Source organism: Apodemus sylvaticus, chromosome 1 (assembly GCF_947179515.1).
Source record: "Apodemus sylvaticus chromosome 1, mApoSyl1.1, whole genome shotgun sequence".
NCBI classification, from domain to species: Eukaryota; Metazoa; Chordata; class Mammalia; order Rodentia; family Muridae; genus Apodemus; species Apodemus sylvaticus.
Window position 1 is genome coordinate 55,849,584 of NC_067472.1, and position 274,148 is coordinate 56,123,731.

General features: G+C 53.2%; 15 protein-coding genes, 1 long non-coding RNA gene and 2 other non-coding genes across 27 annotated transcripts in view; 14 read left to right on the top strand and 4 right to left on the bottom strand.

Moving 5' to 3' along the window:
* Window positions 1-742: 742 nt before the first annotated feature.
* Window positions 743-15,231, top strand: Naa40 (N-alpha-acetyltransferase 40, NatD catalytic subunit). Its single transcript, XM_052190972.1, has 8 exons — window positions 743-993; window positions 5,795-5,890; window positions 6,786-6,838; window positions 10,682-10,777; window positions 10,859-11,017; window positions 11,158-11,241; window positions 12,475-12,552; window positions 12,810-15,231. The coding sequence occupies exons 1-8, from the start codon at window positions 988-990 to the stop codon at window positions 12,949-12,951; spliced, it is 714 nt and encodes a 237-aa protein (XP_052046932.1). The 5' UTR covers window positions 743-987; the 3' UTR covers window positions 12,952-15,231.
* Window positions 15,232-19,546: 4,315 nt separating this feature from the next.
* Window positions 19,547-21,997, top strand: LOC127691340 (cytochrome c oxidase subunit 8A, mitochondrial). The gene is made up of 2 exons (XM_052191029.1): window positions 19,547-19,752; window positions 21,677-21,997. The coding sequence occupies exons 1-2, from the start codon at window positions 19,639-19,641 to the stop codon at window positions 21,770-21,772; spliced, it is 210 nt and encodes a 69-aa protein (XP_052046989.1). The 5' UTR covers window positions 19,547-19,638; the 3' UTR covers window positions 21,773-21,997.
* A 4,816-nt stretch (window positions 21,998-26,813) lies between these two features.
* Window positions 26,814-26,885, top strand: Trnag-gcc (transfer RNA glycine (anticodon GCC)). The gene has a single exon. It is a non-coding gene; the product is annotated as a tRNA-Gly (tRNA).
* A 2,165-nt stretch (window positions 26,886-29,050) lies between these two features.
* On the top strand, window positions 29,051-36,818 carry Otub1 (OTU deubiquitinase, ubiquitin aldehyde binding 1). Its single transcript, XM_052190959.1, has 7 exons — window positions 29,051-29,156; window positions 30,876-30,937; window positions 31,156-31,254; window positions 34,872-34,990; window positions 35,243-35,327; window positions 35,448-35,642; window positions 35,774-36,818. Exons 1-7 carry the CDS (start codon window positions 29,099-29,101, stop codon window positions 35,969-35,971), a joined length of 816 nt encoding a protein of 271 aa, XP_052046919.1. The 5' UTR covers window positions 29,051-29,098; the 3' UTR covers window positions 35,972-36,818.
* Window positions 36,819-36,947: 129 nt separating this feature from the next.
* On the bottom strand, window positions 36,948-178,079 carry Macrod1 (mono-ADP ribosylhydrolase 1). The gene is made up of 11 exons (XM_052190931.1): window positions 177,617-178,079; window positions 169,488-169,589; window positions 168,607-168,723; window positions 48,884-48,913; window positions 38,501-38,617; window positions 38,112-38,233; window positions 37,986-38,016; window positions 37,769-37,842; window positions 37,385-37,466; window positions 37,268-37,302; window positions 36,948-37,094 (listed from the first exon to the last, which is right to left on the bottom strand). The coding sequence occupies exons 1-10, from the start codon at window positions 177,906-177,908 to the stop codon at window positions 37,298-37,300; spliced, it is 972 nt and encodes a 323-aa protein (XP_052046891.1). The 5' UTR covers window positions 177,909-178,079; the 3' UTR covers window positions 36,948-37,094; window positions 37,268-37,297.
* Flrt1 (fibronectin leucine rich transmembrane protein 1) lies at window positions 128,690-143,610 on the top strand. Its single transcript, XM_052190865.1, has 2 exons — window positions 128,690-129,566; window positions 137,305-143,610. The coding sequence occupies exon 2, from the start codon at window positions 137,355-137,357 to the stop codon at window positions 139,377-139,379; it is 2,025 nt and encodes a 674-aa protein (XP_052046825.1). The 5' UTR covers window positions 128,690-129,566; window positions 137,305-137,354; the 3' UTR covers window positions 139,380-143,610.
* Window positions 178,080-195,821: 17,742 nt separating the features above from the next.
* On the top strand, window positions 195,822-213,097 carry Stip1 (stress induced phosphoprotein 1). The gene is made up of 14 exons (XM_052190888.1): window positions 195,822-195,939; window positions 200,150-200,359; window positions 201,155-201,296; window positions 201,449-201,590; window positions 202,783-202,951; window positions 205,392-205,518; window positions 205,613-205,715; window positions 205,866-205,986; window positions 207,966-208,062; window positions 208,769-208,893; window positions 211,447-211,483; window positions 211,621-211,724; window positions 211,930-212,102; window positions 212,631-213,097. The coding sequence occupies exons 1-14, from the start codon at window positions 195,931-195,933 to the stop codon at window positions 212,701-212,703; spliced, it is 1,632 nt and encodes a 543-aa protein (XP_052046848.1). The 5' UTR covers window positions 195,822-195,930; the 3' UTR covers window positions 212,704-213,097.
* LOC127676534 (small Cajal body-specific RNA 4) lies at window positions 198,379-198,506 on the top strand. The gene has a single exon (XR_007976007.1). It is a non-coding gene; the product is annotated as a small Cajal body-specific RNA 4 (non-coding RNA).
* LOC127691343 (uncharacterized) lies at window positions 204,236-215,108 on the bottom strand. Its single transcript, XR_007979240.1, has 2 exons — window positions 215,037-215,108; window positions 204,236-211,406 (listed from the first exon to the last, which is right to left on the bottom strand). It is a non-coding gene; the product is annotated as an uncharacterized LOC127691343 (long non-coding RNA).
* On the top strand, window positions 215,064-232,080 carry Fermt3 (FERM domain containing kindlin 3). The gene is made up of 14 exons (XM_052190876.1): window positions 215,064-215,223; window positions 218,360-218,593; window positions 218,757-218,876; window positions 218,976-219,144; window positions 219,254-219,356; window positions 227,467-227,574; window positions 227,742-227,876; window positions 227,965-228,014; window positions 228,095-228,219; window positions 228,361-228,467; window positions 228,586-228,825; window positions 229,157-229,281; window positions 231,299-231,440; window positions 231,562-232,080. Exons 1-14 carry the CDS (start codon window positions 215,064-215,066, stop codon window positions 231,739-231,741), a joined length of 1,998 nt encoding a protein of 665 aa, XP_052046836.1. The 3' UTR covers window positions 231,742-232,080.
* Window positions 232,065-234,792, bottom strand: Trpt1 (tRNA phosphotransferase 1). 2 transcript variants are annotated; one of them, XM_052190940.1, is made up of 7 exons: window positions 234,593-234,792; window positions 234,443-234,511; window positions 234,188-234,269; window positions 232,924-233,093; window positions 232,661-232,835; window positions 232,464-232,520; window positions 232,065-232,390 (listed from the first exon to the last, which is right to left on the bottom strand). In XM_052190940.1, exons 2-7 carry the CDS (start codon window positions 234,500-234,502, stop codon window positions 232,065-232,067), a joined length of 870 nt encoding a protein of 289 aa, XP_052046900.1. In that variant the 5' UTR covers window positions 234,503-234,511; window positions 234,593-234,792. The 2 variants fall into 2 exon arrangements, with proteins under 2 accessions (XP_052046900.1, XP_052046908.1); XM_052190948.1 differs by having other exon boundaries at window positions 232,065-232,159; window positions 232,280-232,390; window positions 234,443-234,792.
* An 89-nt stretch (window positions 234,793-234,881) lies between these two features.
* Window positions 234,882-238,099, top strand: Nudt22 (nudix hydrolase 22). The gene is made up of 6 exons (XM_052191054.1): window positions 234,882-234,971; window positions 235,232-235,725; window positions 236,351-236,449; window positions 237,365-237,462; window positions 237,594-237,687; window positions 237,915-238,099. The coding sequence occupies exons 2-6, from the start codon at window positions 235,249-235,251 to the stop codon at window positions 238,071-238,073; spliced, it is 927 nt and encodes a 308-aa protein (XP_052047014.1). The 5' UTR covers window positions 234,882-234,971; window positions 235,232-235,248; the 3' UTR covers window positions 238,074-238,099.
* A 409-nt stretch (window positions 238,100-238,508) lies between these two features.
* Dnajc4 (DnaJ heat shock protein family (Hsp40) member C4) lies at window positions 238,509-243,105 on the top strand. 5 transcript variants are annotated; one of them, XM_052191097.1, is made up of 7 exons: window positions 238,509-238,554; window positions 238,831-238,944; window positions 240,720-240,813; window positions 241,538-241,722; window positions 241,806-241,970; window positions 242,741-242,827; window positions 242,907-243,105. In XM_052191097.1, the coding sequence occupies exons 2-7, from the start codon at window positions 238,850-238,852 to the stop codon at window positions 243,016-243,018; spliced, it is 738 nt and encodes a 245-aa protein (XP_052047057.1). In that variant the 5' UTR covers window positions 238,509-238,554; window positions 238,831-238,849; the 3' UTR covers window positions 243,019-243,105. The 5 variants fall into 5 exon arrangements, with proteins under 5 accessions (XP_052047057.1, XP_052047064.1, XP_052047046.1 ...); XM_052191104.1 differs by having other exon boundaries at window positions 238,545-238,563; XM_052191086.1 differs by lacking the exon at window positions 238,509-238,554 and having other exon boundaries at window positions 238,579-238,944.
* A 91-nt stretch (window positions 243,106-243,196) lies between these two features.
* Vegfb (vascular endothelial growth factor B) lies at window positions 243,197-248,154 on the top strand. Of its 3 annotated transcripts, none has more exons than XM_052191126.1 (7): window positions 243,197-243,673; window positions 244,183-244,225; window positions 244,514-244,710; window positions 244,890-244,963; window positions 245,148-245,183; window positions 245,378-245,613; window positions 247,776-248,154. In XM_052191126.1, exons 1-6 carry the CDS (start codon window positions 243,614-243,616, stop codon window positions 245,589-245,591), a joined length of 624 nt encoding a protein of 207 aa, XP_052047086.1. In that variant the 5' UTR covers window positions 243,197-243,613; the 3' UTR covers window positions 245,592-245,613; window positions 247,776-248,154. The 3 variants fall into 3 exon arrangements, with proteins under 3 accessions (XP_052047086.1, XP_052047103.1, XP_052047094.1); XM_052191143.1 differs by having other exon boundaries at window positions 245,479-245,613; XM_052191134.1 differs by lacking the exon at window positions 244,183-244,225.
* Window positions 248,155-250,188: 2,034 nt separating this feature from the next.
* On the top strand, window positions 250,189-252,830 carry Fkbp2 (FKBP prolyl isomerase 2). 3 transcript variants are annotated; one of them, XM_052191155.1, is made up of 6 exons: window positions 250,189-250,283; window positions 251,497-251,701; window positions 252,015-252,127; window positions 252,245-252,291; window positions 252,575-252,610; window positions 252,687-252,830. In XM_052191155.1, exons 2-6 carry the CDS (start codon window positions 251,537-251,539, stop codon window positions 252,746-252,748), a joined length of 423 nt encoding a protein of 140 aa, XP_052047115.1. In that variant the 5' UTR covers window positions 250,189-250,283; window positions 251,497-251,536; the 3' UTR covers window positions 252,749-252,830. The 3 variants fall into 3 exon arrangements, with proteins under 3 accessions (XP_052047115.1, XP_052047123.1, XP_052047130.1); XM_052191163.1 differs by having other exon boundaries at window positions 250,195-250,283; window positions 251,533-251,701; XM_052191170.1 differs by lacking the exon at window positions 250,189-250,283 and adding an exon at window positions 251,345-251,363.
* On the top strand, window positions 250,295-251,338 carry LOC127691345 (PE-PGRS family protein PE_PGRS30). The gene has a single exon (XM_052191070.1). It carries the CDS (start codon window positions 250,427-250,429, stop codon window positions 251,225-251,227), a length of 801 nt encoding a protein of 266 aa, XP_052047030.1. The 5' UTR covers window positions 250,295-250,426; the 3' UTR covers window positions 251,228-251,338.
* A 482-nt stretch (window positions 252,831-253,312) lies between the features above and the next one.
* On the bottom strand, window positions 253,313-255,493 carry Ppp1r14b (protein phosphatase 1 regulatory inhibitor subunit 14B). The gene is given in 4 exon segments (XM_052191183.1): window positions 253,313-253,614; window positions 253,840-253,923; window positions 254,957-255,345; window positions 255,348-255,493. Coding segments are annotated over 4 exon segments (609 nt in total). The 5' UTR covers window positions 255,382-255,493; the 3' UTR covers window positions 253,313-253,512.
* Window positions 255,494-260,952: 5,459 nt separating this feature from the next.
* Window positions 260,953-274,148, top strand: part of Plcb3 (phospholipase C beta 3) — a 17,453-nt gene continuing 4,257 nt past the window's right edge. The window contains exons 1-22 of the mRNA XM_052191199.1: window positions 260,953-261,201; window positions 263,670-263,747; window positions 263,923-263,991; window positions 264,109-264,249; window positions 264,508-264,587; window positions 264,670-264,723; window positions 264,808-264,883; window positions 264,996-265,096; window positions 265,622-265,788; window positions 265,902-266,048; window positions 267,414-267,654; window positions 267,818-267,902; window positions 267,981-268,167; window positions 268,753-268,961; window positions 270,320-270,416; window positions 270,503-270,587; window positions 270,764-270,888; window positions 271,469-271,623; window positions 271,713-271,874; window positions 272,462-272,561; window positions 272,645-272,749; window positions 272,927-273,018. Of these exons, the coding sequence (XP_052047159.1) occupies window positions 261,103-261,201; window positions 263,670-263,747; window positions 263,923-263,991; window positions 264,109-264,249; window positions 264,508-264,587; window positions 264,670-264,723; window positions 264,808-264,883; window positions 264,996-265,096; window positions 265,622-265,788; window positions 265,902-266,048; window positions 267,414-267,654; window positions 267,818-267,902; window positions 267,981-268,167; window positions 268,753-268,961; window positions 270,320-270,416; window positions 270,503-270,587; window positions 270,764-270,888; window positions 271,469-271,623; window positions 271,713-271,874; window positions 272,462-272,561; window positions 272,645-272,749; window positions 272,927-273,018 (2,655 nt within the window). The 5' untranslated portion in view covers window positions 260,953-261,102. The remainder of the gene's footprint in view (window positions 261,202-263,669; window positions 263,748-263,922; window positions 263,992-264,108; window positions 264,250-264,507; window positions 264,588-264,669; window positions 264,724-264,807; window positions 264,884-264,995; window positions 265,097-265,621; window positions 265,789-265,901; window positions 266,049-267,413; window positions 267,655-267,817; window positions 267,903-267,980; window positions 268,168-268,752; window positions 268,962-270,319; window positions 270,417-270,502; window positions 270,588-270,763; window positions 270,889-271,468; window positions 271,624-271,712; window positions 271,875-272,461; window positions 272,562-272,644; window positions 272,750-272,926; window positions 273,019-274,148) is intronic.

A 274,148-nucleotide genomic window follows, 5' to 3' on the forward strand; every position in this document is an offset into this window, starting at 1 on the left:
GTGTGTGTGTGTGTGTGTGCACTCTGGGGTGGGGGTTGTAGTTCAGTTACAGAACTCTCCTATCATGTGTAAAACCATGAATTTAATCCTCAGTACAGGGCTGGCAGGTCATGGGGGCCAAGCCAAGCCAAGCCAAACAAAAATCACAAGAAAGCTAAGACTCTGATTCGCACCTCTACTCTAGATTCCAGGGTTAGTCCCAGGGGATAGCAAACTGCTCTATCTCCCCAGGTGATTCCCATGCAGGTCATGTGGAGGTCACACTACCCAGATGTCTCCTTAAACTGAAATAAATAGGACCCAGAACACCTGAGGTCCTATTTTAACAGCAGTCTTTTAAACAACAGTTACACAGGAGTTACAAGCCCGTTTTCCCTCTAAACAGCAACGTTTAGGACTACAGCAACTTATGTATCCTCTGGGTTCTGCCCAGTGTATGTACACTTTAAGGCTGAATGAATGTTGAGCAGGATGAATGAGTATAACAGGACTTGTTAAAAGAGGCATGCCAAGGATCAGCTTCTAGAAGGCCAGAATGCTTCCAGACTTTTGGCTGTGCCCGCGCGCCTCGGCAAAGGCACCACCGCACCACCGCCCACCAAGTGGCTCCAAAGCGAGCTGCTCCAGGCCGGCGCGCGCCCTTCTGCTCCGCGTGGTCGTTGCCATAGCTACAGACGCGGACTGTCGAGTGGGCGGGGCCGGCGCCCGCGCGTCATTCCTAGCGCGACGCTCCGCCGCGCCTCCCGCCTTTCTGTTCTCAGGCCCTCCGCGCGTACGGCAACCGTTCCACCTGCGCGCCTTCGCGCTCGCCGCCCACTCTTGTCCGGTTCTGCGCCGGCGCGGGGCCCTCCAGGACGCGCGGGGGATTTGTGAGACGCATGCGTAGTGCGCGGCCCGCCGCTTCGCTGTCGCTCGGGTACCGCCGTTGCCGCCTCCCTACGGGCAAGTGCGAGAGGGGAGCCCGGGGTTGCCGCCGCCACCGCCACCATGGGGGTAAGTGAGGCTGGAGAAGTAATGGGAAGTCTACAGCTGCCGGTCATTCTCTGCGTCCTCATTGTTTCTTGAACCCCCTCACGTGACCGCCGGCCCCCACTTGACAAGAGTTCCCCCACGCCTCATTTGTAAAGGTCCCCGCGTTGAACCTAGCCCAGAAATCTTCTGGGAATCCTCTTCTTCCTCCCCCTCTCCACACCCCGCTCTCCTCGTGCACCTTCCTGCCTCTCTGACCTCCTAGAAGGCCTCCCCACTCCCGAGCCCCTGCTGCGTCCCTGACATTAGCCCCTTGCTCGTTGAAGACACCCATCATCTGGCTGTCACGGTCCTAGCGGTTTCCTGCCATCCGGACTTATAGGGAACTGAGGCCGGGAGGCAAGAAGGCGCATGGCCAAGGTCACACTGATAATGACTTGGGCGCTGGACCCCATCCGGTGACTCCGGAGTCCCAATGGAATCTGCTTCCCACTGCTCGAGTCTCTGCCCGGCCAGTTCCCCTACACTTTTGAACCGTCCGCTACCAGCTTTCTCCTTCTCCTGATGAAACGTAGTCTTCGTTTCCACACAGACATGTCTGTTCAGCTTATGGCTGCAGTAAAGTGGATCTTAGTTGGATTGTTCTTAGTCATGTAACTGCAGGTGTTTTGCAGTGGAAGAAGCGGGTGGAGGTGTACAGATGAGCACGAGGGTGGACTGGTTGGTTATAGTCCCAGCCTGGATGGATAGTAACCACCTGTTATGGTCTGACGACAAGAAGATGCATGTCCTTTTTTCCATGTCCTTTCCTGGGATGTGCAGATCTAGGGTTGGGCAAAATGTAACTCCCTGATCCTAGCTTCTTAGGGTTCGTGTGGAATTTGCAACACCTTTAGGAAGTCCTGACTTGAGATATGCCTCGGTGGCAGCCCCATCTTTAAAGGCTAGCGGCATGACAGTGCAGGTGATGAGGCCTTGCTTGGTTTTATTCTTATTTGTGTGATGCATGTGATCTCTTAGTGGTGAAGATTAAATGAGAAAATGGATGTAAATAGCCCACTGGGTGCCTTTAAGCGGTAGCTGCTATTTTGCTTATATTCTCAGCCTCACTTCAGGATCTAAAATAGATTGCTGCTATTTTTATACCATTGGGTTTGTCCCTACTGTCACTAACCTAGTTTTTTTTTTCCCTCTCTCACAAACAAATCAGTTTATTAGACAATATTAGTCTAGTTTGTGTCAAAACACTTTTTTTGGAATCCATGTCAAAACAAAACTTGGGGGTCTGGGGTTACATAGCATATGTGAGGCCCTGAGTTCAGTCTTCACAAAAAAAAAAAAAAAAAAAAAACAAAAACAAAAACCCAAAACCTTCCAAACCTTTTACTCCTGTTTGCCCATCTATTGCTCATACTGTGGAGATGTTTCTCAGAACAACTCCCATCGGTGTCTCCTGGCCTAAAACTCAAAGCAGTAGAGACTTGAATTACCTTCATTGGATCAGATCTGGAATCCTCCCATTACTCTCATCAGCTGGCTTCCGTGTCCCACCTGCATAGCTAGAAGCTGTTGTTCCTAGTAGTCGCCACCTTAGGAAGTACCCCTCTTCTTAACCCTAGGCTGAGTGATAGTGGGAACAGGTGTTCCCACTGCTATTCCTTGGTTCTTCTGCTATTCCTTGGGTTTGAGTTAAGAGGATAGATCTCTCCTGTTGCCAGAACCTGCTGGGTGAAAGCATTGACACTGAGTTCTAAGTGATGTCAAATCTCTTCTGGAAGCAGCCACTGGTGGAGTTTGTTTGTATGTTGTCTTTTTATTTCTTTTTGTGACTCCTGAACTAGTAAGGGGAGATTAGATCTGCAGTAAAGATGTGTACTTTAGGGTTTAAGCCTGAATTTGAATCTGGACCACCTGTTTGTAGATACTGAATGTAAACACACTGGTAGGTAAAGTAAATCCACCTCTGCCTGGTGGGGCTGAGGCCAGCTGAGGTCGGTAAGACCTGTCAGAACTCTATGGCTCTATGACTTGAGTTAGTAGCTTGTTCTCACAGCTGAGCTGTCGAACACATCCTCTTTAGAAAAGCAGAGGCAGAGAGCTAGGGATATAGCTGTTCTATAGAGTGCCTGCCTGGCATGCCTAAGGCACTGGGTTTGATCCCTAGCACCTCATAAACTGGGTAAAGCGATTCAAGCCTGTAATCCTAGCACTCAGGATTAGAGGCAGGAGGAGCAGAAGTTCAAGGTCATCCTTAGCTACATACAAGTTAGGAACCAACCTGAGCTATAGGAGACCCTGCGCTCCCCCCCGCCCCAAGAATGACCAGCAGAGTGACACTAAAGAGTTCCTGTAAACAGAGACCATTTGTAATGCTGGAAATGAAGCTCAGTGTAATATAGTTGCTGTGAGTGAGCTTTGGTCCTAGCACATGTACAGCTAAAAAGAGTTTAAATCCAATGCATAGTACCATTTTATCTGTGTAACAGCTCCTTGACTATTGCTGTAGGAATTATTAGCTCTACTCTATGGTTGAGGAAACTGAGATTCTGACAAACTGAATAACTTGCCAAAAGTGTTTTAAGTAACATGCCTAAAGTCATAGCTATTAAGTGAAAGAACTGAGAATCAAATCCAGGTCTCTCGACTCCAAAGCCCACACTCTATTGTAGAAAGCTCCCTTGGGAAGAACACTTACCCCAGTGAGCCTTACTGTTCACTGTGCTTATTTCCCATTTTAATTAGACAAGTTTTCCTGCATCCCTGCAGGACAGCCTTACCTCCACAGGGCTTCAGCGAAGCTAATTGGAACAGTAGGAGACCACTCTAACTGGTGTTTGCTGGGGTTGCAGGAGAGCCCCTGCCTGTGTGGCCCAGCTGCCTCCACCCCTCACTCTGTGCTGGCTGCCAAGTGCTTTAAGGGGTGTTGTCCATTATCTCAGTCTCCTTGGTGGTGGCCTTGGGCCTCATTTTGAGGGTTGCCTGGTTTGCCAGTCAGCCTGCTTAAGTCTCAGAAACCATGTTCCTGTGTTCAGAAATGCGATGTTGTGGAGGAACCCAGGTTTTGTGTTTTTGGGGTCCTGGGAGTCACACCTGGTTTCCAGTACCTTTGCTCTTGTCCCAGTGTGTCATGTGGCAGTCCAACAGTCCCTACAATCTGTTGGCTTGGCAGGGTGGAGAAGGGAGCTTACATCTCCTGAGAATGTGAAGATAGGTTAGCATCCCCGTTTCCCTGGAGATGTTCAAATGGTCATTTGGGGGTGGCAGGTGGCCTTATGTGGTTTATGGAATAGTCATGTTCCTGATGCTCTATGGTGAAGCTCTGGGGACTTCATCTACTGTTTATCATTTCCCTGCCTCCCCCCACCTTAGCATGGAGGTGGTGTATGAGGTGCATTCTTGGGAACTGGTTCCCAGGCAAACAGGCATCAAGAACTGCATTGTTGAGTGGCTGCCTGAGAGGCCCGAGGCTCCTAGCTTTGTCTCTGCAGGCTGTGAGAGGTCGTTGGTAACTGAGTTGAAGTCTAGATGTGCTTCTGCCCATGGGAGACAAAGGCTGTATCTGTGGCCTGGCCCCTCAGGTTGTCTCCATTTGGCCACTGACTACCTGGGAAACTGCATGAGTCATGTTCCCTTGGGCCTCAGTTTCTTAATGTATAAAGGTAAGTGATGACTTCTACGTTGAGCCTTGACCCGTGTATTTCTGTGAAAATACTTTGTTGATGGATTTCAATGTGGTGCTGAAACTTATTCCAGAGGGAACATGAAGCCTGGAAACCTGGTAGAGGGGCTGCTTCTGTTTCCATTGGCACCTCTGTGAAAACACCCTCAGGCCGGGCTCTAGCTGAATGTTAGACCACTGGCTAGCATGCACAAGGCCATCCCCAGCACACAGAGACCAACGAAAGCCTGTATGTACCTTTCTCAGGAGAGAGGAGACATGAGACCAGCCTGGCTCCAAGCACAGCCGGGGGAAGTCGCTGGTGCTGGCATTCTGCTGGTCAGAGTCTTTACCTTCTGATGCTGAAGTCCGAGTTTAGCTGTGCTGTTCCTTCGAACATCCAGGCTGAAGCTATGCTTTGGAGCTTGCCCATCTGTTTAACCGATGGGTTCCAATTCATGTGAATGTGGATTATTCAGTGCCCTATCCTGGGGCCAGGCAGTGCCACAGTCCCATTGGCATTGGTGGCATTTGACCTCACTCCAGTGAGCTGTGGGAGATGTGTGGCTGGAGTCAGGACATCTGGGCTGTCTAGTCCTCTCTGGCACGGTGAACAATGAGGTATTTATCATTGAGCACCTTTCTGTAGCCCTGGTGACAACAGCACCAGGCAGAACTGGAGGCTTTACTCTTAGACCAGGGCATGATGGGTTTTTGTTCTAGGACCTGGCAGGGAAAGAGTAGAAAGCACTTTTGATGAAAAGTGGGGGTTGTGGCTCAAACCTGTAATCTTAGCACTTGGGAGGCTGAGCCAGGGTGATTACTGTCGAGTTGGGGGCCTGCCTGACTACAGTATGAAACCACCGTCTTCCCATGCCCCCACTAAAAAAAGAGGAATGGGAGGAGAGATTTTGGGAGTGGCTCTGAATTTCTTCCACAGGGCTGTGTCTCATAGTTAGAAGACACTCTCTAAAGAAATGCTGATCTGGGGCCACCCGGGTCCCGGAAGGTTCCCCTAAGTGTCCCTGCAGGGGAGGAGCAGCCAAGTGGGTGTGCATGACTGCTGGGCCGCACAGCCCGCCTGGTCAGGAGAGCCGGCTCAAGGCCCTGGGCTCCTCTGAAGGAGTCGGCCACAGCCCTTGCAGTGGTGTATTTTCCTTGTTGCAGAGAAAGTCGAGCAAGGCCAAAGAGAAGAAGCAGAAACGGTTGGAGGAGAGAGCGGCCATGGATGCTGTTTGTGCCAAAGTGGACGCTGCCAACAGGGTGACTCTCCGTTCCTCCCTCAGCTTCGGCTTCTTTCTTTTCTTTACTTCTTGGCGCCACCCAGTGGCAGATCTCTGGCACTGTCCACACAGGCTGGTGCCCACGCGGATTGGGAGGAGGGGCCATGGTTGGCTCAGGTATTGAGGGTTGTGTGGAGAGGCTGCAGGTCTTCCTGATGTGGATCGTGGGGAGATTTTTTGGGTGAGGAAACCTCTCATGAGACATGACACATGGTTCTTAACGCTTCCTTCCTTCTTTCAGAGGTTCCTAGCTGCCCGTGGGTACTGTAAGCTCTGCTTTACCCAAGGCTTCGCTGGCCTGGTCCCTGGGACTGCAGAGGAGTAGCAGCTGTGCATCAGCTCTGAGGGCTGGGGTGGGACTGGGAGCTTTCGCACTGAGCCTGAGTTTGGCCTTGGTCACCTTCCTACACCGTGCTGCATTTCACGTTTCCCCCTAATGAATGGGGCTGGGGGTGCGCATGAATGTAGGTGTCTCAGCCCCTGCAGCTACTGTGACTGAAGTTGTAAGCTGTCCTATATGGGTGCTGGGAAATGAACCCAGACCTTCTGCAAGTGCAGTAAACACTCTTAACTCCTGAGTGTCTTTCTAGCCCGATATGTTAATTTTTGTTAATTTCCATATTGGTAAATGGCTATGCCTCTGAAATGATATTCTACAAAGTTGTGCTTTTCTGTCTCAGCAATGGTCAGGTTGTAGCTAGTTGGCACTCCTGTCCCTGAAATAGTGAAGCAGAGCGGCCATTTGTTTCCTGGGTTAGCTGTCGGGAGGCATTCTGCCACAGGCCAGAGCTGTTTGTTCGCTTTACCACATTCATGGTGTCACGGCTCCTCACCAGTGTTGTCTCCCTTCATCTGTGTCTGCTCTCTGCTCACAGCTTGGAGACCCACTGGAGGCATTCCCAGTCTTCAAGAAGTACGATCGCAATGGGTGAGTTGAGCTTACATTCCTAAACACGTCACCTGGTGCTCCTTGGGAGCTCACTCCTCCAGAGTACTCCTTTCCAACTGGCTGTTGCTTCTTGTTGATGCAGACAGTCTCTCACTTCAGGTGCTGCAGGAATTGATGGGTGTGCAAACATCGTGTGTAACTGAGGTCGAATGAGTGCACACTGATATTCTTTTAAGACTTATATCTTTCTTTGTTCAAAGAATTGAATGAAATTTGAAAACTTGTCGGCCTACTATCACATTTTATGATTGGGAACTGGAGGCTTAGAAAATGTGAATAATGTTTCTGGGTTTAACTCAAATCTGAAGGAGTTCCTGATTCCAAATGCAGTACTTCTTCCTTGAATATACAGTATATAATATGCTGGCTGTTTACTAGTTAAAGTACTTAGCCTGGCTTGCCTAGTTTTGTAATCAGAAACCGGTCTAAAAACTTGGCTTCAGCTGAGCGGTGGTAGCTCATGCCTTTAATCCTAGCACTTAGGAGGCAGAGGCAGGCAGATCTCTGAGTTCAAGGCCAGCCTGGTCTACAGAGTGAGTTCCAGGATGGCCAGGGATACATAAAGGTGCTCTCAAAAAACAAAGCAAACAATAAAACAAAAAATTGGCTGTTCGGAGAAAGTGACAGTGTACTGACATACATAAAAATAAGTAAATAAATCTTAGAAAAAAACCAAAAACTTGTCTCAGAGAGACAAAAGGATCATGAGTTTGAGACCAGTCTAGACTGTATAGTAAGACACTGGCACTGTCTTAAAAAAAATAAAAACCAAAGAGCAAAAGAGAAGAAAGAAAAAGAAAAAAGGTTGGGGTCTGATGGTCCTTTCCTTAGGAGTTAGGAGGGTTAGACCCAGAGCTCTGGTCTGTGGAGCCTGCAGACAGCTGTTGTGACTGCTGTCTCAGGTGGCATCAGGTCTAGGCTGCAGGCCCTCTCCTTTGCCTGGGCTGTGCTGGCTGCCCTGGCTCGGAGGTCAGAGGTTACAGTTCCCCTGTGTGATGGTAAAAAGTGGTTGGACCTTTCATTATCATTCCTGGAATAAGTCACTCAGGCCCCTCAAGCCTTGGTTTCTTACCTGTCAAATAGGATGTTGCTAGAAAGTAGTGAGATGTGCTGAGGAGATAGGAGCAAATCCAGGTAGAAAGTGAATGCAGTGTGGAAGGATAGCTGTGTGAATTCCTAAGCCCTGTGGCCTTTTATAGCCTTGTGGCAGTCATGGAGTCGCGTCAAGTCACTCACTTATGTCTCTCCATCTGAGGTCTGACATATGACAGTTCCTGCAGCAGCCTTGTTACTCAGCTTCTGGGGTGATTTTACTTCTGTTTCTTCTTTCTTTTTTTTTGTTTTTTTTGTTTTGTTTTGTTTTTGTTTTTGTTTTTTGTTGTTTTTTTGAGACAGGGTTTCTTGGCTGTCCTGGAACTCACTTTGTGGACCAGGCTGGCCTCGAACTCAGAAATCCACCTGCCTCTGCCTCCCATGTGCTGCGTTTCTATTAACTTCCAAAAATCTGGACCTACTCTGAAGCAAGCCACACCAATAGGCTCAGCTGCTCTAGAGCCTTGCATTTCTTTTTTTTTTTTTTTTTTTTTTAATTTTTTTTTTTTTTTTAAAGATTTATTTATTATTATATGTAAGCACACTGTAGCTGTCTTCAGACACACCAGAAGAGGACGTCAGATCTCATTACAGATGGTTGTGAGCCACCATGTGGTTGCTGGGATTTGAACTCAGGACCTTCGGAAGAGCAGTCAGTGCTCGTAACCGCTGAGCCATCTCTCCAGCCCCGAGCCTTGCATTTCATATGGTTCCTGTAGCTGAGATCCTTCTTCAACATGCCTATGACAGCACTTGAGAAGCTCCGGCAGAGAGATTTCTATGAGTTTGAGGTCTGCATACTGATTCAAAGCCAACCCAAGCTATGTAGAGAGACCAAAAATAAAAAAGTGCAGATAATGTAGGCTGGTCTTTGGGTATTTTCTAGTTAATAGGTGCAGTTCTGGGTTCGGATGGTTTTTACATGATACTTGTGAAGGAAGGAAGGCTCTTCCAAAGGCAGGAGGTTAAGATTTTACCAGTCAACAGAGATAACAGTTGATATCAGTGGGAACTTCCATTGTGAAGATTGTGTCAAAGGCTCGCGAAAGATGCTGTGTGGGAATTTTTTTGTTTGTTTGTTTTTTGAGGGTTTTTTGGGGGGGGGGTTGGGACGGGGTTTCTCTGTGTAGCCCTGACTGTCCTGGAACTCACTCTGTAGACCAGGCTGGCCTTGAACTCAGAAATCTGCATCCCAAGCGCTGGGATTAAAGGCGTGCGCCACCACTGCTGGCTATGTATGGGAATCTTTTAAAGGCTTAGTTGTAGACAGATGTGCCTATCATTTTAATATTTGGGAGGCCGAAGCAGAAGGGTCATGAGTTCAAGGTTAGACTGAAGTACATAGTGAGAACCTATGAAGTACATAGTATCAAAAAATAAGATAAAATAAAAAGGCTAGTAGGAGCAGGGGCGGTGGTTGATGGCGCACACTTTTAATCCCAGGGTTTAGGAGGCAGAGGCAGTCTGATCTCTTGAGTTTGAGATCAGTCTGGTCTACATAGTGAGACCAGCTAGGGCCACCTATAGAAACCCTGTTTCCAGACAAACAAAAACACTGATGAGGTGGTTCCACGGGTAAGTGCTTGCCACGTAAACCTGATGGCTTGAATTTGATTCCTAGATATCCCATGGTAGGAGAAAACCTGTTTCCTGAAATTGTCCTCTGACCTCCAAGTGGGTCTTCACTCATACCACCCCCCCCCACCACACACACACACACACACACACACACACACACACACACACACACACACACACGCTGCTTTTTGTTTTTCCAGATAGGGTCTCACTATGTAGACTATATAGCCTTGGCTATCCTGGAACTAGCTTGCTATGTCCTATAGACCTGATCTTCAGACCAGGCTGATTTCAAACTGTCAGAGATCAGTCTGTTTCTGTTTCCTGAGTGCCAGGATTAAAGGTATGTCCCACCATACTCAATAATGTAAAAATAAATATTTGTTTCATTTTGAGTTGTATATATGTATGTTACAGCCATACATATATACAGTTACAGGCCATCATGAGTGGCCTGAGGTGGATGCAGGGTGCCAACCTCAGGTCCTGGAAGAGCAGCAACTGATCTTAGCTGCCGAGCCAGTACTCCGGCTCCTTTTCCCATTTTTTTAAAACTTGAGTTTTTCAGACTAGTTTCCTTGTCTCCTTGGAAAGAGAGACCTTAATGTCTACAGTGGTGGTTTAGACCCTGTTCTACCTGTGTAATGAGATGTCAGTCACCATGGGGTGCTGTGAGGAAGAAGAGGCAGGCACATGGGTCCAGGCTGCAGAAGGTATTTGGGTTCAGTCTTCCTGAGAGGCCCAGGTCACCCACCTGCTTGTAAAGGCGTGACAGGTGGATAAGAGAGACCTGGGCCTGTGAAGTCCAGTGAGAAAAGGGCGAGGACTACAAACAGCTAGGGAACAGTGTTCTGGTAACATATTATTAGGTATATTATTAGAAACTGAGGGGACTGAGCAGATATGGGAAAACAGAAAAGTAGTCAAGAAAGAGAAGAGTTGACAGATGCGTCTGATCAACACAGTCCAGGAAATGGGCCCTTTGGCAGGATGGTGGCCATGTGATGACAGTTGTTAATCCTAGGTCTGGAAAACTTGGCTTTTTCTTTTAGGGTACCTGAGACTGGCATGCCTCCTTGACAGTCATTCAAGAAGGAATAGCAGTGTCCTGGTGAGAGCCCCAGGCCTGATGCCCCCCTGTCTGCTCCTCAGGTTGAATGTCTCCATTGAATGTAAGCGAGTGTCTGGATTGGAATCAGCCACTGTGGATTGGGCCTTCGACCTGACCAAAACCAATATGCAGACAATGTAAGCATTGCCCTACCAAGGCAACCCTGTACCCGATGGCTTTTGTCCAAGGCCCCTGTCCTGACTGCCCCAACTCCCCAGGTATGAGCAAAGTGAGTGGGGCTGGAAGGACCGAGAAAAACGGGAGGAAATGACCGATGACCGAGCCTGGTACCTCATTGCTTGGGAAAACAATTCCATCCCAGTTGCCTTTTCTCACTTCCGATTTGATGTGGAGTGCGGGGATGAAGTCCTGTACTGGTAGGAACTGAGGCTTACAGTGGGGTAGAGGGGAGGAAACAAGCGGCAGAGCCCACTGGCCCCCTCTGGGCTTAAGGCCTGCCTGGGGCTGCAGGCTCCTCTAGTGGTCTAGGCACTCACTCCTCTGCTTTCTCTGTTAGCTATGAAGTGCAGTTGGAAAGCAAGGTACGACGGAAAGGCCTAGGGAAGTTCCTCATTCAGATCCTGCAGCTCATGGCCAACAGGTAAGGGGCTGCTGCCCTGCTGGGGGAAAAGAACTGACCAAGGAGGTGGCTTCCTTGCACTTCCTCAAGGAGAAAGGCATCTAGACCCTGTCGGGAAGATGACCCTGCTTTGCTGTGACTCCAAGTTGAGAGGGCAAGTGGGGCAGATCCCTGACACTGAGGCACTCTGACCAACCTGCTCTGGTGGGAGGGGCTTAGTGTCAAGGTGCCCAAGATCTCTGCGGGCCGGAGGATGGATAGAACTAGGAGAGAGGGGAGGCCTGACCTTAGTATCTGTTCCCTCCCTCTCTCTTTCTCTCTCACTTTCTCTTTCTGGTTATTTGAGACAGAGTTTCTGTGTGGCCCTGGCTGTCCTGGAATTCTCTCTGTAAGTCAGGTTGGCCTTGAATTCACAGATACCCACCTATCTCTGTCTCTGCTTGTTCACTGTTGTTTGTTGATATGTTTTTGTTTTTTTGAGGCAAGGTCTCACTCTAGCCCAGGGTAGCCTTGAACTCAGGGAGATCCCCCTGCCATTGATATTGTAGGCATGAGAAATTGTGTCCAATTTGCTTTTTATTTTTGAGGGTTTTTGTTTGTTTGTTTGTTTGTTTGTTTGTTTTTTGGTTTATGGGTGTTTTTCCTGTGTGCATATATGTATAAACCCTGTTGGTGCTTGGTACTTTACAGGTCAGAAGAGGGTGTCAGATTCCTTGGAACCAGGGTTATACATGGTTGTGCACCATAGTGTCAGTGGTAAAAATTTAACCCTAGGTCCTCTGCAAGAGCAGCCAGTGCTTTTGATCCCTGAACTCCTGGGACATTTCTCCAGCCCCTTTTATGTATGTGAGTTACACTCATTGTAGCTATCTTCAGACAGACCAGAAGAGGGTATTAGATCCCATTACAGATGGTTGTGAGCCACCATGTGGTTGCTGGGAATCAAACTCAGGACCTCTGGAAGAGCAGCCAGTGCTCTTGACCCATTCGGAGACATTTCTCCAACCCTTTTTTAAAATATACATCTTTATTTGTGTGTATGTGTGTACCTGCTGTGTAAGTGCAGTGCCTGCAGAGGCCAGAAGGATGTGGGATCTCCTAGATCTTGAGTTACAGGCAGGTAGATATGAGTTACCCTGTGGCTAGGAAGGGAACCCCAGTCCTCTTGAAGACCAGAAGAGTTGTACAGTGCTGGACCATCTCTCTAGCCCTTGGATTCTGTTTCTAAAAGGTGCTCACTCTGCTTTCTTACAGCACACAGATGAAGAAGGTGATGTTAACTGTTTTTAAACACAATCATGGCGCCTATCAGTTCTTCCGAGAGGCACTGCAGTAAGGAATGAGGTTCTGGGGTGGTCCCTCGGGTGGCTAGGGTGGTCCCTTTGCTGCTTCCCAGGTGCCTGCTTGTTCCCGTCCTGACCCTAATCAGTGTGCCGTGGGCACTGTGGTTTGTGAGATCGTACACCAGTGCTGCTGACCTAGTCCTTGGGCCCCATTCCAGAGGTCTCAGAACTGCTGGGGAAGTCCTTGACTCGGGGAGCAAAGCATTTAGCTTTCCAACACCCAAGTCTTTCCTGTCTGTCTTGCAGGTTTGAAATTGATGACTCTTCCCCCAGCATGTCTGGTTGTTGTGGGGAGGACTGCTCCTATGAGATTCTGAGCCGGAGGACCAAGTTTGGGGACAGTCAACACTCCCACACAGGCGGGCACTGTGGTGGCTGTTGCCATTGAATTCCTAGAACCACTTGCAAGGGAAGTCCCTCTCCGTAGGCCTGTCCTCTCCCCTGGTCTTATGCCGCTTACCAGGTACCCCCCAGAGCTGTGGAGGCCTCAGTTCTGCATGAACCAGGCATATCTTGAGAACACAGAACCCTGGGGAGCAGTGACCCCAGCTGCCTTTCCACCTCCCTCCTGGAAAAGCAGAGTGCCAGGAGGGAGCACCGAGGAGAGGGGGCTGCGAGGTTGACAGGTTGCCCATCAAGCCCGTCTTTATGCAGTAGCTGCCTACTTACTTAGTTCTTGGGCCCCTAAAATGGAAGACTCCCCTCGTGTCTGCAGCTGGATTCCTGACAGGGTTGCACACCATGCCCCACATGGACAAATGGAATGTTTATATCCATGTTTGTAAAAGGACCGGAGTCTGCTGGTCCCCAGAAAGGACTGGATGCAAACCTGGGTGTATCATAGGCCTTGGACATCTTTTCTCTGGGGACAAAGTGCTCTTTCAGAGATCATGTAGCCCTCCCTCCCTTGATATCAAGGTGCAGAGGTTTGCGCAGTGATATTATAGATCCACAGGGTGGCATCTCAGGGGACCAGCCAACTTCTGGAGGGGAGTTGGCCTCCATCACTGTCAATGAGACAGAAGACCAGGAGAGCCGTCTCATGTGTTTGTCATAGGGATGCTCCATCTCTGGGCCTTTGAACTTTGCTGCATTTTCATGATCTTGACTCAACCTTTTTTATTCAAGAAGGAAGTCAACATCCTGCCTGTTCTCACACCTCTCTCCTCAGCTCAGATACCTCTGTTCTTAGTCTCAAGGGGAATAACATCAGGGAGCCTTTTCTTCCCCCAGAAGGACCCTTCTTTCCTGGTATAGTTGAATCCATTTCTTCCTATTCTTGGTGCTGATAGCTCTTTGAAGGTGGGGTGTTTCCCTGCCACCCTCCCTGTCTGAGGAGCCCCAGCAGCAGCAGGCCCTTGCCTGGTCTCCCTAGCCCCACCCTCAATGCCTCAGTGAGGCACTCGTGCCACTGTCCTGGCACCATGGGATGCCTTTCAGTGGCCCACCACTGCTTTCCTGTCAAGGGTGTCACCCTACAGTGGCAGGCTAGAGCCAGAAGGCCTTCCTCCTCAGGGGATGCAGGCTTAGAACTTGAACTCATCCTGACCTCTGGATCCTGTTCTTCAAGGAAGCAAAACCAAATCCTCACCTAGGAAAACACACTTGCCACTTCCCCACTGCCACCCTGAGTTCTGCCTTGGGAGGCATGGCAGAGAGCTTGCCTTTGTGCAGTTGCTTTCTGAGACTCTGCTACTTACCTCAGAGTCTGCTCACCTCACTCCCTGCCTGACTCAGGCTATCTGTTCCGGCAAGTCTCCCCAAAGCAGTCACCTCTCACCCAGACCCTTGGCTTGTGCAGCAGCCTGGACATGGAGGCCCTTTCTTGCTTGGCCTGTCCTCTGCTGTGCACTCTGCTGTTCTTAGCCATGCCTTGGGGAAGCCTTGCAGCTTTACACTGGCATAGGTCTACCTTCGTCTGGCTTGCTGGCTTCTGGGGGCTATATCTCTGATGAGAGTTGAGGCTGCCCAGAGGGGATTGGTAGGCTCCTTCCAAGAATCATGAAACAGGAACATGCTTGGAAGAGTTATTTCCTGATCTTTGTCTGTCTTAGATCATGAATCTCTGATACCTCCCACTTAGGGATCCAGAAGGAACCCCCCAGTGTAAACCCCATGTGGGGTGAATTGAGTGTCTGGTTTCCAGTTACTGGACACCCAGCACCAGCACTCACGGTGCCCAGTGCCTGTTCTTCTCCCCACCCTCTGTAGGCCCCATCCCGAAGGACCCTGGAGGGTCTCTTACTGGACCAGAGGGATGATGGCCAAGACCAGTAGGTTACTCTTGTGGGTGTTAAGCCCAATGGTTTACCAGGCATCTTCTACCACCCTCTTGATTTTGAGAAACAGCAGGTCTAGTCTACTGTACCAGGCTCTTTTGTTTTTGTTCCAGGAGTGTTAAAATGGTTTTAAAGGTTTTTGTTTTGTTTTAGTGAACCTATTCCATTTCAGGTTATTTTTGTTGCTGTTAAATGTTTATGGCTCTTTTTAACCCTTTCCGGAGGGTTGGGGATGTTATTTTTGTTTTTAAGAGGGAAGTTGGAAACTAATTTTTTTGTTTTAAATTTTTTTTTCCCTAGCAGCTCGTTATCACTGGAATCAAAGGGAAAAACATCTCTCTTTGTATCCATTTTATTTGTATGTCATTAATAAAAAGATGCTCTGTTCAGATGTTGGGATGGTGTCCAGACACTGTGTGCCATGGGCAGTGGGTGCCAGGCTTTGGCTTTTGTCACAGCTGTCCTGGCCCCACACCCTTCCTGTAAAGGAAGTCTCATGGAACCGGATTGCTTGTTTGTGCCATTTCCCAGAAGTTGTGGGGTATAAGGGATGTTCTGAATACTGTCTGCTTGGCATCCTGGACAGGCCCTGAGCCAGGCAGTCTGTGCTCTCACTGCTGACCCATCACTCCAGCCCTTCTTTTAGGGTGTATTTATGCACAGATGTGTGTAGGTACACATACTTTCCCACTTATACATTCCCACTAGGATGGCTGGCTGCCTGATTTATTTGCAGGGGTGTGTCTGTATCTTAGTTAGGGTTTCCATTACGGTGAAGAGACAGTATGAGCAAGGCAGCTCCTTTAATGGGTGCTGGCTTACGGTTCCAGAGGCTCAGTCCATTTTCGTCATGGTGGGAAGCATGGCAGTGTGCAGGCCAACATGGTGCTGGAGAAGCTGAGAGCTCTACATCTTGATCTGAAGAGCACCAGGAGAGACTCTTCTGCACTGCTTCAAAACCCGCCTACACAGTGACACACTTTCTCTAACAAAAGACCACAGCTAACAGTGCCATTTCCCATGGGCCAAGCATAGTCAAACTGTGTGTGTTTGTGTGTACAGCTGTTTTTTTTCCCTTTTGCTGTGGTTTCTGGAGATGTTATAGGACTGGCGGCAGGTATTTTACCTCACTAGTCTTAGACGTTTTTTAATTTTGTTATTTTGTTTTTCGAGATAGGGTTTCTCTGTGTAGACCAGGCTGCCCTTGAACTCAGAAATCCACCTGCCTCTGCCTCCCAAATTCTGGGATTAAAGGCGTGCACCACCACTGCCCAGCTAGCCTTAGACTTTTATTTGCATTCAAGACTTCTTTCCACTGAGCCATCTCCAAGCCCCTGTATTTGTATTTTCATTTCAAAATAGTTTAAGTTGCCCAGGCAGGCCTTGAGCGTGTGGTCTTCTTCAGCATCCTGAGTAGCTGGGATCATAGGCCAATGCTACCAAGGTCTGGCATGTACAATGTGTTCCAAATAAGTACCCTCCTCCTGGGTTCTCTGGTCTTTGACTCTGTCTGTTTCTGGTGTGTGTGTGTAAGTGCACATGCCATAGCACACGCCATAGCACACATGCAGATGTCAGAAGACCGCTTGTGATAGTGGGTCCTGGGGATCAAACTCAAGTAGCCAGACTTGACAGCAAGCCCCTTATGCACTGAGCCATCTTGCTGGCCCATTACACCTCTATAGAATTATCCCTGGTATTTTTTGAAAGGACTGGCTGCATGGGGATCAAGAAGGCAGAGCTGTTGGTATTGGTTCTGCTTTCTTAACCTCACTGGTTCGGGGTTCTAAGACAAGCCTTGTCACAGGGGCCTGAAGAAACACTGGGGCAGAGCCCAAAACATTTATCTCAAAGTCCCAGTCTCCAGGGATGCCTTCCTAAAATGTTTCCAGGCCTGTCTCCTGGCTATGCTTGCACTAGAAAGTATTCCCTTGTTTCCTAGAACCCGAGAAGCCAGCAGGACCGTCCTTGCCCAGTCCTCTTCCCAGTGATAGCAGCTCCAGCCACGACCCTAGAGGTGGGAGTGAGGAATTTAGAAGCATCTATCTGTGGCTGTTTGGCAGGGCCGCAGTAACAGGGTGGAGCTAGCCCAGGTTTATTTAGGATGAGGGAACACAGCCAGAGGAAGCACAGGACAGCTGCCCTCTAAGACACCCTAGATCTGTCACATGACACTCCACTACCACCTCATCCCAGGAGCTGGGCTTTCCTTCAGAGCTCTTTCTGTCTCTCCTCCATGCTCCCATTTCTTGCCATAGCCTTTGATGCTTTTGACCTTGAATGTAAAATGAACTTCTGAAGCTGGAGTTGATGGATTTCTGTAATCCCAGCATCCAGGAGATTGGGGCAGTGTGAAGGCAGCCTGGGCCATGGAGTCCAGTTTTTGTCATTATATCGGATGCCAAAGAAACAAATGAAAGCTCTGAACTCAAGGGCTAGGGTTGTATAGTTCTTTTAGTCAACATTTTTGCATGAATCCCTGGCTTTGATCCTCAGCTGGGCATGTAATCCCAACAGTCAGGAGATGGTCAAGCCAGGCGGTGGTGGTGCAGGCCTGTAATCCCAGCACCTGGGAGGCAGAGGCAGGCAGATTTCTGAGTTCAAGGCCAGCCTGGTCTACAGAGTGAGTTTCAGGACAGCCAGGGCTACACAGAGAAACCCTGATTTGGAAAAAAACAAAGAAAGATGGTAGCAGGAAGATCAGAACTTCAAGGTCAGCCTCTACTACCTAGAGATTCAAGCCAGGGATATGTAAGACGAACCCCTCCTAGACTCTAGAGATGCCTTTCTCTGCTCCAGCTGGTGTGATGTTCCAAGTGTGGCCTCAGGTACAGCTCTCCTCTGGAATCCTGCGTGGCAGCCTAAGATGAGCAGCCTGTTCCCTGTTTCTGAAACATCACAGAAACACTAGCAGCTGTCATGGTGCTGTGAGGACACAGGTGAGTGTTTAGCGGGGTCCTGGCCCTAAGGCTCACCCTCCCCCTTTCCTACTTTGCCTTTTGCCTACTTGAATGCAATATATTCAAGTCTACAGATGGTCAGCCATTGGGAGACAGTGTGGGTGACCAGACAGCCTTGCCTTTAGAGACCCACCCTATGATAAGATCGGCAAGGGTCTGAAGTGGACAGCCTAAGTTTCCTGAGGCAGTGCCATCCAAAAACACTGCGTAATAGATGCCTTTTGTTGTTGCTGCTGTTATTTATATACAGGGTCTATGTAGCCCAAGTTGGCCTTGAATTCATAGGGATCCACTTGTCTGCCTCCCAAGTGCTTGGGTTAAAGGTGTATACTGTCACATCCCACAATATACTGCAGTTTTGATTTCTCCATAGATTTAAATGTTTGCTTATATCTCTTCTGAAGGGCAAGAAATGTGTCTACCTGTTTAGTACATTGTTTAGACAGTTCCTGGCACACCATGTGGCTGATGAGTTTTGCTGGATAAGGAACTCTGTCTTAGTATATGGAAGGCAGGGCGATGAGTGGACATGATGAAAGGGGGACAATGGAAAAGGTGTTCTAGGCAGAATGTAAAGAGTAAAAAGTCCAGGCCCGGCAGTGTGGCGTACGCCTGTAATCCCAGCACTCTGGGAGGCAGAGGCAGGCGGATTTGAGTTCAAGGCCAGCCTGGTCTACAGAGTGAGTTCCAGGACAGCCAGGGCTATACAGAGAAACTCTGTCTCAAAAAAACCAAAATAAAAAAAAAGGTCCAGAATGCAGACGGGTAGAGGAGAGACCCAGGGGCAAGGACAGAGACAAGGGATATTGAGAAGTCAGAAGGGCAATGTCCAGGCTTCGGGACTTGTCTAGAAAGCAATGGGGAACTGCTTGGTAAGGTATTTGGTAAAACAGAAAGGAGGGAGAGAAAGGAACAGAGAGAGAGAATAAAGGGGGGGATAAAGAAGATAGGGAGCAAGGCATGGTGGCACATAGTAGTAGCAGAAAAATCGAGAGTTCAAGGTCATTCTCATCTACACGGTTTTAGGACAGCCTGGGCCACTGGAGACCTCAAAAAACAAAAGCTGTCCTAACACACACAAAAGGAGAGAAGCAGAAGTTGAGAACAGTTAACAGTTACGTGGAAACGGGTGCCTGAGGGGGTAATAGTAAATGAGAGGCATCTCGGGGCTCAGCACTCGCTGCTCTAGCAGAGGACTAGTTCAGGTCAGGTTCCAGCACCCACAGGATAGCTCACTAGTGCCTGAAGCTCCAGTTCCAGAGGATCTGACACCCTCTTTTGGCCCCTCTGCCTACTGCATACAAGTGGTGCACAGATGCACATGCAGACAAAACGTTCGTAAGGTAAAATGTTTTTAAAACTAGAGGTTGTTAAGAAGCTGGAGTCATAGTTGAGTGCTTGGGGAGAGAGAGAGAGAGAGAGAGAGGGAGAGAGGGAGGGAAGGGAGGGAGGGAGGGAGGGAGGGAGGGAGGGAGAGGAGGGAGGGAGGGAGGGAGGGAGGGAGGGAGGGAGAGGGAGGATCCTAGTTATATGGAGGGAGGAGTCAAGAATGCAATAGATTTCTAGCTTGTGTGATTGGGTGGACATAGGTGTCACTCACGAAGAAGTGTTCGCCCATCTGTGGTAGGATGATGTCGATTGGGTTGGTTCGAGGAGCGCGCCAAAAACAGCCAGGTAGGGGTGGGGTGGGAAGGGGTCGTCCTGACGTCATTTCCGAAATACTTCCGGCTTAGGAGTCCAGCAACTTCTGCGCCGGAACTTCCGGCTGGTACGGCCATCTTGACTTCCTGACCTTGGGCTTCAGCTGGCTCTTGTCTTTGGTCATTTCGCGCCGTCATGTCTGTCTTGACGCCACTGCTGCTGAGGAGCCTGACCGGCTCGGCCCGGCGGCTCGTGGTGCCGCGGGCTCAGGTCCACTCGAAGCCGCCGCGGGAGCAGATCGGGGCCCTGGTGAGCGGGACGGACCGGGAGCAGGGAGGTGGGCGACCTGTGGTAGCCTGCGGCATTGGCTTAGGCCTGTCTGCAAGGCATGGGTGAGACTAGTTGCTCGGCTGCTCCCAAACCATAGCTATTTTTCCCAAGTTCCTGGATCTCAGGTCAGCCTGCCAGTTTGTTTACTCGCTGTTCTAAACCTCCCTGTTTGTGTGTGTGTGTGTGTGTGTGTGTGTGTGTGTGTGAGAGAGAGAGAGAGAGAGAGAGAGAGAGAGAGAGAGAATGCCTGTTAACTGGCAGCTACATAATGGTTATTACTGCTGCATTTTATTATTAAGGAGGGGTGCAGAGTACCCACCAGGACTTTGGGATTCCCAGAAATGTAGGAGCATTTAGATATTAGGACAGTTTTCACTTTTAAAACATTAATTTGAGACAGGGTTCCATGTAGCCTAGGCTGGCCATATTTGACTTTGAACCAATAATCTCTTTAGTGCTGGGGTTACAGGCATGTGCCACCACTTCTGGTTTATGTTGTTGGGGATCAAACCCTTAGGCAAGTACTCTCTTAAAAGCTACCCCGCAGCCCAAGCCCTCATCCCTGCCGATTTTGGAGCTGTTTTAAGTGGCAGTGGCTCTTGAATCCAGACATCTGGGCATTGAATTAGGGGTAGAAGCAAAGCATTGCCACTGAAGAAACAGTGACAACCAAGTCATGCCCTCTTACTCCCATTTAGTGGAAGGTTGAGGCATGAGGACGGCTCAGGAACTCAGGCCAGCTTGGGCAACATAATGAGACCCCGTCTCAAACACAAGAGCCTTGAAGCTGTGACATGGCTCAATACTTTAGCATTTGGTGCCTTGTCTCATGAAGACTAGTTTGGGTCCCAGCACCCATGTAAGAAGATGGGTGCTTGTAACTCCAGCTCCAGGGGATCTGACATCCTCTCCTAGCCTTGTGGAAGCACAGAAACACATACCTGTTTTCACACACATGCATCATACAAACATAGATAAAATACATCTTTAAAAGATACAAAAAAACCCAGCAGGGCAGTGGTGGCACATGTCTATAATCCAGCACTTATGGTACAGAGGCCGTGGATCGCTGAATTCAAGGCTAGCCTAGTCTACAGAGTGAGTTCTAGGACAGCCAGAGCTACACAGAGAAGCCCTGAATCTCTGTAGACAAAACTAAAATAAACAACAAAAATAACAAAAAAGGGAAGAAACTATATAAAAAACAAGGACACGGGAAATGGTTTATTCAGTAAAGTATCTGCCTCACACCGTGAGGATTTGAGTTTGGCTCCCCAGCAACCAGCTAGTCTTTAGCCCTAGTGCTGGTAGGGGAGAGGCAGGGAGCTCCCTAAGCCCAGGGAGCTTCAGGTTCAGTAAGAGAACCCGTCTCCAAAAAAACAACAAAAAAATTAAGATGTAGAGCTGTTATATGAGATACCAGACATCAAGCTCTGGCCTTTATCCACAAAACAGCACACCGAAAACAGCACACATAAGGCCACCCACACACCAGTAAGCATAGTGGCACATGCGTGTGATTCCAGGACTACATCAGGGACAGGAGAATCTCAAGTTCAAGCCCGTGCCTGGGTGGGGTGCACAGTAAGACTCCTTCCTGCCTGTGTACCCCTACCCCTCCAGATGAATAAATCTTTTTTAAAAAAGAAAAAAAACCTTTATTTCAAGGGTGAGAATGGACTTGGCAAAATGTCCCCTCCATCCTTAGAGCCTGTTTATCTCTCCCTCTCGTGTGCTGGGGGTTGAACCCAGGCCCATGGTGCTTTCTTTAGTGTGGGGCTGCTGGATTTTCTGCCTTAGTCTTTTTTACTGAGGGACTTCCCCACGCCTAAGGACTGCCGGAACTTGGAGTGCCTACGGAATCCTTGCCCTGAGGGATCCTTCTTTCTTGTGCTCTATGTAGGATATCACCATTGGGCTCACTTCCTGCTTCGTGTGTTGTCTTCTGCCTGCGGGCTGGGTCCTGTCACACCTGGAGAGCTACAAGAAGCGGGAGTGAAGGGCGCTGTCTCCCCTCATCCTTGACTAGGCCACTCGTGCCAGCCCACCTTGATCATGATTCCTGCATTCCTGGCTGGCCTTCCCTGGGATCATGTTATTCAATTCCAGTCACCTCTTCTGCAATCATGACCTCTCGATGTCTCCATGGTGACAACTGGGACCACATGTATTGGTTCTGCTTGGTGGGGTCCCCCCTTGTAACAATAAAGTCTATTTAAACCTTGCTGCAGAAATACATCATGTCCTCCTGCACTGGGCTTCTGCCTCCACACAGAAACTGAGGATGGTGTTGGATTGGGGTCCACGGAGGAACCTCTGGCTGGTACGGGCCCCAGTGCTAAGGGTGTTGGGGGTTTCAGCTGTGCTCTCCTTCATTCAAAGGATTCAGCTTCTGGGAAACAGCAGCTGTTACTGAGCACTCAACCTTGATGCTATCCCTTCCAGCTCCCTTGCCTGGGCCAAGTTTATCGGCTCCCTGTAAGTGCATCTGTGCATGCATAGGGCTCCATCTTTAAGCCCACTTTGTAGCTGGGACCCTTTACCAAGCATCTTTCCTGAGTTGGGTGTCCACGTGCAGTATCTTGGATGTAGAGCTGTGGTGGTACCCATGGCATTTTATGCTGGGCACTACTACCACACTGTGCCGAATTCAGGGCCTCTTTTAGCACTCTGTAAATGCTTATCAGCAGAGTGATCTTCCTTGTACTTCCTCCTCGGTATTTCTGGGGAGGAGCTGGGGAAGGAGCAAGGGGAGCTGGAGATGGCTTCTCTAGCCACGTGGTGCGTGTGAAGCAATGCCTGCCAAGCTGGAATCCTGTCAGGATCTGTGAGGAACAACCCCGGAGAGTGCGATGGCTTCATCTCACTTTGCATGGTTTGAGCCATGCCTTGGCTGACTTGGAGGTGGACACGGCAGTATTCCCTGCGGCCATGACCATGAGCCTAGATGTGCTGTGAGAGCTGCGGCCCTACAGTGTTCTAATGCCCTCTTCTCAGAGGCTTCAGGTCGAGCTGGCTCCCGCCATTCCCTTTTCTCCTGGCTGTTCTGCCTGGTGTTTGGTAATGCCTACACATCCAAGGCCAGGGATACTTCCTGAAGGGTAGGAAAGGGCTCCCTGCATTCTGAGGGGCCATTTCCTTGAACACAAACCAACTTTGGTGTCTAAGATCGAAGGAATTGTGGAATAGCTTCCTGAACCTGTTGACAGAGTGGGAGAGAATGCTACGAGGTGGGCACAGCTTGGGATGCTGGCCAGGAGAAGGTATGCAATTGCTGGATCTCAAGGGCACAGTGTGGTGACATATCCCCAGCACTGGGACGGAAGCTGAGGCTAGAGGATTCTGATTTCCAGACCAGCCTGAGCTACATAGTAAGATATTATCTCTTAAAAAAACAAAACAAAAAACCAAAAACAACCCCAAAACAAATGAGTAGATAAAAAGGGCTGACCTCACAAGCAGTGTCTTACCCAGTGGCATCACAGCTGTTTCTTTTGTTAGGACCCTTTCCTGCTCACAGAAGCTCAGTGGGGGAAAGCTGATGTTAGTCAGCTTTTCCCTGTGTAGCCCTGGCTGTCCTGGAACTCTAGACCAGGCTGGCCTCCAACTCAGAGATCTGTCTGCCTCTGCCTCCCAGGTGCTGGGATTAGAGGTGTGCGCCACCACCACCTGGCAGCTTTTTTTAAAAATATATTTTTTATATGAGTACACTGTAGCTGTCTTCAGACACATCAGAAGAGGGCATCGGATCCCATTACAGATGGTTGTGAACTACTGTGTGGTTGCTAGGAATTGAACTCGACCTCTGGAAGAACAGTCGTTGCTTTTAACCGCTGAGGCATCTCTCCAGCCTGTCAGTCTGCTTCTTGACCTTGAAGTGAAGGTGATGGGTGCAAGGGCCTTCCTTGCTGGGCCTCTGCCAACAGAAGAGGGCTCACCTGTGTGGACCTATTCTTTCCATGGAATAGATTATACCTTGATCTTAGAGCCACAGGCTACCTTGAAGCAAGGATGCATGCAGCACTAAGAGTTTTGTTCTAGTTTCTATGGTAACATCACTGCTTTGCCAAGGATTAGTTATCTTGGGATTAGTTATCTCCTATTTTTGTGCCCTTGGAACTCAAAAAATAGATGACACCCTGTCACAGAAGAACTGCTCGAAACCAAAGTTCTGTCTTCAGTCAGTTCAGACTGGAGGGAAGCCAAGTGGCTGTAAATTCCCAGATCCTGGTCTGAGCCCTTAAGCAGGCTTAACATCTCAGGGGAGGGTGCGGGTGGACTGGCTGACAGGCTGAGACTGAAGGAGGACTCCAGCTTCCCGCTGAGTTAGCATGATCGGAGTCATCCTCACAGGCCTGGAATCTCTCACCTTTCACTGGTTTTCTTTCACCAAGTCAGGTATCCTTAAATGGTGTCCCACAAAGTAAGGCTCTGTGCTCTGAGCCAGACCTTGTCTCTTGTCTGGTGTGTAATGGAGTGGGCTGAGGGGTGGGAGCCCCTGTGGGCCCTTAGCAAATCATCCAATCTTTTTTGTTTTGTTTTGGATTTGGTTTTTCAATACAGGGTTTCTCTGTGTAGCCCTGGCTATCCTGGAACTTACTCTGTAGACCAGGCTGACCTCGAACTCAGAAATCCGCCTGCCTCTGCCTCCCAAGTGCTGGGAGTAAAGGCGTGCGCTGCTACCACCTGGCTCAAATCATCCAATCTTGTTTTAGTTTTTGGCATGGCAAAATAAAAATAATGTGACAGGCAGGATAGTGTAACAGCTCTTATCCCTAGAGCCCATGAAGTTATTTTAAATGGCCAAGGCTATTTTGCAGATGTGATTAAGGTTGTGGGCCTTGAGGTAAGATTATCCTGGATATCTGGGCAGCCTATCACGGTCACCAGACACGGCCTGCAAACAAGCCCATCCTTGCTGGGTATCACTTTGTAGCTAAGGAACACTATGGCCAGAAGCTGAGAACAGCCCTCAGGTGACTGCCGAAAGGATTGAGAGACTTGCAACGGTGATGCGCATCTGGATTTGGCCAAGCAGCGTGGGAAGAGAGATGACTTCCCTCCGACCCTCTGGAGAGGGTGCTGCCTAAGGCTGCCTTCCTTGGTTTAGTTCTCATCTCAGGGCTGAGCTCTTGGGGTGTTAAGCTATCGGGATGCTATACTAGTTGACTAGACCTCTGGGTGACACAAAGAGAACTGCATGAGGACATTTCCAAGTGGGTTCCCAGCTAGGAGTGTGGGAAGGCCTCATCTCGGGCCACCGAGTTCCACTCCTGCGGCTGTTCAGTGGCTTGTATCCTGCAGGTGACTCATCTCAGTTAACTGCTCCTAAATCCAGCCCCTGCACAGCTCTGCGGGCCTGGCCTATGCGGTGCTCATCCCTACACCCTGGTGGGCTCAAGAGCACAACTCCAGATGTTTTTCTGGTGCCCACATGACCCTGCTCTTACCCTGCAAAACTCAAGCAAGTCTGCCCTAGAAAGGAGGGTCTGCCCTCCCCAGGCCGTGTGCCCTCATCCCCTGGAGGCTGTTTCTCTGTGGCTGAGGTTTCTTAGCTCCTTGATTCTGGACATAGATGGGCTGACATGTCCCCAGGCTCTGGCGCCACACTGCCCTTTGCCTGCTGTCAAGCACCCACCCTTCCACCTTGTTGGCTGTTATTTTATTGTTTTGAAACATGGTCTCATACTGCTATCCTGCCTGGGGCAGAACTTAATTTTATAACCCAGACTGGCCTAGAACTCAGTAATGCTCCTGCCCCAGCCTCCTGAGTGTTAGACTACAGATCTGAGCCACCAGCTCAAATTTGTCATTGGCTTTGGACATTTGTGGGTTTGAATTGGGAGGCAGGAGGCAGGGACAGTGTGTAAGGATGTACCCAGGGTTAGAGGCAAGTCTGCAAGTGAGGTTTAGATGCTTTGGGATAGTGAGAAGCCAGGAAGTGGAGAAAGGTGCAGGACAGATGGTATGGGAGTAAGAGAAAAGCTGCTAACCACCAGATAAGTGGGCACTGAGGGCTAAGCAGACGCGCATGAGTGTCCACACTGTAACCCCAGTTCTTATGCGTGGAGGCAAGTGGGTTGGAAATCAACCTGGACGTATGAAATAGAAAATGAAAGCAAGGATTTGACTAGTGATGTGACTCAGCAAGAGAACATGAGCTAAGTGCGTGAGAAGCCCTGGGTTCGAGCCTCGTCTCTTAAATAAACAGAGCAACTTAACAGAGGGTTATGAACAAAAGGAAACCGTGAAAGGTTGGAAGGAGTCAGGAGGGGCTGAAAAGAAATGTGACTAAAACAGAAAGGAAGGCCCTGAAGAGAAGCAGATACCTCTTGTCCTTACTGTGTCTGGATTCCTGTCCTACTGTGTGCTCACCACCAGCTGGAGAAACTGAGTGAATGCTATAGTAGATCTTCATTGTCTAAAATAATAAAAGACTTGAGAGATGGCATCAGTGCTTGAAAGAACACACTGCTCTTGCAGGGGGCCTGATTTGATTCCCACACCCACAGCCTGTGGCTACCACGGACTCCAGTGGGTCTGAGGCCTTTGGCCTCCATGGGTTTCTGTACTCACAGGCACACTTTTAAAAATTAAAATATTTTTAAAAGTTAACTGGCGAGGCTGGAGAGATGGCTCAGCGGTTAAGAGCACTGGCTGCTCTTCCAAAGATCTTGAGTTTAATTCCCAGCAACCACATGGCGGCTCACAACCATCTGTAACGGGATCTGATGCCCTTTTCTGGTATCTTTGAAGACAGAAACAGTGTACTCATATACATAAATAAATCATTTCTTTTTTTTTTTTCTATTTTGTTTTTTTTTCCAAGACAGGGTTTCTCTGTATAGCTCTGGCTATCCTGGAACTCACTTTGTAGACCAGGCTGGCCTTGAACTCAGAAATCCGCCTGCCTCTGCCTCCCAAGTGCTAGGATTATAGGCATGCGCCACCACCTCCGGCTAAATAAATCTTTTTTTTTTTTTTTTAAAGTTACCTGGGAATCATCTAGAAAGCTTAATATAAAACAATAGCAAATTCAGGCATTGGTGGTTCAGTGGTAGAATTCTCGCCTGCCACGCGGGAGGCCCGGGTTCGATTCCCGGCCAGATGCAGTTGAAGATTTTTAGCCAGGCATGGTGGCACATGCCTGTAATCCCAGCACTTGGGAGGCAGAGGCAGGTGGATTTCTGAGTTCGAGGCCAGCCTGGTCTACAGAGTGAGTTCCAGGACAGCCAGGGCTACACAGAGAAACCCTGTCTCGAAAAACCAAAAAAAAAAAAAAAACAAAAAAACAACCCCCCCCCCAAAAAAAAACAATAGCAATAAAGCCAGACTGCGGTGGCACACACACTAAGAAGGCAGAGGCAGGAGAATGGCTGAGTTCAAAGCTAGCCTGGTCTACAGAGTTCTACAACAGCCAGGGCTACACAGAGAAACCAAACCCTGTCTTGAAAACCAAACTCCCAAACTCCAAAACTAGATACCAAAGATGCTATTAAGGGAAGTTATAGACTTGGGGAAGAGGAGAGGGCTTAGAGGATGTGGTGCTGAGAATCCACATGATAGGAGAGAATCCTCCCAGCTTTCTGCTGCCCTCCACACACAGGGCCGTCTCCTACACACCAATGCACATGCAGAAGGCTTGTTAAGAATATATACTTGGAGTGGGGGCAGAAGAAATGGCTCAGTGGCTAGGGGCACTGGCTGTTCTTCAGAGGACCTGAGTTTAATTCCCAGCAACCACATGGTGGCTCACAAACATCTGTAATGGGATCTGATGCCCTCTTCTGGTGTGCATCAAGACAAAGCACTCATATAAAATAAACAAATTTTAAAAAAATAAAAAGAAGGCAGCCAGGTGGTGGTGGCGCACGCCTGTAATTCCAGTACTCTGGGAGGCAGAGGCAGGCAGATTGCTGAGTTCGAGGCCAGCCTGGTCTACAGAGTGAGTTCGAAGACCAGGCTGGTCTCAAACTCAGCAATCTGCCTGCCTCTGCTCCCAGAGTACTGGGATTATAGGCCTGCGCCACCACCGCCCAGCTCCTAGTATTGGGATTAATGGTGGACACCATGCCTAGTTTGTACTTGATTTTTCTTTCTTTCTTTTATTTTTGGATTTAGTTTTTCGAGACAGGGTTTCTCTGTGTAGCCCTGGCTGTCCTGGAACTCACTCTGTAGACCAGGCTGGCCTCGAACTCAGAAATCTGTCTGCCTCTGCCTCCCAAGTGCTGGGATTACAGGCGTGCGCTACCACGCCCAGCTTTTTCTTAATCTTTAAGAGAGCTTTTCCAGCCTGACCTCTGTTACCTGGACTGGGATTGGGACGAGTCTGGACGAAGAACCGATACTCGAGGGTAAAAGGAGGCTCTGCAGCTCAGTGGTGCCCATGGCCAGGCTACCAAAAAGTAAATGCCTTCTCCTGTAAACTCTCTGGTATTTGCTTTTCAGGGTACACAGGGCCTGCATATGGGAGTCTCCATTTCTCAGAACGGAGACATAACCCAAAGAAAATGGGTAGCTTTGCTTTGGCAAAAAGTAGCAAAAACGGCCACTTTCTGGCTCAGGTTTTGTTTGATTTGGTTCGGTCTGTCTGAGGCAGGGTCTCTTGTAGTCAAGCCTTGCCTAAAACTCCAGGGTTACCTTGAACTCCTGATCCTCCATGTGTCCAAGACCTTTCACGTGTTCGGATTATGGACTCAAGTCCATGCTTTTAAATGGCCCTGCTTTCTCAAATTGGAGAACATATAGCCCAAAGTTAGGTCGGGGCTTTTGGTTTTGATATCAAGGGAAGATGTTCTCCGTGCTGGAAACAGGTCTTCAAAGCCTGTAGAGAACAGGCTCAGTGGTGAGAGGCGAGAGGCCGCGATTTCGGAGCTCCGAAGGGCGTCCGGAGGTTGTCACCACTTCCTGTCTCGAGGTGGCTCTGCGCCCCGCACTGCAGCTACCGTCGCGTACCTTGAATGCACGCTCTGCGGGGATTAACCTTCTAGTGACTTTAATTCCATCTTGTTCTTTATCTCAGTTACACAACCTGCGTCTCAAACTTCAGTATACAGAAAACAGAAATGACTCGAGGAGGCCCTTAGCACCGCAGGACCTTTGAGAAAGTGGAAATGTGGAAGTGTGCGTTGGGTCCATCCGCTTCTCCAAGGGACTCCAGCCCCTAAACTCTCCAGGGCAGCAGGAGCAGCACAGGCCTTGACGACCGCCAAAGGGAGCCTGTTGCTAGGGGCGTTGCGAAGGAGGGGCCATAAGGTGGGGCTCCCTTCCGGGAGGAGGGCAATTAATAACCCGGAAGCGATCGCCAGTGCGGCGCTGTTTAAAGATGGCGGCGGAGGAACCTCAGCAGCAGAAGCAGGAGCCGCTGGGCAGCGACTCCGAAGGTACGAACGGAGGGAAGGGTGTCCTGCCCGGGCTAGCGGGGGCAAGCCTCGGCCGGCCGTTTCCGAGGAGCTCGGGGAGTCAGGGTCCCGGGGACTAGGCGCAGCGTGCGACGGAGCCCTTCACCGCGTCTTCTCCCCTCCCCCTCACAATGGAAGCAGGGCCGCGGCGACCCCCGGCCGGGCGGGGCGGCCAGGGCCGGGGCTCGGCCTCTCGCGCACGCCTGGGGCGGGGCCTGGGCCGCCCCGCCTCCGCCGGTCCCGTGGCCTCGGCCGGTTCCCATAGTCCGCCCGCCTGAGCCTCTCCGTCAAGCCGAGGCCTAGGCCGGAGCAGCTGAAAGGCGTTGAGTAAGGCTGGGCTTCCAAGGACGAAGTCCCTGGTGGGCCGTTCGGGATGCCATTGGCGGCTCTTTTCCTTAGAGCTTGTTCTGGCCTTTCAGCTCCTTTGAGCAGATCCAGGCATTGTTTTCCTAGATCCCTGGTCCTTTAAAAAACAAAACCCAGTCGCACCTTCTCCCTGTCTACCAAGAACTTGGGCTCTAGCGGTTGAGTAAGTCTCTTGAGTGGGAGGGACAGTCCTGTTGTAGGACATGGGGAAGCTCAACTGAGAACCAGGCCCCAAAGGATCGGCCTTAAACAGCCAGTCATACTCGCACACCCTCCTCTGTCTAACTCCGCATTATGTACTAGAGGTTGAGGGCTAGGAAACCCAGATATGAAGAAAATAAGGGTCCTCCCATCACATCTAAGAAGGATCCAGGACTAGCATCTCCTGACTCCTACAATATAGCTGCTTAGAGAATGAGTGTCCGAATCCGTGGATAACTCTAGAGAGTGCTTAGATAGTAGTTGCTGCTGGCAGGATCCCAGCGAATTTTGAGCAAGATGAGGATGGGCGAGGGCTTTGTGGCATGTGACAAGTCCAAGAGCTCCGACTGGAACTGTACAAATGTGGACCTGCTCATAGCCCTTCCCTGGTTCTGCCCTTGGGCGAGCTGGAGTCACCTCTCTGTATTTGTTTTTTTAATTTGGAAAATGTACAGTGCATGGGGCCACAGAGCAACAAAGGGCGTGTCTCGGGAAAGTGCTTGCTTACTGGAGCTCTCGGTCCCCCTAGGGCTCCACCCCTTCGTCCGACTCTCTCCCGGAGGCTCCCTTCCCCAGAGCATTCCCTGCATGCTGCACAGTGCTGAGAGAGGAAGGAATATCAGAGCTGCAAGGGAGTGTTGGGAGTGATCTTTGCTTTGTCGTTTTATTAATTATTTCTTGAGGTTGCTAGAAATAGAAGCCAGGGCTTCATACCCGCAGGACAGTATATTTTTACCACGGGGTCTCAACCCCAGCCCTTTTCTTTTCTTCCAAGACAAAGGCTGGCCATATTCCCAGAGCTGGTCTCTAACTCCTAGGCTTATCGGTCCTGCTCTGGTCTCCTGGTCTAGTGTAAAGTTGTCCCCTTGTTTATTTTTACTTTACTTTTATAGATTGGCTACATAGACTTGTGGTCTTCCTGCCTTAGCCTCCCAAATGACAGGATACCCAGCTACCTTCTGGAAAAGATGAGGAAATGAGAGCTCGGGAAGGGAAGGGCTCTGCTGAGCACACCCCGTGGGCTGTAAGGCACAGGCTTCTGGGTTCCAGACCTCTTCTGCCAAAGCTGCCTGCGCAGAGATAGCCAGGCCCCACAGGCCCCTTGGTTGGCACTGGCTTTCCTCCTTTTTCTAGGTGTCAACTGTCTGGCCTATGATGAAGCCATCATGGCTCAGCAGGACCGAATTCAGCAAGAGGTGAGGTGCTGAGGAGGGTGGGGAGGGAGTAGCTGAGGGTTCTGTGGTGGGGATGTGTAGTCGGGGCCTGAGGCCCAATGTCTCCTTTGAAGCCCTCCCCTCTCAAGTCTATTTTAGGCACTTCATGCTTTTATGGGGATCGCTGTGCCCTAGATGCCCCCAGCACCCCTTTTGTAGTGTTTTAGGCATGGGTTACTCAGTCTCCTGTCTCCCTGCAGATTGCCGTGCAGAATCCTCTGGTGTCAGAGCGGCTGGAGCTCTCGGTCCTATACAAGGAGTATGCTGAGGATGACAACATCTACCAACAGAAGATCAAGGTGGGATCCTGGCCAGAGGGGCAGGAGGGAGCCTGTCTCAGCCCGCTTCTTGTCAGGCCTAATGTCTGAGAGGGTCGGGTGTTGGGTGGGGATACACCTCGCATTGCTAGTTGTTGAAGTGCGCAGCCTCTGGACTGAGACCTCCGTCACGTCAGACCGCCACTCAGCAGCCGTCTTCTTGACAGGTCCTTCAGTGTCTGAGCCCTGGGTGTCCTCATCTGTAAAATAGGGACAGTGAAAGCATCTGCCTGTAGGGTGGCTGTAAGGTGGAGGTAGGTGATGCTCAGGTGGGACCAGGTGCAGGCTGGGCGGGCACTGACAACTCAGTAGCCAGCCAGGGGCCGAACTTGCTGGTGTTGGGATGGGTAGAGTGGTCGCAGAGACCTGTCCTGTAGTCTGTCTACTGGATCTTTGTGAGGACAGGCCTCCTCTGTGTGTCCCTGCTGCATCACTCAAAATGAGGCAGGCCTCCTCATCAGTCACCCCAGAGGTCAGGAGCGTGGAGGTTGAACTCTGATTCAGTAGGCAGCATGAAGGGTTAAGAAATGCTGTACTAAAGTCTTCGGAGCTCCAAAGATCATAGGTGTTTATATCCTCTGCTTGCAGCTGGCCTTCAGCTGGCCAAACAGGAAACCCTCTTACAGGGGCAGTACAAGGGCAGAGCTGCCTCAGGTGAGCTGGGAGCTTAAAAACAGCCAGGCGTGGGAGTGAATATCCACAGTTACTCCCCTGTTGCCAGAGAAGCCAGAACTCATGAACTTTCCTGACTGAGCAGTTGGCAGATAATGAAAACTTAAAATGTTGTGTAGAGCTGTGAGGTACAGCTAGCTCAGAAGTAGCATGAGCCCAGTATTTGCAAGACTCTTAAGTTCTGTCCTTAGCACCTGAGGGGAAATGTGTGAACTAAATAACCCCAGTTCAGCCTAGGTCAGCTGTCCGCAGTCTGTGATCTGCATATACCCGCTGCTCAGGGGTTTGAGATTTTGCCGAAATACATGTGAGGAGGTAAAAGCCCTGATTTTTGAGCCAGATAGACCTTTGCTCTCCAGTTGTATGACCTCAGACAATGTCAGATCTCTGGTTAGAAGTCATTTTCAGGCCATGGAGCAAGTTTAGGGAAGGTGTTAAGTTGAGTGCTGCTGTGCCCAGCAAGCGCTTAGGAAGCAGTAGGCTCTTCCTCTCCCACGTGGCCAGTCAGTAGGGTGATGGCCCATCCAGGGCCACCTGTTCTACTAAGCTGCCCTGTAAAGCCAACAGTAGATCCTCAGGTTCTTATCATTAGGTCATCAGCAAACTGTTTGACTGAAGAGCTGTGTACAGCAAGTGCCTCAGCACCCTGAACTTCTTCTGTGTCCTGTGCTCATGTTCTCCCTGGGTGGTGATGGCAAAACCAGGCTGGGTATGTCCTTGGCTCCTGCATGGAGTGGACTCAGGGTGTGAGGAAGTGGGCGTGAGCCCTCTACAGGTGCCTGACAGGAGCAGCCTCAGTGTGGTGGTCATGGTACAGTCGCGGGCCACTGGAGCTACTACATACACAGGGCACTGAAACACAGTCCTGCTTCTGTGATGCTTACAGCGGGCAGTGCAAGACAGACACAAACCAAAAGGTATATGTGGTGGTCAGCATGTCTTTAATCCCACAAGAATGTGAGGCAAGAGGATCAAGGTCAACCTGGGCTAAATATAGCAAAACCCTGTCCCAACCCTGTAACACAACACACACACACACACACACACACACACACCAAAATTTAGTTGTCAGAGGTGGTTAGTACTGTGGAGAGAAATGAAGGAGTGGGAGAATTGCATTTCCTTCCTTCCTGGCTTCTTTCCTTGTTGTTTGAGACAGGGTTACTCTTGTGTAACAGAGCCCTGGCTGTTCTGGACTTGCTTACGGAGACCAGACTGACCTTGAACTCCAGAGATCCTCCTGCCTCTGCCTCCTGAGTGCTGGGGGTTAAGGACATGTATATCCATGCCCTGCTGAGAATTTGCATTTTAAATAGGGATAGTAGGCAAGAGCCTCTATGAAAGATGTGTTTGATGGACAGAAGCAAGATGCCGATTGACAGGGTGTCCAAGGGTAGTGCGGTCTGTGTTGGTTAATAAGTGACATCAAGGCAGGGTGGGGCCTCCGTGAAAGCCAGTGTGGCCGGGAGTGTCTGGGTGCTTTCAAGGATGCAGAGAGGAAGAAGGCTTAGCTGTCAGGTTATGGCTGCTGCGGGGTGAAAATAGGTTTCAGGGACAGTGAAGGAAGAGGGGGTAGTGAGGGGCTTTGGCAGTAAACATGGAGCAGGCCCGACAGAGCAAGAGTGCCAGGCACGCTGAAGGAAGCCTGCGGGAGCTGTTTGGTGGATGTGTTGGGCAGATGTGCGCCATCTCTGAGGTCATTGGAAGCCTGAGTGAAGGTCAGGTGCAAACCAGCTGTGGCAGTGGGGATGTCTGAGACGTCGAAGAGGTGTGGGAGGCAGAGCATCCAAGGTGGAACTCTATCGAGGTTTGGGGGTCTGGAACTTCAGCCTGAGGCAAGATTACAGCAAGTTCAAGGCTAGCCTGGACTGCAAAATGAGACCCTGTCTCAAAACCAAAATGAAAGGAAATATTGTGTCTGTGACTAAAAGGTGAAGATACTGTCAGGCCTCTGGTGTTTATAGGGCAGGCAGGAAGTCCTGTGTTTGGGTATGTTGTAACTGGCAGGTGTCTTGAGGAAGGATACTGTGTCTTTTGGTGGAGCCTTACCCTTCAGAATGAGAAAGATGAGGGGTAGCTGGGGAGGTGACAGGTGAAATGGAGATGTAGTGCTACCACTGTCCCAGGCTGGGCAGATACAGTAGCTCTAGGTGGTTCTTAATCTTGGCCACACAAAAGCCTCCCACAGAAGTTTCTGTTTTTATTGGGAGGCCTGCCTGGTCTCCCAATATGAGGCAATCTTATATGCCTCTGGAGTCAAAACTGGTAGAGAGATGTCCTTGAATCTGAAGGACAAGAGCTGGTGGTGACAATTGGGGCAGCTTGGTGGCAGATGAGATGTCAGGGCCATGTTCTCAGTGTGAAAGGACTCTCATTACCGACAGTTGTCTGAGGAAGAAGTAGGCACAAGAGGTGACCAGGGCAGGGGTGTCCATGTGGGTGAGGCCTGCTTACCAAGGAATACTAGGAGGAGCAGGAAGGGCTGAGGGAGGTGGCCCCTGTTGTGGGCAGCATGGTTAGAAGGTGAGAGTGTGTCGGGAGCTAGTGTAGCCTCACTGTAGGGATAGCTTCTCTGTGTGGCTAGAGCTGCTGGGCAGGGCAGCTGCTAGTGTGGCCTGTCCTGTTCCCCTGCTTTGTCTTGCTTGCATTTAAAGACCTTAAAAGCTGCATTAGTCAAGGACAGTTAGTCACCTGTTTTTAAGCAAAGCTCTAGCCAGTGGTACCCACGTGGCTTAGCAGCTGGTGACCATACAACTATTGACATTGATGTGCATAGCTTCCAGGAGCCTCCATCAGAGGACTCTGTGCCAGTGGGTGACTTGATGTCCCCATTTGGAAGCCAGGAGGTGGGATTCTGGAGCTCAGTTGCCACCTGCTGTTGGAACCATGCTTGGGCCGGGGAGTGTTAAGCTAAGCTGTCTCTGCAGGACCTCCACAGAAAGTACTCATACATACGGAAGACCAGGCCCGACGGCAACTGCTTCTACCGCGCGTTTGGCTTCTCCCACTTGGAGGCGCTGCTGGATGACAGCAAGGAGCTGCAGCGGTGAGGATGCTGGGCTCTCCTGAGGGGGTCGGTCGGGGCTCTCCTGAGGGGGTCGGTCGGGGCTCTCCTGAGGGGGTCGGTCGGAGCTCTCCTGAGGGGGTCGGTCGGGGCCTTAGGCCAGCCATCAGTTGGGTTGCTTGGGGACTTTTTGAGCTTGGTGGGTGTCCTTGTCTAGACAGGCCTGGGCTGGCTAGTGCCTTGCTCTTGTGGCCAAGGAGCCCATATTGGCTTCCCATTCCTTCCCACCTACAGGTTCAAAGCCGTGTCTGCCAAGAGTAAAGAGGACCTGGTGTCCCAGGGCTTCACTGAATTCACAATCGAGGACTTCCACAACACGGTGAGCCAGCACACCTGTTTCAGGCTGAATTAACAGTAAGGGTGGCTCCCCAGGTTATGGCAAGGGTGGCCTCTTGTCACTCATCTTCCTCACCTTACCTTTTGTCCCTGGGTGGGGCAGTTCATGGACCTTATCGAGCAGGTGGAGAAGCAGACCTCAGTAGCTGACCTGCTGGCCTCTTTCAACGACCAGAGCACCTCAGACTACCTTGTGGTCTACCTGCGACTGCTCACCTCAGGCTACCTGCAGCGCGAGAGCAAGTTCTTCGAGCACTTCATAGAGGGTGGCCGGACAGTCAAGGAGTTCTGCCAGCAGGTGCCACCTCCTCTCCCGCTCTGCCCTGGGGCCCTCCTTTTCTCTTTTGTGTCAGGGTGGGGTATGCCAGGGTGAGCTGTGGGACCTGGGGGAGGGGTCGTGAGACAGCCTGCCCTGCCCCTGTGCTGCAGGAGGTGGAGCCCATGTGCAAGGAGAGTGACCACATCCACATCATCGCGCTGGCCCAGGCCCTCAGCGTGTCCATCCAGGTGGAGTACATGGACCGCGGGGAGGGCGGCACCACCAACCCGCACGTCTTCCCCGAGGGCTCGGAGCCCAAGGTCTACCTGCTCTACCGACCCGGACACTACGATATCCTCTACAAATAGGGCTGGCCGGCTGGCCTGTGCGCCCTGCCTGCCTCCCCCTGCCAGGCGCTAGACATGTACAGAGGGTTTTCTTTCTTTTTTTTTCTTTTTCTTTTTTTTTTTCTTTTTTTTTTTTTTTTTTTTTGTGTGTGTGTGGTTGTAAATGGTCATATTTCACTCTTCCCTTTTCCTGTCATAGAACCTTCCATGTTTTATTAAAGGGGATGCTGGTGGTGAGCCCGAGTGTGCGTTTCCCTGCTCTGCTGCCCTTCCCTACCTGCCCGCTGGCTGCTGTGTGTCTGGCTGTCCCTTTCCCCAGGATGGGTCCCCCAGTTTTCTACCTATCTACCGCCAAGCATTCCTGCCAAGAGAAGTTTGAAGGGACTAGGCCTTGTGAGCCCCTTCTGGTTCCTTGGAGTCTGCTTTCTACCCATAGGCCTGTCCTCTCTTCCTTAGCCTCCCAAGGGTTTCTGTGGGAACTGTTGAAGTTTCTTGGGAACTTGACTAGAGGTCTCAAGCCACCCATACTCAAAGCACTTACAGACTTGTGTTCTGGCCAGGACCCTCCATACAACTCTGCCCTCCTTCAGGGGTCTGCATGATTGAGAAGTCCTGAGGTGAGAGGTTCTTGGGAGGAGGCTGGCCTAGAGTAGGTGGAGGAGCTGACCTGCTGAGAGGAACAGTCTAGTCGGGCTTGCCTGTTCCCCGTTCCCAGAGCCCCTGCCTGTGCCTGCTCTGCCCCTCTGCTTGGGCCATATCTGCCTTCCCCGCCTCTGCCTTCTCCCCGACCCCCCACATGTGGGTCTCAGCCCAGGTGTGAGCTCCTTGGGGGCAGGCCCTCAATAAATGTGAAGTGCTGCTGCCGCTGCCTGCTGTGTGGCCCGTGCATCTACCCTCCTGACACCCAGGGCCGACGGAGCCTCTGGAAGCAAAGATGTCCAAGACACTCTCCCTACCGGGGACTACTTTCCTGGGGGACCCAGCCAGACCCAGACAGTGAGGGCTGAGCCAGACAGCTTTATTAGGCTTCTGAAAGGCAGGGCTGAAGGAAAGGACAGAGCCCTCTGGTGGCCAGGCTGGAACAAGCTGTAGGCTTCTGAGACCTCTCAGAGCTGGGACCGAGGTCCTACAGGCCCGGGTGGGTCTGAGGGCAGAGCAGATAGGTTAAAGGGAATTGAGGAGTTCTGAAAGTCCCTGGGCCCCTCCCTGCCTTCACCGCCCCCTGCATGGAGGTAAGCAGAGGCAGACTGAGCGGGTGTTAGAGGACCAGGTTAGTAGTGTAGAGCGGCCACACCGCATGGGCCAGGCCCTGCTTACCAGTCCTGTTCAGGGTGGGCTGTGGGAGCCTCAGGCTGGAAGGCAGAGGACAGTGAGAGACGCCCCGGGACATTGGGGGAGGGGTGGGGTGGCCAGGAGGGAAACAAGGGCACATACCTACAGGGAAGTAATGGGGCAGGCGCGCCCGGTAAATGCCCTCGTCCTTCTCCAGGAACACACAGATGACGAGTCGCTCCACCTGGAGCAGGGAGATCGTTCAGCTTGGGCGAGGCCTCCACGGGCTTCTCAGACCTAGTACTGTGTGCCACCCCAAATGCGCCTGCCCTTGGAGGGTCTCTACCACTGGAGCTTTGAGAATTGGCTGTACCATTTACAGAAGGGGTTCAGGCTGCAAACTCGCTCATTCCCATCTCTCTCACAACAAAACAAGCCGGGCCTAGGGAGTGGGCCGGGGGAGGCAAGCACTAACCCGTTACCCCAGCTCCGGGCTGGGCACCCACCCCTGCGCCGGCCTTGCTGCCACCCGCTCCCAGGTCTCACCTTGTCCTTGTGCTGCTCCAGCCACTCCCGCAGCGTAGCCAGCACTACCTCTGCAGCCTCCTCATTGGGGTAGCCTAAGAGCGGGTCTGCTGAGTCCACATCTGGCCCTGCCCCACCCACCTCCATGGGGGGGGGAGGGGTGGGGGGCACTGCCCACTGGGGGGGGGGGAAGGGAGGCACTGCCTGCCCACACCAGGCCTTGCATTTCCTGACTCACCAAACACGCCTGTGGAGATGCATGGGAAAGCCTAGGGAAGAGAGGGCAAGATGACATGGGGACTTGGTCACTTGGTGCCTTCCCTGCTGCCCCTGCCCCGCTGCCCCTGCCGCAGTTGACTCTTACCACTGAGCGCAGCCGGTGCTCCAGCAGCAGGTCCAGACTGCTCAAGTAGCAGCTGCGGAGCTCAGCCGCCTGGCTGGCAGTGGGCTGACCCACGGCGATGGGCCCCACCGTGTGGATGACATCTAGGGTAGGGTCATCAGTTAGACGGCCTAGGTCTCCCGCCATCTCATCAGAAGGACCTCACCTTGCAGCACACACTTGTGACTGCCCACCCGCATGTCAGTGCTAGGTGGCGGAAGACTTTGACATTGTCCTCCCACTCGCTCTCTCCTCCCTGCGGCAGTCCAGCCCCTTGCCATCTGCTATCGGGTGTCAGGGGGGCCAGGCCCTTACACTTAACGTTAAAACGCCCCCTTGTGGCTGTGGGCAGTTCCCCCTCGAGCACTCACGCTTGGCTGGCAGCCGATAGCCGCAAGTGATCTTGGCTTTGCCGGTGTCGCAGTTCTGCAGGGTGCGGCACTCGTCCGTGAGCAGGGATCCCGCCGCCCGATGAATGCAGCCGTCCACTGCAAAGGACCGGGAGAAATGAGCTGTCGGGTCCCCGCATCCCTGAAGGATCAGGCATGACACCCCAATCCCAGGAAACTCCAAGGCTATGCACTGGCCCACTTAGCATCACAAAGTTCTCTCCCAAGCTGCTCTTGTCGACCCTTGTTTCACATCTAGGGAAACTGAGGCTCCAAGGAGTTGCAGTGAACCCTGGAGTGAAGAGACACGGGGCGACCGGCAGGGGGCGCGCCTGGCTCACCCACTTGCTTCTTTCTTTGTCCGGTCCGCACTGTCCTGAGGTCACTCAGATCTAAGAATCTGCTGGGATCCCAAAACCCACATTTTGATAAAGCCCTTTCAAATTCCAAGCCTCAGTTAATCCGGTCTGAGGAGCGAGGTCACTTAGTTCCAAATGGCAGATCCAATCCCACGCCTGAGCCTAGCTTTTCCAGCTCCTTCCCATTGGACCAGGCCCCTCAGGTGTCTCTAACCTCTCAAACCCTGGTGGGGCAACTAACTGACTCGTTAGCATTAGCGCATCCTGCTTAACTAAGACCAGGCTCGGGCTTGTTTATCCAAGGGAGGCTCTTGGGATTCTCTGTGACCCTGGGGACCCAGGCCCAGATAAACAACTCTTAATGCTGCTATATTCCAGAGCCAGCAGAAGCCCGGAGGCAACTCTGCTACTCACCCAAGAACTAAGTAGCTTTGCCCAAACAGGCTGAGGCAAGTCCTGGACTGCTCTGCCTGCTCTGTATCTTCTCTGCTTTACCAGGATCTCAACTATAAAATGTGGACAGTGCCCTGGAGACGGCAGGGCTGATGGGACCCTGGCCTATCCCTGAGAAGGTCTGCTGCCCGGCACCTGGCTCCAAATAAACAAACAAAAAATCCTGGTTCCATTTTATAGGTTCCTAACAAGAGACCCTTTCTCTTTCCTGCATCCCTCCAACTTCTTGGCCCAGGACCGGGCACACAACTGGTCACCCCCTCTCTTCTGTTTCCTGTTTCCAATTACACCTAATTTTCAACTTTCCACAGAGCTGGCACTGGGTGGTTTCCTAGACTTGGAGAATCCTGGGAACGACTGCCTCGGGGAATGGTATTTCAGGCCCCCTGCTTTCCTCTCAGGATTCTGCAGAGCGGGTGCTGTGAGGCCAGAGCCTGGGTGATGCCTGGCACTCACAGGAATCACATGTGTCTGTTCTGGGTGAATGTCCCAGAGGACCCAGCGCTGTACAGAACAACAGTGGCAGGGGCAGCGAGCAGTCTGGGCCAGCCTGGGCCAGCCTGGGCACTTCACTGCTGCTCTGGGTCTAAAAGAGGCCCACCTTATAAGGTGTTGGAAAATAAATGTTGCAGGGTAAGGTAGTGCCAGGGATGAAACCCAAGGCCCACAATCCACCGCTGAGCTATACCTCAGCGCTAAGTAAATTGACCTTTTTTTCTTTTTCTCATATTTGTTGTGTTTGGGTTTATTTATTTATTTATTTATTTAGGATTTTTTTTTTCGAGACAGGGATTCTCTGTGTCTCCCTGGCTGTCCTGGAACTCACTCTGTAGACCAGGGTGGCCTCGAACTCAGAAATCCACCTGCCTCTGCCTCCCAAGTGCTGGGATTAAAGGCGTGCGCCACCACCGCCCAGCTTATGTTTGGGTTTTTATTTGAGTCACATGATGTTGTGTGGCTTGGGCTAGCCTCAATTTAAATTTAAATTCCTAACCTTCCTGCCACCACCCTGAGTGAGGGGTCAGGGGAGTTCATCACTATGCCAGGCTCTGATTCTTTTTACTTTAATTTTTAGATTTATTTGTGTTACTTTATGTGGGTGAATGCTCTGCCTACATGCATGCATGTTTACTGTGCCTGCAGGATCCTCCCGAAACTGGGACTGCAGATAGTTGTGAGGCACCATGTGGTGTCTGGGAATTGCATCTGGCCTCTCTCTCTTCAAGAGCAACAAGTGTTCTTGGCCCTTGAAGTCAGGCTCTAATTCTTGTTAGGTGAGCAGTGTTGGGCTGGATCAGATACAAAGTAATTTAGCCCTTGTCACAACAGACACGGCTCACAGAGTGTGTGGGCAGTCTGTGGCGAGGTGAGGTATTTGTGGAGGTGACATTCCTGGAACCGACAGGCCCTGGCACTCCACTTCCTGCTAGTCCAGTGGGAAGTACCAACTTTTAGAACAGGACTTGGACCTCGTTACTGTGACTAAAGACAAAGATGAGGCCCTGGCCACCACATTTGTGTTACCCTTCCCCAAACAGGTTGGCCCTGGAATCTCAGCTGCCTGGCCCCTCCTTCCCACCGAACCCTCCACCCTCCTCTGGATGTCCACTGCCAAGACCTGCCCCCCCCACCAGCCTTGATGTCTGTCCCACAGCAGTTGGCTTTTCACCAGGGAAGAATGCAGTGACTTATGCCTCTAATCTGAACAACTGGGAGGCAGAGACCAGTTAGACTAAATGGTAAAGTCCTTTCTCACCAGACACCAAGGCCTGCAGCTCAGTCCAAGCCTGGTCAACATCCTCCTGTCTACTTGGTCCAATGTGAGCATTCTTCCATTGTGGTGGAGCCTGTCAGCCTCCATCCCTTCCTGTTGGACCTCCTTGCAGTAAGCATCTTGGGGTGCTGAGACAGACCCACAGATTGTCTTGTTGGAGCCTCACACCCCACTCAGGAGGTGCTCCCAACCCCTTCTTTATAGAAGAAGCTGAAGCATGAAGGGTAAAACTTGGCACTAAACACTGAAGGTTCAGGGACTCTGCTGGGGCTGTGATGTGGCTGCTTTGCCACCCACAACCTCGCTGCCCTCAGTGGGCCAGTGCTCATCTGCTTCTGGCAGCCATTTCTGTCATCGTTTGTCTCCCTGCCCTCTTCACCCCTGCAGTCTGGCACCTATCCGCTCCCAGAAGAGTATCTACCCTGGGCACCCGCGCTCTCTGCACTGTGCCCCTTGTCCACAGGGCTACATACTACTGCCCCCCACCAAGGCACTCTCAGGGACACTCGGGTTTTGTGTCAGGTCTCTCCTCTGCTGCTGCCCTCCCTAACCCTACCTCTCACTGATCAGCAGCCCCTTCCCCTCCTGTCCACTCAGTCCCCCAAAGCCTGGAAGATGCTAAGCAACATCCTCCTGGTAACTGTGGACAGACCCAACGTTCAGCTTTGGGATTCAGAAGACTCGTCCCTCCCTGTCCCAGCACAATTCTCCTCAGCAAGGAGGGGGAGTGGGGCTGGTAGGAGCTGTCTCAGGGCAGGGGGGGAGGGCTGGACCCTCTGCAGACCAACCAAGACAAGTCCAGTGGGGACCACTCCTCTAAGGCACTGAGGACTGTTGGCTTCTATTTAGGGTGCTGTAATATTCATGAAGGGAAGATTAGATATTTAAATTTATTCAGCAATAAATGTGTCTCAGTGGGGGAGCGTTCCTCATGCTAAACAAACAAGCGAGCCGGGGTAATTAATTATTTACAGGAACAAGAGGAGCCGTGGCCTAGGGGGGTCAGGGGGCAGCTGTACCCCTGCCACAGGGTCAGCTGCCCCCATTCTCTCTGCCACTCGGTGGAGCTGGCCCTGTTACATCCCCGACTGGGATTTCTCTTTCCCAAAACTGAGGCCAAAGATTGCTGGTAACTTTGGTCTAGTTATTCAATCTCTCTGAATCTCAGAGCCTAGGTGTCCAAAGATCTGTAGGGAACATTGGTTTAGGCCAGGAGGCAGCTAGCAGGTAGACAACGGAAAGCCAGAGGAATCAACAGCTTCCAGAGATCTCACAGCTGGAGGTGGAGCAGAAGCCAAGGTCTCTCAGGCTCGGCCATCTTCCAAGAAGTGGAGGCAAAGGTTCAGAGAGGCATAGCTATGAGTCTCAGAGCAAGAGAGGATTCTGGGTAGCTCTCACCTCTGCCCTGTCCATCCTGGCCTCCTGTGGACTCCCCATCAGGAGGAAAGCAAGGAGGAGTGGAGTGGGGATCCCATTTGTAGAGTGAGAGCCAACATTGTGGCCTTGGGGACACGGGCAAGGCGCTTTCAAGCCCAGTCCCCCTTTCTGGGCTCTTCCATCATGTCTCCAGGGTACAGTCTCTGTACCTCTCTGTGCCTCAGTTTCCTCAGCTGTCAGCAAGCCCTTGTTGCTTGGTGGGCATTTGGGAAGAGGCTGCTCCTTTGTCTATGACGCTGTCAATGCTCACAGCTTAGTGACCCAGGTTCAGCCACGGGAGAGGCCTGGGCATTGCGGCAGCTGTTCTAGGAAGACAGGCTGTGTGTGAGAAGGGCGGGGGGCGCTCTGTCCAGGAAGGTACAGGGAACCTCTCCCTGTCTGCATGTTCAGTCCTGCTTGGGCTCTGGCCTGGGGACCTTAGTGTGGCATACAGCTGACAGCTAGATCCTGTGCACGGGTCTGTGTCCATCTCCTTGTCAGAAGGACAGCCTAGCCAAGCAGATGGGGGCCGAGTCTACCGGAGTGAGATGCTAAGGCCAATTCCTGAGCTGCTGACCTTTGGCCTCTCACCCTCAAAGAGGGCTACGGCCATCCGCTGGGTCCTGAAGCCCTTCCTTCTCCCCTGGCTCGCCCCATACTCTCTTCCTCTTTCTGGATAGAACTTGTGAACCAAGACACTGCTGTTGCCTGGTTAGAACCCAAACAGCCAACCTCTGCTTGTCCTCTCTGGTCCTTCATTTCGCGGACAGCTCTCCTCCAGTGTCTGCTCCAGACAAGGCCTGTACTGGGCCCTGGCAAGGACACAGCCCACCCTCCTAAGGCTGTATCCTGGAGGTGCCCAGGAGGGTGGGCACCCTAGGAAGAAGATGGATGGACGACATCACTGTGATGTGATCTGACATTCATTACGGGGTGACATCAGCTCCTTAAATGGGGATTTGAAAACATTAGGCCTTCATTATGTACACAACCACGGGCCTCATTCATCATGCACAATCACTCGCGTTATTAAAGATCCTCGGCAGTCGTGTGCAGGGCCTGGTGGCATCTTGCCTACTGGGGGGCAGGGCATGAGTGCAGTGGCCATGAGGCAGGATGCAGACTTGTTGAAGGTGGACTAATTCTCACTCCTTACTCATGGAGGGCCAGTTGCTAGGTAGGGTTGGGAGCCTCTGTTTCCTCATCTGCAAAATGGGGCTGCAGACAGCCTGCTGCGTCACTCGGGGGGAGGAGCTACCCAGGGCACTGTTCCCCCCGTGATGGTCAGGAAGGGGCAGCTGGTGACCAGGGGCCTCTGCCTGGGTAAGGAAAGACCTATCACACTCGGCTCATGAAACCTTTTGTGGCTCACGCCAAACCACAATATGAAAACTTCGACTCTGACAGCAAGTCAGGACTCTCTGGCCCTGGAAGGCTGTACACTGCTCCCCATAGCAAACACGTAATGGGATAGCCACAGGCCAGTCCTGCGTGTCACACACACTAGCAGGGCAGAGGCTGACATGAGAAGATGGAATGGCACAGGAGGTGGGGACACTTGTGACCACGTCCACTCAGTGGTCGGAAATGCCCCGCTAGCATGGGGCACTGTAGTGGAGCCCAGGGCAATAGAATATGCTGGGAGGGACAAAAGAGAGCCCCAGCTTATAAATCCGGGGACAGGGGTGCAGGACTGCAGTCCTAGGGGACAGCGACTGTGGGACCGCTCTAACACACGTGCCTAGCTGACCTCGAAGAACACTCTTGAGTGGCTTCTGGCCTTTTTTTTTTTTTTTTAAGATTTTGTTTTTGTTTGTTTGTTTGTTTGTTTGTTTGTTTGTTTTGAGACAGGGCTTCTCTGTGTAGCCCTGGCTGTCCGGGAACTCACTCTGTAGACCAGGCTGGCCTTGAACTCAGAAATTCACCTGCCTCTTCCTCCCAAGTGCTGGGATTAAAGGCGTGCGCCACCACTGCCCTGCAAGATTTTTTTTTAAAATATATCTGTGAGTACACTGACACTGTCTTCAGACACACCAGAAGAGGGCATTGGACTCAACTTCAGATGGTTGTGAGCCCCCATGTGATTGTTGGGAACTGAACACAGGACCTCTTAGCTGCTGAGCCATCTCTGTAGCCCCCTGTACGTAGCCATTTTTGAGGGTCCCTCCTGTGACTCACACTTTCCCCGTGCTAAAGCTGCACCCCTGCTCCTGCAGACAGCCCCAGGCCCAACGCTGTGAGTCCAGCAAGCTTCCAGGCTCGTGGGAGTTCTCAAGCTACCTGCTGCTTTTGAGCCCCACGGGTGCCCACAGAGGGGTGGGGCAACCTCACACACCCTGGCTGCCAGAGCAGCGCCAAGGCAGCCCACAGGCTCTGGAGGTCAAGTTATCCGTGGAGCCAGGCCGCCATTCTGCAGGGCAGCAGTTCCAGCTTCCCAGAGGCTGCAGAAGCAATCACAGATTAGCAGCAGTGATGGCAGCTAGCTAGCGGCTTGCAAAGAATTGACAGGAAGGCCAGGCTGGGGTCCCCATGCTCAAAGGCCTTGCTAATCCTCCCAGGAACAAAGGAAAGTGAGGGGAAGAGAAAGCAGAGGAAAGGGTGAAAGAAAAGGATGGTGAGCTAAAGGGAGCAAGAGAGGTTAGAAAGGGGCAGAGACCCCGGCAGATAGAACACACGGCGTCGGCAAAGGAGCTGCCGAGGGCTGGGCACTGTGCGAGGGGAGAGGGGACAGGCTGTGCACACAACCGTCAGGCTGTGGCTGAGCACAGTGGCTGCAGGTGACACGTGTGCTCCCAGCACATGCTGCCCCGTGCCTGCACTGTCTGTGGTCTGATGGTCTGTGCAGGGCAAACAGATCCTGAATCATCGTCAAGGGCGACAGAATACCGAGCACAGGTCAAGACAGAGCTGACAAGTGCTGGACTCCCCATTCCTAGATTTTGGGGTGTGGCCAGCAGGAGAGACCATGCAGCAGGTAGGACTCTGGTCAGGAGGGCAGAGAAGCAGCAGGTACAAAGGCCCCGCAGGGGGATGGCCGTGAGGGATAGTCCACCATCCCAGCCTCTCCCAGCATGCTGGGATGTGGTTGTAGGGGTGAGGCAGTGCAGGGTGACTGTCCTGATGTGTGGACAGAGGGGTAGATCCCTGGTTCCTGTAGCTTCATGTAGGGCTGATAACTTGTAAGGCCCAAGCAGGTGGCATGGGGGGTGAGGACATGGACTCCTTCCCTCTTCCTAGCCTTGCCCTCTTGCTGAGGACCTGTCTGACCCCAACCCCTGGCTCTCAGCGTTGGCCCTTTGGGGCGCTGGTTGGCTGGGGCAGAGATGGCAGCCATGCCGGCAGAGGCGGCGGCCTTGAATTAATCTGTCACTAAGACTTGGCCATGGCAGGCGCAGTCATGATTTAGATGAATAATTGAAACGCTCCGATACATTTATTATCCCTTTAGTGCAAAAGTGGCAGAGAAAGACGAGGGGTAATTGAAAAAGAACGCACAAATCTCCCCGAGAAAACCGGCTCCTCATCGCCAAGTAAACATCTCAGTGCTAATAAACAGTGGAGGCGCTTGGGCTTTGTCGATCCCTGTCCTGATTTAGGACCCGCCTCCCTCCTTACCATACAAAGGAGAGTGTGTCAGACATCTTTTTATTGAGCCAATAACTGGCTCTCCACAGGGAGATAGGACAGAGGCCTGGGGAGAGAGTGACCCAGGCAGTCACCAGTCCCACCAGGAGACCAGGACTTCCTGAGGCCATCAAGTCATCTTCCCTAGTATCTCTCCATCCTGCTAGCCTGCTAAGCTCCTATTTACTCTTCAAGGCCCAAGTCCCAGCATCCTTTGCTTGAGAAACCTGCTTCTAAATTGGGTTACTTGAATGCAGAGCAAAGTCCGGAGTCCCCACAGACCCACTGTGTGCCCCTCGGCCCTGGGCAAATACATACGGAGAGCACAGGGTCTGCTCCATTTGTGCTGGCTGAGCAGATGTCCCATGAGGGGCGCCAGAGCTCAGTGTCCTAGGTCCTGACCCTCACAGGAAGGACATTCTAATGGCAGAGCACTGTGTAGTCTAAGTATGTTCCGAGGACCCAGAGCTAGGGACAAGAGCGACCCCATTGGGATGCTTGGCACTGTGTCTGCTGGCCTGTGGCTTCTCTAGAGCCATCCTGAGTGGAGGACAGATAAGGACAGGTAGAGCCCTGAGCTCTTACAGGAGGGACTTCCTGAAGTCAGGATTGGTGATGGGGTAACAGATGTGTCATATTTGAAGAGGGGGCATGCATGTCCAGGTAGCCGGCAGGCTGCATTTCAACGTCAGATGTGAGGCTCTGCCTCCCCCCTCTCCACCTGTCCTGTACCTCCACCTGTTTCAACCTTATTAGCAGGGCTGTATCCCCGCCATGGCGGCAGAGGCTCCATAAATCTTAGCTGCATTTAGATGAAAGGCCGGACTTAAAGTCTACTTCCTGCAGGGTCACTGCTCCATCCATCTCCTCATCAGCCAGCCTCTCTGAACCCCTAAAGCTGAGAAGGAAGCCAGAGCACCCCATGGCTTAAGGCAGGCACCGGGATGCCTACAACACACCCCTCCGTCCAGCCTGAGGGATAGACAGAAGGCAGTGAAGGTAGTGATGAGGAACTGTCACATGGTAGAAGGGGCGTGGCTCTCAGAAAACAGCTACAGCGGGGTGAGAGCGAGCTGCAACCTCAGCCAGTAGTCAGGGTGGGTCCCACTGGGAAACCAGCATTCAAGTAAAGGCTTGTAAGAGGGAATGGAGCAGACACTTGATACCCTCAGGAAAAGCACACGCCCCTCCGCCCCCACAGTCAGTGCAGGGACCCCCAAGGCAAGAGTGTGCCTCTCTGTCACAGACAGTACAAGGGCCCTGAGGCAGAGTGCACCTGACCCAGCACAGGGAGGCAGGTGTGGTTGTGGGAAAGGCCTGGAGTGCAGAGGTGAGCGAGAGGTGGTTGGGTTTTCTGAGCCACAGTGAGAGCCTTAGGTGTGATTCTGAGGGCTGTGAGGGTTTTGAGCAGGTCAAGGTAAGCTGAAGGGCCCACGTGCTTCCTTCATTTTCACCTTCCCCAGAGGAAATGCTAGAGCCCTGGCTCCTCCCAAGGCTCCTTGTGTTCCTGATGCTCTTCTGGCCTCCTGACTGGAATCTGAGTCCTCTGGTGAGCTTGAGGCTCCTCAATACCCTGCTCCCTTCATCTTTGGGCCTTACCTGTCTGTTTCCCCCCACTCAGGACACTCTTCCCACCTCTCCTCACCAGTCCAGGCCCTACCTTCCTTCCTGAAACTTCCCTAGTGTTCACGCTGAGCAGGCCCTTCAGCTGAGCCCTGATGTACCTGAGACCTCCCACTACCCTGTCATGGCTGATCTGTCAGCATCCAGCTCACAGTCCTGAACACACAGGCAGAGTGCTGAGTGATGAATGAATGGGTGTGGGGTGGGTCTGTGGTTGGAGCAGGGTGTCACCAACCACGGAAGGACCTGTTCCCCTTAAAAGGCAGGCTTGCAAAGAGGTCCCCAAGGGCCTATCCATGGGCACCGAATCCCCATCCTGGGAAGCAGTGACCTCCACAGGGACAGCTAGAGGAGAGTGGGGAGGAGGAAAGCATCTTCAGCCACAAACAGCCCCCTGCCTCCTGGCTGGTCACCGACAGCTCTTAGTGCCTTGCTTATTTATTCCTGACCTTCGCTGCCCCTTTTATTTTTCCCCCTTTTAAAACCTGGCCTGGGCCCCGCCACCGCTGCCGTAAACATGGCCCCCGGGATTTATCCCACGGCGCATTAACCCCTGCCCCCTGGCTCACCAATCATTCTGCCGTTGTGCAGACAGTGGCTGCCCTGCAGCTGGGGCTGAGGGGCTGAGTGGGTGGTGGGAGGCTGGTTAAGGCCGAGATGTGGGGCCACAAGGCTGCCCCTCGAGAGGCACCTGCCACAGCGGCCTTTGTCCCCCTGTCACTCACCTGTTCCCTACCTGGTGCTGTGGGTATCGCTTGCCCTCAGCGGGCAAGCACCTACTACCTGGCACACACCTGGGGTTTTTCAGTGCAGAAATGAATAAGGTACAGAGACAGTGGAGAAGCTGAGGACAATTAGCAAGGGGCTTTCAAAGGCCGGGCTAGCCTCAAGCACAGAGTGAGCTCAGCTGTCTACGGACCCGCAGCCCCCAATTCCAGCGTGGTTCTGTACAAGCCAGGAGGGAGGGAGGCTTGAGTTCAGGGTGGGGGGGTCGCCCTACAAAGGAGCCAGCCCTCTCGCTTTATCACCAGGGGGGCCTGACTGAAATAGCAGAGTCTTGAAGGGTGAAACAGGAGACCCATACCCCAAGAGACCCAGGAAGGTCCAAGTACTCACCACCTCCGCCTCCAAGCAGGGAGTTGTTGGCTGTAAGACAGAAAGAGAGAGAGAAAACCAGGTAAGTGCAGAGCGGGCAGAGGGTTGCGGAGGGTAGAGGGCCAGTCAGTTAGCTGGGCTCGGGGAGCCTGGGTCCTGAGACTTTATAGGATTCCCAGCCCTTTGTGCAAGAGCCAATGATGGGGGCTGGGGGACTCCTAATGGGCCTGGGCTTATAAGGGGATCAGGAAGTGGGGCCACAGGAAGGCCACCAAGGCCATTGACCACCCAGAAGTAGCAGTGTAGAGGGTCACAGCATGTATGTGCAGCTCAGAGGACAACTAGCAGGAGTTTGCATGCCTTCCACAAAGTGGATCCCATGGTATGGTTCTAATTCAAGTTGTCAGGCTTAGTGGCAAATGCCTTTACTCACGGAACCGGCTTGATCCCCTCTGCTCCCCCCCCCCACCTCCGCCTTTTTCTGATACAGGGTTTCTCTGTGTAGCCTTGGCTGTCCTGAAACTCTCTTTATAGACCAGGCTGGTCTTGAACTCAGAGATCCACCCGCGTAGCAGAGGATGGCTTTGTAGCACTCCTGCCTCCATTCCCAGCGTTGGGGTTATGGGTGTCTCCTGCCCAGCCTGTGGCCTGCTCTCTACACTCTACGGTGTTTCTTGAGACCCAGAAGTGTCCAGCCTTCAGCCTCGGTGTGTGTAGGGGACCAGAGCAGCATGCTCCTTACCCTCGTGGTCCACAGGCTGCCTAGTAACACAGTCTGAGGCCACCAAGAAGAAACTACACATGGGGCACGGGGGCGCACACTCTCAATCCCAGCTCGCAGAGGCAGATGGATCTGAATCTGAGGCCAGGCTCGTCTCTACAGTGAGTTCCAGGACAGTGAGGACTGCGTAGACCCTGACTAAAAAACCAAAGAGAAGAAGGCAGCGTATGTGCTGCTAGGGAGGAAGCAGGGAGCCACAGAGTCTGGAGTCCGTGGTGGAGGAGAGTCATGCTGTGGGCCGCGTCAGAAGTCTGAGTGCCAACCAGCACCCAGTGAGCAGGGCAGCCACTCCAGGCCTCCATCTCCAATGTGAACTGGGACGAACATCCGGGCTCACAGGGTCGTGAGTGAGCGGTCGTAAGAAAGGAGTCAGCTCCAGCCTTGCTTTAGGAAGGCGCCCTGCAGCTGGGCGTGGTGGACACACCTGTAATCCCAGCACTTGGGAAGCAGAGGCAGGTGGATTTCTGAGTTCGAGGGCAGCCTGGTCTACAGAGTGAGTTCCAGGACAGCCAGGGCTACACAGAGAAACCCTGTCTCGAAAACAAAACAAACAAACAAAAAGTTAGGAAGGTTCCTTGCTTGCTTTCTGCATGGTCCAGAGGGGACCCTGTCAGGCAGAGTGGGCCTGACAGCCATCATGCCTGCCACTTTCCTGATTAGCCCAGCTGGCTGCCCCTCCTGCCTTACCAGGTGATGAATAGGTAAGGGAGCTGGGCAGCCCCTGTGCCAGAATGCCAGGGCTGTGGTGATCAGTGCTCAGCCTGGAGTCCCCTCCTGGCCAAGGTCTGCACCCTGAGGAATCCCGGTGCTAACCAGACAAGGAGGTAGTGGAGGCCACAAGTCCCCAAGACCCAGTGGCTGCTCAGGTTAGAAGCCCAGGGGCCTGTCTCCCAGGCCGGGCCTCCAGCTCCCCTCAGGGCTGACTCTTATCCCACCTTCCTGGGCTTTCAGTTTTAGGGTTAGGGGCCAGACTGTGGCCTAGGACTTTTTTTGCGGAAGCTAAGGATGCTGCTAAGTGGTGTCGTGGCTCGCAGTGGCTGGTCTCCCAGACCTGACAGCTCTTCGCTTGGGGAATAATTAATTCCACAGCCTGAAAACCCAGGGCTGCAAGTTGCCACGTTACTTTCGAGATTAATACAAGCAGCTAATTAAGATGGAGAGTCGAGGAGCGGCCGGGAGCTCCTAGAACCAAGTGGGGGCCACAGGAAGGAAGGAGGAGGAGTCAGCCAGGCAAGTGAGCAGCCAAGGACCCCGGGAGGGGCAGGTGCAGAGGTCCCATTCTGGTCCCCAGAAGCTCTCCAGGACATGATCCTGTGGAAGGAGCAGATCCTTAGCAAGATAGGCTGCTGTTCTTAAAGGACCCCATTTGTTGTCAGAGCCAAGTCACCAGCGAGGACCTCAGAGCCAAGTCACCAGCGAGGACCTCCTGTTCCCATTTTACAGAGAAGGAAACTGAAGCTCATGGTGTATGTGTGTGTGTGTGTGTGTGTGTGTGTGTGTGTGAGAGAGAGAGAGAGAGAGAGAGATTGGGACAGTGCAGGTGTGGGACTGGGGTAGCTGGGAAATGTAGTACACTTCAAGGCCTTGTGCATGCAGGGAGCCCTGGGTAGGATTTCCAACCATGTATATACCAGACATAGCAGCTGATGCCTGTAATTTTATCACTCTGGGAGGTGGAGGCAGGAGGATCAGAAGTTCAAGGTCATCGTCTATTATGTAAGGAATTCTAAACCAACCTAGGCTTCAGAAATCATTGGCTCAAAATAAAGACTAAATCTGGGTCTCTTTGAACTGGAAGGCAGGCCACCAAGAGGGGCGGTTACTTGTCTACACCTCCTGGCCACGCCCACTTCCTCAAAGCAAGGAGGAGCACTCCGGAGCCTCTATTACCTCAGCCTCAATTGCTCCACGCCCAGCGGGCTTGGCTGCAGACGGGAAGGGGCGCGCTCGGGCAATAGCGCGTGGGAACCGAGAGGAGAAGCGTCTCAGGTGGGCCCAGGCCTGACTCCAGCCCTCCGAGCCCCTGGGGCAGCTCTGGCGGCTGTCGGAAGCTGCCCTCCACGGCCCTTCCCACCTCCCCCCACCACCTCTCTCTTAATTAACACCGGCTGCAAACAAGCTGGCTCCTGCTCAAAGAGGGCACAGTGCCAAATGGGTTGGCAGGAAGCCTTGCTGGGGCAGGAGAGGAGGGGCCGAGACCTGGGCTGGGCGCAGCGGACCCCGGCCTGAGAGGACGCCAACCCGCCTGCCTGACATTCTGAGGCCCGCTCTCTGAGGTCTTGCCCCTGGGGAGAGGCAAGTGGGATGATTGGCTCATGTCCACCCAGTCAGAGGGAGGGACCGGGAAGGCCAGGGGTCCAAGGGTAGATGAGGCCCAGCACCATCTTGGCTTCATCTACCCTGAAGAGGATCTGTGATTAGCCAATTCGCCTATAAAAGGAGGCTTTTTGTTTCTGTTTATCATTTTTTAAAAACAGGGTCTCACACAGTCCAGGCTGGCCCCGAACTTATTATGTAGCCAAGGATGATCTTGAACTTTGAATCCTCCTGTCTCTGTCTCTGGAGTTCTGAGGATTACAGGCACGAACCACCACCACCACCACCCCGTGCTTAGTTTATTCCTTGCTAGAGATGAACTCAGGACTTTGTGCACATTGAGGGGGCATTAAATGACACTCCTAGATGTCTGCTTATCCTGAGATGAACAGGGTCTCCCTGCGCTGCCCAATCTGCCAGACAATTCTGCTCCAGACTCCCGGCAGCCGGGATACATGCGCATGCCACCGCACCCAGCTTTTATCTTATTTTTAAAGGATTTACTTACTATTCATATGTCTGTGTGTGTCACACCTGTGTGTGCCTGAGGAGCCCAGAGAGTTGCTGGAGTCCCTTGGCAGGCAGTTGTGAGACACCTTTGTGCATGCTGGGAATTGAACTCAGCCCTCTGAAAGAACAGCAAGTGCTCCAAGTCAGAGCATCTCCTCAGCCCCGCCCCTCCCCCTCCTCCTTCTCCTCCTCCTCTTCCTTCTTCTCCTCCTCCTTCTCTTCTTCCTTCTCCTCCTCCTCCTTCTCCTCCTCCTTCTCCTCCTCCTCCTTCTCCTCTTCCTCCTTCTCTTCCTTCTCCTCCTCCTTCTCCTCTTCCTCCTTCTCCTCTTCCTTCTCCTCCTCCTCCTCCTCCTCCTCCTTCTCCTCTTCCTTCTCCTCCTCCTCCTTCTCCTCCTCCTCCCCTTCCTCTTCCTCCTCCTTCTCCGCCTCCTCTGCCTCCTCCTCCAGGCGTCCAGCATTTTTATGTTATTTTTTGAGACAGGGTCTCTCTGTGTACTCCTGCCTGGCTGTCTTGGAGCCCAGGATGCAGAGACCCTCCTGCACTTCCATCCTGAGTACTGGATTGGAGGTGTGCACCTTCATGCCCAGGCCAAGCACCCAGTTTTTAAACAAGGGGCTGGAGCAGTTCTCGGCTCTGGTGGCGTGTAAGTTCTAGATCATGGGGTACGGGTTGCAGGCCAGTGCACACACATTTAAGACAAGCGTGGTCCTCTGCGCATGGTAGGAACTGCTTGTCATCAGCACTGCAGATGAGACTCCCCTCAGATGGACGGGTTTGATTTCACCATCCTCCGCTAAGCCTAACCAGCTGGCTGTGGGTCCTGTGACCTTGAGGTGCCTCCTCTTGTCACTCAGTGCCAAGTTCTTTGACCACGGAAAGCTGAGGTTTGGGGATGCCTCACTCGACGTTCCCCAGGTTCTCCCTCCCTGCAGCTCCTGCTGTGCTCGCCCCCTCACATGACCTGCCCCCTCACATCTCTCCCATCTTCTCAGGCCCTGGCCCTACTCTGCCCTCTGACTGCCATCCCTGAGGACGGCAGAGAAGGGACTCCCAAGTTTGTGGCCAGGCTCTTGGCCTAGTTAGGTACTGGCAGGTGGCCACTGCCCAGTGACAGGAAGAGGGCCAACCCCCGAGAGTTTGGCAAGTGCCACTAAAGATCAGAGGAAGCCCAGGGACAAAGGGGTACCCCGCCTCGCTTCACTGTTTACAAGGAACATCTCATTTTTGTCTCTCTGTCTGTCCGTCTGTCTGTTTGGGGGTGCTCATGTAGCCCAGGCTAGCCTTGAATTCCTATGTAGCTAAGGGAGAATGACCTGGTCTGATTCTGATCTTCTTGCTTCAGGGTCCTGGGTGCTGGGAGTACAGGCAGAGCTACCACGTCCAGCTTTAGGAAATGTTTTAAAATGTTGTAATATTAATATATTTCTGAAAAAGTCACATGATGGCATTTAAAATGTTTTTTAGTAGCCGAGCGGTGGTGGCGCACGCCTGTAATCCCAGCACTTGGGAGGCAGAGGCAAGGGGATTTCTGAGTTTGAGGCCAGCCTGGTCTACAGAGTGAGTTCCAGGACAGCCAGGGCTACACAGAGAAACCCTGTCTCAAAAAAAAAAAAAATGTTTTTTAGTGGAGGTGGGGTGGGTAGACTGAGGCACAGAGTCTCCACGGCAGCTGTGAGCTTGCTGGGCAGGGTGTCTGCACTGCTTGCCTCTCTGGGGAGACACTGCTACCATTTTCCAGAGACAGAAATTGTCCCCTGAGCCATGGAGACAATTTCCTCACAATGTAAATTGAGCCGGTTTTCTTTTACCTCAGTTTCCCAATTAAAAGTGTCCCAGGCCTGGGAGTATGTCTCAGGTAGAGCCTAGCTCCCTAGGCAAGAGGTCTCAGGTCCCATCCCCAGCCAAAAAAAAAAAAAACCAAAAAAAACAAAAAAAACAAACAAACCAAAACCTCTCAACAGGGAGCCCTTGAACTCCCTGAGTAAGGAGCACCTCTCTGTTGTTCTCAGGATCTGGAAAGGGCCCAGGTGAGGCCCCACCCATCCACTCCTCAGTCTTCCCTACAGTGCCCCCCCCCCCCCTGTCCACACCTCCCTACTCTTCAAATAAGCAGCCTTCTGATCACTGCCACCAGCAGGCCTGGCACAGAGCTCTGGTACACAGCAGGTGTCTAGGGACTTTTTTTCAGTGTTGGGGACTGACTATCTTCAGTGTTGGGGACTGACTATCGGCAGTGTTGGGGACTGACTATCGGCCTCTTGCATGCTAGGCAAGTGCTCTCCCACTAAACCACATCCCCAGCTCAATGTTTTTTGTTTTGTTTTGTTTTTGGTTTGGTTTGGTTTGGTTTTTCGAGACAGGGTTTCTCTGTGTAGCCCTGGCTGTCCTGGAACTTGTACTGTAGACCAGGCTGGCCTCGAACTCGCAGAGATCCACCTGCCTCTGCCTCCCGAGTGCTGGGATTAAAGACATGCACTACCACCGCCCGGCTGTTATTTTGTTTTTAGACAGGGTCTCACTGTGTCTTCCAGGCTGGTCTGAACACACTCTGTATCCCAGGTTGGACCTAGTCCTTTTGATCTTCCTGCTGCCACTTCCTGAGTTGATGGAATTAAAGGTGTGCCACCAGGCCAAACCTCAGCAATGATTATTGAAAGAACTGGACAGTTATGGGCTGTATGCACCAAGTCTGCCCACGATGTGGGTTGCACATGGACTGAACTGAGGCCTGCCAACCCCCACGTGAGGCTCTTCACCAGCCTGCCCAGCAGGAAGCCCACAGACGGGAATGGCGCTACAACAAGGCTGGTCCACAGCCAGCGGCCAAGCGACCTTCTGGCTTTCCCAGCCAGCCAGGGACTGAGTCCTTCATGCCTGGGAGGAGGGGGTGGCCTTCTGAGGGAGATGGGAGAGGGGGATGCAGAGAAGAGTCAGTTACCAGTGACCCGAGGAAAGCGCTGAGCAGGTGCCTGGGCCAGGAAAAGGCTGGGCAAGCAGGCACAGCAGTGACTTTGAAGCTGGCACGGCCCCTGCACACGCCCCAGGAGGCTCCTGCCTCCACACGTCTACCTCAGCTCTGGATGTGCGCCTTGCCCTGGCATGTCAGTGTCACCTGTCTAAAGCAACTGGGGATCTGGGGGCTGCTCCCCTCAACCCTTGAGTGCTCACTGGTCTGTTTCCTCATTCCTCCTGAGTCAGCCAGACCTCAGCTTAGCGCCCAGCTACTGTGAGCTGGGCATTGGGGTGAAGGTGGACCCTGCTGGAACGGAGCTCACTCCAGGGTGGCAGTCAAAGCTACACAGGCATAAACGTGAACGACAGTTAGCACCAGGGTCATGATGGCGATCAAAGGGAAGATAGAGGAGACCTGGTGGGAGCGGCTGAGAGGGGAGGCTTGAGGAGCACACAGCAGGCGAAGACTGGCTGGGCAAAGGCCCTGAGGCAGAAGCCCAGCTTGGAAGTACAGCACAGGGCCCTGTGGCTGAGGTAGAGATGAAAGAGGGCAGGGAGAGGAGGGGAAACGGGGGCCCCTGGAGCTGGACACCTGAAAAGCTGTGCTTCTGGGGGCTACAGCGTCAGATAGGCCCCGCCGAGGTCAGACCGCCCACATGGTCCTGTCTCACACCCAGAGTCCCCATGCCTTGTCAGGTACAAGGCTGCCACCTACAAGGAGGGCTCTGTGGAGGCTTTGTCCCAGTGCCACACAGACTGACAGCTGCCCCCTAAGCTCTGTTCCAGGGAAGGCGCTGTTTCCTCCCCCGCTCCCACAGGCCTGCGGCAGAGATCCGTGTTCCAAGAGGGCGAGTCGTTTAAAGCGTGCTTTAGATTAGAAACTCCCACAGATGGAATACGATGTAAAATAAGATGCTGAATTCTGAAGATAAAACAAGAGACTTCAAAGCTACCTCAAGCTGGGCAAGCAGTCACCATGTTGGACAAGCTCTGACCCCCCACCCCCACCCCAGGCCAAGGTCGCTGCCTACCACAGTGTTGTGGTGGTGCTGAGGTGTGAAACGAGCCTGTGTCAGCTTGGGCCTGGCAGTGACCGGTAGAGGAAGAGCTTGTGGGGCACAGGGCTGCCGCTTTATTACCAAATCCATCCCCAGCCAGCTGTCACCCAGGCTTTCAAGGCCACCTTAACAATGACACATGTGCCCTCCTGCCCCATTTACAGGTGGGGAAATGGAAGTGACTTGCTTCAGGACAGAATCCTGAGTAGAAGGAGCCGGTGCCCTGCCCTTCGCCAGGGGTGATCTTAAAGCCCCCAGCTGTGACCTGTGATCTGGGGCCTCCCTCTGTGCCTTGTTTGCTTGTTTTTTGAGACAGGGTTTCTCTGTGTGGCCCTGGCTGTCCTGGAACTCACTCTGTAGACCAGGCTGGCCTCCAACTCAGAAATCCGCCTGCCTCTGCCTCCCAGAGTGCTGGGATTACAGGCGTGCGCCACCACCGCCCGGCTCCCTTCCGAGTCTTTATCTGCTGATGGAGCCATTTAATCAGGTCCTCAACGGCCCTGATGTTAAAGTATGAATGTCCAAAAACAAAAACAAAACTAAAAAGAAAGTGCCTTTAGGCAGATGCCTGTAATCTCAGCATTTTAGGAAATGGAGACAGAAGGCCCCGGGAGTTTAAGACTAGCCTTGGCTATACAGTGAGGCTTGCCTGGAGTACGTACTTGTGACTGAAAACAAAATCTGCTAACCCCCCAAAGGGCCCCTTCTCATGACCCCATCTGACCCTACGCAGCTCTCAAAGGCTCCCAGACACCATCAGTGTGTGGATTTGGGGTACGGATTCCAGTGTCCTTCAGAGGACACATGGGGACCATCGCTGGGTTTCAGGCAGCCTTGGGAGTCAGGGTGCACGGAGAGGGTGAACTACTGTGAAGATAGGCTCACCAACTCCTGGGGAGGGCTGGGTGGCCATGTTGGATATGCAGCTCTATCTTACAGATGGGGAAACTGAGGCTCAGATATATTCCTGACCTGACTTCACTAAGGTGGTAGAAACATGACTCAAACTCTGCTTGGTCCAACTCTGGAGCCTACACTTTACCAAGCACAAAGGTTTGGCTTGTTTGCTCCCTGGGCTAAGCATTTGTATATAAAATATTATATATAGCTAGGCGGTGGTGCCGCACGCCTGTAATCCCAGCACTCTGGGAGGCAGAGGCAGGCGGATTTCAGAGCTCGAGGCCAGCCTGGTCTACAGAGTGAGTTCCAGCACAGCCAGGGATATACAGAGAAACCCTGTCTCGAAAAAAACAAGTCCAAAAAACAAAAAACAAAAAAAAACAAAACAAAAAAACAAACAAACAAAAAGATTATATATAAAATATAATTATAAAATATGAACACAGCTTAAGACATGCCTGCCTCACACTGGCCAATCTGAGCTTTCTCTCCTGTGGTCCCTGGCCTTCCTCTGTTTCTCCTGAGTCTCCTCGAATGAGCAAACGAGGCTCTCAGACCTCACACCTCCATGAAGCCTCACTGCCTGGTCACCCTGATTGACCCGCTTTGTGGTCCCCATTCTTATACCCCAGGACCCTGCCCGCCCCCCACCCCCAGCCCTAAAAGAGCCACCCGCCGAGTCAGACATTTAGAGATGGACGTGGGTTAGCTGGCTGCCGTCCCTGCCTGGGCCTGGGCCTGGGTCTCCACCCCTGCCTGCCGGCGTTCCTAGGGTGGCCGCTGCAGGGCTTCAGGGGGTCCCGGACAACCCTCCCAGCCCAAAGGCCGGCAGCAGCCCCAAGTCAGCTCCAGCTCAGGTGACACTTGGCATCCATTCTGTAGCTTGGCCTTTGCGTCAGGGACAGTGTAAGCAGCAGGAGAGGCAAGTCACCCTCAGCCTCAGGCCCTGCAGGTCCCTGTTCACACACCTGGTGGGACCTGTCAGGCATCAACAGAACCAAAGGATAGTTACAAACCTTGGCCAGGCCAGCGCTCTGGGCAGCTTCAGCCAGGAGCTTCCGTGGTCTCTCTCTCTCTCTCTCTCTCTCTCTCTCTCTCTCTCTCTCTCTCTCTCTCTCTCTCTCCCTCTCTCCCTCTCTCTCTCTCCCACCTGTCCCCAGGGACCCTGCATGGACTCCTGTTATTTTTGCCACTCGCAACACACGTGCAGAGAAGGTTCAGAGAGGTTGAGGGACTTGCCCAGGGTCATGAGGGTGGGAAGCCAGTGGCTGGGGTTGGGTCCAGCTGCTTGATCCTTCCGTGGAGTCCGGCAGGGCTGCAGACCCCCGGCTGCAGCAGGCCTCCCTTCCCCCAGGAGCCAGCAGCACTCCGTCCTGCTATTAGCATATCCGAGAGCATCCCTGAAACCCAATTACCAGGAGATGGCTTGGGCCCCAGCCAGCCGGGTGTCGCTCCAGCTCAGGAATCCAGATCTGCAGGAATGAGGGGCTGGAACCTCAGGCAGTCAGCTGGGAGAGGAGGGGACCAGAGCAAGTGGGCGGGGTGGGGCAAGGGCAGATTGGAGATCCCTGTCAGGTGCTGTGGGGTCACCAAGGCTGCCTCAAGCCTCTGCTTAGCTCTATCTAGGTAGGCCCTACTGTGGCCAAAGACAGGTGACCTCCAGGGGCCTCTGCTATCTCTGAGCCTTAGCTTTTTTTTTTTTTTTTAAAGAATATCTTGGGTGTTTTGTCGTTATTGTTGGTGGTGCTTTTGGTTTTTGAGACAGGGTCACTTGTAGCCCATGGTGGCTTCAGACTAGCTTTGAGGCTGAGGCCTGAACACATGCTAATTAAAGTGCTGGTGGGTCTGTGAGGAAGGCTCTCCACTGTTAACTGGCCTTGAAGTTCTGATCCTCCTGCCAGCACTTACTAAGTGCTAGGGTAACAGGTGTGGGCCATCATACTCAACGACATGAGTGGCTTCCTAAGAGGACAAGCAACTGAAGCTGTCATCTTGCTTTGTCTTCCAAGAGATGCTGTGGGCCCCATAAGGACACCCACAAGGCCCTTACCCGATGCTGGCACACTACACTTCAGGATTCCCAGGCTGCAGAACCATCATGGAAGTAAATCTCTGTTCCTTCTAAGTCACTCAGCCTCTGGTATTCAATTACAGCAATAGAAACAGACCTACCACAGAGCCTAATAAACTCATGACACGACACGGGCTACGTAGCCCATTCGTAGGATCCTTACCTAGCACGCACGACAGCCTGCCTACACTCAGTCTCCAGCACTGCAGAAACCAGGCACAGTGCTGCACCCTAATAACCTCAGGACCTATGTGATGGAGGGAGGCAGGAGGATCTAGAGTTTAAGACCAGCCTGGGATAGAGACCCTGTCTCAACAGATAAACCTACACTGGTACAGAACGGTAAGGTGCCTCCTCTTAGACACGCCATGGAATTGCATAGGCTTTTTTTGTTTTGTTTTGTTTTGTTTTGTTTTGATTTGTTTTCAGGCAGGGTCTTGCTAGATAACCCAGGCTGGCCTACTTCCTTACCCTCTTTGGTGCTGGGTATTATTGCTTTTGCTGGCTTGATTTGGTTTGGTTTGGTTTTTCAAGACAGTCTGTTAGTCCTACCTACCCTAGAACTCACTCTATAGACCAAAGTGGCCGTGAACTCAGAGATCTGCCTGCCTCTGCTTCCTGGGTACTGGAACTAAAGGCAAATACCACCACTGCCCAGATAACAAATTATTGTTTTGTCCAGTTTTGCTGTGTGTGCCCTGCAGATAGGTTTCCTGGGGTTCCTGGAGATCTCTCACTGTCCTGTATAAACCCCGACATTCACTAGGACGGGCTTGCACTCTCAAGGGGCATGTTCCCAGGGAGACCCCCCAGGCAACCCCCATTCTCTACACTGGCAGATGGGTGGCCCAGCCTGGCCTCTCCAAGACGTGGCAGGGGCTTCTCTGCCCACTCCGTCTGTCTGCCGGCGTTTCTCTGGGCAGGCTGGCATCTTTAACTTTACTAGTTATTGCCAAATTGCTCTCCAAAGTGGTTGTTTGGATGATCGTTTTAAAATATAAATTAGATCATGTCACTTTCCTGCTTAAACCTCTCAAATAGCTTCCTATTATACTTAGAATAAAATCCATATTCTCTTCCACGAAGGATCCGCTGCATCCCATACTCACTCCTCCTAATTTCCTGTCTTCCTTTCTCTCCCTCAAATAGGTCTGGCACGCTCATGCCCCAGGGCCTTTGCATATACAGCTTCCAGCGGCTCACTTTTCTCCCAGCTCTTCTTAGATTGGCTCTGTCTTTCCCATCAGGTCTCAATGGAACTGCCATCTCCCTGCAGGGCCTCCCTGAGCACCCACTCCTCCCCACAGCCCTTGTGTGTCTCTTGTTTCCTTTGGAGCTGACACCCTGGGCCCACAAAGGCCTCACTTTCTCATCTGCCTGGTGGGCTCTTACCAGCCAGGCGGCCTGTGGTAGGAAGGGCTCATTTGTGGGTCTCAAAGGTTGACTGGAGATGAAGGGTGTCCCTCAGTGATTGACATTTGCCTGGGGTGCTTGAGGTCACAAAAGCAATCCCCAGCACTGTAAAACCAAGCCAGAAAAGAAAAAAAAAAGTCTTTAAAACAAAAAACAGGGGCTGGAGAGATGGCTTAGCGGTTAAGAGCACTGACTGCTCTTCCGAAGGTCCTAAGTTCAAATCCCAGCAACCACATGGTGGCTAACAATCATCTGTAATGAGATCAGATGCCCTCCTCTGGGGTGTCTGAAGACAGCTACAATGTACTTACATATAATAAATAAATAAATCTTTAAAAAAAACAAAAAAAACAAAAAAAAAAAACAAAAGCAACTAATTAAGGGTTTACGAGTGAGTGTGTGCGGGTACTTGCTGAGGCCAGAGTAAACCACCTCGTTTCCCGACCTACCACTCTGATTAACTCCCTTGACACAGCATCTCTCACTAAACTTGAGGTGGCCAGCATCTTCTTGTCTCTGCCCCTCACAGTGTGTGGTTACAGGGGCACACGTGGCCATACCCTGGTTTGTTGTTATTGCTGTTTTTAATTGTTTTGTTTTAAAGTGTGTTCTAGGGATTGGAACCCAGAGTCATCTCCTCATTCCCAAACAAAACCACCCTTTGCAGACCAAGCAGACAGATGCTTATTCATTGAACAGACACTGTGTCTGTGTGTTGGGGTGGTGGGCAGTGAAGGGTGTGGATGGGGTGGAGAATGAGGCCCTGGATTTCAGGGAGGGGCGCTTTGGAGAGAGTACTGTGACTCTGCTGAGGGCGGAGGTAGCGAGCAGGTTTACAGGTCTGACTAGGGTTCTTCCATGGTAGAGCTTGGGGCGAGCTGGAAGGCTGAGCCCACACGGTGTAGGTACAAGGTAGAGCAAGGAGAGCCATGGAGTCAGGGCTACAGGGGAAAGCGCCCCTGGACCCACCCAGTGAGAGCCCCTTGTCCCTGGGGCTTCCAGAGCACTCCTATGTCCCAGAGACAACTTTAGACTCTTGTTCAGATGACACTCATAAGCACAAAAACACTGTCTATGACTCGGGGCAGACACCCTGATTCAGAGACTCCCCCCACCCCCAGAGACTTAACTCCTCTATATGGCTGGGAAAGGGGTCCCTAAAAGGAATGGACAAGCAGCTGCCCAGCTCAGTCCCCACTGCTATTGCTTCTGAACACAAAGTTGTCTGAAGCCAGGCAAGCAGTAAGGACAGGAGAAAGACAGGGACTGCTTTCTGCAAGGGAAATTCAAGTTAGACAACAAGAAGGACTTTCTCTGCCACCAGACAGCTTTGTCCAGAACCCATCTCCTCTTCAGAGCTGGTGGCTCTCTGTGGTCACCTCAGGGTTCTCGGGACAAAATCTACTTAAGGTCGCTCAGCAGCAGAGAAGGGATGAGACCTGTTATATCTGACTAATCCCAGTGAGCTGGGCCACGCCCCAGAGGCCAAATCCCCTCCCATTCTTGGCTCTAGGACTTAATGTTAAGGGGTTGGGGGCTCAGGGTGTCGCGTGCACTATAGGCCATCTAACTACATCCAAGGCTTCTTTCTCTGTGGGGACGGAGATGGACTCGGCCTGGCCCCTGCCTTCACAGCCCCGAGTCCCTTGACACGGGTGCCCTCCTCTTTGTCCCCTGATCTCCAAGCTCCAGCTCTACTTTGTGGAGGGAGGGGGGAGAAGGAGGAGGGAAGATGGAAGGAGGAGGGAGGAAACCTGCGTGGCTGCTATTGGTATGCGAGGCCCAGCCTCAGCCCTCAGAGGCCCAGCCTCTCTGCTCAGCTCTTTAAGAATCCCTCCTTGGTGGCAGCCGCGTGGAGGTTGCCTGGCAACCCACCCCGCCCCATGGCTGGCACTGGCCCTCTTCCCCTCCCCCTTCTCCTCACATGCCCAGCCTCGGCAGCATTCTGAGCTTAAAACCTGCCAGGCCCAGCTAGTTGGTTGGAGCCCCGGTGCCTAGTAGGTGAGGACATTTGAGTGAGCCCACCCGAGCCAACCCCTCACTCCAGCCCGGCACCTGTAGGTCTTGTGTTCTGAGGCCTGGGCTCAGCTGCCCTCCTCTGCCACTTTGCCCAGTAGCAAATGAGGGTCTGGAACGTGTCTGTGTCTCCTGCCCTGGCTCTGTAATATCAGAGTTCTGAGAGGAGACCCTGGGCTCCCATCAGGAGTCCTCAGACTCCAGCCCCTCCCAGGGTACCATCTGTAGTGGCTTCAGCTGCCCTGTGGTACCAGACAGAATCTGCAGAGGGGCCCCAGAGGTCTGAGGGGTGTGTGTCTGGAGTTATAGTCCCAGGGAGGTTTTCCTCGGCCCTGATAGGCTAGCTAGGTATTGAGCCTTGTGGAACCCACAGAGCCCCTGTGACTGTGGCAGGAAGTAGAGGGAGCAGGAGGAGGAGCAGAAAGAACCAAACCCAGAGGCCAGAGAGACACTGTGACAGAGAAGGACATCACCACAGGCTGGGGCCCCAATAGAAGAAGCCTTTATCACCAACCTGTCTTCTCTTCTCCCTCCTGGGCGATTACAGGGTGGTCCTCAGGCTTCCTCTATCTTGGGGTCCTACCTTTATCTGGCCACTTTTCCTCTTTGCTGCCAAGAGGCATGGCCTCTGATTAAGCCTGCCCCTCGGGCCTCAGCTCCTCTGTCAGCCTGTCTGTCCGTCCCAGCACCATCTAGCCCCGATTCTTACACACGCTGGTCTCTTTCAACACAGTTCTCTAAGCAACAGCTCCGATCTCTGTGCTGGACTTGGATGTGTAAACTAGGCTTCAAGGACCATCAAAAGCATGTTAGAAGGAAGGGGCAGCCTGAGGGAAAGACTTGGGGTACGGGTAATGTCACTCAGAGGGAGAAAAGGAGGCGCCCCTGGGGAAGGAGGGGTGAAGAAGCTCGGGCCTAGAAGCCTCAGTCTTGGTCCCTCTGGAGAGACAGGCAGCCAGGGAGAATCTTGAGACCAAGCCTGGTTTCTGATACTTTCTGGAGTTTTCTCCCACCCACACCCAGTGCTCACACACACATACACACACACACACACACACACACACCAAGACTCCACCCTGGACACATCCAGACAGTAGAGCTGGGATCTGTCCTTGGAACAGCCTTCTAAGTAGTTCACAATTTTACGATCACAGCTGGCCTTGGGACGGCTCTGTCACCGCTGCCACCGCTGCCCCGATTGGCTTGGCATGATGACCTTCCTTTCATTTAGCATCAGCAGACAGTGCTGTCCCTGTTGGCAGGCCTATAAACTTGTGGGCCATCAGACCCCTGGCTCATAAAGCCCAGGGCAAAAGGAGCAAGAGCCCCCAAGGCACATCCCAGAGTCTGGAGGCCCTGGGTCTAAGTCGCCATGACATCTGCTAATTTACTACGATCCAGGAGGAAGACATGACTGTGATAGCATCTGCTACCTGGCTTCGGACATGTGAGAGTGCTGCCTGACATCTGAAAGAGGGGGTCACAGAAGGCACAAGAGCCTGTCACAAAGAGAAACACAGAACAGATCGCCGGAGCCAGTGAGGGAGCTCAGTGGGTATGGGCAGTTGCTGCTAAGTCTGGTGACCTGGTGGAAGGAACGGCAGACTCTTGGAAATTGTCCTCTGAGCTCCACACTTGAACCCACACATACAATATATAAATATGAAAATACTATCACTGCAGTCCTTATCCTTCACGACTCACACTGGGATGTGCCTTGGGGGCTCTTGCTCCTTTTGCCCTGGGCTTTATGAGCCAGGGGTCTGATGGCCCACAAGTTTATAGGCCTGCCAACAGGGACAGCACTGTCTGCTGATGCTAAATGAAAGGAAGGTCATCATGCCAAGTGTGAAGGGGCTGAGGGTGCGGTGCAGTTGGCAAGTGTTTGCCGAGTGCGCTTGAACCCTTGGGGTCCGTCCCCGCACCACACATCTGGGGCATGGTGACACACCTGCAACCCCAGTGGTCAGGAATACCAGGAGTTCAAGGCTAGCCCTAGTTTGATCTTAAAACAAAACCAAGGGCCGGTGGTTTAACTATAAGTCTGTGGTAGACTGAGTGCTGGCCTAGCACTCAGAAGGCCCTGGGTTTCCTTCTCTAGCACAAGAAAAACAATCAAAACAATATTAATTTCTAAAGTGATACTTTGAGGTATTCGTCTCTGGGCTACAATTAGGATTAGAGGAGGTCATGGGACCCCTATGATGGAATTAGTGCCCCCCACACCCTTTTTTTTTTGAAGTTCAGGATGCACATGCTTGGCCAGTGCTCTACCACTGAAGCTACACCTCAGCCCCAACATTAGTGGCTTTTAAAGAAGAAACAGTCAGGTGTGGTGAGGGAGGTGAAGGCAGGAGGAGGGGGGTAGGGGGGTGGGGAACTGGGGGTGGGGTTCAAGGACATCCTTGAACGGTGGTGGCACACGCCTTTAATCCCAGCACTTGGGAGGCAGAGGCAGGTGGATTTCTGAGTAGCATGGGCTACATGGGCTCAAAAACAAAACAACACATACAAACAAAAAAGAGAAGAAAAAAAAGAGTCATATATTGGTTAGCTTGCTCTGTCTTACTACGTGACACAGTAGAATCGCTATCAGCAATAAAACCTACACTAGATGTGGCCGGTGACCAGGACCTTTCACTAAATAATCCTTTCTCTTTATACATTACCCAGGCCATGGTATTCAGTTATAGCCCACCAAGAAAGGGGAAGACAAGGGAGTCAGGGAGAGACTCTGTGGACTGGATGGCCAGGCTTTGGCCTATGGGTAAGTCATTTGGGCAGGGGGGAGAGACAGAGGGAGAGACAGAGGGAGAGAGAGAGAGAGAGAGAGAGAGAGAGTTTTGGGCTTAGCATACTGGACTTAGCCCATCTCTGGTTGCTCCTGGATCTCCTTATCTTACACTGAAGGTCCTGCTCTCTGAGACTTCCTGAGACTCACAGGCACCCGCAGCCCTCTACCTTGCTTTCTGGGAGAAACTTCAACCCTCAGTACTCTGCCAACAGGAACTCAGCGGAGGACAGCAGAAGGGAGGCACAGTGGAGCCGATTCCTGGACCAGAAGCGTTGCTGGAAGGTGAGGGCTTGTGTGCCAGGCAGGAGCTCCTGAAGCAGTGTGCACAGCTATCTCACAGTCCATATGCTCACAAGCCCAGTAAATGTCCCCGAGTGCCCTGGGCATCACATCACTGGAGTGCAGAGAGACCAGGTAGCCAGTGACCACGAGTCTCTGCAATCCCCAGAAAGGATGTCCCTAATGATGATGGTTGAAATGTGCAGTGGGGGTGATCCTATCCTTCCCCACCCCAGAACAGGCCGGAGACTGGCCCAGCCTTGGCTGACAACAGTCTAATATTGCCAAGTCCAGTTAGCCCGGCAATTCATAGTATAGACAACATCTTAGGACCTTTCCTGACTGTCACAGTAGCCACAGGAAGTCTGTGATGGCATCTTAGGACCTTTCCTGACTGTCACAGTAGCCACAGGAAGTCTGTGATGGCCCCATTAGCGTAAGACAGTGGAGGATGGGACAGTGCTGAGGGTCCCTGGCCTCTGCACAATCAGGTGTCAAACTGAAGCCACACACCCCTGAGAGGGAAAGTGGCAGCTGAGAGGCTGGGGAGAGGAGGCTGTGGACGGGGCCGGCTGACCTTGCTGCCAGTGGGAGGGCGGGCCCACTCTGAGCTGCAGGACATTGTTCTGGTTATTGCCCCGCCCCCAGTGGAGGAGCTGGGCCTTGGCGAACTCAAGGTTGAAGGCACAGAGTGTTACTGGGTGACTTGTGCTGCCCTCAATGCTGAGGGCCTCCCAGAGCCGCTCCCAAGACTAACTGTATCTTTCACCATCATCCTGTGTTCTCCTGTAGCCTACAGCATACAGTGGTTTATCACATATTTGTTGACTGAACAAACTATATTCACAGATCTCAGCTGACTGACTTGGTGCCCTGGAGTCACGTCTTTGGTTGATGCCCCGCTCCTCCCAGAGTTCCTATGTAGTCCACGGCTCTGAGACCCTGTACACCCGCCGCCTGCCTTTCTCAGCCTCTTCCGCCACCATGGGCTTCCTGACTCTGATCCCTGGCTCCAGCCAAGAGTTCTTGCTCAGTGGCACCGGACATTCCACTCGATTCCACGAGATTAGGGCGTTCATCTCTGCAATGGGCTCCTGCTGCACCCGTTCTGTGACTTTTCACCTGCCCCCCCCAAGCCGCAGGAGCACAGCCGCTGTCCCTAAGAAGCTTACTTCATCCTGCTTCATCCAGGGGTGAGTACGTGCTGGGTAGCCTTTCTGGAATCCCAGCTTTGCACCCAGTATAACCTGGTTCATAGTGGTCTCCTTGGTGTCCCAGATCGTACCCAGCACGGTGGCCCTCCCCCAGGATTCCCTGAATTGTGTGCAGGAGATCCTGCTAAGCGAGGTACAGTTCATCAACTGGAAGCGACATCACATAACCATTAAAGCCACAGTTGTGAAGGTGATATTTTGATATCTAAGTGTGCTGTGTCAAGTCAAGCCCTGGGCACACTATCCACCTCGGTATGAGGCCCGAGGCTTGCTTGACACCAGCCTGCTGCCTGGCATGGGGTGGTAGGGAGGTAGAGGGGGGTTGTTTTAGGAAAGGAGGAAGACACAGAATTTCTGAGCCACATGCTAAGGGACACAGAGGAGGAACCGAGGAGACAGAGCCCTAGGGCCCCGAGTCCATCTGGGGGTCTAGGCAGGCAGAACGGAAACCACAGTTCTGTGAAAATTATAGCCAGCTTTGTGCCTGGACAAGCCTGGAAGGGAGCAGGGGACGGGAAGCTGTTGACGCCACAGGGCAGTGGCATTGTGGGTGATTTTTTCCCCCTTCCTTTATTGATGGTATAATGCTGTTTGGGCGATAAATAAAAATTGGGAGGAAAAAAATAGCTGTTTGGTGAATTGAGTACAAACCCAGGGAGGGGAGGAAGGAAGGAAGGGAGCTGGGAGGTGAGGAGGCAAGGAGGTGAGGCGGGAAGGGGCAGAGACTTCTGGGGGAGGGGCAGAGAAGGCAGCCTTAGGCAGGCTGCTTGCCCTCCCTCAGGGGCAACAGTGAGCAACCTGAGGGAAGGCGGCCTGGGAAGCCTTGGAGGGGGAAGGTCTTAGATTATGAAGGTCTAGGGATGGGCCTGGGAGCTGTGGGGAAACTCACAGGGGGTCTAAGCAGAGTTAGAGACTCAGCCAGAGTAGGTAGCACCCAAGGGGAAAACTAAGTCTGTAAGGGATGGTCCAGTTCTGTCACAAGATAACAAGGTCTGCAGGTGATGGGAATGGGGGTGGGAGACTGGGGGGGAGGGTAGGTGAGGCTGGGCAGAGAGAGGTTAGTGTTCCCAAGGGTACATCCGGGTATTTTCCCTGCTAAAAAACTTTCTAGTTCGTCCATCCCTGTGTCCCCAGGGCACACAGAACAACTTTTCCATAATCAACGCCTTCAGTCCCACCCCATCCCCCTACCCACTGTGGGTCTCCTCAGCCCTCCAGGAGTCCAGGGGCTAATGCTCCCGGTTCATCCTCAAGACACATAGACTTAGGGAGGTTAACTAAGTTGTCCAAAGGCCAGCCATCTGGGGAGGACAAGAGGGGGACTGGCATCTGACCCCTCCTACACATCTGGGTGGGGTCCTACGCGGGGAAAAGCGAAGAGTTTAGACAGGGTCTGTGCAGGAAGAGCTGCAGGTGAGGGGGGTGCTGTCTGAGCTGGGGAAGGGGCACCTGGCAAGGAGGAATGGGCTACCTGAGCATGCAGAGTAGGTGGGTTCTGTTTGTGAATGAATGTTCGAGTGGACGGATGAATGAATGAATGGATAGATGGGCAGATGAATGAGTGGGTGCTGAGAGGATCGATGTAGGGGGAGGAGACGCCCGAACTGGAACCCCTTTCTCTTGCCATCCTCCTTCTAGCCCTGGAGACTGGTGTTAGGAGCCTCCCTCCCCTTAGTCCCTGGGGTGGGGGGAAACCAGCTCCCCAACTCGTCCTCCCCCACCCCCATCCCAGACATTTTGGCGGAGGCTAGGAGGAGGGGGGACGCACGGACGCCGTTTCTCCCGGGCTGGGCCAGAGTCCCCGCGCGGCGGCGCAGCCTCCCGCTCCGGGTCCCGCCGGCCAGTGCGCAGCGCGGCGCCCCCGCCCCCGCCGCCTCCTCCCCGCCCGCCGCCTCCCTCTCCGCTCCCGCCCTCCCCGCTCCGCGCTGCACGCACAGCCCCGCCGCCGCCGCCGCCGCGAGGGGAGAGGCGGCCGCACAGCCTGCTTCCCCGCGCCCTGCTCGCCGCCGCCGCCACCGCCGCTGCCCTCGCTCCGTTGAGCGCACCAGCCCGGGCACACGCACCCCGCCGCCGGGCGCCACCCCGCGCACTCCTCCCGCCGCTCCGCTGGGCAGATGCGCCGCCGCGCGCCCCGCGCCCCGGGCCCGCCACCGAGCTCCGTCGCGCGCCGGGGGCTCCTCTCCCCGGCCCCCCTGGGTGCCCTCCGGCTGGGGCTCCCGCCCGCTCCTTGGAATAACCCCTGAGGCTCCAGCCGTCGCCGCAAAGTTTCCCGAGGAGACCCGCCTCCCCGGCCGCTACGCAGGTAAGGCAAGCTGCGCGGGCCGGGGGTCGGGACAGGGCGCTGGGGCGTGCGGGGCGGGGGCCGCGCTGCACGCATCGGGCCGGATCGCGCCGCCGGAGTCGGTCTGGTGTGGTGGAGGACGTACAGCTTTTGGGATTCGGGGTGTAAGGGGTTCAAGAGTCAAGAGCCCAGAGCGGGTGATGCTGGCCCGGCCGCGGGGAGGCGCGGGGTTCGCGGCCCGCGGCCCCTTTCCCCAGAGCGGAGGCTGGAAAGGGCGGGGGCTCGCTTGCAGCCCCAAACAGAGCCCTGGCTGCGCCCGGGGGATGGCAGCGGGACCCGCGGGGGGCGCCGGGCTGAGCAGGTCGGTCCCAGCTCCTGCCCCGCACTCGGGAAAAAGGAGGGTGAGGGGCGAGCTGGGCGAGGGCAGCGGGCCGGCCCCGGCGCCGCGTTCCCGTCCCCACTAGCCGCGTGAGTCACGGTTAGAGCGAGGTTTTATTTTTAAAACGACTTCAAGGGGGGCATAGGCAGCCTCCAACTTCCCTCCCTGCGCGCGCTGTGGACTGGCAGCCTGGTGTCGGCGGGGGCTGAGACTGTGCACCTGGCGGCTGCAAAGGTGGAACGGAGGGACTAACGGGCTGGGGTCACAGTGCAGGATCCCCCACCTCCCAGCTTCCTACACAAGGAGGCAATAGACCGCGAGCACGCCCCTCCTCGTGGGGCTCCGAGGCCCAGGGGCGGAAAGCTGGGGAGCGTTGTTGCCCAGCTGCAGGGAGCCGTGGTTGATCAGAGCTCTCTGAGGAGGACAAAGTTGTGAAGCGACGGCATCGGGGAGCTGCTCCAGGCTTCCTGGGGCCCCGGGAGGGCTTCCAGGCTCTCCCGGGCACATGGTTAAGAGAGAACACAGCTCAGCTGGGGTGTGCCAGGCCCTGGAGGCCCAAGTGAGAGATCTGATGTGAATAAATAAAGCCAGGGCACGGGAACAGAGGTGAGGGGTGACAAGGTCCAGCCTTGCCTCGTCTCCGTTCTGCATCCTTTGGGGGATGGAGACCAGCCCCACCCTTTTCCATCTCTAGGTAGCTTAGGAGTTGGGGGGGGGGTGCTGTCTGGGTGGGAGAGTGGGTGTACGCCAAGCAGGACCTAGGACCTCTGACTCCTAGCAGAGGGATGCGGGCTGGGGCTCCACTCCCTGCAAGCACAGGGGGTGGGGGGAAGGCGGCTGCACACAGGGGCTCCAGGCTTAGGTTTCTGGAGTTGAAAGCCAACTGCGTGTCTTCCTGCCAGCCCCAGGAGGAGAGGCACAAACATCACCTGTCAGCTGGTGCCTGCCGTGGGCGACTGCTCAGGGCTTCCTCCGAAGGTTTAAAATGGAAATGGCCCAGGCTGCCAGGGCCAGTGCTTGGGATGAGATGCTGCCTGGCTGGGTTGGCTGTGGGTGGGTGGGGGTCCCAGGGAGGTCTGGGGAGGGGGTAGGAAGAGCTGAGGTCGAATGGGGCTAAAGGCCAGGTGGGAAGTGAGACAGGTTTGCTTTTGGAGTGTATGGGGGGAGGGGAGGGAGAAACTAGGTATGCACACCCCACCTTGGTTCTCAGAAAGATTATAGGCAAAACCTCCCCGGGAGGGTGGGAGCCGGGCAGGCGAGGCTCAGCAGCCCACGCGCGGAGATGGTGGCCAGCCTGCGTGGCTTAGTCTATGCAGGGACTGGGGTCCGTCCATCAGACTCTACCTCGCTAGTCCTCCCTCTGTGTGCCTCAGTGTTTCTGTCCTGTTATAGACGCCTGCTCTAGCTACTCCCTGGACCTTAGTTGAAGAACAGGGACTACTTTGTAAAATGCATGTGCACTTGCTACAAGTCTTTAATGGCCCTGCTCTTTGGCTCAGGGGTCTGAAAGGGCAGAGGCTATCTGTAGAGATACTGGCAGGTTAAGGGGATCAGATTCCTTCATGCAGCTAGCCACATGTGGGCCTTCAGCAGCTGTCGGATCGGAGTCCTATGGAAGCCCCCGGGAGATCACTCAGGTTGTTTAAGAGGAGGTGGTAGAGACCGGAGGGCCATCTTTGCATCATTTTACCTGCTGCCAGGCTGCACAGGCAGGCTTTTAGGGTTTTAGCCTGGAGACTCAGCTCTGTGAGTCTCCACTGAAACCTAGTGGCCTAGCCTGTGCTACCTGCTATATATGCGCCCCAGGTCTGTAACTTCCCTTCTGGGAACCTGCCTGTCAAGGGGAGTGAAGTCATGACCTATGAGGAGGGATGAATTTTGTGCCTGAATTGAGATAGCAGGGCAGGACAGCAGTCTGCCAAAAGACTGGGAAAGGGATGTCGGGGTAAAGTCTGTAAAGTCGGCCGGAAAGGGGCTGGAGGCCTGGGTGGACCAGACTCCTCAGGTGTCTAAGAGATAGAGAGGCGGACCTTTAGATGGCTGCTGCCTGCAAAGGCCCAGTGCTGTGGCTGAGGTAAAAAAGCAGGTGTTTAGCAGGGTGTGGTGGTACACGCCTTTGATCACAGCACTCTGGAGGCCGAGAGTCGTGAATCAGGACAGCCTGGTCTACAAAGGGAATTTCAGGACAGCCAAGGCTATACAGAGAAGTCCTCAAAAAAAAAAAAAAAATGGATGGTGGTGTAGGATAGCTGCTTTGGTGGGGGATTGTGATGACCAGACCTCTTGAGATAGCTGGGCACAGTCACCTTCTCCTGTGCAGGTACTGTGCAGACAGGTGGCATCGGGCAGTCACAGTGTCAGGGAGCGGGGCAGGGGTTTCACTGCATGCCTCTTAGGACTTAGGGACCTTAGCCACCCTTTCCAGCCAGTCCTGACACCTCCATCAGGCCGGCAAAGTGTCCTGATCGTGGAGGTAGGGCTTGCTGGAGCTGAGCCAGGAGCTATCCTACGGGGCTGGTTCATCCCAGGATCTGGAAATGGCTTTAAACATCTTGTCACCCCAGTGGATTGTGTTTTGGGGACCTAGGTGGTTCCTGGGAAGGATTCCTTTGCCTGGCCATCTGGCCTTCAGCAAGCCTGACCTTCGTGGGCCTGGGCTCCCTCCCTGGGAAGCGGAGCAGTTGTGGAGCCTGTTTTGGGGCAGCTGCCATGAGGTGAACCCGGGAGGTCTCCAGAAGAGTTCATGCCTAGCGACATGGCTCCCTTGTAGTCTTTTCCCACCTTCGCTGTGGGCGTGTGCTTACTGCTTCTTAGGCCTGGGAAGCAAGCAGGACTGCGAGGTCACCGCTGCCGGCCGAGGTCACCAGTGCCTCCTGGTGTCCGGGCCCTCTACGCCAGTGCCTCCCAGTGCAGTGACAGTGGGAAGATTAAAGACCACAGGGGGAGCTTCAACTTCAGGCAGATCACGAGCTTGGCGTGTGAGGTGGTGGGCATGGCCGAGACGGACAGCGGGGCTTTGGAAGGTAGGGGTACTGTGGTCCTGGCTGTTACTCTTGAAATATGGTGCTCTGTGTGACTGTATCCGGGCATACCTTCCCTAGAACCCAGACTGTCTTGTCAGTTCTGGCTCTGTCCTGGGCTTGGGCAGCTGGATACCGTCATTTGCTGTATGGTAGGGATCACCCTGTGCTGGAGAGGACTTGGAAGAGGCAGACTGGATGGCCAGGACAGACAAAGGAGGCAACAGTCCTACCATGCTTCCCAACCCCAGCTGGCTTGGTGCTCCCCGGTGGCAACTGGTCTGCTGAGGGTCCCGGGCGGCTGAGTCTGCAGGCCTGGGTTTGCCTGTGTGCTGGGCAGATTTTGTTTGTGCACTTGCCTTTGGCCCCCAGAGCCCAGTTGCTCCCCAGGGTCAGTCACTCTGCAGATGATGTCAGGATTCTAGGACTTCCACTTGCTCTGTGGAAGGTATTTGCTGGGTTCACCACAGCTCTGGCTCTGAGCGCCCACCGTGGTGTTTGTGGGTGTGTTCGCAGTCAGTGGAGGCTGAGCATGGGGAGAGGACTTAGAAGAGGTCACAGGGGAAGGGACGTTGAGAATAAGACGCCTCTGTCCCTCAGTTTCCATTCCCTTCTTTCCAGCTCATTCCTTATTTGTTCATTCACTAAGGAGAATTGAGACTAGCCAGGCATAGCCTTGGGCTCTTGAATAAGTGCCCAGAACAAAGGCCTTCCTGTCCCAGTGCCCAGGAGGCAGAGGCAGGCAGATCTCTGTGAATTTGAGGCCAGCCTGGTCTGCATAGCTAGTGTCAGACCAGCCAAGAGCTACATAATGAAACTCTTCTAAAAAAAAAAAAAAAAAAGTAAACAGAAGGCAGTCCTGCAGCGGGGCCCCGGAGAACAAGTCTAATCCTAGCATTTGGGAAGCTGAGTCAGAGAGAGGGGTTCCAGAAAATTCCTGGCAGTACGGGCTATGAAGGAAGTTCAAGGTCAGCCAGGAATGCACGGGGAGCCCCTGCCTCAAAACAGAGATAGCAATACAGCCCGGTACCCCTGGGCAGCTGGCAGCCGGGTGGGGTCAGACCTCTTGGTCAGTCACGCATGCCTCCCACCCGGAAGGCTGGGGTAGAGGAGGCTTTTGGAGAGGGTGATAGGAGGTAATAGGAGGAAGATAGGAAGGGTGAGTCACGAGGAAGGACAGGAATGAGAAACTTATGGGCAAAGGAGTTCAGGGCTAAGACCCCTTGGCCTGGTATTTTCATGGGGACTGGAACTGATGGTTTGTCTTCTGATCTTCCTTTCTGGGGTACCCAAGCTGGCCCACTTAGGGCTTCAGCCCGATGGGTTCCCTCTGCTGAGAGCTGTGGTGTATGCGTTTGCAGTGATGGACTGTCCAGGGCCTGCTGGGCTTACTCCTGGCAAGGGCAGTGACCATGATACAGAGTTAGGGCAGCTGGTGATAAAGGGGATTCCAGGTAGGGGCTAGGGGCTAGGGGCGCAGGGCTGGGGGTGTAGTTCAGGGAGGAAGGGGTGAAGGCAGCAGGGAGGAGGTCTGCTGAGGCACCAGGCCCCAGCTGTGTAGGGCTCAGCTAACCACTAGGGGACACTGCCTCCCAAGCAGAGTACAGAACTCAGGCTGGGGCCCAGAGGCATCGGGCTTTGTGGGGAGCAGCAGAAGGGTGGGCGGGCCTTGTGCTGAGGCTGGGGTCGAGAGGCACAAGCCCTGGCTGCTCCCACCTATGGCTGAAGAGGATGCTTCCTGGCGGTATTTTTTTCCCCACTCCCTTTTCCCTCCTTCTGCCTGAATTAATCGTTGGCACCAGATTACAACAGATTTAGCAAACTCTGTGTGTGTGTGTGTGTGTGTGTGTGTGTGTGTGTGAGAGAGAGAGAGAGAGAGAGAGAGAGAGAGAGAGATCTCGTTCACAAGAGCAAGAGAAGGAGGGAAGAGAAAGTGGGAATGACTTCGTCGGAAATGGCGTTTATCTCCAGAAGCAGATCCGCTCTTGTCCATCCCCACAGCCCCTCCACCCTTCCCCCACAAGCGACGCCTGGCAAGTGCCGCTCAGGAAGATGTCCTCAAAAACTGCTGCTGGGTGCTGGCGCCAGGATGGGCTTTTCTTGGGGGCAGTGTTCCAAGGGCTGCCTGGAGGAGGGGGGGATGGGGCATAGGGTGGGCTGTGCACAGGTGAGGGCAGGGCCCTGGCGGTGCTCACTGCCGGCTCGCAGGGGTCTACACAAGGTAGAACCTTGGGGTTCTATGTGTGGCTGTCAGCAGAACATCTGGCCGGCCTGTGGTGAGTCCAGGGTATGTCACCAGACTGACCTGCCCAAGGGACTCATGACGCTGGGTTCCATGTGGGGATCGGATGGTGAGATCGGGAGGCCTAGCTGGATTAGGAGATGTGACTTTGGGTAGGTGAGCATCCTACCCCACGGGAATGGCAGGTTGCAGAGGATCATGGGAGTGTAGCTGAAGTTATCTGGTCTAGTTAAAGCATGGGGTGGGATGCAGTGGTTTCTAGTCACTGCTCTGGGTGGGTAGGTGGGTGGGTGGGAACCAAGTGGGGTTCCCTTTCCCCCTTGCTCCTTTTCTTAGGCAGTATGTGAGTAGAGTCTGGTTAAGTCCCAGCCCCAAGGCCAGGTCAGGAACTCAAGGCAGCTGTGCCCAGGTGTGCATTCTCGAGTGACCACACTTGTCTTCACATGCACACTCCTGCATACACGGGAGCGTACCTCTGGGCTTTCCCTGAGCCGTCCTGCACCAGCCCTAACGGGTGACTGAACCACCTCTCTCTGCCCCCGGTCCTGCCTTGGATGTGACTCTGTCTTTATGCCTTGAGCCTGTCACCGGAGTGGGGTTGAAAGCAAAGGAACGAGATGCCAGAGTGGGTGTGTCCCAGGCAGGCAGATGGACAGTGATGACTCCCAGGGTCCCAGTGCCATCATTAGCTCCGTCACCCGAGCTCTCAACTCCTCCTCAGTTGTGGACTGGTGAGGCCCCGGCAGCACTGCACCTCAGCTTCCTGGGCAAGCTTTTCTCGCTTCCTGCTGAGAGGAGACTGAGACACAGAGCAAAGGCAAGCACTGTCCAAGGCCATATGGACGGGTCTTCTGTCACAGCCAGGGAGTGGGCACTGGCCTTGGGTTCAAATCCTGCCTGTTACTAGTTGATGGAGTGCCCTGGATACCCTACTTCCCCTGTCTGTGCCTCAGTCTCCGAATCAATAAAATGGGACAACCAGGCACGCATTTGGGGTTCAAAGACTATAGCTGTAGGCCTTTGGGAGAGCATGGTGGAGTTCCCTGAGCTCAAATGACAGGCCAGACCAAGCTGGGTACAGTGCCAGGACACTGACCTCCCCAGAGCTCCAGGGAGCTAGCCTCCTGTCTCCACGACACCCTACCATCCCCAACAGGTTGGCCCGTGGGACATTCGCTGAGCTGCTGGGGCCTGACACCCAGAGGTAGCACAGAGCAGGAACAAGGGACTCTAAAGGCCGAGGTCATGAAGAAGAGGATGAAGAGGCAGGTATTGGGAACTCCCTAGAGAGGACCTGGGACCTGAGGACACGGCAGGGGACAGAGCCAGTGTGTGGGAAACAGAGTGCGGAGCTCAAATGTTACCTTTTGCTAAGGATGGCTTCCTAGAGTTAAGCCAAAAGGGACCCTGCTGGGTCTACTGGGCACTTTCTAAGTGTTGGAACCTGGCGGGCTGTTATCACTGAGGGCTTACTGTACGTACTGCATAACTCCCAAACACCATACTGAGACTAAAGAGTACAGACTCTCATCGGGCCTCAGAACTGTCCCATTTTACAGAGGAGAAAACTGAGGGTTAGGCAGAGAAGGTGACCAGACCAAGGTCACACAGCCAGCATATGACAACGCACAGTGCTTGCTCTCAATTTTCCTTAAATATATGATGGACCAATAGTATCCTGGGGGTAAAGTTAGCTGCAAAGGTCACGCTGAGGCAGAGGGACAACAGTCCCGTTTATTGAGAAGTACTTTGTCTGTGTCTGACTGGGTCTCCTTTACAAGGACAGTGGGGAGACGAGGCACACATTGAGTGGACCAGGGTTGAGGGTCTCTTCTTTCTTGACAGAGACCTGTGCCTCCCGTCGTGGGGCGCATGCCCAGGCCCTCGGGGCAGTACCTTGTGGCCATGGAGTCTTGTGTGTACCCTGCCCAGGTTCAGCCTCCTGTCCTGAGGCCCCACTGTGTACCCTCATGACGGAGGCAATGGTGTCACTGAACAGATTTCGGCCTTACAAGGGAGAGGAGTGTGGTGGTGGCAGAGCAGGTAAAGGACCTCATTTCCGGAGGGGACAGGCTCACTGAGGTGATCACTGAGGAGAGTGGGCTGGGGCCGGAGCGGGAGGCATGTTCACTCTGTTGAGGACGCCACTGGCCTGTGATGTCAGCAGGTGGCTCAGCTGGGCTGTGCCACTGCTGGTGCCCTGGGGAGGAGCCGGGCAGCAAGGGTCCTGGGAGGGTGCTGGTGGCCTGCGGTCACGGAGCACTCTCCATCAGGGTGGTGAATGAGTGGCCGCAGCTCCTGGAATCCTATTAAAAGCTCTCTCATTGTTCCCCGAGATCTGCTCCACTCCGCCGGGACCTGGGCATGTTGATAATTTATTTGTGGAAGGGAAAGGGGCGAAGAGCGAGAAGAGGGGGAAATGTCATTATTTACTCCGCCAGTTTCCGCAGCCCGAGCTGGGCTGCGGGGCGGCTCTCCTGAGGATGCTGGATCGCTCGCCCTGGCTGCTGGATCGCTTCAGGATCCAGTACCAGAGAAGGGGCGCAGGGTTCACCTCCGGAGGTGCAACTGGGTGGGCATGGCAGGGGCTGGAGCTGAATCTCTGGGGTGCTGATGGCACTTGGGCCCTCATTGTTGGCGAGCTAATCCACAGCTGTGGTGTGTGGCGCTCCTGGGAGCTTCATTCCTGGGGCTCAGACAGAGGAGTGGGGTCGTGGCAGCCCTGTTGGCTTCTGAGGCGACAGACTAGGGTCTCTGGAGCCGAGAGAGAGGATCTCATTATCCCTGAGCACCAGAATCCAGGCTCCCCTTTGTAAATGATGGGAAGGAATTCAAAGCTAACAGTAGTCCGGCTGGCTACACTACGCATTTCCTGTGGGCTGCAGGGGCCCTGTGGGCCATGTCCCGAATCTCACTTAACCCTTCCAACCTCAGTAAAACTGAGGCACAGTGTCCAGGTGATGGGGGTGGGGGAAGGGATCATCTTCCTTAGCATGGTTCCTCTGGTCCCCAAAGGCACACCTCTTCTCTGAACTCCCTGTCACGGTAAGGAAGCCAAGGGCAGGGTCGTTTCCTGCACAGACTTCTAGTTTGCAGCTTATTGTCAGGCTGGAGGGGTCGGAGTCAGTGATAAAGTCTTTGACTAGGTGAGACCCTGGGTTCCATCCCCTTTACCTCAAAATCAAATCACGACGAAACAAAACACACGGAGCCAAGCCGGCGACGGGATAGCTTTATGGAAACAGACGCCAGCGCCCCTCCCTTCTAGACAGCTGAGAGATCAGGCTCACAAACCCAACTGCATAAAGATGGCTAGATCCAACCCAAAGCATCCCCTGGACTAGGTGTCACAGTGCCCTGGGGCTGCCAGGCATGGTGGGTGTAGATGGGCTGGAAGAGGGGTTGGACTGTGACCCTCCTCTCTCCCAAGTGCCCTTCACACACTCCTAGCAGGCTCAGCCTCCTGTAGTGTCAGGAAGGTGGGTGCTCTGCAGATGGCCACTCATCCGTCCTCTTCTCTTCCCCTCAGGCACAGCCAGATGCTTTAAAAGATGGCTAACTCAATCCAGTCACTTTCTGGCCCTGAGACCATCAGTAGCTCCCTAGTCAGAGGAATTGAGTCCAAAGCCTCTAGCCTGGCCTTTTAGGCCTCCTCCCACCTCCCTGCCCTGGCTTCCCCCAGGCCTTACTTCCTCTTCTTGCACCTTTGCTCAAGTATGACTGTTGTCTACCGATCTTTAACCGTGTGTTTCCTGCCAGTTAGCCATACACACCACTACCTGCAGGAGCCAAGATAAACTAGATGTTTGTCCCTCCGGCATACTGGCTGGCCTCATATTCAGTGACATTGAATCTGACGTTCATCAGCTCATCCACACACTACTCCCTTTACTTTTAAATTATATTTTAAAGGTGTGTGTGTGTGTCTCTGTGTGTGTGTGTGTGTGTGTCTGTCTGTCTCTGTGTGTGCAGACTTACATGGGCTCCAGGGATTGAACTCAAGACACCAGGCACTCAGAGCGTGCCTTCACCCATTGAGCTATCTCACTGGCCCTTGCTTTGTTATTTTGAGGTAGAGTCTGACTATAGCCCAGGCTGACCTGGGACTTGCTCTGTAGCCCGTCTGGCCTAGGATTCACGGCCATTCCTGTTTCAGTCTCCTGAGTCCTTGAAATATAGGTGTGCACCGCCATACCCATCAGCCCATTTTATGGAGGAGAAGCATGAGACTCAGAGTGAGGGGCACTGGGGATGACATGTGCCTTGGGACCCCTTCCTATACCTCTTTCACCTCCAGCAGCTGTGGAGCTGGTGGGGTAGCAGCTGGGGTGGCATCGCACAGAGTGGGGTGTTAAATGAGGGCCTCTTTGGTCTCTGAAGTGTCCAAGTATAAATTGGAGGGTCCATTTTACAGATGGGAAAGCTGAGGCCAAGAACAGGAAAGGAAGCAGAAAGGCAGAGCCCCAACCCTGCAGCAACTTCCTGTGCCTTTGTGAAGGCCTGGGCAGTTGTTGATTCATACTGGGGTCAAGTCCAGTCCTGCCAGGCTGAGGCCAAGCCCAGGTCTCAGGCCTGCTGCCTGCCCTGGCTGGGCATCCTAGGATGAAGCTAAGGAGGCTGGGGCAACAATGTGCCCAGGAGCAGGGCAGGGCCTGGGCCCTGCCCCCACGGCAGCTGTCTCTCTGGTCGATGGACTTCCAGACAGTCAGGGCTTGTGAGAGCCGGGGGCCTTCAAGGAGAGCTCTGCTCCCGCCAGCAGCTGCTCAAAGGCCTCTTTGTGGCGAAAGGGCTAGCCACGGGCAGCTGCCAGGCCAGAGGCACAGACAGCTCAGCCTTTGTGCCAGTATGTTGCCCCTGCCCTGACCCTAGAGGTCAACAGGACAGGGGTCCTTATCTGTGGGAGGCTGGGGACTTCCTGCCCTGGATCTGTCCTAGGTCTGGGATGGGTGTGGTTTGTGTTACCAGGCAGGGACCCAGGAGCACCCTGCTCCCAGATCTGGTCGAGGAAGCAGAGCCCAGACTCGGCACAGGGCACAGGTAGGGATGAAGACAATGTGGAGGATGAAATGGTTAGTTGTGGCACTGATCACCGGTGAGGTTAGTCTTCCTGTCATGCAGGGGGCGCTGCCATGTTTGCCTCTGGAAGGCATTGTGGTTGTTTTCAGACCCCACAAAAGCATCCCTGCCAGTTGACGCAGCTCTTCTGTCCGTTCAGAGATGGGAAAACTGAGACGCTCTAAGGTTAGGTAGCTCACCCAGATCATAGTACCCGAGGCTAGAGCTTAACCTGGTCCTTCCTGAAACCCTCCCCCTAGAATTTTTGAGACAGAGTCTCATCTGTCCTAGGCCTTGAACTTCTGGTCTTCCTGTTCAGGAATGGGCCAGGTTGTCTGTGCCCCATCTGGATGTGATGGGCAGATTGTGTGTTGAGCCCCTGATGCCATGGCATCTTGTCTGAGGGTGGGAGGGTGGGGGGAATTATGGGGTCCCAGGGAGACTAGGAGGACTGAGGTTAGTCCTACTCTTGGAAGGACCCCAAGAACCCATTGTTTAGTCAAGGGCTGGATAGACAGGGGCTGGTCTAAGACTTTCAAGGCCTTCTGGGTAGACTATGGGCCTGTTGATGCCACAGTACTATGGGACTCGTGGGGACAGACAGTTTAGGGGTCTTCTATATGGCAGGCTGCAAACCAGCTTGCATTCTTAGCAGGTGCAGGATCAGTTTCTCCATCTTTGAGATGAGTGCTAAGGCCGTATGAGACCCACCCGTGAGTCCTCTGCAGAGAGGGTTATGGTCTGGCTGCCCTGTGCTCCAGCTCTCTCCCTGCAGGTCTCTGTGTCTTCCCCAGGAAGGTTTGCTCCAGGCCGAAGACCCCACACCCTGAGGGAAGAGACCAAGCCTCCTCAGGGTACTTGGGCTTGGGTTGTTCTCAGCCTGCCTAATCTGGATGCCAGAGGTAGTCAGTGCTACTCTGAGTACTTAGCGGCCTCTCACAGCAAGGGTTGGTGTGAGGATCTGTTCCTTCCAGTGCTCTTCCTGGAGGTGGGAAGGGAGGCTCTTGGGCAGACAGGTGCAGGTTCTAGGGCCCCTTTCCAACCCTGGCACCTCCCCCCAACCCCCTCGGATCCCAACCTCAGAAGGTAGTTGAAAACTGGCAACTTGTTTTCCACAGCAGGGCCTGAGGGACTTGACAGGAGATCTAGTTGAGGCTCGGACCTGAGATCCGTACGTAGCATTCCCCTTGGCCCGTCAAGCCCTGTGCGGGCCACCCATGCGCAGCTGTGTGAACTTGCACAGGGTCCTGCCTTGTGGTCATATGTTCATGGGCCCGGGTGGATGGCTCCTTTGCAGGCCTCAGTGTGACAGTAGTGATTATGCAGTGACTGGATTCCATTCCTGAACCTTTTCCTTCCTGACTACATCTGTTCCCATGATCACTTGGCATGGTCAGGTCCCCACCTCCATGGCTGGTGGTCTGACCTGGCTGAGGAGGACCACACAGTGACAACGGTTATCCAGGGTGGATGTTTCCTGATTGCATGCCATGCCCTGTACGGTGCTAGGATTTGTGGGATCAGCCTCTGAGCACTATGATACAAAGCAGGTTCCTGTGAAGAGATGCCGAGCAGGTCCTGACCCAAGACCCAGCCTCTGAGCCTGGAGCCTCTTACACTATAGCCTTGCTTTTTAGAGGCTCTGAGGCTGGATCCTCACTGGCAGCCTGAAGCTGTGGTGACAGCGAGCCCAGTGGTCCCGCCCTCCTCAGGGCAGCACCGATTGAGTCTCATCATTACAGGGCGGGGCCCCTTGCTGGAACCTCTCCTGGGTGGCAGAGCTGTTGAGCAGGCGAACAGCTGTTTGTGCAAAGACAGAATCTGTCCAGATCTGACAGGCAGCCTTGCGCCTCTGCTGTGGGCTCAGCATGGAGGAACTGCAAGCCGACAGCGGAGTGCTGGCCCAGGCTACTCATAGCAGGGGCCAGACGGCCTGAGGCTGGTTTATCAGATGAGCAAGGGTTAGGGGTGCACTCTGACTTCTGTCTAGATGACCCCCCAAGAGGAATTGGCTGAGCTCCTCTAGATACTGTAAGGCACCCTATCTCAACTTGAGATCTAGTCTTTCCCTTTGGGGGTCCATGAAAGAGGCAGAGTGACTGTTTCGGTGCCACTAGTGGTCCCTGGGCACTGTGTGGCATCTTTTCAATATTGCCACCTATTAGAGAGGCTGTCCAGGTCAGAGAAGGCTGACATTTAGGGAAGGAGGAAGGTCTCTGTAACCACTGTGACAGATCTTTAGAGGAAGCCCCAGCATGTCCCTTTCCCTCCCCGAGAAAAAGCAGACTCTGAGCAAAAGATGCCTTTTTTCTTTCTCTCCACAGGGCATTCCAGGCTGGCCTTGACCTTGATAGCAGAGGACAGCTTTGAATTCCCCATCCTTCAGCCTCTACTTTCCACATGCTAGGGTTACAAGTGCCCCACTCAGAGTTTTACCTGGGAATTCTCTTGAAAGTTGGCAGACAGCTAAAGCTAAGTGAGTGCTGTCTAGGGAAGAGCTGAGCTGAGTCCTCTGTAAAGGCTTGAGGTATTATGAGAATGATTCCTTGTGACAAATGTTCAGCCGACTGCTTGCTTAGCCTTTTTGGGCCTCGTAGAATGGGCTGAATGAGAATGCTACACAAGCCTGTACTTCTTAACCATCACCCGTGGCAGGCATGACTAATCGATCCCAGATCTGTTTCCTGCTGAGCCTGGAAGGCTCTACTTAGAAAGGGGATAGACTGGGTATCCCTGGCAGGAGTTCTGTGTTAGGGGAACTGGGAGAGTTGAAGCTTGCCACACAACCTTCCACTTCCTGGGATTGAGCTGAGATTTGAGCTCAGTTCTTTTGAATAAAGATAATGGAAGCTGGGACTCCAGAGGTCCTTCCCTGCTCCCCATGGGATCCTGCTACAGCACCAGTAGCATTCCTGCTAGAGCTTACCATAGTCTGGCCCAGCTGCCTGCCAGACAGGCATGGTGAGTTAGCCCCAGCCCTCCTAAGGCAGTTGGCAGTCCCCCCTGGCCTGTTAAGTGTTACTGGTTGCAACCTGCCTGTTCTGGGTTCCATTATGATGCTTCTGTTCTGGGCTCCTAACTGCAGTTGAGCAGCGCTGCACTGAGTCAAGGTGAGCTTCCAATTCTGCCTACTGAGGGGAGGGAGAGAGCCCGGCCAAAAGGTTAGCACCCTGGGGGCTTCTCCCTGGCCAGACACCAAGAGCCATGGCTGGGTCTGTGGTCCCAGGAGAGCATGCAGGGCCAGGAGTGGGTGCGATGCACCTGTTCAACTCTGGCTCCCTCAGTCACTCTTCCGCTCATCAAGAGGAGATCTGCTTGCTGGTTTGGAGGTTACCCTTTTAATTAAGCCAATTAATTAGTGCCTTTAATGAAGCAGATTAACCAGGCCGGGCTCTGCAAATGGGGTGGGAGTGGGGAGTTGTCGCAGCCTGTACTTTCTTGACGGTCTTGGTTGGGAAGCAGCTGCTAGGCCAAGCCTTCTTTGGAGTGTTTGAAACCAGCGTTGGCCAGGGATGGCTGTGTCCCCCATGGAGTATGGCTTGGAACCTAGGCCTGGGCGGGGGAATCAGAAGGATCTGAGACTGCGGGGTTAAGTGCAGTCCAGACACTTGGGCTCAGATGGTTGGAGCTGGAGCCAGCCAGGAACAAGAGGAGGATGGGAGCTCTACAGAGCTGGCTCAGCGGGGTCCTCAGCGGGGTCCTCAGCAAGTGCAACTGCCTAGGGAAGACCGAAGCCCCCACTTTCTCCTCTTTCCCTTGTTCTGGGGCTTCTAGGCCTTGGCTACTTCCAGTCCAGTAGGGATGGAGGGAGGCCTGTACCCTGTGGCCAAGGCACCAGAGCTCCTGCCTGCCTTCCGATGCAGGAGTTTGTTCAAGGTCATTTGGGTTCTATGACCGAGCTGAGGTACAAGACTATGTTCCTACCTCTGTTTCCCTTCCACCCACCTCTGCTGGCATAGTCGACTCTCCTCCAGCAGAACCAGGCGGCTCCATCTCCACCCTGTGATTTCTCTGTGCCAGATGCTCTGTGGGGGCACCCTGCACTGTGGGGCATCCTGCTCTGTAGGCACCCTGCTCTGTGGGGCACCCTGCTCTGTGGTCTTGAGATAAGGCTGACTTCTCTCCAGTGAGTTCAGGTTTAGGAAGGGAGGCCACCTTAGTCTGTGAATGTGACACCCAGTTCCAAATTTCTGAGGTTCCCCCCTCCCCCCCTCCCACCCCCTACCTCTGCAACAAGGACAGGGGAGCTCACTACTAGCCAGGGCCAGGGTAGGAACACTGCTGCTGGAGGAAGAACTATGGACCAGGAAAGAAGGCCACACTACCCTCAGAGATGTCTTATGTCTCCCAGGGGCGCAGAGGACAGATCAAAGCCTGCTCCAGGATGCACTAAGCCGTGGCAGAGACAGTTGGCTCAAGCCATGACAGGAGAGATTTAGGTTAGACAGAGGAGGAACTGCCTGACAAGGAGGATTATTAACAAGTTTGCGAAGGCAGGATGTGTCCCTCCCCCAGGACAGCGAGCGTTGGCCTGTGATGAGGCTCTGAGCTCTCTGAAACACAGTTCTATAAATCCAAGCTGCGCTTCCAGTAAATATCAACAGGGTGGGGGTGGGGCTCCCCAGAACATGCTGTCAGCAGCCCTCACCCCTTTTAATTTCCTCTGTGCTTCAGGCACCTGGCAGGATGCAGTCAGTCGGTGGCTCTGTCTACACCAGTGCAAGCCCCAGTTTCTGGGCCTCGGTTTCCTCCTGTGTTAAATGGTTCCAGCATTCCTTGGGTAGAGAGAATCACACCTCTCGACTCTCAGAGAAGGCCAGCCCCTCCCTCGTGCTGCCACTCTGACCAGCTGTCTTGTTCCTTGCTTGTTCCCCCACAGAGCCTGCCCCTCCTGCACCCCCTCGCCATGACAGAATCATCTTCTCAGTCATCTTTCTCTGATGTGGCTCCACCTTGGGTGGCACTGTCTAGTTTCTAGGGCCTTCTAGTATTCCTTATTAAAAGAGGTCATAACCCTCTTTCTCCTAAGGTCACTGCTTAGTAGGAGAGTGTGTGCTTGGCAGGTGTCAGGCTGCAATTCTCAGCACCCCCTAAAACAACCAGCTAAACTTTAGCTACTGTCCTGAGGAGGCTTCCCTGCACCCCAGCCAGTGTCAGCCTCACGCTGGCCTGTGTGTCCTGAGAGCAGCCTGGGGACTTCTGGGGACGTCTACTGTTCCCATCACAGAGTTTGCCTGAGAGCCGAGCCTGGCTGAGGCACTTTCGGGGGAGGGGGGCAGAGCATGTGCGTGGGTGAAGGGTAGCTGGCAGCTTTGCCTTTGATTTACCTTGAGAGGGACTCTGCAGGGTGGGTGGGGTGAGCGCCAGTCACCCTGGGACACCTCTTTAAATACCAGCTGGAAGCAGCTGGGTTCTGGGTGGGCGGAGTTGCCCTTCATCAAACAGCCCCCCCCCCCACACACACGGACGTGTTGCACAGGTCAGGAGATGTGGGTGTAAGAGAGGGGCAGCTTCTTGCTTAGCAGCTTCTGGCCGCATGGGGCTAAGAAGAGCAGAGGTTAGGCCGCTCCTCAGCATGTGTGGTTTTAACTGTCCACTGTCTCCTTCACCCCCTGGAGGCAGTGAGCTCTGAAAAAGCCTCATCCCTGGCTTCTAGTCTCCAGGGCCTGGCTCGTTAAACTAAAGCCCCCATTTGTGTGTGGATGGACACATGGACAGATGACAGTCACAGATGGAGCGCCAGTTGGATGTCTGGCTCCTCCACACTGCCTCCATTTCCCCTGGGCAGAGAGAGAGCAGGAGTTGCTCAGGCCTCTCTGGAGGACTCAGAAGCTCTTAGCAGCAGTCCTGGCTAGTAACTGTCAAGCATGCCACAGTCCCTCAGGGTCACTGAGGCAGGCTGGCACGGCAGGGTGGGACTGGGGCCATGCTGGCACTTGCTAGCAGCTGTGCACGCAGAGCTCCCTGAGGCTCTCGTGAGGGATCTGCTGTCAGACCTCTGGCCCGGGCCTCTGGTCCCCAGAGTGTCTCTGGAACTGGAACACAATTTGTCGGATTTGTCCTGGCTGTGGGATGGGTTGGCAGAGAGCTGAGAGTGGGATCCAGTGTCTAACTCAGCCCCCGCAGTGTAATGGTGCTGTGTGGTCGGACCGCAGCACTCGCTGCTTCCTGTCTTCAAGGCTGTCTGGCAAACCTACCAGGGGTCCTCACCTGCCTGGGCATCTTCCCTGGGCTCTGCTGTCCCTTCCTGCTGCCTTCTGCCCAGCTATGGCTCTTTGTTGGAATGAGGGAAATTCACACCCACATCCTCACCAAGCTGTCTGTGGGATGAGGCTGGTGGGGATGGGGGAGCAGCTGTGGGAACAGGAGGCTCTGCTAGAGAGAGACAGAAGGATGGATAGACGAACCCAGTGCTCCATCTGGAGACGACAGCTCAGGGCCCAGGTGGGGAACCAGTCCTGTCCCTCCTGCACTCCAACCCCATGCCCTAGAGGACCAGAGTTGGGGTGATTCCAGACAGCTCTGGCTGTCACTCACCAGGGACAGCTGAAAACCCAGAAGGGGCGCTATGTCAATCCTGGGGGCTCTATGGTATGGGGTGGGGTGGTATAAACTATGGACAAAAGTAAGGGGTCTGATAGGTGGTAGAACTGTCCCCTCACACACAGTTCCCTCCACTATTAAACAGATGAGAATTACAGCCCTAGGCTCTGGGCTGGCTGGTCTCCACTTGACAGACGCTCTGGAAGGACACGTCTCATCCAGCATCCTAGCCCAGCCTTTTGACCCCTGCCCTGTGACCTCAGGATCAGCTGTAACATGGCCACCCACAAACCTCCAAACAGAGTGTTACTGGAGCATCTGAGTTCCAGATGGCTCTGGTGGGGCTCTGAACCACCCTGAATAATTTGTTTTCTTTTGTGGTGCCAAGGAAAGACCACTGAGAAGTCTAAGGCTACCCTGGGCCTGTAGCTTATAAGGTTAGGAGAAAGGGCAGCTTTGGGGTAAGCTTGGCTGGGTGCTAAATTCAGGGCTGGGGACAGCAGTCCAAGAGCCTGTGAGCAGAGCAGGCTGTGGGGATGGTAGGACCTCTCATCTGCCCTGTCCACGCACAGCTCCTGCTCGCTTGGGGCCACCGAACCTGCTCAGGTAGAATGAAGACCTGTGAGAGTAAGTGGCCCGGGGCCACGTTTATGCCGTTCTCCAGGACCTAGAATGCCAGGCCAGATCCAGCCCCCAGGAAGCCCTGGCTGGGACTGAAGCTGGGAAGCAAGAACAAGGCGGAGCGGTGCCCCACCCCCACAAGCTGAGCATTGGCGGCTCTGAAGGAGGCTGACGTCCTGAGGCCTCCTAGGAGCTCAGGTTCAGAAGAGTGGGCTGTGAGGTCTTCAGGCTCCGCTCTGCCCTGCTGTCCACACAGAAGGAGATTTCCCCATAAAGTAGCGCAGGACAGAGACAGGAGACGGACAGGGACCACGGATGGTTGCGCATGTGTTCTCCACAGCTCAGCTCATTCTCACAGTCCCATAGGCAGGTGCGTGCGCCCGTCCTTTCACAAATGCGCAAACCAGACCGCGTACGGGAGAAGCCACGGGATTTGAACTTAGACAGGACCGACCCTGAAGCACAGTGCCTGCCATTGTCTGGGCTGAAGCTCGGAAGTCAGTGCTACCAGTCAGTGCCCCAGCTCCCATCCAGACACACCCTAGGCTCAGCACTTCTGGGACTTGCGTCCCTCAGCCATCTGTGAGCCACCAAGTACCACACAGTGTAATCTTGTAATACTGACTGCGTTATGTACAATTGAAAACCCATTACAGTCCTATTTTCCTAATATATGACACCCTATCGCAGCCCCCAGTGACTGCATTTCCCAGATAGATGCTGGAGTGTTGTCCACGCACAAAATTATTATCAGTCCTTTGTCTTGGTTGCTGGGAGAGCAGAGCAGGCATGTGAACAGGGCGCCCGACGCCTGCTGGCTTCAGAGGACACCTGTGGCTGCGCACCTGGGCGGGGCAGTGTCAGGTCAAGCCTTTCCTGGAGAGTTGCCCTGGACCGCTGGAAGGGGCAGCAGATTCCTTGGCCTGGAGATACAATGAGGGCCCTGGGGAGGGGCGGAGGAGCTGGCAGCTGCCTGGTGTAGCGGGCACGGCCCTGTAATTGGGCAGCCTGTTCCTAGATAAGACCGGTGACACTGAGGAGCTTCCCGCTCCGCGCCGGTTGCAGTCACTCATTTCCTGCACTCATGGCCCACGGTGCCAATTACCCTGCCTCCTGCCTGCCAGCAGCGGCTTCTGGGGCCGTCAGAGGATTCCTCAGGCCTCAGTGGGGCTCGGGTCCTCCTGGAGGCTGGGAGGATGCAGAGAAGACCGCTGGGGTGGGCAGGACCCACAATGGAGTGGCTCCCAGATCCAACCTGGGTGCAGCCGAGGTGCTGGTTATGTGTGGACCTAAGACACTCTGGGAAGACCCCACTTTCTTACCTGCCTCTACTACCCAAAGAAGGGTTTCTTTCGTGTTTGCTAAGTGGCTGGAGCGGGCCTGGCCGTCCACTGCTGTGTCCTGCTTTCTCCCCCCTCTTCCCATGGCCTAAGGACAGCACCTGTTTTGCAGTGGGGTAAACTGAGGTTCACAGTGCACAGCTGGTCCTAAGGGGACAGGTTAACTTGTGGCTCTTCACCTGTTCTGCTGTACCAGAGGTTAGGTTGGGGGAATGGGTGGCCTGGCACCTGAGGGTCATGGGAGATGGCAGTAAGGGTGCTGCCTGGTGCAGCGGTATCTTGCCAGTCTGAGCTCCACTGAAGGTGGATGACGCTGTCCCCAGCTTGTATTAGGTGGCATATTGGGAAGGTAGGGTGTAGCTAAGCAGCTGGGCTTTGTGCTATCTGCAGGGATGGTAGATGGAGCTGTCCCAGGGTCGGAGGCTATACAGGGCAGGGTGGTCTCACCTGCTTTGTGGGGACATCCCAGGCCTTTCCACAGGCCAGCCCCGAGTACTCTGAGAACCCCGACAAATAGCTTATGGACCCGTGACCCAGCGTTGGGGAGGTGAACCCAGCGCTTTGTGCAGAGCAAATAGGAACTCTACCACCGAGCTACACTCCTGCCCGGAATGGCTCCCCTTACCTGGGTAACAGGCAGCATCAAGGCTATGATCACGGGGAAAGTGACACAGAGAGGGCCAGGTCAGCCAACTGCACTGGGCTGAGTCAAGCCCAGATCAGCCACAAGTCTGATTTTTGTTGTTTGTTTTTGGACACAAGACCTTCTGTAGCCTGGGCTAGCCTCAAACTTGCTATACAGATAAGGTTTGTCTCTAACTTCTGATCCTCAGTCTCCCAACTGTGGTGATTATGGTCTTGTATTACTATGTCCAGATAGTGGTGTTCTGAGGATCACACTTAAGGGTCTTGTGCACGCTAGTCAAGCATCTACTAAATGAGCCGCATTTCCAGCCTGTCCCCTCAAATCTGGATATGTTCACTCTCCAAAGGATCTCAGATACTCATTTTGAGGACGGGGAGGGGTCCTGACAGGAGGAGCTCCCTTCCAGGTGCACATCATCGGTTGTCGATGCTCCAACAGGAAATGGCCTTGATACCAAGGGGCGGGGTCAGCTCTGTGGGACGGTGGGCAGGGGCACAGGGGAAGATGTGTCTGGGGTGCCCTAGTCACGTGGGAAAGGACAGTGCAGGAGACTGGGGGCTCCCTCCCACACGGCGGGTGTGAGGTGGGGTAGAGCAGAAACATCTCCCTAAGGGGCAACTAACAGACCAATTAAGCTGCCAATAAAAAATTTAATCAAGTAATAATGCACCTTACTTTGTTTAATTAGTGTTCTGTCAAGTGAATGAATATTTAAGGCTTGGGTGGTGGTGCCAGCATCTGCCCAGCGGGCAGAGGCTGGGCCCACATTTCAATCGACCTGACAGCTTCCCACGAGGGCATTGATCACTGCCACCGTGGTCCAGGGCCCCAGAGTACAGGGGTGCTTGTTCTACATGAGCCCACTTGAAGGAGCAGCCGGGTCTGTGCCACAGTGTCTTTGGAAAATGGGAGGAAAGGCCGGGCAGTGGTGGCGCACGCCTGTAATCCCAGCACTCTGGGAGGCAGAGGCAGGCGGATTTCTGAGTTTGAGGCCAGCCTGGTCTACAAAGTGAGTTCCAGAACAGCCAGGGCTATACAGAGAAACCCTGTCTGGGGGGGGGGGGGAATCCAAAAAAACAAAACAAACAAACAAACAAAAAAAAAAAACCCAGCAAGAAAAATGGGAGGAAGGATTTCAGCCCAGTGCATGTTTTGCCTTTCCTAGAAAGACCTCAGAATAGTTGGGTGTGGAAGTACATGTCTATAAATAACCCTTGTGTCCCCGGGATTTGGGAGGGAGGAGGCAGGAGGATAGAGGAGTTCAAAGTCATCTTCAGTTACAAATGGAGTTCAAGAGTGATGCGTTATTTAGATCTTGCCTCACCACTTTTCCAGTCCTGAAAACCGAAGGACTTGAACTCTAGACCCCAAGTTGGGTACAGAAAGCATTTTGTACCCAACACACAATGGGGCCTGGGGACTCCATTGTGCTGCCTGAACCCCACAACACCACGCCCCCCAGAGTACCTAGCACCTGACAACTAATGTTGTGCGTGCCAGGTTTTCCTGGGTGTCAGACCCTGCCTTCTTAAGACTGAGTGACCTGGGACAAGGGCTGCCTGTGCTTCCATTTATTTCGTTTGTTTCTTGTTCGTTCGTTTGTTCATTCACTCATTCATTCATTCACTCACTCATTCGTTCAACTTGAAGGTGGCGCTCTGTGTTTTTCCCCCGGAAAAATGCAACTCCTGAAGTATGCTCCAGGCTCAACCTCAGCTACTGCTTCCACGTCTCCTTTTCCCTCCAGGCAGGGCGTGGCCGCCGCCGCCCCTAGAACTCGTTTGCATATTCATGACCTTGACAAGCATGCGCACTGTAGCGCCAGACTCAAGGGCGGCCCGCCCCGCCGCAGGACAACAGCGTCTCCCCTTGCCGACCCGCCATCCTCCAGCCGCCGCCGCCTCCCTTCGCTTCAAGGAAGGGCCTGGTGTCCCCCCTACACACAACCACCTGAGAGCCTTGCGCTGGAAGGACTTTGGTAATTATTTGTTTCAGTTGAGCTGTTTTCAGTCTAGGCTAGGCTGAGTCTTGTAATGAGTATGGATTTGCCAGTAAATAAGTCCCCCGCTTCTAACCCCTGTAATAAATGCATTTGGAGTAATCTGGCGATCACGCGGTGTAATTGCTGGCTGTCAGGGCAGATGGATGCTCCCGCGCTGACTTTACCGCTGTCTGCCCTTCCTTCACGCCGCGCCACCACTGGGTCTCTAGTCCCTAGCCTGTAGTTGAGGGGCATTGCTTAGGGTCAGGAGTGGGCCTGGCCTGCTTGCACCACAGTGGTCCTTCTTGCTCCAAGCATGGGCTTCCCAAGTCACTCGCCCGTGACCCACAGTGCCCTCAACCTCTCCATAAGGAACCACCAAAGCCTGATCCAAAGTGCAGGGGGATGTGGCCGGGTTGGTAGGACATTAGCTTAGCATCCTTGGGTTTCATTGCTAGCACCACGTATACTTGGCATGGCTGTGCGTACCCATAACCCCAGCACTAGGGCCCGGAGGCAGGAAGGTCAGAAGTTCAGGCTCCCCCTCAGGCCACAGGTACTGAGTTCCAGCTTGAGGTACAGTGAGATTCCTTCTAGAAACAAAACAGGCCAAGCAGGGCCCTGGCCACTGCTTCAGTTTGCTAGATTATCTGTAGCTGGGGCTCAAAATCTGCATTTTACTTGATTTGTTTGCTTTTTGCACTTTATTTTTAAGTTACAGTTAGTGTGTCTAGACATACACAGGGGTTGTTTCTGTTTCTCTCCTTCCTGTGGGTCCTGGTTTTGAACTCAGGCCATCAGACTTTCCTACAGAAAGTTATCTTCCCACTGAGACGCCTCGCTGGTCCCAGAATCTGCATTTTAAAATACCCTCCCCCAGCCACCCAGCCACGTGTGAGGGCGCAGGCCCACAATCCCGGCACTCCATAGCAGGAGGGTGAGGGCAAGTGTGAGGCTAGCCTGATCTACATAGTGAACTCCAGCCTAGCTAGGACTACCCTGTCTCACAAACACCAACCAACCAGCCAATCAACGCAAACCACCGATGTCTGCAGGGGACTTCTGGAAGCACCAAGGTTCAGAGGAATAAATCAGATGCTCTTGGACTTGGTGTGTGTGTGTGTGTGCGTGCGTGCGCGTGCATCCCCCTCCTGTGCGCCCCTCCCCCCTTACACACAGCTTTCTCTCCCTCATATATTGGCTTCTTTCCCAAACAAATCTGGCTCTGTTCATTCCTTTGAGACACTCTCCAATCCCCTGCCTGGTGTGCTTTTATACCCCTCCCCCCTCGGGGAGATGGCCTCTTGGCTGTGTGCCAGTACAGCCTGTGCTGCTCTCCTGGACTCACTAAGCAGAGGTTCCCACAGCTGGACATCACAACGGTCTCCCTTCACTCCTTGGAATAGCCCCTGAGCCTTGTATAATGCCCAGCACACAGTAGTTGCTTAGTAAATGCAAGGTGTAATCCACACCCTGGGATTAACTGGGCAGGCTGGCTGGGAGGGCAGGGAACAGGGGACCCAATGAAACTCCTCCCATGGGACCCAATGAAACACCACACCCACCCTGGGAGGCCCACGGGGGAGGAGGGGAGGAATTATCCTGGGTGCTGCATAAAGAACCACAGAGGGAACAGGCTCTACCCTGTTCTGCTCTAGCGAAGCCTCTTGAGAAATAACTACTTTATGGTGTCCACCTCCTAGGGCCTGACCAGGAGGGCCACCGCCAACCTGGCTCTGCCTGGTTCCTCTGTACTCCAGCCTGACCCAGGGCTTGGGCATTAGATGTGCTACGGAGTGGGCTTTGGCACTGCCTTTCAGTTCTGAGGGATTCCATGAGGCCACTTGAGGCAGAGGCTCGCTGGTAGAAGCTTCTCTCCATGGAGCCTTCAAGGAGCAACAGCAGAAAGGCCACCAGAGCTCTGAGCGCCCTTGGGCTGGTCACTTAACCTCTCTGGGTCTCACTCTCCTCAGTGGAGCCACCGGGGAATATCGAAAGCATGCTCCTCCGTGCTCCTCCGTGCTCCTCCCGGGAGTAATGCCTTGGGTGGGGTGGCCTCCACGTACCTGCTCCTCCTCAAAACTGCAGACTGGGCCTGCTCAGGAGGCAAGGCGGGGAACTTCTGAGAGAATGAATGACCTTGTGTTTTACTTGAAGGGTAAACAAGAGTTTTGGGGTTGTGGGGGGAGCCCAGACCAGTCTTGGGGGTCAAGAGGCTTCACCCTGAGCTGTCCTCCTCCTCTGTTCTCTGAAACTGCTGTGGGCAAGCGAGATAGTGGCTGACTGGAGAGTGAGTGTTGAGGGTGGCAAGTCCGGACAGAGAGGCGGGGGTGGTGGGACGCCGCGGCGGCGTGGGCAGCGGTGGCTGGTCCTCCCGGCTGTCAGCCAGCAATCATGTTAAATAAAGGCCCCAAATTAGACAGGCGAACATGAGCACCTTCGCTCTAACAATGCAATTAGCACAGACAATGCCTCCCGATTCCTCCCAGGCCCCAGCCAGTGTGGCTTCTGAGGGTGAGGGCGGGGGCGGGGGATGCAGGCCCTCCCCAGTGAGCTGTGAGCTGCAGAGAGGTTTGAAAGGAGCCGGTGAGAGACTAAAAGGTGACAATGAGGGCCATCGAATGGAATGCCAGCTCCCTGGTTGTCAGGCGTCCTGGGGAAAGAACTCATCTAGATCCTTCTAGAATGCCCTTTGGAAGGGCAGCACCCACACAAACCCCCAGAGGCCTTGGTCGCCGTCTCTGTCACTCTCTCCATATTTTCTCTTCTAAGCATAGATGCAGGCTGAGTTTACATGAATAAAACATCAGTGAGGGGGGTGGATCCCAAACTGCACAGCCCAGGGGCTTGGGGACAGAAAGCAATGGAGCCATTCAGCAGCCTCCGTGGACAGTCCTGATTGTGCCGGGTGTGGGGACCCCCTCCAAGGAAGGTCCTACTTCCTTGGACTGAACCCTAGGTAGAAAGCCAGGCCAGGGCTAGGCCTGGCCCGGGCCTCTGCAGCCAGGGGCAGGCATTCTGGCTTTTGGGTTTTTTTCTCTCTCTTGGCTCAACAGCCAGAGGTCCTGGGCCTGCCTTGGGTGGGCCTTAGGGGGCTTCACGTGTTCATGACAGCCTGTCTCCTGAGGCCTGGCTGCCAGCTGCCGAGGCTTGGCTTCTCTTCTCCAGCCTTGTTAAAACCCAGAATGCATCCCTACGAGATCAGAGTGAGATGCAAAGCGCTGGGCCTCTGGCAAGGTGGGCCTTTCTCTGGCTCCTCCACAGCCCTCCCCAGCTCCCCCAGCCGGGCCTGGCAAAGGCTGCCAGAGGGGAGCTGCCGGCTAGCACCTCAGGCACTCCGGGGCCAGGGGCTAGGTCCACAAGGGCCTGGATCACTGTTTGTTCAAGCTTTCGTTTGGTGCTCGCTTCCAGAACCCACCCGTGATGCACGTAACTGGTCCCCCTGGAGCAACGTCTCAGGGAAATACAAGGTAGAGTGGGCTGGGCCTGGGATCCAGGCAGCTCCGAGAGCAAGGGGTAGAGATGGAGAGTGGACGCAGAGTGAAAACGCTGGGCTTTGTTCTGAAGGCACTAATTGGTCTGGAAGGTTCTGCTTGCTTTTGTTTGCACTGAGATTCGAACAGGAAGCCTTGTACACGTGTGGTGCAGGATGTGCCCTTGAGTACCTGACACTCCACTTTGGAGAGTATGCAGCCTTCTCTTCACCTGGACAGATTTGCCACTCAAGGATTTCCTCCGCTCCAAAGTAGAGTCCTTGGCTGAGGTACCAGGGAACCTCCCAGGGGAGGCGACAGGATCTGAGGGATCTGAGCGCATGCACAGGGCCTTGCCAAGGGCTTGGAAAGATGACCTTACACAGGCACCCTGCCTGGAGCTGGGATGGATGCAGCTCAGTGGCGGAGAGCTTTTGGGCATGTGCAGATCCTGCATTCAGGATGGTACAAAGAACAATAAAGAAGGCCAGGCACAGGGGTGCACGCCTGTAATCCCAGCACTCTGGGAGGCAGAGGCAGGCGGATTTCTGAGTTTGAGGCCAGCCTGGTCTACAGAGTGAGTTCCAGGACAGCCAGGGCTACACAGAGAAACCCTGTCTCGGAAAAACAAAAAAAATCCAAAAAAACAAAAACAAAAACAAAAACAAAAACAAAACAAAAGAAAAACCTCAAGATAATCGCACTGCTTAAGATACACTTTGTCGGGGCTGGAGAGGTGGCTCAGCGGGTAAGAGCACCGACTGCTCTTCCAAAGGTCCTGAGTTCAAATCCCAGCAACCACATGGTGGCTCACAACCATCCGTAATGAGATCTGACGCCCTCTTCTGGTGTATCTGAGGACAGCTACAGTGTACTTACATATAATAAATAAATCTAAAAAAAAAAAAAAAAAAAAAAAAAAAGAGATACACTTTGCCTTCCCCGTGGGAGCACAGAGTGAGTGAGAGGTACTCTGAGCACCAGACGGAACCCAGTGCGAATCCCGTGAGAACCATGTTCCTGAGGCGTGGCTGGAAGTAGACTAGCGAGCAAATGGTTCAAGGTCCAGAACCGGCAGGTAGAGCCAGGCAGGTCTCTGCCCTGATGTCTCTGCTATACTATACCAGGCGCCCTGAGACCTACCTAGTAAGTCCCCCAGGCACTGCAGAGCCCCCATGTGCCCCACCCCTTCCCTTAGCGGTGGCCATTATGAGACTTGCATGTTGTGTCAAATGACTCTCCGGGGCTGGGTGACTTCCTGAGGAATGAGAGACTTGAAGGAGAGGTAAACTGAGCGGTGACAGAAGGAAGTGTGCCCAAGTGGCTGGTGGGGAGGAGGCCAGCTCAGTTACTGAGAGACACAGATGGGTGCAGAGTGGTGAGGAGAGAGGCCCTGCAGGCACCCTAGGAGAGGACAGGGTCCTCCTTCATTAACAGCGCTCAGCCCTCCCCTCTGCCCAGCTCTCCTGGAGGATGCAGGAGCGAATCCATTATCGCACAAAATAGCAGCTGCAGACGTGAAAATGAAATATAGATTCAATACCTGCGCCTTTCGGCTCAGAAACTGTGCCCCCAACACAGGTGACAGCCGGCACAGATGCCATCTCAGATCATAGGAGGGAGGGGACAGTAAGGGAATGGGAGACAGGCCTCACTCCCCACCCAATCCTCCTATTAGTTTTCTCTGTGGCTAGGGACCTAAAACAGAGGCCAGGATTCAGGCTCAGTTGCCCTACCTACCAACTTCAGGGAGATGATGGCACCGTCCATCCAAGCCCTTCGCCAGCCCCCAACACACACCTGCTGGGTCTCCAGAGCAGGTGGCCTGAGGCTAGAGCCAGCAGGGGAAGGTACTGTCTCAGGCTGCACACACCTCACAGTTGTTCTTGAGATGTCTGACTAGCTGTAGCCCCAGCCTGTGACCTGGGAGTGCCCCCAGAGCAGTCTGTTTCACAGACAGGGGTGGGTGGCTCTGCCACCGCTGCATCCCTCCCGAGGGCCCCCAGGGCCACTGAGCAGCCGGGCAACCGTTTCCTGCTTTCCTGTGTGTGTGCTTTTAGCCAGAGGTTTGCACAACTTTTACGAGTGGGCTGGCGGTGAACTCATCCCGTTACAATGCACTCAGGGACCCTGACAACTAATTTAATTTAAAACAGCCTTGCAATAAAAGCTCAGGACGGAAAACCGCCGAGTCTTGGGGGTTATTTAACAAATTGCCTCACAGATAAATACATTAAAATGATTCTCAAACCGGAGTCGTACGAAGTTGAAGTAAAATTAAGAAAGTCGAATCAAAATGTAAATTAATGGCGTTGAGATGCGTTTGAGTTGGCAGGCGCCACTCTGTGGGCTGTGGTCCACTCTCCTGCCTTCTGTTCAGGTGCCATGCCCCCACCAGACTGTGCCAGAGACCCCGTTAGTCCAGGTAGCTGGAAACTAGAGGATGTGGCTGTCCGCCCAGCCAGACCTACTGTTGGCGTCTCCCACCCTTCCATGTACCCTGCCCAGGGCAGGCTTGGGAGGTGTGAACCAGGGAGGCTGTGGCAACTTCCCTGACTGGGGCTGCAAACCATGAAGGGGAGTGGGCACAGTGAAAGCTGGCACAGAACAGCCTGCCGTAAGCACGCGTCCTGGGATGAGCAGTTCCCGCAGAGAATCACATATCCCTACAAAGCTGCCAGGCTCAGCTCTCCCATTGGATTGACAGGCAGACTGAGACCAAGGAGGCCCAGCCCCTTCAGTGGGCTTCTGCATTTTCTGGCCTGGCCCCTCCTGTCTCTTCAAGCTGGCTGCTTAAACAGTGAGCTCAGACCTGCTGCTCCTTATCCCATCAGTCACAAGCCTTTGCCTCCAGCAGCACTCCTGCCTTAGCCAGGGCAGCCTTGGAGGCTCTCTGTAGTGATGGGCATCCTTGTTTTCCTGCCCCTCCTCCAGTTAGCGCAATCCCAGGTGCCGACAGACAGACAGACAGACAGACAGACAGACAGCCCTGGGAAGATTACCTGATGCTGTCCGGTCTGATAGTGTCCTGTACTAATCAGGGGGAAAGAAAAGAAAAGAGGGAGTCTGCGCAGGGTGGGTTGGGGACAGGAGCTAGAAGCCTAGAAGTATAGGTGGGATGTGGTGACAGCCCCTCCCCTGGCCGTAGCAGGAAAGCACCGGGAGGGGATTGGGGTGAATGTGGCAGGCGATGGACACTTTCACCTGAGACAGCGCTCATCCCATCCTGGAGGGGAAGGTACTGCTGAGCCGGCTGTGCACAGAGCTGTCAGCTGTCAGCACCTGGGTAGGGGTGGGGGCGCTCCCTGGACAGGAGACGGGCCTGAAGGCTCCTCTCCAGACTACCTGAATAAGCAGGTGGCTCGAGATAGATTACAGAGGGACAGTTAGACCACGCCTGCAGGCTGGCGTCAGCGAGGGCCTTGCTGCCTGCTCCCGAGTCCCTGCTCACCCTAAGACAGGGCAGACTGAGCACAGGGCGGCAGCTGGGGAAGTGCAGTTCCCCTCAAGTGGGAGCCAGTTCAGCCTTCGTGGCCTGAAACAGCCACACACACAAGGAGGACAGGTACACACTCAACTGTGCATGGTGACACCCGGGTCTGGCTTGGGCAGTGGAGTCACTAGTGTGTCACCGGGAATCTCTAGCTGCTGGCTCTGCTGATGCAACAGGCATCTATTGACAGCCATTAAGTCTTTAGCAAATGGTTGACGTGGGAAATAACCTTGAAGGGAATTTAGCTTAGGAGTCTAGCACAGATCCAGTTTCGAAGGCTCCTCAAACCCCGTTGCCCAGCCCATCCACGACAGGCTACAGGCTTGCAGGGCAGTGGGCAGGAGAGCATGGTGAGCGGGGAAGGTAACCACCGGGCGGGGTCCCTATGTCCCTCTTCCCCAGGGTGACTTGAAGGGGGTGCTGTCATTGTGCCTCTGCTGCGGATGCAGAGTTTGGGTCTGGGACTCACATCGCTTTTAGATGGCAGGAATGGGGGCTGTGACACCCTGTTGTACTGAGTAGTGTGCCTGAGATGCCAAACAAAGCCATGCTGTCTCCAGATCCAAATAAGGCAAGGCCAGGCTTGGGGAGAAGGTCAGAGCCTGGGTGGGGGTGTACCTGGGGTTCTCAAAACGACCAGGAGGGCTCAGAGCCTCTGGCTTTCAAGCTTATTTTCTCTCTTTGCAAAATGGAGCAGGCGATGCCTCCCCATCAGGGCCTCTGCGGGAGGCGTGCGCGGGAAGTGTTAGGAAAACTATAAAATGCCAAACAAACAGGAGGCTGGCAGAGCGTTTCCTCCCGCCCGGTAGGCAGGCTGGGGACTGGAAGGCCTCCCGAGAGCACCAGAGCAGGTCAGGTGGGACCCTGCCTGCCTGCTGGGCCAGGAGGAGGAGACGCCAGAGGGAGGCGGGCGGGCTGGGGTAGAGGAGGCTTCCCAGCGGATCCCAGCAGATTTAACAGGACTTTGAAAAATAAAAAAAGGTAAAACAGTCAAACCACTGCCCGCTCCTCCTGCTGCAATAAAAATGGATTTATTTGTTCGTGGAATGAAATTTAATAACTTTGGGGGGAGATGAGGCGTGAACAATAATAGTTTTCCCCCTCTTTCTCATTTTGGAGGGGGAGTGGGGAAAAGGAGGGGATGAGGCCTCCCTTTGGGACAGTTGGGGACAGGGTGTGTGGGACTGAGCCCTCCAGAGATTGGCTAAGTAGACAAGGAGGGGCTGGCTCTGCTCCACGCTCCAGAGCCCTCGGTGGTTCACAGAGGGGCCGCGTGCATCTCTAGTCTCCCTGCGCACCCAGCCCCCGCTGGGCCCTCCTCCTGCTGAGCCTTCCTCCCCTGTCAAAACCCACTCATCCCTCAGAACTGCTGGTGGAAAGGCCTCCCCCGAGGCTCCCATGCCTGCCCCACCCCACCCCCAGTCCCAGGCAGCAGCCCTTCCCGCTTCAACACTCCTCCAGACCTCTCTAGGAACCCACATCCTTTCCTACCCTGTGCAAAATTGTGTGGGGTGCTTGGCTCCCAGATTTCAGACTGTGGCCTCCACCTCTGGGCCCCGCCCAGAGCAGCTTCCTGGTAATGTTTGCTGAATGAATGAATAAGTGTAAGTCAGAGACTCAGTGTCTGTCAACCTTCCTTTAACCCCGGGGGCTGTCTGAGCAGAAGCCAAGAAGAGTGTGCCCTTGGCTGGCTCCCCTCATGGCCACGGCTCTTAACTGAGCTGGTACCAGACCTAGAGGACAGCTGAGGCAGGGTAGGGGCCTCAGCGCTCCACCCCAGAAAGCCCGCTGCTTTTCTTTGAAGTGTGTCGCTCCATCTCTTCAGGCTATGCTTTCCACAAAGTAGGTCCCAGAGTCCCCCAGCCTGGTGGTTATGGGGGTTCTTGGTCAAGCAGGAGGCCCCAGAGTCCAATGAAGCCAGCAATTGCAGTGCCCCCACCCTCTCTCAGACTGTGGAACAGAAGGATCAGGCCAGGAAGGGGCTGGGAGTTGCCTAGGCCAGGCTGTGGGCAGGGACTGGCAGTGCCAAGGGGTTGGGAGGCTCTCTAGATCAGTCTTATGATGATCCCAGGTCCCGGCTCGGGCAGCCTGGAGAGGCCTCAGCTGTGCAGGGGGACAGGCAGCTTGGGAGCTGCCTGGCAGGTCGATAGCAAAACAAACGCACTATTGACCACAGCCGCTCACTAAATCCTCCCGGCAGACAAGCTGATGTGAGCCCAAATAGAATGGACTCGGAACTCAAGTCGCCCCTCCCTGCCCCACCCCCAGCTCCCGGGGAGGGGTGAGGCAAGCTGCAGCTGGGCCTAAAGCAGGGCTGGGACCAACTCTGACCCTGTGCAGCAGGCTAGGAGTCAGGCTGGGGAACAGCAGGAATGGGAGGGGCCGGGAGAGACTGTGGCTGCCCGAGGGCAGGGATCCCAGCAGCTAAAATTAGGTCCAGCTGATCTGTTTTATTTTTTTTTAAATTACATAACATTTGCTAAATAGCAAAGAATACATATGCCGTCTGTCTCTCCGTTATGAAGCATCATAATGAACCAAATGCCTGTGACCCCTGTATGCAAACGAAGCCCCTTAGGTCATTGGTCTCCAGAGCTCTGGGGCAGAGATAATGAGGCACCCTGCACCTGGTGCCCTGGATTCACGGTCAGCCTCAGCTTAGATCTGCAAAGCGCCACAGCACATTAACCAGGAATGCTCTCAGAACTGGGGAGTGTGAGCCTTGGCTTGGGTGTGGCCTCTCATGTGAGATCCACAGGTCCCTAACCTGAGTCCTTGGGGACTGGTGAACCCTGACACTTCCTTGCACGCTTGTGTATCTGGTGATGGTGTCACTTTCTAGGGAAAGGGTTGTGTTCCAACAGTGAGCTTTTCCAAGGTGGACAAGTCAGTCCTGTGGCCCAGGAAAGGCCAAGACTCAGCCACCAGGGTCAGAAGCAGATCTAGCTTTCTGAGGGCCATTGGGCACCCGGCACAGACCCCCACTGCCTGCTTCTGTCTCAGTTTCCCCCACATTCCCACATTCAACCATCCATCACTCAGAAACACTTCTTAGGATCCTGCTGTGCGTCGTGTGAACGAGGTGTGTGATCGGAGGCTGTGAACCAACCTCGGCCTCCTGCTCTTAGGCCTATACCATTTCCTGAGGCATCCCAGACCGCCCTTGAGACCCACTCGACCCGCCTAGCTTCTCTTCTGGCTAAAATAAAGTCTCACTTTGGCATCCTCACTCTGGATGGGCAGGATGAAACTGGAGGGTTTTGGAAGGATTCACTGAGGTCGGATGTGGCACTTATTAATTAACTTATTAATTCACAATTAGTGCCAGACGCCTGCTGAGTTGGGGCTTCCCGTTCTGGCCCAGGTACAGGTATGAGAGGCGAGGGCCAGAGATAGGCTCTGGGGCTGCACAGCTGTGCCGGCTGCCAGCCTGGCGGTCTAGCGCATCAGACGCGTGCGTGCGTGTGCGTGTGCGTGTGCGTGCGCGTGCGTGTGCGTGTGCGTGTGTGTGTGTGTGTGTGTGTGCTTCTCACCTCCTAAATATGTCCTAAATACACCTTGGGGAGTAAAAGCTAGGTCTCAAAGATGTTTACGCTGCAGTTTGCCAAGGAGATAAGACCTACACCTCCTCAGTTCTGGCCCTGGGAGGGGACCAAAACCCCATGCTCCACAGTCCCAGAAACTCAGTAACTTTAGAGCATGTAGCTCTCTGTAGCCCCCTGCAGCAGCAGCAGCAGGTCCCAGACCTGTTCAGTCCGGGAGGCCCCCAGACCTCTCAGAATCCACAATCCCCTGTAGCCTTAGACAGCACATCCCACAAGCCCCACAGCTTCTAGCCCCACTGTAGCCCCCTGAGGTAGCAGACACTGCCTTTCCCATAGCCTCCAGACACTGCAGCTTCTAGACCCTCAGCCCCAAGACCCTGTAGCTCCCGGACCTTGTAATCTCCAAATCCTACAGCCTCCAAACCCAAAGCCCTTGCAACAGCTCTGAAGCCAACAGTCCCAAGATCTCTGCCAGGACCCTGATCTGACTTGGCTACCTCTGAGCTGGGTAATGATGGAGAATTGACTGGCTAAGGGGGTGGGGGCAGAGAGTACTGGGGCTCTGCCCCCAAAGGTTGCTTTGAAGACCCAAGCCCCTTGCATGGTAGGAGGTTCTATCAGACGGAAAGAAGCTCAGAGAGGTTAAATTTCTAGCCCACAGCCACACAGTAAGGTAGGGGATAGAGAAACAATCATCATCTCACCCCTGCCACTTGCTTCCTTTTGAAGCCCCCATTATAGACTCCCGTCCATTGCCGAACTGGGGTCTCCTCCAGGGGCCTGTGCACTCCCAGCATGCCTTAGTTCTCAGAGACCTTTCTTCCCATAAACAAGATAACATTAAAGCTGTCCTGAAAGTCCAAACCTGTGCCTGGGCTCTGGGTTTCACCGTGAACCAGCAGGTTTGTTGGGCATGATGGTTCCGTAATGGGGAGCAGGGCTGAGGCTAACTCCACAGGGCGGCTCACAATGGCTCAAGGCCCTCCCTGATCAGTACGTGTCAGCCTTGCCCTCCCAGGGAATCCTGTCATGTCTAGATGCTGGTGACCTGGCCTCCCCTGACCTAGGCCTCCCCTCGAAATGGCCCCTTCCCTCATAGAGAGCCCTTGTGAGGGAGGGCTCCCTGTCTTCGGTTGGTTGCTGAGCCCCCCTATCTTTTCAGGACCCCACTTTGGGTCTAAGTCACTCCATGGGCACCGGCACAGCTTGGTATTTGGCAGGCATCATCCGCTTTCTTGTTCCTGTTTTACAGCAGAGAGCTGAGTGCTCAGAGAGGTCAAGCAACTAATCCAAAGCTACTGGGCTTCTGGACGGCAGAGTCCCAGACTCAGGTGCACACCAAATGTGCAGTGGGGAGGAGGGGGTTTGGCCCTCGCCTCCTCTACTCTGTCTCTGGGTTCTTGGCCCACTCCACCAGATATGAAAGCTCTCACACAGCTGTGGTGACACACAGGGAAGATCCTGAATCTGATGTAGGATTGGAGGGGAGCAACCCCTCCCCCCTCTCCTGGCCTTGCCCACAGGCAGTGGACAACCGGAGGAACCTCCTAGCAGTACTGCCCCGCCCCAGCGACAGATTCCTCCCCACCGTTCTCCAGCACCCTGTCCTCTTCTCCTCCTGCTTCAGCCTTCCACTGCCTCAAGTGAGAATCTGGGACCCTCCCCAGATGCCCCAGGACCCTTCTTTCCAGCGGTGGGAGATGGGCTCCCTGCAGGGCAGGTGCTGAGGTTCACCTCTCCCAGAGCATCCATCCCCCACACCCTCTCCAGCGCCCAGAGCCACACACACAACACACTGCAGACTGGCCACAGACAGGTCCTGCTAAATGGGTGAAGCAGTCACAGGGTGCGGGTGCGGGTGCGGGTGTGGGTGCGGGTGCGGGTGGGGTCTTTAATTCACTGCTTCAAGGGCTCAGCTGGCCTGCTCAGTGTACTCAACAGCATCTCCCGGTGGACACTTACTATCCCATTTTCCAGAGAGGAAAGCTGAGGTTAGCCCAGGAAAATGCAGGCCCTCCCCTCCTGAACATCTGGGATGCTGGTGGGTGGGTGGAGTATGGTATAAAAGCAGAGGGAATGGTGGCTGTGGGCAGAAGAGGGATAGCCAGGCTGCACAAGCGCCTGTCGCCTTACTTACTGCACCGGGATCATGTTTGACAATGGGTGGAGAGCAGCTTGCTCCAAGGAAGCGGGGTTACCAGACTGAGTAAACGAAACACCAGATGCCCAAACAGTCAAATGTCAGGGATGAAACCCGTGTGTGTGTGTGTGTGTGTGTGTGTGTGTGTGTGTGTGTGTGTGAGAGAGAGAGAGAGAGAGAGAGAGAGAGAGAGAGAGAGACAGACATAAGTTTACCTCATAGAATGTGTAGGACAGGCTTAAGCTAAAAAGTTGTTTGTCTGAAATATTCACGTAAACACATTCCTATATTTTAATCTGTCCAGTCTACAAGGAAGGGTTATAAGGTACCCAGTTGGTAAGAGCCAGTTTGTGACAGGGTGTCAGTGTACTGTATATCTGGGAGAACCAAGGCTCAGAGCTGGTGGGCACTGGCACGAGCAGGGCACGGCCTTGCAGCCTCGCTGTGTGCTGCCTTGGTGCGGGTCTGGAGACATGGGTCCTGCGCGGGGTCTCGATGGGGGAGACATGCCCCCAGCCTCCGTCCCCACGCGCAGTCAGTACCCTGCTCTCCTCCCTCTCTCTCCACCTGCTTGAGGCTCACTTCTTCACGGGGAGTGAATTTTCACAGCTGGGTTATCACCTCCTAAAAATAGGGCTGAGTGATGGATGGAAGCCGTCGCCAGCTGCAGTCACGTGGAGCGGGTGGGAAGCAGGGATGGGTGGGTGGCAGGGTGGGGAACCCAAAGTCCCAGTGCCCATAATCTAGGGTGACACTCAGACCCACAGGGCCTGGGCCATACTTGGGGCATAAGAAGCTAGTCTGTCCTAAGTTCTTCAGAATGCTCAGAACCACCAACCAGGTGGGTGGCCACTCATTGCCACTGGGTGGCTGGTCAGGCAGTGGCGATTATCTACGTCTGGACAGGGCCCAGGTGTGGTTCCTGTCAGAGCCATCCTTGAGGGGCATCTGAGAACAGAACCACCGTGTTGCTCCTCAGCTGTCCTTAGAACCCCCTATGCCCCATTTCTTTTTTGATACAGGGTCTCATGTAGCCTGGGTTAGCTCAGACTCACATGTAGCCAAGGATGAGTCTAACCTTTTGATTCTCTTGTTTCCATCTCCTGAGTCTTGAGATTTTGTGACACTCGTCCCTGTCTGTGTAGCTCTGGGGAGTCAGACCCAGGGACTGCATGCCAGGCAAGCACTGTGCCAACCGACCCACACTGATGATCCAGGCACCAAGGTGCCAAGGCCCAGCACTTCCCACTGAGGGTAAGGAGTGTTGTTCACAGAGCCGACTGGCCACTCTCGGGACAGACATCTGTTCATCAAGACCAGCAGGTCAGTAGCCGTCACACTCACAAAGGGACACACATACGCTACCACACTCCTTTCCCCTTAGTCCCTGGGTGCACTTTCAACATCCAAGCTTAGGTCTCTGGGGTCACCTAGCAACGTGAGAGCCCAGGGATTACCCACAAATACAAGACCTGGCTGGGCTCTTGGCTGCTGTGGCTACAGGCAGGCCTCCTTTGCTGTGTTCCAAGAAAAGTGATGACAGAACATGTTTGGACTCCTGGGGACTGTGGCCTGCTGCTAGATGCACCGCGATGGTGCCCTTTCCCAGCCTGTCCTGAGGCTGGGCCCTCCCTGTGTGTGTGTCTCTGGTCTGATACCAGGCACAGGGAAGTGGAAGTACCCTCTGAGTCCCAGGCCCCTGCCACCACTGTGCTCAGCAGTGGTGGCTGTGGGCACAGTGTCTCTGCTTCCTGCTCTTTGACCCTGTTAGCAGAGAGGCCCTGCCCACAGCCCTGGTGGCCGTGCCTGGCGGCTTCGCTCAGCAGAGAGGAGAGGCAGCTGCAGGATTACAATATTAAATGCAGCCACACTGAAACACCACCTCATCCAATTACGTGAGGAAACAAGAGGAGCCGCTTAAGCTAATCTGGTTATTCCGCCCTGGCTAGTCCCCCACGCCACAGAGAAACCGAGAGGGGAACGACCTGGGTGGGCTTGCCTGGGGTCTGGACCACTCAGAGTCTAAGAGGTAGGCACACTCTGTTCCTGCGCAGAGGCAAGGGCCTTTCTTTATCCTATGACCACTGCTGCCATGTAGTGCCCAGTCCCTATGCACAGGGACCCACAGGGAAGGGAGCCAGCTCCACATTCAGGGATGCCAGAGTTAATCTGAAGGGGCTGGTTCAGATAGGGTGAGTGGGGAGGCAGCAGATGGTGACTTTGGGCAGAGGCCAGCCTGAGGACAAGGAGCTGGATGGCTGGGGAGTGTCCTGGTGGAGGGACCAGCAGGCACCAAGTGGGGACAGATGTGTCAAGTTCCAGAACATAAAAGAAAGCCAAGGTATGGAGTGGGGCTGGTGACCAAATGGAGGACCCTGGCAGTGACTGTGGGTTTGTTCTGAGGTGAGGATGAAGTGGGATTTGATTCAAGTTCCTGGAGGCCAACTGGCTGACTGCTGTGTGGACAGCCTTGAGCGGTGCAGGCTTCCGCTGTCTTGAGGCAGGAGGATCCAGAGCAGGGTGGGGGCAGGGCTGGGCCCTTCTTTCCATAATAAAATCTTACAGACCACCATGTGTGTGCTGGTTTGGGGGCGGGGGACTAGGGGAGAAGCCTTGGCTTGCATCCACCCCAGTAACCTTCTCATGGACCTGACGTGGCACGCAGTTCTGCCCTCCCCCCACCCCGTGCAGCCCCCAGCTGCCCGTGCCTCTGAGAGTTAGACAGGGAGGGCTAGGCTTTCTGGGAGGTCTTTGGTAAGGAGGAGATGATTGATGGGAGGGGAAGTTAAGCTGTGAGACGGGTGTACATAGGACAGCAGATAGTGGAGACAAGATACTACAGCATACAGTAAGAGGGTAGGCTGGGGTCGGAGGGGAGGGCGGGCAGGAGATGAACTAGACAGTGGGGTGCAGGTGCACCTAACATCTCTGGAGACGAGGGATGGATGGCGGAGTGGTTAGGGTTAGGGAGGTAGAATGGAGATGGAGAGAGAGGGAGGGGTACTTCCCTTTGGAGGTGAAGACAGGCCTGAGACCCACCAGGGCCCCAGGAAACAGCAGTAGACTGTGTGTGTGTGTGTGTGTGTGTGGACAGTTTCCTGGGAAGAGCTAAACTGGCCTGGGTCGTCCACATCTGCAGACATCCCTGAGCAATCTGATTCCCTACTCTGAGCCCAGGATTGGTTTCTTTATAAGCTTGGTTCAATTTCATCTTTTAAGTCTTAAAAACAAACCACTGCTGCATTTATTTATTTATTTGTTTATTCATTCATTTATTTACTCATTTGTGTGTTCGCGTGTCCATGTGCATGTGTGTGTATCTGTGTGCGTGTGCACGCACACATAAACACACGCCGTGGCACATGAGTGGAGGTTATAGGACAACATGTGGTAACTGTTTCCCTCCTCCCAGCATACGGGGCGCAGGGGTTGAACACAGGGTGTCAGTCTTGATGGCAAACACGGTTACTTGCTAAGTCATCTTACCAGCCCCATCTTTTAACAGCACTTCTGTGGAGCTGGGGATGGAGCCCCGAGCCTCCTGCATGCTGGGCAAACACTGCTTAGCCATTAAAGTCATTTGAAAACTAAAATGTTTAACCAACCCCTACCATCCACAGCGAGTGGTTCTAGGGCGCCCCCTTCCCTGAGGTACCAGATCCTGCGGCCGACGGAGCTCTTTGTATAAAGGCTTAAGGTATTCACACACAACCCACCAGTGTACTTCTGTATACCTTAAATCATGTTTGGATTCTTTCTAATTCCTAATGCAATGTAAATGCGATGTAAATTCCTGTTACACTGTATTGTTTATGGAATAATGACAAGAAAAAAGTCCTTGTTTGTTAGGCACAGGCAGAGTTTTATTGTTCATAGCCTACAGGCAGCCCCCACCCACGTACTTTTGACCCGGGTTTGGCTTGACTGGGCAGATATAGAGCCTATGGCTATGAAGAGCTGGCTGTCATTCTCAAACCATCAGATTTACCCCTGGGGGCTGGAGGGAAGGAAGGCTCCAGGATTAATAGTGCCTGCGGCTCTCTCAGAGGGCGGGGTTCAGTTCCCAGCCCCCATCCGCTGGCTCGCGGACAGCTGTAACTCCAGCTTCAGGGTCACTGACACCCTCATCTGGTTTCCCCAGGCACCTGCACATACATGGCATATGCACAGAGACAGACAGACAGACAGACAGGCACGCACGCACACACACACACACACACACACACACACTAACCCCTTCAATTTTAGAATTCAGTAGATTCTTAATGTATTCATAGAGTTGTAAAAAAATATTATGCCTGATTCTAGATTATTATTGGCAAGTGCTCTATCAACTAAGCCACACCCTAGAGCGTCTCTGTCATACCAAGAAGCAGCACCAGCTTTGTCATCTACAAATGAGGACAAGAATAAGCACTTGAGTCAAAGGGCCATGTGAAAGCTGCCTGTCAGAGGCCTGCACAGTCCTCGGCGTGCAGCTGACAGTGGGTGGGGTCCCAGTATAGGATACAGAAACACAGTCCTTGCACCACACTTCCTGCCTGTATGGCCCTCCGGGATGCCCCTCCTTACGTGCCCATTCTACAGATCTATACCACTAAGGCCCCTAGAAGCAGGTGTTGGAAAACAGGAGGCAGGAGAGGTGGGGAGGGAAGAAGGCCTCTGGTGATTCCCATATGGCTTTGAGAGTCAGCTGCTGCTCAGGGGAAAGGCAGGTGACCACAGCAGGCAAACTCTTGTAGCAAGGGCTCATAAGAGCTGGGGCACTTTAAGGGGACCCCCAACAACCCTGAAGGCCGCTGTTCTGGGTCACGATTAAGCGGTATTATCAAGGTTCAAGGTCTGTCTTCCGCCGTGTGCTCGTTCCCCTCCCCTCTTCCATAGCTCTCTCTGTGTAGCCTTGGCGCCTCGGGAACTTGCAAACTCTCAGAGATCCACCTTCTTCTTCGTCCTGAGTGCTGGGATTAAGCCCAAGCACCCTTCTTTGTCATTTAAAATCATGGATGGAGATGTGGCTCAGTGATAGATCCTAGCAGGTGCAAAGCCACAGGCTCTGTCCACACGTCACACAAAATCAACATACAAAGAATGAAGTCACCAAGAGTTATTTGATCCCTAGTTGCAAAATGGTTGGGGCACTCGGTGACATCACGGCACTGCGGTCCTGTAGCCTGCCTGACCTGACCAGACCCTCCTGACAGGGTTGGCAGAATGTCAAGAACGGCCCAGGACAGGCCTTGGCCTTTCAAGGGCTCTGCCTGATACACAGGGTTCTGTGAGGGCGGGTGTGACTATCTCAAAGCCATAGGTACTGCCAGAGCAGGTGGTTGTGCTTCCTGGCCAAAGAGGAGAGGGACAAGGCAGGTGGTGACAGAACAGGAGTGGACCGTTCAGCTGACGCCCCATAAATGTTTCTCCCCTTGGCCTGAGCAGGTGAGGTGAGGCAGGACCCAGTTCTGGGAGAGCAGCCACGTGGCATCCCACCCGCCCAAGTCCCCAGCCAAGGATGACCTCCCCCAACAGCTGCCTTGGAGGGTTCCGGGTGGCCAAGGGAAGGCAAGGAGCCGAGGCCCAGACACGTGATGGTCAGGGCTTTGCAGTATTCCGCACCTCTCTACTCTGAACGGCGCTTCCACCTGCTGCCTTCCAAATGGCCGCACCATCTCCACAGCTGGGTCAATAAATTGGTCATGTGTGGCACCCCAACAACCAGCTCGCACAATTAGATTAAGAAGTGTGAAGCTTCCGTGTTGAGCTGAGACACAGATGGCAGGCTGGGGCACGCAGGAAGGCCGGACCAAGGACTGGACCCTGAGGCTCATGCAGCACTGAAGGCCCGGTGGCGGTACTACTGGCGGGAAGAGCCCTGGTGGCTGAGCCCTGGGGTTATGGGGAGTCCTTCTCAGCCAGGAGACATGGGCTAGGATCATTTGGGGAATCTTAGGCAAGATGAAAGGCTAGGAGTCTGGCTTGAGGAAGCCCAGACAGCTTGGCCACCCGAGGCTTGGGCCATTGTGACCTGGTAGTTGGTTGGAAGCGGAGGTGAGGCTGAGCTGGATGGACACCTCTGTGCTATACATGATGAGACTCAGTGTGCTGCCCTCCTCTACCCTGTGTGGGGACACTGGCAAGCTGACCCGTCACTACCCACAGAGCTTCTCTCCAAAAGGAACCTGAAGCATGTCTGCACTTGACATGTGAGACAGTGGAGACCCCTGGAGGTACGAGCTGCTGACCCTGGACCTGTGGCTACCCCTGGCAAGTGCTGGATGCAGAGGTTAGCAGGGTAGTGTCTCCTCACTCCAGCCTCATCCTCTTCCACCCTTGAGGTCCCGGTAATTAGTCTGGGCCTCCAATATGCCTGGTGCTGGTTTCCGTCTCGATTACCCTGCTTACGACACCACACCACTGTACAGCACCACACCACTGTACGGCACCACACCTCAGTACGGCACCACACCTCTGTACAGCACCACACCTCTACGGCACCACACCTCTGTACAGCACCACACCACTGTACGGCACCACACCACTGTACGGCACCACACCTCTGTACAGCACCACACCACTGTACGGCACCACACCACTGTACGGCACCACACCTCTGTACGGCACCACACCACTGTACGGCACCACACCTCTGTACGGCACCACACCTCTGTACGGCAAACAAATTGCACTCAAAGAGGAGGGGGACAACGTGGGCAAAAAGGGGGCTGAGTGAGTATCAGGATTTGAACCCCAGCCTGAGGACTCCAGCTGCCTGGGTTTCCCACTCCCTTCAGATCCGCCTGTTATATTTCTGTAAGCACTGCAAATCCTTCAGAGTCGAGCCGGGAATAAATAAATACGCACATAAGTAAATAATGAGAGGCTGCTGGGAGACGTGACACAGGGTCAGTGATGGGACTTGCTGTCCTGATCCGAGTGGGAGACAGTGTAAGGCGTGGCGCACCAGCTTGCTACTCTAGGTCAGGTCTCGGGCAGCAGGAGCTGCCGTGCAGTGATGTGGTGCTGGGAAGGTCTGGGGTGGAGGTGGGGGTACTGGCTGAGTTTAGGTGGGCATGGCCAGCTGAGCTGGCTGGCAGAGCCTCAGCCAGCTCCTCACCATGAGCTAGCTTCTCATTTCTCTGTTCCTGATTCAATGCAAATGTGTTGACACATTAATCTCTCCACCCTTGTGAGCATACCACACCGGCAGGATTAGCTCTGCACTTGTAAGAGACAGGACTGAGCCCCCCAGCCTGGAGTAAGCAGGGCCCATCAGCCTTGATGGGCACAGAGCATGGCATGAATGAGGGATGAAACCAGGCTCTGAGACTGGGTGGCTGAAGACAGGACCCTGGAGGTCTTGGGGGATGGTTAGAGATCCCCCAAAACACAGGGAAGAGTGTCTTGGCCCTGATGGCTTCATCCTCTGTGTGTGTGTGTGTGTGTGTGTGTGTGGCCAGTGCTGGCCGGTGCAAACATCCCCATGCTCTGGCAGCCCTGCCTGGGGCCTTGTTTATGGAGCTGGGGAAGGAGCTAAGGCCAGAGCTTGTCCCCACCCGGCACACAGGAGTGAGCATGCTGTGTGACTTGGCTTCACACGCGCCTCCTGCTGCCTGCTGCTCTCAGCCCTCACAGGCCTGGGGCAGAGCAGCCCAGGACCCAGCCTCCAAAGGTGACATGGCTATTTCTGGGCCTGGATCTCTGCCAACAGCAGAAGGAGCATGAGAGAGAGGGCACGGGGGTGGGGGGGGGGTGGGGGAAAGCGCTGCTGAGAGAGGGGCCCCGTCCTCCTCCTGTGCCCTCACCTGGACAGGGTTGTACACCTGCCTCCTCTCCCTGACAAAAGCTCTCTCCATAAAGCTTTTCTCTTTATGTCTGTACATGGGTGGGCAATGCCCACTTGGGAAAGTACTAGAAGGGACGCAGCACATGGCAGAGGACAAGAATAGCTTGTTCAGATCAAAGAGCTGTGTGGGAGAGCTCTTACCCTACTCCCGCATCCCCAGGGACCCTAGCACGGTTCCAACCAGCCCTTTGGGAAGAACAAAGGCTGCTGAGCTGTGGTGTGCCCATCAAGGAGAAGCCCAGAGGATTGTGGGAGAGTCATGGACATGCGTGTCGGAACGCTCCATGCTTCTGTCCCAGCTTCCCCTGTCCAGCCTGCTTACACAGGAACACTTCCCATTATGCAGACGCGAACATGAAGACTCAGTATCCATCTCTTGCTTGACTTGAGTTCCCTGGCACGACAATGGGATTCAAGCCTCTAGCTTGTCAGGCCAGGGGGGGATTGGGGGTACTTGGCAGACAGAAACTGGGAGGTCAGGTGGAGCCTCCAAGATTGCTGAGGACTCATGTAGGGATCAGGTGGGCTGAGCAGGCCATACTGGCAGCAGAGGAGAACGTGGGAAGGTTGGTTGGGAGGCCCCGGTAGAGGCCAGTGCTGATTCTGTCCTGTTCAATTTTAAACCGAAGTGCAAACAAGCCCCAGTACCCGACGCTCTTGCCCAAATCAAATTGGTGCTATGATTTCTCTGCGGGCGGCGGGCAGCCTTCCGGAGAGGAATGGGGAGGCTGGCATGGGGTGTGAGAGCCAGCAGGGACGAGGCCATTTGTCTGGGGCAGCCGGCTTGGCTGGCTGGGATCTTCCACCCAAATTAAATTTTAACCCAGCTCATAAATCTTCCTCCAAGTCCCTCCCCCGCCAGTAGCTGTTGCACGGCCTCACTGGGATCAGGGACTATGCTGTCCCCTCATCCCCAGTGGCTCTTGGGCTGAAGGGCCTGCTTGTTTAGGGGAGTGAGACTGTGACACTCTGAGACCACAGGGGCCAGCAAAGGGCTTGGCCTGGATGTTCAAAGTGGGAACTGGGGCTGATCCAGTGAGGCCCCTCCCAGCAACTGGGGTTTGCTAATGTGTATAGCGGTACATATGAAGGCCAGGTCGACCTTGGGTGTCATTCCTCAGGTGCCCTTGCCCTTTGAGACAGTCTTCCACTGACTGAGCCCCACCAATTATACTACACTGACCGGTGAGCCCAAGGGGCCCCTCTTGTCTTTACCTCCAGGCACAGGGATAAGAAAGATTTGCTACCACACACTGTTCTTTTAAGTCTGGGGATCAAACTCAGGTCCTGATGCTTGAGAGGGAAGCCCTTTCTGCTAAGCCCAAGGTCTAATAACATTGCCAGGCCTCGGTTTCCTCTGCAGTGCACATAGCTGGGATACAGGAAAGAGGAAGCCCTGGGGACCACAGACGCTGTGTCTGCTCAGGAGGAGGAGGCTAGGGTTCCCTTCCTGTCCTATACATAGTGAGTGACCTTGTGACCTGTCTGCCAGAGGAGAGTAGTGAAGAACCCCTCTGGGTGCTAAGACTGGGGGTTGGCCCTCTGACTCCTGATAGGTCTGTGGCAGAGGTCATGTGGACCATGTGACCCTAGGACTCAGCAATACACAGCCCCAGAGCCTCAGTGCTCTGTACATGGGCAAGAGTGAAGCTTTGGAGGTATCCCAGGTCTGCCATCAGTCACACACACACACACACACACACACACACTGATATACTTATCCCTCCCAGGACCTTGTACATAGTGTGACCTCATGATTACGTTGTGGCTGTAGTGTGGGGTGCTGCTACCTTCTGCTCCCATACTCCCTTGCAGCTTTCCATTCTCCAGTGATACCCTGCTGTCCTTGGGGTGAAGTCTAGACTGCTCCCCCACTGACATGCTAGGCTGCTGTCCACAGACACTGAGGTCAGACTTTAGTTCCTGCCCCAGGGTCTTTGCACATGCTTCTACTGTTGCATTAGGGGTGTTTTGCCCTTTCCCTGAAGCCTCACTTTCCCTGCTGACTCCTGCTCCTTCCTGCCCAGGGATGACAGAGTGTGTGTACCCATGTTTAAGGAGGAAGGAAGGTTATCACACCCATAGTTCTGAGGTTTCAGCACCCAGATCAACCCAGGCAACTGGGGGAACAGCCAATGCTAACCCATTTTTATTATCCCTGGCACCTGGTGGCTCCTGTGTGTGTAAGGGCAGAGGTGGTCACCAGCGCTATCTGGCCCTTAGGAGAGGTCTGAACTTTATTTTTTAGTTGTCGATGTAAAGGAGAATCACTATCTCGGGGCAGTGGTGGCGCACACATTTAATCCCAGCACTTGGGAGGCAGGCAGATTTCTGAGTTTGAGACCAACCTGGTCTACAGAGTGAGTTCCAGGATTGCCAAGGCTACACAGAGAAACCCTGTTTCAAAAAACCCAAAGGGGAAAAAAAAAAAGAAAAGAAAAGAAAAGAAAAGCCACTATCCTGGGCATCGACCTTCTTCCCCTGAGGGCCACACTTCCTGCTTCCCCATCTCCCCTTCACAGAGCTGCTCACAGAGCACTTCCCTCAGACATCCATTCTGCCTGCCTACCTTCCCCACACGCCAGCCCGGGCTGCCACAGTGATCTATACCTCAAATGTGGGTTTGTTGTTCTCTGTAGCGTGCAATTAACATCCCCACCAGTAAATGATACAGCTATATTTCACCTGCATCCTAACATGGACCGCGAAGGCATTAAAATAAATAATGGTGCAGTTAAGCGGGACCTGGGATTTGCTGTCTGGCAGAGGCACCCCTGTACCCCATGTACCTCATAGCCCCCCACAGTCACTGCTCTTCCCCTGGGGTCCCTGATGGTGCCTGGGTCTTGGCTCCTCACTGTGCCTCTATCCTGCTACCGCCTACCCCTGAGTTGTACTCACAACATTGTGCCCCCCCAGTGCTCCTGGTCAGGACAGCAGGTTAGGGCCCAGGACAAAGGAGGGAGCCCCAACCTGTGTCTTGTCTTTTGACTATAAAGGCCATGTTTCCTGGGAGTTGAGAGGTGCTGTGTACCTCCTGGCGGTCTCCATCCCTCCTCACTCTCACCTCAGCCACCTTCCACGCACCCCCTCCCCCCATGTCTCACGGTCCTCACTCCCATCTAGAGCGCTAGGCTGGGACCCAGCTCTCAGACGTGGTGTCCTTTGAGGTCACGAAGTGGACTTGCTCTTGCTAGCATCACTGTGCCCACCCAGCCACCCTGCAGAGCATGCCGGCGGCTCCTGCATCTGTGGGCTCAGTTTCCTGTACAAATACCTGATATCTGCCCTCAGAGGCCATAGCTCTGAGGAGCTTGACCAGGACCCCTTAGTTGGGCTTGGCTGTGGGTTACAGATACCTAATTATCCTGGTAGTCTTCAGCCCCGTTTCTGGGGATGCTGGTGGCTGGGTACAATGTGACAGTCCCTCTGGTGGGTGGCCTGAGAGGCCCAGAGCCAGCAGCACATGTCACCGTTGTCCTGTCTCCCACCATTACCTCTTGCTCTGTCCTTCTCTTACTCCGCGGCCCTGGGGACTCTGTTACTCAGAAAGTGCTTGGCACAAATTAAGTTGAGCTTCGTGGGGACCGAGTGGCTCAGGTGAATGGATAAAAAGTCACCCCCCACCTACCCCAGGGAGGGACTAGGCGGGTACCCGGGGGAACAGTAACCAGGAGACGGAGAGATGTGTGTGCGTCACTTCACAAGGCTCAGCTGCTAGGTGGGGGTGGGGTAGAGGGTGGGGAAGGGGACAGCCTCTGGACAGAGGGACCCTGGGCACAGCTGTCCTGTCCTGGGAGCTTCAGGTCCTCTGGGAGTTGGTCGCCTGCCTCTCACCTCCAACATGGCCGTCACTATGGTTCCCAGCAGGTCAGTCCTGGCCATGTGCACTCTGCAACTCCTGCCTCATTCAAGTTTTCCAGCAAGGTTGTGTGACAAGTCACTGATTTGTGTCTGAGCTGCTTTGTTGGTGAAATGGGGACAACTGGAGATATGGTTCACAGAACTGAGTTTCATCTTCTGAACCCACATAACAAACAACAACCACAACAGAAACAAACGGACACAGTACCACGGGGCTGGAGAGGCAGACAGGTCGATGGCTGGGGCTCGCTGGCCAGGAGTCTCGAAAACCACTGAGCTTTCTGGGTCAGTGAGGGAGCCCACCTCAAAAGGAGGAAGTGGATCTCTTCAGGAGTCATGTCTGCTCTTGGCAGGCTTCAAGCAGGGCAGTGAGCTCCAGCCCCAGATCGTAAGCAGTTCTCCAGCATCGCCCCTTCCATCGAACCCCTGCCTTCAGCCTGCGGGGCACCCAGCTGCTGGTTTCCCCATCTGTAACAGAAGTCACCAAGCTCTAGAATAGAACAGCTCAAGTCGGGTGTGGCCCTAGGCGTGCCCTCCCCTGGCTGCTAGGGCTCCCTGGACTTCTCTCATTCATACTCTAACCCCTAGCTCTAGCTGCCCACTGGGGGGGTAGGTGAGCCCAGCCACCACGTGCCTGGTCACTGGCACAAGGTGGGCACAGAGCCTGAAGTGGTCACAAGTCTGCTGCAGACAGGATGAGCCCAGGTGTCTGTACCTGCTTACAGAGGACAAATGACAAGGATGCTGGCATCAACCCTGCCCTGGGTGACCTGGGGCAGGACACACACTAACCTCTTTGAGCCTCGTCCCAAACCCCTATGAAACAGAAAGCTTAAACCAGGCACTGGTTTTAACTTTAGGTTATTGTTGTTGTTTATTTTGGGGTTTTGGTTTTTTTTTTTTTTTTTTTTTTGGCTGTTTGTTTTTGACACAGAGTTTCTCTGTAAAGTCCAAGCTGTCCTAGAACTTGCTGTATGTCCAGGCTGGCCTTGATCTCAGAGATCTGCCTACCTCTTCCTCCCAAGTGCTGGGATCAAAGGTGTAGAGCCACCACTGCCTGACACCTCAGTTTTTGAAACAAGGTCTCATGTAGCCTAGGCTGGTCTTAAACTTGCCGTGGGTGATCCTAAATTTCTAATTCTCCTGGTCCCAGGTACCGAGGCTACAGATGTGCCACTACACTTGGTTTGTGTAGTTCCAGAGTTTGTGTTAGGCAAACACCATACATGCTGAGTTAACCCCCAGGCTCCCAGTGGGTGTGGTAAAGTTTACTATCTTCCAGGGTAAGGGAAAGGAGAAACAATGGCATGCCTGGGCCCAACAGCCCTGCCACCCTAGCCCTACAGGGGCCTGAGACTCCTCCCCTGCCTGCTTCCCACACCCCAGGTTCCACGTCCCCGTTAGGTCTGGAGCCCAGGATGGGAGCTGAGAAAGTGCGAATGGAATCCAGGCTGGCCTTGCTGGCAGGAGGAGCCTGGGCTCTCATGGCCCCTGGAAATGAGTGTATGGTGTTTTCCTGACTGGGAACCTAATCGTCAGCGGTTATTTATTGTTACGTTTCCTAGTGGGTAGGAAAGCCACAAATAAGTAAATCCGGGCAGCAGGGTACAATTATTGAGCCCAGTGCTTTATTTCCCAGCCCGGCCCACGGCAGATCGATGGTAATTTATGACGAGGCCCCTGAGGGAGGGAAGGCGGCAAAATAACCACCTTGCCTCTCATCACCCAACCTGGACAGCTGTGCCTCCTCACAGGTGGCCAAGGCACCAGGGACTGGGCAGAGACGCCTGGGGAGGAGGGGACGTGATACACAGCATTGCTGGGGAAGAGGAGGGGACAGCCCAGGCCTCATGTCTGGCCCTCAAGCAGATGCCCTGTTCAGGGATCACCGGACTGAAATAGGGTGGGGTGCACCGCTGAGTCCCCAGCAAATGGTTTGGGTACATCTAGGGTACAGTTGGCAGAAGCAGGGCCTGGGATGAAGATTAGCTAATCTTCATGGCTAAACTGAGTCCTTGAGAAAATCCTGGAGAGGAAGTGAAGTAGGAAGGACATTGCTCCAGGCCAGGGAGTCGGCTCGTAGGGTGGGCAGTCTTGGTCAGTCTTGGACGATGGGTCCTGGGCTGTGGCTTGCTCTAAGGACTATGAGGGGATAGGACTGGAACTGGGAGTGGGGCTAGCCTACTGTGTAACAGCAGACACTGTACAATGTGAGATTCTGCCAATCACGTTTCATAATTCAGATGCTGATTTTTATCGTGTTCCATGGATTGCCAGGTCTCTTGCCATTATAATTTCATTCTCCACTCCGGGGATGTTAGGATGCTAAACTGGGGCTGGGGTGAGTGGTGTGTGTGTGAGAGCTGGGACAAAGCCTCTAGGGGCTGATGCTGGGTGGGGCTGAGGTGGGGTTCAGACCGCAGGCTGTTCACCACTTGCTGCGGGGACATGGCCTCCCTAGCATAGGCTCCTAGGTGGCACTGGTGGCTTGAAATATGGAGCCTGCTGGGCCTGCTCTATAAACCCTCCGTGACCCTGGAATACCTCGTCCATCACTGATAAGAAAAACTGGTGTTCAGAGATAGCAATATACTCATCTCGAGGAGCCCAGCAAGCGAGGCTGTTCTCCTGACAGCAAATCCCTCCCAGGAAGTGGCTGATGCCTAGAGGATCACGGGATCAAGTCATCCAGTGATTTGGGGCTGATCCTTCATTCTGCCAACTCTTTGCAAGGCCCTAGGCCTCTCAGGGACCTTGAAAAGAAAAATAAAATCCTCAAGACAGAGGAACCACCTAGGTTCCCTCCGTGGGGGTCACTGAGCCACCTGATGCCAGCTCTATGTGGGGGGCCCAGAGGCACCATCTTCTGGCCAGTGCTCATCAGAAGCTGATTTGCAAACTGACAAGGCACCCTCCTGGAGATGCCCCAAACAGCCATCCCAAACCAGGGCTAACAGCATGCCCCAGAGTATTGAAAAGACTACACACTCTGATCATCAAGGCTGATGCCATCCTTGGCCTACATTAGGGTGTGGGTGGCATCCTGGGGTGGCCAGCACCTCAGACATGGTTGTGGAAGGAGTGTCATGGAGGCCTCTGGCTTGCTTCTACCGGTGAACTCCCCTTTTCCTTCTGCCTGGCTCTGAGAAGAATGGCACTGGGTAAAATCAGTATTCCAGTCAGGGAGGGGCTGGGGGCGGGGAGATGCAAACAGAATGTCAAGCTAAGCAAAGGAGCAGGGCGTAGGGGCGGGCGCTAGGAGCCGGGCTGGAGCGGGCAGAGGTGCTAACCCTGCCACAAAAGGCACAGGCTCTGGGCTGCTGAGATGCTCTGGGGATGTGGAGAGAGTGGCTGGAGGGCCTGCCTGGCTTGGAATCCAGGACAGAGGGAGGAAGAGAGGGGGAACAGTTGAAGACAGAGCCTGTGTCTGACCAGAATGAGTGGCTTCCTGTGCCCTGGTCCAGCTCACAGACCCAGGCTCCCTTTCCGGCAGCCCTCCCCTGAGTATGCAGGCGCCTGCTGTGTGCTGGGTGTGAGCTAAGGAAGCAGAGGCACACCACCAGGGTGGGATACAACCTTGCTGTGAGCGGGCCTCACTCAACCTCTCTCAGAGCGTTTGTTTTGAAGGTTATTACAACCCTGGGGGGCTAACAGGTGTTACCCAGGCAGGGTCTGGTGGCAGCCCCTAACAGGACAACTTCAGTGGCTGTCTTTGCTGCGGCTTTTAATTGCTAATGCACCCCCCCCCCCCAAGATTCTGCAGGCTCTGCTGGTGGAGGATAGACCTTTCAGAACTGGCCACTAGGAAAGGCCGCTCTTTCCCTCCTCCCTTGGAGTTCTTTGGGTTTCTAGACATGTCGGTCTTCGGTCAGGTCTAAGACTCGAAGCAGGGCTTGTCCTCTTCCTTGGGCTGTCCAGCGCACTCACCCCTTACCTCCTCGGGGACTCCCTCCTACTCTGCATGGTGGCCAAATACTGTGGACAGCAAGGCTGTTTCACGTTGGGTGGAGCCGGGAGCGAGCAGCATCCTTGTTGACCACAGTGGAAGGAGACGCTCACCGGCTCCAGCGAGCCTCCCTCCTTTGGTGCAGCCTGCCTGGCAGCTAGGAACTGGGGCGAGGTGTACCCCTCTCACCCCATATCCGGTACAGTAGGCCTCTGAGTTTGACAGAGTCCAGGCTTGGAGGAATCAAGGTGTCGGGGAGCCTGAGTGGACACAGAGACAAGGAAGGGCCAGAGAAGGGCCTGGAAGAGGGGCAGGTACCAGCTGGACCCGAATGTCGGGGTTCTGGATGCTCGGTGTGCCCACCAATGTTCATGTGGGGCCCTGCGGACAGCCTAGGCGCTGCCCCTCGGGTTCACATTTTCTTTGAGATGGTAAATTCTTTACTAAGTGGGCTGGGTTGGCCAGCCACCACCCCGGCACTGGGATTAGGAGCAGTCACACCACACCTGGCTTTCTAACCTGGGTTCTGGGACCAAACTCAGGTCTTCATGCTTGACCCACAATACTTCTTTACAGCCTGAGCTAGTTCCCCAGGCTCCCCCATTTTTTATGTTAGGGATGGAACTCAAGGCTTAATAATATGCAAGGCAAGCCATGATCTACATTCTGCCCTGGACCCTTTAGAGTCTCCCTTCCAGCCTAGTCGAGGCAGAGCCTTAATGTTCACAGTGTTTAGATCTACATAGCCTCCCCCAGCCCAACATTCTGGGTCATCTGCGTGTGGGAGAGCGGCTGAAGGGAGCACGCACAGAGGCCTCTCCCCGCTGGCCTGTCTGCCAGAAGTCTCACAGTCCTCCAGTCACCACCAAACCACAGCCTTCTTGGCCAACCCTGGGGTCCACAGTGCGTCTGAGCCAAAAGCACATCCAAGGTCACAGGTGGGGGTGGGGGTGGCGCAGGCGGTCATGGCTTCTACCAGGCTCCCGGGGCTGGGCTGCAGGCTGGGAGGGAGGTGGCTTGCAGCTGCCAGGCCCCACTGCTGCTGCTCAGGGATCTGTGGTGCCAGGGGTCTCATTAAGCTGTAGCTGCACAGAGCCTCGTTATTAACAGGAGTGTGTGCGCGGGGATCCTTTCCCTCCTTCCCTCTCTCCTTAAGGCAGGCTCCCGAATGAAAAGGGAACGCATAATGCAGGGCGTGAGGAAGCCTGGAGGGACGGCACTGCCTAGCTGCAAAGAGGAAGACGCATCTACCCTCTGGGGAGGCCGGCGAGGCCGCTGCATTTATGAAACATTCTCTCCTTCTCCTTCTTCCCAGTTCAGCAGGTCTCTCAGGCTGCGCTTTAAGTCCTTTTGAAGTGTTACAACCACTTTCTCCTCTTTCAATTAACAACAAGAAAAGGAAGCTAATGGCTTCCTGAGCCTGGCTGTAAATATTAACAGAGTCTGCCGCCTGGCCTGAGCTCCCCGCCTTCCCAGCCCACAGAGCCAGCTTACAGGAAGGAAGGGCAGGAGATGCCCTGGCTCAGATTCCTCTGGGGGGTGAGGGGGGATCGAGGGAGGGGTGGGCACAGCAGGCAGGAGTGTGGCCTGGAACCCCCAGCTTGTAGCATTGAGTAAAGCTTACAGTAACATATATCTGGGGAGGACTAGACGCTTGAGTGCTTCCTTTCCTTTCTTTTCTTTTTTCTTTTTGTTCTTTCTTTTTCTTTTTTAAACTTTTTTTGTTTTTGGAGACAGGATCTCATGTAGCCCAGGATGACAGTGAACTCACTGAGTAGTAACCAAGGCTGGGCCTTGAATTTCTGATCCTCCTACCTCTACCTCTGCATGCTGGCAACAGCTGGAGGAGGAGCTCGCAGACTCCTGGGTCCTCAGGACTAGCAGAAGAGGCCTGGGATCCTGGTCACCCCATTGCCCCCCCATCCCCACCCCCACCCCCGGCATCCACATGGGACTCATCCACGTAGGACTACCCACCACGTACCCATGAGCCACCGAGCCGCAGGGCCAGTAAAGCCCTGCTTCAGGATCCACCGAGAGCCGGAAGATGCTCCGTCATTACAGTGCTTGCTGCACACACACGGGGCCCTAGGTTTGAACCCCCCACATGCACAAATACAGCCAGGCGCAGCAGTGTGCCCCTTGTAATCCCAGTGCTGGGGAGATGAAGACAGGAGGATTTGTGGGGTTTGCTGGCTGGCCAGCCTTGCCTCATGGGTGAGGCTCTAGGTCCTGATGAGAACCTTGTCTCAAACCCCGTAACGAAGATAGACAGCTTCTGAAGAATGACTCCTAAGGTTGACCTCTGCTCCCCCAAGTATGTACGCACACATGTGTGTCTGTACACACACACATACATTCTTACACACTAGCATATACCCATACACCCACATACAAACAAATGAAAAGAGCTACAGTGTGCAAGGCCAGGCAAGGTGGTACACACCTGTAATGTTGGCATCAGGGGGAGAGACAGGAAGACCAAGGCAAGGCCCAGGCTACATAGTGAGACCCTACATCAGAAAGCAAAAGCCACCAAAAATGTACACACACACACACACACACACCCTTACACCCTTACAGTGTGTGGTCTATCACTGAGGCTGTGGGACATGCAAGTGTCCCAGAGGTGAGGTGGGCATGAGCAGACCAGGGAGTTTAAGAGTCCAGTTGAGGGCACCGTGGTGGGGTACACAGGGTCAAGAAGCCACTGGTGTTGCTGGCAAAAGTGGCCAATTTCCTGAAAGAGGTTCTGACCTTAGCTCCTGGCTCCAGGCTCGTCGCCACGGCTCCCCAGGGCTGTCAAGGCCCTCCTGGGTGTGGGAGTCAAGGTACAGCAGAGCCTGATGAGTAGGCCTGGCCTGCAGAGAAGTCTCCTGACTGGGCACAGGTGGGCAGAGGGCCAGCAGCTTCCCACGGGCCAGAGCCCGCCACTCCTGCCCCGTCCTTTGGGCCCAGAGCAACGGAGCATGTCAGGCCTTGGCCTCCATGACCAACTCCCAATTGATGGTCCCAAGCGCCCTGGTGAACTCTCCTTGCAGAGACTTAGGCGGCCATCTGTCCCCCAGGAGCCCAGCCCCCCATGGCTGCCCTGCTTGGCCGGAGTTCCATTACCCTTGCTCAGAGGCGTCAAAGTCACAGGCCCATTCTGTGCAGGCAGGGCCTCTTGGGCTCCTCCCTGTTCTTGTCTCTCCGCCGCCTGAGTGAAGCCGCCCCTCCAGGCAGCGGCTCTAATCGCTTCCACTGCTTGTTACATTAGGGAGCTATAGCCTAGGAATCTGGGGACCTCTTTCTCTCTAGCCCAGGTACCTGCAGAAACAGGATCATCCAAGAGAGAACACAACCCTTGCAGGGCAGGTGGTGTCTGTCTATGCCCTGTGTGGCCTCTCAGCACCAGCACCAGGAAGTAGGAATAAAGTCACAGGCCACCTGTGACCACAGCTGCCCATACGTGAAGGGAGAGGCTTCTGTGGCAGAGGTCCTGGGTTTATCTCCAGATTAGGTGTGTCCCACACAGCATCCAAAGAATGACACCTGAGGTTGTCGTCTGGCCTATCTATGCACGTGCACATATGTGTACATACAGCGACAAACATGCACCTCTGGGATTCCACTCCTGCCAGCCTCCCTGCTCTGGATGTATCTGTCTTTACAGGTAGGGACTCCCACAGGCACCCTCGACCTGGCTGGCACACACGTACCAGTCCCTTCAACCCTGCCCTTTGTAAGGAGGCAGTGGTCCTAGCAGGGTGCAGGCTGGGAGGTTCACACTGCTAAGCACCCCCCACCCCACTGCTCCTCAGGTGCCAGCCTGTGCCAGGCCTTGCCTGCAACAAGGGAAGAGGCAGAGGGAGGAGCCCTACTTCCAGAGCAGGGAGGGGAGCCATGCTCCCAGCTGCCACACCACAGCATCTGGGTGTGCTCCCATGTTGTGCTCCCCCGGCCTGGAACTGCCAAGAGCTGATGCTGGGGAACCATTTGGAAACTGGCCCGCTCTGGTGCTCCTGGGAGCACTCAGCTGCTCTCTAGCAAGGAAAATGATTGGCGCCCACGGAATCCCAGGCATGTCTTCAGGGAGCAGAACCTGGAGCCTTCCTGAGTCAGCTCCTTTCCCAGGACCCTGTTGCCTGCTGTTCCCCAGCCCCGCCCTCACTTCTAGTATCCCCAGGTCTCCACACAGGAAAGACTGATGTGTCTAAGTTGCAAGTGCGGTCCTCCTCTTCCCTGCCTGGATGCTCCCAGCAGGTCCCGTCACTCTTGGTATGAAGGCCAGGGCACATGGATCAGGGCTCCTCTGAAGGCAGCTTCCCGTTCCCACCCCGGCTTCAGTGCCTTCCACTGACCCAGAGCTTTGCCCTCAGCCCTGGGAGGGCGCAAGTCCTCCCACCCCGAGCCTTTGCACAAGCCGCTCCCTCTGCCTCAGTTACTCTTCCTTCCCAACTCTCAACTGGGCTGACCTTGTTTTAAGAGCAGTTTGGCCCCTTTCCTGGCCTGCAGCCCTCCGCCCTTGTCACTCTGTCCTGTCACTGGGGTGAGACGCTATCCGGCCATCCTTCCGAGGCAGTAAGCAGCGTCCTCGGGACACAGTCTGTTTGATGCCGGCCCCTTCATCTAGAGAAGTAGGATACAGACGTTGCCTACAGCCTGTAGTCGGAGGGAAAGCAAATCCCCCTTCCAGCTCACTCCAGCTCCTGCTGGCTGTGATGGGAACTCCGCCCTCTGAGCTACAGGGCCCTCTGCCCAAGGAAGCAGCACACTCTTTCATTTCCAATGTGATTGGCTAAATGGGCTAGCCACCGAGCCCACCTGGCTTGGCACAGAACACACCAGGCGTCTGATTAATACCATGCACGTGAAACTCTGTCCCTAAGAGCCAGAGGTTGATGCAAAACAGGTAGGCTAATTACTAATACAGGAATTAATATCGGCAAGTGTAGATCCGGAAGGCAGCACGGACAGAAAAACTAAAGACCCATCAAATTCTGCAACAAGCCCCAAGGGACAGACGTGGGCTGTACTGCTGCCACCAAGTTCCATGTGTCTGTCAGGAGAGCCTGAAGGGTGCCACAATCACAGGACAGTCTTCTTCAGGAAGCCCCCCCTCACATCCATCGTTTTCTCCTGAGCTGCGCCTGGCGTGTTTATCACACTGTGGTTTCTTCTGGCCACTGGCTTCCCCACAAGGCTGAGGCCTCCTAGGGAACTGGGCTCCTCGGATCCCCGGCAAATTGTACAGTGCCTAGAGCGTGACTGGGCTGAGTTCATTAGGTTAGGTGGGGGGATGGATGGATGGATTATAGGGATAGGTGGATGGGGGGGAGGAAAGTGGAGGGATGGATGGATGGTTGGATCCTGGGTGGATAGATGAGTGTGATAGGATGGATGGATGGATGGATGGATGGATGGATCCTGGGTGGATTGAGGAGTGTGGGTAGGATGGATGGATGGATGGGGGATGGATGGATGGATGGATGGATGAATGAGTGGGTGGGTGGGTGGATCCTGGGTGGATTGAGGGGTGTGGGTAGGCAGGTAGACGAGATAGAGGGGAGGTGGTTGGATGATTGGATGGGTGGGTGGGAAGGAGATGGATGAGGGGTGGATGGGGACAATGGAGAGGTAGAGGGCATAAGAAAGCCTTGGGAGGAACCCGGCCTGGAGGGACTGTGTTTGTCTAGAGACACAGTCCTGCTTCACTGGGTCTTGACATGGTGTGGGGAGAGGAAATGCCTAGAATTTGGAGCCCTGGCTCTCCTGCAGATTGAGTAATCTTCTTGTAAAGTCCCCCCTCCCACCTTCTCAGCCTGTGAATGGCTGTTCCTCCCTGACCCACCAGCCTCGTCCAGGCTTAAGGGAGATGGCCACGCAGACACGAGGGAAGGCTAGAGCACATGCTAGATGACAGTATGAATGGCCCCATCAGATCAAAATGCCAAGGACAAAGTGGAGCTGGGAACCCAGTGCTTGCCAATACTGTTACCAGGGTTGTTGGTAACAAAAGGAACCATGTGTGACAAAGAGCTGACAGATGGAAGACTTTACTCAATAGACTTTTTTTTAAAAGAGGTTTGCTGGTACAGAGACTAGACCAGAGTATGGGGGGCGGGGGTCCAGGAGAGAGAGGCTCAGCAGAGCTGCCGTGGGGCTAAGGAGCCCATTCCTGGTCTCTTAGGGCCCAACAGATTTCTTGGCTAATATACATGATAGCATTGACAGCCACTGCAGGGGCATGGCTCCTTTCAATCTAGCAGGGTCCTGGGCCAGGTGCTGGCCAGCGGACACATGTCTTCCAGGCCACATGCATTTGGTGCAGTGGCCACAGGTAACTATAACTAAGCACCCACAGATGAGAGGCGCCTGTCAGTGCCCTGGGCTCGCGCTGGTGAGCTGGCTTGGAGAGCCGGGACGTCTCAGATACCCGAGAGGCCCCTTCAGAAAGGAGACCCTGGCTAAACCTTGTGTCCGCACACTAAAGGTCCCTATGAGGCTCTGAGGACTCAAGGAAGGCAGCGGAGCGTGTGGGGTAACGAGCGGGCCCAGCACAGCCTGACTCAGACTCTTGTTTTCTCCAGTGAGGAAGCAAAGTGAGAAGTATGGCGGGAGCGTTTACGAAGTACCTACGTGCCCTGGCACCGAGCCAGGCACGCGTGTCCAGCCTCACAGTCTTCCATTTCTCCTGTTACATCACCACCATTCTAACCATGAGACCATGTATTCAGAGAGAGAGAGAGAGAGAGAGAGAGAGAGAGAGAGAGAGAGAGAGAGAGAGCGCATAATGCAGGAGGGAGGGATGGCATATGAGAATTCTCACGGGAGGGTGACAGAGCAGGGAAAGGTCCCCATGCCACATGTGTGTACTGTCACTCTGTGTATTCTCATGTCCATGTGTAAATGTGTGTTCATGAGTGTGCACATGCCCGTGGGAGCGTGTTACATGCATTCCTGCGTGCAAATGTACCTTGAAAACATCTTCGCCATGCAACCGTCCATATGTGTGCACGTGTTCATTTTTGCACATGTGCATGGATTTAAATGTGTACAGGGATGTGTACAGGTGTCTGTGTGCACTTCTGTTTTCATGTTTGCCATGTTGGGTTTTCACATGTGACATACATGTTCATATGAGTGCATGGATGTCAGCGCAGGCAGGGTTGTATGAATTAGTCTCACTGTGGGGCATTGCAAGGCTATATGGAAGGCGGAAGTTGCAATGGTGAGCCAGGCCCAGGGGCCTTAAGGACAGTAGGCCAGCACTGACCGGCTCCTGAGGGCTGGAGGAGGGGCCCTCATTAGTGGGGTGAGTCTGCCTTCCTCCTGAACCCGTGATTTCAAGAGAAGAACTCTGTGGTTTGTGTTTGTTATGGGGAGGAGGCTGGGGTTCCAGGCTCCTAGGACACAGCCCCCATCCTGTGTGTGTGTGTGTGTGCAGTGGTCTGGCTGCTACCTCCCACCTCTAGCATATAAAACAATTTCCCTGTCCTGTCCAGGAAGGCAGATGACCTCACTGGACTCTTTCCATCCCTCGCTTTCAGAGAGAAATTACAGTTTATAATTGGATGAAATCACACGGTGGTAATGGCAGTAATGGCCTAGGCCGCAGCTACCACTGCCCCTCTGCAGGAACAGGCTTACCTTCCCTCCTGCCCAGCCTCACCCTCTGCCTGCCTGGGACTGTGCCACCTCCCTCCTGGCACCTAGCTATTCTGTGTTGCTGTCTGGCCTCCTGGGAAAGGCTTTTGAGAGAGTCCCTTACCCCACCGTTTCTTTATACACTGACCACATAGTCTGTCCTTCCCATGTGTTCCCTGGGGGCTGAAGCCATGAACAGCCGCCAGGCACCTCTGCTCGACACATGGACTTATTAAATACACACCCTAGATGTGCCAGCTGCAGGCACCGAGTAGGTCTTGAACCAGCCACCGTTGGTCCTACAAAGCAAAGTGGCCTATGGCAGCTGAGCCGGTGCCCCCAGATCCACCATCAAAGCTCCTGTCCAAACTAGGACAGGTGCCTGCGGAAGAACGCAGATACCACGGTTGGGCCTTCTTGGCTGGCTGCTAATCAGGAGGGGATAACATTGTTTTGTTTTGTATTCCCAAGAGCAGCCTGCAGCACCCCAGGTCTCTACAGAAGAAAGGGCAGCAGGGTGTAGAAAGTCTGGCCCCACAGGAGACAGACAGCTGGAAGACAGAGGTTAGGAACAGTGGAGGCCCTGCCTCGCCGGCCCTTGGTGAACCAGAAAAGCTGAGCTTGTTCTGAAAGCCAGGTCTGGGATGGCCCAGGTCTGGGATGGCCCAGTTAGAGTCTTCAAGTGATATTTAGTCACAGAAGCACAGGCTGGAGAAATGGAGGCTGTTCTGGGCTGTGTGGGTGGCTCTGCATAGCCAGGCGCTCCCCAAATATTGCTGTTGTTGTTATTGATGATGATGATAAATATCATTATTATTATTACTATTATTATTACTAGTAGTATTACTACTACTACTACTATTACTACTACTGCTACTACTACACTTATTTATTTACTTTGTGTGTGTGGTCAAAGGACGTTTTGTGAGAGTTGGCTCTCTCCTTCTACCATGTGGGCTCCTGGGGCTTGAACTCAGGTCTTCAGGCTTGGGGCTAGGTGTCTTTACCCACTAAGCTATCTTGCCAAGTACCTAAACCTCATTCTTGTGAGCCCAATCCTTTCAGGTAGGTACACAGAAGGGTTCCACACATTATCTCGCTTGGAAAAGTGACAAGTGATGGGGACAGTAATCTCAGACCCTCGCCTGGCTTGGAGGGAAGTGGCACTCGTGCAAGGATGCGGATCTAGGGACATGGCTCGACAGCAAAGCACTTGCCTGGGGTGCCAAGCCCTGGCTTTGATCTCCGGCACTGCAAACCAAAACTTGACCTGAGGATCTGTGTGAACTTTTAGCTAGCCTGATCGGCATTCTAGACTAGCCAGGGATACATAGTGAGATCCTGTCTTAAGAAACAAAAACAAAAAACCCAGACTGGGAAGGGATGAGAGCAGCGGGGGTGTGGCCACGGGTGCCTGTGGGACTTGTCCCCGTGGATCCTGATTTCCTGGGGTTGATCACTTGTGCTCTTTGGCAGGTGAAGAACCAGGGAGAAGGCGAGGAAGGCCCTACTCTGGACAGCTGAGCCCCGGGGCTGACGCAGGAATAACCTACCCTCTGCCTCACCCACGCCAGAAGCTTCGCTACAAACAGGAGCAGCCAAGCAGACCAGCCCCTGCCCCCTAAAGTGGCTTCCCTCCCGAAGCGGAGCACACAGGCCTGACAGCTCAGCGGTGCGAGGCGGCGAGGTGAGGTGGCTGCAGCCCGCGGTGAACATCTGAACTCCTCAGAGGGGTAACAGACCCCCACACACAGATGCAGCCTGAGTGGCAGGAATACTGATTCTTTGGAGAGTGGCTCCCTCTCAGCTCTGTCACGCAAGAGCGCTCTCTGCACTGAGCCATTCTGCCAAGTGACTTAAAGGGATTTAAAAAGACAAAAAAAAAAAAAAAATCTTGGTAAAGAAAAGAGGGCAGCAGTCCCAGCAGGGACATTTCTGGAGAGGTGCAGCCTGTGGACAAAAGACCAAAGTTACAAAGAGCTGTGGTGGACGTGGTGGCCAGGGAGAGGCCACACCCCCCGGGGACTGGCGCTGGGCTGTAGGGCATGCCCTGCTCAGGAGTCCCCGGGGGTGCCCTGTGCACCCCAAGCACACAACCCTCGCTCCAGAGAGCCAAGCCATCAGTGCCTGCGGCCTAGGGTGCCAAGGATGCAGCTTGGGACCTGCAGCCGTTTCTGAGGCCTGGCCGCAAGGAAGACTACAGGATTTGGATACTCTCTGTTGCCTCCGTGCTCCCTCTGCCCCAGGGTTGTAGTCTGTGGCTTTGAGCCTGCTAGTGACATGGGGCCAAGGATGTGAGTGTGGCCTGGAACTTTGAAGCAGTGACCCGTGGGACCCAGTGGCTCCAGGGAGCAGCAGGAGGAGGTAAGAGTTGGGGTAAGGGAGGAAGGGCCCCTGGCAGCCCAAAAAGGTGACAAGTCTTCTTCCATCTGAGGGGACGTGGCACATGAGAGGAACAACTGAGTCTCGTCCGCCCTTTGAAGGCCCCCGGCTTGCTGGGTAGGGATCACCACAGGGCTCTGTCAGGTGTAAGGGAGAGCGCTTGGGAGTGAGCCACAGCAGGGAGAGTTATCTCCTGGGCCTTCCCCTACCAGGGCAGCTAGCCACCTGCTCTCTACAAAGGGGACAATGGTGAGGCTTTGTGATGGGTTAGGCAAGAACTTGGGGGACCAAGGACACCAGCCTTGATACCCGTTACCCTCAAACTAGCAAGATCCCTTCCCGCTGGACCTGCCCTGCTGTGGCCTGAGAGATCTGGATGAGCAGGGTCAGGGGTCACTCCTGGCATCATCTGCACTGGCCTCCAGTACAGGCCTTCTGTTGGCTAGAGGGGACAGACAGGTCCATAGTGGTGGGTGAGTTCCCCAAGGCTACACAGCAAGTGGCTGGCCACGCCAGCTCCTCCCAGACTCGCAAGGGTAAAGAGGGGAGGGGCAATACCTCTGCAAACAGTAATCCTGGCAACTTCAGAACCCCTCAGCGCCCTGGGCAGGGCAGGGAAGCCCCAATTCATTACCAAGATGGAAAATGACACTTCCCTACGCTCTGCCCCAGGAGAGGGGCTGATTTATGACTGCACCAGGGCCTGGGACATCCGTCAGAGCCGTGCGCCGCGCACGCCGTCTGCGGGGGCATTAATAGCCGTGTTATTAGCCACTGGCGTGAAGGATGCCCTGCGGATGGGCTATTTGCTGTTATTTATTATAAAGTCGCGACAACCTAGCAGCAGGGCCGCAAGCCCACAGCTGGGCCCCGCCCGCCTGTGGTCCTCTCTGCATCTTCCTCCCAGCCCCTAGGAGGAGCTAGGGGATAATTCCTGGGGCCAGACCAAGCCGGAGGGAAACAGCAGCCACCTCCCAGCAATCCTGTTGCTCAAAGAGCTGATGGAAAATCTGCTCAGCAGGCTCTGTGCAGCCTCACTGCGCCCAGAGGCAGAGACGGAGGGAACACACTGGGCTTTGGGGGCAGAGGTGCCTGGGATGGGCCTGGGGGCTCTGGCTGAGAGTGGTGTAAACCAGGGGGGCAGGCACCCCCCTCGAATGTACCTCTCTGTACACATGAGCTATAGCTGGAAAGAGACAAGGCCCGCTACTCCCAAGAGACAACCCTGACCCCTGGACCCTTAAGAAGAATCCACAGATTGATGGCTGTCCCATCATCTGCTCTTACAACCCTGTGGGGAAGGGTTTAAGACGTCAGCCTAGCGGAGACTGGAAGAAGGCTCTGCCCCGAGCCTATTCCTCCACATCTATAAAAGGTAGATGGATGGGCTCCGAATCCTCCTCCTCCCGCTCCCAGGGCTCTCTCAGTTTTCCACTCTTGCATGCATCCACAGCATGGGCACTTGGGGTGATGTGCCTGCATCCTGACAGTGCCGAGCTGGCCACCAAACTGGGCCTTCACAGCCGGGCCTTCTTGTGCCTGCTTTTCCAGAGCAGCTGAATTTGAGCCCTGGACAGTGTGACTGAGGGTGGGTGGGCAGAACGTTTTGCCTCTCAGGGCCGCTGTAGTGGGAACACCAGGGTCATCATAGCCTCTGGGTGGTGCTGAGAGCAAAGTCCTCCCTTCCTCTTTTCTCTAGCTGCCTAATTGTGGGCTTTAGATTGCAGAGCCTGCCTCATCTATTCAAGAGATGGGCTAGGGAGATGGCGCCATCAGTAAAGAGCTTGCTACATACGCACAGGGATCTGGGTTCGGTCCCCAGTGCCCACTCAGAAGCCATGCGTGGCGGTGCACATCTGTAACCCTAGCACCTGGAGTGGGGTAGAAACAGGTGGATCGCTGGGGGTCCCTGGCCAGCCCTCAGCCAATGGGTGAGCTCTGGATTCTGTGAAAGACCTATCTCAAAGGACACGATGCAGAGCAACAGACACACACACACACACACACACACACACACGGCAGCCTCTGGCCTCACACACAGACACGGGTATGTTTAACGAAGCCCCTCTAAGCCAAGCTTATTGTTGGGCACAGGATGGACCGCACCTCAAAAGCAGCTGTTTAGGTCCAGCGGAAAGGGCCAGACATGCAGTGGGAGTCTAGGCAACTGGAGAGCGCGAATAGAATCCTCCCAGAGAGCGGGGCCGGTTGGTTCCCTGCTTCTGCGAGGCCCTGGTCTCCATGCCCGCCTGGGATTCTCTCTGGCAGCCCCTCCTCCACACCTGCGCCTCTTGTCTAGGCTCCTCCTGCAGGCAAGCAGGAGCTCAGCAGCAAAGACTGGACCCAGCCCCGGTGTCGGACCCAGCCCTGGTGTTGGACCCAGCCCTGGTGTCTGACCCAGCCCCGGTCTCGGACCCAGCCCTGGTCTCAAGGACTCACTTGCCCTCCTGACACGGTCCCCTCTTCATTCTCCCTCTCAATGGCGGTACATCTGTTTCTTTTTTTCCTTCCCCAAAGGAATTATGTCCCAGTGGAGCCAGCTTTACTCCAAAGGGACCCAGGCGGCCGTATCGGGTGGAGGACCATTTCATTAAGAGATGCTGAGACAGAAAGAAACAAAATTACATGTGTCTCCTTTCATCTCCCACCCCCTTCCTGGCCCTGCATAGTTTAATATCGAACACTGCTATCAATATAATTAACCTCCTAAGACACAATTTGAAAGTCTTGTTTTTTAAAGCGATTCACTTTCTCTGGAGCCAAGGAGGGCATCCTGCTGCCCAGCCCCACCCAGCGGCCCACATGCTTAGGTGAACTCACAGTTCATCTCTGGTGGATTTGCATACCTGTCTGCAATTACTGCCAGCGATAACGGCTGATACATAATGCATGCGGCATGAAATTAGAAAAATAATTAACTTTAGATTTGAAAAGAATCCCCACCCCACCCCCCACTCTTCCTGGCAGTACAAATGCTGAGTCCCACCACTGGACAAGGCCTGGGGGCTAAGTTTTTCGGGGTGATGGGTGAGTCTGGCTGGTAAGCCAGAGCAGCCAAGACGAGGAGGTACTAGAAAGTCAGGGCATGTAGGAGGTGCCCCATGGCGTCCGCTGGAACAAGCTTCAAGTTCCTGGGCCTCATCTGTAGCTTACATGTCGGCCACGAAAGTAATGTAGCTAATGAAGTGACCTCTCCCTCCCCGTGGCCAGGGAGTGTTCAGCCAAGCTGAAGGTCACCTATTTCATCCTTGGTCCCATTTCACAGATGAAACCAACCCCCAGATAAGCCAAGACTGAGAGAAGGCTGACAGGACAGACACCCTGAGCCTGGCTTTCAAGACGAGAAGCCAGTGTGGGCAGATTGCAGGCTGGTCTGTGAGGACACTGGGTAGAATGGGGTAGCTCCTCCCCCAGGTCCAGCTATGCCTTCTTTCCATGAAAATAGACACAGGGAGTGGGTTAGGGCCGGAAGGCGGCCCCAGGGTTGCAGCCTGTGAGCCTGTGGCCCTATCTACATGGTCTTCCTCCTTGAGCCCAGGGTAGTCTGGATATCTGCTTCTAATGGGGGCTGAGACCATATCTGATACCTAGCATTGAAACTGCCTTCATTGACAAAAAGAGGGGCGGGGGAAGGGGCAGAGCTAGGAAGCAGGGGGAGTCTGCCTAGCCTTCCATCTCCTCCCGGCCTAGCTTCCTTTGGGAATGTTCCTGATCAGCTCAGTCCCCTCAAAGGCCATCAAGTATGTCCATGCTAGGCCTTGAGTCTGGTGCTGCTCCTGTGTGTGGTCTCAGCCAGTAATCCCTTGCAAAGCTGGTGGGACACATCTAGGCAGGGCACTGGAAGGCCACAGGGGTACAGGACTCCCTGGCTGGTGGTTGTTTCTGGATGCTGGTCAGCCGCCTTTGCAGGGTAGAGAGAAAGCAGAGCTGGATTCTGCAGGATCAGGGTCAGAGAAAGCTTCCGGGGGAGGCTGGAGAGCTGGGGCCTGGTGGCAGAGTGCATGCTGGCCTGTGACACGGAAGGCAAGCCTGCACTGGTCACGGTGGCAAGAAGAACATGTGCAAAGGCCCGGGGGAGTGGGACAGCGTGTGCAGCATGTCGGAGCGCTAAAGGGCCCTGAGAGTTAGAAAGCTGAGTTACAGCCCCACCCTTTCTCCTTCTCTAAAGCACTGATTTCTCAGTGGCTGGAACGGGGTGTGGGTGCAGGAGACACAGTGGGCACAGGGCATGAAGGACAGGCACAGAATGACAGTTAACAGAGGCTATGCCCACGTATAGGAGGAAGCGGGCAGCCCGGAGCATAGGCTGCACTTAGAAAGGGCATTCTGCATGTGGGGTACTCTGTACACATGATCTCATCGTGTCACCTAAGACTTCACACAGGGGCAGCTGTTGGCCACATACATACCCGGGGAACCTGAAGCCCAGAGGGGACACTGCCTGGAAATGCTGTGGGCAGGGCCACTGCCAGGAGCCAGTAACTGCCCCACCCCCGCCCCTAAGCCCCCTTAGCTAACGGAGACCACAGCCCGAACCACCTCTCTACACCCTCCAGTGTGCCGTGTCAGGATCCTCCTGTCAGTCACAGCACTGGCACGTCGTAACTCAAACCATACTTATCTGTGTGATCCGCACAATGACGACCAGTGATCCCGTAAAAGATGGGCAATTTACCAGGTTTAATTTGACGGCCACATAAACTATCAAAGACAACAGGGAATGAGAGGGCCACCAAGCATCCAGGCAGTTTACGGGCTCCTCCAGAAAGGCTGCAGTCTCCCTCCCCAGCCTGGTCTGTCCTCTTCCTGAAGCTGCCATGGGCTGAGACTGGCGTTGGCCTTGGGGAAGCGGGGTGGCCAGGGACGCTTGGGCAAGATGGATGGGCATCAGATAGAGGAGTGGAAAGGCCTTGGGTCCCTGCCTCCCACTGCTGCTCCATTATCCATCAAACATCTCTGAGAGGTGCAATTTAGTCTATTATGATGCAGAGCCTCAGGAGGCTGGGGCCTGTGGCCATGAGCTAAACAGGAGGAGAACAGATCCCACACCAGAGACTGTGGTGGCAGCCTTGGCTTTGGCCTTAACAAGTCTGGCCCTGCTCAGGGCACTGGCCCAGAACAGCTAAGGGCAGAGGCTGCCTGTGTCCCCAGGCAGTACCCATCAGCTGGCCAGGAGCAGGTGTGTCCTCCAGCCAGACTGTGAGGCTCAGGCCGAGATGCTGAGCCACAGCCCAGAGACAGAGTGAACCAGCTTAGGAAAAGCCTAAGCCCTCTGCCCTCAGCCTTGCCCTGGCCCACTCCTGGTCCCTGCTCACAAAGTGACGTGTGATGGGACCTTCAGGCTCCATTAAGAGGAGACTGGAGTGCAGATGAAGGTCTGGGTGTCTGTGACCTTGGGATGGTGGGGGCAGCGGGGGTCCCCTTGTCCTTCTGAACTGTCAACCTCAAGTTGTGAGGTAACACGTATGACTGCCGAGCACAGCAAGGAACACACTGAGAGCACGCAGCAGGCTGCCTGAGAGTGCAGACTGTAGGGCTGGCTCAAGGGCTCAGTCCAGTGCTGCGTGTGTAATGCTGTTTTTAGCTTTGGATTCCAAGGTGATGAGGGGCAAGAGCTTAGGTCAGGCCCGGGGCAGCTTGGGATGCCTATACTTCACACAGAGCAAGAGAAGGCTGAAGAAGACAAGCAAGCCCTTAGCCCACAGTAATGCCCAGACTGACTAGCTGGGCCCCGTTTGGTGGAGTATGGGGCGATGCAGTGAGATTCCAAGCCCGGGAGCACATCCAGGTCCCACAGCTCCTGTCAGCAGACCCATGCCTCAGTTCCTTCAGATAGGTCAGTATTTGTTTGTTTGTAGAAATAACTAATAAGGGCTCTTTGTGTACCAACTACTGGGCTAGACCTAATGGGTAAGATACCCCCAAAGTCCAGACGTAAGGCACACACTCGCTGATAATGAGCAGGCAAGCACTGGGCGGGAGAAGTCATGTTCTGGAGTTACAGATTTTGGCAAGGTGACCAGGAAGGCTCTACCTGAAGGAAGTGTGGGACAGCACGAATCTCTGAGGGCCAGTTCTGGGCAGAGGGAAGTGTGTCTTGGGGCCGGAGGGTGGGCCCAGCTGCTTCCAGGGGAGAGGAATGTCACTGTGCCTGCTACCTGGCTTTGACAGCCGTCGGGATGGTGGAGGAGATTGGGCAGACGAGTGGCAGGGAGTCAGTGCGCCTGGGCGCCAGGCGGGAAGGCAGGCTAGGGATCACTGCATGGTACTGGGTGAGAGAGGAGAGGAGAACAGGGACCGGGGAGCCTCAGCAGAGACCAGCTTGGTCTCAAGGCTTCTGACGAGGGTAACCAATGAAACAAGACCACACAGTGAACCCCAGGGCAAGGTAGAAAGTGGGATGCAGGGCTCGGTGTGGGCAGGGTGAGTGGGTCATGACCATGTGGGCCACGCAGGCTGGATACGTGCATGAGGAGTGGGGAGATGGATGGCTAGGATGAGGTGATGCTTCGCTGAGTAGGTAGACAGGGCAGAGGCCACCGGGAGACGTAGTTGAGGGAGGAGCGCCTGAGCAGGGTCCTGAAGGGCGAGGAGGAGGTCACTGGATAGAGGAACAGAGAAGGCTGGGTGAGGGAGCAGGGTTTGGTGCAGTTGAGAACACATGGTTCCTAGAGCGTCATAGGGAGGCCCCCACCGGCCACGCAGCAGCAGCTGGTCATGCTCCACACTCCAGAGCTGTCCTTGCCGGCCCGGCCCTCGGATCAGCTCTAAGAAGCTGTTATGCCCCTGCCTCAAAAGCCTCCTCGACCCCGAGCGTCACTGCAGACCTTTGCTCGCTGTGTGGAGACATTTTTTTAAAACTGAGAGATTGAAAGATAATTTCTCTTTAATTGATTTTTTACCACTGTGAACAGTAAAATAACGAAAAAAAGTCTATGCTGCAATCTTTCTATTTGTGAAAACTGAAATTATACCTTGCAGAAAATGTCCTCAGCGTGCCGACAACACCTCCCGCCTTTCATTTGTCTCATTCCTTTAAATCAAGAAAGCTGATGTGTAAGTGAACATGTGTGTATGTGCTTCTGTGTGTGTGTGTGTGTGTGCGTGTGTGCCCTGAAATAGCTGGAGGTTATTTCCACTGGAGAGAGACAAGGTATGGAATAGTTCCCCAGGAGATGCAGAGCCCAGAGCCAGGAGTCAGATCTGTTGACACCTCATTCTGCTGTGTATGAAACACATGGGTGACAAACAGGACGTGGTGTTTCAGCACCAGACAGTGAGCTCAGCGCTCTCCACTGCCCACCAGTGACAACGCTAGCTGTGTCTTTCCTGAAGGTTCTGGCGACACGCCTCTTGAGTCACAGCCTCCGAGAAACAAGCTTTCCTTTCAGACCCTGAGTCCGTGCCAGAGTTGGGCCTGTGGAAAATGATGGCTCATCTATGAAATTCACCCTAAATCATTGTCCCACTGCTGCGCACCATTGGTGTGACCCTTAAAGGTGGTTTATCTTGAGGCTGTGAGCTCATGCTAAACGCTCCCCTTAAGAACCAGCCCCTCCTGATGAGATTCACGTGAGCAGCAGTCATTAGTGTCACAGAACTTACCTGTCTCCAGAACAGGCCTCCCTTATAGCCTGGCCTCGGCCCTGCAAGACTCAACTCCCTCCCCAGGCCCCGCTACTATCTCACACTCAGCACACTTATCTTGTGCTCCTTGCAGGTAACTGAGACTCCAGGTTAGGTGGGTCAGGCCTCCAGCAGCCATCCACCATGGTGGTGGCACACCCTGCTGCCACCGCTACCACCACACCTGCTGCCACTGTCACAGCCACTGTCGTGATGACCACAGCCACCATGGACCTGCGGGACTGGCTGTTTCTCTGCTATGGGCTTATTGCCTTCCTCACGGAGGTCATCGATAGTACCACCTGCCCATCAGTGTGCCGTTGCGACAATGGCTTCATCTACTGCAATGACCGGGGACTCACATCCATCCCCTCAGACATCCCTGATGATGCCACCACCCTCTACCTACAGAACAACCAGATCAACAATGCAGGCATCCCTCAGGACCTCAAGACCAAGGTCAAGGTGCAGGTTATCTACCTGTATGAGAATGACCTGGACGAATTCCCTATCAACCTTCCCCGCTCCCTGCGGGAGCTGCATCTTCAGGACAACAACGTCCGCACCATCGCCAGGGACTCCTTGGCTCGCATCCCGCTGCTGGAGAAGCTGCACCTGGATGACAACTCCGTGTCCACCGTGAGCATCGAGGAGGACGCTTTCGCTGACAGCAAGCAGCTCAAGCTGCTGTTCCTGAGCCGGAACCACCTGAGCAGCATCCCGTCGGGCCTGCCCCACACGCTGGAGGAGCTGCGGCTGGACGACAACCGCATTTCTACCATCCCCCTGCATGCATTCAAGGGTCTCCACAGCCTGCGGCGCCTGGTCCTGGATGGCAACCTGCTGGCTAACCAGCGCATCGCGGATGACACCTTCAGCCGCCTGCAGAACCTCACAGAGCTGTCGCTAGTGCGCAACTCGCTGGCTGCCCCGCCTCTTAATCTGCCCAGCGCCCACCTGCAGAAGCTCTACCTGCAGGACAATGCCATCAGTCACATTCCCTACAACACACTGGCCAAGATGAGGGAGCTGGAGAGGTTGGACCTGTCCAACAACAACCTTACCACACTGCCCCGAGGCCTGTTTGACGACCTGGGGAGCCTGGCACAGCTGCTTCTCAGGAACAACCCCTGGTTCTGTGGCTGTAACCTCATGTGGCTGCGGGACTGGGTGAAGGCCCGGGCCGCGGTGGTCAATGTGCGGGGCCTCATGTGCCAGGGCCCTGAGAAGGTCAGGGGCATGGCCATCAAAGACATCACCAGCGAGATGGACGAGTGCTTTGAGACGGGGTCACAGGGCGGTGCCGCTAATGCAGCCGCCAAGACCACAGTCAGCAACCATGCCTCTGCCACCACGCCCCAGGGCTCTCTGTTTACCCTCAAGGCCAAGAGGCCAGGACTGCGCCTCCCCGACTCCAACATTGACTACCCCATGGCCACTGGTGATGGCGCCAAGACATTGGTCATCCAGGTGAAGCCACTGACAGCAGACTCCATCCGAATCACATGGAAGGCCATGCTGCCCGCCTCCTCTTTCCGGCTCAGCTGGCTGCGTCTGGGCCACAGCCCGGCTGTGGGCTCTATCACAGAGACCCTGGTGCAGGGGGACAAGACGGAGTACTTGCTGACCGCGCTGGAGCCCAAGTCCACCTACATCATCTGTATGGTCACCATGGAGACTGGCAACACCTACGTGGCTGATGAGACACCTGTGTGTGCCAAGGCAGAGACAGCTGATAGCTACGGTCCCACCACCACGCTCAATCAGGAACAGAATGCTGGCCCCATGGCGGGGCTGCCCCTGGCTGGCATTATTGGTGGTGCTGTGGCTCTTGTATTTCTCTTCCTGGTCCTGGGAGCCATTTGCTGGTACGTGCACCGGGCCGGTGAGCTGCTGACCCGAGAGAGGGTCTACAACAGGGGCAGCAGGAAGAAGGATGACTACATGGAGTCAGGGACCAAGAAGGACAACTCCATTCTAGAGATCCGTGGCCCAGGACTGCAGATGCTACCCATCAACCCTTATCGCTCCAAAGAGGAGTATGTGGTGCACACCATATTTCCCTCCAATGGCAGCAGTCTCTGCAAGGGCGCCCACACCATTGGCTATGGCACCACACGAGGCTACCGGGAAGCTGGCATCCCTGACGTGGACTACACCTACACATGAAGCCAGCCGCCCCGGTGTGCTCACGGGGCTCTGTCTAGCCCGCTGCAACACCAGGAGCCAGGAAGAAGAGAAACTCCACACTGACTTTCCAAGCAGAAAGCATAGTTTGGGGAGGGTTGGCGATTTTGCAGAACACAACAGTGGGGTTAAAAAAAATTAAATACATAGAAGGCAGGAGGGGGATTCAGCATTGTTGGAGATGTAATTTATACCAGATCATGAGAGTTAAAGACTAAAAATAATCTCGCAGGAAGGGTTGGGTTGGGTTGGGACTTTTTTTTTCCTGAACCAGATTGATACTACCTGTACAACATTTGTATGCACCTCGAGCTCCGTCAGGACCGTTGGAGAGAAGCAGATGACACAGACACGCAGACATGTGACGGCATGGAGCCCCCCTCCCCCAACAACCGTCCTTCTGGCTGCTCACGGGTGACAACTCAATGAAAGGTTTTCAGGTTTCTCACAAAAGAGCCAGGGGAGGAAAAGACTTTTTGCTATGGAGACAGTGTCCTGAAATCTCTTCCCTGGTCTTTTCCATGCCGTTTCCTTCCCAGATCTACAGAAATATGGCGTTCTCCGACATACTCTCAACAATACCATAGTCGATAAAAAGACAAATAAGTCAAACTTTTCCTTCCAATGCTGAGCACTTCAGTTCCACTCACCGAACTCCGTGGAAGCTCTGATGAAAGCCTTCCCTGCCACATGAAGGCGACACCTGTCTACCCACCTATGGCCGTGCCCTGTGTCTCAGTACTGATGGGTAGCCAGAGCTGCGGGCTGTCCCCTCAGCACTTCTTGGGTCAGTTCTTGACATTTTCTCAGACAATAGAATTGCAAAAATCTTGCTTTCTCCTAGAAATCATTGAGTAAGTAAGTAGACCGTGTGTAGGTGGAGGGGAGCTGCCTCAGTCCCGGTGGTAGGAAAAGCCTCAGTCCAGTGGTAGGAGATCCTGTGTCGGCCAGCCCAGAGCCAGGCCACTCCCCTTTCTGATATCGAGAAAAGCTTTCCTTGACGACCAGTGCCCTCATCTGTCTCTCCCCCAGTAGATGCTATCCCCATAATAGTGTTTACTCTTTCTCCTAGGACAGGTAATTTATAAACAGGGACTGTTTATAAATATATGTGCGCACACACACACACACACACATGCACGCACGCACGCACACACACACACACATCAGCTAGCTAGACCTACTGGGTTTCCATGGCTGCCCAAACAAAGCCCAGAAAAAATTAAAAAAAATTTTTTTTTTTTGCAGAAAATCACTAGGAGACATCAGCAAACACACACACACACACACACACAATATCAGTCATGCCCACACTGGGGGTTCTGTTCTCAAGAGGGAAAAATCAGATTTCTTTGTTAAAAAAAAAAATCACCCTCCAAAAGGGTACTGACCGGGCCCTCACAAGAGCTAAGATTTTATTCCTTCCCTGTGGAATCAATGTCGTTATCATTTATCAACTGACACCACAGTGTGGTGAGCCATGAGATTAAAACCATGATAAAATAATGACAGCAAATCCGGAAGGGAGGGAAGAGCGGTGCCTGGGGTTCTGATGTCTGCTTCGTCCTGTCCTCGGGAGCCCGGGTCACCGTCTGTCAATGCATCACTGTGCCCTGCGCTGGGAAAAAAGTCATCAAAGGGAGGAGGACGCTGGTGTGAGGGCAGCTGGATGAGAAGGGGACCAGCTCCTGACGCTGATGTTTTCAAAAGACCTCTGCCACTCCATCCAAAGCAAAGGCAGGAAGAAGAGGCCAGGCCGCTGCCCAGCGTGTACCTGGTGGGGCATCTGCTTGCTGGACATTAAAGAGTCAACTAGCCCTTCAGTGAAGAGAAAGAGATAGAAAGAAATGGACCCAGCAGGTGCCTCAGAGTAGTGGGAAGAGACACAAGCTCCTGATCAGAGCCCGAGGGGTCATCACACCAAATGGAGACCCCCAGCCCACCAGCCCCAGGGGATGGCCAAGAGGTTCGGACGTGGGTCATACCGAAGGAGACCTTTCTTCCTCTTCATCCCAAGTCATTTTTCTCACTTGATGAGGTCAAGAGAGGAATGTTCCTGAGCTTCGGATTCAGGTCTGTATAAACATGTACCCTGGGGCCTGCAGTCCCCAATGACCCTGGTGATGGCCTAGTCCTGGCAGGCTCAGGAGACCCATTGGTAAGGGACAGGTATGTAAGGGAGAGTCCCAGATGCTGAGTGAGGCATGCAGGGCACTATGCCCTACTTCTCTGGGGCCTCAGGAAAATAAAACTCCACGTCCTCACCTCTGCCTCGAGCCTGTAACTTGCCCTGCCCCATAGACTTTCGTGTCCCCCTTTCCTATTCCTGCCCCAGGGAGGGTCTTGTGGTCAAGTTGACATTTAGGAACAGCTGGTGGCCTAAACCCTGGGAGCTGCCTGGAAGGTCCTACCTGGAGATTCAGGAGTCTCTAGGCCAAATGCTTGAAACACCTGGGCTGTGGTATTTCCTGCTCCATCACCCAGAGTAAGCCTGATGTACAGGAGCCGTGGCAGTCACAGGCAGAATGTCAGATTGAGGACCAGTCTAAGGGGGCTCACTCCATCATACACCCAGCTGGAGAGCCCAAGGCTGGCATTGACCCCTAAAAAGTGCTAGGTGCTGATCAGAGTGAGCACTGCCCAGCCATGGCCCCTCCTGCAGGCCCAAGCAGGCCCCAGCAGGCCCCGCCTCCAAGAGCCCTTCCTAGGTCATTTCCACCCCTTCTGGTCCTAGCATTTTCCCAGTACCCTTTATTCTGTGTGTGTTGGGGATGTAGGAATAGTGGAGACTAAATCCAGGGCCTAGCAGTGCAAGGGAAACACCCACCACTGTGCTACGTCCCTAGCATCCTTTCAGAAAGCCCCCAAATGTGACCCTTGTCCCAGTTCTCTAAAGGAGACAGAAGAACCTGGCTTCTGGCCTCACAATACAACAGAAGAGGTTCAGGGCACCCAGCCTCCTCTAGCCTCAGAAGTGAGGGAAGCCAGGGTTGACACTGGAAGGCCAATGGGACCCTTGTCTGTGTGCAGCTGACATTTCCACAGGGAAGTCTGTGGCTGGCCAGCCTGACCCTCACAGTTTCTAACCAGCCAGAGCAACCTCGTGGCCTCACCTCCGTGGCCTCAGCTCTGGGGCGTGTGTTCTGTGGCGTTTAAGGCAAGCTTAAACTTTAAAAAAAAAATCACACACACAAAAAGCCAGTGACACTTCTCTGGTTAAGTGGTTTACCCTTCGTGGTAATTAGATGCAGCGATTGGAATCTCTTTTTCTATTACATGGCAATTTTACTTTAAATTTCCTCTTAAAAAAAAAATAAAAGAACCGGGAAAGAAGAGGCAAGGAGGGAGAGAGGCATCAGGGCCAGGGGCATTTGCATTTTGCGAATAAAGCCTCTGGTAGGCTCAGCTCGGGTGTGCGTGCAGCCCAACGTATAGAATGCTTAAGAGATTACTAAGAATAAAATCTATTAATTAGTCATACTCAATTCCGCAGACATGACGTGAATCCAAAGCTCCCTTTCTTCCCTCATCTGCACCCTCTTCCTGAGGAAGCCTCCATCTTCCCTGCAAGGCTGCCTCCTGGCCTGCCTCCTCCTCGGTGGAGCTCAGCCTTGGCCTTGTGTTGTGGATACTGACCTGGAGAACAGGCGTGGGGACACTGCACCGTCCTACCCTGGGCAATGTTGGCAGGGGAGGACAGCCTTGGGAAGACAACTGAGGAGTCCAGCCTCCCCTTCCTGGGGCCGGAAGGCCATCCCTGCCCGCTCCATGCCCCTCCTTCCTTCTCAGAACCGCTCTCCCAGAGTTTGCAGTAGTCAGCTGCCCAGCTCAGCCCTGACGAGGGAGCTAGGAGCATGTTATACAGATTCGAGCTTCCATCCCTAAAGTGAGGGCATCTGGGGCAGGTTCTTGCTTCACGAAGGCCCTGTGAGAGCAAACCCTCCATGCTGAGTCTGGGAGGTTCTCGTGGGCTCAGGGCAGTGGGGAAACCGAGCTGGGTAGGAAGAGTGGCGGCGGCGTGGACTCGGAGTCCACAGAGGGATGGGCAGTGTGTCTGGAATGGCCTCCCAACCCGAGCTTCCTCCCTCACTGCCCCTGGCAAGAGAGTAAGAAACAAAAGTCAGAGCCACGCTGAGGGCCCTTCCCGCCCAGCCCCCCACAGGCCAGTGAGTCCGAAGCCAGCCCTCTCCAGACATCTGCTTTCCACTGAGCATACTGGGGGCAGGGGGGGGGGGGAGGCACAGCTTCGGAGCCTCTTGCTTATGAAAAATACAACAAGGGAAACTGGGTGCAGCAGCCAGGGAGCTCTGCAGAGGCAACAGGGACAGGCTGAGTGGGCATGGCGGCCTGAGTCCCCAAGAGCCAGATGACATGTCACCACCAGGGTCCGGGCTGCAGGCCTCTCATGAGCCACATTCCCTAAACAGACAGTGGCGCAGGTGACAGCAGCTGAGGCTGAGGCTGGATGGATGCCAGGGTGAGCACTAGCAAGCAGTTCACAGGCTTTCCAGAGAGCAGCGCAAGGAGGCTTTTTTTTTTTTTTGGTAAGGAGGATAAAAAGACTCAAAAATGCAAATCATTACCGTTTACAACCAAGTGAGTCTGCTAAATTGATTAGAAGAGATTAGGCTCCTTGGAGGTGAAGGGAAAGGGGGCTTTTCTGTGGGATATGAGCCTGCCCCGAGTGGCGGCCCACACAGCAGGCGTTTTCCGGGTCTGGGTGGGAGGGGTAGCAGCTGTTCCTGCCTAGCCCCCTGAGGAGCTGGCATCTCTAAGGACTGCACAGAATAGCTGGGGCCAGGGCCATGGGAACAGAAAGGGTCACTGTTGCCGGGACAGGTCATACTGCAGCTGTGCCAGTCCCTGGGCAGTCTCTGATCCTGTCATCTAGGGTCAATCTGTCTCAAAGATGGCAAGCCACACCTGGATCAGAAGCAGCAGCCTGCACCGTCTCTTGGAGAGCATGAGACATCCTGAATCCTTATGCTGGGGCCCTGCTGCTCTCTGGGGCCAGAGAAAGGGTGAGGACAGCTGTAAAGAAAGAACTGAAAGTCAGGAGAGAAGCTTGGGCCCAGCAAAGGAAGCAGACGGTGACCTGTGCGTCCCATGAAGCACCAAGGTTATCTGGGGGTGTGACCAACAGCTCTCCAGCCTGAGCTAAGGTCTGGGTCTTTGTCTAGAAGATTCTGGTTCCCACACTTGCTTTATCACAACCTCCAGGACAGGATGTACAAAGACATCCTTCCCAGCCTGTGCTCAGCAGGCACGGAGAGATACTGACAGGACACATGCTGGGCTCGGCACTGCACGCCAGGATGTCCCTGGACCTGTTCCCTCAGCCCGGCTGCCTCACACCCAGGAGTAACCAACGGTCTCAACACTGCCAGCCAGTCAGTCCATCCATCACAGCCAGCTGACGGTGCCTGGGGCTCTCTTGGAATGCTCACCAGTTTTTAGGCATTTACTGATTCTTTTGAAGTGTCCCAATCATTTGTGTGAAATATCCACATTGGCTTCTTTTAAAACAACTGACAAAAAGGCTCCCTTTCACTCTTCCCACCTTTCTTTTCTTTTTTCTTTTTTTTTTTCCACCCCAGTCCCATCCCTGATGTTTTGAGTCTGGCACTGGACTTCTGATACCCTGTGCTACCTCCTTTGATTTTTTTTTTCTTGAGACAGGGTCTCACATAACCCAGGTTGGCTTCGAACCCTTTATGTAGCTAAGAATACCATAAATTTCTGATCCTCCTGTCTCTACCTCTTTTGGATTTTAATGTATGTTTCCCCCCCTGATTCTGGGTAATTCACTGTCCTTGGGGCTACTCCAACTCTCTCACCATGAGGGGCTTGCAGAGTGTGCCACACAGGGCAAGGGTGCCAGCTCTCTTCACGTCTCTCCTGACCTGTGTGTAGACAGCTCTCAAGCCTGGGGCTGCTCCTGCTTCTGGAAAACTTCTTGGGCTCTCCGAAACCACTGTCAGAATTCCTTGCTGCTGAGTTCTCCCGCTTGTGCCAGGAGGGAGTTGTGGGGATGTGGTGGGCAGCGTGCCCGGTGGGCAGGTGGATCAGACCCCACTTCACACAGCCTCCCTCCCAAGACACTGCCACCATCTAGTCAGCTCAGCAGCAGTTTGGCTTCCCTATCCACACACCTGGGGACTGAGGACCAGCAGGGGACCTGGAACCCCTTACCGCCTTCTCTTCCCACCTGCCATCTGCCCACTCGTGGGAAAGGCCTGAGGGCTGCCAGTCAGGGCCCTTCTGTCCTGCACCTGGCTGGTGGCCTGGCCAGGAGAGGAGCTCACCGGAAGCTCCTCCCGGAAGCCTCCCACCCTGCTCTGCTTCTCCAGCAGATGGGGAATGAAGAGTCAGTGAGATCTGGCAGCACCACATCCTGAATGGGTGACTCAGTTTCCCTTTTCCATGATTTGCATCAAGTGGATGAGGGGGATTGGCAGAAAACTATAGAGACCGGGGGTGGGGTGGGGGTAATAAGAAACAACAGCTTGCCTTGCCTGCCACCCCTGCAGAGTCCCCGCACCCCAGCCACCCGCCTGGAGGAACTAATCAGACTTTCTCTTCAAGACAGAAAAACAAGCGCGACATGAACCGACAATCAAAGCCGCAGCAGGCCCCAGGCTGCCGCTGCTCATTCCCCCAGGGGCCCGTGGTTCCAAACAGCTCTCGACATGCCTTGGATGGAAGGCAAGGTAGCAGGTCCCCTGCCCCCTCCTGTGACCAGTCCCAGCTCTGAAGGTTCTGGGCACAGAGTGGGGAAGCCCTACACACAAAACCCCAAAGTAGCCTTAGGCACTCCCCCGAGCCCAGCAAGACCACCTGAGAATGGCTTTAACCCATAAGCCACTTGGGCATCTAGGGTACAGTGTAAAAGTGAGGTCCTGGTGTCCTCCAGCCCCTCCAATGACGCTGACAGTTGTAAGGAGGCTCGTCATCTGAGAGAAAAGGGGGAGATGGTCCTGGAGGCTAGGAGTCAACCAACCAGGCTCTGGAGACCTGTGCTTGTGCTGGCTAGGACCACCAGCAGGTGTGGGCAGGGATGGCAAAGGCACAGGCCACCTCAAAGGACCCCTGTGCCCATGTAAGGACTGCAGAGCGCAGAGCTTGGCAGAGCCATCATCCCCGGGTGCAAAGGATGCTTGTTGGCATTGCCAAGTGAGGGAGAGCAGGTACTGGGCAGTGTAGCCTGGCCCCCAGGTCTGAGATGGTCCATGGCCAAGCTCTGGGGAGTGGACCGGCTCTCTGCTAAAGGTGGGCTGCCCACCCAGCCCAAGCAACGAGGCGGGCCCTCAACGACCCATGTTCCAAGCCCCTGCTCTGCCTCAGCCAGACTCTACCCTGGAGCCCACTGGGCTGGATGCTCACCCCTCTCTTTTCTTTTTCTCTGAAGGGCAGAACAGTCTGGGGGGAGGGATCTGAGTACTAGGAGACCCCCCCCTTCAGGCCCAGCAGCAGCTGCAACTGGGAACCGGCAGGCAGACCAGGCCCTGCTCCCTGGAAGACCTGGCTACGCCCAGCCTCTTGGCCCACCTGCTTCACTCCGACTCTACCACTAGACAAGGGTTTTTCAGAAAATGGCGACACAAACACCCCACCACCACGACGACAACACAAACCAAAGTGCACTCCAAACCGCCCTTTGGCCTCCTTCAATGTAGGTGCCTTGAAACTTCAATGTTGAGATGAATGTGACTAATTACTTGGTCCTATTTTCTGTTTGTCTGTTTCATATAAAATGTCCAAGTCCACCTGCCTTGTCCTTTCTTGAAATAAATAGAAAGATTTAACTTTTACAGTCACCTGTGCTGCTGACTGTGGGCTCAGCAGCCCTGCACATCAGGAGCTAAGTGTCTTAATGCTCAAGGAGTTTAAATGCTCCTCCTGAACAATTGCAGGACTGGTTTGGGGGTCCTGGGGGTTACTCTGCTGTTGGGGTCCACTGGCAGGTGGGGTAGCAGCCTGAGCAGAGACTTTTGGGTTTAATACATTTGCTTGGCAGAAATAAGCATTCCGTGTGTGCTGAAGAGCCGGGTACCACCATGCCTGGTGGAGTCCAGCACTTGGGAAGTGAAGGCAGGAAGATCAGAGGTTCAGGGACAGCCATAATGAGGCTGAGGACGACCTAAACTACTTGAGACCTTGTCACAGGGGAAAAAAAGAAAAGAAAAAAACCAAAACAAAACAACTCAAAAGAGTCTGTAATAACCAGGAAAAGTGGACTTGGAACAAGGGAGGACAGCGGGCAGCAGAAGCATAAGCCAGCCATGCAGGGCAGCCCTGTGACACATGCAGACGTGGAGAGGGAGGGTCTTCACTTGGAGAGTTATTAATAAAAGCTGAGGATTATCCCCTAAGAGGCTCCGGCAGCCATGTGGGCACCCAGATAAGAGCAGGACTGCCCTGGCATTTTGGAGCGTGTGCTCGTCCCACTGGTGACCCTAGTGTTCAGCCTCTCAAGATGTCCCTTGTTCCCCGCACATGCCCACCACAGCCACAATGCCAGGGTCTCTCGCCTGGGTGGGGAGAGAGAAAAGAATTATTTCCGTGAGAACAACAGCCGTTCCCTTCGAAGTTTAAGATAAAGCGAGAACTCATTACTCCCCCTTAGATCTGCTCTCACATCTCAGCGGGGGTTAATGAGTTTCCCCTTATATTCCACAGAAGCAGTTATTTCTCCACAGGCCTTGGTGGCTGGTGGCCCCTGCAGAGATAACCTTGGGTACTCTGCCTCTCCCATCCCCCACTGACCTCACCTCCCATCATGCTAGGGGCAGGAACTGATCAAGGGAACCATTCCACCAGACAGCACACGGCATGACCTTTAGGGATGGATTCTGAGTTCTAAGGAGATGCTAGGGTGTTCCGGGGGCTGCCTCCCTTTCTCTCCTGAAGTATCTTTTCTGAGGCTGCTGTGGAGACTTTCTAGAAAATGGCTAGCTAGCCAGTCAGAGAGTTGTTGAGGGCCCACTGTGTGCTAGGACTAGGGATGCAGTGTTCCCTTCCTAGAAGCAGCATGGAGAGGATTCTCCAGGGGTGAGGTAGGGGCTGCCCTGGCTGGGTTGGGAGTCCTCTAAGGAGGTAGGTTCCCACTGAAGGTGTCTCTGCAGATGAAGATGGAGAGTTTGGCCCCATTCACCACCTGAAGTAAGAACAGGAGACAAGTTCAGGTCTAGTCTCTCTTCTGGCCCTGCCAGGCTACCCCAGCCTTGGCTACACCTTGGAGAATTCCCCAGCAGGTTCTGCCTTATCTAGAGCTCCCAAACCCTAGCTCAGGTCATGGTCTGCTGACTACTCCACAGCACGGTGCACCCGGGACAGCACCAAAACCTAAAGGGGCCCAGAGATCCCCAACCCAGGGGAGGGTTGTGTTCTCAGCTACCAGAGGCTCAAGAAAAGGGCTGCTGGTCACCACCAGCCAATCAGCCCAAGGCCTCACCTTTCCCAAAGAAGTCCCAGAGCCTCTTGTCACTCTAGGGTGGGGCTGGTGTCCAGTAAGTAGAATGGCATGCAGAGGCAGGTGCATCTCTGAGGTTGGGGACCACCTGGTCTACAGGGTGAGTTTCAGCACAGCCAGAACTACACAGAGAAACCCTGTCTCAAAAGGAAGAGAAGGAGGAGAAGGAGAACCAGAATCAGGACCAGAACCAAAACCAAAATGGCTGCCTTGCAGCCAAGGGCACCCTAAATCCTGGGCTGCTATGTAATACATCCTGCTCCACTGTTTGGTTAGACTCTAAACTAAAACTTCTCATTCGAAGTCTTCTGCCCTCATCCTCCTAATACTGAATTCCAGAACCTTCCCTTCCCCTGCCCCTACTTCCTAGACAGGGAGACATACCTGTTTTCCCTGGACCGTGGCATCCCTGGACATGTGTTATCCAAACCTATGAAAGGCCCAATATCCCAAGCCATAATCCCACAGCCATGTCCTGTGCTGGACTCCTAGGAAAGCCCTGACCCATTGGAGGCCACGCCCCATTTCATGAAACAGTGTAGGTATTTCTGGTACTGCTGGTCTACTTTAAGTACTCCAGACAATCTGTGCTCCCCAAGCCACACACCGGCCACCTCCCTGCCCTCCTCCGCCCACGTCAATTCTCAGTGCTGACACAGCCAACTCCTCTTGGCCTCTGTGTCCTGCCTCTCCAAAGGACCCTCTATTCCTGCAGCAAAGTAAATAGGCTCTCTCCGCGCTAACTGACAGCGCAAATGAAATCTTGCGCTCCCCCCCTCAGAGATTTACAGGGGAAGTGAAATCTTATTTGCACCGCTGCCAAGCCGGGCCGCGATGAAATTATGCCTCAAGAAGAGACCCGGCCGGTTCCTCGCGGAAGCTGCTGCATCAGAGATGGGCTTATTAAAAGCCACGGTGGCCACATTTCAACCTGTTTCAGGTGTTAAGTAATTTACTGCCACCCAGAATTCAGTGACAGGTTTTTATCATTTTTATTTCCATGATGCAGGCAGACACCCCAAGAGACCCCTGCTTAGTGTTCCTCCTACCTCCCCTACCCTGGCACACCAGTGGGAAATGGGGTGAGGGTACTACCACAGTGGCATCAGATACCCCGACATTCCCCAGGGCATCACCAAGGCTCAGCATCACTGGAAGGGGAAGGAAGCCTCCAAGAGCACCACACACACACACACACACACACACACACACACACACGTATCCAGGTCCATCCATCCCCAGAGAGCCTGCAGGAGGTTTTCTGAAGGCAGCAGAAGCATTCGCTGCATTAGCCCTCTCTGGCCTGAGCCGGCCACACGATCACCTGGCCTGGCTTGAGCAGCTGTCGTGAGTCAGGCTTTGCTTGGACAGAGCACATAGCTGCCGAGGGCCCCATGTCACATAGGGTCACTTTTTTTTTTTTAAAGATTTATTTATTTATTATATGTAAGTACACTGTAGCTGTCTTCAGACACCCCAGAAGAGGGCATCCGATCTCATTACGGATGGTTGTGAGCCACCATGTGGTTGCTGGGATTTGAACTCAGGACCTCTGGAAGAGCAGTCGGGGCTCTTAACCGCTGAGCCATCTCTCCAGCCCATAGGGTCACTTTCTACTCATAAGTATCCAATAAATATTCCTGATGGTTAATAAAGGCCTCTGGGCTGGGGTGCGGCTCCGTTGGTAGAGTGCTTGCCAGTTATCTGTGAAGCTCTGGGTCCTATCCCCCGAAGTGCATGAACTGGGAGTGGAGACGCATCTGTGATCCCACTCAGGAGGCAGAAGCAGAAGAGTCAAGGAGTTCAGGCTCCTTCTCAGCTGCATACAGAGTTCTAGGCTACCCTAGACTGCATGAGATCCTCCCTCAAAAGTAATAATAATTTACGTAAGTATTCCTTGGCTGGAGATGCTTCATAGTAAGGCATTTGTTTAAGTGTTCAAAGCCCTGGGTTCAATCCCCTGTAAAAGGAAAGCACCGTTGGTGTCAGAGAGTCTTCCTGCGGAGGCTCTGAGAGAGGGGGTTGAGGAGGCAGAACTCAACCTCCGCAGTCATCTGCCCCCTCCCAGGCATCACACTGGACCTCTCAGTGCAGAGCTGACAGTATAGGAGGACCTCAGCCCCTCATTGTTCTGGAGAACACCCAGTTTTCCCCCTTTAACTCCCCCATACTGGGGAATGCGGGGGCTCCAAGGAGAACAGGGCTCAAAGCAGCATTGGTCTGGGCACGGGTGGGAAGCAGCCCCTTGTCCCCTTCCTCGGCAGTGCTGGGCGAGGACTCTTTGATGCCTGCAGGCTATGGGGGATTAGGCCTATAACAGAGGCTCTGGAGGTTTATCCAAGCCTCTTCCAGCGCCCCCTTTTTCCACCTGTTTTCATATACTCCAAGAAGACCAAGGGGAATCTTCACAGTGCAGACCGCGCCAAGAGCAGACATTCTTTAATTAGCTTTCTCTTGGACTGGGGCCCTGGCAAATGGATTAGTCACGGTGGGGCAGGGGGGAGGGATCTGAGTCCTTTTAAAGCCGAGATTACAAGCCTGGGGTGAAGGACCCTGGGGGGCGGTCTCTGGGGACAGGAGGGCTCCCCAGTGGGCCGTCCGTCCCCAGCCAGCAACTCCCGGAGGGAGAGCTGGCAGATGGAAGGGCCAGCAGGAGGATGGAGACGGTCTCTCTCGAGCCTGCTGTCTTCACAAAGCTGCTGTGAGAGACTTCTGATGTAGCCCAGGCTGTGTGCCTGAGCCTCCTAATGAGTGTGTGCCTCTTCCCCATGTGACCATTCAGATTTCTAACTTCATAATTAGAGGGGATTTCCTAAAGGGGCACCCATCTGTGAGAGGCAAAGCAGCAGGCCTGATGGTGCCAGGCGCCAGGCATCTGTCACCATGTGTCACCACATTACACCCCAAGGCAGCACGACACAGTTGCCTTGCTTATTCTCACTCCAAGCAAGTACCTTTTATGTCGTTGATTTGTTTTGTTTTTGAGATGGAGTCTCATAGATCCCAGGCTGGCCTCAAACTCAGTGATGTAGCAGTGGCTAGCCTTGAACTCCTGATCTTCCTGCATCTTCTGAGTACTGAGGTCATAGGGGTGCACTCCCATACCCAGTTTATTCTTGTAGTGCTAAGGATCAAACTCAGGACTTAACTTATGCTAGGTAAGCACTCTACCAACTGAACTACAGCTCCAGCCCTTATTCCTGTTCTAAAAGGGGGTTCAGTTCCATCCTTAGCCTTGCATAAACCAGGAGTGGAGGTGTCTGTCTGTGATCTACTCAGTAGGGAGAAGCAGGCGAATCAGAAATTCAGGGTCATCCTCAGCTAAATACCGAGAGCTAGGCTAGTCCTATCTAAAAAAGCATAATCTTTATATTAGTATCATCAGCCCCAAGTTCCGCAGCTTGCTCAAGGCCTCAGTAATCGATGCTGACTCAGGAAACGGGCCGAAGCAGGTGTCTCCCATTGCCCTGAACTCTGGCCCACGGGAAGCCTTCCCTCCACCAGAACTTAGTGCTTGTGCTATGGCCCAGGAGGAAGTTAGAGCCGGGTACCAGTTAGAGGTGACTGGGTTGAAACTGCCCCATCCACACCCTCCATGTGAGAAAGGAAGGTGGCATCTGCCTCAGTCTGAGGCACTAAGAAGAGAAGCCTGGCTGGAGGCACACCGGCTAGGGGCACGGATGTGGGTGAGCTAAGAGGAGGGGGCTGAGGGGAGGTGGAGGCTCTGTCTGAGATGCAGGCCGGCAGCTCCCAGGCCCCAACTCCCCCCTGGCTCCTTTTTAAGGAGGCGTGCCACACGCCAGGTGGGTAGGTGGAACACGATTTGGGCATAGCTGATCCGGAGTTCCCAGGCTGCCCATCAAGAGCAGCTCTACTGTGGCCAGGCCACACTGCTCTGCAGAGGACTCTGTAGGATGGGCTGGCAAGAAGAGGCACTGCCACCTGCCACCAGCTTTCTATGCTAGTGTGGTACAGAGATAAGCCATTCCAGCAGACCACCCACACACAGAACATGACTGTCACACTCTGGGGTATGCTGCATGGATCTTCTTTCCCATGATCCCATGATCCTCCATTGTAGCTCCCGCATCCCACGGAGCTGCTGGAGAAACTGGTCTTAGCTGAATATGCAACTCACGAGAGAACATCTGACTCAGGCTAAGGGAAGTCCTTATAGGACCTGGGAGGCATTCAGAGCAAGCCAGAAAGAAGTAGGTACAGAGTGCTCCCAGACAGGGGGATGGCCGTGGCAAAGCGAGAAGGTGGGAGAGATGTGCAGTCATAAGACCATCACGGCGTGGCTCACCTGACCTCAGGGAGCATCAGGATCAGATGTTCACCGCCATCATAATGAGTTCTAAGCCAACTTGGCTACATGAGACCTTGTATTTAAGGAGAGGGAGAGGGAGACGGAGAGGGAGAAGTGAATTCTCTAGCTGTCTGTGATGGAGAGGACTGGAGAGGAAAGGAACAGAAAGCAGCAAGGAAAGCTGGGAGTGCCTTATAGCTACAATCCCCGCAATCAGAAACCTTGAGAACGCTGCACGTTTGAAGCCAGCCTGAGCTACACAGTAAATCCAGGCCTCGCTGGACTACAGAGTGAGAGCCTTTCTCAAAAGCCAAGAACACCACAGGCCAACATGTAGTGGCAAACCTTTAATACCGGCACTTGGGAAGCAAAGGCAGAAGGATATCAGTGAGTTGGAGGCCAACCTGGCCTGGTCTACGTAAGGAGCTCTAGGCCAACCAGAACACTCTGTGAGACTTGTCAAACACAAAACAAAGCAAAGGAAGCAGGCTCCTCCAGACTCAAGGCCTGCTGCATCCCACGTCCCTGAGTCAGCAGTGTTCCCCGGGTAAGCCCAAACCCAGAAGCAGCAACCATGCCCTGGAGGTAAGTCCTGGCCCAGAAGGACACTGGCCACAGCCTGGGAACATGTAGGAGCTGGGGCAGGATGCCGGAAGTAGCCAGTGGGGGCGGGAGGAGGGCAGGGACAAGCAGTTGTAGCGCTGATGCACACAGAAGGAAATCACGTTCCTTTTCAGACATAAAGGCAAGCATCCGTGAGCACCTACTATGTGCTGGTGTGAGCCTCGAGTGGGGCATCCAAGAAACAGCTATTCCCTGAGACTGTGCCACACACCTGCTTCAGTGGGTGCTCCCACAGCCATCTCCTCCTCGGTGGGTGAAGGATGACACTCTTTGTTTCAATTAGCCTTTTCTTGATTGCTGGCGAAATTCCGCCTCTCTTCCCTTGTTTACCGGCCATTTGTTTTCCTCCTACCGGGAATCGTCTGTCCCCATTTTCTACACATTTTTCTTCTGGACTGGAAGTTATCGTTTGCATATTCAGAGAGGAGTAGAGAAGCAGCTTTCTCCCAGGACGGGGAGAACATGGAGACCTCTCTGGGAGGGTCCTGGGTCCCAGGTCCTGCTGGGATCCCCACCCCCTTCTCTTAGCTCACCCACACCGGCACCCCTAGCCTCCAGCCAGGCTTCTCAGTGCCTCAGACTGAGGCGCTAAGCAATTTCACCGCACGGAGGGCACGGAGCAGTTTCAACCTAGGTACCTCTAACTGTACCCAGCTCTAACTTCTGCCAGGGAGAGTGTCCCTGCTGGGTCTCCATCTCTGGCTAGTTCCTAACTCTGCCAGGAGATCAGGAGCTCTCTGCAGGCGGAGCCCCGCCAGGCCCGCATCCTGCATGGCAAACCCCAGCAGGCTCGTGTGTTACCTTCGGAAAAGGCTCACGGCCAGCGGCTGGTGGATACCCTGGGTGGCACTGGACAGGAGCAGCAGAAACTGGGCATTAGGGATAGAGAGGTTTGCCTGGCTCCAGGGACCAACTGACAAAGGGTCCAGGTCCCCAGGATACAGGGAAACACTAGGACCAGAATCCCTCCCAGGAGTCCAGAGCACCCCTGCCAGCTGCAGTCCTGAAGAGTGACCCTCACCTCACCGGGGGACTAACACACAAGCCTGCCCATCCTCTGACCTCTCAGGCCCAGAAGCACCTCTGCTGTTTACTTTGCCCCCAGCACTTCCCATATTTCAGTGGACAAATAACGCAGGCCATAAAACTGATTTCCAAAGCCCGTAAAGGCAATAACATTTAGGGAGACAGGAAAAATTAAGCCTCCTCCCTTCTCCGAGTAATGACTGCCAGGAGTCCTCAGAGGACATTCTGCAGCTGCAGGCGCTCAGGCTGGGCTGCAGAAGTCCCTGCCCAGCTGGTAAATGGGGGCGCAGCGTGCTCGGGGGCCCACAGCAGCCAGAGCCTCCGTGCGCCTGTTCCCTTCTTCTCTGGCTCTGCACATCCCCAAGAACCATCAAAAGCTGCCTGGCACCCTGGGTCACCCCACACCCCTGCCTGGCACCCTGGGTCACCCCCACACCCCGCTCCCAGTGGGCTCCCCACCGAGGCCTGAGGCTGGCCCAGTGGCAGGCCCACACATCCCTGCCCCCTGGGCGAACAGAGGCACCAGTGCATTCACTCACCTTTCGGTGACAGAGAGCCTGGGTTATTAGGTGTGCTCCCAGCTCCCATCACCCTCCCAGACTGTCCCCGAGTGGTATCCAGCACAAGCAACATGGCTACAGTGGGCCTTTCCACAGCCCCTCCTCATTAGCTCAGTGATGGGTCCAGTCAGGGCTCCCACGGAAAGACAAGGACCCCAGAGAAGTCATTTCATGTCCCCACATCAAAGCATTCCCCTCTGAGATCTTCACTGGGTAGTTCTGGGTAGTTCACTGGTAACTGACCGTTGCTAGGGGAAGCTGAGGCTGTGTTCTGCAGCAGCTGGGAGGGCAGGCATGGTATAGACAAGCTAGAGCAGCCAGGGCGGGGAAGGGGTGCCTGGAGGCAGGAGGAACACCAAAGACCCCACGGCCCTGCCTGGGAACCATAAAGATGCTGGGAGAGGAGAGTCCCAGGACAGAAGCTCCCATCAAGCTGATGTGACGTACGTGACTGTCATCCTAGCACTGGGGAGCCAGAGATACCCGCATGGACACTTCAAAGCCATCCTGGGCTCCCTGAAACCATGCCTCAAATAAAAACGGCTGGGGAAAAGATGCAGTGAGCATTTTAAACACAAGACCTTCAGATCGCCAGAACCTTTTTTTTTTAAAGCCCAATGTGGCAGAGTACACTTTGACCCCAGCACCTAGATCCCAGAGAAGCAGAGAGGAGTCTCTGGGGCTCAGTGGTCAAACAGCCTCAGCTAATGGGTGAGCTTCAAGCCAGTGGAAAACACTATCAAAAACCAAGATGGTGCCAGGCGGCAGTGGCGCATGCCTTTAATCCCAGCACTTGGGAGGCAGAGGCAGGCGGATTTCTGAGTTCGAGGCTAGCCTGGTCTACAGAGTGAGTTCCAGGACAGCCAGTGCTACACAAAGAAACCCTGTCTCGGGGAAGAAAAAAAAAAAAAAACAAGATGGCCCACTTGGCCTTCAGTAAGGGTGCTTGTTGCCAACCCTAACAACCTGGGTTTGAACCCTAGGACTCACACAGTGGAAGGAGAGATATGACTCATAAAAGTCATCCTCTGGCCTCCACACGCACAGCATGGCATGACTGTTCACACGTGTGCATGCACACACATGCACACACACACATGCACACATGCACCTAAATAAAGGTGCTTTTAAATAAAGAAGGTAGATGGCTCCCAAGGGACAATGTCTGAGGGTGTCTGTCCTCTGGCCTCCATATACACCTGCACCCATGTGCCCGCCCACACACTCCGCACACAGACACACGAAAGCTCCCTCTTCAGGACACATACTATTTCACCAAGGATGGAGGGGATATCAGGGTGCCTTAGTCCCTATCCCAGAGCCCCCCTCCACAGACTTTTGAGGTTTAACTACATCACTGCATACAGTTAGTGAGAATGAAGAGTTGAAGAGATGGGATGAGAGCATCTGCATCCCACCCCCACCCTCCCACCCCCACCCTCCCACCCCCACCTCCCATACTAGGCCTTCCAGAAGGTCAGCAGCCCTTGGGAGCAGCATGGAGGTTGGCAGGACCTCGGCTGCCAGAGGGCCTCCAGTGCACATCGGCATGGAGCCCTTGGTGGCATGCTAGAATTTATGCAGCCGCGTGCGGTTCCTAAGGCGAGACGAATCTCCAGGCCGCTTTTCTCAGCAGGAACAAGTCTCTCCCTCAAATCGATGGTGACACATTTTTAAACTCTGATGTTAAGGAGGGAAAGATTCTGAAGGCCCCCTGGGGAGAACCCTTATTAGTCACAAGCTCACGTGAGAGAAATCGCATTGGCAGACTCAGTGGACCTAGTCAAGACAAGAGCCCCAGAGGCCAGGTCACCAGGGGAGGAGAGGCAGGAGTCCCAGCAGCAGACAGGAAACACAGAGCTTCCGAGGCAGGAGAGGAGGCAAGTCATTAGAGGAGGCTCCAGTGCACTGAATAAGCCATCTGTGGGGGAGAAGGGCTGGGGCCTGGCAGCTCTGCTGACATAGCACTTCATCTGTGAACCTGAGTTTCAATCCCCACAAAACTGAGTGTGCTAGCTCCCACCTGTAATCCCAGTCTGAAGAGAACCAGGAGTTCAAGGTCATCTTCCATTCCATTGTGAATTTGAACCGAAACTGAGAAACAGAAAACCTAGACTCTTGCCAGGCAGTGGTGGCACACACCTTTAGCCCCAGCACTCAGGAGGAATTAGTAGATGGATCTCTAAGTTCCAGGACAGTCAGTATAATGCAGAAAAACCCTGTCTCAAAAAAGAAAAAAAAAAAAAAAGCAACGGCAGCATATGCCTTCAATCCCTACATTTGGGAGGCAGAGGCAGGAGGCTCTCTGAGTTTGAGGCCAGCCTGGTCTACAGAGCAAAGTACACCCAGTTAATTTTATTTATATATTACTGCTGTGATAAAACATCATGATCACCTTATGTAAGAAAGGGTTTATTTGGCCTTGTGGTTCCAGAGGACTCATCATAGCCAGCAACTGTGTCAGCAGGTGGCAGGCACAGGACAGGGACAGCTGAGAAACCACATCACAAACCACAGCAGGAAGCAGAGAGCACAAACTGGGACTGTCACAAGGCTTTGGAACCTTAAGATCACCTCCAGTGACACACTTCCACAAGGCCACAGTGTCCAAGGCTCCCCAACAGCACACCTGAGGGGCAGGTATTCAAATGTGAGAGTCTGTGGGGGTGGTCTCCTTCAGACCACCACACCGGTTACACAGTAAGGGCTGTCTCAAGATAAAAACAATTCAAACACAGAACAAAAGATCAGTTGAGTTCTCTAAACACTGTAAAAAGAATGGTCAGCCTAGAGATGCTTGAGGTGTTGTCTGGGCTGGAGCCATGGTCACATGCTACCAATCAAGCAGCCACTCAGAGCCCTGACTACAGGGCGTCCTGAACCCTTGTCCAAGAGATCACAGGTCAGTATGAGTGGCAGGTGCCAGATTTGAAAGAGGGCCTAAAGGAGCCAGGCAAGAACCAGAAAGGACACGTGCAAGAGCAAGGGCCTTGTCTAAGGAGATGTTAGGGCAGAGCCTCTCCTGAGGCTTAGCTTCTTTCCCTCCCCTCCTCCTCCTCTTCCTTCCTTTTTCAGCTTTGGGGAGGGAACCCAGGGTATCACTTACAGTAAGTAAGCTCTCTGCCACAGAACTACACTTCCAACCCTCAACCTGTCTTCTTTAGCTGTGTGTGTGTGTCTGTGTTATATGCATGTATAAGCACGTGTGTGTGTGTGTGTGTGTGTGTGTGTGTGTGTGTGTCTGTGTGTGCAGTCTTCCGGCTTATTTTTTGAGTCGGTCTCTCACTAGACCCAGGGCTGGCCAGCTGGCTAGACTGACTGGCCAGCAAACCCCAGGGGTCTTTCTAGCGCCCCCTCACAGAGCTGAGATTACAGGTGTACACCACCACACCTAGCTTTTTACATGGGTACAGGGGACTGAGCTCGGGTCCCCCCTGCTTCTGTAGCAAGCATGTGACTCATTGAGCTGTGACCCTGTGGCCATTGGTTCTTCTGTCACTGTTATAATGTTTCCAGGATGATTGGGAGGGGGTTGCCTTCAAGGAGTGAGGATCTCACTGTTAGCCCTGGCTGTCCTAGAACTCACTAAGTAGGCAAGGCTAGTTGTAAACTGCAGAGATCAGCCTGCTTCTGCCTCCCAAGGGTTAAGATCACACAGGAAGTGCACAGCACACTGTGACTTTGTCCCAGACCACACTGGGCATGCTGAGCTATACCAAGGCTCACTACAGGGCGCTATGAGCTCTGTTCTGGTCCTGGATTTATTGCACTTAGTTTTCAATGGATTAGAGACAACTCAGCCATTAAGAGCTATTGTGAGTTAGGCAGTGGTGGGACCTTTAATCCCAGCACAGGAGGCAGAGGCAGGTTGATCTCTGAGTTCTGAGTTCGAAGCCAGTCTGGTCCACAGAGCAAACTCCAGGATCACTTTCTAGTGGGCCAGAGTTCTGCTCCCAGCACCCATTTTTCTACCATTAGTAACCAACTCCAAGAGACCTGACATTTTCTTTTTTTTCTTTTTCTTTTTTGGTAGCCCTGGCTGTCCTGGACCTCACTCTGTAGACCAGGCTGGCCTCCAACTCAGAAATCCACCTTTCTCTGTCTCTCAAGTGCTGGGATTACAGGCGTGCACCACCACCACCCGGCTGACATTTTTCTCTCTGACTTCTCAAGACACCTGCACACAAGTGACCTACAAGCATAGATACTCACACCTCCCTACACATAAATAAAAAATAAAAATAAGTCTTTAAAAAAAAAAGTCAACTCTAGTTTCCATACCCACTTCCTCGATAATGGCCTTCACCATACGAAAGGCTCCAACCACCTACCTGTCAGACACCCATGGGGTTCACTTGACCCTGAAGTCTCCCTGTCAGGGGACATCTCTGGGGTCTGCAGATGAAGAAGGCAGGGCCTGAGGGTTCTTGTATCTTGGTGGAGCACACAAATCTCCTCAGAGGCCACAACAGAAACTGATCAAAGCTGTCTGTCAGACGTAGCCGTGCCACGCCCCACGCCAGGCCCAGCAAGGCCCAGCACCCTGCTCGGTCTGGAGGAGGGGGGCGTTCCTGCCTCCCATTAGGCAGGCAGAGGGTAAGGCTGAGCAGACAGAGGTCAAGGCCAGAGGGGCACCGACGGGTGGCCAACTGACCACAGAATCCCCTCCTTGGCTCTTCCTGGTCCCCTCCTGACCAGATCCACCCGCTCCCTACCAGCCTGCGGGCCAAGCCCCTGCTGCCTGGCAGCACTGGGATTTAGCTTCTCTGACAGGCGGCGCAGCAAAGCTCCCACCGCCGCACATGTCAATTCTAGGCCATTTGCTTCGTGGATTTTAATGTCCCTGTTTCTCTTCAACATCCACAGCAAGGTAGCCCTCGCTTCTCAAAAGGGATGTAGTGTTTGATGGTGTTTAAACCGTACGTGAAATACAGCCAGGCGGCAATAATCAAACAGTCTCGGGCCCTGCTGGCAGGGGACAGCTGACAGCCAGCACTCTCTCCCACGAGCCACCCCAACGCTCCCATTTTGATGGCAATTACTGTGTCTAGAAGGAGGAGGTGGGATGGGGGAGTGAGTAGAGATGCTATTCTAGGGCCACTTGTTGCCACTGGGAGGGGGCCATGCTTATGGGATGTGAGGGGGGGAAGCTTCAACCCAACCCATCCACCCTCCCAGATCGGTTCGATCCCATCCTCCCCTGCTGTCTGTCCTCTCCTGACAACCCCACACAGATATAAATAGCATGTTCCAAGATGGTTTTGGTGCACGTCTGGAATCCCAGCACCCAGAAAGGCTGAGACAGGAAGATCACAAGTTCGAGGCACTACAAAGTGAATTCAAGGCCAGCCTAGGCAACTTATTGATAGTCTCTGTCTCTAACTAAAACTAAGACAAAGTGAGGTAGGGGGTATCGTTCAGTGGTGGAGCGCTCGCCTAACATGTACAAGACCCTGAGTTCAATCACCCGGACCCAAACTAGCACATCCCTAACCTGCCCATGCAGACAAAGAGATTAGCATCCTTACAGAGCAGCCACCGCTATGCTAGGGTCCCCAGCTCTGGAGAATCCTTAGAGCCTGCATTTCTGTGACTTTACTATGGCCTGCTGTACAAACAGCCTGAGCACCCCCGGGACAGCCTCACAGACCAGATGCACAGTTCTCAGACTTGCACTTGACACTGGGGCTCTCCCAGTGTGTCCTGTGGAAAATGAGCCCCTCAGTATACCATTAGGTGTGGACCCTCCAGGACCATGGACACCTGGCTTCAGAGACCCCTGTGGAGAAGCATGCTGTTTGTGGAAAGGCCTGCAGGAGGTGGTGGAGGAACCAGACTCCTCCATGACATTCTGTGTTGTGAGAAGGCTAGGTGACAAGGGGATTGAAGGCTGACCCTCCCCCACCCCAGGTCCCTGTGCCCAGCTCGGGCCTAAGGGATTGAAGGCTGACCCTCTCCCACCCCAGGTCCCTGTGCCCAGCTCGGGCCTAAGGGATTGAAGGCTGACCCTCTCCCACCCCAGGTCCCTGTGCCCAGCTCGGGCCTAAGGGATTGAAGGCTGACCCTCTCCCACCCCAGGTCCCTGTGCCCAGCTCGGGCCTAAGCCCAGCATCCCTAGAAACTGCACCCTTTGATAGGTGTTAACTGCAGGCTTCAGGAGGAGACCCTAAAGTGGCCACTTAGAGTGTCAGCAGGACAGGGAATTTTCGATAATCACTTCTAAGCTAAGCCTCTGAGGCAGCCCTGGGGCCTGCAGAGGGGGCCTTCGGTGGCTTCTGCTCTGCCAGCTCTGACCTTGGATGTAACCAAGTCCTGATAGGGCCCACTTCAGTCATGTGGCCTCCCTGGGGGGGGCATGTCCTCTGTCCTGCCCAGGGAGACCAGGGCCGGACGCTGTGTGTGGGAGCTGACCGTGGAGGCCTGGAGGAAAGTCATTTCAACACACCCCCAAACATTCCTGTCTTCACTCACTGGGTGCCCTATAAGGAGGGGTGCCCACGTCCCCCTTCCCTTGGCCCTCGAGGGATACAGAGGTCCGTCCTCTCAGGCGCTCTGTGCCCAGTCCCTGCTGGACCATTCCCGGAAAGCAGCCAAGAGCTGCAGCCCAGCCCTTTCCATGCTCCGCCAACTTAATGGTCGCCATTAATTTCAAAACACACACGTTCCCATAAGCTCAGTGCCTGGGACAGGAGCAGGGACACGGGCAGCTGCACAGGTGTGGGAGCCGAGGCCAGGTGGCCTCAAGGTCAGGGAGCCCAGAACAGAATGTCCCCCAGCCACCACTCCACACAGGCAAGCCACAGCCCTCTGAAGAGGGTTTTCTGACAGTTTAGTGATAGCAGCCCAGAGATGAGAGGCAGGGGACCTGGGTTTGAGACACTACTCTGCCGCTTTCCTGCTGTGTGACCCTGAGCAGGTCACCATCCCTCTCTGGGCTCTAAGTGCTTTGCATGTAGGTACACACTCACCTCCAGAGGCTCACACACTGCCAGGAAACCCAAGAAAGACCCTTGAATGTTAACCACTGTCCATATCTCTGAAACCAAGGGACTCCTCTGAGGCCGGCGAGGCAGGGTGGAGCTTGTGCCGGATCAGAGCTGTCTCTCAACAGCACTGGGTCACTTTTATTCACCAAAAGTCAACTAGAGCTTAGGATAGTGGGAGCTCCTCCCCTCACTCCCCCTGGAGACAATAGACAGGAGGGTGCTGACCCACAGTGGGATGTTAGCAGAAGATCTGGAGGCAGGAGGAACTTACAGGGTTCCTCTGAGTCCTACCCACCAGTGAGGCTCACCTCACTGGACTAAGCCCTGGAGGGAGCCTCAATAATTCAGAGGGATCCATCTTTTATGAATTTATATAACATAGCTCGACCTTGTGGAAATGAGCCACGCTCTTCTGGAGGTATCAAGCCTCTCGGTGGTGCTTTCCGTGGGAGGGCGCCTGCCAGACATCAGGCCCCTGACTGACTCCTGTTCCTTGCTGTTCCCACGCCAGGCTATACCCAACGAGGGTTGTTTAAAAAAAAAGTCACGCCGGCTGCGTCCGTTAAACCCCAGTGTCACACAAAGACGAGATTTGTTTGTCTGTCTGTTTTTGAAACAGAATTTCACTGTGTAGTCCAGGCTGGCCTCGAACTCATGGAGATCAGCCTGCCTTGGCCTCCACCTCCAGAGGGACAGGATTTAAGGCCTGTGCCCCACTCCTGGCTTCGGCCTGATTCTGACCTGGTTCTGTGATGGCAGGAGAGCGCTAGTCTCTTGCTCTGTAAAATGGAGGCACTCCCTGTTCAGGAAGCCTCAGAGTCCAGGCAAAGCAACCACCTGGGTGGGCAGTCCTTTAAGTCCTGGGGGCTGGGACCCCAACCCGAGACAACTGGACAGGGAAGCTAGGGGCCGGCCTCCAGGCTGCGTGGGGCCGGGAAAATCCAGACTGCTCCCCACAGCAAGCGCTCCGCCCGCTCACTGTCCACTCACTCCTTGCTTGCCAGCAGCAAAGACACTGGATTAGAACTGGGCAGTGGCCGGGCGGTGGTGGTGCACACCTGTAATCCCAGCACTCGGGAGGCAGAGGCAGGCGGATTTCTGAGTTCGAGGCCAGCCTGGTCTACAGAGTGAGTTCCAGGACAGCCAGGGCTACACAGAGAAACCCTGTCTCAGGAAAAAAAAAAAAGAAAAGAAAAGAACTTGTCACCAGTGGTCACCACTGCAGTGCAGGGGGTGGGTGGGGAGGCCTATACACGTGATCTCCCAGGGACCTGTCAAAGGAATAAACTCTGGAGGGGGAGGGGAGGGCTGGCCTGGAGAGGAGGAAGGCTTGAGCTGCAGTGGACACTGAGGGGAAATTTGACAAGGGGTGGGGGAGGGGGAAAATGAGGAGGGGGAAGAAGAGAAGAGAGATGAGGAGAGGAGGGGAAAGAGGAGGAAAGAAGAGGAAGAAGAAAGGAAAGAGTTGGAGGATGGAGAGGAAGGTGAGGAGAAAGGGGAAAAGGGAGGGAGATAAATGAAGAGACAGGGTGAGCAACCCAGGGCAAGGCCCTGCAGAGGCTGCCATAGTGGTCCCCCTGCCCATGCCCCGGCCCTGCCCATGCCTGCTGAGCTTTTTTTTTTTTTTTTTTTTTTTTTTTTTTTTTTTTTTTTTTTTGCTGTCGGCGGCCGGCAAGCCTCAGCAAACACATTTAAATCTGAAGTGACAGATAAAGCGATTTACGGCGACAGTTTAGCGTCAGATCACTTCCCACCAGGCAGTCGCTGTCCCTGCGGCCCCCTGCTTGCTAGTCCATCAAGGCAGTCTCTAAATCACCCGCTCCAGTCCAGCCGAGGCGGGGCTGGGGGGCAGCCAGAGCAGGGCGGGGCACTCTGTGGCCACTCGCTGGTGGCCAGACGCTCAGAGTCCAGGCCTGCTCTTCTGCGCACCAGGCTCCAGCACCCTTGGGGCGTCGCGCCGGGATGAAACAAGGGGAGGGGGCGGGAAGATAAGACGCTACCCGCTCTCCCAAATCAAAGCCCCAGGGCTTAAGCTGAGTGCCACTCAAGCCTTATTTTAAATAAATAAGCAGCTTAAAAGTGTCCCTGCGAGGCCAGCTTGCTGCTGTGAGACATGGCTTCCTACCCATTCTTTAAGGCCAGGCCCCAGAACCCAGGCCCCTCAAAGGCCTCCGTGACCACGACCCGATCGCCTCTGCCACCTCCTCGCAGAATTAATTGGTCCCTGCGGCTTCACGCACGCTTTATTCAACCCTCCCTCCTGGCACCCGCCCGCCCGCCCGCCCGCCCGCCGTGTCACATTATCTTCTACTTAGCTGCTCTTGCTCCTGACTTCCCCAGGACTAATTTACTGGGGCCCTCTGTGTGTCAGGCCTAAACATGTGTCATCCTCCCTCCACACAGGCTGGGGACAAGGATGATGGCAGTTTTCAGATGAGGACCTGAGGGGTGGGAGGCGCTGGCAGGAGCCCCCACATTCCACTGCAAAGGCCTCAGTGCCCTGACACACATGCGGAGACTGAGATTGCTCTGAAGAGAAAATCGGCTGTGTCTCTACACAAAGTGTGACATTCACATATGCTCTGCTCTAAGATGACTCTAAGGCCAAAGCCGGGCCACTGGACCCCTGGGCTGGCCGAGAATGGGGCTCTTTGTGTTAAGACTTCCTAACTGGGACTTGACCATCTCAGTCGGGCACAGGGGGCCCACAAACACCAGACGTGACACATCCATCCCCTGAGGCAGAGAGAAGACTCAAGCACTGCGAAGGCTACCACATCTCTCACCCCAAGTGAAGCCCAGACACAGTCAGTCCCAGGGGTCAAAGGAAGAGCTAGCGACACAGGCACTGCCCCAGCATTTCTGATGATGACAATGCGGCCTGGAGGAGTGGCCACAGGGGCTCCCTAGCTTATCTTGCCAGCGTGGCAGTCGATTTAATTAAGATGGATGTGGCATACCCCCGCGGGCAGGAGCCATAGCCAGCACAGATGGCGAGAGCTTGGCGCTCTCTTGGGCACTGCCCTGACGGCCTTGGCCACCAGCCAGGAGGCAGCCGTGGGGAAAGTTTAGTAAGTTTGGCCTGCCCTGTGACCTTTAGCCAGGCATCCCTCCTCCTGTCTGCCCCAGCATCCTGCCTCTGCCACATAGCATACACCCACATCACAGACACGCATGTACACCGTCATGTCACACCCCATCACCTCACACACCCAGTCACATCACACATACCATTAAAACAGATTTGAAATCAGTCCTGGGCTTCAAAATGCCAGGTGGCCAGCAGAAAGAGGGTGGGGGTGAGGGACGGCGGGGGAGGGCACTGGGCCGCCCCTCTACAAGCACTGCCTGACTCCTACACCAAGGGACAGAGATGCCTTCAGCCCAGCTAGAGCGGTTCCCCCTTTAACTTCCCAGTTCTCAGCACAGGAGTGAGATCCAAGTCCCCCGTTCCCGCACAGTCCCCTCCCCCATATCCCTGTCCTCCATGTTCATTCTTGAACCTGGAGTGAGGCCCAGAGGGACACTCCTCATCTGGAAACAGACAAGGTGAGGACAAAATGAGGACAGACACACACACACACACACACACCACACACACAGTGGAAGCCCTGGTGGAAACTTCGAGACCCCAGCCACTCCCAGCCTGCACTGTGCTCCACGGGCTATCATATGCCCACAGGCCAATGCTACTCCTGGCTTCAAAAATAAAAATTTAAAAATTTCCACCCCGAGATAATTGCTCTCTCCTCTCCCCTATTGTGGTGGCTCTGCGGTCGGCAATGAGAAGCAATTATTCACGGCTAATGATTATAATCAAGTCAAATAGAATTTAATGGACACGCATTCTCTTCCTGCTTGAAACTTTACATATGAATTAAGCACATATGGGTTTCACGAGGCTCGGACGCAGATTTATGCAGCCCTGAAAAGCCCCACATTGCCTGAGACTTTTATTTCACTAATAAAGGCTGATTTATGGGCTCCTCGGAAACACAATCTCTGCTGCCCCCTGGTGGCTGATGCTGACAGGGTGACGCCAGGGCCCAGAAGATCCCCCGGGGTTGGGGAGAGAACCCAGGCCACTGAGGACTTCTCTAACCGCTACCAATACCCTCATCAAACACTGGGGATCATGGGAAATCAATGACCAGCATCTGCTTCAGCTACTGCTTGTCATTCTGGAAGCCTTCTGGATCCTGACTGACCCTCTTTCTAGAAAAAGATCTCAAGAGAATTATACTAAAAGGTGTTGGCCACACTAAGGCAAGCAAGAGAAGGGACGGCTGGTCATCTCCAGGAGGCAGCGAGTCCTTGGCCTTGTTGAGTTGGCACTCAGCATGATGCTAATGGTGTCACCAGCGCAGGTGTCGAGCCCTTGGCTCCTGTGCAGGTGGTAAATGAGTGTCACTCCCACCTGGTGTCCCCAACAGTTCGATAGATCACTGTCCCTCATCCCCATTGCGCAGAGACAGAAAGAAGCCTGGTAAGTGCACCTCCCAGGATGCACCATCTTGGGGAAGCGTGGCCGGCCGACAAGGCCTCCAGTGCAGGGCAGCCAGCTCAGCTGGTCTGGAGCGCTCCTCAGCGAAAGAGCTGACAGGCAGATGTGTGCACCGTACACCAGCCTCCAGAGCCCTCTCCTGCCCCGGGACACTTGCCTTGGTCCCTGAACCCACACTTGGTCACCAGCCAGGCCGCCTGCTTTCCCATTGTCCGTTTTGCCACTTGCTCGCTTGACAGAAAAAGAACCAACTGGGTGCCTCCCTCGCCTTCAGCAGGGACCAGCAGTCAGGTGCGAGGCAGAGCCGGGAACTTCCTGAGGACCTCTGGGGTGGGTACCAACATCCTCCCTGTGGGGCAGGTGCAGCGTGTGCAAACCAGATAAGGCTGTCTTCAGTCAGATAGAGTCATTGAACTCCCCGCCACCTACCAAGCATGTCAGGTTCTCCAGGGAGACACACAGCAGAAATGAAAGGTAACCCAAGCTCTCTCTGGCATTGAATGTCAGCCGTCGCTGCCAGTGTGCCGGAGACAGGCAGTAGGGGGGTGCAGGTGCGGGGGTACAGTACTGGTCCTCTATAAACACCAGCCTAGAACCCCACCAGAAATGCCACCCAGATCACAACCAGAAAGGACCAGGGAGCAGCCACCTCTGCTGGGTTCCTAGTTACTTAAGGAGGCCAAACAGGGATGAACAACATCAGCAGCTCTGGTCTAGAGGCCTGGAGGCACCTACTCCCTTGTCTGTCAAGACTCAGGTATGGTAGAGCAAGCCAGGTGACAGGAGGTCTAGAAGCACCTGGGGTGCCCTGGGCCACACAGGGGTGTGTGGAGGGTGGGGCTGGGGTGCCCTGGGCTGCACGGGGGAGGGCTGGTATGATGGACTTTTTCCTGTGAGTTGCTCTGTGCTAGGTGTTCCGCCCTGATATTCACAAAGTCATAGAAAAAGACACCTCCACTGCCTGCTATAGTTCCTGAGGTTGTAAGAGGGAGGGAGGGAGGGAAGCCACCCGATGACCTTGTTCCAGGAAGTTCCAACACACACACTAGATTTACTAACCCCAGACACCAACCAGTTCCTGATGACTCCAGAGCCCTTCCCAGAGCCTCTTGACCTCGGCCAGACAAACACCACCTTCTTCCCTTCCCCACAGAAGCAGCTGCCTCCACTCTGCTCACAATGAACCGCCAAGCCAGCAAGAAGAGAGCGCAGGAGAGCTCTGGAGAGCTGCCAGGGGCTGAGGGGCCTCTCTGTGCCCTCCGTGCCCTCCCTTCCCTCGTGAGCTCCCTCACCTGGCCAGGTGTGGAGGGAGGCAGGACTGGTGGGGGTGGGGAAGCAGCCACCGTCCCTACCCCCGCCCCCACCCCCACCCCCGCCCCCACCCCCGCCCTAGGATGGAGAGAGCTGGCTCTGGCCTCTTCTCAGAGGCAGGGAAGTGTGGCTTCGGTCCAGCCAGCTCTCCCCATCCCCACTGCTAATGGGTCTCAGAGCTGCAAGGCAGCTTGGCAGAGGGAGGTGCCCCAGAAGGCAGGTCAGGGCAGCCATGCTGGGCTCCGGTGGCGCCAACAGGCCATCCACACTAGCGACTGGAGCCTCTCTGGAGCCAGGTGGCGCCCACAACCAGGCCTAAGGTGAGGAAGCCGACAACAACGACGACAACAGCGATGACAAGGACGACTTGCTTCCCCACCCCCCTGCACCCCTCCCCCACTCAGGCCAGTCACTCACCAGCGTTGACTATGGCGTCCACCTCCAGCTTGGTGATGTCCCCACGGAACAGGGAGATTTTCTCATTCAGCTGCTTGTCCTTCTTATACTTGGGGTCCTCCACCTTCACAGACAGCCCTGGAACAGGTAGGGTCAGGGGGTCATGCAGAAGGCCTTCACTGAAGAGCCAGAGCCCTAGTGACCACGGATGCTAATGATGACATCCTCCTGCAGATGACACCTGCTGTGTGTACACAAGGCCATTACAACAATGCTCCAGAAGGCTTTAATGATATCACATACCCCTCCCCCTTTTCTTTTCCTTTCCTTTCCTTTTCTTTCTTTTTTTTTTTTTGAGGCAGCTGGCCTCGAACTTACTACACAGCCAAGACTGACCTTCAACTCTTCTTCCGCTTGCCTCTACCTCCCAAGTGCTGGGATTACCCCAATGCCCACCAGGCCTGGCTTCACAAGCTCCATTTTACAGGTATCACACGAGCCTGCGGTGGGACAAGCGACCTGACTGGGGTCATGGGTTATCAGACCTGCACTTTCAGGGCTCAGAAGTTCCCCAGCAAGCAAGTGTGTCACAGCGTCACATCTCGGCTCACAGTAACTGAGTTACCCGAGGTGGATGGCTGATGTGGCCTGGAGCTGGCTTCCTAATGCAGTCACGGAAGGCAAACCAATCTGGCCTCAGGCAGTGTTAGTAATTAAATGAGGTGACACGTGCAGAGAGCCTGGATGCAGGGAGCACTCAGTTGGTACTCCTGATGCTTCTGGAAGATCCTCCCAGGTCACTGTGCGGGGAGGGGGCGGGGCCACAACTTCATGCCCAGGGAACGGGTGTGCCCGGGGAACGGGTGTGCCCAGGGAACGGGTGTGACGGGGAACGGGGGTACCTTTCGCTGTCTCCTTCCACGTGGGGATCTTCTTCAGCTTAATGAAATCCTTGCAGAAGTAATGTTCCTCCCTCTGCTTGTCACTCAGGCCCTTCAGAAAGGCTGCAGGGGCAGGACAGGCAAGAGTGGTCAGACTAGGCCTCTTCCTCCTGAGGACTCCTGCTGTGTCCAAGGGTATAGCCTGATCCTACCAGTGATGCTTCCTGTGGAGGTGGGGGTGGGGGTCGGGCGGCAGGGACAGAACCACTGCAGACTCCACAACATTTTGACCTGCTGTCTCTGTTCAAGAAGGGAAACTGAGGCCCAGGGAGACTGAGGGACTGACTCACTCAGCCATTAAGAACCCAGTTTAGAGTTCAACCTGGCACTTCCTGGTACCTAAACACCTCTCCAGATCCCTCATTTATTTGTAGGGGGATAAGATGCCCTCGGAGAACAAGTGCCAACTTGAGCACACTAAGCCGGGTGGGTCGGTGCTCTGTCTCTTGTCAGCCACAGTATCACTGGCTGTAAGACAAGGGTCCTCAAAGACAGACTTAGTGTCAGCATTCTCCCAGCTCTGGCTAGGGTTTCTACGCAGCCTGGAGTTCCCATTTTCATAGATGAGGCAGTAGGGTCTTGGGAGGCAGCCTGAGGTCACTCAGATGTGAGAAAGGACCCAGGCTCCCACATGTTCACAGACTCTCAGTGTTCCAAGTTGGTCCCTCTGCCCTGTCAGACCTTCCCTTGCCCCCAGGATAGGGCATCTCGGCCACAGCTTAGTCCAGCCTCGTGGCTCACAGGCTCCCCCTGCTGGCATGAGGCATCTATACACGTAGACTCTGCCCAATCAGGGTCCCTCAAACACTGACCCACTGAATGGAGCGGATGGCCCTCACCACCACCAGAGAGAGGACAACACGCAGCAAACGTCACATGAATGAACCCAAATGGCATCAGAACACAGGTAGGAGTTGAGTCTGAGACTGTAGACCAGCTGGTTGAATGCTTACCCAGAGTCCTAGGTCCCAACCCTCCTGTGAGACTCAGCTCAAACCTAAGAGCATGACCGGACCCAAGCTGACTCGTGTAATACACCCACCCCATTTCCAAACCTAACCTCCTAACTACACCCGTGCCATTGACCTGGCAATTTACCAACCTGTTCCTCGAGCACCCTGCTGACCCCCTGCCTGGGGCCCCTCATCTGCTCTACCTGGATTGACAGCTATCTTTCAAGTCCCCTTCTCATTTCCCTCTCCATTTCCGTTTCTGCTCCCCACCCTGAGTCTTGAGAGTCTGCCTTAGCTTACAGACATTCCTCCCTGGGCCTTGGCTAGTAAGATTCTTGTGAGGAGCTCCCCGTTCACCCCCGGAACAGTGCACACACAGGTCCAGGGGGGACTCTGAAGAGCTGAGACCTGAAGGCTGGGCGGTTGGCCATCCAGGCAGAGGACCTACCTGTACAGAAGCACTGAGGTAAGAGGCAGCATCTGGGGGTGATGTGGAGGGAGGCTGGGGCAGCCTGGGCAGAGAAGGAAGGTGGGACACAGAGGGGCAGGGAAAAGTTACAAGGTGCTTTCATTTCCCTGGGCTCCCACCATACTCAAGGACAAGTCTGAGTGAGCCTCAGTTTCCTTCTCTAGGTCAGAGACACAGCCTACCAAGATGCTGAAGGTTCATGACCAAAACCCTGTGTGGGCTGAGAACACTAGTGCAAGGGTAATGTGCCTAGCTAGCAAGCATGAGTCCTAGGTTCAATCACCGGGTACAGCTTTAGAAAAAGAAAGCAGGATTGAAGTGTGACCCCCCCTTGTAGTGTCACAGGCTCCTCCTGGGGAAGGGTGGCGACAGCACGAGACTCGGGAGGAGAGCAGGGCAGGTGGAGCTTCAGCCATTTTTTAGCTCCACAGACGAGTTATCATGTGCTATCATGACCAAAGACACCCTGAACCTTGGCACAGTCAAGTGTGTGTGTGTCCAGCTGGCCTGACCTGGAGCTGGCACCAGGAAGCTATGGCGATGCTGACCAACTGCTTGCCAGCCACTCCAGACCAGCTGCAGGCGCCGCTGAAGTAGTCAGGCTGGAACCAACCCTGGCACCACACGAGTCCACTGCCCAAGGACACCTAGGCCCCTAGCAGCCACGTCTGACAGATGCCATCCCCTTAGAAGAGAGGCAGAATGATCCAGCCCTCATCACACCCAGGTGAAAGAAACCTGGGGTGGACCTGTCCTCCATGGACATGGACATGGGGTGGCCTGGTTTGAATGACCACCGTTCACAAGGCCCACTTGCGCCAACAGAGTCCAAACAGAGCACTGCTCCCAGGAACTGCACTCTGTCTCTGACACCAACCACTAGACCAATCTCAGAGACATCTGTCCGACTAGCCCTGCCAGCGCCCAGCCCTAAACACACAGCTTCAAAAGCCAACATGAGCCAGGTGTGGTGGCACATAACTGTTATCCCAGCATTTGTCAGGTAGGGGCAGAAGGACCAGGAATCCCAGGCCAGCCTGGGCTACATTAGACACAATAAAAGGCCAGCACACCAGTACTGTGTCCCTGTTTCCAAACACGGTACTGGCCTCGGCAGGTTCCTGAGGTGTTGATGCCACACAGCTGCCTGAGATGCTTCTCTGCCCCAAGGCCCAGGCAGTTGTTCCTCAGCAAAGCCCCGCCATTCAGGGCCACCTCCCAGGAGGCTCTGCCATACACAGGAGTCACTGCCCGCCTCCTCCCATCAAGTCAGATGCAAACTTGAAGCATAAGTGGATTTTATTTTTTTATAAAAGATGTAAAACATGCATTTTCATTTTCTTTCATTTTTGAAGAGGCGAAGAGTATTTCACGGCTCACTGAGACAGGTGTTGTAAAAAGATGTTCGCAGTAAATTTTGATGGGAAAGCCTGACCCCAGACTAAAGCTTCCAGAGGCTCGTGGGCATGAAAGCTGGGCAGGAGGAAGCAAACTCTGCCAGAGCCATAAAGCGTGCCAGGCGAACGGGAATTCAATGATGTGTTTTAAGAAGTATCTTTATGGCACTTTGCAAGACGTCGTTCAGAGAGATGAGACAGGCCGGCCAGCAGGGGGGCGGGGGGCGCTGAGTCTGCAGAACACCAGGTGGGCACGGCTGATAAGGTTGCGCACCTGAACACAGTTGTGTAGCTTCTGTGGCATTCATCACCTATGAGCAGTGACTCAGCCAAGCCTGTGGCACAAGCAGTGGGGAACGGAGTATGGAGCCCCCTGCAGCTCTGGACCTGCCTCCACACACACTGGGGTGCCAAGGCTGCATCGCAAACTGGACGAGATGCCCTCACCCCTGATTCTCGGGTGTGCCTGGGCAGTCTGCTGGCTCAGCAGCTCCATCAGAGACGCTGGGATGAGGTTCCCCGGGGCCTCGGTGAGTTCTGGCCCCTATAGCAGGATTTGCAGCTGAAGCATTGGGATCACACCGTACGCTACCAGTGAGAATGCAGGTCTGTCAGAGCCCAGCACAGAGAGGAAGAGCCTGGGAAGAGATGAGCAAGGGGGCAATCTGTAGGCTGGCACTATAATGTGAGCCCAGCACAGCAGCGGAGCTACTGGTCCATGTCATATATAAGGAAATAGAGACTCAGGGAGCATGCCACAGTGACCCAGGGCTTGCTGGATCCTGATATACCGACATTCCTTCTCTTTTCAGTACACAGTCCTGGCTCAGCCTGAGACAAGAAGTCAAGGCTAGAACAGAGGCACTGGATGTCCCTGATAGCCCAGGCTACATCCCCTCAAGCCAAATGCCTTTTGTTGTGAATAGTCCCGGGATTTTTATTTATTTATTTTATTTGAGACTGGATTTTGAGCACTGGCTGTCCTGGAACTCGTTCTGTAGACCAGGCTATCCTCAAACTCACAGAGATCTGCCTGTCTCTGCCTCTGGAGTACTGGGATTAAAGTGTGTGCTACTGCCCAGCAGCCAGGCTTCCTTTTAGGTAATTTTTTTTTAGATTTATTTATTTTATTGTATTGTATGAATGTTTGGCCTGCATGTATGTGTATGTACCACCAGCATGCCTAATGCCTTCAGAGGCCAAAAAAAGAGCATTAATCCCATGGAACTGGAGAATTAGGGATGATTGTGAGGCTCTATGGTGCTAAAAAATTGAACCCAGATCTTTTAAAAGATCGGTCAGGGGCTGGAGAGATGGCTCCATGGTTAAGAGCACTGACTGCTCTTGCAGAGGTCCTGAGTTCAATTCCCAGCAACCAAGTGGTGGCTCACAACCTTCTGTAATGGGGTCTGGTGCCCTCTCCTGGTGAGTCTGAGGAGAGCAATGGTGGTGTACTCATGCATAAAATAAATACATCTTAAAAAAAAAAAAAAGAGCAGTCAGGGCTCTAAACCACAGAGCCATCTCTCCAGCCTTCTAAACAGGTCCCAGCTGAAGGGAAGGCACCCTGGCACCCAAGAGCCAAGGGGATTAGAGGCAGTAAAACCCACAGATCTGGCAGAAATCTGCCCCAGCAAAGCTTCCTGGCTCCACACCTGGTCTGAGCCCCAGGATCGTACAAACCAGGCTTGGTGGTTGGTACACGCCTGGGATCTCAGCATTTGGAATAATGTATAGGCAGGAGCGTCAGAGGTTCCAAACCATCCCCCATTATATAGGAGTTAGAGGTCAGCTTAGGCTACAGGAGACACTGTCTCAAAAACAAAACAACAAAAGGCCTGCATGTCCTGGATGAGGGGACCCAGCCCGTCCTGATGTGGAAGATTAAGGAATCCAGAGAAGCAGGCAGTCAACACGGAGGTAAAGAAGGAGCTGAGCCTTAGGCCAGGCCTCTCCAGCTGGACCGCAGCAGGCAGTGGACCTGGCACACATCAAACGTAGAACAACACCCCACAAGGAGAGTCTGCTGGGGGTGGTGGTGGCGCTGAGCCCTTCTGAAGCACGGATGCTTGCCCTCCTGCCTCTCCCCTACCCTCCTGCTGTCGGCCTGCCTCAGGCTGCCTGAGATTAAGCTTTGAATCTGAATACCCCCACAGGCTCAGATCATGGTTTGAAGACTTGGTCCAGACAGTGGTGGGAGCTGGCTGGCAGGGGCTGGTCAGTGCGGGCCAGGCCTTGGGCTTCAGCCTTGCCTCGCGCCAGGCCTCTCATCTGTCTCCCTCCAGCTACCACAGTCCTACTTTCCTTCTGAGATGGAGTCTTGCCAGGTAGCACATCCTTGCTGTATAGCCTACACCAGTCTCCATCTCACAGCAATCCTCCTGCCTCGACTTCAGAGTGCAAGGAGCACAGATGTGCACCGCCATGACCTGAGCTATATCAATCACCATGCCTGTGCACGGGGATCTTCTGCAACCACGAGTCAAAATAAATCTTCCTTCTTCTTTCTTCCCTTACATGGGCTTAGTGTGGCCACTGACGAGCAAATACTAACACGTCGCGGCTCTGGATGAGAGTGTGTGCCGCTGAGCAACCCCAAGACTGCGCCTTGACTTCCCCGTAGGGTGAGGAGGCCTGGCCTAAGAGCCCAGGAGTTTCCACACCCCCTGCTATTATATTTTTTTCACTCTAAACTACCTACACATCAGTCTCGTGTGAGCCTGTGTGCCAGTCTTTGACAGAAAATCCCCCGGAAAGCAAGCATCTAGATATCTAGTCCTCATCTAGATATATGCCTGAACACACACATCCATTAGAGACATGTGTCACAATGGTCTGAGTAGCTTAATGCACAAAAAGCCCAAATGCCCATCTGCAGGAAAACGGATATCCAAATGTGGTGCATGAAGATGGAATATGACAGAGGTAAGGAAGCACAGACTGTCATAATGTGTCCATGTGGACCACAGAGTGAGAGCCAGGCCAGCCTGGGCTAGAGAGGACAACTTTGATTATTGTTTTGTTTTCAGACACACGGTCTCACTGTATAGCCCTGGCTGGCCTAGAACTCACTTTGTAGACCAGAACAACCTGGAATTTACCTGCCTCTGCCAAGCAGGTGCCAGAATTACAGGTGTATGACACCAACCCCAGTCTTTTTTCTTTTCATTTTCTTTTCTTTTCTTTTTTTTGGGGGGCGGGGTTTCAAGACAGGGTTTCTCTGTGTAGCCCTGGCTGTCCTGGAACTCACTCTGTAGACCAGGCGGGCCTCGAACTCAGAAATCCGCCTGTCTCTGCCTCCCAAGTGCTGGGATTAAAGGCCTGCGCCACCACCACCTGGATTTTCTTTTCTTTTCTTTCCAAAAACACAAAGTCTTAGAAGAAGGTAGATCCCTGAGTTTGAGGCCAGCATGGTCTACATAACAAGGTCCAGGACATTCAGGACAATATAGAGACTCTCTCAAAACAAACAAACAAACAAACAAATAAAAGGAAGACCAGGCTATCCCACATTTCCATCCCAGAGCCTGCTGTCCCAGGTCATGGAGGTTTGGAGTATCCGCTTCCACATCCTAGGTAACTGAAACTCGAGAGGCCTTGTCTCACCACTCAGTTCCTGTCACTACTGCCACAGGACTGCATTTGGTCACAATGGGACCTCCTCCTCCAAGTTTAGCCCTATCTCCTGAACCTGGAATGCCCTTCCCCAGCTGGTTGCTTTACCTCAGGTCCCTGAGCTGCTCTTCCCAGCTCAGGTGGCCCCAGCCACTACAATTTCTTCATAGCGCACAGAGGACTATGTCACCACAGTGTTTCTCCACTAGACAGACTGTTGCCTGGCCACTCACTGCTGAATCCTACAGCGCTGGCTCCAATAGGGCATGAGGTAAAAGTTTATTAAGTGAGGGCCAAGGAGATAGATGGCTAAACACACCTGCTGTGTAAGCCTGAACAGGAATTTGATCCCCAGAACCCAGGCACAAGCCTAAGAGCCAGTCAGAGGAGCACTGACATCTCTAATCCAAGCCAGCCCACTGGAATGGCAGGCAGAGATCAGCCTCTCCAGTGCCCGGGGAGCAGCTCGCCTGACTTACACAGACCCCGCTTGCCACAGAAGGGAGAAAACAGCTTCAGTCCAGCAGTGGAGGAACCTCAGGTCCCATCAGCTTTCCCAGGTTAGGCTGGTTTTCAGGGTCACCAAGGAAAGAGAAGCTAAGCGGAGAAGGTCTGGAACCTAGAAATAGAGGCTGATGTGCACTAGGCATGGTACTGCCCCAACTCTCTGCCTCTCCCTGGGTTGCTGCCCTCCATGGGTAAACAGGACTCTAAGGAGGAACACTAACGCCCTCTGCTGGAATTCTGGGCTAGCCCCGCAACTCCCGGCCAAGGTGGAGGGAGTGGCAAGTTCTGATTACTCCCAAAGAGGACTGTCAAGTGCTTTAGGATCCTGGGCAGACAAGCAACAAGAGTTCTCTTTTCTAACAAGGAACCATTCTGAGGTTACCTTCAACCCTGTTTGACCCAGGTGGCCCAGCCCCCACTGTCACGCCCACCAGCAGCCCAGCCAATGGCCTTAGTCGCTCATTGGGAGGAGGATCAGCCCAAAGTAATAAGGGAAGGATTGGCGCTGAAAGGCAGGGGCAGCTGGACTGCCACTCAGGGCTATTTGGGGCTCTGCACTTTGCATTCCAGCTAGCGACTAGGTCGTCCAAGACCCGTGGCCCCTTGCTGGCATGCCCGTCCAGGAGGAGAAGTACTTTCAATCTTGGGGGAGTCAGTGATTCTCACCAGCCCATGACCGATGTCAGCCTGCTCTCCAAGTTCTATGAGCCCAGTCCCTCAAGAAGGGGCAGAGTGCTGGCAAGGGGCCAGAAGCCAGCAGGAGGGCAAAACGGGCACCTACCATACTGCCAGAGAGGCGACACGCGAGCTGCCACTCTTGGGGCTATCTGACCCTACCTGATAGGCCAAGTTTCCACACATTGCCTTTGCACACTCTCAGCCTGACCTTGGAGAAGTGGACTCTGGCCTTGGGCCTCAGTTTCCCTCCTGTGCATGCATGGAGGAAGATGGCAGGTCCCAGAGAATCTCGGGAGGTGGGCTGCCTGGGGACCATTGCTGAGGTAAGGCCGCCTTCCCGACTCGTTTAGTCAAGGGGTAACCTGGTATAGGAGCTGGGCATGGACGTGGGCTGAGGGGGTTCCCAAGTATCTCAGGTGCTCGTGGAGTGCCGTTCGGCCGGGGAGACCCACGCCCTGTGCTCACACTTACATTTGGCCTCCTTCCAGTCGGTGGAGGTGCTCAGGTCCACCTTCGCGGCCATGGCCAGGGGGGCCCAGGTGCGCACCCAGGCTCCACGCCCCGCCGCCCCCCACGCCCCAACTCCCGCTGAGAGCCACGCGCAGTAGCCGTGCTCGCCCAGCGCTACCGGGGGACTGCACGCACTGCCACGGGGCCACGGGCCACCGGCCGAGCGGCCGGGCCAGGGGCGCGGGGAGACCAGCAGCTGCCCCGCCGCGCGCAGCTGTGCCAGGCGGCCGGACACTTGGCTCTGCAGCGACATGAACAGGCGGTGCCGGGCGGCTCCCCGCCCACTCGGACTCTATTTACGGTGCTCGGAAGAGTCGTGCCGTGCTCGGTCTCTTATTTACTCTGGGACGAGAGTGGCGCGTGCCAGCCCGTGGCGACCTGCTTAGAGACCGCGGGCGGCGCGCCGCTGGGCACCCTGGAACTTGTAGTTCCGACCGGGCCCACTGCGCTCACGCGCTCGTACACACACGTGCAGACCCAGCCTGTCTGTGTCCTCCCGAGTGTGGCGGAAGCTCAGTGATTCGGCAAGGCACTCCGTGCCTGGGTTTTTCCGCCTAGTCGGCGCCTGGGTCTTTCCACCTAGTTGCCGCGGCTCAAAAGTCAACTCCGTCCCTATCGCGTGTTTTGCAGGCAAAGAGATTCCTGGACTTGTGTTGGCACCTTACACATCACCCAGCTCTGCGTCTGGTTTACAGCAACTGCAGGTTCCAGCCTGCCAAGGGGAGGTGATAGGTGCGGCAGACTTATGTGTCAAGGTGGGACGACTTCTCCGGAACCGAGCTGCACGGAAGAGTTCGACCTCCCTTTAAGCTCAAAGGCCAAGCGGTGCCTACTGAATTTCACAGTAGCCGGCAAGACATTAGTGAGATTTGAAAGGGAGAAACCTAGGTACCAAACCGCCGTGGTAGGGCATACTTAGGATCCCAGCGATCTGAAGGGTGAGGGCGGAGGATCTTAGTAACGTTTAGGGTCAGCCCGATTTACAGGGCACTCATATAGCATGACCCTGTCAGTAGGTCAATCTAACAATATAAAAAAGAAAGGAGGGCTGGAGAGAAGGCTCAGCGGTTAAGGGCACTGACTGCTCTTCCAGAGGTCCTGAATTCAATTCCCAGCAACCACATGGTGGCTCACAACCATCTGTATTGAGCTCTGATGCCCTCTTCTGGTGTGTCTGAAGACAACAACAGTGTACTTAAAAATAACAAAAAATAAATCTTTTTTTTTTAAAAAGGGAAGGAGCAGGAGAGAGAGAGGGAGAGAGAAAGAGAGGGAGAATATGAATCTGGGTGTATAGGAACACTCTGGTGAACTAAGGATATTTTTTTTCTTGTATTCCTTAATGACATATCCCTGTAACCCTAACATTCCAGGGGCAGAGGGGAGTCAGGATAATCAGGAGTTCCAGGTTAGCCATGGTGTCATACTCAGTTCCACACCAGCCCGGCTTACTTGAAAGCTGATTGCCAGAGCTACCCAGTGAGACCCTACTTTTTATTTAAAAAGAAAGAGGGGAAGGGGGGTCAGGATTTAAATCCTGGGGTGGAGAGGTGACTCAGCAATTAAGATCCAGAGGACCAGCGTTCTATTTCCAGTGCTCACGTGGTGGCCCCAAAACATCTGTAAAGCCAGGTCGAAGGGATGCCACGCCCTCTTCAGGCCTTGCTTGGAAGTGGTGCTCAGACACACAGGCAGGAAAACAACACCCAAACAAGTTCAATTTTTTTTTACAGATTGTTATTGAGAGCTTTACTAGCTGAGCCATCTCTCCAGGCCTTGCTCCCAAAACTTTACAAATAAAGATTTAGTTCCCAGAAAACTAAACGAGAAGGAGAGAGCGAAGTGAATGACCCTCCTATTGAAACCTCACCACAAGCCAAGTGGTGGTGGCACAAGCCTGTAATCCCAGCACTCTGGGAGGCAGAGGCAGGCGGATTTCTGAGTTCGAGGCCAGCCTGGTCTACAGAGTGAGTTCCAGGACAGCCAGTGCTATACAGAGAAACCCTGTCTCGAAAAAGCCAAAATTCCAAAAAAAAAAAAAAGAAAGAAAGAAAGAAAGAAAGAAAGAAAGAAAAAAGAAAGAAAGAAAGAAAGAAAGAAAGCTCACCACACAATGCAGGTTTCTCAGTTTAAGTTCTGTGAGACAAGAATCTGGCTCGAGCCACCAGAATTGTGTGCCTCTGGCTTCATTCCTCCTTCCTGGAAGCTCTAAGGGAGCTTGTCCCAGGGTTTTCCCGAGGCCAGAGGTCACCGAGCCCTTCCTGTAGTTCATTCCTGCAGCCTGGCAACGAGCCCAGGTTTCTCATGTCTCTCACGTGGCGTGGACCTTGCTCTCTAGTTCTCCATCCTCCACGCTCCAGCTGTGGTTACACTGAGAAAAGTCAGTACCTGCCCACAGTCAGCTGGTTCGTACCCTCATCTTCACAGATTCCAGGGTTTAGCTTGAAGGGCCTTCACTTTGTCCTCCATCCTTCCAGTCAAGGACCTGGTCGGGACGCTGGGAAAGGACAAGGTCCCACCTAAGAGGCATTTTGGCTCAATAGGAGAAGGCTGCCTCCCACTTAGGGCCTGACATCCATGCCCTCGGGGCTTAGCCCCTGGAAATCTGGATAAACTAGAACCCTGGACACCTAGCGCACTAGACACAACCCTCACTTTTGTTTTCCTTAATTGAAAATAGATTTTGTTTTTCAGTTGGGTGTGGTGGCACATCTTTTAGTTCAGCTCTAAGAAGGCAGAGGCAGGGACACAAGTTCAAGCCTGATCTACAGAACTGCCAGGATTATACAGATAACAGGAAAGCCAGGGTTATACAGATAACAGGAAAGCCAGGATTATACAGATAACAGGAAATCCAGGGTTATACAGATAACCCTGTCCTGAAAAATCCATAAAGAGATATTTCTCACACAATATATTCTCATTACATTTCGCATTCTTCAACTCCTCCTAGATCCTTGTCGACTCCACACACCCACACCCTTTCTCTGTCTCATTAAAATACTAACAGGCATCTAAAAAAAATAATAAAATAAAACCAAACAAACTAGAATAGAGACAAGCAAATAAACGACCAGGAGAAAAAGAGCCAAAGAAAACAAGAAGCACATATAGATGCAGAGATGCACACATTTGCACACACAAAGATCCCATGAGATCCCTGAGGGGCTCTGTAAGGAAGAAAGAGAAAGTTAATGCTGAGACAAAGCATTATGAGACAAGGAACCTCCAAAACTGTCATTTAGTTTGTTTTGTGTTGACAGTCTATTGTGGAGCCCTAGCAGCGGCTTGTAATGAGACTCCATTGAAGAAAATGATTTTTTCCTTTAAAGTAGTTGTGTGCTGCCAGGCAGTGGTGATGCACGCCTGTAATCCCAGCACTTAGGAGGCAGAGGCAGGTGGATTTCTGAGTTTGAGGCCAGCCTGGTCTACAGAGTGAGGTCCAGGACAGCCAGGGCTACATAGAGAAACCCTGTCTCGAAAAAAAACAAAAATAAAAATAAAAAAAAACAAAAACAAAAAACAAAAAGTAGTTGTATACTGGAGATAGCATCTGGGTTGGGGGTTGGGGCTGGCATCTCTGTCCCCCTCGGTGCTGGCATCCCATCTGGCCCAGAGTCATGTAGGCTCTGGGCATATATAGCCTCTGTTGACCAAGCCAGCTCAGTCAACTGGGTCTCAAGGGCAGGAGAGAGAACTGAAAAGAAAAAGACAATTAGACAACATTATAACATGACTCCTGCCAGTGCTGAGGCTGAAGCGGGTTTAATTTTCTTCAGCCAGCTTTTATACCATTCTAGGTACATGCAAAGAATAAGGTCAGTTCTGGGTCAAGGAACTCGGCAATAAATAAAGTCAAGGAACAAACAGATAAACAAAGTCTTTTTTTTTTGGTTTTGGTTTGGTTTGGTTTGGTTTGGTTTTTCAAGTCAGTGTTTCTCTGTACAGCCCTTGTCGTAGAATTCAGTCAGTAGACCAGACTGGCCTCAAACTCAGAAATCTGCCTGCCTCTGCCTCCCAAGTGCTGGGATTAAAAGCATGCACCACCACTGCCCTGCAATAAACAAAGTCTCCTCCCCCCCCCCCCTTCCCGAGACAGGGTTTCTCTGTGTAGCCCTGGCTGTCTGGAACTCACTCTGTAGACCAGGCTGTCCCTGTCCTAGCCCACAGTCAAATTTCTGCTGGAAGTCTACTTCTTTGTTCTAGCCCAAAGTCAAATTCATGCCAAGTTGTTGTGGATGGGCCTGGTATTGTTATTGTAAACTAATCGCCTAATGAATAAAGGAGCCAATCACTGGGCAAGTAGGACGGACTTTCAGGTTGGACAGAGGAAGAGAGGAAGCAGGAGAGAGCTAGGTCTTTTAGGACAGGGACAGCCTGAGGACAAGATGTAATTTACTTGTGTCTCTTGGTTTCAATGGCGGATCCATCAGGATTTGCCACCAGAGGATTTAGATTTAATAAGGTTTACAGATTAGGATTTTAGTTGTTGCACCCAGTCATTGAGTTACCATTGTCTCTGAACTAAGTTTGTGTTGCATTTTCCTTCATGCAGTGGCTTGTCTGGGTTCAAGAGAGAAAGGTACGGAGGCAGCAAAGCATGGGTTTGCCAGATGTGCACCACAGAGGTCGTGGGGTATTTGAAGCATGGAGCTGGCATGGTAGCAGCCTGCCAGTGGGAACTTAGCAAGCTGGGTAAAAGAGATTTTGGAGCTCTGAGTCAGAGTCTACACAAGATAAAAAAAAAAAAAAATGGGTCAGCCATTGCCCACCAGTACAATGCTGACCTGGCCCACTGGGGCAGAGAGTGGCCGGCACAAGTGTGGGACTGTGCCAGTTCAATTTTTAATATTTCCCTCAGCACCACGGTTCTAGATGCGACCCCCAAAGCTCTCCCTGCTCTGGGCTCACGCGTGTCAGCCAGGTTTCTTCGGTGTCCCTCCTCTACTCTGGTTCCTACACTTTCTGCCTCCTCTTTCACAAGGTTCCCTGAGCCCTGAGGGAGGGATTTGATGGAGACACCCCATTTAAGACTGAGTGTTCCAAGGTCTCTTACTCACTGCACACTGTCCAGCTGTGGGTCTCTTTTTATGATTCCATCTACTACCGAAGGAAGTTTCTCTGATGATGGCTGAGCCAGATACCCAGATAGCAGAATGTTGCGAGGAGTCGTGTTACTACAAAATTCCTTTAGAAAAACAGTAGTATTGAGATTAAGACCCAGGATGAGCAGCTGAGGTGCATATTTAACATAGCAAAGTAGATCTGGCCTCCAGGTTCTCCCAGCATCCCGCAGTCCCTACCATGCATACCCCGCCTGCCCTTCTACCCTGAACTTTGCAGCTCCCCAGGATGCTTTTTCCTATATAATCCAGACATTTTTGCCTCTTCTCTCTCTCTCTCTCTCTCTCTCTCTCTCTCTCTCTCTCTCTCTCTCTCTCTGTGCACATTTTTCTGCTTTCTCTTCCCCTTCCCCTCTGTCTCCCTCCCATGGCCACTTCCCTGACCTTGTTCCTTGGGACCAGTGAAGGGTTTCACAGTGAACCTGTCTTTATGTGTGCTCTAATCTGGCTGGAATTGGCGCATTTCACCAGAAGAGAAATAACTTATGAAGTAGCATTTCCTTTTGCACTGGGCTCCTTGCCTATCTAGTCTCCTGATCTTAGTCACCTGAGCCGTGTCAGGGATGGGCTTCATCTCAGGGAGGAGGCCTTAAATCCAATCAGATATCCCTAGGTTACTCCCACACACTTTCTGCCAGTTGCACCAGCATACCTTGAATAGGTCACAGTTGTAGAAGGTTTTAACTGACAACTCTCATTCTTTTTTTTTTCCCCCTCTGTATAGTCCTGACTGTCCTAGAACTCACTCTGTAGACTAGGCTGGCCTTGAATTCAGAAATCTGCCTGCCTCTGCCTCCCAGAGTGCTGGGATTACAGGCCACTGCCTGGCGACAGCCCTCATTCTTTCTGCTGGGGCTCAGGCCTGTGGCCACATGGCAGCCTTGTGAAGGCCTGCGCCAGCATCCCACCAACAGCCTCCTGGGCCAAAGACTCTGGGGATTCTGGGCCGAGAGGCAGGGCCTTGATGCTGGGAGGAAGCCTTCACAGAATTTTGAGTTGGGCCTTTTGCTGTTTATTGACCAAGTCAGCTCAGTCAGTCAACGGGTTCTCCTGGGAGGGAGTGAGGATTGAAAAGAAAAACACAATTAGGCAACACCATAGCATGACCCCAGCCAGTGCTGAGGCTGAAGCAGGGTTGGTTTTCCCAGTCTGCGGGGAGACAATAAACAAGACAATAAACAAAGTCCTGTGATCTCTGCTTTTAGGGGCTTATCAGGATGTCCAAGATAAAAGGAATGCCACCGCCTTGAATCCCAGCACTTGGGAGGCAGAGGCAGGCAGATTTCTGAGTTTGAGGCCAGCCTGGTCTACAAAGTGAGTTCTAGGACAGCCAGGGCTACACAGAGAAACCCTGTCTCGGAAAAACCAAAAAAAAAAAAAAAAAAAAAAAGGAATGCCATCCATCCCCGGGCTGAGTCTACCTTGAGCTTTGTATTAGCCCAGATATCTATAAATAGTATTTTTTTTTTAAGATTTATTCATTGTATGTGAGTACACTGTAGCTGTCTTCAGACACACCAGAAGAGGGCATCATATCCCATTACAGATGGTTGTAAGCCACCGTGTGGTTGCTGGGATTTGATTTAGGACCTTCAGAAGAACCGTCAGTGCTCTTACCCGTTGAGCCATCTCTCCAGCACATGATGTAAATATTCTTATCTGAGCCTACTTCCCTGTCCTAGCCCAATGTCAAATTCCTGCCAAGTTTCTAGAAGCTTGGCCTTCAAAGCTCCCCACAGTTTATTTTTTGTCATATGAGATAGGATGTCAGGTAGCTCAGGTGGCTTCCACTAGGATGTTCAGCACAGGACGACCTTGGACTCTGAGCTCCCTGTCTCCCAGAGCTGCCGCATATTTACGGTGTGCTTGGGGTGGAGCCCAAGGTTTTCTTCCAGGTGGGCAAACACTCTACTGACCTACACCTGTAATCCCTGACCCCGGAACTCTCTGTAGAGGTAGCAAGGATGACCTTGAACCCCTGACCCTCCTGCCTCCACCTCCCAGATACTGGAATTAGAGAAGAAGCAAAGGCATGGAAGTGTCTGGAACACTGGGTCCTCTGGTTGAGCTGAAGTGCGGGGCGTGGTTGGCTGAGGATTTAATATTGGAAAGAGGCTTTTGTGCTTGGAGTGTTTCCTACCACTGCTTGTGTTTAAATTAATGCTGTTCATTAAAATGTAGACACCTAAAAGGAAGTAGGTTTCCTTAAACAACCAAGTGCATCTTGCAAAGCTAGTTTTCCACCAATATTTATAAAAATAAGAACAATTGCTTCACTATTTTTTGATTAATATTTAATTAACTCAAATTCTGCAGATTGGCTTCTTTTTTAAAATGGATGCCAATTATAAACACAGGTAATTAAATTCCTTAATAGATTTTTTTTAACTATATTTTACTGAATTGAATGCAGTAGATGGAAGCTAGTTAGCGTTGTGACACATTTGATCCCAACACAAGGAAGCAGAAGCAGGTGGATCTCTACAGGTTTGTGGCCAGCCTGGTCTACAGAGCAAGCTCCAGGACAACCAGGGACACACATGTTATATGACACACATGTTATATGACAAAACCTTTCCTGGGGAGATGCTACATGCAGAACTACTCATTCCACAGAGGAAACTCATGATAAACTGAAATACAAATAAATGCAACTTGATTAATCAGTGAGTTTTATTGGTTATATTGCAGGAATATGGATGAGGGGTTACTTACAGGAGCAGAAAGACTCACAGACAGTTGCATCATCAAAGCCCACCCCAGTGTGGGTGACAGCCCACAAAAGCTGGGAACCTGGAGCACACTGCACAGCCTGCAGGCAGCTCAACAGGCTGGAGGGTGTCCCTTCCAAGGGACTTGGTTTGTCTGAACCTCTTCCAGGCAGAGGGTCTGGCCTTGGGGTCTTCTTCTTCTTCTTCTTTTTTAAGATTTATTTATTTATTTATTTTATGTATATGAGTACACTGTAGTTGTACGGTTGTGAGCCATCATGTGGTTGCTGGGCTGCTTGCTCCAGTCAGTCCCACTTGCTCCGGCCTACAGATTTATTTATTATTGTATCTAAGGACACTGTAGCTATCTTCAGATGTACGAGAAGAGGGCATGAGATTTCATTATGGATGATTGTGAGCCACCATGTGGTTGCTGGGATTTGAACTCAGGACCTTCAGAAGAGCGGTCAATGCTCTTAACCAATGATCCATCTCTCCGGCCCACCTCAGGGTCTTCTTCAAAGGTTGGCTGTCCTCCTCTGAGAAGGACTCTCTGCTTTTATTGTTTATTCTGGCAGGCAGAGTCCTCTTGGTAGGTTCCAGGGACTTCATGAAACTATTTTGAGTTGTTATCTTGCTTAATGAGCTTCCCTGTAAGAAAAAACATACAGAGGACACATGTTACATAACAACATAGAGAGACCCTGTCTCCAAAAAAAAAAAAAAAAGGAAGGAAGGAAGGAAGGAAGGAAGGAAGAAAATTGATAAGTACAAACTGGATGCAGGGGCGGTGGTGGTGCACACCTGTAATCCCAGCACTTGGGAGGCAGAGGCAGGTGGATTTCTGAGTTCAAGGCCAGCCTGGTCTACAGAGTGAGTTCCAGGACAGCCAGGGCTACTCAGAGAAACCCTGTCACAAAACCCAAAACAGATAAATAGAGTAAATAAGTCAGTTCCTAGGGCTGGCGATAGGTCACTCAGTAAAGTTTTTGCTGTGCAGAGGACCTGAGTCCTCAGCATCCTGAAGGGGGCGACAAATGGCTCGGCCGGTATAGGCGCTGCCAAACTTGCCAACCAGGACCACGTGGCAGAAGGAGGAAACTCCTGTGAGTTGTGAGTTGTCCCTGACCTGTCTGTATGTGTGCTATTACACACGTGCACATACAGACAAATAAATCAAACCAAAAAATGTCTAAAACGAATAGAAACAACGTTGAGACAGTCAGAGCCAGATGTGGTGGGGCTTGCCTTAATCTCAGCACTTGGATGGTAGATGAAACCAACCCAGGGATTCAAGGTCGGCTTCCCTTGACAGGTCATAGGCAGTGCAAAGCCATCTTAGGCTCAAGCCAAACACGAGGGACTGGGGTGATGGCTCAGTTGGATAAAAGTGCTTGTTCTGAAGGCAAGAGGACATAGGTTCAAATCCCCAACAATGCAAATGGACCTCAAAAGCAAACTGGTCAGCCAGCTTAGCCAAAATGGTGTGCTGCTTCAGTAAAAGAGCCTTTCCTAACTAAAGCAATAAGGTAGGGTCAGTGAGATGACTCAGCTGGTGGAGGGACTTGTCACCAGGCCTGAAATCCTGAGTTCAAATCTCCCGATCTCGCAGGATGGAAGGAGAGAACCGACTGCCTTCCCACAAGTAGTCCTCTCACCCCTCCACAAGTGCGCTGTGGCACTGGCAACCCTCACCCCATACACAGAATAGATGCATGAATTAATTAAGTGTAATAATAACAACAGATTGAAAGGTGCATGCGCACAGACGCACGCATGCACGCACGCACGCACGCACGCACGCACGCACGCACGCAAAACCCCATGCGAATGTTTCTCTGAGGCTTTCAGGTGTGGCCCAGCCATCTTTCCGCGTATCGCCCCTGCCCGCCCCAGGTCCCGATGTCTACTCTGGGCGGTAACAATTCGAATTCGGCCCTCACCCAGGCTGCACCACTCTCTCCCTCTTTTCCTTAATTACCTGCCTGCCATGGTGCACTTTACCGAGGTTTTCACTGGTATTGTGTGTCATTATAGAGGTATGCAAGCAAGGACAGAGGTCAGCTTGCAGCTGAACGCTGGGAGTCCATCCAGCACAGGCTGCCCTTCTGCTACCCATTTCCCACGAAGGAGGGTGCCTGAGGGTCGCATCAGTTGCCTGTCAAAGTCCTTCACCGCGTGGAGGAGAGAGCTAGGCAGGTCTTCCCCTGGCTGCAGCCGACCAGGGAGGGACTGGCAGAGAGAGGCTGTCACTGCCCTCCTCTGCCTCCAGAGACCACCCCAACAAAGGGAGATGTTTATGAAACAGATGGTTTGATTTTTTTTTTAAAGATTGATTTATTATATGCAAGTACACTGTAGCTGTCTTCAGACACACCAGAAGTGGGCATCCGATCTCATCGCAGATGGTTGTGAGCCACCAAGTGGTTGCTGGGATTTGAACTCAGGACCTCTGAAAGAGCAGACAGTGCTTTTAACCTCTGATCCACCTCTCCAGCCCCCATTTTGTTTTGTTTTAAAGATATATATATATATTTTTAGTGTATTAAATTCAGTTTATGCTTTTTTTACGGATTCTTTTACGTATGTGCATTGTATAAGTGTCTGCTAACCAAAGAGACCCGAGGAGAGTGCTAACTCCTCTGGACCAGGAGTTACAGACAGTTGTGAGCTGCCATGTGGATGCTGGGAATTGAGCCAGGTTCTTTGCAAGAGCAGCCAATGCTCCTAACCACTCTAGCCCCTGGTTTGCTGATTTTCATCCAAAGAACAGAATTCTTCTCTGGTAAATAAAACTGTAGGGTGACTTGGGTGCATTGCACAGGTTTGCTGGATGCTAAGATAAAAAATTCAATAGGTCAGAGACACTGGGCTTGGTGCTATACACCTGTAATCCTGGCTCTAATGGGATGAAGACAGGGAGACTCAGAGCTCAGAGTCATCACTGGCTATGTAGTGAGTTTGAGGGCAGCCGGAGGTGTATACAGTCCTACATCAAAAGCAGTTAAAGAAGCACCATGAGATGGTTGAACAGGTAAAAGCACCATGAGAAAGGTTGAACAGAAACCTGAAAATTTCAATTCAATCCCCAAAATCCATGGTGGTAGAAGAGAAGCAAAATTTCGACCTCCATATATGTGCTCTATCACATACATACCCACCCCCACACGTCATACATCACACACAAAATAATACATAATAAAATAAAAATGAATAAAGTTAAATGGCCAGAGATGTAACTCCAGCACGTGGGAGATGGAAGCAGAAAGATTAAAAGTTGGAGGCCAGCCTCAGCTATAAGAGATGCTGCCTCAAAGACCTCTAAGACCTGATGAGGTGGCACCTTTAATACCTACATTTGGGAGGCAGAAGCAGGTGAATTTAAGGCCAACCTAGTCTACACAGAAAGTTTCAGGCCAGTCAACAATACTTACCTTGTCTCAAAAACAAACAAACCAAAGACCTTTTTTAAAAGGCCAAGACACGGTAGAAGAGATATAGCTCAGTGGTTAGGAGTACTTGTGCTCCTGCAGAGGATCTGGTTCTGGCTTCCAGGACCCACACATGGTTGCTCACAATCTCCTACAACTTCAGTTCAAGGGGATCTGATGTTCTCTTCTGGTGTTCATGGGCCGCAGGGACTCACATCGTGCGTAGCCACACATGTAGGCAAATACTCATGCACGGTCCCAGTGTCAGAAAATGTTATCCCAGAAACCGAGGCTCCTTCCTCGTGCAGTGGACTCCAACTGAGAGACGGTGTGACTCCCTAACCTTCGAGGGCGTTCTGAGCTTTGCCATGGCCAAGGCGGCTAATGTTGCTTCGGTGGTCTTCTGAAGGACATAAGCCCAGGTCTATCCCCTACCCTGCCTGCTGCACACCTGACAAGACACGACCCGGGAGGGAGCACAGGCTGGGAAACACTCTGGCTACCCCCTCAGGAAGTCAACACTGCTTTCTCTGTTGCTGTCAGAGGTAGAGGTGCCAGGTCCCTCTAGCTGATCAGACTGGGTGTGGGGTGTGAAGGAGGAAACTCAAGAAAGCTGAGTATGGTGGTTCAGGCCTGTGATCCCAGCACTTGGGAGGCTGGGGCAGAAGGATTCCACGTTCAAAGTAACTGTAGGGCTACTCGGCTAAAGCTTGCCAGTTTTAAAAAAAAAAATCAAACATATATTCAGCGTCCAGATAAAACCACTGGAGAGCTAATGATGTCACTATTGATGGAGTGGCTGCCAGGCAGGAGGACAGTTATGAGACCTGATCTAAATTCCTGGAAGTGTCTGCCAGGCATGAAGGGAAGATGTCAGGAAGCAGCTAGTTAGACAAGCCTGGGAGTTGGGAGTAAGCTTTGATGTGAAGCTGGAATTCTAGGAGTCATTTGAGATGGTATTTATAGCCATGAGGCTGGTGGAGACGCCCAGCCCCCCCCCCCCCCCCCCGTACTGCCCTCAGCTGTCTGATTAGTGATTAGATAATTACCATTGTTCTGGTCCTCCAAGCATCTGGCACAGGGAGGGCCTGGTGCTCCGAGCAGGTTCTCAGGAACTGAAGAGAACTCCCCCTCTATTTCTCCTCAAACTTTCCCAGCTCATCAGGACTCAGCCTCTTTGCAGAAGACCTCAGAGTCAGAACCACTGAGGTTAGTGGGCCTCAAAGAACCCTCAAGAGGAAGAACCTTGTCCTCAGTGAGAGAAGGAAGCCAGAGTTATCTCATCCTCTCTCCAGCAGTGGAAGGTCTCCCAGAATCCTGAGCAGCGAGCCTGTTCACCCCACATCACACTGTCATTAAAAGGCAGCTGTACAAGTTGGTTGTTTGCTCTGCAGGAACTGTGGTCTCACACTGAGTGCAGACACACACAGCCTTTGCTTTCCTCCCCTCACCCTGAACAGCAGCAGCATTTTGGAACCCAGGCCTGAGTCACACAGGAGACGCACAGAGCCAGATGCTCGTAGTGACTCTGCTGTATTCAAGGGACCTGAGAAGAGAGAAGGGGACATTGGCTTCCCTAGCACAACTCTCTGCTCCTGTCAGAGGTATGGGACCTATTAAGATCTCACATTTTAGCATTGTTTTGGGGGGGGGGGCTAGAAAAGGGGAAATCATTTGAAATGTAAATAAATTATATCAAATAAAAAAAAAAAGACAAAAAAAAAAAAAAAGATCTCACATTTCTCAGTGTTCAGTGTGACTTTGCTGTGACACTGGAAGGTTAAGCTTCAGAGTGTCCCAACAGTCTCCATCTGAAGGCCTACATCTTGAGTTTTTAATTGAGTATGCCTGTGTTTGCATGTGTGAACGCATATATGGTGGTCAATGGAAGGGGTCTTCAATTATTCTCCGCCTTTCTTTTAAGCACGCACGCGCGTGCGTGCATGCGTGCGTGTGTGTGTGTGTGTGTGTGCATGTGTATGCGTGTGTGAGTGCATGCGTGTGTGTGTGTGTGTATGCGTGCGTGCATGCATGTGTGTGTACACGTGTATATGTGCGTGCATGTGTGTGTGCATGTGTATGCGTGCGTGCGCGCGCGCGTGTGTGTGTGTGTGTGTGTGTGTGTGTGTGTGTGTGTGTGTGTTTCCTGCATGTATGTCTGTGTACCATCTGTGTGTGTGCTGCCATAGAGGCAAGAATAGGAGAATCAGTTCCCTTGTTCTGGATCTTTGGTCAGTTGTCAGTCCCCAGCGCCAGCATGGGGAACCAGAGTCTTCGGCAGGACTAGCAAGGGCTCCTCTGCCACCCGTGTTTCCTCAGCCCCTCCACTTTTATTTGCTTATTTTTTTCAGGGGTTTGATACAAGGTCTGACTGTGTAGCTCTGGCTGGTCCAGAGATATGTAGCCATGGCTGGCCTCAAACCCACAGATACACCTACCTGCCTCTGCCTTCTGAGTTCTGGAATTAAAGACATGCACATACACACACACACACACACACACTACTAGCACTTTTTTCTTTAAAGATTTATTTATTTATTTTATGTTTGTGAGTACACTGTTGGTGTCTTCAAACATATCAGAAGAGGGCATCAGATCCCATTACAAATGGTTGTGAGCCACCATGTGGTTGCCAAGAATTGAACTCAGGACCTCTGGAAGAGCAGTCAGTGCTCTTAACCACTGAGCCATTACTTTTTTTGTTTTTTGTTTTTGTTTTTGTTTTTGTTTTTTGAGATAGGGTTTCTCTGTATAGGCTTGGCTGTCCTAGAACTCATTCTGTAAACCAGGCTGGCCTCAAACTCAGAAATCTGCCTGCCTCTGCATCCCAAATGCAGGAATTAAAGGTGTGCAGCATGTGCCACCTGAGCATGAGAGTCTGGCTGAGCCATCACTTTTTTTTTAAGGATTTATTTATTTTATATGTGTCTTTTAAATAAGATTTACTTATTTTATGTATATGTGAGTACACTGTAGCTGTCTTCAGATACATCAGAAGAGGGCATCAGATCTCATTACAGATGTTGTGAGCCACCATGTGGTTGCTGGGATTTGAACTCAGGACCTCTGGAAAAGCAGATGGTGCTCTTAACCACTGAGCCATCTCCCTGGCCCCAAGCCATCACTTTTATCACTGAGCCCAGCACTTTTATTTTTTGAGACAGGGTCTCACACTGAGCCTAGAGCTTACCCACGGAGTCTGCTAAACTGGCTGGCTAGCAAGGCCCAGATATCCTCCCAAACTCCCCAGCTCTAGAATTACAGATGTGTGCCTCCATAGAGTGTGGTGTTTGAATAAGAATCCCCCACAGTCTTATCTAGTGAACACTTGGACTTCAGATTGGGATGGATTTGGAAGGGCACCCATGCTAGCGGGTGTTTAGCACTGAGGATCTGTTTTGAGATTTCAAAAGCCCACACCAGTGGTGGCGCACACCTTTAATTCCAGCACTTGGGAGGCCAAGGCAGGCGGATTTCTGAGTTCAAGACCAGCCTGGTCTACAGAGTGAGTTCCAGGACAGCCAGGGCTACACAGAGAAACCCTGTCTCGGGAAAAAAAAAGACAAAAAAACCCCCAAACAAACAAACAAAAAACAAACAAAAGCTCACACCATCCCCAGTTAGGCCTCTCTCTGCCTTGTGGATCAGATGTGAGCTCCCCTACCCCCATCGTTAATTATTTAATTTATTCACTTTACATTCTGATTGATACCACCCCCGGGGGTCCCTCCTCACACAGTTCCTTCCCTTCTCTTCTCCTTTGAGAGGGTGGAGGTCCCCTGGGTATCCCCCAACCCTGGCACATCAAGTCTTTGCAGGGCTAGGCTCTCCCTCTCTCACTGAGGCCAGACAAGGCAGCCCAGTTAGGGGAACAGGAGCCACAGACAGGCAACAGCTTTAGGGACAGCCCCCACTCCAGTTGTTGGGACCCACATAAAGACCGAGCTGCACATCTTGTTCCATATGTGTGGGGGACGGAGATCTAGCATGTGCATGTTCTTTGGCTGGTGGTTCAGTCTCTGAGAGGCCCCAGTAGTCCAGGTGAATTGACTCTGTTGGTCTTCTCTTCTTGTGGAGCTTCTGTTCTGGGGCCTTCAATCCTTCTCCAGCTCTTCTCTAAGGCTCTCCAAGCTCCGAAAGTCTCTGCATCTGTTTCAGTGAGCTGCTAGGTAGAACCTCTCCGAGGACAGCTCTGCTAGGCTCCTGTCTGTAAGCATAGCAGACTATCATCAATAGTGTCCAGGACTGGTGCCTGCCCATGGGATGGGCTCAGGTTGGACCAGTCATTGTTTGGCCATTCTTCCATCTGTGTCTCTGGACAGCTTGTAGACAGGACAAATTTTGGGTGGAGGGTTTTGTGAGTGGATTGGTCTCCTTACCACTCTACTGGAAGGGGGGGGGGGTCCTGCCTGGCTACAGGAGGCGGCCACCTCAAGTTCCATATCTCCTTACTGCTAGGAGTCTCAGGTAAAGTCACCCCCATAGACTCCCGGAAGCCTCCCCCATCCCAGGTCTCTGGCCTATCTCTTAGCTATTGATCCAGTACCAGTCCTGCCTGCTTGCTCTCACACTACCCACTATCTTGTTTTGTTTTTTTGGTTTTTGTGATTTTTAAAAATTTACTTAGTGTCTGTGAATACACTGTCACTTTTTTCAGACACACCAGGAGGGATGGGATCCGATTACAGATAGTTGTGAGCCACCATGTGGCTGCTGGGAATTGAACTCAGGACCTCTGGAACAGCAGTCAGTGCTCTTAATTGCTGAGCCATCTCTCCAGCTCTGTTTTCGTCATTGTTTTTAAGGTTTTAAAAAAATGCATTGTTGGGCTGGAGAGATGATGGCTCAGTGGTTAAGAGCACTGACTGCTGTTCCAGAGATCCTGAGTTCAAATCCCAGCAACCACAGGGTGACTCCCAAACATTGTAATGGGATATGATGCCCTCTTCTGGTGTTTGAGGACAGCTACGGTGTACTCACATGTAATAAATAAATAAATCTTTTAAAAGAAAGAAAAAAAAGAAAAAGAAATGGTAAAAAAAAAAATGCATTGTCATAGCCGAGCAAGGTGGCACATCCCTTTAACCCCAGCACTGGGGAGGCGGAAACAAGTGGGTCTCTGTGAGTTCGAGGCCAGCCTGGTCTACAGAGTGAGTTCCAGGACAGCCAGGGCTACACAGAGAAACCCTGTCTCGAAAAACCAAAAGAGAAAAGAAAAGTAAAAAAAGTATTGTTCATAATGTGAGTGTGGGGGCCTGTGTGCTACAGTAGTAGTAGGACGAAAACTCTACGAAAATCTGTGTGTGTGTGTGTGTGTGTGTGAATTCTGGGAACCAAACTTGGTGGCCTGGCTTGCTTTGTTGGGGATTAAACACCTTTTACCACCTTTTCAAGCCATCTCAGCCTTCTCTTCCCTTCCCCTCCCCTTCCTTCCCTCTCCTCTCTTTCCCTCCCCCTCCCTTCCCTTCCCTCCCCTCTCTTCCCCTCCCCCTCCCTTCCTCTTCCCTTCCCTTCTCTCCCCCACCTTCCTTTTTTTTTTTTTTTTTTTTTTTAATTTGCTCAAACTGGCCTTGAATTCCCTTTTCCAACTCCCAAAATTTGGGATTTTGTTTTTGTTGTGGTCGGTGTCTTTGTTTTTTTTCCAGACAGTGTTTCTCAGTGTAACAGAGCACTGTTTTGTATTTTCTTTTTGTCAAACAGAAGGCTGGAGGCTCATGGGTAGAGAGAGCTGGTGTAGCACAGACAAGACCCTTGTTTCAATCTCCAGTCACCCAAAAAGTACTCTGGCCACATTTGGCTCACACCAGTAATTTCTGCACTCTCCCTCTCCCTGTTTCTGAGATATAGTCTCACTCTATAGTTCTGGTATGGATAGCTCTGGCCGTCCTGGACCTAAGTAGACCAGGCTAGTCTCAGAGATCTGCCTGCCTCTGCTTCCTGGGTGCTATATGCCACCACTGCTCATTTCCTCTGATCGTAAGCGAGGCAGGAGGAAGAACTAGGTAGGTGTAAGTGAACAGATAAGGGGCAGCGGGATGGAGAGGGTGTGCTTTGGCGCTACTGTCACAGACGGGGCACCACAGAGCCCGAGCTCCTCAACCAAGCCCTGTCCAGACTCCTGATCATCAGTTTCTGTTGTTCTATGAACTACACGCTGAGCCTGCAACCTAAGTAGCATTTCTGCTGGCAGGCCGCGGTGACCAAAGCTTACAACTGAGTTCAGAGAGCATGCGGCCCCACCAAGGACCAAGCAGCGGATCAGTCGGAACACTGTCGTAGCCCCGCAGCATTTTGGGAACAGTCAGCGCAGGTCTGTCTTGGCCCGCAATATTTTGGGACCATTTGGGGCCTAACAGTGTGGACGTGAGGAAGCACGAGCCAGCACTCTCACGCTAAGGGAGAACTGCCCTACATCGCTGTAGTTAAAGCCTCGGCGACACGGCTCGACTCCCACGAATCACCAGCCGAGCACCCTTACAGGGCAGCGGCCTAAACCAATCAGCGCCAAGAATGACCAATTTTTTTTTTCTCCCAGCCATCCACCCAATTGAATTTTTTCTCTGAAAGGCGGTTCCGTCTAGCAGTCCTTCAGCCCAATGAGAGTTGTGGAAATTTCCAGAAAGAACAGGACCAATGGGCGCGGCCAAGTCAGCTACAATTGACGGACTAAGCAACCAATCGGTGTCCTCAAGACGCGCTCCTCCCTCAGTTAGCCAGGCCCTGAAATAGGCGGGGCTTATCGCGGAGCGTCCAATCCCAAGGTGCAGAGGAGGCAGGGATGAAGAGAAGACTCGCAGAAAACCAATGGAAGAGAAGTCATGATGATTGACTGAACTTTAAGCCAATAGTCGAGTCGCACAGAGCCTCTGGACGCGCTCAACCAGTGAGCAGGCGAGGAAGGGGCGGTAACCTGGGGGTCCCGGCAGCTTCTAGTAGGTTCCAGAAGGCGGCGCGTGCGGTTGGGAACGCGGAGCGGACGAATTCGATTCAACGGGGTTCCGGGCCAGGCTATGGAGCAGGTGAAGGGGGAGGGGCGGCCGGGGCTCCAGGGCAGCGCAGGCCTGTTGGCGGGGAGAAGCGAGTGGTCGGGGGCCCGGCCGCGCGGCCGGGGCGCGGGCGTGAGGGTCGTGGTCGGGTGTGTGTGGGGAGAATGGCGAGCACCCGTCGCCCCCGCGACCCGCCGTGTGGAGCGGGAACACAGGCCTGGCCGCGGCCGGGCCCCGAGGCTTCTGGGTGCCGGGCCGCCTCAGCGCGGAGAGGCCCCTGTCGGCCGCTGCGAACTTGGAGGGATCCGGTGACCGATCACCCCGGCAGCCTTCGGGGTACACGGCTTCTGTGTGCGCCCGGGAAAAGGGCCCGCGCGACTGTGCAGAGAAGGCGAGCGCGGACAGTGTCACCAGGTCTCCCTGAGGCTCCAGATACATATGCCGCCCCTCCCCCTCTTTCTCGTGGTGACTGTAGGGTGACTGAGGATCTGACCCTTGGAAATTCTGTTCACGATTACACGGGATTTAGTGGGTTTTGCTAGTTGTGAGCCGATAGTGAGGAGCTAAAAGTCCCTGCCTCTACCGCTCAGCATCTGGGGCACAGAGGCAAACCTGCTGTCCTTACCTTGGTGACTTAGCTCAGGCCACAGTGGCCTGCATCTGTGAGGCCTGGAGAGGTTTTGTTACCTTGGAAGCTGTCATTGGACCGTTGTGATTCATCCAAACACACACAAAAAAGCACAGTTTATTTCTTTTGCTGTGATGTATAAAGTGAAACCTTTTGTTCTGGAATAGCCACTGTGAGGGACCATGGGGCCTCTCTGCTTGTTAGTAAGACTAAATGGAGAGGTTAGTCAACTTTTTGTACCCTTGGAGTAATTACGTTGTGACTGGGATAGATAGGCTGCAGTACAGACAAGAAAAACGCCTTTTGAAATGAGCAGCACCTTGCTCTGTTACAATAAAAAGAGGTTGTTTTCCATTATCATTCATTCAGTCAGTGTGTGGTGCTAGGGATCAAACCCACGGCCTGGAGAATTCAGAGCTATAGTCTACCACAGCCATCCTCCCCACCTTCCTGGGGGGGGGGGGATCCCGTCCCCCATTATACAACTGTGCAAGTGTTCAGGTGTTCATGTGGACGGTAAGGGAATGGCTGAGCCCAGGACTGCAAACTTACAGTAAGATTGGGCAGATTTGAGTGGGCTTAGAGATGACTCAGTTGGTAAGGAGTTTGATGTGTAAAAATGAAGACCTGGCCCGGAAGTGGTGGCCTTTAATCCCAAGCACTTGGGAGGCAGAGGCAGGCGTAGTTCTGAGTTCGAGGCCAGCCTGGTCTACAGAGTGAGTTCTGGGACAGCCAGGGCTACACAGAGAAACCCTGTCTCGAAAAACCAAACAGAAAAAAGAAGAAAGATGAAGACCTGAGTTCATACTGTTGATAACCATTAAAACGTGGTGGGGGTGGGGAGACTGGAGGATCGCAGGCCAGGCTGTGAGCTCCAGGTTCATTGAGAGATCCGTCTTAAAGTAAGGTGGAGAGCATTAGAGGAAGAGGCCCTGACTTCCAACTTCTGCCCTGTGCATTATTAGCTTGTACACAGATAAGTTTGAATACTCAAAATTGTACATTTGAAGAATAGAACCCCAGGTAACTTATTTTAAGATTTACTTTTGCTAGGCATAATGGTGCACTCATGAGACAGAGGCAGGCTGATCTCGGAGTAAGTAATTGGACAGCCAGAGTTGTGTAGTGAGACCCTGTCTCAAAAAAACCCAGAACATTCTTAATGCCCATTGTGGTGGCACAGGTCTTCAATCCCAACACTTGGGAGGCAGACGGATTTACAGCTTTGTCTACATAGTGGAGTTACAGGTCAGTTATAGTTACATAGACCCTGACTGCAAACAGAGATGAGGTTTATTTGTGTACTGTGCACCTTTCTCCCTTGGCCTTATTGTAAAGGAATAGCATTTTGGCAGTTTCGTGTCTTACCTCTGCTTGCCTGTCATCCTCCTTCCCTGAGAACAGGGCCCCCTGCCTATGATATTACAGGGCAAACCCAGTTTCCATGAGCATTGAGACCTCTATTCTGTGGAAGTTTCTGATTGGTGTGCCTTGGGATTCTAAAAGCATTTGAAAGAAATAAGTTCTGTGTCAGTCTTCTGAATCATGAGTAAATGACAGTTTCATAGCAGGTGCTATAATAATTTCAGTACAGCCTAACTCAGTGGTTTGCTCTTACTAGCTAGAGTTAGGGTCTCTTGTGTATCTCAGGCTGGCCTCACACTGTATATAACCAAGAGATGGCCACACCTCATAAGTCCTGAAATAATAGGTATATGTCACTGTGCTTGGTGCCGGGATCCAGCTCCGTGTTTCAGCTATCAAGTGAGCTACGTGCCAGTTCCAGTGACATAAGTCCTGCTCCACTCATGCTCGCTCTATGCTTGGCTTTAAAAGGGAGCTGTGCTGGAGGATCAAGAAGGCTGAGTCTGATGAAGCAAGACTTTGCTGATACACTCCTCCTAGATAAAGGGGTGGAGAGAGCAGCCCTTACTGGAGAAAACCACAGGGCTCACTGTACCACCCAACATTTTAAATAAATAGATAAATAAATAAATAAATAAATAAATAAATAAATAAATAAATAAATAAATGGAGCTGTGAGCCTGTGGTAGTTTTAATCTGAGGCAGAAGTAGGCCAAACTGAGTTTGAGGACAGCCAGGGCTACACAGAAACCCTGTCTTGGGAAATCTGTGGTGGTGGTAGTGTGCTCTGAAGCTGTATTTTTTCCCATAAGTACCTTATATCCAGTTTTTTGTTTTTTGTTTTCCTGAGATTTGAGTTTCCATGTAGCCCTAGGTATCCTGGAACTCAGTTTGGAATGCAACTCAAGAAGAGATTGTGTGCCTCTGCCTCCCAAGGCGTGTGCTACCAGTGTGAAGTTTTTGACCTTCTGTAGGTCAACACAGCTAAGAAAAACCCTTTACACACACACACACAGATAACCAAAAGAAAAGCCTTTAGACCTCTAATCTCAGCTAGTGGGAGTCCAGAACAGGAAGATCTCATCTCACGTTCAAGGCTAGCCTTCGAAATTAAACTGAGACCCTGTCACAAAGTGTTAAAAAGAGGAGGGGGAAAACACCGGAGGTGTGGTTTGTGGTGACTGTGGGAAAGGAAAGTCAGCACTCTGCTTATTCCTTCGCTTTATGAAGCTCCTTGGAAATGGAGATTTGGAGAAATGGGGATTCCTTGGAATGGGATTAGATGATGTCTTCATCCTCTTACCCTGAGTAATAGTAAAACATTGGTGGGGGCTAGCTCTATCCTTGAGGGTCAGCACAGTAAGTCCTTTTGGCTCTTGCTGATGATGGGAAATGGCAGTAGAGCCATAATGAGCATGGAGGAACAGCATCCTCCTACTCTGAAGCTTTAGAGAGCATAAGAGCGCGTGCGTGGGTGGCCATTGGGGGTAGTTTGGTGGGCTTGGTTCTTTTTCATGCTTTACCGTCCAGTATCCAACTTAAATTGTCAGGCCTGAGGGATTTTTTTTTTTTTTAACATATCCTTTATTTCATTGGGGCCCCATCTTGAGTTTATTGAGACAGTGGTTTCTATATAACCTAGAACTCAGATTCCATCAGCCTGAACTTTCTGAGTACTGGGAGTGTAGGTGTGTGCCACCGTGCTCAGTCATGTATCTGAGAGTGCTCAGCTCCTCTTACACTCACTTTATTTACCATTTAGATTTTGTTTTTAGTTTTATGTTTATTGGTGTTTTGCCTGTATGTATATATATATCTGTGTGAGGCTGTCAGAAGCCCTGAAATTGGAGTTACAGATATGTGGGAGCAGCTGTGTGGTTGCTGGGAATTGAACCCAGGTCTCCTGGAAGAACAGCCAATGCTCCTAACAAGTGAGCCATCTCCAGTTACTACAATTCAGGTCTTTGGAAAGCTTTGACAAGTGAATTTGCTTTTCAGAGACAGACAGTTTGCACTGGAGGAGCTGAGTTTTCTGCAGTGGTAGACAGAGAAGTCTTCATGCCTCTGCTTTGTTTTCCCTGCTAGTTTCCAGAAGTGTGGAGAACATGGATGGATTCACATTTTTCTCTTATTGATCAGTAGTGGCCAACTAGTCGATACTTTGGAAGAATAAGTAAAATCTAACACCCCAGGGGAGAGAATTTAGTTCTATGGAGTGAAGCTGTATTGATGCCTGCCTTTCTTCCTCAGGTGAACGAGCTAAAGGAGAAGGGCAATAAGGCCCTGAGTGCTGGGAACATTGATGATGCCTTACAGTGCTACTCTGAGGCTATTAAACTAGATCCTCAGAACCATGTGCTCTATAGCAATCGCTCTGCAGCCTATGCCAAGAAAGGAGACTACCAGAAGGCCTACGAGGACGGCTGCAAGACTGTTGACCTGAAGCCTGACTGGGGCAAGGTAAGCTGAAGAGTTGCACTCTGTACAGTTTTCCTAAGGACTTTGGGTCTTGTCTGTAATTCCTAATTAGCAGGCCCTCCTGACCTATCCAGCTGAATATAGTTGCTCCTTATGACCTGTCTGCCTACCCTGTCTGAAGGCACTCACTCCTTGAAGGGAACACTTATTTCTCCAAGTTTGTTACTATCAATTGTAAAACAGGTTTTATTAGTTGTATAGATAAGAAATGAAGCATTACTAAATGATAGCTTGTGGCCATGGGTTGCATGGAGATTTATGCACCTTTGTCAGGATTCTTTTAGTATCAGCGTTGGTGTTGTATACTTTCCCTATTTGCTGGTTGGCCTTCATGTGAGTATCATTTGGGTCTAAAAAGTACATGACCGGAGGGCCAACCAGAGTAGCATATGCCTTTAATCCCAACTCTTGGGAAGTAGAGACAGGTGGAATTTGAAGCCACCCCAGCTACATGAGACCCTGTCTTAGGAAAAAAAGGGAGGGCTGGTGAGGTAGCTCCTTTGTTAACAGCACTGGTAGCCTCTTCCAGAGGACCTGGGCATACTTTTCATCATCCACATGGTGGATGAGAAATGTCTTTTAACTCCAGTATCAGGGAACCATTGCCGTCCTCTGGCCTTTGTAGACTCCAGGCATACATGTGATGCACAGGTATACATGCAGGGAGAACACCCTGATGCATTAAATGAATAGAAACAAAACCCTAATAGGCTCTTTGAGTTGATCTGAATTTACTTCTGCATGACCTCTATTTACTATAATTTGGGGCCTGTTCAGGGTTATTCAAGAAAAGCAGCAGCCCTTGAGTTCCTAAACCGGTTTGAAGAAGCCAAACGAACCTATGAAGAAGGTTTAAAACATGAAGCCAATAATCTCCAGCTTAAGGAGGGCTTGCAGAACATGGAGGCCAGGTTGGCAGGTGGGTACTCAGCATTCTCTTTTATGTAATGGGATTAATTTTTAAAACAGTACCATCCCCAAAGTGAAGGAAGGTGGTAGGTGGCGTATGTTTGATGTCATAGAGACTCAAGTTAACATTTCATACTAGTGTACTGTCTTTCATTTGGACAGAGAGGAAATTCATGAATCCATTCAACCTGCCTAATCTGTACCAGAAGTTGGAGAATGATCCCAGGACAAGGACACTGCTCAGTGACCCCACCTACAGGGAACTTATAGAGCAGCTACAGAACAAGCCTTCAGACCTGGGCACGTAAGTTGAGGCAACAGGCAACCTAGGACAGGTTTTATAATTTGCATTTATTAATAAAAAGGTCAGGCAGCTTATAATAGCAAAACACTCAGAGTGTTACTTCTAATCCTGTCTCTCCTAGAATTCTAGCTTTGCTTATTTTTGTAATGCTAAGGATCAAATCCTGGCCCTTGCCATCCTAGGCAAATGCTGTCTCTGAGCTTGTACTCATATTAGTAGGCAAGGATTATCCAGGTATAGGGCTCTGTTTACCCAGGTAAAGAACCAGCCTTGGTAGTACACATCTCTAATTCCAGCACGTAGATTATTTTCTTGCTTTTGATGTTCTTGTTATATTTTTTTAGAGCATTACCCTGGCTGTTCTTGAATTCACTATTTGCATCAGACCAGCCTCAAACTCGAGAGCCCCACCAACCTCTTAAGTGCCTCTTAAGTGTGGGAATAAAGGGATGCACAATCGAAGCTGACTTGGTTGGCTTGTTTTGTTTTGTTTTTCAAGACAGTTTCTCTGTGTAGCCCTGACTGTCCTGGAACTCTGCTCTGTAGACCAGGCTGGCCTTGAACTCAGAAATCCGCCTGCCTCTCCCTCCCAATTGTTGGGATTAAAGGATTAAAGGCATGCACTGCCACTTCCCCGATTGGTTGGCTTTTTTAAAGTTTTTGTTTGTTTTTGGTTTCTCCTATCCTACAGCTGGAGTAGAGTGTTTGTGAGCCACCTGATATGGGTACTGGGATCTGAACTCTGGCCCTTATGCTAGAACCACAGTCAGTCATTCTTAATTTTTTTGAGGCATCTCTTCAAGCCTTCATTTCTCTTTGAAAATACTTATTTATTTGTTTATGTACTTACTTACTTATTTTAACTTTGATTCTGTGTTGTCCTTGGACTCCCTCTGTAGACCAGGCTGACCTTGAATTTAAGAGATCTACCTGCCTCTGAAGTGCTGGAATTAAAGGTGTATGCTACTACACCTGGCTTGAAATTTTAGTTTTTATTATATGTGGGAATGTACTCGTGAGTTCTGGTGCCTGAGGAGACTTAGAGGTCTTAAATCTTCTTGAGCTCGAGTTTCAGGAGGTTGGGAGTTGCCAAGCCTGAGTCCTGGAACACACTTGAGTCTCTGCAAGAATAGTATGCCTGCTTAACTGTAGAGCCATTTCTCCACCCCATTCTTTGTTTTGATCAATCTAGGAAACTACAAGATCCCAGGGTCATGACGACTCTCAGTGTCCTCCTGGGGGTTGATCTGGGCAGCATGGATGAAGAGGAAGAGGCAGCAACACCCCCGCCCCCACCTCCTCCCAAAAAGGAGGCCAAGCCAGAACCAATGGAAGAAGATCTTCCAGAGAATAAGAAGCAGGTCTTGGTTTTTCTCCTCTAAACTATCACAATTTACATACTGCCAAACCAATTAGAAATAAGAGTGTCAAATGGCTTTATCTACAGACTGTAGCTGAGAAATGGTTTGGAGCTAGGGGTATACCTCAGTTTGTAGAATGCCTGCCTAGAAATGCCTGGAGACACTTGAAGGAACAGTTTTATTCAACATCTTAGACTGGACTTAAACTTAGGATAAGTCTCCTCAACTGCTCGAATTAGTAAGTTTTTTGTGTTTTATGTGGTTGGTTGTTAGTGTTGAGATAGGGTATTACTATACAACAGGCTGGTCTTAGACTCCGAGATCTGTCTGCCTTTGCCTCCCAGACACTGGGGTAACAGGTGCAGCTTTATTTTTACTCGATATGTATGAGTGTTTTGCCCTGTGTCTGTGCACCACACTTGTACTTAGTCTGTGTTTTGAGACCCACCTGGGCAATAGTGAAATTATGCCTGAAAACAAAATAGTTAAAATACATCAGAGGATCAGTGAAATGACTTAGTAGGGAAAGGTATTTGCTGCCAAGCATAACCTGATTTCTGCCTACATGGTACTAGGACAGAAATGAATATTTTGCAACTGTTAGGTAGAGATTAGAAGTTCTTCCAGAGGATCCAGTTTTGATTCCCAGCACCCACTTGGTGATATACAACCATTGGTAACTCCAGATATAGAATGAGATACCTTCTGTCCTCTATGGGCATCGGATATGCATGCAGTAGTATGTAAACATGTGCATGTAAAACACATGATAAAAAATTTTAATGCCTGCATTGGTGTTTTGCCTGCATGTATGTTTTGAGTAATGGTGTCAGATCTTGGAGTATAGACAGTTATGAACTGCCATGTAAAAATTTTAAAAGGAAAAATTTTAAAAGTAAGTTTGTTTATATTTTGATAAGTTTCTATAGTATAGTGTAGTATAGGATAGGCCTATGTGTCCTAGAACTTGCCAGGTTATGCTGGCCTCAGACTCAGAGACCTACCTGCCTTTGTCTCCATAGCTGGGCAGTGGTGGTGCACACCTTTAATCCCAGCACTTGGGAGGCAGAGGCAGGCAGATCTCTGAATTCAAGGCCATTCTGTTCTACAGAGTGAGTTCCAGGACAGCCAGGACTACACAGAGAAACTGTCTCCTAGAACCAAAATGAACAGCAACAAAGAAAAAAAATGTGTAGTAACAACTTTTTCTCCTTTTTCTCTTCTTTTCTTTCTTTCTTTCTTTCTTTCTTTCTTTCTTTCTTTCTTTCTTTCTTTCTTTCTTTCTTTCTTTTTTTTTTTTTTTTTTGCCAGATAATGGTAGTGCATGCCTTTGGTAGGCAGAGACAGGTAGCTCTCTTGAGGTTGAGGACAGCCTGGACAACACAGAGAAACCCTGTCTTGAATACCACCCCTATACCCCCCAAAAAGTTTTATGCGTATGAGTGTTTGTTTTCCCTGCATGTGTGTATCTGCACCACATGAATGCAGTGCCCATGGAGGTTACAGGAAGGGGACTGTAACAATGAATAGTTGTGAAGCACTATGTAGGAGCTGAGAACTGAACTTGGGACCTCTGCTGGAGCAACAAGTGTTCTTAATTGCTGCTCAGTTTTCAAGCCCCCGGAAACATTTTTATAATAGATATATAAGATACATCAGAAAGAATTCTTGTGGCTACAGGAGGATTGTGAGGTAGAAGCAGTATGTGTTGCACAGGGAAAACCTGTTTTTTGTAATTGTGAGGGGTAGTAGGCCCTGCTGTCATCCTGCATGGTGTCTACATCAGTCCTGAGGCTTTGGCCTCCTGATTGGATGTGGTTTCAGGTGGGTGTCCACTTGGCAGCTCTCTTCCAGAGCAAGAGACATGTGCCTAAAGAATTGTTTCCCCTCTCATAGTCAGGAACAGCAGATTGTTGCCAAATTTAGTATTCTTAAATGGGTGAGTGTTGGTTGCTCAGGGTGTCTCAGCTGGAAAAAGGCCCTCTGTGTGGGTGGAGAGAGCGGTTCAGAAAACTCCTGTTCTTTTGGCCCTTTCTGATCCTTGTACTGTGCCTGCTGTTCCCTAACAGCTAAGATCTCAAGATAGCCACAACAGGCAGCTTGTGACTACTTCTCATTAAAAACCTGCCATCAAATTATATCATCTTCTTTAGTTGCTTTGAGTTGAGAGGATTTCCTCTCCCTCAGAAGCCCTCTGCTGCCTGGTAAAGATCCAAGAGAGTAGATGGGAAAAAAGGAGTCAGGGTCTGGAAATGAAGGTAAAGTACACTTGAGCCCTGGCTCACTTGACTCTGGCTAGTGTAGAAGGGGCCTTTTGAGGGAGGACTGACTTCCTGGTATTGTTGGTGGCACATTGATACCTGTACCAGAGCATGCACTGTGCTGCTCTTGCTGCCATGTGGTAGTGATGTTAAGCGCTCACCTTTTCAACCCCATTTAGGCACTGAAAGAAAAGGAGTTGGGAAATGATGCCTACAAGAAGAAAGATTTCGACAAGGCCCTGAAGCATTATGACAGGGCCAAGGAACTGGATCCTACCAATATGACTTACATAACTAATCAAGCAGGTGAGGTGTAGAAACAGGGGCAAGAGAGCTGTTCGGCACTCTTGAGGGAAAAAGCAAGAACTGTCTGACTGTTTCTCACCCTTCTGCATGGCAGCTGTGCACTTTGAGAAGGGCGATTATAACAAATGCCGGGAGCTCTGTGAGAAGGCCATTGAAGTGGGCAGAGAGAACCGAGAGGACTACCGGCAGATCGCCAAGTATGCCACTGAACCCACCATGCCAGGGCCTGAAACCCTTGTTGAGAGCTGGGTTTCCAGGCTGCTGAGCCAGCTTTGTGTAGAGTCAGTTTGTATTTTCTTTGAGGATTGACCTGTTTCTGACTCTACCTTTTCCCTTGTCTTCATCAGAGCTTATGCCCGAATTGGCAATTCCTATTTCAAAGAAGAAAGGTACAAGGATGCTATCCATTTCTACAACAAGTCTCTGGCAGAGCACCGTACTCCAGATGTGCTCAAGAAGTGCCAGCAGGTAGGTCTGTAAAGAACAGGGCTGTCAGGTGCCTTTTTCTTATTTTAGTTTTGTATGTGTTGGGGTGTTTTTTAAATGATTCTAGCCCTATTGCTTGGTATCTGTCTGAATGCTGGAATTATAGACTTGCACCACGATGCCCAGTCTCATTATTTTGGTAGCCAGAGTGGTATGATACCATGTGTAATAAATAATGTAGTGGAGTGTCTTGCACTCACTCCTGTTGCTATGAAGAGACAGCATGACCAAGGCAACTTTTTCTTTTTCTTTCTTGTTTGCTGACCAAGGTAGATCTTTTCTTACAAGAAAATTTTTTTTGTTTTTTGTTGTTGTTGTTGTTTTTTTTTTTTGGTTTGGTTTTGTTTTTGAAACAGGGTTTGTCTGTATAACCACCTTGGCTGACCTGGAACTATTTATAGGCCAGGCTGGTCTTGAACTTGCAGAGATCCGCCTGTCTCTCCCAAGCACTGGAATTAAAGGCATGTGCTGTGTGCTGCATGCCTAGCAAGAGAAAACATTTCACTGACGGACTTGCTAATGGTTTCAGAGGTTTGGTTCCTTATCATGGGGAACATGGTGGCAGGCACATGGGCGCTGGAGTAATAGCAAACTGATCCTGGCATGGGCATTTGAAACCTCCCAAAGTCCACACACAGTTACACACTTCCTTTAACAATTCCATAGCCCATTCCCCACCCCTACACTACTCATTCAAATACCTGAGACTTACTCAAACCACCACCACAGGGAGTAATTTCACAAAAGGATTTGTCAGGCTCAGCATTGTAGCACATGACTGTACCTGAGCTTCTCTGGAGTAAAGAACTCTGGAGTATAGTTCAGAACTAGCCTGGGTACCATAGTGAAGGACTCCAACCAGTCCCTCACGGACTCTCCAGAAATATCCTGCTACAGACGGTTGCTTGTTTCTCTTGGTTGTTTGGTTATTTGTTTTCATATCCTGTTATAGATGGTTGTGAGCCACCATGTGGTTGCCGAGAATTGAACTCACGACCTCTGGAAGAGCAGTTAGTGCTCTTAACAGCAGAGCCACCTCTCCAGCCCCCTTCTCTTGTTAGTTTTTACACTTTATACATGTATTTGTTTGGGATTGTACATGCCACAGTGTAGGTGTAGAGGGCAAGACAAAGCTACAAAGCCTCCTAGGGCCTTAAACTCCTTATCCCTCTGCCCACATCCTGAGATCACAGGAATAGGCTGCCACAACAGTTAGTACTGTGATTGCATGTAAGTCGTCATGTATGTTAAACAGCCATGTCTACCACCTAAACTATAGCTCCAACCTAAGGGCATGGTTTTGAATCAAACATATGCAAGTCATATTCTGCTTTAACAGTGTGCTTTCCTAAGTTTTTTTTTTTTTTTTTAAGATTTATTAGCTGGGCAGTGGTGGCGCATGCCTTTAATCCCAGCACTTGGGAGGCAGAGGCAGGAGGATTTCTGAGTTCCAGGACAGCCGGGGCTACACAGAGAAACCCTGTCTCCAAAAAAAAAAGATTTATTTATTTGAGTACGCTGTAGCTATCTTCAGACACAAAAAGAGTGTCAGATCTCATGGATGGTTATGAACCACCATGTGGTTGCTGGGAGTTGAACTCAGGAACTCTGGAAGAGTAGTCAGTGCTCTTAATCTCTGAGCTATCTCTCCAGCCCAAGAATGAGATGAAAATCTTGCCCTAGAACTCTGAAACTCAAAATCCTAATTAGGGGTCACCTAAAGGGCAGAGCAGGTTAGTGTCCTTGCCACTAAGCATGACAACCTGAGTTCAATCTAGAGAACTTGTTATCTAGGGAACTTAAAGAGAACCACCTCAAGTTGTCTCTGATCTCTACACACACACACAAATAAGTATAAAAATGTTTTGGTTTTAATTCTAATTTAGCCTTCCAGTATAGTCAGTATTTAGATGTTTAGATTACTATGCTAATAATTTTTGTTACTGTTTTTGTTTGTTTAGGCAGAGAAAATTCTGAAGGAACAAGAGAGACTGGCTTATATCAACCCTGACTTGGCTTTGGAGGAGAAAAACAAGGGCAATGAATGCTTCCAGAAAGGTACCGCACTGTCGAGAAAGCCTCAGCTCTGATGTGTGGCTTCCTGTGCCTGCTTGCAAGGCATACTTTGCAGGAGAGAGAAAGGTGGTTTTTGGTTATCATAAAAGTTTTTTTTTTTTTTTTTGCTGAATGTTGTGGCTTGTAGGAAGGGTGTTGGTTTTTCAAGACAGGGTTTCTCTGTGTATCCTTGACTGTTCTGGAACTCAGATCTATCTGCCTCTGCCTGATTGTTAGGATTAAAGACAGGTACTACTACCACCCTGCCAATTTTGGGAGGGAAGTGCTTGCATTTTTAATCCCAGTTAGCACTCTTAGCTGAGGCAGGAACTCTAGAGGAAGAGTTTTCCAGGTTTGTCTACAAAAAAGAATTCAGGCCAGTTGATGGTATTTAGTGAGACCCTGTCTCAAAAACAACAACAATAAAAAATCCTCTTTGTGTGGTTGTGGGTGTGGTAATTGGGGTTGAATCTAATATATATATATACTGAGACAGGAAGGTCATTAGAGGTTCCAGAACCCCTTAAGTTTGAGGCTAGCCTGATCTACACAGAGAAACCCTGTCACAAAAGCCAAAATAGCAGAAGCAAATCATTCGTAGCTGGCTAGACAAGGTGGTGCACATGGCAGTCCTAATACTCGAGATTGAGATAGGGCTGCAGTTCAGGCCAGCTGAGCTAATAGAAGTCATTCTTATGTAACTGTCTAGGGGACTACCCTCAGGCCATGAAGCACTATACAGAAGCCATTAAAAGGAACCCAAGAGATGCCAAACTGTACAGCAACCGTGCTGCCTGCTACACCAAGCTCCTGGAGTTTCAACTGGCACTCAAGGTGAGGCCTGGGAATTGTGCTGGGGTTACTTGAGGTGAAACCTAGAGTTACTGTAAGCCTTTGCAGAGAGCCAGGCCTCTTTTTCTTGTCCTGCCTTCAGCAAGTTAATGTTTGTATTAAGATTCTAAGTTGACAGTAGTAGTGTGTGTAAGAAATTTGAGGCCTGTGTCTGCCTGACCCCTGAGCCCTTAAGAGTTGAGCTTATGTAAGCCATGTGGTTCCTGTGCCCTCCCTACATCTCCTGGGGCTTTTTTCTCTACATTCTTAGTGTTCTTCTCTTTTCGTTCTGTATTGTTTTTCTAATGTGTATGAGTATTTAGCCTGCATTATACATGTGTGTGCCGGGTATGAAACCTCATGTTCTCAGGTCAGAAGAGGGCATTGGCTCCCCTAGAATAAGTTATGGATGGCTTCTAGCTAGCAAGTGGTTGCCAGAAAGTGAACTCGGGTCCTTGCCACAGCAATAAGTATTCTTCTTTTTTTTTTTTTTTTTTTTTTTTTGGTTTTTTTGAGACAGGGTTTCTCTGTGTAGCCCTGGCTGTCCTGGAACTCACTCTGTAGACCAGGCTGGCCTTGAACTTAGAAAACCACCTGCCTCTGCCTCCCAGAGTGCTGGGATTACAGGCGTGCGCCACCACTGCTCGGCCTAGCAATAAGTATTCTTAACTGCCAAGCCATTTTCTATTTTCATAATATTTTATGACGTATCAAACTCACAATTTTTGTCTCTCAGCCTCTTGTATGACAAGTTTCTAGCCAGCAGCTACAACACCTGATTCTGTATCTAAGTACATGTTTTCAGCAACCTGGTGACTGTCCCACAGCTGCTGTAGGCAGGGCTTCTGAGATTTCACTTGCTGCTGTAAGCCCCAGCCTTGAGATTAGAAGTGTGTCCTGCTGTGTCTGGCTTCTTAGATGGGCCTGGAGAGTGAATGCAGGTCTCATGCCTGCGCTTCCCTGACTCAGCCAGGTCTTCAGCTCCTGCTTTTGTTGTTCAGCAGGGTCTCACTAGTATAAGCCCAAGCTGGCTTCAAACGTGACCTCATGCCTTGCCTCTCTACTGAAATTAGAGATGTGTCACACTGCTTGGCTTCAAGTTTTATGTTTGGTGCCATCACCTTTGGGTGTAGCCAAAAGTAACATTGTGGCTGGTCTTTGCTACTTGGTTCTTTTTCCCACCCTTTATCATCATCATCATCCCCATCACTAGATAGGGTAGAAAGGATAGAGGGGAGAAGAGAGAGATCCCTGGACATGACTGCTAACAAATTGTATCCAACCACCGTGAACAACTACCAACCCCCACCTATTGGGGCCCTAGCATTTATATTACCTATACCTTCTAAAAGGTTCCCAGAATTCTAAACATCACACAATTGCAGAAACCTATCTGCAGCTGACAAAACCACGCCTTTGTTAGAACATGAGGCAAATCATAGCTACCTCAGACAGTCCAAAGTAGCCCCACATCCTATACCTGGGATTAAAATGAAAGCACATTCTTACAATATATCTGTGGTTTTTAAAAAACCAAAATTTCGGGGGCTGGAGAGATGGCTCAGCGGTTAAGAGCACTGACTGCTCTTCTGAAGTTCCTGAGTTCAAATCCCAGCAACCACATGGTGGCTCACAACCTTCTGTAATGAGATCAGACTCCCTCTTCTGGAGTGTCTGAAGTCAGCTACATTGTACTTACATATAATAAATAAATAAATCTTTAAAAAAAAAAAAACAACAACAAAAAACAAAAACCAAAATTTCAGAATTGTCACTACATGACATCACTGTAGTTAGGGCTGCAAGACTGACATCAAAACCTGATTAGCTTATAAGGCAATAGCAGCCCTGGTTGGTAAGGATTGGCTCTGGTACCAGCAAACTTTCCTTTCTTTTCTTTTTTTTTTTTTTTGGATTTGGATTTTCTCGAGATAGGGTTTTTCTGTGTAGCCCTGGCTGTCCTGGAACTCAACTCTGTAGATCAGGCTTGCCCTCGAACTCAGAAATCCACCTGCCTCTGCCTCCCAGAGTGCTGGGATTGCAGGCATGCGCCACCACCGCCCAGCTTTTTCTTTTTTAAGATGGCTTCTGTGTAGTCCTGGCTGTCCTGGAACTCACTCTGTACACCAGGCTGGCCTTGAACTCAGAAATCCGCCTGTCTCTGCCTCCCAAGTGCTTGCATTAAAGGGGTGCACCACCACCGCCAGGCTAGTAGTCCTCTTTTTTGAGTTAAGAGTCTCATATAGTCCTGGCTGGTCTGGAACCTGGAGATGATTTGTTTCAATTTTTCTGCTTGTCCAAAGTGTGTAAGGCTTTTGAACACAAGTTTTAAGGCACAGTATGCTTGCTCTCTGGGAGAAGTATCCCACCTATTCATGTTGACCAGCTTTGAGGGGTTGGTTATCTGGAGCTGTCCTTTCTGGTACTCTTTGTCCTTTTAAGTTGCTCTCCAGTAGCCCAGGAGCCTGGATGTGACGGGAACAGTGGAGTCAGCATAGTAGCTGGCTGCTGTGCACCTTGGAGGAAAAGAACCTAATTACTTTTCTTCCTTCCTAGGACTGTGAAGAGTGCATCCAGCTAGAGCCAACCTTCAGTAAGTGCTTTTCATTTTTCTCCTGTGCCTTGATGTTGCCCCCAGAGATGATTAAGGTTAAAAGTTTTGAAGCATGTAGAAAGAAGGGGAGGGTCTCAGAGTGACTGAGTTGGTGCCTTACCTATCCTGTTTGGTAGTTAAGGGTTATACACGGAAAGCAGCTGCTCTGGAAGCCATGAAGGACTATACAAAAGCCATGGATGTGTACCAGAAGGCGTTAGACCTGGACTCCAGCTGTAAGGTGGGCTGCTTTTGGCCTGTAAGAGTCACCCCCATTGGTTTCTCCTTTGAGTGTTTTCTGTGATCCTTTGTGTCCTTCCCAAATGCTTCAGTTTCTTTTGTCTCTTTTTTTCCCCCTTTGTCAATGATCTGTTGTCTTGGACCTGCTAAAGCAGTGAGCCAAACAGTGTTGACTCCTGCCTCCCTTGGTCTTTTCTGGAATGCAGGAAGCTGCAGATGGTTACCAACGCTGTATGATGGCACAGTACAACAGACATGATAGTCCTGAGGATGTGAAGCGGCGGGCCATGGCTGACCCTGAGGTGCAGCAGATAATGAGTGACCCAGCCATGAGGCTCATCCTGGAGCAGATGCAAAAGGACCCCCAGGCTTTGAGCGAGTAAGTTTGGTGGGGATGCTGGGGAACGGGAGGGCGGGGAGGGAGTTCTATCTAAAGAATTTTCAATGTATGATTTAGGTTATGTGCATGAGCATTTTGCCTACATGTATGTATGTGTACCTGGTGCTTGAATAGGACAGACGAGGGTGTCAGACCCCCTAGAACTGGATATACAGAGGGTTGAGAGCTACTGTGGGTGCAGTAAGTGCTCTGAGTTCTCTCTCCATCAGTAACCACTGGACCATCTCTAGAATTCTTAACAGAAAACATTGGTGCTACAGAGAGCCTTTGGGCTTTCTTTTCCTGTTACTCTGAAGGCCTAAGCTTCTCTTGGGAAGGCCATTTATGCTAGGCTTTCATCCGCGCAGACTCCTGTTAGGATAGGAAGATTCTCCATGGCCTGCCTGGTAAAAGGACTTTGGCCTGCACGGGGTTTTTGAGAATGCTCTGCAAGCCAAGGAATTTGGTGTGGAGGGGGATAGCAACTCTCTAAGAACACGTTTCAGTTAACTGTATCTTTTCTCCTAGACACTTAAAGAATCCTGTAATAGCACAGAAGATCCAGAAGCTGATGGATGTGGGTCTGATCGCAATTCGGTGATAACTTGCTTTTCCCCTCTTCCCTTCGCCGATGAGGAAAGGCGAGCTGGGACGGTGGCGAGCAGCACTGGGCAGAGGGGGAGAAGAAAGGCTTATCTTTATATTTATACATGCCTACAAGGAAGACAGGCTCATCCAGCGCCACCTCGGGCCCTCCCAGCACACGCATGGTCTCTTCACTGCTGCCCTCAGTTCCGAGTCCTTCCTGCCCACTCCCAGCCTCCCCGTCACTGTCTCGGCTGCTCCCCTATAGTTGGTTATTTTTTATTTGGGGCAGTGGGTGCATACGGGGAGGGGAGGGTATTCTTCCCAACCTAGGGTCCCAGCTGTCTTTACTTGTTCTTACCCATGTCCCTCCTCAATAAAACAAGCCAGTCAGGCGTGGTTATACGTTTCTATGGTCTCTGGTGACTTTCTTCTCCTAAGACATACAAAAGTGCTGAATTGGAAGCCAACACTCTTAAGAGCATGGCCTGCCTTTTAAGATGACACTCTTAAGATGATGGTCTTGAAAGAAAGGTGGCTGAAGAGTGAGCTGTTTGCTTTATCATGGTGGCCACTAGGTGGAAGTGTCGCTCAACAACTTATTACCTACTACTTTGGGTTGAAGTTCTTGCCATTCTGTACAGTACAGTCAGTGTAAACCTGCTAGATGCAGAGAACACTAACCTAACCTAGACCCAATGTGGATCAGAAAGTAGACCTGAGAGTTACCCCGACAACAGCTCCTGCTGTTCTAATCCTGAGCTCCACACCATTATCTTCCTCCCGCACTGTGACCAGTACTGAACTTCCTCATTTGCTCCCAAAAGACTGCTTTCTGGGCTAGCAAGATGCTGAGTCCAGCAGTAGGGTGCACTATGTCCTGCGTTTGCCAAAACTGGCTTCCTGTGTTCCACCCCCACCCTCCAGGACTCCTCAGAGCAGCCTCTCCTATTCACACTTAAGAAAGCTTTACCTTAGCCGGGCGCTGGTGGCACATGCCTGTAATCCCAGCACTCTGGGAGGCAGAGGCAGGCGGATTTCTGAGGTCAGCCTGATCTACAGAGTGAGTTCCAGGACAGCCAGGGCTATATAGAGAAACCCTGTCTCAAAAACCCAAAAAAAAAAAAAAAAAAAAAAAAAGCCTTACCTTGGGGGTGGAGGATTACACACCCATTAATCCCAGCACTTGGGACAGAGCAGGCAGATCTTTGAGTTTAAGGCTAGCCTGATCTATATAATGAGTTCTGGGATTGCCAAGGCTACATAGAAACCCTGTCTGAAAAAAAGAAAGCCTTACCTCCATTAAGGGTACCAAGTTCATTAACCCTGAAAATGCTGTTTTCCTGCTCAGCTAGCACTGAGCCTTGCACTTAGAGCAGTTTGCATCCTAGTGCCTGGCATGGACATGAGGCTGTTGGGCCACTAGAACCCACAGGATAAGGGATCGTGGAGGAAATCACATTGAGGTCTCATAAGAGACAGAATGACTCTGGCTGGTAAATAGAGGCTCTGACATGTCACTTCTTGGGCAAATTTAAGGCTGGTAAGTTTGGAAACAAGTCCTGTTTGAGGGCAGGAAAGATTGGAAAGGCTTCACTGCTGCCTGTAGGCAGTCTCACTAAGAGCAGGCTGCAGTAGAGGCCTGGGGGTGGGGTAGAGAGCTTTGTGGTGTTACCCAGCTCTGTTCCCTCATTTCCTGTGGTGACAAAAGCAAGGGCCCTGTGGAGCCCTCTGCATGCTGGCAATGTGCTTCCTGTCCCCAACAGCCCGCCCTGGGGAGGGACTAGCACAACTTTTCACGATAAGGCCACAGGCTGACCTCTGAAGGAAGCAACAGCAAGACAAGGCCAGCCCAGGCCAGGGTAACAGGTGTTCCACTGCCACCTGCAGCTGCAGTCCTTTGCAGGCTAGGTAAGTGAAAGACCCCGGAGGACTCACTTGTCCCCTGCCCAGCCATTCCATGCACAGCAGCCACACTTGCCACCAACCCAGAGGCTTTTGTGGGTTAGAGTACTGGCTGTGAGCTGTGGGCCAGGACTTGTTTTCTGGGATAGGTGGGCTTGCCGGAGCTGATGAGTGGAGAGTTGACCTGTTCTGATATCTTAGCAGGGGACTCTACAGTGAGTATTGGGCCTTGGTGTTTCCACCTGTGAAACTGGAATTGATGGGACAATGTGGGCTCTAAGGAACTATCTCTTCAGCCTAACTTAGGGTAGTTAAGAGGGTTTTACATTGACTGGATCACAGTAGCTCTCTGTACCAATGCCCCCAAAGCCTATCCACCTACCCAGGGTACCATAGGGCTCCTGCTTATTTGTAGGCAGCCCACCAAGTCCCACTGTCTCTCACCTTGTCTCAGCAGAAACAGCGGCAGCCATGGCGGGCATGAAGACAGCCTCCGGGGACTATATTGACTCTTCCTGGGAGCTGAGGGTGTTTGTGGGCGAGGAGGACCCTGAAGCCCAGTCTGTCACGCTCCGAGTCACGGGGGAGTCGCACATTGGTGGGGTGCTTCTGAAAATCGTGGAGGAGATCAGTGAGTCCCCGGGACCCTATATATCCTCTTGGCTGACGGGCAGTCATGAGAGCTCTCCCTGTCTCTTCTGGGCCATTCTCGCTTCCACTCATCAGAACCTTGTCACAGTGACTCGGCAACAGCCTAACTGTTTGGTTCCAGAGAAGATATTTCTTCAACTTCCCCTGTCCATACTTCCTCCAGCTCCTTCTGGTCCTGTCTAGTCTCGGAGACAGACAACACGGTCCTCTGTTCATCTGCCTGTGCTCAGGCCTAGTATGTTCCTGAGGTCTGAGGGATGGCAGGAGGTTCCCAGGGACCTGGTGCCTACTCTCCTAAATGTCCTCCCCAGCAAACCACTTGGCAGGCTGCTGACAGGGGGTGAGAGGCCCTGCCCCCACAGGAAGTTACGGCAGAGTAGGCTGGGGTGATATCAGTCACCCAGAAGGCCCCATGGGGCTTCTCATCAACCTTACCAGCAGAGAATGAGAGCTATCACTTCCTGGGAGGGTGGCAGGAAAGCCCCGATAGCCAGAGCCGGAAGGCATCCCACCATGAGCTCCCGATAGCCAGAGACAGAAGGCATCTCACTGTGAGCTCGGGTCCTAGGCCTCTGGAATTGGGACAACGATAGGAGGCAGGTTTTCTAGACCCATCCAACCCTTTATGTGGATGCAGTCCAAGACAGGGGACCAGAGTGGGCAGGACAAGCCCCAAAGCAGCCAAATAACAGGGCTGAGGCGGAGAAGGGAACAGCCGGAAGCAGGGCCCAAAGAGCTGTGAAAGCAGAAGTGGGAACAGGGTTAGTCCCTCAGAAACTAGATGTCAGACGAAGCTGGGGACTTGACATGGGTCAGGACAGAGGGGCTGGAGATGTTAGGAGTCTATGGCAAGAGCCCCAAGAGGACCAAATACCCAGACAGCCAGATCTCACATGACTCTTCAGGCCAAATCACTTCAGTTCCAAGATCTCAGTTCCCTGAAATGGGGACTTATCCCCAGCCCTCCATGGCCAGGCAGTGGTGAGGCCAACCTTCCTCATGGTAGCTGCTGCTACGAAATGCTGAGAGCTTCCTGTGGGACTGGACAGTAGGCAGAACAGGAGATTTCCAGAGAGGCCTCTACAATAAGGAAGACCTAGCCTTGATGCCAAGGACTTGAGGAGGTTTTGGGTTAGGGCCTCTGGACAGTAAAGACACCTAATTTGTAACAAGATGGGAAGGCAGCCCTGGTGGTACCCTGACGGCCTGGGAGTGCTGAGGCTTTCTTGAGGAACTAGGTGCTTCCCCTGGAAACAAAGGGCGGGGCTATATGGGCAGACCTTTACAGGACCCTTTGTCTGAAGGGGAGGCAGTCTGTAGCCAGGGAGACCCAAGTAGAACATCCAGTCATCTGGGGGGAAGACGATGAGGACTCCAGAGGCCAAACAGGACAGAGAAAGGTGCATTTAGACGTGATGTTGACATTAACACAAGGTGTTACTAGAAGTAAGAAGCATGTGCTGGAGTCTCAAAGTTCCTGGTGGGGGACAATCTGGGGAGGAGGCTCCTCTGTCCAGCCAGGGTGGGCTTCAGCACAACGCTTGGAGGGTGGGGCTAGGTCTGCTGCCTTTAGTGTCCCAGCACTGGCAACAAGGCCAGGTGAACAGGAGTCTGGAATGAAGGAAGCAATGGATACGCCCCTTAGAGTGGAGAGGCCCTTGCTGTGCAGATCCTAGTAGAAGACAGAGTCTGAAGCCATAAAGCAGGAGACCCCAACCTCCAGAAGAGGGCATGGCTGAGATTCCAGACTAAATCCCTGGAAAAGAGAAAAGGGGCAGACAGGACAATCTCCTGAAGAGAACAAAGCCACAGTAAAGGCTGCTAGGCATGGAGACAGTCCCAACCCTAGTAAATGTTCAGCCTACATTGCAAAACCCTGCCTCAAGTTTAAAAAGTAAAAGCAAAAAAGCCAAGAGGAAGCGGGTATAGCAGTGCACACCTTTAATCCCAGCACTCAGGTGGCAGGTGGATCTCTGTGAGTTCCAGGCCAACCTGCTCTACAAAGGAAGTCCATGGCTATTTATAACACAGAGAGATTCTGTCTTGAGAAAACAAAAACCAAAAACTCAGTGAGAGGGCCAGAGAAAGGCCCTAGAAATGTAGCTGGTGGCAGGCTTGGCTAGCATACACAAGCCCTAGGTTTGACCCTCTGCACTGCATCAACCAGGCATACACCTGTAGCATTTGGGAGCTGGAGGAACACTAGATCAGGGTTGTCCTCAGCTACACAGCCATTTCAAAACACTGAAAACAGAACTAAACAAGAACCTAGAAGCCAAGAAATCGGGTCTCTGCAAATTCCAGGAGTCTGCCCAGAGTAACCTTTGCCCCATTTGTTTCTGTATTCACACGTCGTTGGGGGAGGATGAGACATCATCCTGTGTCATTCATTGTTATGATCCAAATTTCTGGCTAGATGACAAGTGACATTCACATTTCTAACTGAATGCTTCTCTTAAGTATCAAAATTACATAGCACTTTGCATGTAGCAGACATTGGTTAGCAGTCACGAGTCAGGGTGATTATTACAGCTTACAAACTAGAAAGCTGACGCTAGAAAGGTTAAGCACCTTGAGCCAAGTAGGAACTAATAGATATTGAAGGCCTGAAGACCTGCAGACATTGACATGGGGTGTAGGATTAACAGACCTTTAATCCCAGCACAAGAGAGGCAAGTGGATCTCTGTGAGTTTGAAGCCAGCCTGGTCTACAGGACAAGTTCCAGTACAGCTAGGACTACACAGAGAAACACTGCTCCCCCCCACAAAAAAAACCCCAAAAACAAAAATGAAAGAAAAAGAAAAAGAGACATATATAGAGAAAGGACATTGAACCAAGCAACCCTTAGGACACACAGGACTGTAAGGATGAACTAAGTAAGTATATGAGATGAGGTCATTGACTTGGGGTACCCACATTCTGGGATGGGGCGCTCCCCTGGGGAAGTGATGTAACAACTGAGCCCAGAAGGACTAGCAGGAGTCAGCTGGCACAGAGCTATCCCACCATCACTTTGGAGCCAACCCCACCTGGCCCGCCTGTGGCAGCAGTGCTGGGACAGAGCTAACACTCGGCAGGGCCTTTGAAGGCCAATGGGCACCCTGGGTCCTCACAGATCGCAAGCAGGACTGGTCTGACCATGCCATTTGGTGGGAGCAGAAGAGGCAGTGGCTGCTGCAGACACACTGGACTCTGGACAAGTATGGGATTCTGGCAGATGCCCGCCTCTTCTTTGGGCCACAGCACCGACCTGTCATCCTGCGACTGCCTAACAGACGTGTGCTGCGTCTCCGGGCCAGCTTCTCCAAGCCCCTGTTCCAGACTGTGGCTGCCATCTGCCGCCTCCTGAGTGAGTAGTTGGGGCCCCTTCCCTTCCCCAGGCCACATAACCTCCTTCTTGCTATAGCCTCTTCTCCAGTTTGCCGAAGGGCTGTGACCTCTCCCGGGTGTCTTATGTGGGAGGTAGGAAGGTAACGTAGCAGCCCCTTGGTGCTGAGCTCTTCTCCCTGCAGGTATCAGGCACCCGGAGGAGCTGTCTCTGCTGCGGGCTCCAGAAAAGAAGGACAAGAAGAAGAAAGAGAAGGAGCCTGAGGAGGAGGTACACGACCTGACAAAGGTTGTCTTAGCTGGTGGTGAGTGAGCACGGCTAGTCTGGGCTGGGGCCGGGGCAGAGTGCGGTGTGTGAGGTCGGGTCCACGGCCAGGCCTGACTGAATCCCACCTGCCCCGCAGGTGTAGCTCCCACCTTATTCCGAGGCATGCCAGCACACTTCTCGGACAGCGCCCAGACTGAGGCTTGTTACCACATGCTGAGCCGGCCACAGCCACCACCCGACCCTCTCCTGCTCCAGCGCCTGCCGAGGCCCAGCTCCCTGCCTGACAAGACCCAGCTCCACAGCAGGTGCATGGCCCACACCTAGGCCACCCTACCCAAGGCCTAGCTTGCCTATACCCTGCCTCCTGCTTCTAGGGCCTTCTCTGTATCCTGACTCTGCTTCTGCCATACCCAGGTGGCTGGATTCATCACGGTGCCTCATGCAGCAAGGTGTCAAGGCTGGGGACGTGCTTTGGCTGCGATTTAAGTACTACAGCTTTTTTGACCTGGATCCCAAGGTGAGTTGGGTTCTGGAACTAGAGGGTCTAGCTCTGGGAGGTTAGCTACTGAAGAGGTCAGCTTTTCTGACCATATATTCATCTGTGCCTCTGTGTGTTGATCCTACCAGCGCACCACAGGGCCCCCAGTGCCAAGACGGATGGAGACAAGTCTCAGTGCTGTTTCTTTAGGATCTGCCTGCTCTGGGTTCATGGCAGAGACCCATGTAGACAGCCAGAGACAGTGGTGGGCGCCAGGAAGTGCGGTTCTCTAGTGTGGAGAGGGAGGCTGAACCCACAGGGCCTGGCCGGTTGGGAAGGACTTTGCAGGGTGGCCTGGGTGCCTTTTCCTGGGCCTTCCCATCTGTTTTCTCCTTTTAGTTACTTTTAAAATACATATTATTTTGTGTAAGTGTGTTTTCTCTGTATGTAGTGTGTCTGCATAACATTTTTGCCTGGTGTTGATGGAGAGCAGAAAGGGTGTCAGGTCTCCTAGAACTGGAGCTACAGAGGCTTGTGAACCATGTGGGTGCTGGAAACTGGACCTGGGTGCTCTGGAAGAACAGTGAGGAATCTTAACTGCTGAGCCATCTTGCCAGCCCCAATTTTTTTCTTTTTTTCCATTTGAAGTAGAGTCTCAGTAAGTTATTTAAGTTGTGGAGTCTGGCCTTGAACTCATTCTGTAGCCCTGCCAGGCCTTGAGTTTTCAGTCTTCCTGCCTTAGCCCCCTCCCCCGAGTGGCTGGGATTACAGGCCTGCATCTTACTTGTTCACTTGGGCATAGGCATAGTCAATGCTGCTTCCTCTGGGATTGTCTTTCTCTCTCAGATTCTATGCCATATGGGCTCGGGGTGTGCCTCTTCCTGCAGGGGTACCCAGCTCTTTAGCTTCCATTTCTCCTGTCCTCCGCTGTCTGTTGTAAGAACATGAGGGCAGAGGTCATTGTCAATGTCTTCTGTCATTGTCATAGAATTCATGATTCAGTTGGCCTGGTTGCTAGCAAGGCCCAAGGTTCTGCCCATCTCTGCCTTAAGTGCTTTGAGTGCTGGGATTACATGCTGTTGACATGGGTATTGGGATTACAGGCTGTTGACATGGGTATTGGGATTACAGGCTGTTGACATGGGTATTGTGATTACAGGCTGTTGACATGGGTATTGGGATTACAGGCTGTTGACATGGGTATTGGGATTATAGGATGTTGACATGGGTATTGGTATTATAGGATGTTTACATGGGTATTGGGATTACATGCTGTTGACATGGGTATTGGGATTACATGCTGTTGACATGGGTATTGGGATTACAGGCTGTTTACATGGGTATTGGGATTACATGCTGTTGACATGGGTATTGGGATTACAGGCTGTTGACATGGGTATTGGGATTACAGGCTGTTGACATGGGTATTGTGATTACAGGCTGTTGACATGGGTATTGGGATTACAGGCTGTTGACATGGGTATTGGGATTATAGGATGTTGACATGGGTATTGGTATTATAGGATGTTTACATGGGTATTGGGATTACAGGCTGTTGATATGGGTATTGGGATTATAGGCTGTTGACATGGGTATTGGGATTACAGGCTGTTTACATGGATTCTGTAATATGAGCTCTGGTCCTCTCCCCAGTTCCTTCTTCTTTAAAAACTATATTTCTGTTCGAGGCCAGCCTGGTCTACAGAGTGAGTTCCAGGACAGCCAGGAGGACTATACAGAGAAACCCTGTCTTGAAAAAAAAAAAGCAAAAAATCAAAAAAACAAACAAACAAACAAAAAAAACCATATTTCTTTGCCTATTTGTCAGTGTGTGTGTGTGTGTGTGTATGTGGGTGTGTGAGTGTGTGTGTGTGTGTGTGTGAGAGAGAGAGAGAGAGAGAGAGAGAGAGAGGCAGAGACAGAGACAGAGAGTGAGAGATAGAGTTCCTATGTGCTACACACATTGCAAGCATGGAGGTCAGCAGACTGCTTGCAGGAGTTGGTTCTTTCCTTCAACCTGTGAATCCCAGGGATTAAGCTCACATGCCAGGCTTGGCTGCAAGTACCCTGACCCACTGACCCACTGAACTATCTGTTTTGTTTTGTTTTGTTTTTTGAGACAGGGTTTCTCTGTATAACCCTGGCTGTCCTGGAACTCACTCTGTAGACCAGGCTGACCTCAAACTCAGAAATCCTCCTGCCTCTGCTTTCCAAGTGCTGGGATTAAAGGCGTGCACCTCCACTGCCTGGCCCCACTGAACTATCTTGCTGGTCTTTCTAATAAATCAAATTTTATTAACTCATTTATATGATCAGTAAATTGGGCTGGAGAGATGGCTCAGCTGTTAAGAACACTGTGCTCAGCTGGGCGTGGTGGTGCACGCCTTTAATCCCAGCACTTGGGAGGCAGAGGCAGGTGGATTTCTGAGTTCGAGGCCAGCCTGGTCTACAGAGTGAGTTCCAGGACAGCCAGGGCTACACAGAGAAACCCTGTCTCGAAAAAAAACCAAAAAAAAAAAAAAAAAAAAGAATACTGTGCTGTTCCAGAGGTCCTGAGTTCAATTTCCAGCAACCACATGGTGGCTCACAACCATCTGGAATAGGATTTGATGTCCTCTTCTGGGGTGTGTCGAAGACAGCTACAGTGTACTCATATAAATAATAATAAATAAGTAATATTTAAATATGTTCACTAAGTCTATGGCATAAATTTTAGTAACTCAGTACATGGAATAAAATGCATAATATTCAAACCAGGGTAATAGGTATTTTAAATATTTTTAAAGATTTATTTTTACTTTATGTGTTTTTGTGTTGTGCCTGCATATATGTCTGACACACAGTGTGTGCCTGGCACACATGAAGTCCAGAAAAGAGTATTGGACTTTCTAGAACTGGAGTTATAGACAGTTGTGAGCTGCCGTGTGGGCGCTGGGAACTGAATCCAGCCACTCTGAAGAGCAGCCCGGGCTCTTACTGCAGAGCCGTCTCTCCAGCCCTCTGCGCCTTGAGATTGTTCTAAGCAGTCATTACCAAGGATCAGAAATAGTTCCTCGTCTCTAGTTCTCGATGTCTCTGCCATCTGGGCGTCAGTTCTAACCTCCCCCCTTGCTGAAGCAGGGTCTTGTTTCTGTTGCTCAGTGTGTTCCAGAATCGCTGGCCCTCAAGCTTCCAGGCCTGCTTCTGTCTCCCGGCTGCCTGTGGAGGTACTGGTGTTACAGACTGGGTCACCACATATAGCTTTCCCATGTGGGTTCTGGACAGCAAACCTGGGCATCAGGCTTGTGCGGCTGCTGTTTTCAACCCATTGAGCCACTTCCCAAGCCCATATTTATTTATTTAAAAGTGTCACTTTGCTGCTCAGGGGTAATCCTACTGCCTCCGCCTTCTGAATGCTGAGTTTATGGCTATTTGTAAAACAGTTCCTTATCATTTATCTTGGTTTTATTCCCTGATGCTGAATAAGATACTCTGAAAAGAGCAACTCAAAAAAGGGAGGGTTTATTCTAGCTCACAGCTCAAAGTACCTTCCGCCAATTCCGGGGAGCAAGGGCGGGAGCCTGAAGCAGTGGGTCACAGAGCGATGACGGACGGACGGACGGACGAATGCCCCTGCTGCTCAGCTCCAAGCTCCCTCTTTACACAGTCCAGGATCTCCTGCCCCCACAGTTGGTGGGTCTTCTCATATCGATTAACATAAAGTCTCCTGGGTGCTTCTAGTACAGTCAATTTGACAACACTGACGGTCATAGGATTATAAAATCTTGTTTACAGGGCTGGGGCAGAGGCCAGAGGTAGAACAGCTGCTTAGCCTGTGTAAGACCCTGGGGTGATCCACAGCAGCAAACAGATCAAGGACAAAAGTCCTTGTTTGGGGATGGAGTTAAGGTCCTGAGAAACCAGTCTGACCCTCCACAGTTTGCTACTATTCAGTAAGGTCTGGCTACAGCTGCGGGCCTCGTGCAGACTCTGACTGGGGCAGCAGCATCTCCTGCCTGTGTGCTGTGAGCTTTGGCTTCTCCCACCTCCGTGGCCTCTGCCTGCTCTCACTGCCTCTTCTGCTCCTGCCAAGCCTCTGCAGGTCTCCCGCTCAGTCTGTTACTGCTGCCCCCCCTTCCCCCGCCTTGACTTGGATGCCCCTCCCTGCTTCTCCGCCACACTTGCCTGACCTCTGTGCAGTTCACTCCCCTACAAGATGGAACTACATTTTCTCCATCCCCACACATTCTCAGCACTCGCAGCAAAGCTCTTCCCTGCCTCACTCCTCCTTACCCCAGATTCCTAGTCTCTGGAAAAGGTAGATGTGAACAATGTAGGGTTTTATTTTAGTATTTACTTTCTTTCTTATCTATCTACTTATTTAAAAGACTTATTTGTTTGTTTTATGTAAGTACACTGTTGCTGTCTTCAGACACACCAGAAGAGGGCATCGGATTCCATTACAGATGGTTGTGAGCCACCACATAGTTGCTGGGAATTGAACTCATGAAGAACAGCAGACAGTGCTCTTACCTCTGAGCCATTTCTCCAGCCCCTTATGTGTTGCTGTTTTGCCTGTATGCACATCTGTATGAGGGTGTCGGGTCCCCCGGAACTGGAGTCACAGACAGTTGTGAGTTGCTATGTGGGTGCTGGGGAATTGAACCTGAGTTCTTTAGAAGAGCATCCAGTTCTCTTAAACATTGGGCCATTTCTCCAGCAGAGCCTGCAGTCCTAGAACTCACTTACAGTCCAGGTTGGCCCCAAACTAGAAGCAACCTGTCAGCTCTAGCCTCTCAAGTGCTACGCCTGATGGGTGTGCACCACATTTAGTGCTGTGTGAGTTCTGGAGCCTCTATTTGCTAGGCAAGTTCTCTGCCATTCTGCTAAATTCAAGCCTATAACTTAGCTTCTGTATAATGAAGTTCTCTCTCTCTCTCTCTCTCTTTTTCTTTCACTTCCTCCTTCCTTCCTTCTCCCTACCATCAATGGAGTCTTGTTACCTGTGATAGTCTTGAACTTAGGCCAAAGCCATCCTTCTGCCTCAGTGTCTTGGATAGCTGGGATTTCTGTGTGCGTGCCTATTCCATGACCTTCCAGTTTTGCACACAGCTACTGGTTTTCAGAAAGATGAAGCTCGGCTGTCCTGCCCTCCCCTCTCCCCTTCTACACAGCACACACATTTCTAAGAGTCTTACTAATCTAGTGATGTTTATAGTGTTTGGTGAGAGCAACATGGCTATGTCTACAAATAGTAACTTGTATACAGTGTTCTTAGCAGAACCCACAATAGCTGTGTTCATATTTCCTTTCATGGTCAAATTTCTGTGGAGCTGATAGGTGGCATATGTGGTGTGGTGGGTTGAACCCAGGGCCTGCAGGACTGGGCTCCTCCACCAGTGAACTCTATCTGCATACAAGGGAGACTGCAAAGGACTCCCTGGACGTTCCCCAGGGCTGTGACGGCTGCTGGGGTTTGCATAGGAGATCCTAACCCAGGCCTTCCTCCCAATCCCCAGCACAGTCCCACTTTCAGAGCAGGTGGACAAAGCCAGGCCTGGCGGCGGAATCCCAGCCACATAGGGGCTGAAGCTAACTAGCAATCATAGTAATGATAGTTATTATTATCATTATATACATGCATATATAGATCTATTTGTATCTTAGTGGGGTCAAACTATTTTTCCAGTATCTGTGGAGGTGGGACAGAAGAAGCTCTAAGAACGCTGGCCTAACAGCTCAGGTCCTGGCCTGGGAAGAGCAGAGCGCCTTTGCCTAACTACTGCTGTCCCCTGGGCTTTAAGCCATTTTAGGTAACTAGTAATTTCCTGCCCAATGTACATTTTTCTTCCTCTCTCCCTCTCTTTCTCTCTCCCTCCTTCTCTCTGTTGTGTGTGTGTGTGTGTGAGAGAGAGAGAGAGAGAGAGAGAGGGAGAGAGAGAGAGAGAGCAAGAAAGGAGAGAATTACTGTGTCGCCCTGGATAGTTTGTAACTTGCTATTTAGACCATGCTAACTTTGAGCTCACAGAAATCCTCCTGCCTCTGCTGCTTGAGTTTGAATACGGTCATTAAAGGAGTGCAGTACCACACTGTGGTGCAGGCCTTTACCACCAGCACTTGAGAGGCATAAGCAGGTGGATCTCTGTGAGTTTTAAAGCTGTCCTGGTCTAAATGGTGAGTTCGTTCTAGGATAGCCAGAGCTACATAGTGAGACCTTGTCTCAAAAACAGCGACAGCAACAAGAACAACAACATCACGCTCTCACTTTGTACTCCAGGCTATTCTAGGACTCGCTGTGTCACTCAGGCTGGTCTGGAACTTGTGATAATCCTCCTGCCTCAACCTCCCAAATTAGGGGATTACAGGGATAAGCCACCATACCCCTCTAGTTCCAGTCCTTTCCCCCAGAATTATCAGTGTGTGGTTGGTTGAGTCAGGGTTTGAAGCCCACTGGCGCGAGGCTGAATGTATAGCCTGGGACTCTGCGTTCATACATTTCACAGCCTGGGACTCTGCGTTCATACATTTCACAGCCTGGGACTCTGCGTTCATACATTTCACAGCCTGGGACTCTGTGTTCGTCCATTTCACAGCCTGGGACTCTGCGTTCGTCCATTTCAGAGGAGAAAAGCTGGGCCTCGCTGAAGCAGGGCCTCCCCGGTTAACAGCAAAAGTCAGTGGTGGAGGCCCCAGGCCCCAAGCACTTGGCGCTTGGATTCTTTTCCAGCACAGCCACCATGCTGGCCCACAGCATTGCTGTGTAACTGACATGTCACAAGCTCCACCCATCGTGAACAGTTTGGTTTTGGTCATTTTTGTGCATGGTGTACAGCCACCATCACAGCCAGTTTTAAACCGTTTTGCGGTTGCAGAGAATCCTCTAGAATCCTCTAGCGCCCATTCCTAGTTTTCTGCCTTCAACACCCAGCCCAGAGGACCAGCAGGTCCGACCTTCCCCGTGACTTTGATTCACACTTCCCCAGTGACTAATAGAGTCCAGCTCTCTTTTCTCTCAGCCGCCATGTCTGCTGACACTCCTGGCAGTGTCTGTACTGTCTTCCTTACTAATTTGTGGATGTGTTCCATGCACTTTGTATTCCTGGTCAGAGAGAGAACGCGCTCCTGAATCTGCTTCTCCACTCCATGTGTTGTGATGAATTCTCTTGCATTTTGACAGGGTTTCTCTGAGTAACTGTCCTGGAATTCACTCAGACCAGGCTGGACTCAAACTCACAGAGCTCTGCCTGCCTCTGCCTCCCAAGCGCTGGGATTAAGCACATGCGCCACCGCACCCCACTTGCCTTTTGATTCTCTTCTAGTTTGAGACTGTTCTGTTCTGCTATTGCGTTTGTGTGTGTGTGGCAGTCTTACATAGCCCGGGCTGACCTTAGTCACAGATGTTGATCGCCCTGCTTTTCCTTCTGAAGTACTGGATCATGAACAAGCACACTAGGCTCTGCTTCATGCAACACTGGGAATCGAACCAAGGGCTTTGCTCATTCAAAGATGCCTCTCTTCTCTTTGTGTGTGTGTGTTGTTAACGATTCTTTTTCTTTAATTTATTTATTCATTCACTTTACATCCTGATTGCAGCCCTCTCTTTTGGTCCCCCCTTTTTAATGTGAGTCCCCCAAGAACTGGACAGAGAAGGTGGGGCTGTCATTTGTTGTCTGCCTGTGGATCCTGTTCCCTGAGATGTCTTGTCTTGCCTCAGTGGGAGAGGATGTGCCTAGCCCTGCAGTGACTTCATGTGCCAGGGTTGGGGGAGGGTCTCCCTTCTCATTGCCTGCTTGATGTCCTTGCTTTCAGGCCTGGTAGGCCTCAGAGTGTCCCCGCTCCTAGAGTCCTTTCCTTTTCTTCCCTTTGGTGGCCCATTGTCATCCTGTGGGACTCTGCCCTACAGGTCGCTTCCTGGAGGCAATGCTGGAGAGCTTTCCTGCGGCCTGTGTGAGCTACCCCAGTGGAACCTGGCTTCTTTCTACTCTGGGAGCAGTTCCTTTAGGGAGGTCTTCCTCCTCACTTGCTGGTCCTCACAGGAGGCTGGCCTGTAGCTTGTTGCAAGGTAGACCAGAAGCTTATAGAGTGCTGCTGAGCGTGGCCGCCCACGTAGCTGAGCGTGGCCACCCAGTGACTGTGACAAGCTGAGCCTCCCCTTCCCCCACTGCTACAGACAGACCCGGTGCGGCTGACCCAGCTGTATGAGCAGGCCCGCTGGGACTTACTGACAGAGGAGATCGACTGCACTGAGGAAGAGATGATGGTGTTTGCTGCCCTGCAGGTGCCTGGGACCTGGGGCTGATGGGATACAGGGTTAAACGGCCTCCCAGAAGTGGGTCCATTTTCAAAGAAGTCCCTCACTTCTCTTCTCCCCCAGGGTGGTCTTCATAGGTGCTCTGTGGGACAGATGGGCCCCAGACTCAGCTCTAACTAACCATGTGTTCCTAGTACCACATCAACAAACTGACCCTGAGTGGGGATGTGGGTGAGCTGGCCTCTGGGGACCTGGGACTGGATGACCTGGACGCAGCCCTGAACAACCTGGAGGTGAAGCTGAAGGGGTCAGCACCCTCAGACATGCTGGTGAGCAGGGGCTTGGGCCTGGGAATAGGGTTGGGGTCAGGGACAGGAAGGGCATCCCAGGCTCCCTCTGACTTTTCTCCTCCCCCAGGATAGCCTCACCACCATCCCAGAACTCAAGGACCATCTCCGGATCTTCCGGTTAAGTGTAGGGCCTGCCTAGAGAGGGGAGGAGGGGAAAGCAGGGAGGCCAGGGTTCACAAGCTTCCGGCTCTCCTCAGGCCCCGGAAGCTGACCCTGAAGGGCTACCGCCAGCACTGGGTGGTGTTCAAAGACACCACACTGTCGTACTATAAGAGCCAAGATGAAGCGCCGGGGGACCCTATCCAGCAGCTCAACCTCAAGGGTAAGGGATTCAGAGAGCAACTGCTCTCAGCCTGGTTCCTTAGGGCCCTGGCTGGGTACGATCTACCGTGAGGAAGATGTAGGTCGTGAGACTGGCTTTCAGGCGGGCGCCTCTTAGAGAGCCACCTCCTTTTTCTTGCAGGCTGTGAGGTGGTCCCTGATGTCAATGTCTCTGGCCAGAAGTTCTGCATCAAACTCCTGGTACCCTCACCAGAGGGCATGAGTGAGATCTACCTGAGGTGCCAGGATGTAAGCAGGCTGGACCAAGGGGGGACAGGGGTGGGAGGGGCAGGGGTGGGACGGAAATGGCACTCAGGGTAAAAGTGAATACCGCCAGCGCTTACTCGCCACCCTCTCCGTCTTCCAGGAACAGCAGTACGCACAGTGGATGGCTGGCTGCCGACTGGCCTCCAAGGGCCGCACCATGGCAGACAGCAGCTATGCCAGCGAGGTGCAGGCCATTCTGGCCTTCCTCAACCTGCAGCGGTCAGGCGGTAGCAATGGAGGCTCAGGCAACAAACCTCAGGGTCTTGAAGCCTCTGCTGAGGGCCTTAACCCCTATGGCCTTGTGGCTCCCCGATTTCAGCGAAAGTTTAAGGCCAAGCAGGTGCCTGAGGGTGTGGGGATGGGAACCAGCACACTGTCCTATCCACCCTCGACCCCTGGACCTCCAACAGCACATTCTTCCTTAAGGAATTCTTGTGTCCACTCCTTCCTAATCCTGTCATGTCCCAGACTCCAGTCTGGAAGGGTTCCAGGGCCATTGTGGGACCCGATTCAGTCACATCTGTACTTTGGAGGCACTACGATGGCTGCTTTCTCTTGTTCGAGGCCCAGTGTATTGTGCCTTCAGTCAGCAGGGCAGACAGGTGGGAGGAATCTCAGGGACTTTGGCTAAGGTGAAGCCCTGTCAGTCCCTTACTAATATGTCCCTACAGCTCACCCCAAGGATCCTGGAAGCTCACCAGAATGTGGCCCAGCTCTCCCTGACCGAGGCCCAGCTGCGCTTCATCCAGGCCTGGCAATCGTTGCCTGACTTCGGCATCTCCTATGTGATGGTCAGGTAGAATCCCAGTCCTGCCAAGCACTCTCTCTGCTCTCACTTGCTGCCAGATGCAGTGTGCTCATATGCCAAGTGGGCCCTGGACACACAGCCCACGTCTCCCTTCCCTGTGCTGTGGGTACCTCTCCTGGGCCTTCTGTGTACTCTCCAGTGTGCACTGTCAGAGATATGTCCAAGAGACAGAACCCAGGGCAGGCAAGCAGGAGACCCAGGGCTTATCCAGCTGTTCTGGGCTCTTCCCTCTCAGGCCTCGGCCAGCCGTCCTGCAGAATGGCTCCCACAGGAAGGGGTTGTAGGGAGGCCCCTGAGGACTCAGCTCCCAAACTGCAGCGCCATGAAGGGCCTGGTTGATGATGGCATATGCACCGCAGTCATCACCCGGAGATTGACTTAATGGTGCCAAATGCTATTCTGATGCTCCCTGCCGTAGATACACTTGTGCATTTGAGGGTAACCTCAGGTGTTCCTCAGGGGCTGCCCAACTTGTTTTTCTTTTTTACATTTGTTTCAAGGATTTATTTTTATTTTATATGAATACACTGTAGCTGTCTTCAGACACACCAGAAGAGGGAGGGCATCAGATCCCATTTCAGATGGTTGTGAGCCACCATATGGTTGCTGGGAATTGAACTCAGGACCTCTCGAAGAGCAGTCAGTGCTCTTAACTGCTAAGTCATCTTTCCAGCCCTCTTTTTTACATTTTTTAAGATTCAGTTCTGCCAGCTGGTGGTGGCACAAGCCTTAAATCCCAGTCCTTGGGAGACAGAGGCAAATGGATCTCTGAGTACGAGGCCAGCCTGGGCTACAGGGAAAGTTCCAGAATAGCTGGGACGACACAGAGAAATCATTTTGGAAAACAAACAGAAACAAAGGTTTAGTGTATGGTTTTTTTTTTGTTGTTTTTTTGTTTTGTTTTGTTTGTTGTTTTTTGAGACAGGGTTTCTCTGTGTAGTCCTGGCTGTCCTGGAACTCACTCTGTAGACCAGGCTGGCCTCGAACTCAGAAATCCGCCTGCCTCTGCCTCCCAAGTACTGGGATTACAGGCGTGCGCCACCACACCCGGCTTAGTGTATGTTTTTTGATATTTTAGTATATGAATGTTTTGCCTGCATGTGTATGTGTGTATGTCCTGCATACCGTGCCTACAGAGGCCCAGAGGCACCAGATCCTTGGAACTGGAGTTATGAGCCACCGTGTGGGTGCTGGGAACCAAACCTGGGTCTTCTGCAAGTGCTCTTAACTGCTGAGCCATCTCGCCAGCCCCGTTTTCCATAGTCATTGTATTTCTTTATGCACATGTAGAGGTCAGAGAACAACTTACAGGAACTGGTCCTCTCCTTCTGCCATTTGGGTCCTGGGGAGAAACTGAGGTCACCAGGCTTGAAGGTGGCTGAGTCATCTAGCTGTTCCTATTTTTTCTTTATTCATATTTATTTGTGTATGAGTGTATGCATGTGTGTACCTACCACATGTGTCCATGGTGCCCTTGGAGGCCAGAAGGCACTGGAGTTCCCTGGACCTGGAGTTCAGCCTTTCTACCCTGTTTTGGAGACAAGGTCTCATATTGGCCTGGAATCCACAGTAGGCTGGGCGGGCTGGCCAACAAGCCCGAGGGATCGCGAGCACTCGTGGGTCGTTGTGTGTGCAAGGCAGGCGCTTTATTCACTTAGGCATTGCCCCAGCCATTGCTGTTTTTTGAGAAAGAGCTTCTTTTCCTATGTATGGAAATCCGATGTGAACTGCCTCAGCGCCTTGGCAGGGACGACAGCCCCACCTACAGTGCCATACCTGGCTAGCATATGCCCAGGAATAATCCCATTTCTCAAAGAAGGAGCTTAAGGCTAAGAAGCTGGCTGGCTGGCTGGCGGCCTCGGGCTGAGCAGCTGCAGGCCTGGGGGAGGCAGGTGAGGCTGGGCCCCACCTCGGGAGCCCTGCTGCAGTAAACACATGGGCTGTGTTCCAGGGCCCTACAAAGTGTAGCTCTCTCTCGCTCACGCTCTCCCTCCCTGGAAATCAGGTTCAAGGGCAGCAGAAAAGATGAGATCCTGGGCATTGCCAACAACCGACTCATCCGGATTGATCTGGCCGTGGGTGACGTCGTCAAGACCTGGCGCTTCAGCAACATGCGCCAATGGAACGTCAACTGGGACATACGGCAGGTAGGTCCCAAGGGAGGGCGTGGACAGGGACAGGGCTGAGCCAGCTTGGGCCCAACCAGGGCAGGGCAGAGGCTGCTTGCTGGCTGTCCCGCCCACTGGACCTGTGACAACCCACCTGCAGGTGGCCATTGAGTTCGATGAACACATCAATGTGGCCTTCAGCTGTGTGTCTGCTAGCTGCCGCGTCGTGCACGAGTACATCGGGGGCTACATTTTCCTGTCCACGCGAGAGCGGGCCCGAGGGGAGGAGCTGGATGAGGATCTGTTCCTGCAGCTCACTGGAGGCCACGAGGCCTTCTAAGCACAGCCCCTGCTCCTCTCACCACCTCCTGGGCCCCTCCCAAGGCCACACCCACCCGAACACACTGCTCCAGCACTCCTAGCACATACCTGTTGGGCACACTCACTTGTCACCAGGCAGGCCAGGGCCCTCGCTGGGGTAGATGCTACCACCACCCAGCCTAGGGATGATGGGCCCTGAGCCATGCAGAGAACCCCTCTTGCCCTCACCTATATGTGGTCCCTAAGCACACGATGAATGGCAGACATGGATAAGGAACAAGAGATCCTGGTTTGAAGCTGGACTTTCTGTGTCTGTTTCAGTTTTTTTAACAAATAAATATTTTATTGTTGGCTCTTCCTTCTTCCTCCTCTGGAGCTGTGCTTGGGGCTACTCTGAGACTCTGTCTCTTTATGACCAGCCAAGGAGAGAGGCTTTCCTGAGGAAGAGATAAAAGTTGCAAAGAGAAAGGAATGTTTCCTAAGGTGGGAGCCTTCACAGAGCTGGAGGGCAGAAGGGCCCTGGTTCAGGACAGGGCGGGTGGTGGGTTGGTTCTCACTGGTAGGTCGCAGCTGCAGGGCCTCCTTGAAGTACTTGGGAAGCAGGAAGCCTTCAGCATTCCCTGGAGTCAGGATCACCCCATTGGCAGAGCAGAAGAAAGGGATTCCATCTGCTCACAGAGATAGAGATGTGACCGGTGCCCCTCTAACAGACCGGGGAGAGCCTGCAGGGCCCACACTTACCTGAGAGGGCTAGGGGTCCATCGATGAACACCGCCACCTCACAATTTGGACGAATGCCTGCAGGGACAGCAGAATGGGGCCCTTTGGTGGGGTGGGGAGATACTGCCCATGTAAGGCTATGTGGTGGCCATTCATAAAAGAAGCTGTGACCCTTGGTGGGGACCTGGGAAGACAAAATAGGTGATGGTGACACTGACCACTGATGACACCAGGGTCCCCAGGCAGTCCTGAGGCCAAGTGGATGTGTGTTCTTCCTTGGCGTGACAAGCCCTTCAGTAGAATAGATGGCCAGTGCTTCCAGAATGTACCATGGACTAGTGTCAAAGGCAGGGCTTGTGGTGTCTCCAGTGGTATCAGTTCCAATTCAGGGACCTGCGAATAAATGTGTGAATGGCAGCAGTGAGACCCCTTTCATGAACTGGAGCCCCACCTGACTCCCCACCTGCCCCTTGGCACCCACTTGCAGGGAGTGGCCCTGATTGGCCCTGATGAGGGGCCCGGTGCTTGGCTCGCCCGGCTGCATGGTAAAGCGCTGCTTTTCATTGGTATCCACCACGAGCTGCACATCCTCAATTGAGAAGCTGTGGAACTGGGGCAGCTGCAGGAGGGCTTGCAGGGGCACAAAGCCATCTGCAGGTACCCAGGTGGGGGTACACTCAGGAGTCAGGGCTATAGTTAACAGCGAGCCACAGGCAGCTGGAACAAAGGCTAGGCCTGGGAGATCACATGAGCCTCCTTTCTGTGAGTTTCAGGAAGGCTTTCCTTTTGGGGTCTCAGGTTGTTTGTTTTTTTTCTTCCCCCTACTAGACAGGGTTTCTCTGCGTGGGCTGTCCTGGAACTCACTCTGTAGACTAGGCTGCCCTGAACCTCAGAGATCAGTCTGCCTCTGCCTTCTGAGTGCTGGATTAAAGGTGTGACACACACACACACACACACACACACACACACACAGCCCTTGTTTTGTGTTTTTCTGTGCTGGGGATGGAAGCCAGGGCTTTGCCCCAGTTAGGAGAGAGCTCTGCTAAGGAGATGCATTTCCACCCCAGACCTCATTTTAACTTACATGGGAAGGCGATCAGCTTCATGGTGGGCATATTGGCAGATGCCTACAAGCCTAGCACTGGAGAGGTGCAGGCAAAAGAATCAAGAGTTCAAGGGGAAGCTAGCCTAAGCTACATGACATCTTGTCCCACGAGTATCCTTCCTAAGGACCTGGGGCCGGATCCCCAGCACTCACAGGGCACTCCCAACCTCCTGTAATTCCTGTCCTACTGGATGCAGTGCTCTCTTCTGGCCTCTACAAGAACCAAGGATGTGTGTGGTGCAGGCAAAACACTCACGCACGTAAAAAAATAAAAACACTACAAAAAGAAAACAGAACAGCGTATCTGCTTCAGGGAGAGTAACATAGCAAGCACTAAGTATCTGGCCCGGAGTGACCACTCACTAAACATCAGCTGCTTGGGTATGCCCCCCTGTCCATCCTTGGGAAGTGTTTATTGGGCCAGTTGGCTGAAAGGGACATCATGAGGCCCAGCCCAGACAGGGCTTCTCTCTAGGGGATATGAAAGAGGTTGTGGGCCTTGTTTTTCCTGCACATTCGGAGGGTGTGTCCATCTGCGTTCCTCCTGAGGCAATGTTAAGATTTAAAGTCGAGGAGACAGGTTCGTTCCAGTTGCTCCCTGGGCTCCCACCATTGCCCAGTCTCCAGCATGCTTACTTACCAGCTCGCATGGGAAGTCCTAGCTTCAAGGCCCCGTGGCGAAGGGCATAGGACAGAGCCTTAGAGAGCTGCACATTTCGGTCCTGAAAGAGTCAGTGATGGTCTGGGTTTCGGTAGCCAGCCCTGAATGTCCTACTCCTAAGCCAGGCCAGAACAGCTCCTCCTGTGGTGCTGCAGTCTACCCAGCAAGAAGCTAAGGCTCAGAGGCTTTCTTTCTCCCAAGTCCTCTCGTGGGTAAAGCTGGAAAGGTGCGCACCTGTTCCCGGGGTTTATGAGTCCTTCTACCTTCCTGCCTCCTTCCTCCAGGGACGTTCATGACCAGGACCTGTAGGGAGCAGGAGTGTGGGTTCTCCGCCCAGAAAGTTACAGAAAAAGCTCAGGATAAGAACCACATTGCTCATCCCACCCTAGTTCACACAAGGGAACTTGAGGCCCAGCGGGCAAGACTTGCTCAAGGTCACACTGGCAGCCTCGAGGCCCGAGGGATCCGGACCGACCAGACCCTGCGTCCTGAAATCAGATCGCAGCACGGCTGGCTGCCTGGGGCGCGGGGCTGGCTAGCGGGTTGACAAGAAGAGCCAGGCTGGCCAGCGTAGGTCAGGAGCGCTCAGCTGCGGAGGGCGGGATCTGGGCTGGACACGGACTGGCCAATGGGAAGCCACGAAAGAAAGGGGCGGTTACTTCCGCTTGGGGAAAGGGGTGGGCTTTGGGGGCCGGGCCAGCCGCTGAATTTCCGAGATCAAGCTTCCCGACCCTGGCTGTAGATAGGCGTGTACAGGTTGGAGGTACGACACCTGGATTTTGTAGGACTTGAGCGTTTTGGGGACCTAGTGCTGCTGGGTGGTAGGGTTGCCAGAGGCTTTAGGGTCCCCCAAGGCAGCAGGATTCCAGGGCACTTGCTGAGCTCAGTACTCTTGCTGGAATGATGGTCGCAATAAATAGTCAGGGATCTGCAAAGGGGCCGGGGAGCACTCAGTAGTTCTGTGGAAGAGAGGCTCAGCTCGTTTCCTAGAGTCACAGGATGGCCATCTGTGTTCTCTGTCAGAGCTGCCCTGTCAGACTATGGACCCCGAGGTGTCCCTGCTGCTGCTGTGCCCTCTTGGGGGACTGTCCCAGGAGCAGGTAGCAGTGGAGCTGAGTCCAGCTCATGACCGTCGTCCATTGCCCGGAGGAGACAAGACCATCACCGCCATCTGGGAGACTCGGCTACGGGCCCAGCCTTGGATCTTCGATGCTCCCAAGTTCCGCCTTCACTCGGCCACGCTGGTGTCCACCTCACCTGAGCCACAGCTACTCCTGCACCTGGGTCTAACTTCCTACCGGGACTTCCTGGGCACCAACTGGTCCAGCTCAGCCTCCTGGCTGCGACAGCAGGGCGCTGCAGATTGGGGTGACAAGCAAGCCTATCTGGCAGACCCACTGGGGGTGGGTGCGGTACTAGTCACGGCTGATGACTTCCTTGTCTTCCTGCGCCGCTCTCAGCAGGTAGCGGAAGCACCTGGACTGGTGGATGTGCCTGGTGGGCACCCGGAACCTCAGGTGAGATGACTGGCTAGGTTCAAGGGCTCAAAGTCCAAGCACTCCTGGTTCTGGTTTCATCTTTGTGTGTGTGTGTGTGTGTGTGTGTGTGTGTGTTGTTTTGTTTTTTGAGACAGGATTTCTCTGTATAGCCCTGGCTGTCCTGGAACTCACTCTGTAGATCAGGCTGGCCTCGAACTCAGAAATCCGCCTGCCTCTGCCTCCCAAGTGCTGGGGTTACAGGCGTGTACCTCCACCGCCCGGCTTCATCTTCTCCTCCCATGCTGCATGCTCTGCTAGAGGGCTGTCTAGGAGAATGTGTGGTCCAGCTGGGCCCAGCCCAGCCTCTTCACTGCTACTGGGAGGAGACACAGTGCTCACTGGCATCTGGGAGACCCAGCCAAGTCTAAGCTGGAACACAACCTGTGAAAACTAGGGAGCACGGGAGGAGAGACGGAAGGGAAGATGTCTTTTCTTATGCAATCCTTCCCAGCGAGGCTTCTGATTGCTCTATTTGGAATAGGTGGGCCTGGGTTAGGGATTGCCAAGACTCTCACGCCAAGTCTGCCCTAGGCCTCCAAGGCCAGCAAGAGAAAAGCGGTGTGGGAAGCTTTGTAGATGAAGTCTGAGCCTAAACTTTTCACAGGCCCTGTGCTCCAATGGCATCCCCCAGCACAAGGACCTCTCCGGGGAGCTGGTGGTGCGAGAACTCTTCTCCAGTGTCCTACAAGAGATCTGTGATGAGGTAAGCAACAAGGGCCCCAGAGAGCGTGGAGGGTGTGGGTGAGGGTGTAGACTTGGCTAGAAATCCACAGGTCTGGGCCAGAGTGAGTCTGCATGACCCTCGCTGCACTGAGGACGCCTGTGGTGTCAGAGCTGGGCCAGGGTCCCTTCATGCTCAGCTTCGTTTTCCTCACAGTGGAAACAACGAAAACTGTCTCGTCTGTACCCTTGTCTGCTGAAAACGTAATGAGTGAAGAGCCTGTTACTAAGTCAACTTCGCTCGGGTAGAAGGACTTCCCTGAACAATTTGTTCCATTTCTCATCTGTAAAATGAACATACCCAGAACCTGTATTGTGTTATGCGGCCCTTGACCAACAAAACAAAAATGGGAGGGTCACAAGCCATTGAGGATCAGGGATACGCTCACTCGCTTTAGTTGGGTAGATTGTCTAGCACAGCGGTTTTCAACCTTCCTAATGCTGTGATCCTTTAATGCAGTTAGTTCCTCATGTTGTGGTGACGCCCACAGTAAGATTTCCATTGCTACTTCATAACTGTCATTCTGCTACTGTTATGCATCATAATGTAAATATCTGTGTTTTCCAATGGTCTTAGGCAACTCCTGTGAGAGGGTTATTTGACCCCGGACCCCAAAGGGTCACAACCCACAGGTTGAGAAACACTGGCTTAACATGTACAAGCCTGGAGTCTGTACCACGTGAACTAGGTACTGTGATGTATACCTGCAATCCCAGCACTCAGGAGGTAGAGGCAGAAGGATCAGAAATTCAAAGTTATCTTTGCTAAATATTGAGTTTAAGGATAGCCTGGGCTACACAAGGCCCTGTCTCAACAAAAACAAACAGAAACACCAAACCAAACCAACCAAGCTGGCTATTGAGAAATCAGCCTGACAGGTAGGACTCCCTGCCACAGGTGAACCTGCCAGTGCACAGCTTGAGCCAGCCGCTGTTGTTGGGCATCGCTTGCAATGAGACCAGCGCGGGCAGAGCCAGTGCAGAGTTCTATGTTCAGTGAGTGGGCTCTTGGGCACGGGAGCCTGGGTGAGGTGGGTAGGGAAGGAGTGGATGTAAGGCAACTGGAGTTTTGCAGGGGTCCTTTAAGGTGTGGATATCTACCAAGCCACCTTCACGCTCTTGTCTAGGTGCAGCCTGACTTCAGAAGAGGTCAGGAGTTATTACCTGAGTGGGGGACCAGAGGCCCACGAGTCTACGGGAATCATCTTTGTGGAGACACAGGTGTGGATTTGAGGCCTTCTAGGTGTCTGGTTATGGGGGTAAGGATAACTAGGTGAGGGAGAGAACTCCCGGGTCTCCCAGAGTTTCCCCAGGCACAAAGCTTGTCTCCTTCCTGAGGGAAAAGCCCAGAACTGGGACAGTCTAGGGGTACTAAGGCTTGGCAACTCCGGGCACGGGGTCCTGTACGAAGGGAGGCCTGATACCTGGGCCTCATTGATTTCCCACAGAAGGTACAGCGACTGCAGGAGACGGAGATGTGGGCACAGCTCTGCCCCTCTGCTAAAGGCGCCATCCTCCTCTACAATCGTCACCCACCTCTACAGTCCGGGGCTGGGACGTCCCACCCGAGTCATGCTAGCGTCCCAGCCCTAACCCTACAGCACTGAAGACAATAAAAGACTTTATTCTTGTATTCCGTTGCCTTTTGCTGCTTTCTCAGGAGTCTGGGATCCTCTGAGGGAACCCGGGGTGGGTGAGAGGAGCTGAGCACGGTGGCAGAAAGGGAACAAAACAAAAAGCCACAAGGTGCGACCTCTGTGTCCCTGTTGGCTGGGGAATGCGGGCCATGGCGCGGAGAAGGCCCCTCTCCGACCGTGCCTCGCTGCTGACAAGAATGGTGCGGAGCAGGAGGCCGTCCTGGGGGTCAGGCTCTGCCCCACCGCACCGCCACCTCTTAGATTAGACACCGGTACCTCTCAGTAGCCCCAGTGCTTCCGCTTCGCGGGCCCCCGGCGTCCTGGGCCAATGAGCGTGTGGGGGCGGGTCCTTTGGTGCGCATTCTCACCTCGCCCAATAAGCGTGGCCCGAGCGACTGACTCAGGGGCGGGGCCTTCACAGGCGCAGGAAATGGCGGCGCCCGAGGAGCCTGTGAGTGGGGTAGGGGCGGGGCTTGGCCGTGTCGCCTCCTCCTCACGCCCCCTAAGGATTTGGGTGGGAAGGGGTGCCCGAGTGCCGAGAGGGTGGTCCAGACTTTGTAGGGTGGTGCTGGAAGGCCCAGGACACCTGTTGTCCGATTCTGAGTAAAGAGGCCTTCTCCGAATTTGCCTTTGTGGGAAACTGAGGCAGGTTCCTTCCTTCTGCCCCGGTCCCCGAAGTCCTGCCCGATTGGGACCCAATGGACTTTTGGGGACCTCCCGTTCCCAGCTGCCCGCCCGCCGTCGTCATGCCGTCCCTGTTGCTCCGGCTGCCCCTGCGCCTGTGCCGGTTGTGGCCATGTAGCCCTCCCATCCGACTTCTCACAGCCGCCACAGGGCAGCGGTGAGTTCAGCCCCAGAATTTGACCAGGTTCAGTGGGTTTTCTCGAGAGCCCGCCTCGCGTTTTGAGATAGTTGTCTCTGCATTATGCACCTTTCGGGGTTTGTCCCAGACAACCTTCGCCTTCAGTGCTAGACAGTATCAGTAGCTAAGAACTGGGCTGCAAGATTAAGTAAGTTAAGTGACAGGTCAGGGATCTGAGCTCAGGTCTGCTCGTTCCATAGCCCTGGCGTGTTGTCATACACTGGGAAAAAGGAGATTGAGTAAAAGATTTAGATTTCTGGGCTAGAATCTGGATGCTGGCCAGGAGGAATGAAGTGGGATATGAGAATCTGCCTTTTCCTTTGTCATGGAGTTTTCCTATGTGACCCAGGTAAGCCTCCAAATTCAAACTCCGGAGTGTCTAGAGTTCAGGCACAGCCACCAAGCCTGGCTTGGAAATCCTTTCCCTGGGTACTGGCACTGGCACTGGCACACAGAACCTCCTGCATAAGAAGCCAGGATGTTTTTTTGTTGTTGTTGTTGTTGTTGTTTTGTTTTTGTTTGTTTGTTTGAGACAAGATCTCATGTAGGCTAGGCTAGCCACAAACTAGTTTGTAGTCAAGGGACCTTGAGTTTGTCTCCACCTCCTAAATGCTGGGATTACTGGTTGGCATCACCTCATATCACGACATCTGCTGTTTTAAAGAACTTTTGAGGGGCTGAAGGTATGGATGGTTTAGAGATTGAAAGCACTTGCCCCCTCTCACAGAGGATGCAGTTTCTATTCCCAGCTTTCACATGGGAACTTATGAACAGCCTCTTTTGACCTTTTAGAGGCACCAGACATGCATGTGGTGCACATACTTGCAGACACTCACTCATAAACACAAAATAATATAATTTTAAACAATCTTTAAAGAAGTTTTTTCAATCCCAGAATTTGGAAGGCAAAAGCAAGCAAGCTCTGTGAGGCTTTTTTTGTTGTTGTTGTTTTTGTTTTGGGGTGTTTTTTTTTTTTTTTTTTTGGTTTTTTGGATTTGGTTTTTTTTCAAGACAGGGTTTCTCTGTGTAGCCCTGGCTGTCCTGGAACTCACTCTGTAGACTAAGCTGGCCTCAAACTCAGAAATTCGCCTGTCTCTGCCTCCCAGAGTGCTGGGATTAAAGGCGTGCACCACCACCGCCTGGCTCTGTAGCTTTAAGGTTAGCCTGGTCTACCTAGGGAGCTCCAGGTCTGACAGGTAATAAGATTTTTTTGATGTATTTTTTTTTTTTTTTTTTTTTTGGATTTGGTTTTTTTTGAGACAGGGTTTCTCTGTGTAGCTCTGGATGTCCTGGAACTCACTCTGTAGACCAGGCTGGCCTTGAATTCAGAAATCTGCCTGCCTCTGCCTCCCAAGTGCTGGGATTACAGGCGTGTGCCACTACCACCCGGCACTTTTTTTTTTTAATTGTCGAGGCAAGGTTTCTCTGTGTAGCCCTGGCTATCCAAGTGCTGGGATTAAAGGTATGCTCTACCATTGCCCAGCTAAAACCCTATTTTGTAAAAAAAAAAAAAAAAAAAAAAAAAAAGCAGCAGCAGCCTTTCGGTTTGTCACGTAGGAGAGGACTAGACTTTGAAAATGAGAAGTCCTGACCATTCTTGAAACCCCTAAAGGGAAATCTGGGGCTATATGTGTCTTGGGACTAACTTCAGTTCCTGGTAGCTAAACTGAAGGTGTGGCTCAGGAGGGTGGCAGACTAGGTGACGGTGCCCTCTGGCCTCCTAAGCCTCTGCAGGTTTGGGCTTTTCTCCACAGGTCCGTCCCTGCTAATTACTATGAACTGTTGGGAGTGCATCCTCGTGCCAGCGCTGAAGAGGTTAAACGTGCTTTCTTCACCAAGTCAAAAGAGGTATTGGTGCCCCCAAGGTGAGGGATGTAGAGGAAATCTGAACTTGGCAGAGAGGCCCTCTGACTTCCTGGGATAGGTCTGTATCTCTAGCTGGTAGCACCTTCCTTCCGCCTGCACGGATAGGAGGTGCTCATTATTCTCCGTGATTTAAAGGACCAGGCAAGGCTGGGGGCCTTTCTGATTTATTTATTTTATGCATGTGAATATTACTATTAAGGTCTTCAAACACACCATAAGAGGGCACGGGATCCCATTACAGATGGTTGTGAGCCACCATGCGGTTGCTGGGAATTGAACTCAGAACCTATGGAAGAGCAGTCAGTGCTCTTAACCTCTCAGCTGTCTCTCCAGCCCTGGCGGTGTGTGTGTGTGTGTGTGTGTGTGTGTGTGTGCTGTCTTTCTGGTTCTGTGGGGTTTTTTGTTATTGTTTTTGTTTTTTGAGACAAGATCTCACATTGTAGCCCATGGTCTCAAACTTCCAGTGATCCTCCTCCCTCCACCTCTCTAGAACGGGAGTTACAGAAGTGTTTGGTTTTCTTGTGAGAGGGGTAAGGAGTCCATACTTTCGGACTCTGGCCTCTGGGAGGGTCGGCAAGCCTGTAGTGAGGGTCAGTGTCGGTAAGGTCTGTGGGAGTGCTATCAGTCTTTATGGGTGGACGTCATCAGGAGACGTCCTAGGAAGGGAGATGGAAAATGAGATGAGGGGGCCCCTGCCTCACCCCAGCTACACCCTGACCGAGACCCTGGGAACCCGGCCCTGCATAGCCGTTTTGTGGAGCTGAATGAGGCGTATCGAGTGCTCAGCCGTGAAGAAAGTCGCCGTAACTATGATCAGCAGCTGCATTCAGCCAGTCCTCCGAAGGCTTCAGGGAGCACAGCAGAAACGAAGTCTACACAGCAGACACACGGGTACAGTACAGCAGTCCTGACCCCTACGCCCTTACCCTCAAGTCTTTCCAAGAGCCAGCTCTCCACTGTCCTTTGCTCCCCAGCAGCTCCTGGGAACCCCCCAACGCTCAGTACTGGGCCCAGTTCCACAGTGTGAGGCCACAGGGGCCCGAGTCCCGGAAGCAGCAGCACAAGCACAACCAGCGGGTGCTGGGGTACTGCCTCCTGCTCATGGTGGCAGGCATGGGCCTGCACTACCTCGCCTTCAGGTGCCTCCCATCCTTCCTGGGATCCTGGGCTGGGGGGATCAAGAGAGCGGTGGCCAGGCAGCTACAGCAGCCTGTGACCTGCACACTTTGTCTCTCTCAAGCTAAGCACTTTGTGAAATCAAGACTTGGAGCCTTGCCTTTCTGGGTAAAGGCAGATCTGCACATAGGGCTAAAGCTGCTTTCTGTTTCTCATAGCTTGAATGTTAATCTTTGATACTGCTTGTTGCTGGGGCTGGAGCCATCCACAACTATCCACCAAGGGCACCGTCAAAACCCAGCAGTTCCTTCTTAGTACATCAGAAATGAGCACATCATAAATATATATAGAGAGAGGAGGGGAGAGAGGGAGAGAGGGAGGGCGGGAGGGCGGGAGGACAAGTGCAGTGTAATGGATTACTGCCAGGGCCTCATCCCACACGTGAATGCATGCTGTAATACCAGTTTTCTGCAGCATAGAAACCCAAAGGATGGAGCCCACTGTGCATACTGCCTAGCAATGGGGATGACTAAATGTTCCCCCTTTCTAATTTGGGGAGGGGGAACCCTGATTTCACAGCTGTTTCACCAATCTTCACAGAAGAGCCAGGGACTGAGGGTGCCACCCAGCTCTGGGACTTGGGCCACTTGGTGCCTTTCTTTTCAACTTATCACAGGTATCTCTTTAGAGAGAGATGTAAAGCTGTGTGAGAGATGCTAGAGCCTTGTCAAGGACCAGGGCTTCAGGGACACCAGAGTTCAGAGACTCAGGGTTAATTGCAATTCCCTCACAGGAAGTTGGAGCAGGTGCATCGCAGCTTCATGGACGAAAAGGATCGGATCATCACAGCCATCTACAATGACACTCGGGCCAGGGCCAGGTCTGTCACCGCCCTGACTGTGCTTCCTGCTTCAGCACCACCCTCCAGGATCCCCGTCCTGATCTGTCTTTCCTTCCAGGGCCAACAGAGCCAGGATTCAGCAGGAGCGCCAGCAGAGGCATCAGCCTCAGACAGAACCCTCCCTGCCTCCAGAAAACCCCAGGATCATGCCCCAGGACACGAGCCCGTGAGAGGCTTACCTAGGTGGGACCTGCATTGGTCTTCTCCCTGCTGCCTGTCCAGGACTACACGTGCAATAAACTCATTTTCAGACTCTTGTCCGATTCGGTCCTTCAGGTCACGCATCTCTACACCCCTCCCGTCGTGAGGCACGACCCCCTGAGCCCGGCCTCCAGGGCGGTGTGTCCCCTTTCCCCTGCAGCGGCGGGAGGGGGCGTTTGGAGGGGACGGGCTCCGCCCCCGCCCCCGCCCCGCCTCCGCCCGCGGCCCGGTGGGGAGCGCGTGTTTAGGTCACATGAGCCTCTTGCCCGCCAGCCCCGGCCAGGCCCCCTGCCACCCTCGCTGTCCCCGCTGCCCGCCGTCCCGGCCACCACCACCACCACCACAGGCCTCCCGCCGGTCTCGTTCCTCAGGCCGCCGCTGCGGCGCTGCGCTGCGCTGCCTGCACCCAGGGCTCGGGAGGGGGCCGCGGAGAAGCCGCCCCCCGTGCCCGGCCCCGGGTCCCTGCGCCCGGGCCCGCGCCATGGGGCTCTGGCTGCCGCCGCCCCCCGCGCCGCCGGGCTAGGGCGATGCGGGCGCCCCCGGCGCTCGCCCCCCGTGGGCACCATGAGCCCCCTGCTCCGTCGCCTGCTGCTTGTTGCGCTGTTGCAGCTGGCCCGCACCCAGGTACGTGCGTCCGCGACATCCCGCTCGCTCGCCCGCCCGCGGTGCCCTCTCAAGGTTGGCGGAAGTGGGGAGGCGCCCGCTACCTCTGCTGAGGGGATCCGCTGTTCAGACCGGGAATATCCCTGAAGAGGTGCCCCTCGGAGCAGGCCCGCTAGTCCTAGCCCTTACCCCAGGGCCACTCCCCCACTTTACCCCATCTTCTGGGCGGTTGTAGGGCTGAGCTGCCTCAGTGTCCTCCGAACCTCGTTTGTGTCCCATTATCCCGGCCCCTAATCCTAAAACAAGCCCAGCTCTAAGGCTTGGGTTTAGTACCATCCCCAGAATATGCCTGGTGGGTCTTGGGCCAGGGAAAGTACCAGATGGCTGAGTGTACGAGAAAAATTAGAACTGAGGTCCTGGGAACAATCTGGAAAGATGTCAGAAAGGCGCAGAAGGACGGAGCCCTTACATAGCCACAGGGCCAGCCCTTTTAGAGTGCATCTTGGGCCCAGGTATCTTCTTTCCCACAGGCCCCTGTGTCCCAGTTTGATGGCCCCAGCCACCAGAAGAAAGGTAATAATAGTTAACAATAACTTGACACCAGCCAGTACTAAGAGGGGTTAGCACATGTTCTGATTTCACATCCCTTATCTTGTGTGATTCCCAACTCCTTTGGGAAATGCCATTTCACAGAGGAAGAAACTGAGGCAGAGGGCTTAATCATTTCTTGAAAAACAAGGCAGAGAAAGATATGTTTAAAGGATGGTTGGGGTGGTGGTGACTGGGTATCAGAGAGGCTACATGCTCTAAGGAGCTGCGGGAGACCTGGTGAGAATTTAATCCATCTGCGTCTGCCCACAGTGGTGCCATGGATAGATGTTTATGCACGTGCCACATGCCAGCCCAGGGAGGTGGTGGTGTCTTTGGGCGCAGAGCTGGTGGGCCACGTGGTCAAACAACTAGTGCCCAGCTGTGTGACTGTGCAGCGCTGCGGTGGCTGCTGTCCTGACGATGGCCTGGAATGTGTGCCCACTGGGCAGCACCAAGTCCGAATGCAGGTACCAGGGCACGTGGCTCAGGCGTGTTGATGGGACAGTGATGTCCTGGGGGCTGGGTCAACCCAGGGACAGGCACGCAGGAAGCCGGAGGTTCCAGTCATCCTATCTAGTATCCCCTTTCTCCATCTTTCTACCGCCCCCCCCCCTCACTTGTCTCTTCCTCGTTCTCCTGAGTACAGATTCTCATGATCCAGTACCCAAGCAGTCAGCTGGGAGAGATGTCCCTGGAAGAACACAGCCACTGTGAATGCAGGTGCCAGCCACGGCTAACTCCCAAGGTCACAAAGTGTAGCTGGGGTGGGGTAGCAGGTGTGGGACTGTACTTTAGTAGGGGCCAGGTGACTGAGAGTAGAGCCAGGAGTAGGCATGGATCCTGGGGCAAGAGAGCAGGAGGCTTGGGTTTCTTTAACCTACCTCCCCCCCCCTCTCTCTCTCAGACCAAAAAAAAAGGAGAGTGCTGTGAAGCCAGGCAGGTGAGTTCCCGGGTTCTTGGTGCCGGTCCAGCAAAGAGCTCACCCGTAGGTTGCAGGGTGCACATGTGAGCCAGGAGGCTGCAGCCCCTCTGCCCTCTCCTTTCCCTTTTCTCCTCCCCAACTCCACACACTCTGCCCTAACCCTAGCTCCTGGGAAGCTTTTCCCTCCCCAGACCTGTCGCTTCTCCTCCTAGGGTTGCCATACCCCACCACCGTCCCCAGCCCCGCTCTGTTCCGGGCTGGGACTCTGTCCTGGGAACATCCTCCCCAGCTGACATCACCCATCCCACTCCAGCCCCAGGACTCTCTGCCCACCCTGCACCCAGCGCCGCCAGCGTCCTGACCCCCGGACCTGCCGCTGCCGCTGCAGACGCCGCCGGTTCCTCCATTGCCAAGGGCGGGGCTTAGAGCTCAACCCGGACACCTGCAGGTGAGGAGTCTGTGGGGTGGTGCTTGTGTGGGAAGGCAGCGAGGTTGTGTCCTGGAGCAGGCCCGGATGAGCCGCCAGTGAGGGAAAGACCAGGGAAGGAGGAGCCAGCTGCAGGTGCTAAGTCTTTTACTGTGCATCTGCTGGCAACCAGATCGTCAAAAACTCAGCTCAAGACTAGATGCACAAGTCAGAGGGTGGGAGGGATGGTACCACCATCAGTAGAGGATGCTAAGCACTGTGATGGGGGCACCGAGCTAATCCAAGCCACCAGCCACCTCCTGGAGGGGAACTGAAGAAGACTTTTTTCCCAATGTGCACAGCTTTATGTGATAGACGTTTGCTCCATTTCTGCAGGCTCTGGGGGAGCCAAGGCGTCCGAGAGCCCCACATGCCTCCGCCCGGAACACTTAAGGAGCCCTTCCTGTTCCATGAGGCTAGGATGGCTTACGGGCCGGGCCCTGGAGGCTTCTAGACAACGATCAGAATAAGATGGGGTTCAAAAACGGAAATGCGTCAAGAGGGCTGGGACTGGACACGATGGCACACCCGGGGAGGGGAGTCTTGGTCCTCTGTCGGAGGGGGGATGGTCAGGAGGTCACGGGCATTCTCAGCTACAGAGAGAATTTAAAGCCAGCCTGGGCTATACAGACACATGCTTAAAAAGCCAAAACCCACAGAAGACAAAAGCCAAAACCCACAGAAGACAAAAGCCAAAACCCACAGAAGACAAAAAAATAACTGCTGCTTTTGGAATGGTGGTGCACACCTGTAATTCCAAACAACACTCAGGAGGCAGAGGCAGGAGGATAGGATTTTGAGAACAATCTGGGCTGAGGAATAAAGTGGTCTCGACAAACCATAAGAATAAAGGGGAGCTGGGGATGTGGCTCAGTGGGTAGAGCGCTCACCTAGCATCCAAGAAGCCTTCGGTTCCGTCTTCACCAAATGGAACAGGTATGAGAGCACTCGGAAGTTCGAGGTCATTCCTTGGTGACAGAGTGAGTACCTAGAGGCTGGGGGTGTGGCTCAGTGGTGAGGAGCACTTTCTGCCCTCACAGAGGATTCAGGTTTGGTTTCCAGCACCCACATGGTGGCTCATAACCATTCATAACTCTAGTTCCGGGGTATCCAATGCCGCCTTCTGGCTTCTGCGGAGACCAGGCATACATGCAATGCACATACATGCATCATACATGCATGCTTATATTTAATATAAAAGATGTCACTGGTAAATAGATAAACAGGGGCTGGAGAAATGGCTTGGCTGGTGAAGTGCCTACTATTTAAGCATGAAGACTGGGAAGGGGCTCTGCGCTGTAACCTGCGATGGAAGAGCCGGCAGGGACACGGGAACACTGGAGCGTTCTGGACAGCTGTCAGAGCAGAATCAGTTAGCCTCACGTGGAGTGACTTGGTTTCAGATGGTAAAAGGTGGAGAGGGTGGAGAGAGCTGGCTCACCGTGCCTTCTGCCCCTGGAGAAGGCTGAGGATAGACCCCACAGCACGCTTGGCGGAGGGCTGCGGCGGGAGCTGCAGTGATCGGACGCCTCCTCCGGCCTCTTCAGGCACCTGTGTACATGTGCTTACACAGTCAGACATACGCACACCTAAATAAAAATAGCAGAATATGGTTTTGGTTGGTTGGTTTTGTTTTGTTTTTGAGACAGTGTCTCTCTCTATGGCCCTGGCTCACCGCATGGCACTCACTGTGTGGACCAGCCTGGCCTCAAACTCTCAGATATCTGCCTGCCTTTGCCTCTTTATGCCTGGCAAAAAAGGATAAAGATGGAGGGTGGTTGAGCCACCAGTACCTAAAATGCACACCCAAGCATGCACACGCCCATGAGCACAGGCTAGTCCTGTCCTCCACAATTTTTAAAAGAAAAAAGTTATTTATTTCATGTACACGTAAAAAAACTTTAGTGTTTTACCTGCATGCATATCTGTGTGAGGGGGCCAGATCCCCTGGAACTAGGTTATAGGCAGTTGTGAGCCGCCATGTGGGAATTGAACTCAGGACCTATGGAAGAGTAGTCAGTGCTCTTAACTGCTGAGCCATCTCTCCAGCCCATTTAACAAAGTTTTAAAAATAAAAATGAATATAAAAGAAGAGCTTGGGGTTAAGCTCCAGCCAGCACTCATACCTTTCCTCCCCTCCCCAGGTGCCGGAAGCTGCGAAAGTGACAAGTCTCCATGGGCCTGTTTGCCTCCCAGGCCCTTCTCCATAGGGAGCAGAGTGGAGCCTAGGAGAACCACCTCAGTCTGGGAGGACACCACCCCAGGACTTGGACCTCTGAGAGAGCTCTCTTGTCATTTTTATCTCCCAGAGCTGCCATCTAACAACTGTCAAGAAACCTCATGTCTCACCTCAGGGGCCAGAGTACTATCTCAGTTAACCACCCTGGTCAAGTGAGCATCTTCTGGCTGGCTGTCTCCCTTCAGTATGAAGACCCCAAACTTCTACCAATAGTGGGATCTGGGTTCTGTTACGATAACTGTGACACACACACACATTCTGATAAAAGAGATGGAAGACACCAAGCACACTGTCGCGGCCTCTGTCATTGTTTGCTACCGTCCAGGCTGGCCAGCCTGGGCAGGAAAGGGTTCTGCCTCCTGTCTGACTGTGCCAGTGCGCCCAAGGCCAGACAGCAGTTCCCAGGTAAAGCCACAACCGCAGGTTGATAAATCCTGTTACATCAAGTCTCTGCCTCTTGCTCACCACAAGGATTCTGACTGCCCTGGCCAGAAATTAAGGAGAGACCCAGACTATAAGATCTGCTTCCCATGTTCACATGGCAAGAACAGGCAACCGCCATCATCAGAACCCTTCGGGCTCTGAACTAGTATGACTTTTTTCATACAATAGGAGGTATCACCCACTTTCCCTGTTGAGTATACACTTGCAATATTGTTCCTTGTGGCTGCCCCGTTCACGCCTCAATCCTGCCTTCCTATGTCTGGAAAGCCTTTTTAAAGAAACACACCCACACTTCACCTGTACAATCCCTGGTATCCCGGGATTCATCAGCTGCTGCTTGATTCTTAGCCTACTCTGTCCAGGCTCAGTGTCCACCCTTCTCCAGTGCCCTGGATGGAGTGGGAAGGCCTAGCCTAGCACCAAGGCTTTGGCCTGCTACAGAACGGTCAGGGGCAGAAGTGACTGAAAGTAACCACCCTCCTGAAGGGACTGACACTGAGGTCATGATCTTGGTGGTACCAAAGCAGGAGTAGGGTAAAGAATTCCTCATCATGATTATCATCACATACTTATTTATCCATTTATGAGAGTCTCACATAGCCCAGCATGGCCTTAAACTCCGTATGTAGCTGAGGATGGCATGGATTTCTAATCCTGCACCCACTTCTCAAGTACTGGAATTACAGGTTTGTGCTGCCACACCTAGTTTGTGTACTGCTAGGACTCAAACCTGACTTCATGTTCGGCAAATACTACTGATTTGCTGCATCTTCAGCCCTGGTGCTGTTTTTGTTTTTGTTTTTGAGACAGGGTTTCTCTGTGTAGCCCTGGCTGTCCTGGAACTCACTCTGTAAACCAGGCTGGCCTCGAACTCAGAAATCCGCCTGCCTCTGCCTCCCAAGTGCTGAGATTAAAGGCATGCGCCACCACCGACCGGCTCCTGGTGCTGTTTTTGAACTTTCTCTTTTTAAGGTAGTGTCTCCTGTATCCCAGGCTGGCTCATAATTCTTTATGTAGCTGAAGATGTCCTTGAACTTCTGATCCTCCCTCCTCTACCTCCAAAGTGTTGACATTACAGACATGGGACAGCACACCATTTTTATTATGTTTAAGCAACTTTCTCAGCAGTGATATTGGTGATCATGTTCTGGCTCGGTGATGGTTAGCTCGTGGGAGCTAAAGACTCTGACCCTTACTAAGCTTCATCAGATATGCAGTATGCTTCTCTTGGCGTCAACACCATGATTAACTTCCTTTGGCATAAATGGTCTTAGTGAGGCAGACTGGCCTACGACAGGTGGGAATCAATCAAATCAATCGACTCCACAGCCTAAGGCAGGTTTGGCTTCCTCTAAATTTCAGGATCTTTATGTTAGAGAATGTCTCCTGGGCACTGATAGACCTGGCCCAGGAGACATTTGTTCAGGCAAAGGTGAGCCTGGATGCTGCAGACCACAAGATGGAAGGGGTCCACACAGCTCAGGGCCATGTGGTATGGGTGTCACAGAGCGCACCACCAAAAGAACGAACTTACTCAAGGTCACGCAGCCAGCCAAGAAATGAAAGAACTAAGATTCAAATCCGGGTTGTCGCTCTGAATCCCTAGGCTCTTCCCACAACTGCCCAAAGGCGTGCCGATCACGAACAGAAGTCAGCACGGTGCTGGCAAGAATCCCTCCAGGAACGTGCACTCATACTTGCTTGGCCATGTCACCTTGGCTGGAACTGCCTTCTGTCTTTCAGAAACATTTTTGCCAAACTAGACCGGCGATCTGAGCCCCCCGGAAGTGACGTTGTCACGTAGTCACTCTGGAGTCAGGACCAAATGAGAAGCCCCGCCCTGAGTGCAGCAGCGGGTTTTGGATGGTCCAATGAGGGCGGGCAGCGTGTCCCGCCCTGTAGCGACGGAGACGCGCCTGCGCAGAAGTGACAGCACGAGCGGGATTGGCTCCGGGGGCGCGGTGAGGAGGTGAGCGGGGGGCCACAGCCCAGGTTGGGGGATCTGGGTGCAGGAGGGAGACCTGGGGCAGGCCGGCCTGAAGCGGGTCGGAGTCCGCGTGCCAGCCAGGGACAGCAAACCAGGGAATCGAGGCTGGGGTCCGGCCTCTGGCAATGCCGCAGGGGGCGGGCTCTCACGCCGTACGGGGCGGAGCCCTGGGGATCGGGGTGGGACGCGGAACAGCAGTGGGAGGGACAACGGAGCCAGTGCGAGTTGAGGGCGGAACCCAGTGGTCCATAGCTGGATTAGGAGGTGTGGGGGGCGGAGTTTGGGGTTTAGAGGAGGAGCTGAAGCAGGTGGAAGGTGGAGCCTTGGGCTCGGAGACCGAGGGCGTGAGATCCCAGACGTCGGGGGTGGGACTTCAGCCTGTGAGTGGCGAGTCCCCTCTGCAGGAGACGAGGTCTAACATTGCTGAGGGCGGAGCTGCAGGTCAGGGGGCGGAACTGCACGCCGTAAAGGGTGGGGCCAAGGAGCCTTGCGGAGAGCTAAGCGCGAGCTATGGCCCGGGGCGTCCACGCGGGGGCGGTCTCCGTGGTGGCCGCGCCTGGGGTCGCGGTAGACCGAGAACTCCCCCTGGAGAGGTTGTGTGGGTGGAGCGGGCTCGGCGCCCCGCTGACTCTGAGCCAGTCTGGGTTCCCCGGAGGCCCCCAAGAGCTCAGAGTTGGGGCGGTGCCCCTGGTGGAGGAGGCACGGGGCCGGACTGGGGGGTGCCCCCGGAGAGCCGGGGCTCCTCAGAGCCACCTAGTGGAGATGTGTGGGTGCCTCGGAGCCGAACACCAGCAGCAGCCGCAGATGTGTGGGTGTGCTGGACAGGGAGCAGCTGGGTGTGGCGGGAGTGGGGTCGTCCTGTCGGGACAAATCCGGTGCAATCAGATCGGGTTTGGACTTTGCGTAAAGGGGCTAGCGGGAACTGAAGAACGGAGATGGGGACTGGGAGGGAGAGAAGGTCAGGTAGTGAGCAAAGGGAGGGGGCACTGGCTGCTGTGGCCTCCCCTGACCCTCTCCCCTCGCTGCTGGGGTCCTCGGCCAAGCCCCCTTCTCACTGGACTGGTAAGTGTGGCCACAGAGCCCAGGGGAGTGGGTGGTGACCCAAGACTGTGGGATTTCCCAGATACAGGCAAGATACAATGGGGAGTTGGCATCCTCCTGATACAGACTGAGTTTCTATGACTCCACCCCCCAGTTTTTTGGTTGGGGGTGGGGTGGCCTTTGCCTACAGAGACATGAGGCTGAGCTGGATCCTCACAATACTGTCCATTTGCCTGAGTGCCCTGGTCACAGCCACGGGGGCCGAAGGCAAACGGAAGCTGCAGATTGGAGTGAAGAAACGGGTGGATCACTGTCCCATCAAGTCCAGAAAGGGAGATGTCTTACACATGCACTACACGGTAAGTGTTGGAGTAGAGGAGCCTCTGGGGCTCTGACAGGTTTTCAGAACCAGAAAGGACTTTACAATCTCATTTTTTCCCCCAACTAGGTAGATAACCTTGAACATACCCATTTGAACTCTAAGCTCCTTGCCATGATTGTCTTGCTTTTCAGTCTACTCATTGGCTAGGTATCAGCATGCAAATTGCAGTACATGAGCTACCCAAGGCACTGACCACCTGTGCTGTGGTGACCACCGTAATGGGGAGATGAGCAGGTGGGAGGGTTGCGGCATGGTCACCTCTCCTTACTAGCTCTCCCGCGGTCTCACAGGGCAAGCTGGAAGACGGGACTGAGTTTGACAGCAGCCTGCCACAGAACCAGCCCTTTGTGTTTTCCCTTGGCACTGGCCAGGTCATCAAGGGCTGGGACCAGGGGCTGCTGGGGTGAGTCTGATCTGGGGTACATGGTGTGGTGACCCCGGAAGGGAGCTGTGGGAGCAAAGGCCCAGTTCTGGGGCAGGGGTCCGATTGCTTTCGGTGCTCAGTGTACATCCCCTGCAGGATGTGTGAAGGAGAAAAGCGGAAGCTGGTGATCCCATCCGAGCTGGGTAAGAGGCCCCTGGGGCTGGGTGGTAATGTCCCCACTCCATCTGGTCACTGTCACATAGCGTGTGTTCAGCAGCCAGGACTGAGCAAAGCTCGCATTAGCTGAGCTGGTGACAGTTGCAGGGCAGTAGAGTGACAACTGTGGATCACTCAGTGTGACCCTCTGCCAGACCTTGGTGTTCTCACCCTTTCCCGTCCCTGCACGCCCCCCACACCCTTCTCCTGCCTATCCTTTATGTGGGCTAGAAGGGAGCCATAACTTACTGTGTCTTTGTGGTTTGACAGGGTATGGAGAGCGGGGAGCCCCCCCAAAAATCCCAGGTAATACCCGTAAGACCCTCGGCCCAGCACTGTCCCAGAGTCCCAGGTCCCAGCCTGATGATCCTTCTCCCTCCAGGTGGAGCAACCCTGGTGTTTGAGGTGGAGCTGGTCAAGATTGAGAGACGTTCGGAACTGTAGCAGGCTGCAGAGGGGTAGGAGCCCCTGCCAGGGACCAGACTGTTTGAAAACAAAACAAACAAAAAAACCTTTAAAACCCCAAGAGTGAATCTGTGTTTCTTTGTGGCTCCTAAGAGACTTAGATTAATACCTTAGCATCAGTGTTGGAGTAGGGAACTGGTGTAATGTGAATGGCTCCCCAGGTTGGATCCTCGGTGTGGGGGTAAAGGAAAACAAAATCAGCTTCTAATCTCATTGTCCTTCCCTGATAATTGCAGAGCCTTGAGGTCTAGCCTCAACAACCTAGAGACCCTTACCCAGTGCAGATAGAAACTCCAAAGACTGTAGGTAGCGGCTCGGCTCCCCAGCCACTTGGAATAGCGATCTGGGAGTCAGCATGAGTTATCACCATGGCTACATGGCCTCCAAGACGGCCCAGGGTCACCTGGGGAGTAGCTGAGCTGGTGACAGTTGTGCAGCAGTGTGTCCCCGTAAAAGACCAGCCAAGCCTGTTAGCTGCTCCAAAGGCTGTATCCTAGCTTTATTTTTAAAGGGCCTGCGCCGCAGAATCAATATAAAAACACAAAAAGTCCCATCAGTTTAATAACAATAAAAAACCCCAAAAGTGGAAAACTGAGGGCAAGGGAAACCGCCCCTAGGCAGGGGCACGGGGGTCCCTGCTCACGGCACCAGGCCTGGCTGCAGGGCCTCCCGGTATTGCTGTTGCTACGAGGTTGGGGGGCAGCGATTGTCCTGCGGGAGCCACGGTCATCGGAGTCAGGACCCTACTTCTTCTGGGGTGTGCTTAGCTTCTGCATGCCCCGGATCTTGTCCAGCAGGCCAGAGACGAAGGCCTCCGTGGGTTTGTAACAGTCAACTAGCAGCTCCTGGTAGGGAGAATACAGCACACGGTCAACGCTTGAGCACAGGGGCTCACTGTTCACATATCTGTTCCCTAGGGACTGAGGCCACTTAGAAACGTAGCTAAGTGACGTTCCCTGAGCCTCATTTTCCAGAAGCAGATGACCCAAACCAAAGTTATGACACCAGGGTCCAGCCTCCCCGAGAGGCAGTGTCTCCAGGCAGCCCTCCACTAGGTGCCCTTAGCTTACCTTGACTCTAGCAGCCCGGGTATCATCACTTTCCATGTCCAAGAGTTCATCCACATCTATCTCCAGCTCTGGGATCTCCTCCTCCTGGGGAAGGGGTGGGAAGAAGCACAGACAAGTGCCTCAGCCAGGAGAGGGTGTGGAGAGGACTCCCTGCCGAACTCAAAACCAGACCAACCCTCCTTGCCCAGCAAAGACAGCTGCTCTGGGAAGGAAAACAGATCAGGTCTGTGCCAAGGCAAATTGCCCAGTGAGGGGGAACTTCCTGTCCCTGCCAGTGGGCACCAGGGGCGCCAGACAGACAGGGCTGGGGACCTTGGGCTTTGAACCTAGCAGATGTGCCTTCTCAGCATCCGGGACCTCTAGCTCACCAGAGCACTGGTGGGGCCAGCTGTCCCAATTCATCACAGCCCCTCCCCTCCCCCAAACACCTGTCACAGCTTCCTGGGAGGGAGGAGGAAGTGAGGGTGAGGGGTCAGTGTGAAAGACCCATGCTTGATAAAGGGGAAACAAAGAGCCCATGCTCTGAGGAGAAAGGGGTCCACCCCCCCCCCCCAAGGGTACAGCTACCACACATGGAGCCAGCTGCGTTCCAGGGCTGGGCTGGGGTAGGCATCACAGGGCTGGCCCACTCACTCCTCCACCCTACCCCTGGGGGCCTGAGTCACCATCTGAACAAGCAAGGAACACGGGGTGGAGAACCAGAGCCGGGAGAGCTGGTTAACCTGTCTCCGTAGATAGAATGGCACGCTAGCCCACTAGAACTACTCAGATCCTTTGTAACACTTGAAACAGTTACACTAGCACCTTTCAACTAGTGTCGATGCTAGCCCGTACTACACTAGATTAGACCTTTCACTGTCAGCCCAAGCTAGACCCCTGCCTCCAGCAGGCTATTTCTTCTAGGCTTGGGGAGGACGCTATGCTTAATCTGGGGCAGTACCACGAAGGACGCAAGGTCCCGGGCAGCGGAGCAAGCTAGAGTGACTTAGGTCAGGCAAGAAAAAGCGCAGTGGGAGCGGCGAGTGTAAGACCGGTGGCAGCAGAGCTCCCACTGACTCTGGTGACAGACCGACTTAAGGTCCGATTTTAGGGTATTGGCGCGGGATGGGGAGCACACCTGGCAGTCGTAGAGTCGCGTGAGCTGTTCTAAAATCCACTCCTCCAGGTTGAGGCGCTTCCGTAGCTCCTTGCGGTCGTACTTGACGGTGACCTTCCCTTGCCGTCTCACCGGGCCATCGTCATCTGCGCCCCCCGGGCCTTCGCCTGCGGCTCCAGGGGGGCTCTGGAAGTAGACTCGGGGCCCTGTGCTGCCACTGCCCGGCCCGGGGGCCGGGGCGGCCAATGCCGCGCCCCCTGCGGGGCCGCTGTCCGCCATGGCGGCCGCCGGGGCCACGTGCGCGCTCGGGCCCCTCCCTGCGCCGCCGCCTCCCGGACGCCCGCCGGCTGGCTGCGGGCCGCTGGCTCCGGTTAGCTCGCGGGCACCGCTCCGCGCAGCTCCGCGGCGAGGGCGGCGGCGGGGGCGCCCGGGGGCAGCTGCAGCATGCGGAGCCCCCGGGCCTGGCCGCGCCCCGCCCCCTCCCCACCAATCCGCCCGCCCTTTGTCCCCCGCGGCCGCCGCCCGAGCCGCCGCTGCTGCCGCTTTCTCTGTCTTGCTCTCTTCTCCCGCCCCCCGACCACACCCCCTTAAAGGGCCAGCCCCACTTCTGGCCCCTTCTCCCCAACCCCGCCTCCTGAAAGGGGATAGGGGAGGATCTACTTTGCAGGGCTAGGGGACCGTTTGTCTGATCTCCTTTAACTTAACCTCTGGCTTCAAACTTAGACTTCTATGTGTCGGATGCCTGGATCTGCACGCCCGCTAGGACCACAGTCCTCTTCTGACTCTGTCTCATTCTGTCACTGAGGCAGAAACAGACAGTCTAGGCATGAGACTGACTGGGCGCAGTTGCGGTGAGGAACGTGCGGGACCCTTGGTCAGCAAGGGGCGAGAGAACTTCCGCGCACGGGTCAACACGTGGACAGGGCTTCCGGGGACCGGAGGTGCAAAGAGATCTAGGCATTGCCCAGGTGCTGGGATGCCCTACTTGATCCGGTCATACGCCCCTCATGGAAGAGCTGGGGTGGGGGCGTGTCGAATTGGCCGTTTGGCTTACAATAGCCAGGACCTGGGACGACCACCGCCCACCGGCTGAGATGGCGGCGCGCGTGGTGTTGTGGGCAATGTAGTCCGTGGCTCGTCGATGCTGTCGCTGGTAGCTGTGGAGCCCGCGTCGAAGCACAAACTTGTTTGGGGCGCGCCCCTCTGAGCTGGCTGGGTTGTGCTGGGCGAGGCCCTGGGCGCTCTGCAGCTTGAGCGTGTGTAAAGGAGAAAACTTAGGTGCAAAAAGCTAGCATGTGGGGGAGCTAAAACTCACAGTGATAAAAGTAATAATAGCAGTTGACCGCAAATGAGTGTTTATTGGGACCCTTACATGTTCTGCTGTAGGGACAGCAAGCTAGTTCACCCAGTAACTTCTCTAACCTTCACATTTTAGGAGGCCACGTTCCATTTTTCTTTACTATGTCAGCATCTTTAAATTGTTTGACTCATTCGTTTGTCTTTCTGCTACACAGCGAAAATTTGGTGGGCCAGAGCTCTGAGGACTTTGCTAATACCCAAGCTTGGGTCGGCATGCTCCTTGTCAAATCTACAGGCATTAGGAAACTAATGGGTCCGTACAGAACGCTAGCTCTTAAAACTCTCAGACTCAGGCAAACGACTCCTATTGGTTGAACAAACGACTATAAAGGAGGGGGGGGGGGGAACCAACCGATAGACTTCCTCTGAAGGCTGTGGGCGACATTAAACAGGAAAACCCGTGGAAACTTCAGCTGTGACAGCACACAGTTAAGTCACAGGTCTATATAAAGCGGGAACTGGGAGTTTGAGCCTGGGCTGTGTGACCACCCCGCCCCCCACCACACACACTCTAAGGCAGAGCCTCTACCAGTCTCTTGCCACCCACTCCATCTCCTACTACCCAACAAGGTTGTATAGCACTTTCTGGATGTTTCTATGGCTCTTCAGTTTCTTTCTTTCTTTCTTTCTTAAGATGTATTTATTATTGTATGTAAGTACACTGTCTTTAGATATACCAGAAGAAGGTATCAGATCTCATTACAGATGGTTGTGAGCCACCATGTGGTTGCTGGGATTTGAACTCAGGACCTTCGGGAGAGCAGTCAGTGCTCTTATCTGCTGAGCCATCTCTCCAGCCCCAGCTCTTCAGTTTCGAACAGTCTCAAGATTACAGGGACAGCAGGTCCTAGCCCTGTATGGACATCTTTTCTCCAGATGTTACAGACAAAAAAAGCCTCTAGGCAGGTGGCTTTCAGAGGTTGGCTCAAGATCCCTCAGGTGACACTACATCCGAACTCAAACCCAGGACTTTAGGCTCCTCTTTTTATGCTACTTTTTGTTATTTACGTGTTATGAATTTATCATGACCATTTTGTATGCACGTATGCACGTGTACCACCCTGAGCCTATGGAGGTCAGAAGAAAAAAAAATTTTTTTTTTTTTTTTTTTGGTTTTTTCGAGACAGGGTTTCTCTGTATAGCCCTGGCTGTCCTGGAACTCACTTAGTAGACCAGGCTGGCCTCGAACTCAGAAATCCGCCTGCCTCTGCCTCCCGGAGTGCTGGGATTACAGGCGTGCGCCACCACTGCCCGGCCAGAAAAATTTTAATTCCCTAGAACTAGAGTCACAGGTGTTGTGAGCCACCATATGGGTGCTGGGAATTGGACCTGCATCCTCTGCAAGAGCACATGTTCTGAACTGCTGAAGCATTTCTCTAGCCCCCTCGATGCTATTTTTTAGAGAGAAGCCACAGCGTTTAGGGATGTAGGTCAGGGGTAGAGCATTTGCCCAGCGTGTGCATGGGTTTGGGTTTGATTCCCAGCACCGTAAAGATAAAATAAAGGGAGCCGACTCTGGGGAGCAGCTCCCTTGGGACAGTGCTTGCCCAGCGTGCACAGTGCTGTGGGTTCGATCCCCAGCACCACATACAGTTGTGTGTAATCACAGTTGTGGAGGCAGGGGGCTTGGAAGTTCAGGGCCATCCTTGGCTACTTGGTGGGTTTGAAGCCAGCTTGTAATATATGAAACTGAAAGAAAGAAAGAAAGAAAGAAAGAAAGAAAGAAAGAAAGAAAGAAAGAAAGAAAGAAAGAAAGAAAGAAAGAAAGAAAGAGAAAGGAAGGAAGGAAGGAAGGAAGGAAGGAAGGAAGATAAGAAGGCAGGTGGGGAGCGGGCTGCTTACTGAGGAGACTGGCTGGGGGGCACACTCTACACTCCCCCAGGTCTCGGTGAGGGAAGCACTGGCATAAGCTGCTGTTCCCTCCCTTCCCAGCCCATTGCTTGACATTAGTTTCCCTTCAGCTAGCCTGGCCAGCCCAGGAGGTTGGCTCCTGCTATTACAGTTTAGTCAGTGACCGTTTGCTGTTGAGCCTGGCCTCCTTTTCCAGGCCTGACCTAAGGGAGAGTCTCTTTTCCCAGGAACAGATTCCCTGCATGCCCCACTCACCAGCAAGGGCAGAGCAGCTCTTTTTGAACTCCGGCATTGGTTTGTACCGTGAAGGAATAGTTCCTACAGATAACTGTGAGAACGGAGCCCATGACTCTGAAGACCATCAACCCTGCCTGTGTCCCCGCGATGATGATCCTGAACACTGCCTTTCCTGGCTCTTGAACAGTCACATTTGATGGGAAAGTCTCCAGGTCACATACCAAGTCCTTTCAGAGAGGCTTCTCCCTCTGGCAGCCTCCTGTGTCATCCCCAGGGCATCCATGTTTTCCTTGGGCTGGCTGCTCTGGCTTTCCAATGACCATTCACTGTGAGAAGAAAGATGGGTATGCTGGACCTCAAAGTTGGGCGGCTCAAACAGAGCCCTTGAGGGGGTTGGCTTCAAGTCCTGACTGCCCAGGAAGTGGGCAAATCTCTCATGTCCACGGCATGTCTTCCAGGAGGCTGAGGCTGCTGACCTCCCTGTGACCCCCCGGAGCTCAGGCTCTGAGCCTTTGCTCTGCTAGGTTCACCCACCAGCCCTCTCTGACTGGAGTGTGCCTGGCTCCTCATCCAGCCTCAGGCTGTGGCTTCCCAGGGTACCGTGGCGCCCTCCCACTAGAGTGCAGCTAAGGATGCTTACAGCACCTCCCTGAAGCAGAGGCCCTGGGGAGGGACCTGTGGGCCCAGACCAATCCCTTAATCAAGGGTAGAGGCCGGAAAAGCTGCCTTCATTCCCCCCCATTACTGCATGCTGAGAAACTCTATTACCATTCCAGGGTTGGAAGAAAGCATCCAAGGAGGAAGAGGGAGCCTTCTAATGGGGGGCTGCCTGGTCTCAGGAGATTAGCAGTGGGGGAAGAAGAGGGCCTGGCTCAACTAACAGCTTCCATCCTGTTTTTCAAGGACCTGCTTCCAGAAGCTTCTAGGAGGGTCCAGTTGTCCTGAAGTTAGTGTTGATGTGCAGGATCCCCTGTGCCAGAGTTGACCCATGCCCTTTCTTTTCTCTTTCCCCTTTGACATTCCTACAGGTTTCTTTCCTGCTTGTCACATTACTTATAGAGGGGTGTGTGTTTATTCCACTATGACAACAAGCCCCGGACAAGGGGGTCCTGGATTTGAAAGCAAGCTTGTGGGTACAGAGGCCACTCTCCATCCTTAATGGTTCTGTTCCCTGGAGGAGGTTGGTAGTTTGAGCTGTGAAGGGCGTTTTCTTACAGCTCTTGTGAAAGAGGAGGAGGAGGAGGATCACAGGCCTGTACCCTTCTCCCCTCCTTTTTTTCTCCTACAGAGCAGGGAGCAGAGGCAGGAAGTAAGAATGAGGGGTAAAATCCTCTCAGGAAGCTGTGTGACCTTGGGCAAGTCCCTTTCCCTCTCTGGGCCTCAAGTAGAGATAATAATCACACCACTGCACAAGGCCACAGCCAAAGACAACTAGATTCATTAAGTTTGCCGCCATTATGATGGCGATTTGGAGAACAGCCAGTGCCAGGCAGGGCTCCTCTTGAGGCCTGAGAGCCTGGGGCAAAGGCGCCGGTAGGGAGGCTCCTCCTAGCTGACCCTCCTCCCCCAGAGCTAGCTCCAACTCTTTCTGGGTTTCTAGGTGACTTGGCTGGCCCCTCTGGATGAGTTCTACTTTAAACCTGCTGCTGCTGCGTGCTCTGTATTGGGGGGGGCTCCCACAGGGGCCCTCAGGCAGGAGCCCCCCCAGCCAAGCCCTGCGGGAGGGGCTGCAGCCCCCACCCCGGCCGGTGCCCATGGGCCGGCCCCTTCCGTTCCTCCGATCACTGGAACATATTTCAGGGCACCTGCTGTGGGCCAGGAGCTGCACAGCCCCTCCTTTGGGGACACCCAAGAGGCTTCTGCCCCCTCTGGGCAAACAACCATCCTTCACTTCGCAGTTTTCAGATAAGAGGCTCACGGAGAATGCCTCCCATCACAGGGTCAGCAGCGCAAGAACTGCGGCAAGGTTTTCTCCGGAAAGCCAGGATGCCTGGGTCCTCAAAAGAGGTGGCAGCTCCAGTCCTCCAGAGCTAGGGACGGGGGAGGGGCGCCTGCCGGCGGGAGGCCCATTAGCCAGCTAAGTGCTCCCTGGGAGGGGGGACTGTAGCAGGAGGGGGTGAGGGGAAGTGAGGGCACGCTGGTGGAGTGGGATGGAGAGAGATGGGGTGACGTTTCCTCAGCTCAGCTAAGTGCGGTAGGCGTGGGGTTGAGGACAAGGGTCTGTGTCCCCCGCCCCCCAAGCCTGTGTATCTTCGCCTTTTCCACCTGGAGTCCTCAACCGGCTGACCTTGGCTTGTCTTGAGCAGCTCCAACACCCGTCTTTCCAGGTGCACCCTCAATAGCCTCGTGCCCCCAAGCTCCCCCACTTTATCTAAGACCTCGGAAAAATAGAGTCCTACTGAGCTTGCCCGCCAACAAAGACCCCCAATTCCGCTCCTTCATCCCTTTGGCTGCAGGCGCCGCCCCGACCGCCAGGGGGCGCCGCCGTGGATCGGGCGGCACCGCAGCGGTGGGAGGGGGCGGCACCGCCCAATGGGGCGGGGCTCGGCGGGGGCGGGGCCGGGCGCCGAGTCTCCGGTCCGTCCGGGACAGACTGGCTGGCGGGCGGGCGCTGACGCCGCGGGGCCAGAGCGGGCCGCGCGGGAGCGTGTCGAGAGAGCAGTGGCACCATCGGCTCCCGTCGGGGCTCCTTAGGTCCCCGAGCCGCCTCTGGCTTGGCCATGGCGGGCGCGAGGCCCGGCGTCCACGCGCTGCAGCTGGAGCCGCCCACCGTGGTGGAGACCCTGCGGCGCGGGAGTAAGTTCATCAAATGGGACGAGGTAAGAGAGTGGCTGTCTTCTGCTCTGCCCAGATCGAAGGATTCCTTCAATCACATTCGGCTAGATGCCGGGGACCCCACTTCAGTGTTGCCTGACCACCGCACCCCCTATTCCAGTCTTGCTGCACTCCGGAAACTTGAGTCCCCTGTTGTCCTGGTAATTGAAGACTTTTCATCGTGTCCCCTCTTCTCCCCCGCAGCCCAGTCCTTTTGCTGTGATCAATTGGCTTCTCCACTCCTTGGCATGGAGACTTTGAACCCCAGTAAATCCTGTCCCTCTTCTCACTCTTTCCCACCCTTGCCAGACGATGAATATCAAAGTCTCCATTGCTGGTTCTCAGTTTCTGGTCTAGTCGCCAGACCCCTGTTCCTGGCACTGGACTCCCAGGGGGCGTAGGACATCCTTGTCTTGGGTGGGGTGCCACTGGGATCCTACTCTTCCCAGTGCCTCGCCTGAGCCATTACAGTCATCACGTTTCAGCCTGTTCTGGTTGGTACCCCTTCGTCCTGCTTCTGGATTCCAGCGAGCTTTCTGTTCAGATGGGAGGGAGCACCAAGTCACCCTTACCGGAGACTTTGTTCCTTTCCAGGTTCCTCCAGCTCTAGGAACTTTGCTCCCCACTCCTTAACTTAGTGACTTTGAACCCCAATAAATCCTGGCCCCCATTTTTTACTGCTTTCCCCCTGGTACTTCCCTGATAACCCACCTGCGGCTTCTTATCCAGATCTCGCGCCTCACCCACGTTTTTTGTACCGTTCCCTCCCCTGCCCCCTGGGCCCCCTGGGCCTCCACTCAGCGGAGGCCTGGGCTTCCTTACTGATCCTTCCCAGTCGGGCCATAGGCCTGGAAGACGCTAGGTTTCTTTCCGGCTGGGTGGGGCAGGAGTGGGAACTAAGGGGAGGGGCTGGGGGCGTGGCCATATCTGCAGGTGTGCTGGGCAAGGGTGGGTACCCCCGGGAGTACGCTAGGAGACCCCTTCCCCCAGGCCAGCCTAAAGGGAAAAGTTTCTCCTTTTCCTTGCAGTGTGATAAACCCAAATAAGGAAGTGGAAACAAGGAGAGGGCCGGGTGGGGTGGGGGTGCTTAACAAAGTTTGGAACTGGAGAGCCAGGGTCCTGGGTGACCTTTGAAGGTTAGGCCCCTGAGGATAGTACCACAGGTGCTTTAGGGACAGTACCCACAAATCTCCCCCTTTCTAACACTACTGGTGGCTAGTTAGTCAGGCCCAGGGCAAGGTTCAGAATCTCCTGGAGGGGCTGGGACCTGGTGCTCTCCGACTAGAGCTGAAGGATTGTAAATCCCATAGGTTTAGGGACCTGCGTCCCCAGATAGGCTGCTGTTCTTTTGTAAACTGAGACTGCATGGGTGGGGCCGTGCAACCCCTATTCTCCTGAGAAAGACACTGAGGTCTCTGCTGTGAGGTTGAGGTTGAGGTCAGGAGCCAGGGGTGGTCTTGTTAGGAGTCTTGGATCTCCATTTGCAAGGGTACCCCTGCAAATCCTGACTTATCAGTTTCCTCCTGTGTAAATGAGATACATGATAGGGCACACCTCACACACACGAAGAGGGGGTTTGATGTTCAGGGTGTAGAATGACTGTGTGCTTCACAGTCGGGGCTGAGGGACTGGGAGTGCACTCTTGGTGGCAGGGTTGTCTAGGGCAGCAGTTTGGGGATGCTAATTCTCCTTTGGCTCAAGGGAGTGTAAGTGTAAGATTGACTGGAGTGTAAGTGCACCAGGGGTAGCCTTGGGCATCAGTGACTAAGTTTGTTTTAGAAAATGAGCATGTTCCTACTACCCTGCCTTTCTGTCAGTCACCACAGCGTTGTTAGGGAGAAGATTAAACTCCCTGCCTAGTCTTCCTGAGGGGGCCTTTTCTATAGGATGGGTGAGCCTAGAGGCTATGAGGATTGTAGCTCATTGTACCTCATGAACATCCCATGAGGTACAATGTGATGGGTGATGAGCTTTGAGAAAGATCTTAGGGTGGCCAGATCCTGTGAGGCCTCAAGGGACAGCACAAGGCTTTAGCTTTTAAGGCTCTTAAGCCCTCTGCTCCCACACAGGAATAGTATGCTAAAGTAAGAGCTGTGAGGTGGAGGATTCTAGCATCCCTGACCTCCCAGACCTTCTGGGGAAACCGAGGCCAAGATGGACTCCTGGAGGTCTCCACAGCAATTTCATAGGTAGAGAAGAAGTGAAAGTATAGGGTAGGGTGTGACAAGAGTGGGGTGATATGGACAGGGGAGCTCGTAGCCTGTGGGATGGAATCTCAGGGCAAAGGTGAAGCCAGGAGACATGCTGGGGACGGAACCTGAAATGTCATGCTGCCGACCGTGTCTTCATGTCCAGGAGCCCCCGTTGGCTGGAGGCCCTTCCCCCTGGCTCACTGGTAGAGACCAGCTACTGTAGGTTCAGGGCCAAGCCCGCTGCCCTCTCACGCCCCTGACTCGTCTTGTGCTGCCCTCAGGAGGCCTCCAGTCGGAACCTGGTGACCCTGCGTGTGGACCCCAATGGCTTCTTCCTGTACTGGACAGGACCCAACATGGTGAGAACAGTGCTGGTGCTGCTGGCTCAGGCCTAGGCCTTGACGGGTGACCCCTGCCCAGCCCCCTTTGTCCTGGGGGTAAGGCCTAGGCTGGGCGTGTCATTCCCCAGCCTGGTGGGGAGACTGAGGACCCTTCATACTTCTCAGACACAAACCTTGGCTCTGGTTTCCCCAGGAGGTGGATACACTGGACATCAGCTCCATCAGGGACACAAGGACAGGTCGCTATGCCCGCCTGCCCAAGGTGAGGGCTAAGATCTCATCCTGAGGGGGCCAAGGTTGTCAGAGGAAAAGATACTCCTCCTCCTCCTCCTCCTCCTCCTCCTCCTCCTCACCCTCACCCTTGGCTTTCACTACTCAGGACCCCAAGCTTCGAGAAGTACTGGGTTTTGGGGGCCCTGATACCCGGCTGGAAGAGAGGTTGATGACAGTGGTAGCCGGGCCAGACCCAGTGAATACCACATTCTTGAACTTCATGGCGGTGCAAGATGACACAGTCAAGGTGAGTTCGGGTCAAGAGATAGCCCAGGGAAGCAGAGGCGTCATTGGAAGACATTATGTAGCCCAGGCTGGCCTCAAACTCAGGGCAACCATCCTGCCTAAGTTTCCCAAGCACTAGGATTGCAGGCATAAGCCACCATGCTTGGCCTTGTTCTCATGATGTTTTATGCACCAGACCCTGTTCTGGATGTAGGCTGTGACTGGGCTAGCCCCTGTCCCCTTCACCTATTCCCCTTGTGTGTGTGTTATAAATTCTCAGGTCTGGTCAGAGGAGTTGTTTAAACTGGCTATGAACATATTGGCTCAGAACGCCTCCCGGAACACCTTCCTGCGGAAAGCGTGAGTTTGGGGTTACCCTGGGGAGTCCTTGGGGGTTCAGCTGACCGATCCCAAGATCTGACCCTTGTATTCACTTTCCCAGATACACGAAGCTGAAGCTACAGGTGAACCAGGATGGACGGATTCCAGTCAAGAAGTGAGCTCCCCTCCCCCCAGCATCTTCCCTGACTTTGGTGACCCTTGCCCCCCCACTGACCCTGATCCCTCCTGCCTGCACCAGTATTCTGAAGATGTTCTCAGCAGACAAGAAGCGGGTGGAGACTGCACTGGAGTCCTGTGGCCTCAACTTCAACCGGGTGTGTGGGGGCAAGGCCAGGGTGAGGGTGGGGCGGGGTGGGGTGTCACAGTGGGTACACACTTTCTGGAACTGGCTGTGCTAGGTTCTCATCCCATACTCCTTACCCTCAGAGTGAGTCCATTCGGCCTGATGAGTTTTCCTTGGAAATCTTTGAGCGGTTCTTGAACAAACTGTGTCTGCGCCCGGATATTGACAAGATCCTGCTGGAGATGTAAGCAGCTGGGAATCGCTCCCATAGGCCGGGCTCTCCTCCAATTTCTGCGAAATGTTCTTCTGATCCAGTGAAAATGGGGTGCCGGTGGGCAGGTTTGTGGATGTTAGGGAGAAAAGGGGAACCTGCCCAGGGTACTCATGTGGTTCCTGGAACTCTCTGATATTCCTTTGCCGCAGGAGGCTTAATTAGCCCATTAGGGTGGGAACCAGTAGCCTCAGAATGTTGTGGGGCTGCCTGAGCCAACACGGCATGGAGGCCAGAGGCCAGACTACTCATGGGGTCTAGAGGTTCGGAGTGGTGGGTCAAGCATTTAGCAACTTTGAAAGCTCTTACAAATGCTGATGCTGGTCTGTCTTCTGCCTGACGCTGTTGAGGGGTCAGATGAGTAGGCAGGGAAACTGAGGCGCAGAGTACCAGTCTGTGACTGCTGAAGTTAGGTACAGGCCTTCTCAGTTCCGTCTCCCAGGCTTAGCACTAGGTGGGAGCTGAGGCTACAGCCTGACCAGCTTCCGGTCCCTTCAGAGGCGCCAAGGGCAAGCCGTACCTCACTCTGGAGCAGCTCATGGACTTTATCAACCAGAAGCAAAGAGACCCAAGACTCAACGAAGTGCTGTACCCGCCGCTTCGGTCCTCGCAGGCTCGGCTGCTCATTGAGAAGTATGAGCCGAACAAGCAGTTCCTGGAGCGCGGTGAGTGGCTATTGGCGGTGGGGCAGCGTGGGTGGGGCAGTGTGGGTGGGGCAGTGTGGGTAGGGCAGTGTGGATGGCCGGGCCTAGCTGACCTGTGGGCACCCCATCCGCAGACCAGATGTCTATGGAGGGCTTCAGCCGCTACCTGGGAGGGGAGGAGAACGGCATCCTGCCTCTGGAGGCCCTGGATCTGAGCATGGACATGACGCAGCCACTGAGTGCATACTTCATCAACTCCTCACACAATACCTATCTCACTGGTGAGTGAGAGCAGGAGCAGACACGCACAGCCTCTGCACTCACGCGGCTTCTCCTCGGCGAGCTCACTCATTGGCCAGTGCTGGGGAAGGGGCAGAGTGGTCACTCTGCCCCAGGGTCTTTATCTCTGTGGGGTAGGCCTACTGGGTACCTTGAAGTGTCCCTGGGGACGGGCTGACAGCTTATTTGTTTCATGGTACAAGAGTAGCCTGTACAGATAGATGCTTGGGCCAGAGACAGATGGTTTTAGAAGTATAAAAAGGGTTGGAGGTGAAGCTCAGGGGTAGAGTGTTAGTCTACCATGTGCAGGAGAAGCAGGAAAGGAAGCCTGTGTGTGTGTGTGTGTGTGTGTGTGTATGTGTGTGCGTGTGTGTGCGCATGCGTGTGTGTGCGTGTGCGTGTCTGTATGTGTGTGTGCATGCGTGTGTGTCTGTGCGTGTGAGTGTCTGTATGTGTGTGCGTGTGCGTGTCTGTATGTGTGTGCATGTGTGTGCATGCGTGTGTGTCTGTGTGTGTGCGTGTCTGTATGTGTGTGTGCATGCATGTGCATGCATGTGTGTCTGTGCGTGTGCATGCGTGTGTCTGTGCATGTGCGTGTCTGTATGTGTGTGTGCATGCGTGTGTGTGTCTGTGTGTCTGTGTGTGTGCATGTGTGTATGTGTCTGTGTGTGTGCATGCATGTGTGTGTGTGGGGGGGTATGTGGGGGTGTGTAACATAGGCCTAATGGCGGTGCGCAGGAGGAGAGGGTTGGGGAGAGAAGGCTGGGAGGTGGAGCAGGACCAACCCTGGTCTGGAAGGCTTCTGGGTTTAGTGTGAGTGGCAAAGAGGTTCTTTGGATGACCTGAAGTAGGGGAAGCAGTGTGACCTGGTAGGTTGTCAGGAGTTCTGTGGAGATTGGGTTGGAGGCAGGGAGGAGCTGTGATCCCCTAGGCAGGGGTGGTGAGTCTGGTGCAGGAAAGATGGGTCGCAGGAATAGCTATAGTAGATCCTCACTGGGTCCTAGCGAGCTCTCGACGGTATCTAGGGGCTCCATAGTTGAAGGCCGTGAGTGGGGCAGTGCTGGGAGTGCTTTATGTGAGGGAATGTGAGCCTTGGAGGAGGAACCAGCTGTGTGTGCAGATGCTATTGGATGCCTACTCTGTGCCCACCTGATGTCCACCAGGGGCCGGGCTTCAGGACATCTGCCCTTTCCTGAGGGCTTCTGGGGGAGGTGGTACTGCCTCCGCAGTGACTGGAGGAGTAAGAGGACAGTCAGTGTACTGCCCTGGAACTGACTGGGTGTGTCAGGGGTCTCTCTGTCCCCAGTAGGGGTTGGTTCCACATGGGATGGGGTGACCAGTGGGTAGTGACACAGCCTTACCTGTAGCGGGCCAGCTGGCTGGAACATCATCGGTGGAGATGTACCGCCAGGCGCTGCTGTGGGGCTGCCGCTGTGTGGAGCTGGATGTGTGGAAGGGACGGCCGCCGGAGGAAGAGCCCTTCATTACCCATGGTTTCACCATGACCACCGAGGTGCCATTACGTGATGTGCTAGAGGCCATCGCTGAGACAGCCTTCAAGACCTCACCCTACCCTGTCATCCTCTCCTTTGAGAACCATGTGGACTCGTGAGTGGGCCTGCCCTGGGAATCTCTAGAGAGACCTCTGATGGAGGTGGTTCTGGTGGACCCCAACACAGCCCTCTCATCAGCTCTGACCCTGAGGTACTCACCCACTCTGTAGGCCTTTGACCCCTGGGAACCTCTGACCTCTGACCTTGTCCCCTCACAGGGCCAAGCAGCAGGCCAAGATGGCTGAGTACTGCCGCTCCATCTTTGGGGATGCGCTGCTCATTGACCCACTGGACAAATACCCGGTATGGGGGCTCAGAGTTAAGCCAGTCTGTGTGAGGGGAGGGTGCCTGAGCAGGCCCTGACTTGCTCACACCGCCCAGCTCTCTGCGGGCGTCCCCCTGCCTAGTCCACAGGACCTGATGGGCCGTATCCTGGTGAAGAATAAGAAACGGCACCAGCCCAGCACAGGCGTCCCCGACAGCTCAGTGCGCAAGCGGCCTCTGGAACAGAGCAACTCGGCCCTGAGCGAGAGCTCAGCCGCCACAGAGCCCTCCTCGCCCCAGCTTGGTATGGCCGGGCCTGACCTCCAGCCCTGATCCTAACATGGACTTAGCTCTCACCCTGGTGTCTCCATCACTCCAGCTGACCTCCTTCCTTCCCACCCCTCTGCTGGGTGTTGATCTCTCTGCCCTGACTTTCAGTATGTCACTGCTGCCTGGCGAGTATACGGCTATGGATTCTGACCTTCAGGCCCCTGGCACTTGACTTGTAACCTCCACTGATCTGTTCACTCACCCACTTAAACTTTCAGCTAACCTTTGCCTAGTCTCTTTATTGAGGTCCCTCATCACGTGACACACCACAAACCCCTGCTGGGTATGGCTCTGGCTGAGCCCAACTTGATGCTCTGCCATGCGGCTGTTTGGCTGTTTGGGCTGTTGTTCTAGTTCCCTGCTCTATGTAACTCTGACCTGTGACACCTCTGGGCAAATACCAGCCTTAATGCTACCCAGACTCGGATCCCCATGCTTTCCCCGAGCTATGCTTCTTTAAGAGGGCACCCGACCTCCACACCCACACACTGAGCAGAACCTGCAGGCTTCCTCGGTACTAGCCCGTGGTTCTGACGCTGGACCCTTGGCCCTTGTGCAGGGTCCCCCAGCTCCGACAGCTGCCCTGGCCTAAGCAATGGGGAGGAGGTGGGACTGGAGAAGGCCAGCCTGGAGCCTCAGAAGTCTCTTGGTGAGGAGGGCCTCAACCGGGGACCCAATGTTATCATGCCTGACCGTGACCGAGAGGAGGAGGAGGAAGATGAAGAAGAGGAGGAAACAACGGACCCAAAAAAGCCCACCACGGATGAGGTCGGGAGCACAGGCTGGTAGAGGGGTGTCTGCTGGGCGGAGGCCTTTGTGTTTCTCATTTGTTCTCTTAGAGCTTGATCTATGCAGGTTCCAGTTTATGTGGGTGTGCAAATGACTCTGCAAAGTTAGGGTGCAAGGCCAAAGAGATACCCCACTAGTAAGAGCATCTGCTTCCACATGCTTGTCCTCCTCACAGATAGCAAAGAAGTAGACAGATAGATGATAGATAGATTATAGATGATAGGTAGATAAATAGATGATAGGTAGGTAGATAGATAGATACATAGATAGATAAAATGTAATAAGAAAAGAGCCAGGGAACCGGGCGGTGGTGGCGCACGCCTTTAATCCCAGCACTTGGGACGCAGAGGCAGGTGGATTTCTGAGTTCGAGGCCAGCCTGGTCTACAGAATGAGTTCCAGGACAGCCAAGGCTACACAGAGAAACCCTGTCTTGAAAAAAAAACAAGAAGAAAAAAAAAAAAGAGCCAGGGCCTGGGAGCACACACCTTATCCCAGCACAAGGGAGGCAGGGGCAGGTGAATATCTCAGTTTAAGGTCAGCCTGGTCTACAGACTTAAGTTCTAGGACAGTTCTAGGCTACACAGAGAAACCTTGTCTCACCAAAAAAAAAAAAAAAAATTAGTGGTGCGTGCCTTTAATGTCAGCAGATGCAGGTGGATCTCTGAGTTCAAGGCCAGCCTGGTCTGGCTACGTAATGAGTTCTAGGCTATCAAGAGCAACAGAGAGAGACCCTGTCTCAAAAAATAGTATAGGATACAGGACTGGAAGATTGGCATAACGAGTGATAGTGATCACCATACAGACCTAGTGACCTGACTGACCCAGAACCCAAGGGAGAAGGATAGAACTGACTCTCCAAAGTTGTCCTCTGATCAACATGTGCGCACCATGGCAGCAAGTACCCACACTTATACACACTCACACACACAAGAATAGTAAATAAAGTTTAAAGAAAAGAGGAATCAGAATTACAGTCTGGGAAAGGGACAATGTCCTAGCATGGAAGTTGGGGTAGGGGTGGGGGGACCCAGATCTAAAGATGTGGCACTAGCATGTGCCAAGGTCCTGTGGCAGGAGAAAGTCTCAAAGGGAATTCTGGGGAGTAGAGGTGATAGAAGAGTCACTGTGGCTGTTGTGGGAGGGAAGATTTGAGGGTCCCTGAGTTGGGGATGGTGTGTGTGCTGGGCACTGAGAGGCCTCTATCCAGGTGATTGTGTCAGCGTCTTACAAGAAGCTGCTGAGCGGTGTGCCTGCAAGTGTGGGAAAGGGCTAGCCCCCTGGGGTGGGGGAAGTAAGGGACATCTAGTACCACTGATCTTGAGTTTGGGGCCACAGGGCACAGCCAGCAGCGAGGTCAATGCCACGGAGGAGATGTCGACGCTCGTCAACTACGTTGAGCCTGTCAAGTTCAAGTCCTTTGAGGCTGCTCGAAGTGAGTGGGGAGGGGCGACTGGGAGCTGGGCCTGCCAGGCCTTGGCAGCTCCTACATCTCCCCTCCACCCCCTCACCCTCTGACAGAAAGGAACAAGTGCTTCGAGATGTCATCCTTCGTAGAGACCAAGGCAATGGAGCAACTGACCAAGAGTCCCATGGAGTTTGTGGAGTATCCTCCCTGGGCTCTGGGCTAGAGTGGGGCCGGGCGGGGACTTGCAGACGCCACTGAAGCATCTGCACGGGGTCCTCAGTAGGCTGAGGTATGAAGGCTCAGGGATAGCATGGGCAGGAGGATGAGGTGAGGGTGGTCACTTCTTCCCTCATGGCCCTGACCAACAACCCCAGATACAACAAACAGCAGCTGAGCCGCATCTACCCCAAGGGCACACGAGTGGATTCCTCCAACTACATGCCTCAGCTCTTCTGGAACGTGGGTTGCCAGCTGGTTGCCCTCAACTTCCAGACCCTGGGTGAGCTCCGGCCCTCTGTCTTAGGGTTTTTATTGGTGGATAAAGCAGTGTGAGCAAACGCAACTTGGGAAGGACGGGGTTTGTTTCATCTTACAGTGTACAAGTCCATCACTGCGGGAAGTCAGGAAAGGAACTGCAGCAGAAGCCATGGAGGGGTGCTGCTTCCTGGCTTGCTCCTCATGGCTTGCTCAGCCTGCTTCCTGACAGCATCCAGGACCGCCAGCCCTCTCACACCAGTCCTTAATCAAAAAAAGGGCACCACAGGCCACTCTGATGGGAGGCATTTTCTCAATTGAGGTTCCTGCTTCCAAAGTGACTCTAGCTGGTGTCAAGTTGACACAGCACTGGCCAGTGCACCCCTCCTTGACCCTTGCCCATCTTACTAGCTTCTGATTTACCTAATCCTGGATCCCCAAGTTTAACCCAGACTTTTCCCTGAGCCCTTACTTAGACTAATTCTGTGGACCCTCACCTGTCTAGGTGTTTTTGAACCTGGACTGTTGATCCGTTGAGCCCACCCCGGTCCTGGGCCTTGAACTCCTGCTAGGACCCCTTACTGATCTGCCTGTGTTGCCTACAGACTTGCCAATGCAGCTCAACGCAGGCGTGTTTGAGTACAACGGGCGCAGTGGGTTCTTGCTCAAGCCCGAGTTTATGCGTCGGCCGGACAAGTCTTTTGACCCCTTCACCGAGGTCATCGTAGATGGCATAGTGGCCAACGCCTTGCGGGTCAAGGTGGGGCCCAGGAGGGTGTGGCCTAGGGTTTCTGAGGAAGACACATACAGCAACTGCCTTACTTACCTTCTTGGGCTGCCCCACCCCAGGTGATTTCGGGGCAGTTCCTGTCTGACAGGAAGGTGGGCATCTATGTCGAGGTGGACATGTTTGGTCTCCCAGTTGACACAAGACGCAAATATCGCACCAGGACGTCCCAGGGGAACTCATTCAACCCTGTGTGGGATGAGGAACCCTTTGACTTCCCCAAGGTAAGTCCACTCTGTGGCAGGCCAGTCCACCATGACTTTGCTGTGCTTAGTCCAAGAGCAGGGGCCGGGCACCTTGACGGTGACTGGTGGTGAGAAAATAGGAAAAGCAGTGACCCACTTAGACCCTGCGTATCCCAGGGTCGGGTTTGGGCTCTGTCCTTTTCTGAGTGACAGATGGGACAAGGGCTGTAGCACAGGGATGATGACAGCATGTCCTCTCCTGTGTCGTTCCTGTCCTTTCCCCACATTAGGAACAGGCACTGCCTTGTCTCCAGGGCAGGGAGTACTTGCCAGAGACCACAACTACAAGCTTGACCTGCCCCCGACCCCCATGTGGGAGTGTGGCTCTACTTTTGACGTGGTCGAAGTGTGTCCTGGATTTATATTATACATGTGCCTTGGTATAGTGCTAAGCAGGCCACAGTGTTACCTGTCCTGTCCCCGAGGGCTTCTGGATCCCTGTGTCCGTGGCTCAGGATTCTGGTGGTCATCCCTTGAGCAGGGCTTCTGTGCTCTGAGGGGAAGCCTTGGCTTGTGGTATGATGGTCCTGGCTCTGCCCCATGGCTCGGCACTCTGGGCTCCACAGGTTGTGCTGCCCACGCTGGCCTCACTTCGCATCGCAGCCTTTGAGGAGGGTGGCAGATTTGTTGGGCACCGTATCCTTCCTGTCTCTGCTATCCGCTCGGGTAAGTCTGTGGGCTTTGGGCCGTCTTGGGGTAGCTTGGGAATTTGGCCAGGTCTAGAACAACTTTCCCTCCTGCTCACCCAGGATACCACTATGTCTGCCTGCGAAATGAGGCCAACCAACCGTTGTGCCTGCCTGCCCTGCTTATCTACACGGAAGCTTCTGACTACATCCCAGATGACCACCAGGGTGAGACAGGGCAATAGGTTCAGCAGAGCCCACAAGGGTGGGGATGGGGCTTGGGCAAGGCTGATTTAGGTGCCCGTATTCAAGTGGGGTCAGACTTCCCATCCTTGGAGTGCTGCGCTGGCAGGAAGAGTGTGGCCTGGGCTTTGGTCTGAAGCCTGGGCCTTCTACTTCCTCTAGACTATGCCGAGGCTTTGATTAACCCCATCAAGCACGTCAGCCTAATGGACCAGCGGGCTAAGCAACTGGCTGCTCTCATTGGGGAGAGTGAGGTGAGTGGGCAGCCATGGAGGTGGGCAGGGCTAGGCCCACCCTGACACTGGGGACCAGTAAACAACTCTTCCACAGATACCCCTCGCTCCCAACCCTGCCATCTGACGCCTTTCTCCAAACTATGCTGTTAAGTGTCTCATTGCAGACCCTAGCTTCATGTCCCCCAGCCTGGCCCAGGCCTGGGACTCCTGCTCCCTTTCTGGGTTCTTTTGTCTCACTCAAACCTAGAAAGGAAGTGAAGTGACTCTCAAGTGCCAACTTGCTACCAGCCCTAGTGCGAGGTCAGTCACATCCTTGGCTTGTTGCCCTGTTCCTCACAGAGATGGGACACTGAGGCTATGGGAAGTGGTTTGGCACCACACGGCCTGGCTAGGCCGTCAGCCTGTTTTCAGCCCCTAAAGCTTGGTCTTTCTGCCATGTGGTACTGTTGGGATTTTAGATCCCAGCTTACAGTGGGAGGAAGGGCTGTAGATTTTTTGCTTTTGTATGTAAACATGGTTTGCGTGCATATATGTGTGTGTGTGGTTTTCCAGAGATACATTCCACCTCATTGTCTGAGATAGTGGCTAGTGAACTCAGGGATCCCTCTGTCTTTACGCATCCCAGCACTGCGGTTCTAGGCTTGAGGTGCTCCGACCACAGACCCTCATGCTTTTCTGATAGGTACTTTACTGAGTCATTCAGTTTTCCCACCCTTTCCTTTTCCCTCATGCTAGACAGAGATGGAGTCCAAGGTCTCGAGCAAGCCATGCAAATGCTCTAACACTGAGCTATACCCTCGGCTCAGTTATGGCCTCTTGAAAGAGGACCTTCCTATTTTCACTGATTTGGGTTGTGTCTAGACTGGATTTTCTAAAGCTTCAGGTGGGGGGATCAAAGCATTGGGTATACACACACTGGGGCACTGGAAGCCCGGGGAGCCATGAGGAGATAGTGGCTTTAGTGGGAAGGCGCCAGGAGCAGAGGTTCAGCCACATGTCCTGACCCGGTCCCCATGGGGCCTGTGGCCGCCAGGAAAGAGATGATCGCCATTAGGGCTGTGAGGAGCTGTTAGTCGGAGAGGCTGGTGCCCGCTCTGCGCTTGTTTCCTTTGCTGATTAAATCAGACGCTGAACATCCAAGAGGAGGA

Excerpts from the sequence above, each read along its gene's own strand:
- Fermt3 (XM_052190876.1), top strand. The coding sequence starts at position 215,064 with ATGGCGGGCATGAAGACAGCCTCCGGGGACTATATTGACTCTTCCTGG. Across the intron at positions 219,357-227,466 it reads TTTTTGACCTGGATCCCAAG|ACAGACCCGGTGCGGCTGAC; the intron begins GTGAGTTGGGTT and ends CCACTGCTACAG. Across the intron at positions 231,441-231,561 it reads TCAACTGGGACATACGGCAG|GTGGCCATTGAGTTCGATGA; the intron begins GTAGGTCCCAAG and ends ACCCACCTGCAG.
- Dnajc4 (XM_052191086.1), top strand. The coding sequence starts at position 238,802 with ATGGACTTTTGGGGACCTCCCGTTCCCAGCTGCCCGCCCGCCGTCGTC. Across the intron at positions 241,971-242,740 it reads CTGCACTACCTCGCCTTCAG|GAAGTTGGAGCAGGTGCATC; the intron begins GTGCCTCCCATC and ends ATTCCCTCACAG. Across the intron at positions 242,828-242,906 it reads GACACTCGGGCCAGGGCCAG|GGCCAACAGAGCCAGGATTC; the intron begins GTCTGTCACCGC and ends CTTTCCTTCCAG.
- Flrt1 (XM_052190865.1), top strand. The coding sequence starts at position 137,355 with ATGGTGGTGGCACACCCTGCTGCCACCGCTACCACCACACCTGCTGCC.
- Macrod1 (XM_052190931.1), bottom strand. The coding sequence starts at position 177,908 with ATGTCGCTGCAGAGCCAAGTGTCCGGCCGCCTGGCACAGCTGCGCGCG. Across the intron at positions 48,914-168,606 it reads GGACGCCATAGTCAACGCTG|CCAACAACTCCCTGCTTGGA; the intron begins GTGAGTGACTGG and ends TCTGTCTTACAG. Across the intron at positions 38,234-38,500 it reads CTATCGGCTGCCAGCCAAGC|ATGTCATCCACACGGTGGGG; the intron begins GTGAGTGCTCGA and ends ACCCTACCCTAG.
- Nudt22 (XM_052191054.1), top strand. The coding sequence starts at position 235,249 with ATGGACCCCGAGGTGTCCCTGCTGCTGCTGTGCCCTCTTGGGGGACTG. Across the intron at positions 237,463-237,593 it reads AGTGCAGAGTTCTATGTTCA|GTGCAGCCTGACTTCAGAAG; the intron begins GTGAGTGGGCTC and ends GCTCTTGTCTAG. Across the intron at positions 237,688-237,914 it reads TCATCTTTGTGGAGACACAG|AAGGTACAGCGACTGCAGGA; the intron begins GTGTGGATTTGA and ends GATTTCCCACAG.
- LOC127691345 (XM_052191070.1), top strand. The coding sequence starts at position 250,427 with ATGCCGCAGGGGGCGGGCTCTCACGCCGTACGGGGCGGAGCCCTGGGG.
- Fkbp2 (XM_052191155.1), top strand. The coding sequence starts at position 251,537 with ATGAGGCTGAGCTGGATCCTCACAATACTGTCCATTTGCCTGAGTGCC. Across the intron at positions 251,702-252,014 it reads TCTTACACATGCACTACACG|GGCAAGCTGGAAGACGGGAC; the intron begins GTAAGTGTTGGA and ends GCGGTCTCACAG. Across the intron at positions 252,611-252,686 it reads AGCCCCCCCAAAAATCCCAG|GTGGAGCAACCCTGGTGTTT; the intron begins GTAATACCCGTA and ends TTCTCCCTCCAG.
- LOC127691340 (XM_052191029.1), top strand. The coding sequence starts at position 19,639 with ATGTCTGTCTTGACGCCACTGCTGCTGAGGAGCCTGACCGGCTCGGCC. Across the intron at positions 19,753-21,676 it reads GGGAGCAGATCGGGGCCCTG|GATATCACCATTGGGCTCAC; the intron begins GTGAGCGGGACG and ends TGCTCTATGTAG.
- Naa40 (XM_052190972.1), top strand. Across the intron at positions 11,242-12,474 it reads CTGCAGCTCATGGCCAACAG|CACACAGATGAAGAAGGTGA; the intron begins GTAAGGGGCTGC and ends GCTTTCTTACAG. Across the intron at positions 12,553-12,809 it reads TTCTTCCGAGAGGCACTGCA|GTTTGAAATTGATGACTCTT; the intron begins GTAAGGAATGAG and ends TCTGTCTTGCAG.
- Vegfb (XM_052191126.1), top strand. The coding sequence starts at position 243,614 with ATGAGCCCCCTGCTCCGTCGCCTGCTGCTTGTTGCGCTGTTGCAGCTG. Across the intron at positions 244,226-244,513 it reads CCCCAGCCACCAGAAGAAAG|TGGTGCCATGGATAGATGTT; the intron begins GTAATAATAGTT and ends GTCTGCCCACAG. Across the intron at positions 244,964-245,147 it reads CACAGCCACTGTGAATGCAG|ACCAAAAAAAAAGGAGAGTG; the intron begins GTGCCAGCCACG and ends TCTCTCTCTCAG.
- Otub1 (XM_052190959.1), top strand. The coding sequence starts at position 29,099 with ATGGCGGCGGAGGAACCTCAGCAGCAGAAGCAGGAGCCGCTGGGCAGC. Across the intron at positions 29,157-30,875 it reads GCTGGGCAGCGACTCCGAAG|GTGTCAACTGTCTGGCCTAT; the intron begins GTACGAACGGAG and ends TCCTTTTTCTAG. Across the intron at positions 30,938-31,155 it reads AGGACCGAATTCAGCAAGAG|ATTGCCGTGCAGAATCCTCT; the intron begins GTGAGGTGCTGA and ends GTCTCCCTGCAG.
- Trpt1 (XM_052190940.1), bottom strand. The coding sequence starts at position 234,502 with ATGAACGTCCCTGGAGGAAGGAGGCAGGAAGGTAGAAGGACTCATAAA. Across the intron at positions 232,836-232,923 it reads ATCAGGGCCACTCCCTGCAA|GTCCCTGAATTGGAACTGAT; the intron begins GTGGGTGCCAAG and ends ATTTATTCGCAG. Across the intron at positions 232,391-232,463 it reads TGGACCCCTAGCCCTCTCAG|ATGGAATCCCTTTCTTCTGC; the intron begins GTAAGTGTGGGC and ends CTCTGTGAGCAG.
- Stip1 (XM_052190888.1), top strand. Across the intron at positions 208,063-208,768 it reads CAATGAATGCTTCCAGAAAG|GGGACTACCCTCAGGCCATG; the intron begins GTACCGCACTGT and ends GTAACTGTCTAG. Across the intron at positions 211,484-211,620 it reads CCAGCTAGAGCCAACCTTCA|TTAAGGGTTATACACGGAAA; the intron begins GTAAGTGCTTTT and ends CCTGTTTGGTAG.